Below are 288,358 nucleotides of genomic sequence, written 5' to 3'. Positions count from 1 at the left end.
CCTCCCAGGGGCTGCAGCATGTATTATGCCACCCCTGAGAGACCATTCAAAATGACACCACAGGTCTGCTACAGCAGCCTGTGTAAGGTGGTGCGTGCACCCCTTACTTAGATATAGGTTCACTATATCTATCCTATATTTATTTAAGAATTTATATAGCGCACATCTACCCGGAGGCGTCAAGGTGCTTGAAAAATCAACACACGGTGAACATTGACTGTCACATTCCTAGACCTTTCGCGGGGTTACAGAGTAAAGAGCCTTGTCTTTAGACCTTTCCTGAAGAATTGCAGATCAGAGGCATTTCTCAAATCAAATGGTAGCTTATTCCACCATCTTGTAGTAATGCTAAAGAAGCTTTTTCCACCCCATCTCTGAAAACGGAACGTTGGCTCGGCAATTAACTTCAGTGAGGTCAGCCGAAGTGTTCGTAAGGGGATGTGCCATTTAAAGCGCTTCCTCAGGTAGCTAGGACCTGAGTTTTGTAATGCCTTAAAGGCAATGCACAAGGCCTTAAACATTATGCGCTTTTCCCTAGGTAGCCAGTGTAGAGTGCTAAGGGCATGTTTTGCTGATGTATGTTTGGCTAATTTGAATAGCATTCTTGCGGCGGAGTTCTGGAGTACCTGCAGCTTAGCTAGAACCGATTTGTTTACTCCTACCAGAAGCCCATTGCAATAATCGAGATTTGATAACACTAAAGTTGACACCACAGTTTTCTGTAGGTTTGTTGGAATGAAGGGGAGCCCATTCCTTAGTATTTTCAAGGTGAAATAGATAGATGAAGTAAGCATTTTTATGTGCAGGGAGAAGGAGATGGTGGGGTCCATAACTCCAAGATTTTTAGCTTTGGTTGCTGGGGCGGAGACAGCTCCCAATTCTGATGGCCACCAATCTGCGGACCAGAATGTTGTGTTGTTTCCAAAAAGTAAAACCTCTGTTTTATTTGAATTTAACTTAAGGCAGTTTTTGGCCGTCCATTCACTGACACTTCTCATGCAATCCTTGAATTTTAGTGCAGTGTCCTGCTTTTTGCTTGAGATTGATATAATAATGTGTGAGTCATCTGCATATGAAACCAATTCAAAACCATGATTTTTGATCATACGAGCCAGGGGAGCAACATAAATGTTGAAAAGGGTGGGGCTCAAGGATGAGCCCTGGGGCACCCCACATGGGAGTCTAAAGCATTTTGATTTAAAACCTCCTATTTCAGCAAATTGTTCTCTGCCATGCAGGAATGACTTAAGGAGTGCGAGGGTCGAGCCACCAACTCCTGCCTCACAAAGTCGACCAATTAAAATGCCGTGGTCTAGCATGTCAAAGTCAGCTGACAGACCTAGCAGTATCAAAGCTGCCGATCCTCCTTTGTCAACTGCCATTCTGATTTCCTCGGTGGTGGTAAGCAAGGCAAGTTCAGTACTATGTTGTCGTCTAAAACCATACTGAGTAGGATCTAGGACTTGATTATTCTCAGTAAAGACACCTAGTTCCTGATTCATATGTTTTTCCAGGATCTTAGCTGGTAGGGGTAGGCAGGAGATGGGACGGTAGTTTCCTACATCAGTTTTGTCTAGATTGGACATTTTTTAATAAAGCTAGAATGGATGTCTTTTCCCATAGCAAGGGAAAAGTTGCAGTTTCAATCGCAGGAATTTAGGACCTCCGTGAGATGGCAGGCGAGTGTCTCCACTAACATATGGCTTATTTTTGGAGGACAAGGGTCCAGTGGGGATCCTGACCTAGTTGCTACCAGAATCTTGGCGGTTAGTTAATGAGACATTAATGTAAAGTTTAAAACACCAGATGGAATGCGATTGCGGGCCTAGGTGGACATGACGGAACATGACTTTTCCGTCACAGTTCGTGGGGCCTGAGCAGTTACTGAGTGGGTCATGAATGTATTATAAATAGCAGAGACTTTATCACAAAAGTATGAGGCCAAATTGTCATAGAACGCTTGATCTGCTGTGGTTTGACTGGTCTCCTGTAAATGGCTAAGTTTCAAAACTGTAACAAACAGCTCCTTAGAATTGTTCTGTGCCCCTTCTATTTTTTCTGAGTAATATCTGATTTTAGTGTTTTTAATCAATTCTTTATATTGTGCTAGTCTTGACTTGTATTTTTCTTTTTCCTTAAGATCATAACGTTTGCGCCAGCATCTTTCTTGGCTGCGACAAAGTCTCCTTAATGATCTTAGTTCTTCGAAAAACCACGGTTCTGTGGGTGCAGTCCTGCTAGCTTTACCAGTTCTCTGTGGGATAGTTATATTAGCTGCTGTTGAAATCCAGTTATGATATTGTAAAGATGCCGTTTCTGAATCTGTAGAAAGACATGGTTTGCTTTGGTTTAGTTGATCAGTGAAGGCATTTTTATCGAACCGCTTCCAAGAATAGCTTTTTACGCTGCTTGCTTGCCCATGTTTAGAGCATGTTACAGGCGGTATATCGAGGGTTAGCATAACTGCCGAATCGTCTGACCACGGCAGTTGCAGGTTGCTTTTGAATTGAAGCAGAGGACAATCGGAAAAAACAGCGTCCAGGAGATGGCCAGCGGTATGAGTGTGTCCTATTACCATCTGTTCTAGACCAGCGCCTGTCACTAGGTCCATTAAGGCCTGTGAGTCTTTGTCAGACATCATGTCTAAATGAAAATCTAAATCGCCTAAAATGGTGAAGTTTTGAGAGTTTACTTTATATTCCAAGAGATCGCCCATGGTTTGCAGAAAATGATTTCTGGGCCCCGGCGGCCTGTAAACTAGTAGCCCATTGAACGAGAGGACATGACTGGCTGCTATCTTAAAAGAGAGCACCTCTACATGTGAATCTGTGGGAATCATTTTAAAAGATGCTTTTAAATAATCCTTATAAATTATCGCCAGCCCCCCTCCCTTTCTGCCAACACGGTCTTTTCTAGCTATTGCAAATCTAGGTGGGATTGCTATCGCCAGGTCTGGGCCTGAGGAATCATCCGCCCAGGTTTCTGTGACAAAATAGGGTCTAGGTCATTGAAATTAACAAAAAGGCCAAATTCGTGATTGTGTTTAATCAGTGACAGTGCATTTAACAATGCACATAGTAGTCCTTGAGATGTTTTTTTTGTCTTATGGTTATTGAGATCCCTCCTTGTTCCCACCTGAGGGCCGTTCTGACTATCCATAGCAGCCTCGTCAGAGAGACACTTGACTTTTATATCAGTTAGTTTCAATTTACAATTCGGACAAGTCAGATCCCCGGTGCCCTGGAAGCCTCCCAGCCACGGTCCTGAACATTTCTGACTCCGGTGAAGTGCATCAAGGAGCTCACCTCTGGTATAGGAGCACGATATTGCCATTCCTGACGCAAAACCGGCAGCACGGCTGGCGCTGAGCGCTTCCCGGGCGCAGATGTGCTTACCGTAGGTGCGCCCTCGGCGCACCAGCGGCGCGCCCGCTGCACATCTGCATCCGGGGAGTTTAAGTACTCCTCCCAATGATGTGGTTGCAATGACTAGAGCGCTGACCGCTTCAAAATGGTGGCCAAGTACGCTCTGCTCCGCAAGTGAGTGTAGTGGCCAACTCTCTCCACTCAATCGGCACTGGTGCGAGCCGTGGTGGACCGGAGAGCGGTACTAGTTAATCACAATAAAAATATCTAAAATAAGGCAGTCACAGTATTCCCTGACTGTTTTAAAAGGCGCCGCACAACTAGACCCATAAAATCACCATACATTTCATTCTGTGCAAAAGAGCAGGGCAAAATATCGTGTTTTAGTGCAATAAGAAAATGACAGTTTTTGTTAGCAAGAGTGCAGTCTTCTGCTGCGCGTACGCGTCCGGGGAGTTTAAGTACTCCTCCCCGTGATGTGGTTGCAATGACTAGAGTGCTGACCACTTCAAAATGGCGGCCGAGCACGCTCTGCTCCACAAGTGAGAGTAGTGGCCAACTCTCTCCACTCAATCGGCACTGGTGCGAGCCGTGGTGGTGGACCGGAGAGCGGCACTAGCTAATCACATTAAAAATATCTAAAATAAGGCAGTCACAGTATTTCCTGACTATTTTAAAAAGCGCCGCGCAACTAGACCCATAAAATCACCATACATTTCATTCTGTGCAAAAAAGCAGTGCAAAATATCGCGTTTTAGTGCAATAAGAAAATGACAGTTTTTGTTAGCAAGAGTGCAGTCTTCTGCACATATAAACCTATCAGTCACCCCATGGCAGGCCTTATCAATCCTGAAGGCAGGGTGCTGGGTTTTATGTGAGAGGGTGCACCTGCATGAGCAGAGCCCCTCTGCAGCCTTTGGAACCTATTTTCCGGGGTTGTTTGTGATGCAGCCAACGATATATACTTAAGTGCATTATAACCTTGCGGTAAATGCTAACTTTAAAACGGCTGCATGGAAACATGTCGTGTTTGGTGTCAAACACCTTGGAATCATACCTCCCCGCCAGTAACTGGCGGGGGAGGTATGATTCCACCATCCCAGAGGGGGAAATGTGACATACCGGGCTACCCGGTACCATCTTTCTCGACCCTGGCATCACAAAATGGATGCTGCCAGCTACTGACACGAGTCTGCCCTCCTGATGCTGAGCCAAGCTCGAGCAGGGGAAGGCTTGACAATAGGTTTCCTGTCACAGGGAGGTTGGACCACCTCCCAGACAGGATTTAGTGTATTGGGGCTGGGTGGGTGCACTCTGATAGTGCTTTGATGTCTGCACTGGGGGTACATTTGGTGTCCCTGTGCATAGGCCAGCTCAAACCGGTTGCAGGAACCATTTGCTCCTGCTCTGGCGTGAAACTGGACAGAGGACATGGGTGTAGCCACCCCTCTGTCCTGACCCTCCCATAGGTGGGGCCCCAGAGTTTTTCCCACCCCTTCCTTGGGTATAAAGTAGGAACCCCTGACTACAGGACTTTAGATTTTACCTGGACTAAACTCTGCTACAGAAATCAAGTACTTCGACGATCTGCATGACTCTGGATGACTGAAGAATCTCTCTTGGAGTAAAGGAGTTACTCCCCTGCAAGGCAGGCACCTAAAACGCATATGACCTGTTTGCATCTCCTGAGCTCCTGTTGATTCCGAAGATTTCTGCAACACAGGAGGTGGGTTCCCAAAGGCTTTGAGGTTGATCTGTACTCTCAGCAATTCTGAGGCCCGTATCCATTGTGGGCACCGTGCAACCTGAACCCCTGTGCACCGTGTACATTTGCAGCAGCATATGCTTTTTGGCAACCCCTGAGGCTGTGCTTTGGGCTACTTGTAGTCCTGACCCCGAGCAGTATTTCCACTGAAGATTTCTGGCCTACACTCCATGAGTGTTCCGTGGGCTGGTACTTTGTGATTCAGCTCGAGGTCCCTTCGCGATCCATGGTCCATCGAACTGTGCGTCCTTGTGAAGGTAAATTTGACTTTCCGTGGGCTTTCCCGGTGATGTGCACTGACTCACCATAGCTTGGAGAATACCCAGGACCTTGCTAGTCCTCACCGAAGCATCTTTCCTTTGCTCGTGTGGGTTGCAGTTGCCAAGGCTTGTTGGTGTTCAATCCGGACACTGACCCTCCAGCACTCGACATCCTTCGTGGGACAGCTCACCTCCAGACTTTGGTTATCATCAACATCTCCTGGTCCCCGTGGCAGCAGAGTCAAGCTTCACCTCTTCTCACCTGAATCACCCGACATCGGTGGGCATTCGTCTATCGTGCCCCAGGTCACTGTGAAGTGACCCAGACTCTGTTCCCTCTGCTTTCAGGTTCTTCTCAGCTCTGATCCAGGCTTGTATCACACCAGACACTTTCCATCTTCCCGGCAGCAGAACTTCTTTGCATCACGCCATTGAAATCAACAAGCGTTTCCAACACCACTTGACCCCTATGCACCCGGCTCCTCTGGGATAGGTAACACAGGTGCCTCGGTACTCTCAAGGGCGCTGGCCTTAGAACCTTCTATGTTCCAAAGGGTTTGCTTGAAGTCCTCTCCGAAGTGTCCTTAATCTTTAAATTTACAACTGTGACTTTCCCATAGAGTTGTATGGAGCTCGTGCCTGTGTTCACACACTGCACCCGCCCTCCGTGGGTCCCCTGTGTCACTACCTTGGGGTCCCAGCAATTCTAAGTGCTTTAGGCACTGTGTCTAGGCAAGTCAGGGTTGTTATACCACTTTCTTAGTATATGGTTTGATTTCCCCCTGGAGCCCACTGTGTATTGTGCTATTTACTGTTGTTCTAGTGATTTAATATTGTGTGCTTTGTTCTCTAATCTCATAAAGAGGTTAGTAGAGAGTGTTTAGTAATAAAAACATATATGTTATATATTCCTTGTGTGGTTCTCCTTTTATTTGCTCATTTAGGAGGTTATATACTGGTAAAACAAGGTGCTTTACATTCCTTCGAGACTTAGCCTGAAGGCTGCTCTCCATAGCTACCACTAGGATAGCTTTCAATAAAGGTTGTCTTTAACCTAATCATCAATAAGGGTCATTTGGACTGGTGCAAGGTGCCCACTGTAACTAGTGGACAGCATATACCAGGCCAACTTCTCACACTTACCTTCACCCTTGGATGCTTTTTGCCCGCTCTTAACTGATGCCACATCTGCTGTTGGGGCTCAGGTGAATGAACTCCAAGTCCCAGACAGCTCAGCCCCAAGGAGGAGGGGCCGGTGCACTGCCGCATTCCTGCTATTGCTCCTATTTCCACTATTCTGCTGCACCATAATGCACTAAGAGTCATCCCGCTGCACTAAGGGTGGGCCCGTCTGCACCGGAACATGACTGGATCAGGCCCCATCCTCTTTCAGTTGGTGCATTTCAGCAGCCCATCGGGGAGTCTTGTGTAATGGGCAAATGGAAAGCTGTTGCACTGCTGGAACCTTACTCTTAGAATGAGGGCCCACCAGTAAATCTGCCCCAGGTAAGTCCTCTATTCTCTCATAATTTTCTTCGGCGGTGGGGGCACTCACTGAGGAAATTGTTACTGTGGAAAAGAAATTAGCCATGCAGGCCAATGTTATCCCCTGATCTCTTCTTGGTCCTCAACCTCCCCATCGGATTATGCTGCCCCAGCTGCGGCTGTGGATATCCAGGAGAAGGGTTTGGTTCTCGTTCCTCCCTCAGGTGTTGGAAGCACTACTCAGACCCAGGTACTTGTGCACCAGTCCCCTCTAATATATCGGCTAGTCAGGAACAGCTTCCCCTGGAACCAGCACCTTTAGCTTCTAAAAGGAGGAAAGGGTGGGTCCAAGACTGAAACATTCTAAACCCCCCTTCTCGCAGTATTCAGCGCATATGTACATGGATCATGAGGGTAATCATAGCAGGCAGGTTCAGCTACAGGTGCTTCTGGATAATTTGTATTTGAAAATTGAGACTCTAGTTAAAAGCCTTCTTGTACCTATTGTAACTTGTCTAGGAAAGAACGAGAAAATAGCCTCTGAAAACACCAAGTCCGTTCCGCAACATTCCTCCCAGCAAGTGCTAGACAATGGGAGGCCCCTCTTCGAACTAGGTGGGAAGTAGCATGAGGTGGACCCTATCCCTTCACGATAACCCTGTGGAGGCTGATACTTTACCCATAGCATCTGGCATCCTTGGCTCACATGTTTCCGTACCTAGTTCTGTGGTGTGTGGTGAAATTTCCTCAAAGGACAGACCAGTTATAGCACATTTTCTCAGCCATCTGTGCTAGGGCTTTCAGGAAAGACCGCGATCCCCGCGGATAAAGCTACCCCGAATTCCTCCAATCCCGAGATAATCATTCATCTCCCACCTGAATCCACTCCTTATGTGGGGGTGTTAGGTAACATGCCCTCTCCAGAGAATAACTGTATGGAGAATTATTCTCAACTTAAAAACAAAGTCACACATTGGATGACTTATTCCTCCTTGGCATAATATGTTGGTGACTGGATTAACATGGTGAGACGATTTAACTGGATTGGCAGCATCAGAAAAACGTTTGCAGGCGATTGCGTTATCATCAATTTTAATTGCCCGCAGGCTGCTGGGCATGTTCTTGCATGTATTAGACCGAACATCTCCTCTTCCATTGTAGCACTCCCTCTGGGGTTCTTTTATAAGCAGGATATGAGGGATCATGAATGAAGGCAGCCCACTTGCAGCATCCATAAAAGGGCGCAGGTGGCCTGGATCCCTTTACTAGGCCTGGGCAAAAATTTCGTTCCGTTCGCGGAAATTGCGATAATTTGACATTTTTGCGTTCCGCGGAGAGCGCGAAAATGTCAAAAATTCCGGTTTCCGCAGCTTGGCGATAATTTGTTTCTTGCTCGCGCTGTAAAATGATACATTCTTGCGCGCGCGCGATCGCCTTACCTGAATCCCTGCGTTCGCCGACAAGTTTTCTTGATCCGGTCGCGTTCTCCATGAGATGTTGTATTGTTTTTAGCCATTTGCGCTGTCTCGCGACAGTTCGCGCCCGCAGTGACGTCATGCGTCGCGCGATCACGTCTTTCTTCTCGCGATCATGCACCGCGAGAACAACTCAAAACAAGATGGCCGCGCCCGCAAGCAACCACATGGGTAAGTTGGCGACCCGCAACCATGCAGAAAATCTCGCGAACATGCCGGAAAAAAACTTCCGCATCTTCGCGATATTTCTGCTTGTTTGCGATAATTTTAAACATTCTCGCGATAATTTGCGAAGGTTAATTCCGCAAATTCCGCCCACCCCTACCCTTTACTTGGAACACTGCGAACACATTTGTCCCACTTAGCTCACTGGATTCTTGCAACTGAATTAGCCAGACTGATCCCCCATGTTGTCTGAGATGAGACCCTTGTGATCCTGTCTCCACTGACCTTGCCATTTCAGCTGCCAACCCCTTGACCAGCTGGAACATTGCAGGCCTAGCAGCCAAGACTGATGAGCCTTCTTGGCTCAGTCATGTGAAGAATTTTAGTTTGATCTGCTTGCAGAAGACATGGGTCTAGCCCCCGTGGCTGCGACCAGACATCCCCGCAGGATACAATGCACTTTGTTATGTTCTGTAGATATTTTAACGCACCTAGGAAGGCCTACATTGTTCATCTTTTAAAAGCTCGTCATTTTATGCCAGCGAGGCCCGCCTTGATGTTTTTATAATTGCTTTCTGTTGATTCAATCTTTTAAGTAGCTAGTTTTTTAAAGAATGCATTGCGAATCAGGAATTCCATGGGAGATTTAAGCCATTGCTGTAATTTAGGTAGGCACAGAGCGGTTAGCCTGTAGACAGATTGCTTTATACTGTTTAAGTATCAACTGTGTGTACTTATATATAATGTACTGCTTTTTATTGCAATGCTTTTATGGTTTTTCATGTAAAAGCGAATAAAGCTTTGGAATCTGATTACAGGGTTTCTTGTTTCACTTTATGCATTTCAGTCAGTAGACGGATATCTCTTCCTCTCACAACTGACATCAAAGGCAAACTGCTCTATGTTGAATTCTTGATGCATGCGCTTAGGGCATGGGGGAAGGCAGAAGTCACATGAAAGCTTAGTTCGTTGCAGGGTGGAGGGTCCAAGAAGATATCGAGCTGAGCCTCTTGCTCAAGCCTGGCTTGATCAAGGGCAGACTGGGGAGCCAAAAGCAGCCCTCGGAAAAATGCTAAAACCAGCCCATCTCCCTTTGTCTTCTTGCGCACTTTCTCTCTTGCCATCCAGCCATTATCTCTCTCTCCTTCTCGCCTCTATCCTACTCTGATCATTTTCTCTCTATCCTTCCACTTCCCTCCCTCGCTTTCTCTCTCTCCTAAAGGCTTCTTGTACCTGCTGCAATTCACCTCATGGAGCTGAGAAGCTAGAGCATTCCTGGGATTTCAAGACTGGCCTTCAAGGCCTCCTGCCCACCTCTGGAAAGCCCAGTGGAATGAAAGGCCTGCCCACCCACGGCTGAGCTTTCAGTGGTTCGCCCACCTCTAACAGCAACTTTGCAAAAATGGCTATGACGTGAAACGAAGGGGATCTGTTGATAAGCATTTCATGGTGATTAAGACATACAGGTTCGTGCACATCAAGTTTAGCTAAGCTATTCACCCAAGTAAATGTGTACATTGCCTCACCTCTTTGTCCTCGTTCCCCTTTCTTCTCTCTGTTCTCCACCTTTGGAACGCTTGTAACTAGCCAGCCATCCTCCACTCTCACTCAAAGGGCACAATCGTGAATAGTGCACGTTTCACAGTTAAAATTGTACACCAGTAAAGTTGTGATAACACCGGTTTCACAAATTTGAAGGTGCAAATCTTGCACCCATTTACGTTAGAATGGTGAATAACAGCACATTTGCAAGTTTTCTGTCAGGATTTTCTGACCACAAATAGCAGGTTCAAACCAATTTTATGCCCATATCACATTCCCGTTGTTGATATCTAAATATAATTCTAAAACTGAATAGCTGAATGCTATGTATGTAATGAGCACATTCAGGGCCAGACTGGGAACCAAAACCGGCCCTGGCAAAGTGCTCTGCCGGCCCCCCAGGTCTTGGGGGAGCCGCCGAGCTCTTTACCAGAGCCTGGTTTTCGGCCGATTTTGTTACAGGGCCGATTTTGCAGCTATGCTGCAAAAACGTCCCTGTAACAAAAACGGCCCCCAGGGACTCCAAACCGGCCCCCACCCATGCGGCGCACCGGGGGATTTCCCGGTGCCGCTATGGCCAGTCCGGCCCTGAGCACATTCCACCTGGCCACGTGCAAGTGTTGTTTAGAAGTGGCATCGTTATAGTAGAGTGCACCAGGCTAAATAAGCTATATTTCTGCTTCTACAGCTCTAGCCTCATCGTTACTTCACGCATTTTGGGTGCAAATAGGGATTTGAACCAAATCGAGATTTGGAGGTTCATCGTAATTGCCACCAAAGTTCAATCCAACACTTCCTAAATAGTCCTCTACCCACCACTTAGCAGCACCACAGCTTCTGACACCTTTTTCTTTTCTCTGCTGTTCATTTCAATTAGTTTACTTGTTTTCTTCTAGACAACCATGTCCGTACAGTTTATTCATCTTCAGTATAAATCACAAAGTTAATGTTTAAAGTGATTAAAATACACAATCATGTGCAACGAGAATAGATCACATCTGTGAGAACTATTGACTTTGCCAATGCCTTTTCCAATGCTGTTCAGCATTGGCAAAAAAACTCAACCCCAAAAAAAGTTCGATGGTGTAACTGCACTGCCGGTCATGCCATCGTGTCACAACTCATACGCGTGCCAGACGAATGATGCAGGTGCTATATGCATTGTTTTTTTTTATTTGATATGATAATGTACAGCACTTGGATCGATAAAAATATAAAAATGAAGAATTATTTACTGTGAAAGCGCAAAAAAACCCACGAATCGCAGGTATGTGGGGGTGGGCAACTGCGGAGTGCGTGAGGGAGAAGAGGAAAGGTAGAACGTGAAGGAGAGAGCAACATTGGGCAGGGGAGAATCACACAATGGAGGGAGGAACATGAAGTCCTAGGAAGCAAGGAGAGAAGCGCACGAGAGAGCAAAAGCCAGCAGCACATGTGGGCAAAAGCAGCATGGAGCAAGGGGGTGAGTGAGTGGAGTATTAAACGAAAGAGAGCAAGAAGCACACATGTAAAACAGCAACACAGAGCACCGGGAGGGTGAGTGTTTAGGTGGAGCAAACACGTGAGAGAGCTGGAAAAGATGTGCACTCTCACAGAGTGCTTAAAGTAAAGCTCCCTTAGAGTGAGCAGTGGAAGGATACACATCAGCAATCTGAGGGATAGTGAAAGGGCGATGTTCCAGGAGAAGGACAAACCCAAGATAGACAAAATGGGGCAATGTAAGCTATTGAATAAGAAACAAGCAAATGAGAGCAACAATAAAGCAAACCAGTAGGAAGCAATGAGCAGGTTGTAGGCCCTTGTAAGTTCTTATTAATCCGACAAGAGGTCTTTTGCAACCAGACAGCTTGCACTACTTTGTAGACACGAGCTAATGAGTAGCAAAAATATTCAACTTGAAATGAAAGTCCTTACTCCATAATCAAACAGATCTTCTTGATTCTGGAATACCCTGCTACTGCCTTAAATATCTACTATCCATTCATTTATATTATTATGTGAAGGATACAAAGTACAGTACACCTCCATAGAAAATGTTGCACCGAAAAATGGACTGTAGTTTGGTTTTTATTCTTAGGGCCTCTACCAAACATGGGCCTACTAGGACAGACATCAATTCTTTTCAAACCACTAACTGGAAGAGAAAATTGTCCCTACAGTGACTAAATTCCCTATTCAATAAGACCTGATTAATGTGTTCGGATCTGAGTTTAGCATACATTTTACAGAATAAAAGAAAAACAATAGCATTTCCAATGAGGCCTTGTTGCAGAGGCAGAACCCATCTTCGAAATTGTAAAACTTTAGGGTAAGCTTAGATCACGTGTCTCCACCCCTTTCTGTAACGAGAGCTACTTATTTTCAATGAAAATCAGAACGAGATACTAATATTTTTAGTGCGGAAATAGTGACTATGACAGAAAAGGCTACATTAGTGGACACTCCTTGCAAGATTACCCACAGCATCACTTAAGCACATCAGACAGTTGCCATCAGTAATGTGAACAAGGCTTTATCCATTTGGACAGCCTCTACATGGGTAATACATGATTCGAATAGCCACAATGTCCTGGCACCAAGGTTTTAATATTAGTAATAAGTCTCCCTAATACCTCATGATTTATCACTCAAATATCATCTTATTAAATATATTTGAGAAATCCAACCTTTTTTCTCTAAATATCAGTTTTAAGTCATGAAAATACACACAATTTCATCCTGAATACATATTTTTAAATTATGAGATACATATATTAATTTAGGTAATTTAAGTAGAGAGATACTTATAAGTAGCAGGAGAGCAACTAGTAGCTCAAAAGCTGCTCACTGGAGATGCCTGATCTTCACAAATCAGCCTACAGCGTTTGTTAAGGGGATACACAGTCAATAGGGGTAAATACAGTTAAATCAAAAGTGATGTACTTAGGCCCAAAAACATACAGAGCAACTATGATAAATTTGGATCAGGGCAAGTGGAAAAGGTGAAAATGTATACCTAATTAGGGGGGTGATTAGGATGGTGAAGGACGCCACCGCCGGCCCAGCGGCGGCGGTCCTCCCGCCATCACTAAGCCCATTACCCACCGCCCAATCAGGATGGCGGTGGGTACCGCGGCGGACGCAAAGTCCGTCCACTGCTTCACTGCCAAAGGCAATCGTATCGATTGCCTGGTGGACGGTGCAGGGCTCCTAAAATGGTGGCTGTGCCTAGCAGGCACCGTCCACCAAATTAGGATGGGATTAGAAAAAAGCCTGGGGGGGATTGGGTTTGGGGGCCCGTTACGGTCCCCCTTGTTTGGGGGGATGTTTCTGCACTGGGGGAGTACCCCTGCACTGCATGGCAGGCACCGCGTGGTGCCTGCCATGCAGTGCATGCCATTTTGGCATTGCGAACGGTGCTGCATCCAGCAACACCATCCGCAATGTTGAGGGCCCGAGATGCACCCACCTGTATGGCAGGTGCATCCTAATGTGTGTGGTGGGACCATCGCACGTCTGGCGGGTGGTCCCAGCACCGCAATGATGGCGGACAGACTGATGTCCGCCCGCCATCGTTTTTTTAAATTTTTTTTTTATTTTTTTTTTATTGAAACTGAAAGGTGTCAAACAACATTTAAGTACAATACAGAAAAAAATATAAAGTTACAAAAACCGCCCGCCATCGTAATGAGCCCTGAAGTTCGGTGATCAAACACACCCTTTCTCTGGTTGCGCATGTGGGAAAATTAAATCTAAGATCTCCCATTTGCATGGAGCAACGTTCACATTTGGTTAGGATTTGGCAGTCTATACATTTAATCTGTGTCTAGGGTTTAAATTTCAACAATCTATCCACTTTATACTAAGGCTACAGATTAGAGAGTTATAATAATATTTAGAGTTTACAAAATATAGAGAACATATACCTAGACCACTTCTTTGAATGCCCTAATGTTTTTGAGTACAATCTTTACTCCATGAACTGAACATCTACTTGTTGGAAGATAATATACAATTCACATTGCTGTTGCTGTGACAGTCAATATGGGCCAGGCTTCTCCAGCAAGTAGCTCGAGTAGCTCTCCAACTAACTAAAAGTAGCTTTCCTGGGCGCAGTTAAGTCTACTAGATTAGAAGTTTTTGCTTGGTTGAATTAATATATGTATGTGAACAATTAAACACATGTATTTGAGACACAAATGTATGTAATTTAAGATCTCAATGTTTGGAGAAAAATGGTTGAAGTTTGTAAAAACTTGAGAACTGATAATTGAGTGATCAGGCATGGGGCAAAATGGAGACAAGTTAATGTTATCATTACCTTGGCTCCAGGGCCATTGCAGTTATAGCTGTTATATATTACCACAGAGAGGCATTCCACATAGACAAATCATTTTTACATTACTGCTGGCAACCATGCCTGATGAACCAATTTGATCACTAACTGTAATTCAGCATATTTTGGCTGATAGTGTAATCTTGTCTGTAACAGTCACTGATACAATACAATAGTAGCTTGTGATGATTTTTACTGAAACTACGCGGCCCTTATTATCAAAAAGGTTGGAGGCCACTGGTGGAGATGTACATCCTTGGCAGAAAACAAAACAGCAAGAGTTCTTCCGTCCACTCTTGGACAATCAACAGTTAGACTTTGAAGTTTGTTCGACAGACAGTTCTTGTATAACTTGAAGATAAATACTCTTTACATCCTCGTCTCACTCTTTTAAAATTGGCAAAGCATTGAGCTACTTGGCCCCTTAGACCACACTTCACTCTCTTTTATGTGTTTTCACAAAATCTTTCTATAAGCACTAGAAGTTGGCTCTCAGATGGTCAAATGGACATGCTACTTTATTTGCTTTTTGTTTCAGAATGGTCTTTAGGCCTTCATAACTTGGAAAAAATGCCATAGTTCTTTTTACCACTGTTGTTATTCACATCTTCTATTTTGTTTTATCCATTGTCATATAGGTTAGAAAAATGTGAACCTTAAGTATATATGTTGATATACGATCTACTTTTCGGCGGGGAATTTAACGAGGACTGAGCAACTAACGTCCAGAATTAAGGCATATTTTGGATTCTAGCTGCTTTTTCACGATTTGCCACATAAGTTTTACCTGGTCTCTCTTTTTTAACCTTGATTTGGTGCTTGTAATCAGTTTTTTTTATTTCAAGCAACACAAGATTTATAGCAGGTGTTTATGGTGTCCTTCAGATCATACTTGGTTTTCTAACAAGGTTCATCAATATATGGAGTTCCACACACCACTCTTTACCCCATGGCTACTTCAAGAGTATTTGAGACCACCTTTGCAACTGCTTCGAATACCAAGATGATAACCATGTTCTCCTTCACATCTTTTAGATTTTTCTCAGAGTCTGATGGTGCTGTCCTAACAATACACTGAAATTATTTCTTCAGGTCTAAATTGTATCATTTCAGATATCAACCCCTACCACACGATGGGTTCGCTGATAGAAGAAAGATGACACAAATATCGATGTTAAAAATATCGATTAAAAAATATATACTACAAAAACTATCGACTCCCATACCTAAACAGGTAAGTACAAAAATATTGACTCAAAAATATCGAAGTAAAAAATATAGATGTAAACAATATCGATGTAAATATATATAGACAATTAAATAATATATAGTAAATATATTACAAATTAAATAAAATAAATAATAAATACATTTTCAAAAAATAAATATTTTAAACTAGAGCATTTTTACAAACAAAAACATTATTTATTACATAAATGTATTATTTTTATTTCCCACCCTAGAACACCATACAAATAACAAAGCATTTCTAAATTTTCTAATAAAATATAATTCCATAATTAACATAGTTATCGATTAAAAAATATTAGTAATAAAATAAATAATATAAATTAATTAACTATCCACACTTTACCCTATAATCCACACAACACACACCTAAATTAAACTGTAAAATAATACTTACACATTTAAAACTTATTTTAAAATTAAAAACTATTAGTTTTAAAAAACTAATTATGAAGTAAATACAATGTGTTTAATACCCACCCTTTACCATTTTACAAATAAAAACAAAACAATAAACAATTACCCTAGATAAATATTAAATAATTAACATTAATTAACAATTATATATTAATTAATTAAACAGCAATTACTTGCCACCCTTTACCCCTATAAACCCCAAAACACACACCTAAAGTTAAATACAGAATTACCATAATTGATTATCAATTAAAAATTAATATTAATAAATAACCAACTATTAATTTATCAATAAATAAATACTTCCCACCCTTTAAACATATAAACACAAAAATGCACATCTAAAATTAATTACACAATTAACATAATTAATTACCATAATTCATTAATTAATATTAATTAACAACCAATTATGAATTAATTACTATTAAATTAATTTACACATTTAGCACTATAAACGTCAATCAAATAAATATTACTAAATAAAAAAGATCATGAAATTAATATAACTAAATTACTTCCCAGCCTATTCCCCTATAACTCACAACCCACTACGTAACTAAAAAACACATAAAAAAAAAAAAAAAATTAAGAACTACTAAAAACTTGAACACATATATTAAAAAAAATAAACATTTCTTATACAAAAAAATAATTATTTTAATATAATTAAATGACTTCCCACCCTATTCCCCCATAAACCCACAACCCGCTACGGAACTAAAAAACACCAAATTCAAATAAAAAAATAATAATAGCCTACTAAAACTTAAAACATATATTAAAAAATATAGACAATTCTTATACAAAAAAATACATCACATAAATTTAAAATATAGACTAAAATACATAACATTAATTAAAATAACGATATTTTAACAACTATGTTTTTGAAAATGATATTTAACACTTCGATATTTTTAAACTTTGATATTACTTACCTTAAGTCGATAATCTTGACCACGATATTCTTGCTGTTGATATTTTTCAATCAGAATATTTCAGACTCAATATTTGTGCAACTCGATAATTAAAACTCGATATTCTGTCTGCGCACCCACCCAATGTACCTCAGCCACCGTACATTGCAAGTCACTGCAATAATAACATAGCTTCAACTGCATCTATTTGTCCTGAGAGCTTAGGTGGTCAGTAGGATGGCGGGCAGACTTGAGTCTGCCTGCCATCCTAGCGGCAACGGGACCGTCCTCCTGTAAGGGGCGGTCCCGCATTCCAAATCAGGATGTGACCGCCCCCGTGGCAGCCGCATACAGAGTTTTAACATTGCGGACGGTGCTGCTGGCTGCAGCACCTCCGTGGTGTTGAAAAACGCATGGTTTGCATTTCCATGCACAACGTGGCAGGCACCACTCGGTGCCTGCCACCTTGTGCATGGAAAAGTAGGGCGGTACCATGGGTACCACCAGTGCAGCGAGACCCCCCCAACAAGGAGGTCCCGCAATGGCCCCCAAACCCAATCCCCGCCAGACTTTCAAGGCGCCTGGCCACACACATCCTAATATGGCGGACGGTGCCTGCTAGGCACCTCCATCATATTAGTGGCCCTGCTCCGCCCACCAGGCGATCGGCACGATTGCCACCAGTGGAAAAGCGGCAGACGGACTTTGCATCCGCCACGATACCCACCGCCATCCAAATATGGTGCTGGGTAAATCCCAATGTGATGGCGGAACGATCGCCATCGCCGGGGCGGCGGTGGCGATCGTTCCGCCATCGTAATGAGCCCCTAAGTTTTTCTGACTGGGAGTGTAAAGATTTTCCACAGTGTATTGCCTAAGGGTGGGGGGAAGCTCTAAGAGGCTCATTACAATGGCGGAACGATCGCCACCGCCAAGCCAGCGGTGGCGATGGTTCTGCCATCACATTGGGATTTACCCACCGCCATATTAGGATGTCGGTGGGTATCGCGGCAGATGCAAAGTCCATCCGCTGCTTTTCCGCCGGTGGCAATTGCCTAGCAGGCACTGACTGCCATATTAGGATGTGTGTGGCCAGGCGCCTTTCAATGGCAGCGATGCCGCCATGGAAAGGCTAGCAGGGATTGGGTTTGGGGGCACGCTGTGGGCCCCCACTTGTTGGGGGGGTGTTGCTGCACTGGGGGGTACCCATGCTACTCCCCTACATTTCCATGCACAATGTGGCAGACACCAAGTGGTGCCTGCCACATTGTGCTTGGAAATGCAAAATATGCGTTTTTCAACACCTCGGCGGTGCTGCAGCCAGCAGCATTGTCCGCATTGTTAAAACGCTGGATGCGGCTGCCACGGTGGCAGTCGCATCTTGATTTGGAGTGCGGGACCACCACCTTACAGAGGGGCGGTCCCGTTACCGCTAGGATGGCGGGTGGACTCAAGTCCACCCGCCATCCTAATGACCCCCTAAATACCTACACAAATACATCTAATGATAAAAAAAATGTTTGTGAACTAAACTCTATTCAACAGAATCTTCCTCACCTGGCTTCTACTGGGTGAAGACCGTCCATACATCATACAGCTGGTGAGTAAAAACATAAACCCTAAAATAAATGTCACAAAAGCCAACATTTCTGTACCCCTAGCAATCAACAGGGCAGTTGTTCAGTGACAGGGGCCGTAACCTTAGGAACAAAAGCGAGCCGCCCTAAATAAATCTGCCCCACCTTTTGATAAATTACTGTGCAAGTGATGACAGCACTAACTGCATTTCTTGAGTAACCAGAATGTGCTATTGACTGGTGATTTTGCTGATTCTAGAGTAAATATCACTTACAACAATCCCTTTAGTCCTATGTGTTAACCAATTGAGTGTGAGCCTTCTACAATAAAGAAGTCTATTTAATTATGACACAACAATATAAAACGAGTCTATGTACTGGAACCCACTCTGCAACAGACAATTATGACCCAAGACCACTGAGGGACTCCTGGAATTCCATACAATGTGATGTGTAATAGGGCTTAGTCTAATAACTGATGCTGCTTGACATTGCTACATGCCTGAGTGCAGAAGGGCATAGTGAAGTACACACTATATATCTAAAGAGTGAATGCTCCTGGAACAGATTGAATTGTTTTTATGGCCATTTTAATTTTGGTCTGTGATTCACAGGAGCCATAGCAGAGCAGAAGGTAATAAATACAGAAAATGAAGATTAATGACACAACTGTGGGGGTGAGCCAAAACATGCCAAAGGAGCCAAACACAGTGACAGGAAGAAAGAGAATTGATACACGTAACAGGCGAATTAAGTGAATGAGTGTGGAAAGAAAGAAAGAAAAAAGAGAAAGAAAGAAAGAAAGAAAGAAAGAAAGAAAGAAAGAAAGAAAGAAAGAAAGAAAGAAAGAAAGAAAACAGAATAAATTCGTAACCAAAGGTAAATGAAACTAAGTAAAGACAATGAAAAGGGATACAGAGGATGAGTGAATGAAGAAAACAGGAAAAGGAGGAAAGAAGGAAGACAAGAATGAGAGAAAAAAGCATAGAAAGAAAGGTGGCAATAAGAAAGGAACAATAATATAAAAGAAAGGGAAAGTGAGAAAGATAAACAGAAAACAGGAAAACAGAATGTGGAGTATTTGTTTCTGGCTACTTTTTTCCGAGTTCATACATCTTGCTAATTCGCAAGGCAATTATTGAGTAACTGTAATACTGTAACATGAACACTGACTTTATTCACAAATAAGCATCAGGCTGTTGATGTACATGCAAATTTATACATGTGCTGAAATATATCTGTTAGACCTGGCATCTTTTGGCGTGGTTACCCCTGACCTTTTGCCTCTACCTCCTGTATTTTTGATGCTATGCTGGATGTCGTTTTTACTGGTATAGATGCTTTGGGCACTTTGCCACTGCTAATCAGTGTCAAAGTGCAAGTGTCCCCTAGGGAAATTGTGATGTAATTGGCTATACATGTTTGGCATATTTGTTCTACCTGCAAGGCCCTAGTAAATTGCACTGAGAGTGCCAGGGCTGGTAGTACAAATGCTACTAGTGGGCTGCAGCACCGATTGTGCCACCCACAGGAGTAGCGCTAAAATGATGTCTTAGGCCTGCTTGCAGTGCCTATGTGCAGTCCAGGACTGCCATGTCGACCTGGCCAGTGCAACCACTGACCAGGCCTTATCCTTCCCTTTCTGTACATGTAAGGCATCCCTATGGTGGCAACAGGTACCCCCCTGGGCTGGGTGCAGTGTATCTGAAAGGTAGGGCATGTACTGAGGTGTGTAACATGCCCTGGTAGTGAATTACAGCCATTGTCGTGTTTCACTGCTGAGAGGCTATCTTGCCCATAGGACCGAATGGGGGAGGCTGTTTACATGCCTATCTTCTCCTAAAGGCAAGATAGAAAATCCAAGTTTGGTATCTTTGTGTTCAGAATTTAATTATACCTCTTTTTAGAAAGATGGTTTTTAAATTCACTGTGTGAGAATAGCACTTTTTAGAAAGTAGCTATTCTCCTGTTTAACCTTCCTGTGTGCCTGTGTGCAGATTGGCTGACTGGTGTCATGTGATGGGCTAGGTGGCTCCAGGAGTCTGGATGAGTCAGCAGCAGGGTGAATAGGGAGATCTGCTCTAGATGGGTGGGAGGAGTAGCCCCTGGGTTTTGAATAGGGCTGCCTCTGCCAGCACAATGCCGGCTCCACCCCCTGCTGGCCAGGCTGAGGACTCTGCCTCTGCCAGCACAAAGAAGGCTCCACCTCCTGCTGGGCGTCCAACGACCCTGCCCCTCACTCTGAAAGGAACCAGGTGCTCCAGGGCAGAGCACGCCCAGGAACCGGTTTGAGCAGGGGAATCGACCCGCTGAAGCAAAGAGAGACAAAGACTTGGAGGGGTATAAGAAGAGGACCCCAGACACCTAAACTTTAGATCACTGTGGAACTAAGAAGGAACCTCTGCCAACGAGAAAGCTGGAAGGAACTGAAGAGGAGAAGACTGCCTGCTTGCTGTTTTGCTTTGCTGCCAAGGAGAGGGGAAGGACTCTGCTGTGTCCCCTTCTTTAAATTCTGATCTCCAAGGGCCTGAGGAGAGCTGGCTCCCTGATAAGAAGTCCCAGGAACAAATGGACTTCACCACCAGCTCCCCTGGAACTCTGCTGAGGGAGTTCTGACCTGCCTTGGAGTGCTTGCCTAGTCTTGGGGCCTCAGGAGGTCGTTTTGCTGTGTTTGGGAGCTGGAAAGCAGAAAGCGTGAACAAGAGTAACTGGTACCCATCGCATCATCCGTTTGAGGGTCGCATCATCCGGTTGCGAGTCGCAAGATCGAGAGTGCGAGAAGAATTTCATTGCGGTGTCATCGCAGCACCCGGAGTCCCCGCATCGCCGAGTGCGTCAAGCATCGTCCCGATGCGTGAAGATTTCTGACACTGCGAAGGTCGTCGCAGAACCAGTTTGCGGGCCGCACCACTGCCGGTGCGTGAAACTATCCAGTCGCTGCGTGCGTCGACGCAGAGTCCCGTCCCGTGGCGCATCGAGGGTTGCGGCGCCAGAAGTCACCGCTGCGCCGCGCATCGCGCCACATCGAAGAGCGTCGCACCGTACCTGTGCGTGAAGCTTCCCCCTAAGAAACCTACGCAACGAAACCTAAAGTCATCACATCCTCCCCTACAGATCGGAGCCGGCGCATCCACCTCTGCTGCGTGAAGCAGGGCTGCTGCAAAGCCTCCCCAAGGTCTCAGGAGTATCGCATCGCCTTTGCCATCTTCATTGTTATAGCTTTTGGGAACCTTAGCGCAACTACAGGTACTGTTGGGCACAAGAGTGTCGCATTTTGTGCATTGAGAGTCGCATTGTGCAGGACACTGATTTTTACATCCTGGAGTACTTTCTACAAACTCTTGAACTATCTTTAAAGTAACCTTTTTAATTGTATGTTGGTTTTTCTGTAGTATTTGGTCTAGTGAAGTTTTTAGAAAATATATCTTATTTTTCTAAAACTGGTGTAGAGTAAATCTGTGGTGTTTTCACTGTGTTACTTTGATTGTTGGTACAAATACTTTACACATTGCCTTTGATAGCCTAGACTACTCAGGCCAAGCTACCTAGAGGGTGAGCAGGGGTTATCTTAACAGTGTATCCCCCTTTCCCTGACTAGAAGCAAGGGTCCCTACTTGGACAGTGGTACATACCCTGCCAACTAGAGACCCCCAGATCTAACAGTATCCCTGCAAATATATATATTTAATTTATAAGCATTCTACACAAGAGTCAAAGTAGGGATTTTTCTGACACGTGACATAAAAATGGAGAATTACTATTGATAAATGGGATTGACAGGAGTGCAGATCAAAAAAGAAACAAGAACACACACACACATACCTATGTCACTTCTACTTAAATCACAGGCTTCAGAAAGTGACTCCTATCCAGCCCTGAAGCAGGTAACGCACCAGAAAGAAATCATCACACCGTGAAACAGAAAATGATTTACAATACACACCCATAGCTAAAAGGCTTTTGCTTCCAGACTCCATGTGTGCATGCATGTGTATATATTAATTACAGAATGGCGGCAGCCACTTTGCAGAGATAGGAATTCCTGTTTTCACAACATTAGGAGGGCAACCTAGTTTCCTTGTTCACATTGAACTTTCTAATTCGAATTGCATGTATCTGTAATCACTCTTGTTTTCAATTACTTTCCATATTTCGATTTTCAATTAATTTCCAGACGTTGGTGTCTTTTTCCATAAAGCTCTTTTTATTAAGTATCCAAGTCAATGCACTAAAAACAGACCCAGCCAACATGTTTCATCCCTTACAGGGACTTCAACGGGGCCTAAACATTTTTATTTTTACTTTTCTAAAACATGTACTCAATACTTTTCACTTATTAAAATCAACAACTCCAGTTCTTATTTTTACATTAACTTTTTCGATTTTTTTGTGTGTAATTTTTAATCTAACATGAACCACTTCCATTTCAAGGACTGTATCGATCAAAATTTCTGTACCAACCTCTGTCAGGTATACAGACGAATACATACGCACCATCCCCAAAAATTTTATTAATTCGTGTACTCCTTAAACTGAAAGATACCAACTTTTTAAAGAGTGGTTGCAGTTACCAAGTGCGTACCTCTGAACTAACACCTCTAGAACTTCTCAAATGCGCATACAAGAAGATCACTACTTTGTTTACTATTTAATTGATCCTGTTTCTCAAAAGTCATCTTTTCCATTCATTCCCCGTTTAAATGTCTGGGCTCCTATTGTCAAGAAAGTTGTTTCATGTATCAACATGCCTAAAGCCTTTCCATCTCTTCCTCTTGTTTGTCAAATTGTGTTTCTCCTTGTTTCTTTCTAACTTCCTTGACTCTGTGTTAGTGAGCCATCTACTGATTAACTTCCAACTCGTGATATCAGGAGGTACCAGAAACTCCCGATCTGCCAAAGACCTATTGCTGCACCCAGCCCACTTCTGGAAGAAAAAACCTACAATCGGGCCTTCTCTGGGGCCGCTCCAAGAATCTGGAACTCCCTCCCACCCGCCATCAGAAGACTTCCGTCTTTGGCACACTTTAAAAAGGAGACCAAAACCTTCTTAATGGGCAAATACCTCATCTAATGATTACATCTCAATCACCGTAGCGACATGTTTCCACCCTCCACCTTGACATCATCCACAGCTCTACGGAGGATACCTATTATTGCACTCCTGGGCCTCGCACCCAAGAGTTGAGACTGCGGGCCTTCTTTTATAAGTGTCTACTTATTTTTTACTTTGTATCCCTCTTGTAGCCGGGACCTTAGACTGCGTGCTTTTTCTTGTATAATGTATCCCCCATCTTACCCAACTCTTCCCTCCCTTCCTAACGCTTTGTATACCACCCTTAAACCTGTAAAGCGCTGTGATACCCTCACGGGTCTTGTTCGCGCTCTATAAAACATTAAAATAAGTAAATAAATAATAAACCTGTACAACAGAGTAAATCTATATTCTGGGCACAACTAAAATTCCTCTTCTCTCATATCCTGAATCATTTCTCCAACATATCATTAAATTATACCAGCATAATCATATAGAGTCCATTCAGACTCCAAATTCCTCCTTCTGATCTTTGTCCCTCTCCATGTGGTTCTCTCACATATCTCCCAAGGTCTCTTACCTTTCGAGCAGCTTTTCGGCATGTGTGTCCTAGTCCTAACTGATCGATTTGTCTTAGTTGCACCCATCCCGCCTCTTAAAGATCCCTCGAATTTCACTAACCGTTTCAGCTGTGCCCTGTCAGAGTCTCGACTGCTAATCCATTATTATATGGCAGCCACCTTGAAAGTTATTGCTGCTGTATTCATCCTCCATAATCACTTTCAAGTATCCTGATGCTTCTCTCAATCTTTCCCTTCCTTTCATAAACTGAGTGTGAATCTCAAGCCTATACCAGGCATTTATATATTTGCTGTATTTTATAAATGCCAGAACCCACGCATCCGATACATATACATGGTCATCATCTTGTCATGGCTAATTCGATAAACTCAAGAGTGGCTGCCATCTTATAAAGGGTTTCTTGTTATTAACCTAAGACTACCCTGAGTTCCGACTGCCAATACATTATTCAATGACAGCCATCTTAAAAGTTCTTCCTAACATATTTCTCCTCCATAATCTCATTAACATATCTTGAAGCTCTACCCTACCGCTCCCTTCCTTTCATACAGTGAGCATTTACCTCAGTCTAATGATTTTATAATTGCTTGACCCCCGCTTATGATACATATATGTGGCCGCCATCTTAAAATGGCTGTCTCAATACACTCAAGAGTGACTGCCATCTTAAAACAGGTTTCTTGTTGTTATTATAAGAATATCCCCTGTCCTATTCATATGAGATGTACCTTGTCCTAAAGTCTGTTTCCCATTAGCATATTCTTTGTCCTATGTATCAAGCCCTGTCCCCATCTCATATATTTATGCTAGCACATAACGCACTGCATTATCTTCCCTATAAAGTTTCAAAACTCAACGTAAGTCATTTAGGACCATATGTATAAACGTATTTTCCTATAGACACAGAATGGGTAAAACCCTTTGATACACCTGGCCCTTAGCTCTTTACCCTCCCTTACTGTTAGTGTGCAGTGCTCTGTACATACAAACCGGTGTGCTGTACCATACCGTGCATTTTTGAAGGAAGTAATGAAGTTCCTGTTCACTATTCAGCCCCTTCTCTACAAACCTCAATCTAGCTATCCATTTGGCCTCTGTTCATCTTAATGACAGTTCCCCATCTCCTCCTCTCAGCCTCGGGCTCAGTCTTTGAATACCATGGAAGGTAAAACCTGTCACATTGGGGTGTTCATCTCCCATATGTTGCAAAATTGAGTTTTTGCTGTCCCCTTTCTTCACGGCTCTTTGAGGCTCTTGTATGCTTAATTTCAGCATCCTAATGGTGCTCTCAACATAGATTTTCTGACAGTTGCATACAATCACATAAATCATTCACATAGTACTTTCTTTATGAATTGTAACAGAAGTCCATCAATTTGCTTATACCCTTTTTACACATATTACAATCCATACATAAATAGTTCCCTTTCGGTTGGTCAGGTATCCAACTTCTACCTCTGTCCCTGAAGGATGGTGTGTAGCTGCATGTGACTGTATATGATGATGCTGGTATAATTTAGTGATGTGTTGGAGAAATGATTCAGGATATTAGAGAAGGGGAATTTTAGTTCTGCCTGGAATGTAGGTTTACTCTGTTATAGGTGTTGGAAGTTGATCAGGGGATAGCTTGCTGAGACTGCATCAAGCAGGTTAAAAAGAAACAAAGAGAAACATAATGTAATAAACAAGAGGAAATGATGGAAAGGCTCTAGGCATATGGACACATGAAACTGTTTTCTTGACAATAAGAGCCCAGACATTTAAATGGGGGATGAATGGAAAAGAAGAATTTTGAGAAGGAGGAAAAATCAAATTGTGAGTAAATAAGGGATCTTCTTGTATGCGCATTTGAGGAGTACTAGAGGTGTTAGTTTAGAATTACGCACGATCACTCTTTAAAAAGTTGGTATCTTTTAGTTTAAGGAAGAGACAGATGAATTTAGTTTTTGTGGATGGTGTATATGTCTTTGCCTGTATACCTGACATAGGTTGGTACAAACATTTTTATCGATACAGTCCTTGAAATGGAAGTGGCTTATGTTAGATTAAAAATTACCCTAAAAAAATTAAACAATCTAGAAAATTCAATGCAAAAATAAGAACCAGAGTTGTTGATTTTAATAAGTGAAAAGTATTGATGATTTTTTTGTATTTTTATTGTTTAGGCCCTGATTAAGTCCCTATCAGAGATGAAACAAGTTAGCTGGGTCTGTTTTAAGTGTAATACAATTGGATACTTAATAAAAAAACTTTATGGAAAAAGATACCAATGTCTGGAAATTAATTGGAAAACGAAATATGGAAAGTAATTAAAAACATGAGTGATTACAGATACATGAAATTTGAACTGGAAAGTTGAATGGGAACAAGAAAATTAGGTCGCCCTCCTAATATTGTGAAAACATTAATCAAGGATTGAGTTTTGTGGGAAGTCAGAACTCCAGGAGTGGGCATAAGAGAACTATATGATTGGGATTTCAACTGGTGCCATCCAGAAACACCACTGCTGGCTGTTTTTTGGAAATCAAGATAGGAATTCCTCTGATTTTTGCTTGCTAATAACTTTGCCCCCGCTTGATGAATCTCCGTGAAAATTTCCAGGCCTGTGACTTTTTACATTGTCGGGTGATGTAAAGTTGCATGGTGATTTGTTAAGGCAGTGCAAAGAAAAAAGGGGCGTTCAAAACAGGTTTTTCCACCAATGTATTTTTCATAGACTTCTGTGTTGCATGGTGCAATAAAATGGCTGCATGGATTAGTTTTTAAGTTATTAGCCACAAAACGTAGTGATATCTGATGCCGCAGTATACTGCAATAGTAGTGCAGTACCACTGTGGTACATTGTGACGGCAAAACACAATATGACTGTGTTAGACCTGCCAGCCCTTGGCTATCCCCTCCTCATTTTTTTCTTCTTTTCACCCTTTTGCCCTCTAATTTTTCTGTCCATTCGTTTTTTTTAGTGTTGACGTAGAGGCTCTGGGTGCCCCACTTTCACTAACTGAGGATGAGGCGCAAGGTGCTTCACTAAAATGGAGGGAGGGAGAGAGTTCCTTCACAAAATGGTGGACTAAACTGTCACCTCAGAACCTGGGCCATAGACTGTCATGAGGGGTTCCAGAACCTTCTGGACCACTCTGGCCAGTCAGGGCCCAGGTTATAAATAGAGGTGAGGTGCGTCAGCCATTTTAGAGGAAGAAGGTGTGCTGTGAGGTAGTCAGGAGTAAGGCACCTGAGTGGGGAGGTGGATGCGCTAGAGAGGGAAATTGACTGTTCTTAGGGTCTGCTTTTTCTTACCCCTCAACTGATACCACCCTTGACCTCTTGACCTGACCCTGCCCCCGGCCACTGACTCTGGGGTCACATTAACCCTATGCGCTCTTGTTCAGTCAGGACCCCTGAGGGAGACAGGGTAAAGAGCCACCATCCTGGGCCACACCCTCTACAGCCCTGTCATTGCCTGGAACGCTGGAGTAATCTAGGATTAATGACTGATCACAGCTCTTGACTGAACGGGAAGGTGATCTTCGCCATAGTCCCAGGAAATTGGCGGACCAATTCGATTGCCCTGAGTGCAGTGCACCCCCCTTAATTTTGGCCACCCCTGTACTGAGACCCCGTCAGGAATCACTCACCGCCGCAGCCCAGGGGTTAGAAGATCGTCCTACTGTCACCTGGGGGGGCCGTGAGGAAGACTATGGCCCCATAGTGCCCGGATACGATCGCGCGGCATAGCCAGGAGTGAGAGGAAGCCACCGCAGGGGAAGGGAAGCCTGCATCACCCAGATCACATGCAGGGGGCGGACTGTGGAGTGCCGCCCCCGCCGCGGCCCGACAGTGGGAGAAGGCCGCGCCCCTCAGTAGAAGGCTGCATCAGGCCTTGAAGCCACGATCCTCCGATCACATGCAGGGGGCGGACTGTGGAGCGCCGCCCCCGCCGATGCCGATTGTGTGAGGAGGCCGTGCCCCCGCAGGCCGCGCTGCTTCTGGCGGCTGCGGGCGCGCCTTCCGGCAGTCACTGGGAGTGTGAGCGCCTAGCCTTAGGGATCGTTGTGGGGCCCAGGAACGGCTCCACGTCAGCGTTGCCACCCCCCAGGACACCATCAGAGAGTGGAGCATGCCGATGAGTGGGGCTCTGAGGAGCGAGTCCTCAGCCCCCTGGTGAATCCCACAAGAGGTCCGTAATTAGGGAAACCCTTGGGGGAGGAGGGCGGAAGGCCGGAGTGGCCCTGGACTCGCCCCTCCCCCCAGGGAGATCCCTCCCGGGGCATGTTGAGCCCCCCACTGCCCCCAGCAAACAGAACTCGGCTCCTGATCACTCCAAGAATCTACTGAGGAAGACGTGGTACTTTAATAGTAAGCCGGGCATTTTGGGGGTATTCCGGAGTGTGATAAACGAGTGCCAGTTTGCATCCTGACAGACCCGATCTCCTGCTTCACAGGAAATCCATGATTTATACTGTAAAGACCCGCTATGTGTCGTGAGCGGATACAAGAGAATATTATGCATCAAAGTATTAGAGCATTGTGAGTGCCAAGTATAGCGCTTAAGGTAACAACCCGATTTCCAGCGCTTTGTGAGTTTCAAGTATAGCGCTTAATATAATGACCTAATTAGAAGCACATTGGGAACTCTCCATGCAGTGCAGTGCTTAATTTGTTGACCTGATTTCCAGTGCAATGTGAATGTTAGGTACAGCGCTTAAAGTAATCACCTGATTTCCAGTGCAATGTGAATGTTAGGTACAGCGCTTAAAGTAATCACCTGATTTCCAGTGCAATGTGAATGTTAGGTACAGCGCTTAAAGTAATCACCTGATTTCCAGTGCAATGTGAATGTTATGTGGAGCGCTTCGTTTGGTGACTTTGTTCAATGCGCTATTGAGTTTACTGCGCTGGATCGAATCACCAAGGGAAGTGCAGTGCACCCCCCTTAATTTTGGCCACCCCTGTACTGAGACCCCGTCAGGGATCACTCACCGCCGCAGCGCAGGGGTTAGAAGATCGTCCTACTGTCACCTGGGGGGGCCGTGAGGAAGACTATGGCCCCATAGTGCCCGGATACGATCGCGCGGCATAGCCAGGAGTGAGAGGAAGCCACCGCAGGGGAAGGGAAGCCTGCATCACCCAGATCACATGCAGGGGGCGGACTGTGGAGCGCCGCCCCCGCCGCGGCCCGACAGTGGGAGAAGGCCGCGCCCCTGAGTAGAAGGCTGCATCAGGCCTTGAAGCCACGATCCTCCGATCACATGCAGGGGGCGGACTGTGGAGCGCCGCCCCCGCCGATGCCGATTGTGTGAGGAGGCCGTGCCCCCGCAGGCCGCGCTGCTTCTGGCGGCTGCGGGCGCGCCTTCCGGCAGTCACTGGGAGTGTGAGCGCCTAGCCTTAGGGATCGTTGTGGGGCCCAGGAACAGCTCCACGTCAGCGTTGCCACCCCCCAGGACACCATCAGAGAGTGGAGCATGCCGATGAGTGGGGCTCTGAGGAGCGAGTCCTCAGCCCCCTGGAGAATCCCACAAGAGGTCCGTAATTAGGGAAACCCTTGGGGGAGGAGGGCGGAAGGCCGGAGTGGCCCTGGATTCGCCCCTCCCCCCAGGGAGATCCCTCCCGGGGCATGTTGAGCCCCCCACTGCCCCCAGCAAACAGAACTCGGCTCCTGATCACTCCAAGAATCTACTGAGGAAGACGTGGTACTTTAATAGTAAGCCGGGCATTTTGAGGGTATTCCGGAGTGTGATAAACGAGTGCCAGTTTGCATCCTGACAGACCCGATCTCCTGCTTCACAGGAAATCCATGATTTATACTGTAAAGACCCGCTATGTGTCGTGAGCGGATACAAGAGTATATTATGCATCAAAGTATTAGAGCATTGTGAGTGCCAAGTATAGCGCTTAAGGTAACAACCCGATTTCTAGCGCTTTGTGAGTTTCAAGTATAGCGCTTAATATAATGACCTAATTAGAAGCACATTGGGAACTCTCCATGCAGTGCAGTGCTTAATTTGTTGACCTGATTTCCAATGTAATGTGAATGTTAGGTACAGCGCTTAAAGTAATCACCTGATTTCCAGTGCAATGTGAATGTTAGGTACAGCGCTTAAAGTAATCACCTGATTTCCAGTGCAATGTGAATGTTAGGTACAGCGCTTAAAGTAATCACCTGATTTCCAGTGCAATGTGAATGTTATGTGGAGCGCTTCGTTTGGTGACTTTGTTCAACGCGCTATTGAGTTTACTGCGCTGGATCGAATCACCAAGGGGCGCGCTTAAGTTCTTGCCGGTCTGAAGTAGAAAAGTACTGCTAATTTGGACAAAATGATATGTTTTGAATCTGAAATGTATTGGATAAGAATTGATTAACTTCACCTGATAAGGAAAGATAAAACGTATCTACCTTTTCTAAGTATTTGGTGTAGCGTCATTTTTAGTGGTGGAGCGCTGGAGTGTGAAGTGAGTGTGATGCAAGCACGACATGTAACTCTGGAGTAAGCCTTTCTACCTGAGCCAAGCTACCCTAGGACTCTAGGTCCAACAGACTGTATAATGGAAGCTTTTCCAAAATGCAAAGACATGCATCTTGATTACATTTCAGTTTGACTCTGTTGTGTGTTTGAATGTAAAATGTCAATGATTACTTATGATGCACATCATAGTAATAAAGTAGCCACTACAGGAAACTGTGTAGTGGTAAGCAAATTTAGTTTCATACATTTCCAGCTTCCAAAAGAAAATTATGATGTACCACATTTTAACAGTAGTATCTAGGAAGTACTGCAATACTTGAAAAATAGAAAAAATAGGAGTAATACAATTAATCAGTTACACATAATATAGGATGGCTCTTAAAAGAGCTTTTGGTTGTTTTCCAGTGTTAAACTTAAATATGGTGGATGTCATCACTTAGGGTGGAAGGACAATAAGGTTTCCATTGGCTATCAAATGAACCCCATTGTAGTATCCTGGTTTGGTATGTGTAGTATCCTAGTCTGGTATGGTTAAGATGTGCCAATGGAATGCTCACAATGTGATGCTGCATGGAATGTTGGGAGTGGGAATGGACAGTTGGAGATGGGCTGAGCACCTGGAAGGTTGCTCCTGGTGGGGCTACATTGGGGTTATTCACCTGTTTAATACTGGATTACTTCATCTGAACTACATCTTGTATCCAACCTCAATAAATCTACATGAAACCACCTCTTGGATCCTGACTTCATTATCACAATTTTATTGGCGACGAATTGAAACTAAGAACCTGCTACCTCTGAAGACATTAAGAGTACCTACTCTGAAGATAAAGCAACTCCTCTGTCTACAGCTGCACCTACTTATCTACTGGCAACACGTCAGCCCCACCAGTGACCACTACAACGGTCACCCTCAACTCTTCATTGCCAGTTCCAGTCTCGACTTCAGCTCAAGTCTGATTTGTGCAGTCCATGCCTGACACTCAACAACGCTTGTGTCACGTGCTGTGCTCTCAAGAGAGAGTAAGCCTATGCTGTGCTCTCAAGTGAGGGTAAGCCTGACTTTCTTCAACGTTTTGTTTGATGCTGGTGTTTTCAAGTGACCACAAAAAGAATGATTGAAACAAGAAGACCGGAAAGCACGAGAAAATAGAGGAAGAATATACTGAAAGAAGATGAGCGAGAATAATACAACACAATGTATTATTTTTGATGAAAAATGCCCCACACGCTATGCTTCAAATACCATGAATGTCTCACCCATCTCTGCCCCAACAGACACCCGTCTTGTAACCTGACTCCATTCTTCCTTCCACAGCCACAAATGAGTTGAAAAAGACGGTGTAGTTTTGTCTGGGCAGCGTTATTGTAGAACAGATCAGATAAGACAAAGTTGATAAGCATAACTCAAACTCGTACACTCAGCGCAGCGACATCAAAGCATGTTGATCAAGTGGCAGAAAAATATTCTTTCAGTATATTCTTCCTCTATTTTCTCGTGCTTTCCGGTCTTCTTGTTTCAGTGTCTAGCTTCTGTTCTTTTTCTCTCTTATCATTCTAGATTTTGGCGTTCTTTTTTGTTTTTGTTGGAACAAAGGAGGATATGTAGTATCCTGGTTGTGTATGTGTAGTATCCTAGTCTGGTATGGTTAAGATGTGCCAATGGAATGCTCACAGTGTGATGCTGCATGGAATGTTGGGAGTGGGAATGGACAGTTGGAGATGGGCTGAGCACCTGGAAGGTTGCTCCTGGTGGGGCTACATTGGGGTTATTCACCTGTTTAATACTGGATTACTTCATCTGAACTACATCTTGTATCCAACCTCAATAAATCTACATGAAACCACCTCTTGGATCCTGACTTAATTACTACACCCATCTAGACGATACACTGCTGAGTTGTAATATTTGATTTTCAAATGGAAGACATTCTATGATCTATATGGAATGCTGATACTGTCTTGTTAATATGTCTTCAGGTTTTTTCAAGCTTTCCTGCATTTACAGTAGAACACTTTCAATTTTGTCACTGTCAAATATTGAAGAACACAACCTGAAATAAACATAAAGTTCGGGGTTCAAGCAGTCTCCTTTACTATTCTTAATTTTATTATGGCCCGATACAAGGTGAAGATACCCCCATGAGGGAATTGTTTGTTGTTGCACTGGAGGTGAGGGGCTCATAATATGGTGAGGAGAGTTTAATTTTATACAGGACCTCAAATGGGATTCCTAAAATAGAACAAACACACAGTTGGAGCCCAAACCTGCCCATGTTCTTGATTCGATGAAATTTAACTTGAGTCTGGTGGATCCGTGGCGCTCGGACCATCCTGATCAGGTCAATTTATATGTTTTTCTAGTTATTATAATAAAGTCTCACAACTAGTCTATTTAGTAGTTGGTGTCACAATAGAAGTGGAAGAATCGAATACCCAGAGGCCACAATGGCAATTTGATAGAACACGTTAGGTAGATGTCACACGTAATTGTGTTCGAGTTTTTTTAAAAATAAGTCAAGGTTCTGCCTCACCCTTTGTGACATGGGAATCTTTCAAAGCTGCATCTAAAAGTCAGGTGATTGCATACAAGTCAGCTCAGAGTGGAGCACAGAAAGCTCAATTTAATAAATTGCAAAGTAGTCTCAATAAGGCGCAGGATGTACTAGCCAGGGGGAGGGTAGATGCGAGAGCAAAGGGAAAAGAAAGATTCAATCAGGCTAAGCAAAAGCTGAAGGATTTTTTGGTTCTTGAGGGAATTAATAATGCAAGAACTTTACAGCAGAAAGAATATGAAGAGAGTCAGCTGGTGGGCAGGCTGTTGGTTTTGTCAGCATGCCTTGAGCAAGATGTGTTGCCTATTGGGGAAATGAAAGATCCAAACTCAAATGTGGGTCAGAAGGATGATCATAAAATTGTGCAGATTGTTTTGCAGTATTAGGAAAATATCTACGGGAAACTGAATACAGTTGCTAGATCTAGTCTTGAGGAATTTTATGGGCAGATCCGGCTCCCATGTTAGACTGTGATGCAGGTAGAGACATTGCAGGAGGCTATCTTGCTCAGGGAGGCTGCTCCAGCACTGCAAAAGATTCCAAATTCTAAGGCGACTGTCACAGATGGAATCCCAGCGGAGGTTTACAAAATATTCCAGAAGGAATTATTACCGCATCTGGTGCAATTATTTAATGAAATAGGAGGTGGGTTGGACATTTCTTCTACTTTTAAAGAATCAGTAGTGGTAAGGTTTCTAAAAAAAAAAGATACAAATCCCACAAGCACAAATTCCTATTGCCCAGTAAGCCTTCTCAATTGGAATCTATGTGACCAATAAATATAGTGACCTGTTTAAGTTGAACTGTGATAAGATGCTGAAGAAGGTGAAAGGCTTTTTGAATAGATGGTCGTTGCTGCCTCTTACATTAATCGGGAGAGTGTAATTAATACAAATTTCTATTTTGCCTTTGTTTTTGTTTCTATTGGCTAACCTTCCTAACTAAGGTTAATAAGGTATTTGTTAAACAGATGGACTCACTCATAATAAAATTTGTATGGAAGGGAAAGAATTCAAGAGTGAGTTGCTCAATCCTTCAACTTGGCAAGGAACAAGGTGGCCTTGCTATTCCTGATTTTCTTGTGTATTGCCAGGCTACATAGCTGGATACTGTGGTTAGAATGGGCACAGCTGAGGGAGGGTTCGACATCTTTTTTATTGAGAGGATGGTGCAGGAGAGTGGAGGCAACCTTCCAGTTTTCTTAAAGATGGCACGATTGCCGAAAAGAACTAGATATAAGGTGCTAGGCAAAATGCATTGAATAGTGAAAGGTTTTTAAAGCTAGACAAGTCCTGTTGTGTCATTGTATGTTAAGACTGCAGGAATGTCAGGGGTTAGGACTGGTTTTATCAAAAAAGATATGTAGAATATGTCATTCTCTAGGGTATTGGATGTTGGGTGATTTTTATTTAGGGACCCGGATCGCAAACTGGGAAGAAATACAGCCACGGGTGGGTATGGATCACAAGAAGCTGTGCCATAGCTTTGTTCAGATTAAAGGTTTTATGAGTAGCTTCTTGCAAGAAATGAGCCACTCCACAGATGCTTTTATAAAATTATGGTATAAATCTCAACTGATGGGGATAGGGAATTGGTATTGGTACCTTCAGAAAAACACAAATTCTTCGCTGATTGAATATCATCTGAGAAAGATAAAACAGGAGACAGGATGCCAGCTGTGAGCTGTAGAAAGGAAACCTATCTTGATGCTAGGTTATAAGTCCCTTAGAGAAGCTAACATTTAAAGATTGAGCTTTTTATCATGGTGGGCATCATACTATACTCAGTGGGTAATCCATAAAATGTATCCATCCATCCCTAAAATATGTTTTAGATGTGCCCAAGAGGGAAAAGGGGAAAGGCTAGCATATCTTATTCATGTGTACCTATCTGTCACAATTGTGGGAGGCGATCTTGACAACAAATAGAAATAAAGATAACAAATCGCACTCAGAAGTAAAGCTACATTTAATTGGTCTATAACTCTCTGTGGGCTAACAAACAAACCCTAACACTACCTAAGAAAAGCTACAACCATTGCAACTCTGACGACTGTTGGAAAGCATTAGAGCTCTATTTCTTATTCAAAGAGATGGAACATAAATTGAACATTAGACCTCCTTATCTACATATTTCAACAACATAGAACAGGTATATTTTTTTAAGTACTACTGTTACAAAAACAAATCACCGGTAAAACAAATGATAAATGCTTCCACATGTATTTGGGCCATCAATACTGAAAATATTCCTTTTTTATGTCTTTTATACAATAGATTTACTGGCGTTTAACCCAATGCCTATGAAACAACACCTGCTGAAGCAAAAACATACATTTTACAGGAGAGACATAAGCGAAAAACAAAAGGAAGAGGTAGGAGGAGAACGTGTACAGAAAAACTAAACAAATTCTAGTAGTATAAAAAATGTTACCACTGTTTATAACCAGCCTAAGATTAATAGCAGAATGGTTACTAGAAAGCTTTTGCCAAACACAGCAAAAGTAACAGTCAGTCAATCCACTAACAAAAATGCTGCCGCTTGTAAATAATGTACACTTTGACAATATTAGACTAAGCATTCTAAAATCATATTCTCATAAATCTGCTCCAAACACTTCCTTTCATAAGGAAAAATTTAATAAACTTGCACAGAAACAATATGCTCAACATATTGTTGAAAAAACATTTCATATGATAAGAAAACTATTTATTTTAATCATGAATCACATCAAAACCCCTTACCGGCTAATTTCTACTGATAATATACTTACACTATGCAGGTACTGAACCATACATTCATGCTGAGAATTACCACCAACACAATAACTGTGTGCTTTCAGTTGTTAACCACATCGATGCGAGTGACGGAGCGGTTCCGTCATGCGCGTCGGTTGCGCTGTGCGCATGACGGAACCGCTCCGTCACGGCCCCGCCCGCGCACAGAACCTTCAGCACGGTGTGGTAATCCGCGCCGCGCTGAAGGGGTTAAGAGGTATTACATGGAAGTATAGTAGGGAAAGAAAAAACATTGCGAAACAAAGCACTACCAGGCATATGCATCAAGCCAAATTGTGCTCGCAAATTTAGCGAATCGCAAAATAAGCATGGTAGAGCCCGCAAATTAGGTACTTCCAATGCATGAACCCAAATTCGCGAAAAACCATGATATTCGCAAAAATAGGAAATTAGGAAATTGCTAAATTTGAGTTTACCAATTTAGGTGCCGATTCCGATCCGTTAAAAAAATTTACCGTCCGACTCGTATTCGTATATTTTTACGTACGAATCGTACAAGTACCGTACAAACTGCGAAGTACGATTCGTACGTGAAAAATACATGCAAATTGCGTCGGTAAAATGGTCCGAGGGGGAGCCGTAAAATTTTACGTCCGAATAGCGTCGGGAAAAGTGTCCGATAGGGAGCCGGACATTTTTACGTGCAAATCGTAAAACAGAAGTCCGAGCGCGCAAGTACGATCCGTACCGCCCGTCTGAATACACAACCGCATGTAAAAGGCCCCGTACGGAGCGAACGCTGTAGCCTACATGTACACGGGTAAACTTGTTCCCGAATACGAGTCGTACAGCCCCCCTCACCCCGCACATGTCAGCACCATACCCCCGTATGTCAGCACCGTACCCCCTCCGCACCGTACCCCAACACCGTAGCCCAGCCCGTACCTGTACGCGCCGCACCCCAACACCGTAGTACAGCCCCGCACCTGTATGCGCCGCACCCCAACACCGTAGCACAGCCCGCACCTGTACGCGCTACACCCCAATACCGTAGCACAGCCTGTACCTGTATGCGCCGCACCCCAACACCGTAGCACAGCCCCGCACCTGTACGCGCTGCACCCCAACACCGTAGCACAGCCCCGCACCTATACGCACCGTACACCAACACCGTAGCACAGCCTGCACCTGTATGCACCGCATCCCAACACCGTAGCACAGCCCGCACTTGTACGTGCCGCACCCCAACACCGTAGCACAGCCCGCAGCTGTACGTGCCGCACCCCAACACCGTAGCACAGCCCCGCACCTGTACGCACTGTACCCCAACACCGTAGCACAGCCCGCACCTGTATGCGCCGCACCCCAACACCATAGCACAGCCCGCACCTGTACGCGCCGCACCACAACACCGTAGCACAGCTCGCACCTGTAAGCGCCGCACCCCAACACCGTAGCACAGCCCCGCACCTGTACGCACCGTACCCCAACACCGTAGCACAGCCCGCACCTGTATACGCCGCACCCCAACACCGTACCCCAGCACCCTCACCCAGCATCGCGTATATACGGACCGTACCTACGCGAAAAAGACTCGTACAGAACCAGGACACAGTAAAACAGCACAAGGAGGGTCAATTCGACTCACACAACACCACAAAACACGTCAGCATGACAAAATACATCTCTATGACTGACCTGCCACATCCAAACTGCCAAACAGAGGACCAAATCACAACCACCTCTTATAACACACCCACCACAAATTCAAACACAGCCCCACCCAAACATTGGACCAATAAAAAGGGCCCACACACACAACCCATGAGCCATTGCAACAGACCCACTGCTCACAGACACCACAGACAAACAACTGCACCTTACTCGCACCTTACTCACACCTAAACTACACCTTCAGTTACACACCTTCACACAAACTCCTTCACAAACACCCCCTCTTCACCTTCACACACACACCCTCACATTCACACCCACACACCCACAACCATCCACACCCACACCATGCCCACTGACAAGAATCCAAAGTTCACTACGGTGGAGCTGGAGCTCCTTGTCAACGAAGTCATCAGAGTCGAGCCACAGCTGTTTGGAACATTGGTCAGACAGACCAGCATAGCCCAAAAAACCAGCCGGTGGCAGAGGATCGTCGATAAGGTGAAAGCTGTTGCGCCCATTCGAAGGACCAGGCATGAATGCCAAGCCAGGTGGTACGATCTGCGCAGGGCAGTCAAGAGGAAGATGAATGAGGAATACGCCCAGAGTAACACCACTGGAGGCGGGCTGCCCCGCAGACCCATACATTACCATCCCTGGGAGGAGAAGGTGATGGCCACGCTTCCGCCGGTGGGAGTACACGGAGTCGAAGGAGTCGCAGAGCCTGGTGAGTACACAAACAACTCACGTAACATGGGGGAAATGGCATCCACACCCCAACTACAACAAATGCACGCACCTACCCCCAAGCCCTCACCGCACACAACCACACCCTAAAAACCACGCTCATGCCACTAACGTCTCCATGCCCCATTCACAAATAAAGGCCATGCCATGTCCCAGGCCACACCAACCACAAACCCAAGACTGGATGTCCGGGATTCTGGGAGGGTGGGGCTCACACAACACATTGTGCAACTCAGAACCAGACACCAATGCCCACAGCTCATATGGCCTAGTTACATACCCATGCACCATGCCCAATGCACAGGGACTGGCAAAGTAATGACAAGGTAGCTGACACCTGGCCCTGCTGTAGGCAGCACAAGGCACAAGGCACAAGGCCCTCCTGTGACCACTGTACACTCAAACAACAACTCCACTAGCTCACATACCCAGCACAGGAACTCACACACACTTTCATGCCAGCATGCACCATGAGGGGACAGACACATCACCTGAGAGACCTAATGACAAATCACACTACACACAACAGCAGGCCTGGTCACACACACCCCCTCACACAAGCACACACCCCCGGGGCAGGCAACGGATTTACCCACTCTCACAAATGACATGTGACACAACAAGACCAATCCATAGCCAAATAAGCATCCCAGCAAAAAAACTACTGGCAAACACTCAGGAGCACATACCAATCTGTCCCCCGCAACATACCCATCCCCAAGTGGACATTGAGAGGAATGCCAGGCACATCCAACCACCTGGAGGAACTGTGACTACTTGAATATGTATGAAACATGGATGTGGCATGAAACAGCATTAACATTGTCTCTCTCTCACACACAGAGCAACGTCATCGACCTCCCCCCAACTATGGGGGGGAACAATCACAGTCCCAGGCTCAGCGTGAAGATGACCCCACCGGCAGCGATGACTCTCACCACTCCGTGGATGACCCCGACCAACCTGGCCCCTCTGGTGCCCAAGCCCCTGCAGCACCTGCGTCAGGTACATCTGTGCCAACCACCACCCCCATTCCTGCCACATCCCAGGAGACACCCAGGAGCCCTGCTCGCACCGAACACAGCCAGTCTGACCAGGAGGGACAAGGTTCTCCGGGCACCCAGGAGGAGGCAGACGACCACGCTAATGCCATCCCTCAGGGGTCCTGTAGACCCGATGTGCCCACAACGGCAGGCCCGGCTCGTGTGGGCAGGGGTGGTGGGAGTGGAGGCAGGCGGAGGCGAGAACCTGACCAGCCAGCTGAGGGAACCGGTATAGCACACATGCACCACATCCTGGATACATACCGGCGTGACACCAGGGGCATCAGCCAGGTAGTGGCGACCCTCAACGAGATTAAGAACCTGCAGGCCGAGCAACATGCCAGTCAACAACAACACCAAGGATGGATGGAGGCAAGACTGGCTGTGCAAACGGACATGAGCCGTTCACTCCGTCGGATTGCCGACAACATGGGCAACCCTCCCTGTGACACCAGGCGAAGACCAGCACCAGCCACAGGGAGGGAGGAGGAGGATTCCTCCAATGGAGCATCACAGACATCATCAAGGCCTGCATCTGAGGGTCCCCGGAGGAAGGTGGGTCGTCCACGGAAAAGACCGTGAGAGTCAGCGGACCATCCACATCTCCCAGGTCACCTGGCCTGGCACCTGGCCCTCTGGCGCAACAGCACCACCTCACCCAATGACATTCTCTGCCACATGGACTTGCTGGTCACAGTCTGACCAATAATGACCAACACTGTGGTCTGGACTCTGATGACTCCAACTGACAAGGATGCCATCTCCCCCTGTGAACTTTGGATTCTATGCACCCAGTAGAGCACCTTACTTCATCCACCAAAAGACTTACCCCACCAAAAATAAATACTTAAGTTTGTCATGAGATGTTGCTGTCATTTGGCATTATTCACCAACATATGTGTGTGTGTAAATGTCAAACTATGCCTGAGTGTTGAACTAACTCCACACATCCATACCCTGGGAACGGAGTCTGGTACAGGACACACATGGGTCACAATGTATCATTCAATGCAGACATGGAGCACAATACTCACCTGTGATGGCCTCAAGCTGCTGAGGGGGTGCTAGGGAAACTGTGAGGACACACCTATTTGGAAGAGTAACATTAAGGCGTAGAGGTCATGCCTCATTTGGAGGTTCCCGGGGAGGGAGTCCCAGGTATGTGTTCCCAGGTGGGAGAACTATGTCCTGCATGCAGGAGTACGGTGGATCAGCAGAATGGTGGCCAGGTCAAGGTTGGATGCACGGAGATGGCACTACGGGGTCTCGGATGACAGTGGTACAAGGTTGGTTTTGGGTCAGGGTTGTGGCCTGCCTCCTGAGTGTGGGTGAGGAGTCTGAAGGTCATCCTGCAGCACACAGTGATCCATTGCAGCTATCTCTGCTGGACAGTGATGTGGCTGGGGTGCGGGATGTTGACGCTGATGTGTGCAGATGCAGCCTGGATGTGGACAAGTGTCCCTGGATTTTGGATGTGGCTGCTCCGTAGAGGGCAGGGCAGTATTTGACACGGATGTTGTCGTGGATCTGGGGGATGGTCCATCTTACCTTGGAGTGGATCTATCTGGGGATCATGTGCATAATGCTGAGGGTGTTGCACTGTGTGGTACAGATGCTGGTGATTACCATGGCAAATTAGAGCAAGCAATCCATGATGCACAACATCTTGTGTGTGTGGACACTGGGTGCCTGTGCAGGGCCTCTGTGGGTGGCCAGCTGTTGAGCCAGCTGTAAGGGGACAATCCTCAGATGTTGACCTCGGTCCTGTACAAGTCCAGCCTCAGGTGGCTGCTGTTCTGCCATTCATCTATGGATCCCATGCAATCTTGAATATTGGAACTGGAAATGTCTGCGTCCTTGGTGAGGGTGAGGAGCGCCTGGCTGTCAATGGCATACTAGTTGATGATGAGGGCGAGTGCGCATGTGATGGTGGATAGGGGGGTCCTGGACACATTGTAGATTGACACACTGAAAGATGATACCTGTGCCCTGTGCCTCACGACGAAAGCATACTACATGCGGAAGCCTTGAGTCCCACTCCCATGGACTTGCAGGGGTACAGATCCGGTGGGGAGTAGGAGGGACATGACCTGGTGGTTGTGACAGGTCCTGGAAGGCGTGGCAGCGCTGTGTAGGCAGTCGGAGTTGCACACTCATCATGCAAAGGTGTTGTGTGTGTGCTCAGTGTTAGGGTCTGCCGTCAGGATCATGCTCAATCTCATGTAAATGCTGAGTTATAATTGTATCTCTTTATATTTTTATTGTTTCTGCCTTTTGTTGCTTTTATTTCTATTTATTTGACTCATTGGTATGCCTCTGCATTTGTAAATTGCCAAAATGACATTGTTTCTATTCCGTTTTGTAATAATACACGTGGTGCTGCACATGCTGTTGCCAAATGACATTGTTTCTGTTCCGTTTTGTAATTATGCACGTGTTGCTGCACATAACTGAACTGTAAAACATCACGTTACCCTTATGGCAGTTGACACGGGGCTTAGGATAAACATATGCATCTGCTCAATTGTAATTACACGTGAAACCCTTGGTGCATGCTCCGGTAACCTCACGGCATGTGTACGCTGTGTGCCAGGAACCCCACCCAGTCTAGAAACTATTTAAACCCACTGCAAGCGTGAAACGCTGCTTGCGCTCGTCCTATGCTACCCGCTTACCTGAAGTCTGAAGTCATCTCGTCTTCCTCTGGAGCTCCCGTGCATGGATCGCCTTCATTCAGCTTCTTCCTGCTTCCGGATCCAGGAGTCAAGTTCCAGGCCTCACCCGCTTGTCTTCCCCCTCGGCAGCAAACAGGAAACCCAGCATACAGCAACCTAGCTTCGGTTCTTAAAGGAGCCACGACCTGGAAAAGAAGAATAAAGACAGTGAGTTAGTGTTTTGCGCAAATACACGAAGACAAACCAAGTAAGTTCTCATTATTTCTTTATACCAACGTGGAGAGAAAGAACAATACTTATCTTTGCAAACTCCTTCCTCAGCCAGGCAAGAACTTCTTTTAAAAAACCTGAAAGAGGACATAAAAGGACTGTAAGGAAACAGAAAAAACAAAGACAATTTGTGTATACAGTTTTCCTCATCTTGGTAATCAGAGTTTTGGAATACATATATATATCTATATATCTTCAGAGTTGTTAGAGTTAGGGTTAAGTGTGTCTGCATATGTTACAGAGAACAGTGTTATTCAACACATAGAAAAGTCTGCATATTTACCAGGTGACGTTCTGGCAGATGTAAGACCAGAATTAAGTGGTAAACGAATGTTATCATAGGTGATTAGTAGTTGCAAACTAAGTACTTTATTTTAAACTCCAAACACTTATGAATGTTTATTTTGTATCTTGCTGTCCAGAGAAAAGAGACCACCTGAGGCGACTGAACCCTCACAGCGCAGTAGAAGAGTGGCGTGTTTCTCTCTCTCTCTATTTATTATTTTGTCCACTTCCCCCTTCCCTTAAGCGTTTGCATTCAGTAAGCCGCAATTTGTAGTTGGTTTGCTGGAGGTAAGCTCTTGGGGGCAGCCGAGAAAAATCTTCACGTCTCTCAAAGTGACACCCCGGACTTCAGGTGAGTGAAGGTTTGACAGAAGCGCAAGCCTTTACTAAACCTAAGGGGTCTTGAGAGACATGGATTTGGAAGACGAAGGAATCGATAGTCGCGCAATGGCTCAGGCCTTGGATGAAGATGTAGAAAGGGGTCACACGATCACTGATATGATGCAGAAGATGCAATTAGAAATTAATAAGTTAAAGCAGGAAAATGTGGTGTTGCGACAAGAAGTAGTTCGTTATAAGCCTAGAGAGTCCTTATGGGATGTACCCTTTGCACCTTCTGTACCAAGATCTTTTGAGTCAGATAAAAAGACTAAATCTTTTAGGGGCGGTTTGGATTCAGACTCTAATGCACCTCCAGTACAAGTTACGGTGTCAGTTCCTAATGTAGTTCCACTATCTGCTCCAGAGAGTTTCTTTGGAGATAGTAAGAAGTTTAACGTATTTATCAGTCAATGCCAGTTACATTTTATTTGCAAACCGCAGTTATTTCCCAATGATGCAACCAAGGGGGCTTTTGTACTTTCTTATTTAGGAGGTACAGCGGCCATTTGGTCTATACCCTATATCAACAGGAATGACCCAACTCTGCATAACTGGCCTCAGTTTAAAGATACTATGACCAAATTGTTTGCACGACATACATACATTCAGGCCAGTGATAACGAACTTTTAAATTTGAAACAAGGTAAATCAGATTTGTTAACCTATGTCACAGCTTTTAATAGATTGTTAACTGAGACTCAGTGGCCAGAAGAAAAGCGCACCTCATTATTTTATAGGGGTTTGCGTGACGATTAAAGGACGCCTTGGCGCACATTGTAGATCTCCCAGATGATTACTCCGAGTTTGTGGATCTAGTGGTAAAATTAGATCATCGTTTGGGGGAACGAAAGGGTGATAAATCACGTTATGAGCCACGGTTTACAGTGTTTAAACAGGACAAGAAAGAATCTGACTCAAAGTCAACAGAGGTTGAACCTATGCAAATAGGAACAATAAAAGGACCTTTGACTATAGAGGAAAAGGATAGAAGACGGAAATTGAATTTGTGTTTATATTGCGCCCGGTCTGGGCATTTTGCAAAAGAATGTCCAAATAAACCTAAGGGTCCTAAAAAGGTGAATGCCCTCACACAGTGTACTTCAGAACAGGAAAACTAGGCAGCTCGTCAAGGAGGGAGGTCACTTGCTCGAGTAGGAATTCTTTACAGATCTCCAAAATAACTAATATGGTGCCAAAAATACCACAACATTTTGTCATTCAAGTAGTGTTAATAATTAGCACTCATATGCGTCATTCAATTCCAGTTTTGTTGGATTGTGGGGCAACTGGTAATTTCATAGATATTAAGTTGGCTCAAGATTTACAAATACCCACGGAGTGGAAAACTCATCCAGAATCAGTGTGTGCAGTGGATGGTTCTGCACTCTCCTCAGGTATGATAACTAGAAAGACGAGTCCTCTTGTTATGGTTTGTCAAAATGGCCATACGGAAAAAATATCTTTTGATTTATTTGACACACCTACTTTTGGTCTTATTTTAGGGGTACCATGGTTATCTTTACATAACCCTAAAATAAATTGGTCTTCTAGAACAGTGACTTTAGATTCCTCTCGCTGTAGGGAATTATGTTATCAGGAAGCATCAAATGACTTTATGACTATGTTACATTGTGCAAATACAGTAACTTCTATTCCTAACATTCCATCTGAATATCAGGTTTTTAAGGATGTTTTTGATCCTGTAAAAGCCGCCTTTTTACCGCCACATCGGTCATATGACTGTCGCATAGATCTAATACCTGGAGCACCTCTGCCCAGTAGTAGAGTATATGCCCTCACTGAGGAAGAAACCAAATATTTGAGAACATATTTGGATGAGCTTTTAACGTCAGGATTCATTAGACATTCAACATCACCTGTATCTTCGCCATTATTTTTCATCCCAAAACCTGATGGTAGTCTTCGCGCTTGCATAGATTATCGCGGATTAAACAAAGCAACCATAAAAAATAAGTATCCATTGCCTCTAATCCCTGTCTTGTTAGATCAGCTGCGTCATTCAACCATCTATACGAAGTTAGATTTAAGAGGGGCTTATCATCTTGTTAGAGTGAAAGAAAATGACGAATGGAAAACAGCTTTTAAAACTAAATTTGGTCTGTTCGAATACACTGTGATGCCATTTGGCTTGTGTAATGTGCCTGCAGCATTTCAGTATTTTATAAATGAAGTGTTGCATGAGTTTCTTGATGTGTGTGTGATTGTATATATTGATGATATTTTGATTTATTCAAAAGATAAAGAACAACATATCCACCATGTCAGAGCAGTTTTAAACAAACTATTGGAGAATCATTTGTTCGCAAAATTGGAAAAATGCATTTTCAATGTTGATACAGTTGACTTTCTTGGATATTGCTTGTCACCTGCAGGTATAATGATGGATCCAAAAAAGGTGAGCGCTATTCGAGAATGGCCTGAACCCACGACTCTTAAAGAAGTGCAGAAAGTATTGGGATTTGCTCATTTTTATAGGCGCTTTATTCCTCAGTTTGCTGAAACAGTTGTGCCTCTCACCAAGCTTTTGCATAAGGGTCAGGTATTTTCTTGGTCTAGCCAAGCAGCTCAAGCATTTGAATCCCTTAAACAAAAATTTACCACTGCTCCTCTGTTAAAGCATCCAGATCCAGATTTTCCATTTTTTGTTGAGGCGGATGCCTCACAGGTGGCGGTCGGAGGAGTTCTTTCTCAAAGAGATGCTCAAGATGGGCAGTTGCATCCTGTAGCTTTTTATTCTAAAAAATTACTTCCTGCTGAGCAGAATTACACTGTAGCTGAAAGGGAGCTTTTGGCTATAAAGCTGGCATTCACAGAATGGAGACATCATTTGATGGGGACAAGATTCCCAGTCACTATTTTTAGTGATCACAAAAATTTACAGTTTTTTGGTTGAGTAAAAGCATTAACACCACGACAAATGCGATGGTTGAACTTTTTTAGTGCTTTTGATTTTGTAATCACTTACAGACCAGGTACTCAACAAGTACAATCAGATGTCTTATCACGATATGGGTATACACAGGATTCGAAAAAAGATTTGACAGGACCTCCTATTATCCCTCCACAAAAGATAGTAGCGCCATTGGTTCAACAAGAGTTTTTGACAAAGTTACGAGCTGAACATTTACAAATAGATGCACAAAGATGGTTGAAAGATCCTCACCATTCGATACAGGATGGTTTGCTCTACCATAAAACTATGTTGTTGGTGCCTACTAAAGAATTACAAGATGTGGTAGTGGCGTGGCATCATGATTCTTCACTGGCTGGTCACCCAGGATATCAAAAGACGCTAGATAATTGTAGGAAACATTTCTGGTGGTCTTCCATGATTTCAGATGTTAAGGAGTATGTAAGTGCTTGTGCTATCTGTGCTAGGAATAAATCTTTGCATAAAGCTCCTATGGGTTTATTACAACCCTTATCTACTCCACCCTATCCTTGGCACACAATCAGTTTGGATTTTATAACCAGTTTACCTAAAACTAATGGTTATACAACTATTCTAGTAGTCGTGGATTATTTATCAAAAATGGCACATTTTTTACCATTGAAAAAACTTCTAACTGCAGTAGAGTTAACAGACATATTTCTTAAAGAAATAGTAAAATTACATGGCTTGCCCACGAAGATTATTTCGGACAGAGGGGGTCAGTTTACTTCCAAATTTTGGACACATGTGTGTAAAGCTTTAAAAACGGAAATTGCTCTTTCCACTGCCTTCCACCCAGAAACAGATGGCCAAACTGAAAGGGTGAATCAGACGTTGTTGCAAACGATAAGATGTTTAATGGCAGATTTTACGTCAGAATGGGATAAAGCTTTACCTGTCGCTGAATTCATTTACAACAATAATGTACATTCAGCAACACAATGTACCCCATTTTATTTTTTAAATGGTTACCATCCAAGGATTCTTCCAATAACTATGAGTCCTTCTTCTCCCCCAGGAGTTACAGAAAGACTTACCTCTCTGTTAAATATTCAAGAAAAAGCAACAAAACATTTAAATAAATACAAGAGGGTAATGAAGCAACAAGCAGATAAACATAGGAGTGACATTCAGGAATATCAAATAGGTCAGAAAGTATGGCTTTCAACCAGAAATTTAAAACTATTGGGTGTTAGAAAACTACTACCTAAGTACATAGGGCCATTTCCCATAATCAAGTTACCGACCCCTGTGACTGTGCAACTAGACTTACCTCCAGAATATGCAATCCATGCTACCTTTCATGTCTCCTTGTTTAAACCATACAATCCAAACACTAGATTGGAACCCCCACCCCCACCACTTCCTATTGATGGACATTTGGAGTATGAAGCCCAAAAGATACTGGATGTTAAACGCATACAAGGAAAATTGTACTATTTAATTGCCTGGAAAGGTTATGATGCTTCTGAGAACTCTTGGGAGCCGGCATCCTTTGTTCATGCTCCTAGGTTGTTACGACAATTTCATTTAAGATTCCCACATAAACCACGTCCGGTGGGGAGGCCTTTGAGGGGAGCGACTGTTAGGGTCTGCCGTCAGGATCATGCTCAATCTCATGTAAATGCTGAGTTATAATTGTATCTCTTTATATTTTTATTGTTTCTGCCTTTTGTTGCTTTTATTTCTATTTATTTGACTCATTGGTATGCCTCTGCATTTGTAAATTGCCAAAATGACATTGTTTCTATTCCGTTTTGTAATAATACACGTGGTGCTGCACATGCTGTTGCCAGATGACATTGTTTCTGTTCCGTTTTGTAATTATGCACGTATTGCTGCACATAACTGAACTGTAGTTAAACGTCACGTTACCCTTATGGCAGTTGACACGGGGCTTAGGATAAACATGTGCATCTGCTCAATTGTAATTGCACGTGAAACCCTTGGTGCATGCTCTGGTAACCTCACGGCACGTGTACGCTGTGTGCCAGGAACCCCACCCAGTCTAGAAACTATTTAAACCCACTGCAAGCGTGAAACGCTGCTTGCGCTCGTCCTATGCTACCCGCTTACCTGAAGTCTGAAGTCATCTCGTCTTCCTCTGGAGCTCCCGTGCATGGATCGCCTTCATTCAGCTTCTTCCTGCTTCCGGATCCAGGAGTCAAGTTCCGGTCCTCACCCGCTTGTCTTCCCCCTCGGCAGCAAACAGGAAACCCAGCATACAGCAACCTAGCTTCGGTTCTTAAAGGAGCCACGACCTGGAAAAGAAGAATAAAGACAGTGAGTTAGTGTTTTGCGCAAATACACGAAGACAAACCAAGTAAGTTCTCATTATTTCTTTATACCAACGTGGAGAGAAAGAACAATACTTATCTTTGCAAACTCCTTCCTCAGCCAGGCAAGAACTTCTTTTAAAAAACCTGAAAGAGGACATAAAAGGACTTTAAGGAAACAGAAAAAACAAAGACAATTTGTGTATTTAGTTTTCCTCATCTTGGTAATCAGAGTTTTGGAATACATATATATATCTATATATCTTCAGAGTTGTTAGAGTTAGGGTTAAGTGTGTCTGCTTATGTTACAGAGAACAGTGTTATTCAACACATAGAAAAGTCTGCATATTTACCAGGTGACGTTCTGGCAGATGGAAGACCAGAATTAAGAGGTAAACGAATGTTATCATAGGTGATTAGTAGTTGCAAACTAAGTACTTTATTTTAAACTCCAAACACTTATGAATGTTTATTTTGTATCTTGCTGTCCAGAGAAAAGAGACCACCTGAGGCGACTGAACCCTCACAGCGCAGTAGAAGAGTGGCGTGTTTCTCTCTCTCTCTATTTATTATTTTGTCCACTTCCCCCTTCCCTTAAGCGTTTGCATTCAGTAAGCCTGATTTGTAGTTGGTTTGCTGGAGGTAAGCTCTTGGGGGCAGCCGAGAAAAATCTTCACGTCTCTCAAGGTGACACCCCGGACTTCAGGTGAGTGAAGGTTTGACACTCAGTGCATGCCTGAGAGCAGGTGGGAGATGTGTGGATGGACCTTGCTTGGAGGGTGGCTGCAGCATCACACTGTAGTGTGATGTGGGTCATGCAAGGACATGATGGTCGTGCAATGTGCACGTTGCATGTGCAGACGGTCCAGCCTTTGGTACCGAGTGGCCGCAAATGTGGCGCAGACAAGCTGAAGACAGACAAATTAATGTGTTGAGGGAGGAAGGGAGGAGCACCTTTGATGTGTGTGTGTTGCCAAATCTGGAAACTACGTGTGCCCTTGCTGCAGTGGCTGCAACAGCAGGCGTCATGTCCTGGGAATTATGTCACAATATCCACACAAAGACTAGGATGTCAGAAAAGACTACTGCAACAGGTGTATGTCAAGGAAGGAGTAACCGGTCTGCAATGGCACACCCAGAGACAAAGGATGCACAATCACCAAAGATGACTGACACTGGATCATGAAACTGAAGGCCGAGCTGCGCACAGGAAACACACCCCAGAAGGTGTTGAGGGCCCGTGGGGGGGACTAACATGCCAAAACACATACACAGCCATGGACATCATGCACAATAGAGAATCAAATACATGAAGAACAGCATGCAGGTTGCTAATCTACACATAGACTCATATGCACAATCCTTGACAACCATGCCAGAGATGGCGCATGCACAGTGGCAAGAGACCTGCAAAGACAGAGATGAGGCACCTTGGAGGCTGAGGAACACCTTTATTACTCAGGCTCACACCAATGCAAACGCATCAACATTAACAGATGCACAGGTCTATTGGATTAACATGTGGGACCTACACCGGACACCCCCTTTGCACCACAGATGCTGAAAATCCATTGTACTGGCACACAAGTGAAGGGGTTGAGCCAAACAGCCCCTGCTGCACACGGAGAGGCTGCAATTCCCCATTGAGCATCATATGGGGATGTCCCGCAATATGTCCACCCGTAGCCTCCCGTATGTTTCAGAGGGAAGTTGTACACACATTGATGCCTTCATCACAAACCACAATCCCATAACAGATAACTGTCACGAAGTGTGACTATCAATTCATGTGAGTCATGCCACATGTCATGTGCCCCATGGTGAGTCGACATGTATGCATAGTAACATAACCTGCACAGGAGCAGTGCCCACACATTACAAACAACTACCACACTCAAAAAGCCTTGCTGCAATCCTTACCCAAAGGAGAATTTTCACCATGTCCGTGCATGTAACGCTGATTCAGCACACGTTGCATTACTCATGAGGAATAGCAGGAGCACAACGATGCCACGAGCAGACAGCATGCGCAAATACCTGGGGATGAGAGACACACAAGAAGTCAGGAAAAACATAGTCATCCGCATGCATGGTCATGTACTCTACATGAATAAGGTTGACACCATGCCAGTTGTCAATTGAGTGTGTCAGCTAAAATGTGTGGAATGACATCAGCACTCGAGTGACACATCAGCACACACCTCAAAGTCACTTAGCATACAGTCAGCTGGACACACACATTGCAACACATGCCACACAAGGCTCAAAGCGTGCACACTCAGACCCAGGGACTCACCATTATGAGAAGAAGTTGCGTATGAGCTGACTCCGGATGTCCTCCTCCTCCTCCTCCTCCTCCTCCTCCTCCTCCTCCTCACTTGCCTCGTGACCAAGGCCTTCATCCTCCACGGGTGGATGTTCCTGCTCATCGGGATCCAGGATGAGTGGCACAGCTTTCTCCACTGCCATGTTGTGCAGCATGCAGCACACGAGGAAGATTTTGCAGACCTTCACCGGTGCATATGGGAGGGACCCGCCGGTCTTGTGGAGGCACCGGAATCGGCTCTTCAGGAGGCCAAACGCCCTCTCAATCACTCGCCTGGTCTGCCCATGGGCGTTGTTGAAACGGTGATCTGCAGCTGTTCTCGGGTTGCAGAGAGGCGTCACCAGCCATGGCATGTTGGGATAGCCAGAGTCCCCTACATGGAAACATCATGTAAAGAAGTGGATCAGGAGATGCCGTCACATACTAAGATAACGCTGAATACTGGACAAACAGAGTCTACTCACCAACAATACATGCTCGTTCGTTGTGCAGCTGCAGCATCATTTATGGCACCCTGCTACGCCTCATGATGTAGGCATCGTGTGCTGACCCCGGAAAACGTGTACAGACATGGGAAATCACCATGTTAGCAAGACACACCACAAGGGCATTAATGGAGTGGTAATGTTTACGGTTATGGAAGGCTACCTCCTGTGCCTGTGGTGGTACCATCAATGGACCCAATTACATGGGGCATCCCTCCCAGGGCATAGAACTCGCCCTTGATACCTGTCAACTGCTCATGAGTTGGAAAATGGATGAATTCATCCAGGTGCTCCAACATGGTTTCCAAAACATCATGCAGGACACGGCTGAACATGGTCTGAGACATGCCACCCACATCAGCAATGTTCAATTGAAACGTACCAGTGGCAAAGAAATGTAGGGCTGCCATCACCTTCATCTTGGGGGTCAGCGCAGTTGGATAACTGTGTCGCGGTTGGAGGTGTGGTGCCAGCCTGTTTGTCAGGTCCACAATTAACCGTTGGGGGAATCGGTAGCGGCGTATGCAGTCACGTTCCCTCATGGCAGCCAAGTCTGGCATTGGTCGGGGGAGAGGCGGTGCCCTGCAGAAAATAGGAAGGAATAACGAAGATTGAGTACATTACTACACCAATGTCAATGAACTGAGCACATGTTCAACAGCTAATACACATATGCCGCATACAGAGTCTGGTCTGTGAAATACATCCTGCACACGTATGCCAGCCAGGTGCTACTCCTACCAAGAGCCAGCTACAAACATGGATTGTCAAGGTCTACATGACATGCCATGAAAGTAGCTGTGGGCCAGTGTGAGTGAAAAGCCAGATACATTACAGGAGTGACATACATCCACATATGTGCATTTGAAGGATGTCATCTCATAGAGACAGCTGCCGGCAAGCTAGACGCACAGGTCACATGTCATGGAAAAAGGACAGACCACACACCTTGCCATGAAGGGGTACATGTCAAATATGATCACACAGACATTGAGACTACGCAGATATGTCCTAAGCACGCAAGTCCCTGTTAGATACATACAGACACACGTCACATGTTATTCCACATGTGTCCTGGTGTGCGAAATAGTGTGACATGGGCATCTACACACAGACACATGTTGGATGCAGCTACAGCAGATGCCGTTGACGGAACACCAACAGCAAGATCATGGGAACACATGACACACACATGACATAGTCACATCGTGGCACGCTGGTAGTGAGATGTCAGGTGTCATCATCCGCGTACCTGGCATCAGGGGACATTTGTGGGTGTTGGGGACTGTGCCATCCAAGTGATGCAGTGCTTGACAAGTTTGAAATACATGCACACATGTAAAAGGTGTGAAGGGGAAGTGCGCCACATGGTGCCCCATCACACATGACATGTGTACACAGGTCATCACGCAACTATTGGGTTAAAACATGAGGAGACATGTGTCAGCTCACTGCCTGACACACCTAGGCCCTACACATGATGCACTGCACTGACAATGACTTGATGTCCACCCTTGTGCGAGTCATACACCTCCATTCCTTTCCTGTGCGCCTCCTATCACCAGTGTAAGCTGTGAAACGCACCATACACACGCTCTGAGGGCGTGTGTACGGTCGTATCACAATATGGGGTTTGGGTAGGAGTACGTGTGTGTGCAAGGACCGTACACACGTACGTGTACACACTGGTCCTATCCCCATGGTAGTGTTGGCGTAGGCGTACGCCATAGAGATACGGGCTGTACATATGCAGGTACGAGCCCTATCTCTATGGCGTACGCCTACGGCAACACTACCGAAGTGATACGGGCCCTACACACGTGGGTACGGACCGTATCACTGGAGTAGTGGTGCCCTAGGGGTACGTGTGGAACGCACCGTACCTGTGTGTGGATAGTGAAATTACATAGGGGACACATGAGGGACAAGTATAAGGGCCTAAATGCATGCTGGTTGTCATGGAGACCGAGTTTCCAGTTCAAAATTTTGCATCAGGTGGCCAGCAAAAGTCGGTTGGAGACAATATACTATGTTGCAAAGTGGTTGTTGACTTGACATCATGCTTAAATTTTGAACCATGCAAAGGCCCTCACTGGGGTAGGTTTAAAGGGATTGGAGGAAACGTAGGATGCAAATGAGATTGACCACTCACTCTGTACTCCTGTAAATGAAACAGCCCAGCAAGGGAGATATAAGGCAGCCAGGACCCATGAGAGAGCACTTGCCTGCACAACCTTTCATTCCACACCACTGCTGCTGCTCGTGATTCCTCTGGCACCATGTCCAGGTCTGTGGAGAGGGCCCAGCCATTCACCCAAGAGGAGAATGAGGCGTTGCTGGACGTCATCCTCCCACAGTACCCCTGCCTATATGGGAGACCAGGGAAGCAGGTGAGTGCTGACTCCACTAGCTGTGACTGTGCCCCTTTTTTGTGTCTGTCACTTCTGGCATTGTGTCCAGGTGTGACAGACATGCAATGTTGTTCATGGTGGGTCCCAGGGGGGGGAATGCCTTATGTCTCCCATGCAGAGCCTGATGTGGTTCATATCTGCACTCCTCACTTGCATTGTGCTTACTGTGACAATCACTGCATGGTGCATGCCACATTCAGCCTGGCTAATCCCCTTGGGAATGTTGTTTCCATAGTCCTGATGTGATTCTGTGGTCCCCACAGTGTGACAGGTGACTGTACCCACAGATGTGTGTGAGTTGAGTGTACCTGTGGTGATAGTGTCCAAATGATGAGTACGGCCCCTGGACATTGGTGTGTGTGTAAGTCCCCTTTCATGTGGGTGAGTGTCTATGTGGAGTGTTGCACCCCAGCTGCAGGGAGGATGCATGTGCCCTACCCATCTGATGTGAGCAGGGAGCCGTGCTGTGTGTCTGACGTGCTGAGCTAGGCCCACACCTGTGACTCCCCCCAGTCAAGTGGCACATGTGCAGAGTGATGTTTGTACCCGCAGTTGCCAATGGCAGGTGATTGTCCTGTGCCTGTGTGTGCCTGTGTACTCCGCTGAGGTTGCGTCAGTGGCCTGGGGCATGTGACTGCTTTGAGGTGCTGTCCATTATCCTGGTGTTGCTTGTGATGCACAGTGTGAGCCATGATCATTGATTCTGTCACACCCCTCATGCCACCTGTGTACTTTAAATGCCACGTAGTGCATTTGGCCTTCCCCAGAGGATAATGTCCCTATGACAAAGGTGCAATGAGTTTGCTGCATACTATGCCCTGTTCAAACAAGCCCAATTGTTCTAATGTGTGTCTCTGTGACATGGAGCAGGTGTATTGATGTTGTCTCACTTTGTCATCCTCACAGGTAGCCACCTACGCCAAGGGGGAGATTTGGAAGCGGGCCGTCAGGGCCGTGAGGTCGGTGGAGGGTCGCAGTCGGCGCCTGGCCCAGGTCAGGAAACGCTGGCAGGATATCCGGTGCTGGACCAGGAGGATCGCCCGGGTCCTGCTGGGGGACTCACCAGAGGACAAGAACCACGGGCGCCGGCGCCTGACCCACCAAATGAAGCGTGTCCTGGCGGTGGTCTTCCCTGACATGGATAGGCGGCTACAGGAGAAGCAGCAGCAGGAAGGGGGTAGGTACATGTGCGTTTGTTGTGTGTCACCAGCTTTTGGAAGTGCTCAGTCGCCTGGATACACTGCCAGGGTTTATATGTGCAGTGCATATCCTGTTCCCCAAAGTCAACCGGTCCTGTTCTTCCTCCCTTCCCCTCCTTGACATGTGTTCCCTGGTCTGTGTGTAGTCACTCTTGCACAAGGTAATCTTGGCTGGCAGTTAATCCAAGTGCCCAATGCTTGCAGCATCATGTGTGGGGGTGGTCTGTGACATGTGTTGGGACCTTGCCTGTGCCCTGTCCAGTTCAGTCATTTGGGGGTCCATGATTGTTGGCACTGATGCAGAGTCTCAACATAGGAGTGTGAGACTTAAAATGAACTGCCTTGCAGCATGCATGACCGATGTTGTGGCCTCAGACAAGATGTGCATGAGGGGGAGATATGCATAGTGCGGGGACGGTTGCTCCTGTTGCTGTCAGATCTATCCAGGACCATGGAGCAGTGTGGCCCCTACAGTCCCCTGAGACACCTTTTCCTAGGAATCATGTGTGTCATCCAACACTGTGGACATTCTCTGTGTCTTCAGCATAGGTTGGCCTCTGTGGCATTGTACCCTGGCCTCATTTGTATTTACGTAAAGTGTGCTACATGTGTACACTGTACAGGGTGACCCAATGTGGCTTGTGCATCCTCACACTGGCCAGTGCCTGTGTGTCTGTGTACAACTATCTGATGATGGTTGTTTGTCAATAATATGTGTGGTCAGCCCCACGAGGGGTAGTTAGAGTGCAATTAGGCTTTAATGGAGCCCATTAATGTGATCCCTGATTAAGAGGTGTAAGTCCTTCCTCTGTCTCAATCACATTGTCTCAGGTAGGGGGGGGTTTGTGCGGGCAAAGCCTACATGTCCAAAGCATATGTCTCCTTGCCAGGTCTGGCCTGTGTGTGATGATAGTCGGAACAGACACTCAACCAGTCATGTTGTGCAGGGTTTAATGTTTGTGCTTTGCAGCATGTGTCAAATGTTAAAAGACATGGTTAGTGCACATCCATTTTTGGCAACGGTGTGTGGTCCAGATGCTGTGCTCGACTGTCCCCAGACACTAGCTTCTCTGTATAATTCGATATCAAGTTCTTTGCTGTTGTGTCATGCTCTCCATTGTTTCAAAGTGGCATGGTGGTTCAACCAACTGTGTAGTGCATGGCCTACATATGTGCGTAGTATTGTAGATGTTACTCATGATGATTTTCATGCTATGCACTGTGACCTATGTATTTTGGACTCATGTGTCTGATTATTTCCTGTCTCTTCACCTTGCCCACAGCATCGTCGGGGACACTGAGGGAGACACCGGCACGGATGTGGAGGAGGGATCCAGCACCAGTGCCACCAGTGCTGGGGAGTCTGGCGCAGCAAGTGGCACGGAGGGCGAGAGGAGTCAGGCGGAGGACCTGTCCAGTCCCAACACCGACTATGACGCTGACGGGTCTGAGGCTGAGCTCCCAGAGGGGGCGGAGGCTGCTCCCACAGCTGAAAGCAGCAGTACATCTCTCGCCGCCCCCTCCATTCCCATCACCGCCCTCCCACTTGCTCGGGTCCCTTCTGTTCATGCTAGGCGACCACATGTCTCCTTCGTGCCAGGCACCGCACCCCCTGCCCCTGTCTCCCCTGCTGCCGTCAATGCCGAGTCTGTGGACATCCTGCGGCAGTTGCAGGTTGGTCAGACATCGCTGCTTAATGTCCTCCATGGCCACACCAGACTGCTGACACAGATGGTGTCGTACATGGAGGGCATGTCATCAGCGATGTCTGACCAACGGATGTTGCTGAGGTCCATGGACTCGTCACTGACGGCAGCAGTGGGTCTCCTGCAGCGCTCAGTCCCCTGCCCCATCCACACTTCCCACTCCCATGCCTGTCCCAAGCACACCCAGACATCCCCATGCACGCACCCCACCAGACACAGGCAGCACACCAACAGGGAAGGCCAAGCGCACTCCTCCAGTCACGCACACACAGGGGGAAGTAGGCACACCCACTGGGTCGGGCGCAAACGGCAGCCACGCAGCCACAGTGGGAGTCCGCAGTCCTCACGACCCACTTCCTCCAAAACCACTCCCCTTAGCTCCCCTGCCCAACAGTCGGACAAAGAGTCCTTCATGTCTAGTCTGTCCCCCAGCCCCAGTGTGACACCACCCCGCAAGCGGTCGAGGAAGTCCCCAGGCAGGGGAGTTGAGTCCCCCCCTGTCCACACCCTCCCCCACTAGCGCTGAAACCCATCCCTCCAACCCCCCCTCCTTGGGGCCTGTGGTTCCTTCGGGTGCAGGGGAGACGCTGGCAGACCTTGCAACCATGTGCAGCGCCATCCTAACCACCACCTTTGGCGCTGCCCCACCCCCTGTGGTGGAGTCGTCCGTCCCTGCACCCACAACACCTTACCTTGCCCCTCCTGTCCCTGCGGTGCCTGGTCCTTCCCCCCCACATGATTCCCCCCCGTGGATGGAAAGGAACTGTGAACTGTGCAGGCAAGTTAGGGGAGACGCGTCCCAATGTGTCCTCCCCCCCGGAATTCGCATATGGACTGGCCTATGGGCCTTGTATGTAGTGTACGTTTCAAATCCAATTTTTTTTTTATACTGAATAAAGCATTTTGTTTTTGATTTGCACACGAATGCTTTTCTGGTATTGCTGTTGGTGCTGCTGCTCCCTGAGTTGGGGTGGTGATAATGTGTTAGGTGTCTGGGAAATGTTGTAGTGTGCTGCTCATGGGGAGGACCCTGGTATCTGCGTGCCATCACAAGGCCTCTGCAAATAATCTTTGGTCATGTAAGCTCTTACTGTATGGTGACATTGTTCCAAGGAGTGTTCCTTCCTCTGTGGCACCTGACTTCTTCCCTGCAGGGTGTTTCCCAATTGTTGTGCTGACCTGTGTCTGCAGTTCCTTGCTGTGTGAAGGATCCCTTCAACTTTGCCCATGCCTGCTCAGCAATGTCTCCACCTGCATCGTCTGTGCCATCCTTGGTAGTCACTGTACTTGTGTATGGAGTATGTTGCCATGGCTTAATGTGGACATGGTCCCTTTTCCGCACTATGCATGTGTGTACTCCCAGCCTAGCACACATGTATTACTTGTTCTGCAGGGTATTTGGGCACCTGACTGACAATTGTGTGCATTGTATCTGTGTGTACTCCACCCTTTTCCTTCCATGGGAGGCAACAACTTGTTGGCTGCCCCAGCACCTGTACATTCCTATCAGTCCTGGAATGTGGGTGACAGTGTGTGTTCCCTTAGGCTCTCTTAGTTTAGTGGGGTTTCACATGAGGATACAGTCTTGTTGCATGATCTCAGTGTGTGTATTGTGCTGCCACCGCCAGGGGTGGGTATGCATGTGTAATTTGTCATCAGACCCACATGTGGTGTGTCATGCAGTGGGGGAACGACATCCATCCTCATGGGAGTGGGACACTGCTGTCAGTGATGTGTTGTCATGGCACTATCAACATAGTCGCACATTGTGGATGCCTTCATGCATCCATGGAGTTTTGCTAATGGGAGGATGATGTACACACCCCATGTCTCTGTCCACTGCTGGGAGGCCTCTGCACCCACCCCTCATTTGTTTGGGCACTGCTGGGAGTGATAGGCACCCACACCTCATATGTCTGGGCACTGCTGGGAGTGATAGGCACCCACACCTCATATGTCTTGGCACTGCTGGGGGTCCTCTGCACCCACCCCTCATTTGTCTGGGCACTGCTGGGAGTGATAGGCACCCACCCCTCATATGTCTGGGCACTGCTGGGGGTCCTCTGCACCCACCCCTCATATGTCTGGGCACTGCTGGAAGTGATGGGCACACACCCCTCATATGTCTGGGCACTGCTGGGAGTGATAGGCACACACCCCTCATATGTCTGGACACTGCTGGGGGTCCTCTGCACCCACCCCTCATATGTCTGGGCACTGCTAGGAGTGATAGGCACCCACCCCTCATATGTCTGGGCACTGCTGGGAGTGTTAGGCACCCACCCCTCATATGTCTGGTCACTGCTGGGAGTGATAGGCACCCACCCCTCATATTTCTGGGCACTGCTGGGGGTCCTCTGCACCCACCCCTCATATGTCTGGGCACTGCTGGGAGTGATAGGCACATACCCCTCATATGTCTGGGCACTGCTGGGGGTCCTCTGCACCCACCCCTCATATGTCTGGGCACTGCTGGGAGTGATAAGCACCCACCCCTCATATGTCTGGGCACTGCTGGGGGTCCTCTGCACCCACCCCTCATATGTCTGGGCACTGCTGGGAGTGATGTGCACACACCCCTCATATGTCTGGGCACTGCTGGGAGTGATAGGCACACATCCCTCATATGTCTGGACACTGCTGGGGGTCCTCTGCACCCACCCCTCATATGTCCAGGCACTGCTGGGAGTGATAGGCACCCACCCCTCATATGTCTGGGCACTGCTGGGGGTGTTAGGCACCCACCCCTCATATGTCTGGGCACTGCTGGGAGTGATATGCACCCACCCCTCATATGTCTGGGCACTGCTGGGGGTCCTCTGCACCCACCCCTCATATGTCTGGGCACTGCTGGGAGTGATAGGCACCCACCCCTCATATGTCTGGGCACTGCTGGGAGTGATGGTGTTGGAACCGGCCTCGTGGCATGGTCCTTACCCCCGTGGATTGTGCCCGTTCCCCGCCCCAGCCTTCACAGGCCACCCTTCTGAACTGCACCGAGGCCCTTCCTCCTGAGCGGCACGAGGTCGCATACCCCTCGTGGCTCCGCCATCTTGTTGGCACCCATGTGACTGTGCACCAGCCAGCGCGACCCCACTCAACCCGGCCTCGACCCCAGCGAAGCCCCGACATCGAGGCACCACGAACTGGCCAGGGGGTGCCGCAGGAACCATTCATCGCCCCCGGCGGAGGACAGTATCGATGGGACCCCCAACTGTCCTCCCCTCTCGAGGTGTGATCGCCCTGCAACTCCCTTGGGCCTGGCGCCTCTCCTGCTGGGCGTCTGGCCACCTCCACCCGGCCTCTCCGCCCCCACCGGGCGCCTGGGTCCGGACATCAAAGAGCTCCAGACCTATATCTGGGGCGACCCCGCCACAGATCGGCAGTTGTATCCCGGAGTCGAGAGCCCTGCTGATTGAATCGCGGCTGACCCTACGGAGAAGAACTCTTGTCGGAACCATCACGAGCCCTGCTGACTGCATCGCGGCTCCTTCTTGTGAACACTTTGAAGCCACCTGGAACATCGGAGCCCTGCTGACGCTGTCGCGGCCCAACCTCGCTGAAACCTCCCTCGGAGCCCTGCTGACGACGTCGCGGCTCGAGCTGAGCAGAAACCATCTTGAGAGCCCTGCTGATTGGATCGCGGCTCTCCACGAACTGTCCGCCAGAGCCCTGCTGACGCCGTCGCGGCTCGACCCCTCCGAGATCCGGAGGTCCTCCAGCTTGAGAATAAGAACTGGGCCCCAGGTACCCTCGTACCGCACTCCATAGGGGACTGTCCCGCTACCCCTACCCTTCCAAAGAGACACTGAGACTTTTGGTGGATCCCTCGATCCCTTCGTGTAAATGTTGACCTCGTAACCTTTTTATTGCTGATAAAGAATTGCTTGTCTTGAGACAACCTCCTTGAGTCCTGTGTGGTGGTGTTACTGTGCTAGTACGTGATAGGAGAAGGATCTCTCAGGAGACTTCTCGGCAGCGCTCGGCTACTTCATACAGTGTGAGGGCCCCCCTTGGTGGTCTCGCCGACTCCTCGGGGTCCGCCTTCCAACATTTTGTGGCCAGCGACGGGATCCGAGCCGAACGCAGTATGTACCAGCCAGTACCCACTAGCTACCCATCCAAACGTACAGTAATCATGAGCAGCCAGGAAAACAACGCGACAATGGAGTTCCAGCCCGAACGGCTGGAAGAATATACGCACAAAGAGTTAAAACAGTTCTGCAAAGACAAAGGCATTGCAACCACCGGCCTAAGTACCAAAGAGGACATGCAGAAAGCTCTGAGGACATGGCTGGAGGCCGGGGCAGGCCCCTCCCAGGAAGAAGGTCCCTTACCCCTGACTGAGACCTCATCAACCGCACGGACTCCGGCAACCGGAGGAAGAAAGAGCCTAGAAACCGGCCTCTCCGAAGAAGAAATACGAGAGCGGGAGAAGGTCCGGAACCACGAGCTAGAGCTCGCACGACTGCGGCTGGACGGCGAACTCCAGCTGGCGGAAAAGAAACTGGCCCTAGAACAGCTACGGCTTCAAGAGGAGATAGAGGAGAAGAGGCGACACCGGGAGTTGGAGGAAAAGAAACTGACCCTTGAGCACGAGCGCAGTCTCAAGGAGCTCCAAATCAAGGCCAAGAACGGAGGGACCAACGCTCCCAGTACTAGAGACACTCTACCGCCTGCCGAGACCAAGGTACATATCCCGAAAGAGGTCGTCAAGGAGTACTACAAGAATGACGACATCCAACAATGGTTCAAGGCCTACGAGGTGGCCATGACCTCTCATCGGGTGCCCCGAAAAGACTGGGGCGCGGGCCTGTGGGGGCGGTTCCTGAGTGAGGGTCGAGACACACTGCTCCAGCCACCGGAGGAGGTGATGACCTCCTACGATCACATGAAGGAGGCTCTGCTCACCCGCTACGGGCTAACCGCAGAAATGTACCGCCTGCGGTTCAGAGACTGCAAGAAAATCCCGGGCACCACCTGGGTGGAATATGTGGACTTTTTCAGTCGGGCCCTAGAAGGGTGGATCAGAGGTAGCAAAGTAACCACATACGGGCAGCTGGTCGACCTCATCGTGTGGGAACATCTCTCCAACAATTGCTTCGTGGAACTGAGGCAGCACCTCCTCGACAGCAAAATGACCGACCCGCGAAAACTCGCCGTCGAGGCCGATCGATGGGTCAACTCCCGGGTCCCCCGGAACTCAATAGGGGAGTACCAGAGGAACCCCACCGGACCCCCCCGCCAACGCGGTGGAGGGGGAGGGCCAAACAGGAACCGAGACCCTCCCGCCGGGGCCCCCAGGAGTCCCCCTCGAGGGCCACAGCAGCAACAACTCTCCCCAAGCCTAGCCCGAAGGGGGGCGCCCCCGGTCAGATCCGGACCACGGCCACCAGTAACGTGCTACGGCTGCCAACAAACCGGACACTATGCCAGCGATCCGGTCTGCCCCCTGAACTGAAGAAACGGGGCCGGCGGGCCCCCGCCCCGACAGCTGGCGGCTGCCGCCCTGGGAGAAGGAGAAGAGGAAGAGGAGACCCTCGACCGAGGGACCACTGAATGGGAGCCGGCAGCCATGTCCCTGGTCTGCCTGGGTAGCCGAGAAATGGTACCCTGCACCCCCATCCCAAGCAACACCCAGAAGTACCGGCAGCAGGTCACGGTCAATGGACAACGGGCCGAAGCCCTTCGTGACACCGGTGCCAGTGTCACCGCTGTCCGCTGCCACCTGGTGACCCCCGAACAGATCCTACCGAATGTGCTGTGTCCCGTCCGGACGGCCGACAACAGCGAAAGCCTGTGCCAGATGGCCCTGGTCCCCTTCGAGTGGGGAGGGGTGACGGGCCTGCTGAAGGTGACGGTACGCGACGACGCCCCCGTCGACTGCCTCCTGGGGAACGACTTGGAGAGTTCCCCCTGGGCTCAAGTAGAACGACGAGAGTACCTCCGAATGCTGGGACTATCTGACTGGGCCTGTGCCATCACCCGGTCCATGACCGCCCGGGCCCCCCTCTCATCCTCGGCCTCCGGGGCCGCCCAGCCCAAGGGGCTCGCACCACCTCCCGCCAGCAGCGAGGGGGAGGCGGACACCGACCCTGGACCTAGTGAATCCTCCCCCGAAGAGATGGCTTCCCCGTGCGCCCTACCAGAGCTGACACAATGGCGACACGAAGGGGGCCCCACCTGGGAGCAATTCCAACAAGAGCAGCAGTCCTGCCCCACTCTCGAAGGGGTCCGCCAACAAGCGTCCGCCCAAACCAACGGGGACCAGACCGGCACCCACTGGGTCTACTGGGCCGAGGGCCTGCTATACAGTGAGCAGAAAGTGGCAGAACTCGGGGCCAGCCGAGTGTTGGTGGTCCCCCTCCGCTTCCGGGAGTTCCTGCTCAACCTGGCACATGATGTGCCCCTCGCCGGACACTTGGGGCAAGACAAAACGTACAGCCGTTTGGTGACCCACTTCTACTGGCCTCGGATGCGGAGGGACGTGGACAACCACTGCCGGTCCTGCCAGACCTGCCAAGCCAGCGGGAAGACGGGGGTCGGGTCAAGGCCCCCCTCCAACCCTTTCCAGCCGTCAGCACCCCGTTCGAACGGGTCGGGATCGATATCGTGGGGCCCCTGGACCACCAGACCGCCCTGGGCCACCGCTTCATCCTGGTCCTCGTGGACCACGCCACCAGGTACCCGGAGGCGGTCCCGCTAAGAACTGTCACGGCCCCCGTGGTAGGCCGGGCCCTAATGGGGATCTTCTCCCGAGTGGGATTTCCCCGCGAAGTGGTGAGCGACAGAGGCACGAACTTTATTTCCAGATACATGCGGTCCCTGTGGCAGCAGTGCGGGGTCACATACAAGTTCACGACCCCCTATCACCCTCAGGGGAACGGACTGGTTGAGCGGTTCAACAGAACATTAAAGGGAATGATCCAGGGCCTAGAAGAGCCCCTCAGGCGGAGATGGGATGTCCTGCTGCCGTGCCTCCTGTTTGCCTATCGGGAGGTCCCGCAGAAGTCCCTGGGGTTCAGCCCGTTTGAACTATTGTACGGACACCCGGTCCGCGGACCGCTCAGCCTGGTCAAAGAGAGCTGGGAGACGAAGCCCCAAGGCACCCCTCCTGACGTCTACCGATACCTCCTGACCCTCCGAAACCAGACCCGCAAGTTCCGAGCCCTGGCCGAAGCCAACCTCGAGGCCAGCCAGGAGGACATGAAGCGGTGGTACGATCGGAACTCCTCTACCATAGAATTCGAGCCAGGTCAGAAGGTATGGGTCATGGCCCCGGTTGAACCCGGCGCCCTCCAGGACAAGTGGACCGGGCCCTTCAAGGTAGTGGAGAAGAAAAGTCCCGTCACCTACCTGGTCGACCTGGAGTCCCCCCGGAACCCCCTCCGGGTCCTACATGCTAACAGGCTAAAATCCCACTTTGCCCGGACCGAACTGAGCCTGCTACTGGCAACCGACGAGGGGGGCGAGGACGACTCCGAGCCCCTGCCCGACCTCTTGCAGTCCAACGTCCATGATGGAACCATCGAGGGTGTCCAACTCGCCTCTTCCCTGACTCCGGAACAGCGCAACGACTGCCAGCAACTGCTGCAGGACTACGCAGCCCTCTTCTCCCTCATTCCGGGGGTGACCCACTGGTGCGTCCACGACGTCGACACCGGGGAGAGCCCCCCCCGTGCGACACAGAGCCTACCGGGTACCCGACCGAGTGCGGGCATGCATCCAGACCGAAGTAACGAAGATGCTGGCCCTGGGGGTCATCGAACCCTCCGACAGCCCGTGGGCCAGTCCTGTCGTCCTGGTGCCAAAGGCCGCAGCTCCCGGCCACCCCCCGGAGTTGCGATTCTGCGTGGACTACCGGGCCCTGAATGCAGTGACCAAGACGGACGCCCACCCTATACCCAGGGCCGACGAACTCATTGACCGCTTAGGGGCCGCTCGCTACTTGAGCACGCTGGACCTCACCGCCGGGTACTGGCAGATCCAGCTCACCCCCGGCGCTCAAGAAAGATCCGCCTTTTCGACCCCGGATGGGCATTACCACTTTCGGGTGATGCCCTTCGGAATGAAGAACGCCCCGGCCACTTTTCAAAGACTGGTGAACAAGGTTTTGGCCGGGCTTGAGGCCTTCAGCGTGGCCTACCTAGATGACATTGCCGTGTACAGCAACCACTGGGCAGAGCACCTCCTTCACATTAAAGCCGTCCTGGCCGCCCTCCAGCGGGCCGGGCTCACAATCAAGGCCAGCAAATGCCAGATCGGCCACGGATCCGTGACCTATCTGGGCCATCAAGTGGGGAGCGGGCAGGTGGCCCCTCTCCAACTGAAAATAGATGCCATCCAGGCCTGGGAACCCCCCACTACCCAGACCGCTGTCCGGGCCTTCCTGGGTCTCACCGGATACTACCGGCGGTTTATCCGGGACTATGGGAGCATTGTTGGCCCCCTCACAGAGCTAACGTCCAAAAAGCAGCCCAAGAAGGTGCACTGGACACCCCTCTGCCAAGCAGCCTTCGACACCCTAAAGACCGCAATGTGTACTGCCCCGGTGCTACAGGCCCCTGACTACAATAAGGAGTTCGTGGTGCAGACGGACGCCTCCGAGTATGGGATCGGGGCTGTCCTGTCCCAGGCCGATGAAAAGGGGCTCGACCGACCAGTGGCCTTCATCAGCCGACGGCTACTGCCCCGGGAGCAACGATGGAGCACCATCGAGCACGAGGCCTTCGCTGTGGTGTGGGCCCTTAAGAAACTCCGGCCCTACCTCTTCGGTACCCACTTCCGGGTCCAGACCGACCACCGGCCCCTGCGGTGGTTAATGCAAATGCGGGGCGAGAACCCCAAGCTGCTGCGGTGGTCCATCTCGCTACAAGGGATGGACTTTGACGTTGAACACCGGCCCGGCAATGACCACGCCAACGCCGACGGCCTGTCCCGCTTCTTCCGCCTTGACGAGGAGAATCCCCAAGGAGATGGGTGACTCTCCATGCCTTCGGCTTGGGGGGACGCCTGTTGGACCCAGCCTCGTGGCATGGTCCTTACCCCCGTGGATTGTGCCCGTTCCCCGCCCCGGCCTTCACGGGCCACCCTTCTGAACTGCACCGAGGCCCTTCCTCCTGAGCGGCACGAGGTCGCATACCCCTCGTGGCTCCGCCATCTTGTTGGCACCCACGTGACTCTGTGCACCAGCCAGCGCGACCCCGCTCAACCCGGCCTCGACCCCAGCGAAGCCCCAACATCGAGACACCACGAACTGGCCAGGGGGTGCCGCAGGAACCATTCATCGCCCCCGGCGGAGGACAGTATCGATGGGACCCCCAACTGTCCTCCCCTCTCGAGGTGTGATCGCCCTGCAACTCCCTTGGGCCTGGCGCCTCTCCTGCTGGGCGTCTGGCCACCTCCACCCGGCCTCTCCGCCCCCACCGGGCACCTGGGTCCGGACATCAAAGAGCTCCAGACCTATATCTGGGGCGACCCCGCCACAGATCGGCAGTTGTATCCCGGAGTCGAGAGCCCTGCTGATTGAATCGCGGCTGACCCTACGGAGAAGAACTCTTGTCGGAACCATCACGAGCCCTGCTGACTGCGTCGCGGCTCCTTCTTGTGAACACTTTGAAGCCACCTGGAACATCGGAGCCCTGCTGACGCTGTCGCGGCCCAACCTCGCTGAAACCTCCCTCGGAGCCCTGCTGACGACGTCGCGGCTCGAGCTGAGCAGAAACCATCTTGAGAGCCCTGCTGATTGGATTGCGGCTCTCCACGAACTGTCCGCCAGAGCCCTGCTGACGCCGTCGCGGCTCGACCCCTCCGAGATCCGGAGGTCCTCCAGCTTGAGAATAAGAACTGGGCCCCAGGTACCCTCGTACCGCACTCCTGCCGAGGACTGTCCCGCTACCCCTACCCTTCCAAAGAGACACTGAGACTTTTGGTGGATCCCTCGATCCCTTCGTGTAAATATTGACCTCGTAACCTTTTTATTGCTGATAAAGAATTGCTTGTCTTGAGACAACCTCCTTGAGTCCTGTGTGGTGATGTTACTGTGCTAGTACGTGATAGGAGAAGGATCTCTCAGGAGACTTCTCGGCAGCGCTCGGCTACTTCATACAGTGTGAGGGCCCCCTTGGTGGTCTCGCCGACTCCTCGGGGTCCGCCTTCCAACAGATGGGCACACACCCCTATGTCTCTGTCCACTGATGTGGATCATAGCACGACACCCACCCACCCGCCCACACGCTCTGAAGCCCTGGGTACGGGCCGTACCACCATTGTTGGGGTGCCGTAGGGGTACGGCCCGTACCCAGGCATGAAGAGCGTGGGTACGGGTCGCACCACGCGTACCCCTATGTCACCCCAACAATGGTGGTACGGCCCGTACCCAGGGCTTCAGGCCTGAAGAGCGTGGGTACGGATTGCACCACACGTACCCCTACGTCACCCCAACAATGGTGGTACAGCCCGTACCCAGGCCTGAAGAGCGTGGGTACGGGTCGCACCACGCGTACCCCTACGTCACACCAACAATGGTGGTACGGCCCGTACCCAGGCCTGAAGAGCGTGGGTACGGGCCATACCACCATTGTTGGGGTGACGTAGGGGTACGCGTGGTACAGCCCGTACCCACGCTCTTCAGGCCTGGGTACGGGCCGTACCACCATTGTTGGGGTGACGTGGGGGTACGCGTGGTGCGACCCGTACCCACTCTCTTCAGGCCTGGGTATGGTCCGTACCACCATTGTTGGGGTGACGTAGGGGTAGGCGTGGTGCGACCTGTACCCACGCTCTTCAGGCCTGGGTACGGGCCGTACCACCATTGTTGGGGTGCTGTAGGGGTACGGCCCGTACCCAGGCCTGAAGAGCGTGGGTACAGGTCGCACCACGCGTACCCCTACGTCACACCAACAATGGTGGTACGGCCCGTACCCACGCCTGAAGAGCGTGGGTACGGGCTGTACCACCATTGTTGGGGTGACATAGGGGTAGGTGTGGTATGACCCGTACCCACGCTCTTAAGGCGTGGGTACGGTGCATGCCACAATTGTTGTGGTGACGGGACGCGTCCACATCCACTTCCGTTGTGGCGGGACGCAGGCCTTGGTGGACACGCCCCCCCCCGAGTGACCAGTCCCTGGAGGCACGGTATGCACAGGGCATGTGTACATTTTGCCTTGGGTGGGGGTTATGTGTCCTGCCCCTGCCCCCCACCTTTGCCCCTGGGTGTTGTTCTGACCTACTGCGGCATCTGCGTCGGTTCCTGTGCTCCAGGTCGTAGGCTATGAGGGCCGGGATGACACGTAGGATGGGGTCCATGGCTGTCCGTCGCGTACAGGTGCTCCTTCCTCGTGTCGTCCTCAATTTCCCGGCAGTTTTTGGCTCCCGTAAAAAATGCTACGTGCGGAGTGACGTAGGCACTAATCGTACTTGCTGGTTCGTATAACGCTGCCTGACTCCGTCCGGACGTCACGTACGTGGTGTCCCGGATCGGAATTGTGGGTATATTTTAGCCGGTCGGTGTTTTGTACGAATCGTATGGAAATGGTATTTCTGTACGAATCGTACTTGCGGGTTTGTAAGGTGGTTTTCCCGGGTACGAGTCGGACGGAGAAAACGCTCTGTACGAAGGTTCGTACCCGGGTTTTACAGGATTGGAATCGGCACCTTAGTGATTCCTTATGTGCGAACTTCAAAATTGCGAATTCCGATTAGCGAATCGCAATTAAAGATTCGCAAACACATGCATGAAAAATTGCAAATAGCGATTTTGTACAAAATCGCTATTTTGCAAGTGCAATTTAAAGAAGATTACAGGCAGATGGTAACCATGACTAAAAAAGCCCAACAGGTGCTAATCCTTAGAAAACTATTTAAACTGACCCAGGAGGCCTCAGAATTTTTCACAATGGCAGCGCTCTACGTGATGGCGAGGAGGATGAGGCTCCATGCAGCAGCTCAGTGAAGAAGGAGAAGACGGGAGTGCATTTTCAGAGTGCGCATCACATTGTTGGGACAAACAAAGGATGAAATATACGAAAAGAACAGGCTGAATGATGCCATGATCCTTATCCTAATGCAGCTACAGACTCGTAGGACTAATGCCATCCCCACTCATGTGCAGGTCCTATGTTGCCTGCACCTAATTGCGCCAGGCAGTTTCCAGGCGGTAGTAGCTGTAGCTGGAGGGGTGTCACAAAGCTCCCTTTCACATTTCTTTAAATCTTTCCTGAACACAATGATGACAAGGATCCACAACCACATTACCTTCCCCACAACCCCACAGGAATTGAATAAGACCAAACTGGACTTCTACCAGGTAGCCCGGTTTCCACAAGTAATAGGTCGCCTAGATTGTACGCATGTTGCCATATGTTCACCAGTAGTGAATGAATACATTTTAGGAACCATAAATCCTGTCATTCACTCAATATACAAGTAGTCTGCAATGTTAACTATATCATAACAGACATTGTGGCTCAATACCCTGGAAGCACACATGACTCCTATATATTTCGACACAGTGGCATACACACCCGTCTGCTCAGGGGTGATTTTGGCAAAGGACATCTGCTTGGTAAACATATGTAATTATTCCTCTCACACAATGGCCAAATGGCAATGCATAATTGTCACTAACCCTTTGCTCACTACCATGTAGGTGACTGCATACGCTGTGTGAAACTTCATATTGACACCATACCTCAACCCAGCCACCCCAAATGAGCAGAGGTGTAATGCAGCGTACATCGCCACACAAAATGTCATCGAGCACACCTTTGGGCTGATGAAAAGTCGCTTTTGCTGCCTCCACAAGACTGGCGGAGTGTTGCAGTACCGGCCCGAGACCTGCTGTAGAATTGTGGCCACATGTGCCATGTTGCACAATATTGCTACCAGGAGAGGCATACCCATTGAACTGACCAACAGTGAGCCTGAGGAGGACATCCAGCAAGGGCCATAACTATGACCAGCACATGGGGCAAGCTCAGCAGATGGGCGAAGGAGACGTGCATAAATTACACAACATTATTTCTGAGGTGAGTAATGATGAGACACGACACAGCATGTTTGAACTGGATTGCATTTACTTGCATTAAACCATTTTGTTGTGTTTAAGCACACATAGCAGGTGCAAATTATCACAGTGATTGCACGCACAAATAAAAATAAAAATCCTCATTTTCGGACTTTGATCACAGTCACTAGTATGGTATTGTCAATGGTTACTTCACCATGGTTGAGTTGGTCTGCCAAAGTCAGTCTTTCTCTTCCTACCATGCACTACCAAGCGCCTTTCCCTGGCATCATCTTCATCCCTCATGGAGGCTTCAGAAGGTGTTGTGCTCCGAGTGGTGCGCCTCCTGCATGTGGTGACTGGCACTGACAGGCTACTGAGGCTGGATGCCTCCTCACTCCCCTCTCCCCGTCACATTGCTGCCCCCAGCAGTAGCAGCCTAGATTTGTTCAACGGCATTAGTTACCTGGACCAGTGCCCTGGCCACATCCCTACAACCTTCATTGACCTCATGTGTTATGCCAGCAGGCGCTGCACGCTCAGCATCTGGCTCTCCAGCTCAACCCAGACATTTGGACTTTGGTCCTCCTGCGATGTGATGCGTACCCTTGACCTGCATCTCTGACTTTGGATTGTGTTGCGCCGGACTTGTGACTGGGGTGTCGATGTGGGGGTACCTCGAGGCTGGCTAGTCTGTGGAGCTGGTTCACGCTCCTCCTCAAGTTCCATGTGCTGCAGTGGTGGAACTGGGGCCCTGCGTATGGTGGGGGCAAGGGCAGTGCTTTGTGGGGCCACATGTGTTTCCACATCTGCCTCATCAGAGTCTCCTGTTTGTCTCTGTATTCACTGTCCTCAGACTCTCCTTCTGCTGCATCTGTGATGTTAAACAGTGCAATGTTAAGTTGTTGTAAGGGTAATGTCGTGTCACATTCAGCATACTTTGGGTCTCATTAAATTACTATCTGTCACACAGTGTTCCGTGTTTTACTTTCTTACTGTGTGTTTACCTACCAACTTGCCTAACCTGCCTGTTACTCCCATAATGCATTTGGGTGTTGCAGGAAAATGTGGACTGGAGTTAGTATCTGTACACTGGAGCTGAACTGAGGTGTTGTTCACATTTTGGTATGTATCTTGAATTGGACATTTGCATGCATCTTACCTTGTGAAGTACTGGCCGCTCCGGATGTAGCCAACTGGGTCACTCCCACCACAGCTTCAGGCTGGAGTGTGCACTCAACTAGGTCCTCCAGGGATATATTTCCTGGCAGGGTTGCTGGCCCTCCTCCAGTCTTCTTAGCCTCCTTCAGCCTGTCCACAATCCTCTCCTTGGCACGGCTGGGCAGGTCGCACCATCTTTTTTTCAGGTTGTCTATTGTGCAGTGGGTGACCTCCACTGCATTCACTTTATTCTGGATCCTGAGCCAGATTTCCCTCTTCTCTGCATCCGGTACCTTGAGAGACAGTTTCCCCAAGAGCTTATCGTGGCTCCCCACAACCTCCTGTATGAGGTTTTCAATTTATTTCTCACTGAATTTCAGTTTGCGTTTTCTGGTGGATGCACTCGCCCCTGGTGCTGATGATTCCATTATTTGGCACTGGACAGGTCTGCACCCCCAGAAGTTGTTTGTCCTGCTCTGCTCCTGCACTCAGCCTCCTCCTCTCACTCTCTCTGTACACTGAATGAAGCATGGGCTGGATGACTTCCTGGTTGTGATGTCATCTACATGCATCAAAAGCGACGCCCTAGTTGCGATTTTGCTATTAGCAATTTCGCAAATTGCGAAATAGCTATTAGCGTGCTCGCAAATAGGTGTTTCTGTATTTGCGCATTGCTATGGTATAATCGCTATTTGCGATTGCGATTTTTTGTGATGCGCTAACAAGTTGCAAAAATGGTCATGCATTGAAGATAGCGACTTCTTAATAGCGATTCTTTATTATTCGCTATTACGGATTCGCTATTTCGGAGTTTGATGCATGTGCCCCTACATCTCCTTACAATATACAGGAGGAAAAGCGATTTACAGGAGGAAAAAAGCCAAAATCCCATATACAAATGCAATTGCACTTCCATTTGCAATATTCAAGATGCATCAATTCAGATCCTAAGGACATTTCGGATGACATTTAGAAATTCATCAATACTTCAAAAAATGTTACTTCTTCAAACCCTAAACAACTGCCCATTTTGGAGTGTGACTAAACTACATGAACATTCTTTTTAGATTGCCTTCCAAATCACATGTGTGATAGTACATTCCAGCACATTAGAAGATTTTTGACACATCATTTAACTATAAGAAAACCTGTGTGTCCACAAGCACTTTGTGAAAACACCACCATTGCAATTAGAACAACTCAGGTCTTCTCTACTTCACTCTACACCTGTATAGATCAACATGATTGCAGACTACATACAATGTAAATTATTATTATTATTATTATTATGAACCTTGCACTCTACAAGTTTCATAATAATAATAATAATAATAAACACTTTTCCCCACTCACTAGGAGCAATAACTGTCCAGAGGTTGTCTTCACTAAGAATGAAGCAAAAAATCCATCAATGAACTTCAGTGATTAAGGAATAGATAGTCTGAGATTTCAGGAAAACAAATTCCAAGTTAAATTTGCATTTGTTGACAAAGAACACATTATTAAAAGTAAGTTAAAATGATTGATCGGCTTGACAAAACTTAAAATGAAGAAAGGTTTGCATGGAGAAATTTGACTGTGCTTCTAATTGCAGAAGAAAGATATGATATCTGCAAATATAAAGTAATCTGCAATAAATACCTTGGGAAACTAGATCATAACTTTCTGCCTTCACGTGGGATTCATAACAACTTGGAAATTACTCCAAAACCATTACAACTACTCCGACCCAATGTATATGAAAGCATTTTAATTCAAACAGCTCATCTTTTTCAAAGTATTTTTAAAATGCAACCTAAATCAAGAAACCACATGAATTAGTATGTGCCCTGAAAGGAAAAGTTGTTTTCCTTCCTTTAGATTTCAACAAAAACATAATCACTCTTGGGTTTTAACGCAAAATAGAGGAACATTTAGTGGTTTATATGAATGGAGTACCTACAAATAGAAAAAAGTTTGGCTAGAATTAATAAGCTTTGACAAAGTTCAAAAAAGCTATGCATTACCTTAAAGAACAACGGATACTATACAGATTTGAACATTGATAACTTTATCTTATCTTCTAACTTATCATTTGGAAACCAAAATCAGAATGGACAATTTGAGTATATTAATTTGAAACAAGCTGAACAAATATATGGACTTTACAGTATATACCCACTAAACTTTAAATACATAATGGGTGATGCTTTAGAACTGTATCAGCTGAGGGGAGCCAGAGGAGAACCAATTAGTGTTTGAGAAAAAACTCTGACAGCAAGATGTTATCCACATTTCCACTGGGAAAGATGGATGATTTCATGATCGGCCAGTACAAATTTCTGCATTGGAGTACCAAGCAACAAGATTATATTGAAAGGATCCACTCTTTCGTCAAGACGTTCCTTACATTTTCACACTATTTTATGAAAGTGAACTTTTAGTCACTTCTTATGCTGTTGCACATGTGATGTAAACTGAAACTGTCTTTACTAATATAACAGCATGCAATTTTGTTCAAGAGGTACACAACATAGTTGAGAATCTAGAAAATAACTTGATCAACATTATGGCATGTAAGCGAGAGACTAATGAATATTGGTTTTTAAGACAAGGAGAATTAAAAATTATACTCAGAAATTAAGGACCAACTACTTGGTTTATTACTTTAAGCTGTGATGAGTACCAATGGGACAGCTTATATCAGTTTCTACTTGAATATAATGTACAAATTACAGACATTAACTACAAAACACTAGCAGGATTTTGTTCCTTGGATCCTGCTAATGTTTGCACAGACTTCAATCACAAACTTCAAATTATACTTCAGTACAGTAGGTAATTGATTACTTCTGGGGAAAAGAGTATCAAGCAAGAGGTGCATCATATATTCACAGGCGTTTGTGGGTTAAAAATGTACCTACGTTTGGATGCTACACTGATGAATCTGTTCTACATTTCATTGAGCATTATGTCACTTGCGACATTACAAATAAAGAGCAAAACAAGAAACTATTTGACCAAGTTTTACTCTTCTAATCATATCAGTGTGGTAAATACTGCTCAGTCATTATGCCAAATGTCGCTTTGGATTTCAATGACCTATTTTGCAGAAAGGAAGAGTGAACAATTTCATGTAATCTGCAAGACATGCAGTTACTGTCAAAGCACAAAAAATACTTACAATTTAAGAAGACTGCATGCATCACAGTGGATCAACTGCTACAACCTTTTAATTCTATGTATGAGGGATGCTAATATAAATGTACAATTTGTTGCAGGTAACTAAACAGCGGTTGAATGTTATGTTACTTTCCATATTACACAGGCTGATAAACTGACATGAAGGGAGCATGGGAAGAAATATCTGCTGAGCAATCTTTAAGTAAACGTTTATACTGATTTAGCCTCCATGATATCACACAGGGAGGTCAGTAGCTATGAAGCTTGTGACCGATTGTGATTGTGATCTTCAAGCTTATGCGGTAAATCCCTGGCAATTATGTGGCTTATTTTATGATTATAGAAAGAACAACAGGAGCGTAACCCGTAAACCTCGTTGAGATAGGGTAATAATGTAAGAAACAACAACTCTCAACTGGTATCATTCGACCAAGACAAATAATTTGCATGTAAAAAACATTACAGTGCTGTTATTACTGCTTCATTTTTTGGATCATTTAAATTTATATATGTGTTTATGTAAGTAATTTTTCTAATTCAATACAGTATGTTTTTTCTCAAATTACTCTTTTCTTGAGTCTTCCTTATCTCCTTTGTAATGTTTTTTACATGCAAATTATTGGTCTTATTTTATGATTATCATCATCATCACGCCAAAAAGTTCTCAAAAGCTATCCTGAAATTGAATACCTTGCACATTTTGAATTGAATGACAAAGACATTTTGAAAACCAACATGTTGGACACATATTACCCAAACAGAATTCCTTTATTAGAAAACCTACTGCTCTATGAAGTTGCTCATTTCTACTCATATCAAAATAATGTAGCAGAAGATATCAACACTTGAAAATTTCGAGTTCAAGGGATCAATGGATGTTTAATACTTCATTCTAATTCTACTCATAATAATCATCAGAAACTGAGCTGTGACAAAGGAGAAAAAAAATAATTCTACTATTTAGCACTTCTACCTCTATTGAAACCATTGCAGAAAGATGAATAGATGATAGGACCCTTTGAATTCTATGAATATGCTTTTCATGTATATAAAAATTACATTTTAGTTCCTCAATTAAGCACATGTTGAGAATTTCTGTAACAAAAAATGAAGAAATACAATGCAATGCTGCAACAAGTAATAATACTTCCATATCCCGGATTGCTGGCCCGCTCGGAAAAGCATTGATTGATAATGAAGCTATGGTTTCAATGGAAGAGGTTGAAGATGTAATGGACAAAGTAACAAATTAAGTTGAGAATTTGAATACTTAGGGCATCATTACAATGTTGGTTGGAGTTGCCTCCGAACTATATCGTCGCAGTCTCGGGACCGACCATCCTCTGGTCGGCAGTCCTGCCACAGCAATTACGATGGTTTCAAGCTCTCAGTTCTCTATGGGAGCTTGTGCTGCAGTCGGAAACCGAATGCAGCACAAGCTCCCAAAGAGAAATGGGAGTTGCTGTTAATCCCTGACCGCGTGGCAGGCACCGCACGGTGCATGGATTAACAGGAGGGCACTGCAGGTGCCCCCCCAACTGGAGACCGTAGTGGCATAGGGGTCCAGATATGGGTCCAAAAAGTTACTTTCCCACAGGCTTTTCATGTCAGAAATCTCGACATGAAAAGCCTGTTGGAAATCAACATCATAATCCTGACAATGGAAACGTCATCCTCAAGGGATTACATTACGATTACGACCCGTCAGTAGCCAGACGGAATGACCAGCCAGTTTACACTTCGACCCCTTCATTGTAATAAGGCTGTAGGACTGTAAACCCTAGATGGCGATCGGAAATCCTTCGACCTGCGGTCAGAGGCTTTCCGATCAACATCATAATAGGACTCTAAGTAAATTCCACAAAACAACAAATACAAAAAGATATAAAGCAGTCTGTAGATCATGGACTTCAACATGAAAATAGATTATGTGAATGTTGTAGTTTTAAACCTACATTAAAATATGTCAGCAGCCAAGCTGGAACAAGGAAAAACTTTCTTATTAAAGCAATTTAAATTAAGTTACATTTGTAGATTTAAGAACTACTGCAAATAGCTTATGAAGTCCTCTTTGGAGAGAAGCATGTCGTTCTTTTGGAGACTTATTACAACTTACACCTGAAAAAGTGTACCAATTTTCCCAAAACGTTCACAGGATCAAACTTGGAACTCTTTACAAAGCATAGGCAATATGAATATTTGGTTGAATTTTATATATAGAGAACTCACACAGAATATGAGGCAAGCTACTGAAGAATAAAATGCCAAGATATTGCAAGACATTTGCTTAGTCATTCTCACAATAAAAGCAAAGATTATACTAAAAGTATATTGTTTCCTAATCTTCATTCACCTGCTTAAGTAATGTCTTTTCATCTTTCACAATCACAACACGTACTTTGTTTAATACAAGCTTTACAAGAATATGCTGAAATAAATAATGCAATGCTAGATCTGAAAAAATATGAAATTGAACATCTCTCTTGCATCTGAAAAAGATGTGACATGATTCAGAGGACAATGTAAACAATATTAAATTACAAGCCGCTTACACGATTCTCAATAGATTCATAATGAAATGAAAGACCAGCATTTGTAAAGCACAGAGCTACCTCCGGAGAGGTGTCCCAGCGCTGGGGGCCATTGGGAAGATTAAGCGAGCTATTGCCCAGAGTCACAAGGTGCTGGGCTAAACTGCCGCTGGTGCGGGGGCTTGAACCATGAGCCCCCATGTTCCGGAGTCAGCCGTCCTGGCCGCTGCACCACACCTCTTCCATAACAGTCCAAGATAATTAGGATATGGAGGTATTTTCCTGTTAAGTTGATAATAGAGTGCATAGTGTACAGTCACGCCTAAGTTCTTTGAGTACAGGTGGACCCCAGACAGGGGTAGTTACTAGAAAGCTTCCTGGACGGTCTGTTCTTAAACCAACACCCCAGTTTCCCCCGATATCCTGCTGTGTCCATTGAGTATATTCTTGCTATTATGGCTATTTTCAGTTGCAGACAGAAATCTTACCAGATGGCAATTTAACTGTACGTCCTCGCCAGCAAAGCACCCCAATACTGCCTGCCTGCAGGTTTGAATTTCTTTGTGATTGAAGAGAGGCCATAACAGTGCTCTGCATTCACTCATAAGTTCTTTTCACATAAATTGCAAATGGAGTATATCTTCTCTTCCTTCTCAAAAAAGGCAGCAACATCTTCCTGAAGAGCGTTTCCAAGGAGGAAGGTGGAACAAGGGGGGGAGGAGGCGATACCTTAGAAACTTCTCCTTTTTGGTTTTAGTAAACCCCATGCCTAGGTAATGCTTTGGTGCCGCCTTGGTGTAGCTGTGTAGAGTAAACCATCCATGCTCCCTACCAGATTGTACTGCTTTGTCCTCTACCAAGAAAACTCATTTGACAATTTTGTTGACTAGATGTCCAAAGCTGTCATGTGACCCTGAGGTCTAATTGTTAATTGAATCTTGTGGATAGGTCCGTGCTGCACTCTTTTCCTTAGGTGACAGTTCGGCCCATAAGTGAGCTTTTAGGGTCCCTGGCTCTGTTGCTTGGAACCACAGAACATCAGTATGTACGGCTTAGGTGACCCTACCACCTCAGTGTCCATGAGACCATGTGCAACTTGCCAAAGTGCCTCACTTACCCTCCTAACCTTACCAGAGAAACAAGTGAATTGGCACCCCCAGAACACCACACTGTCGACCCACTCAGGGATCGTGGTAACAGGACACACCCTTTCACTCTCGTACTTGTTCACAATGAGATAACCAGAAGACACAAAAGAAATTTAGAATATTTCTTAAAACTATTGTGCTCTGAATGCAGTATATGTGTCACAATTAGAAAACAAATGCATCATAAAAAAGCAGTTAGCATGGTTATTAATCCCTATATCATGAAAAGCACTGTCATTTTAAAGACAAGAGTAACCTACCCCTCCTCCCTTGCTACTAAAGCTAAATGATTATATGAAAGATCATTAGGATTATCGGCAGACCCCGTATCTTAGCATACACAGATGGATGCTCTACATCTCACCAGACACAGTGCTCTTGTCTCAGAACTCTCATTCCATGTATCTGTTTGTGGCTCATGTACTCATCTATATGATAGGACATGTGTGTGCATAAACAACAGCTGCATTTTTGTGTTATCTCTAGGTGCTCATGGCTGACCAGAAAGGAAAACAAGGGACATTCTTGTTTGACCTTCTTGGTGCTGGTCAGATTAAATTCCAGGAAAAGAACAGAATACGAAAACATATGCAGGTTCTGTGTGGAAGTACAATGTGGCACAAAGGTAAGTGTGTTTATATAGTAACGTGTACAAAGGAAAATGAAGCCTACAATCTATACATTTAGACTAACATAGGGAGAACTACAATGGTCCATGGAAGAAACACATGACACCCTCCCCTTGGTCAGGATAATAGTACTAGAAAGAGAAGAAGTATTACTAGTGTAATCTAGTGTAATCAATAGGTGAACTCACTCAAAGCATTTGTTCTAAAAATATAAATTAATAAAAACAAAAGAAGCAAATGGCAATTTAGAAAAAATTGTCAAATCGAGGTGCTTCAGGCGAAACCCTAATGTTCCAAGCCATTTCATAGGCCAAAGAATCCATCAAGGAATCCAACTCCGCACATAATGATTGCTCAAAAACTCACGAGCTCCAAAGAACAAACATGCTCTCAGATCTCAGACAATGCAGAGATATTTACCGGGAAACCTACATCCATGTTAATAGAGCCTGTTTCTTCTGTTACATGTGCCGATGAACAGATCTCCTCATATGTTAAAGGCTCAAACCTCACATTGTGCAGAAGTTGCAAGCCCAAGGGACCGTTCTGAAAATGAGTCGCTAAGGAACTCATTAGCAGTCCAAAGTCCAAGGTGGCTGGTGGCTGTGAAGCCAGGCATATGCTCAGTGCCCATTCGAAGGAACACCAGATGCAGTGAAATACGGCTTGCACGCAGGTAAACCAGGCTGGAATGTCAAAGACCAATTAAGATCCAGTTCCTTTAATAGAGGCATTCCAGAAATATGATTAATTCGCTCATGATAGTGCTTGAGCAATGAGTAATCAATAAGAACTAGCTTACAAATTAAAGTAGTATGTGTGTTTTCTCAAGTAGAGGGAACGTCTGTTTCTTATGAAAGCCCTCACCCACCAACCTAGTTGGTGGCATGAAAGCCCTCACCCACCAACCTAGTAGGTGGCATGCTTCATCATCGGGCCCCACCCGGTGGCACTGAGTGTGCCCCGGGTGTGCTATGACGCCTGTTTACAGCGGAGCGGGTATTGATAAGTGAGTGTGCAGTGGTGGTGTGTGCGTGTAGGTTAAACAACTGTCCTTGGGTCCCACTACCCAGAGGGGTTATGTAATTGATGGGCCCTTGGCAGTATCAAAAACAAAGCGGTGGATGTATGTGAAGAGTACTATGGTCTCCCTCATCCACTATGATCAACATGTTTCACCCAGGCCGCATATTGATCTGGCTTTCTTCAGGACCTTAAATGTGAAAAAAGTGAAGAGTGATTAAAACGAGGTCAATAGTGTTTTTGTGACCAGGTATGTGCCGCACTCTCTAAGGTGCGCTATGGGTCAGAGGAAGTTTTCCTCGGCTGGTTAATACCTGTAAAGGAAAGAAAAACATAAAAATAATACAGACAAACACACAAATAAAGAGTTAGCTTTCATTAAATGCATATGGAAAATTTGTGGTTTTTGTACCGCGGTGATCGTGCTGTAACTGGGTAATTGTGGCGGTGACATACAGTTTGTGACGGTACTATAGTGTACAATTCAATATTTGCCAGTATAATGCGCTATTGTGTCAGCACGCTCAATAGCAGAAAACTAGCATGCGTAATGTGATGAAAAGTGGCTAATTAGCCGGGTAAAAGTCTCACTCTGCTGATGTCAGAGCTAAACCTCATGAGTTTCCAGCAACTGGGTCCAGCTTGTAGTCACACTCTGGTTCGTGAGAAAGAGACACCATACTAAGGTGTTTGCCCCGCTGTCTAGAGGCTTTGGATCCCTTTAAAAACCGCGCTTACTTCGTCAAAGCTCGCGACCTGCATTGAGACCTACTCGACTGGCGTGGAAACTCCGTTGATATTGGCGTCCATTCGGAACGTGTTTAAATACCAAGTGTGCAACACAGGGGGATGTACTCTCTTCGATTACGCGAGTAGCATCTGCTGGGGAGGAAACTAAAGACAGACAATGCTATGTGTGTAGCGTCTGTAGGGAAATGGAAACTATAAACAGACTTTGCTATGTGTGTGGTGGTTTGGCGTGTCCTATATTAGAAGACACGTACATATGATTTTGGACCCGAGAGCGGTTTATTATAATTAAAAATTGAAAATCTGTGAGCCATTTCTCTTAGGAGATGGACATAAAATCAGAAAAATTGTGATGAAGACCACAGACTAATTATATGTTGGGATTGAAACAGAGAAAGCAGAAGAATCATTGTGACTATGCCTATAATTGTTAAGAGGCACTCGTAATTTCGGAAAGTGCTGAAATCGGTCTGGTTAAGTAAGTACTTGGATTTGCTCGCAAGTTTTAAGTGCATTAGAAGTCGTATAAGGGAACAAGGTTGCAAAGGTTGGTCGCACACTGCTCGTCACACCAGCAAGTTGCCCCAAAGGACTGTGGTAGATGTAGTGGCGACGGCGGGTACGCCTATGCCACGATGTATAAAGAACAGTATGTGTTGCGTTAGCCATCCCTGGACACGTGTTTCGAGGTAGTTGCCTCTCGTCAGCAGGGAGCAGGTCAGTGTAAAGGGGTGCCGCGTGGACTGCCAAAATGTAATTAAAACAGGTCAAGTACCTCTCATGGCGCGCAGGTGCAGATCCAAGGCTCGTCAGCCCGTTGGCTCAAGGGAGCCGTAATAAATTATGCAAAGGTTGGTCGCACACTGCTCGTCACACCAGCAAGTTGCCCCAAAGGACTGTGGTAGATGTAGTGGCGACAGCGGGTACGCCTATGCCACGATGTATAAAGAACAGTATGTGTTGCGTTAGCCATCCCTGGACACGTGTTTCGAGGTAGTTGCCTCTCGTCAGCAGGGAGCAGGTCAGTGTAAAGGGGTGCCGCGTGGACTGCCAAAATGTAATTAAAACAGGTCAAGTACCTCTCATGGCGCGCAGGTGCAGATCCAAGGCTCGTCAGCCCGTTGGCTCAAGGGAGCCGTAATAAATTATGCAAAGGTTGGTCGCACACTGCTCGTCACACCAGCAAGTTGCCCCAAAGGACTGTGGTAGATGTAGTGGCGACGGCGGGTACGCCTATGCCACGATGTATAAAGAACAGTATGTGTTGCGTTAGCCATCCCTGGACACGTGTTTCGAGGTAGTTGCCTCTCGTCAGCAGGGAGCAGGTCAGTGTAAAGGGGTGCCGCGTGGACTGCCAAAATGTAATTAAAACAGGTCAAGTACCTCTCATGGCGCGCAGGTGCAGATCCAAGGCTCGTCAGCCCGTTGGCTCAAGGGAGCCGTAATAAATTATGCAAAGGTTGGTCGCACACTGCTCGTCACACCAGCAAGTTGCCCCAAAGGACTGTGGTAGATGTAGTGGCGACGGCGGGTACGCCTATGCCACGATGTATAAAGAACAGTATGTGTTGCGTTAGCCATCCCTGGACACGTGTTTCGAGGTAGTTGCCTCTTGTCAGCAGGGAGCAGGTCAGTGTAAAGGGGTGCCGCGTGGACTGCCAAAATGTAATTAAAACAGGTCAAGTACCTCTCATGGCGCGCAGGTGCAGATCCAAGGCTCGTCAGCCCGTTGGCTCAAGGGAGCCGTAATAAATTATGCAAAGGTTGGTCGCACACTGCTCGTCAAGGGAACAAGGTTGGTAGTTGCCAAAGACTTAACCCCATTCGTTTGTTCATGACTCAGGGGCAAGGGCCAAGGGTTTAGATATTTAGGCTGTGCCAGGGGATATTATCGTTTAGCCCATATTGGTGGGTTGAAAGGCAAAATATCCAACGCTGTTCTCTGGTTAATAGGAATTTGTCGTTGTTGTTATTGCTGCACTCAATGTGTTCGATCACTGTCCATGTCAGGTCATTGGGTGTGTGTCCGTTCTGTAAGTATTGATCTGTCAGTTTGCTAATATTCTTTTTGCACTGAATGGTGCTGCGGTGTTCCACGGTTCTGGTCCTTACTTTGCATGTCGTCATCCCTATGTTTGGGAGTTTGCAGGGGTATTCAATGAGGTAGATCACACTGGCAGAGTTACAGTTAGAATGTTTTAGTTGACGCCATATCTTGCCCGGTTCTAGGTCTAGGGTTTTGGTGGGTCGTGTTAAGTGGCACACACTGCCATCACCACACGGGTAATGTCCGACCACATTAGGTAGGCCCCAGGCATTAGTGATTGTATTAGTGGTGATACTCTTGGGCGTCTTGGGTCGAGTTGACACCAGTCGATTTTTAAAAAAGCTGCTGGCCTTTTTGTACGCAAACATGGGTTGACTCATATGTCTTACACGAGACACAAGACTGTTCAATAAATCCTTTTATTGAAACGCCCGTCTATTCTTTCTGTGTAACTCTGAAGAAACAAAGCATGCACGATTAGCTGAGTGAAACTGTTATCTGTAGTTTCCACGATTCGGAGAGTGTTCCGATTATAACGGGAAACAAAGTTTTCATGTTTTTGCGATTGCCAGAAACTACCCCCTTCTTGTTTACAAGGAGTTTCTAGTGGCCTCTGAGTTAGCTGGCACAAAGTAATTAAATTTAATATACTCGATTGGGGCATACTGATCTCAGTCCTATGCCAAATCTATAGGGTATATTATTCCAATGCGCAGAGCCTATTAGGAAAATAGGAACTACACTACAGTATTCTCAGCAAAATGAGTGGGTAGTGAGAGCTACTGGTGCTGTCTGGCTCCTCTAAAATGTCAATTAGTTCTTTGTAAGAAAATGAGCAGTGCCAAACCACAGACTGAGATGAACTAAAACACATAAATTAGGATGACACAGAATAAAGTAGGTGATGGAGTCAATTTGGACACCTTTAAACATCAGGATATGAAGATGATTCATAAATTAGGAGGAAGACATAGGAAGCATCTGTAGGCAAGCTGCATCTGAGTTCATATTTTGCTGCTGAGAAAAATATTAAGTGATTTCTTATAACAGTGTTTATGGATACAATGGGTGCCCCACTCCCCTAATAAGTTTTTAACTCTTGAGAAGGAGGGTATTGTATTTAAGGGATTGATTCCTGTACATCATGGAGGACATACTCTCCAAGCAATGTACCCAAGACGTGTCTTTGCACTTCCTCTAAAAAGGTACAGGTGTTTTGGAGGTCGATTCTTCTTCAGTTGGAACTTCCAGATGATTCAGTTTCAGAAGTAGTAGGAGATGAACACAATGAGTAATAGAGGTTTGTGGTGTTTTTGATAAGTGTTCATATCTTTGTCGAATGTGTGGACTTTACCATGTTAGTAGTGTAGTTGGTCTTGTCGTAATTTACATACTTTTTCAATTTATTATGTACTGTTGGTAGTCCTGATTAATTTTTTTATGTCACCCTCAGTTTATTTCTTCAGTTTGTTTGGTCAGGTCATCGACTCCCTAATTGTATTTTCCATATAGCCATAGCCATTATTTTTTTTTATTTTTTTTATTAGCATTTTAAATGTGTACAAATCAAATACAACCATAACATTTTGGTCACAGTACAACAGCATCCGTCATCCATTCTTATTGTGCCATTCCTAGTCAAAGGCCCTCCATGCCCTCCGCACATCAATGCATGTAGGATAAGCAGTTAGTTCACTTGATGCAGCTGCAAGTATTGGGCTAGGTATGTCCAATAGTCTCTTGGTTTCGACCTGGTAGGAAGTTCTTCTTCATATGTCCTTAGTGTATCCTTACAATATGTTAAGTCAGCGATCCAGTCTTTAGGTTTCGGGATCTTCCTGCCATTCTAGCAGAGCGATACCCTCCGTTTGGCCATGAGCAACGAAATCACACAGAATTTGCGCTTTTGGGCCTTCACCCCAGGCAGTAGACCCAGCAAACAGGTGTTAACGTTACAACCCACCTCACTGCCCACCATAGCCCCCATCATCTGCGTCACTTGTGTCCAGTATTCCATAACCGCCCCACAAGACCATGCTAGATGGACAAAGTCCGCCCCTTCTTCATTGCAGTGGCTACACCTAGAATCCGATCGCAACCCATATCTGTGCAGCCTAGCAGGTGTGTAATATGTCTGGTGTAGGTACTTGAAATGGAGAATGCGTAGATCGCCGTTAGGTGTTAACACGCCTGTCAATGTACAAGCTATAGCCCATTCTTCCTCAGTTAATGGAACATCTAAGCAGCTATTCCATTTCTCCATAGCTTTATGTGTGTTTGCCGCTATGTCGCTTTGCAGTTTAGTATAAAGCATGGATACCAAGTTTTTGGCCGTGGGCGTGGTTATTAGCTACTGCAGAGCTGTCAATACCGGTGGCTCCGCCGGATACGTTGGATACAGTTTTTTCATGGCCTTTTGTATCCTGTGATAGTTAAATTGGAACAATACTGTCTTATTACTGATGAATGTCAGATTTTCAAGCGTTTTGAAAGTCCCATCCTCATAAAGGTCCCCCATCGTGTCGATACCGACCTGGCGCAACAATCTCACCCCCACCTCCTCCCGGGTGACCGAAATCTCCGGATGCCATTGGAGCCGAAGCGCCGGGGCGTATAGTGGTAATTTGTTAGCTTTTCTGCCCATGATATGCCAAGCTTTGTTCGTGGCATCTATCGTGTTAATGTCATTCTTGTGTAATGGAGGCCTACGATGGGTTATAACAGCTTCTAGTGGGATCGGCAGAGCGTCCCCTTCCTCAATTGCAGTATGGGTGAGGAATGGGATTTTGTGATACCAAAAATGCGCATATTGCGCTTGCGTGCAAAGGTAATAGAGCCAAAAATCGGGAACTCCGAATCCTCCCTGGCAGTAGGGTAGTGTAAGTGTCTGCAACTCAACCCTGGCCGTTTTTCCCGCCCATATTAGCTGGAGAACCATCGAGGTAATACGCCAAAAAACCTCTGCTGGAGGTTGGATGGGTATGTTATTGAAAAGGTATAATAGTTTAGGTAACACTACCATTTTTACAATGGCAATGCGGTCTGCCAGAGACAGTGGCAGTTGAATCCATCTCCGCACTTTCCCTTCCAAGGCATCAATTGCCCTCCCATAGTTAGTCCTAATCACGATTTCAGGGCCGCGGTGATACCACACACCCAAATATTTTACCGGGTCAGTCTTCCACTCCAGAGGGTAGTCCATGGGGTGAGGTTGCATGCCATCTGTCAAGGGAATAATCAGGGACTTGGCCCAGTTTATATCTATACCTGAGTGTTGCGCGAATTTAATATATTCCCTCAGTAACGGGTTCAGATTGTCCCCTGGGTCCCTCACATATAACAGCATATCGTCGGCATACAATGAGATGTGCAACGGCCGTTGTGGAAATTGCAGAGCCGAGTAGTGATGCCCCTGCCGAATCTTGCATGCTAGTGGCTCTAGCGCTAGCGCAAACAAGAGCGGGGACAGAGGGCACCCCTGTCTAGTCCCCCTACGTATATCAATGGGCTCTGAAATATATTTATTCACCCGGACTCGTGCCATTGGTGCGTCATATAAGAGTTCTATCCATTGGAGAAACATGGGTGGAAAGCCCATCCTCCGCAGCACTGTATTTAGATATGGCCACTCCAGCGAGTCAAAGGCCTTGGCCGCGTCCAGAAAGACCGCCGCAGCCTTGGTCGTGGGTGTCAGATAGTGCGATAATGCGAACAGGGTCCGTGTATTGTGCGCAGTGGAGCGCGAGGGAATGAACCCGGATTGATCAGGTAAGATCAGCTTAGACATTAAAGGGTTCAGTCGGGCAGCAAGCAGTTTGGCCAGGATCTTGTTGTCCACATTTATAAGTGACAAGGGTCTGTACAAATCACAGAGCTCCGGATCTTTTTGTGGTTTGAGCAGTGCCAGTAGTAGTGCTTCCTCGGCTGTTCGTGGGCATTACCATACATCTCCACCAGACGAGGCGCTAGCTGATCCACAAAGGCCTTGTAAAATTCGCATGTGAACCCATCTGGGCCCGGGGCTTTACCATTTGGCAATGATCTAATCACCTCCGTGACCTCTTCCACCGTGATAGGCAGAGACATATATTCCCGGTGCGTGTCCGACAGCCACGCTATCGCCACATCATCTAGATACTCCATTATTTTGGCAGAGGTTGCCGTGGGTCTGGAGGCATAAACCGCCCCATATGTAGTCACAAACTCGTTTAAAATTTCCTGCGCGCCATATTTCTGCTCCCCCTGCTTATTGCGAACCATTTGAATGTTCTGTGGTGCGCGACCTTCACATATTTTAGATGCCAAGTATCTGCCCGATCTACCACCCTCCCCATAGGCCCTCGCTATCTGTCTCTTCGCTGTATATTTAATTTCATCTTACGCATAGCTTTGGTACTCGGATAGTATAGTTCTAATATCACCTAAGATTTTAGTATCTTGTGTTCTCTCATACTCCCTCTCCAAAATTCGCAACTTGTCTTCCCTCACCTTGAGCTGTTGCCGTATGTCTTTTAGAATACCAGCATTCGTGCTAATACAGGCGCCGCAAATCGTTGCTTTAAAAGCCTCCCAGAGCACGCCGGGATCCTTCATAGAAGGCGCATTGTGATCGAAATATTCCTGTATTGCCTGCCCAATAGTTTCTACATATATGGGATCTAGTAGCGCTTTTGCGTTAAATCTCCAACTGAAGGGTGGTGGTGCATAGTTCGGGAGTTCCAGGGAGAGGAGCACTGGGTTGTGATCAGACAGCGTTCTGGGCAAATGTCTAACCTCCCGTGTCCATAACGCAATATCCCCAGTCACTAACCAGTAATCAATGCGGGACCAACTACCGTAAGCCGCCGAGGTATGCGTGGCCTCTCTCCCCTCTGGATTCCTACTTCTCCAAATATCAGTAAGCCCCCTGTCTACCATTATGTCCTTTAAGATATGCAGTGCGCGTCTGTGAGGCTCCACCGTCAGCCCAGATCTGTCTGCGCCATCACACAATGTGATATTAAAGTCTCCCTCCAGATCAGGTGTGTGGCTTGCAGATCCCTCAGTTTACCCCACAATGAATGATAGAACTGCGGGTCATCCACATTTGGCCCGTATACGTTCACAACAGCCAATCTCTGCCCCCGTAAGAGACCTGAAATAATGACAAATCGCCCCAAGTCGTCTGCCACAATATTTTCTATCGCATACTGTAGTCCCCTTTTAACCAGTATCAACACCCCTCTTGCATAGGATGAGTACGAAGAGTGATGCACCGACTCGGCCCATTTTCACCCTATACTGGACTGGTGGGTCGGTGCACAGTGCGTCTCCTGTATGAGTGCAATGTCGATATGCAGTCTATCTAAGTATGCCAGTGTCTCCCTGATTTTCTTGGGGTTACTAAGCCCCCGCACATTCCACGTTAGCAATTTAAGGCACCCAGCCCCTACTTGTGCATCAGTCATTTTCCAGCAGTGATGTTATAGCAACACCTATAGCGCCCCAATTAATATCTAGGCATAAAGTGACCTCATTTTTCCCCAACAGAAGTACGTGGATTTCAGCTATGCATCTCATGCACTGCGACCTGCAAGACAACTTCCCAACTCCTTCCCTCCTCCCCCCACCCACTTCAGCACCCCAATCATGCCAAAGACATACCCCACAGAAGAAAACTAACATAAAGTAACTGAGTTCGGGGATCACCCGCTTCGGGGGACCGCCCAGAGCACACATCTCCATCCAACTGAATGGATGTGGAAGGGGATACAATATGGTTTAGAGCCCAAGAATCACCACAGCTGCACAGGTGTCACATCATCTTATCGCAGAGCCTGCAGTGACCATACTGCCGATCTGTGCTGGGCGACCCGCAGTACTGCACTTCTGCCTTCAGGTGGACCGCAGCCCAGCCCCTTAACAACAATCACACAGCCAGACCAGTAATGTCACATGTACCAGAGGACCAGTGCTAGGGAGCGGAGCCGACCCCCAACAGCCCCATCCGGTTCTCCATTTCTCAGTCCCTCAGGCTCCGTATGACCATAAAAGAGGGCAACAGTGTTTGCCAACAGTTCGGCCCCAGGTTATTAATTCATTATCCCCTTATCAATCCTCAACAAACAACGACCTCAGTCCCATCTGGGCTAGAACGCACTTTGAGTTACCATAGTTCAGCAGAGCGTGTGCGAGGGCAATATAGTTCGTAGCACTCGTACTTACAGTCTCCAGCGGACTAGAAAAGCCCCACAGTCAGCGCAGGGCCTCGATGCTCTCTCTCTAGGGTTTTGGACCCGTCCCATTAGCTTCACTTCAGCAGGTGCAGTCGCCCCTCCAGCCTCACCCGCCTTGTGCTGCCGCCTCCAGAATACTCCTCTGCATCTGCTTGCTAGTCTGCGTCTGCATTCTGGTCGTTTCTCTGCCATTCTTTGCGTTTGGCACCAATTTTTTTGACGAGATCCTGTGCCGCCTTAGGCGTGTGACATAACGTTGCTCGGCCCTCATGCGTCACTCGAAGCCTGGCTGGGTATAGCATGGCATAGTCAATTCCAAGGTCGTGCAGCTTTTTTTTAACTGGATTGAATTCCTTCCGCGCTAGCTGGACAGCGACTGTGAAGTCCGGATAGAATTCCAGTGATTTGCCCTGGTGTGTGATCTGCTTCTTTTCGCGCACCAGCCGTAAGATGACATCGCGGTCTCTATAGTTGAGGACACTGGCAATTATAGGCCGCGGGGGCACCCCAGGCTTCGGCCTTGGGGCCAGCGACCGGTGCGCTCTCTCGATCAGGAACATCGGGGAGAGGTGCTCCGTGCCAAGAACATTACGAATCAGCTCCTCCACATACGTTTCCATCCGACCAACATTGGTGGACTCCAGTATCCCCGTGATTCTTACGTTATTGCACCGCGATCGCGCCTCTAAATCCTCCGCCTTGTTTTTTAGCACATCCAGCATTTGCTCTACTGCCGCACACTTTTGGGCCACGGCCTGCGAGACATCCTCCACCGCTCCAATGCGAGTTTCCGTCTCTACCAGCCTCTCCCCGTGCCCATCCAGCTTGGCCGCCATGTTGTCGACTCGTAACGTGGTGGTATCCAGTTTACCATGGATATCCTGTAGGCTCTGCTTTATGGCCTTCAGCACTCCCGCCATACCTGTGGGCACCATCTCTCCAGCGTCCAGGGCAGTGTCCGACAGCGTTGCAGCACCCTTCGTTTGGCGTTTAGATTCAAAGGCGAGTTTGGATTGGGTTTTATCTGGTTTCCCCATGCCGCGTTTCTCCACCTTCAGACACCGGGAGAACCAATTTGCAACTCTCCCAGGCGGGGGTGGCGCAGTCTTGCACCCGCAGATGTAGTGGGCCCCAGCCAAGCAGCACACAGGTCTCCAATGTCCGCACAGCACCTCGGATGTCTGCGCCCGCAGCACCGCACCTCACGGAGCCCACGCGCTCTCGGCCTACCACAGCCACGTGAGCTTCGACGGCATCGAGCCCACGTAGCACTCCCCCAGCCTTACCAGTGATCACGGGGGTCAAATCTCAAGTGTGCCGTGCAATGCACAAGGTCCAGCAGTCCAGGCCATCGCCAGCCACCACGCGCGTCTCGGGGGGGGGCAGGGAACAGCCAGCCCGGTGCATTCATGAACAGCCATCGGTGGATGCGCCGCAGGCCAGCTCGTCACCCTCCATCTCCTCCCGTGCAGCAGCGGCAGTCAGGGCCCGTGATCCCGGGACCTCTCTCACGGCAGCCCCGTCTCCCAGCAGTCGCGCTATTCCGCCTTCAGTCCCCCGGCATCTCGTCAGGCAGCTAGGGTCTCTGGGGCAGTCGAGGTCAGAACGCCCATATGAACAGCACTCACCCTCGTCTCGTGCAGGCAGGCAGCGTTTGGCAGTCTCGCAGGCTGTGTCGGCGTCACTGCTGGGCGATACCGCCGCCCGCACTGTGGGACACTCACTCGGAGCGAGTGTCTGGGCCGGCCGCAGCCGCCATCTCGCGCGCTCCACGCTCCGGGTCGTACATCGTCACAAAACCCTCAGAACGCTAGCGCAATCTCAGCGCACAGGAGCAGCGGTCAGCCCACAAGCCCCAGCTCGCAGGAGCGGCCTGCAGCAATGACTCTATCGGCTCCCCGCCTCAGCAACCTTCGGTCGGTCTGGGCGGCGCCATCTTGCTGTCCGTTGGTCACGCCCGCGGCGAGGCGTTCAACACCGCAATTCCGGGTCTAGAGTGCCGTTTGGATGTTCTCCTCACCAGCCATGTGTGGAAGCTAGTGTCCGGTCACCCAGGCATCAGTTTTGCGCGGTGGTGCAGCTCAGGTCATACCCGTTTGTGCCGTTTTTCGTCCCCGTCCGGCGGAGCTGTCTCAAAGGCAGCCATTCCGCTGTGCGCCCTCTAGCGCCCCTGCCATAGCCATTAGTTGTTCAATATTTTTTGGGGATGCAGTGCATAAGGACCTTCCATCTCTTGTTTTTGTTGAAGTGAGTAGTCTCTAGTAGAGGAGGGATTAAGATGCTCGGTCCTCTATGCTTTTTTTTTTATTGAGCAAAAACAGTAGATTAATTCATTACATCATCAACAATAAAAATCGAATATTAATACTATTTTGATAGTACAGAAATAGGCTTCACAATAAAATTATAAAAAATTCAATAGACATCAGGGATCAGTTATAACAAAAATAGAGCTATCTCTGGTCTTCCTTAAAAAGAAGAATAAAGTTCAATGTGGCTACAGTACATTTAGATGGTGTTTTAAAACATTACAGATAGCAGCTATAATTGACACTTAAATCATTCTCGAGTTGTTCCATATATCTCCAAACCCTTGCACATCTTTTTAAGTGTGCCTACCCTTTTAGCATAGGCCTCTTCAAATTTCCTTGTTAAAATCATTTTCCTATGCCATTTTAAATAAGTGAAAACTCGTCTAGTCCTCCAATTCTACAGAATCAAGGATCGTGCCACTAAAGAGGTAATTGAAATAAAAGCTTCCCTGCCTTTTCAATTAGGAAAAATTTGTCGCTATTGTGACAGGCCAAAAAGCGCAACTTCAGGCTCTGGGCCGACTTGGCTCTGTAAACCTTTAATAAGAGTTCCAAATATTTTTGCCCAGAATTGCGTCAGTAAAGGACAGGTAATGAAAGTATGGAGCCAATCTCCTCCACCTAATTGCTGGCATCAAACACATCTATCTTCCAATTCCGGGTAGATCCTATGGAGAGTTTTAGGAGTGTAGTATGCCATCCATCATGTCAAAAAATTAGCCACCCTTAAGGCTTTAGTGCCAAGTTGTGAGATCGTCTGCCACTTGACCTCCGAATCAGAGCATTGCGTTGTCGCTGTAATTTTGACCAAAAAAATCCCAATTGTAGTACTGGATATTTTACTCTGTGTCCCTTTTTATTCCAAACTGTCAAAAGAGTGCATCACGCTCTTTAAAATAGGCCATATTGACTTTTATCAGGACATTCATAAATAAAAAAGTTAATAAAGGCAAAATTGACATTTATTAAGGGCGGCCCGACCTATTAGAGTAAGAGGTAGAAGGGACCATCTATCCAGTAAATCTCTACTTTTTATTAACATTACTTCATAGTTCAATTTGTAGAGTTCAGTGTAGGAATTAGTTACATAAACACCTAGATATTGAATCGGATTACAGGAAGCTGCAAGATTGTGAAAACTACCGGAAAGAGTATTGCCCAATGTGTTAAACATCAGTATTTCTGTCTTATTATGGTTAATTTTATTGCCTCCAATAAATTGAAACTGCTCAAACTCAGCCAATAATATTCTTATCTTTTGTTCTTCCGGCCTGAGATACAAAATTATATCGTCTGCAAACAATTTGAGTTTGGGCATGTCTTCTATTGGTGCTTCAATTTCCCAAATTGCTCATGTCCTAACTGCCAATGGTTTGCTTAAAAAAGTACAATGTGCAGGCGATAGCGGACAACCCTGAAGAGTTCCCCAATTTATAACTACAGTTGCAGCTATATTGGAGTTCAAAAAAATCTGTGCACGTGTGCCCTGATATGTATCATGTGGCATATTGATGATTAAGCTAGGAAATCCCACTCTCCTAAGAGCAAAAAAGAGGGTATCCCAATTGGCAAGGTCAAATGCTTTTTCAGCATCTACCATCATAATAAGTGCGGATATCTGATTGGTGTTTAAAAAATCAATTGAATGTATTTAAAAAGTTGCATAGGAACACACTAGCCTTCCCAGCATGAAGCTTGTCTGATCTTTATAAATAAACTTCTGAGCGACAGGCATAATTCGGTTAGCCCAGACTTTCATTATGATTTTATAATCAGAATTTAATAGACTGATAGATGTATAGGATTTAACGTCACGGGGATCCTTCCCCTTTTTGCCAAAGCTAACAATAATTGATTACTTAAATGTTGGGGGGAGATATTTATCTCTTCAAGAGCAAATATTTCCCTTAGCTCTACTTTAGGGATAGACAGCTGCAAATCCACTGCTGTTCACTCGATCGATGACCTTGCCCTCAACTAAGCTGCGGTGTCAAGCTCAAGTTGAAGTTCAGAGATATGAGCCCTCCGCACTTTAGATTGAGCGGCCATGAAGGCATTCATCTGCCTATGGATAGATGCCTTAAAGGCGCGCCAAACAAAAGAAAGTGTTGCGGTGCTCTTATTAATCTGAAAAAACTCCTTGATCCTTGATCCATGTTTTAATGTTTATCAGTCATGCATGATTGGAGAGGAAGAGACAATCCATCTGCTACCAGGATCTTTCCCATTGCCTTGCGTCTAATTCCATCTTGACGCTAATGGCTGAATGGTCAGAAAAAGAGTTGGCCATATTTGAGAATAAGGACTTCTAAGGGAATGAGAAATAAGGAAATTAATCTATACGCTAGGCAGAATGAAATTGTCAAGAATAATAAGTAAATTGTGACAGTTCCGAATGGGCTCAGTCGATAATCTTGAATCATAACATCTAATACAATTTTAGTAATTGGCTTCAGCAGTTTTTTTGTATCCCTAGCTAAATCTTGAATAAAATTAATATCCCCCCTACTATTATTGGACCTGCAGCTCCTCCAATCAAATCGTTGATTTTAATAATAGGTTTTGGATCGTCTGATATCAGGGCATAGTAATTCATGAGTTTACATTTATGGCCACTTGCTGTTGCTGTGATCCAAATCCACCTTCCATGGGGGTCCCTCTGGATCTGTAGAATTTCGCAATCTAATCCTCGTCCAAAATAAATTGCAACACCCCTCATGGCCAAACCTGCTGAATCAAAATATGCTTTTGTGTAGTATTTAGGAATAAACAACTTCGGGTAGTTCGACTTTAAATGCATTTCTGAAGAAACAGAATTTTGGGTGAAAAGGCAGGAAGCCATTTAAGGAAGGCCCCATGTTTCTTTTATTGAATAGCACATTGACATTGACCGAAATATTTTGTGCTTCAACCCCCATTTCCAAACGACCTTCTCATACGCAGAATCCTAATAAACAAAAACTTTAACAACATTAGCTTGCTATCTAAGATTCTGCTCTCTTCTAATACCAGTGCTTCCCACCCCAGGTACCCTCCCTCCACATGCCTCCCCACCCCTGAAAGAAGGGGAATAGCCAACAATACCCGTCCTAGTAGAGCGCCAGAATTAATACCCCAGCTGGGCGCCATGTTAGAGCACCTTGAGTAAACAACCCACCCCCACCTCCCATCATTAATCATAATAATACATCTCTTCCTAGTTTTTTTTCTTCTTCTCCTTTTTCTCTTTCCTCACCTTTTCCTTTTCCTTCGCCTTCAGCCTTTTCTCTAAGCTTTCTGAGAAGAAATCGATTGCAGCATTTCTTGTGCTTCTTCTAAGTTTGTAAGCATGTGAAATTTGCCTTTTACTAAGACCCAGAGTTTGCACTGTTGCGCTATTGCTGCTTGCACACCCTGAGCCTTAAATAAGTAAAGGAGCTTCACAAACTCGATTCGACGATGACCTGCTGCTGCGGACATATTGGAGAAGATTCAACAGAAGGGTACCTTGTTAGTGGAGAATTGTTTTCTTTGTGTAACTCTAGAAAGTATCTGTTCTTTAAAACAGTAATCTGCAAAGTTGACCAGGATTGTCCTTGGCAAATTTGAGTTTGGAATGGATGAAACGGTACTCTTTGAGTTATCATAATTGTCAAATCTCCAGAAATTTCATGTACCACATTTTTCTTGATGAATATCTCAACCCATTGAACGGCTTGTCCCCCTTCACAACCTCCAGTCACACCTTCCAGCCGTATGTTAGAGCATCGCGAATTGTTTTCCAGTTCATTGATCTTATTTTTCAGCAACAATGTATCTTTCCTGACTAGATCTGTTTTCTGCTGCAGTATAGTCATCCGGTCCTCTAGCTGTGATATCCTAGAATCAGCCTCCTGCATCCTAACCGGAAAGCTTGTAACTGCTTCCTCTATTTTTGTAAGGTGAAGCAGCAGGGATGGACTGTTAATTGCTTGTGATGCCTTTAGATCTCTTAATTCGTCCAATGTAAGGTTTAGCATGGTCTTTAGATCCCAGTGTACAGACTGCCCATCACCCGGCAACTGATTTGGGAGATGAATTTTAGTGTTTTACACCCTAGCGGCCTGTGATTGTTCTTGTGGGATCGCCATCCTCCTTGGACCTATTAAGGAAGACGAGGACAACAAGTTGGTGAGGATGTTCTGTTGAGAAGAGTCTGAGTGAGCACTAATTTCATCTAAGAAAGCAACATGAACTACGGCGGGAGTGGTTAACCTCGAAATTGAAGATTGATCACATTGCTCAATAATGGAGCTGTTGTCGCTTTGATTTTAGAAAAGAGTGGATATTCTTTCCGCTTCTCCTGAGTTAAGGCCATACAATTTTCACATCGGGGCTAAGAAGAAGAAAAAATATATTTTCCTTCTCCCTCCCTCGTGAGTGCTACATTTAATGCCATCTCTTCATCTTCCCTGGGCGTCCTACCAGGATTGGACAGATTGGATAGTTCATCTTGTGCAGGGCCCTGCGATATGTGCTGTGAGGCTGTCTAAGTTCCCGGCCAACAATTCCTGATCTGCCAGATCTTCCCCTGAGCTGAAGGGGCTAACTGCAACTGCTGAGCCATGATGTGATTTTTGACTACGCTCTGCTCTTGCAGCAGTCGATGCTATCTTCATTTGAGCGGTATGTGGTTTGAATTTGAGGACAGCTGCAGTATCCGAATTCATCAAAATGTTCGGAAACTTGAGATGTTTTGCCATCATAATAGATGGGAAAGTCCTTTTTAATCCTTAGGGCAGGCTGGAATGGATTTTAGAAGAAGAGGGATCAACAGAGCGACCCACTACCAGAGCTCACTTCTAGTTATAACACCCTTAGATGGCTACCCTTGGTGTGAAACCTAGTGGCCCTCAATACTGCCATGGAATCCTCAATGCCCCCCAAAAATGGAAAATAAAACACCATCAAGGTGCTTACCACTGTCCTTTGTAGTTGTGACACAGAATCAAGATGGGGACTGGTCGAACGACTTCCTCAATCCAGCTTTCCCACCACTTCAATCCTGCTGTCCTACCAAGGGAGGTATAGAAACGGTGTAGAAATGAAATGGAACCCAAGTAAAACTTAGTTTACCCTCTTTCTGCCTCTTAAAGTGCAATTAACAAAGCGAGACCAAGGCTCCCTCTGCCAAGAGACCTCCAAAGACAGTTAAAAAACCCGAAAAAAACAAGGATAAGGGAGCCAAAATCGCGTTTTCTCGTCATTTTCCATGCTTTGTGGCTCTCAAGGGCATATTCAGCGTCTCCAAAAGAATGTATGAGCTATTGCATTGGGTAAATCCAACCACGATCGGAGATCAGAGCCGCAGCAGAAGCGGCATGCTGGGCTTGCCCCTGCAGCTCCACTCTGCCTATTGCTTAAAGTTCAGCCCCCCCCGAAAGCCGGTTCCATCTTTGTGAAACTGTGGATTTGACATCTAAAACTGCACATTGAGATTCCAGCCATGAGAAAGCCAGAGGCGTGCATGCAACAAGGAATGAAACAAACGTTGGTTGTACAATTTTGCAACTAGACCTATATGAACATTTTAATGAAAATCGTACCACCGTGTGTATGTACCTTTGTGAAAACACGATTGAAGAAAAGTAAGAAAGAAGAAGAAACAAGCATTTGCGATGGAATCGCTCTCGCCTTTGGGACCTTATATGTATTTGGCTTTGCAGCACGTTAGTCTGGGTGCTGCATCATCTACTGTTCTTTAACATGGAGGGAAAGTAAGCACCAAACTGCGTGATACGCCAGGTATGGGAACACATGGAGAGAAATGTTGCCTTTCAGCGGGAAATGGTATAGTCCAAAGCTCAGTTTTTAATATAAAATCAGAGCCTTCAGTGGTCATATCACTGAAAATACAAGATTTGAAAAAAATATTAGTGTCTACGGGTTTTTTATGGAAGACAATTTCTATGGACTGGAATCTACAGAATGCTAAAGTGATTCTGGTATTTTACTGACCTCTGCTGCTCGTTTTAAATAGAGGCAGTTGCCAGAAAAAATTAAAAAAAGAAAGTGCCTCAGCAGAAAGCAATTCTGGTATTTTACTGACCTCTACTGGTCATTTTCTATCAAGACAGTTAAATAGAGGCAGTTGAACTGAAAAAAGTCCCTAAGCGGAAGCAGCCAAGTCCTAGGGCTGATCTCCAGAGCCCACAAAGCACATACACATATAAGTATATACAAGAGGTCTCAAATGCTCGACCTAAAAATGCCTTCCGTGTGGTTCAAGCCACTCAGTTAGGTGTAGGTGAGCCCATATATTCACCGCTCTGCTTCACTTGGTGATGGTTGCTCATTCCTTTGGCCCCTATTCATTAGTGAGTTTATTAGCTATATGTCTTTAAACGGATGGCAGATGTTGTATAAAGGTCTCACCATCATTGTATTTACCAGTTCACATGAGAAAATACTTCAGCAAAACACACCATCAAGATATTTCTTAAGAGAACTCTCAAACCACGCAGAAGTACAGCTCTTATTTCACCAGAGCTAGATTACGCTATATGCAAATACCTATGCTGATGTTTTTACACCAGCAGCAAAACCGACTCCAATGCAAATGTTGTATGCACACGACTATCTAAAAGCCTGCCCCCACTTAAAACAGTGGAACTGCATTCCTTCTATTTATTGATTCATGCAACACCCTTTCTATGTTTTGCAAAGTAGCAGAATCTGTCCTACACCAAGAACCCAGGGACCCTCTACGAACGCCCTGTTATTGTTTGCAGATGAGCTGAATAGGAAGAGTCACAGAATAATACTCTCCAATAATTCTATCTCGAGTTGAAATGTATGTGAATGTTTTACAATATGACAAGTAACTTTAATGAGTAATTGTCTTTTCCATTTCCAACTGACAGAAATGTGCATATTCCTTCGATTTGGCAGTCTTCTTTCTTCTAAAAAAAAAAAAAACAGCAACAAAAAAACGTTTTCCATGATGCAGTTGGTGCATCATCCTTTCCGCGTGGGGCAGGTTTAACGTTGGAGCGCTCCCTGGTTCACAGAGCCAAACAGTACGTATGTCTACGAGGATTCATCTCATCAGGTGAGGCACTGCGTGGTGGGTGTGTTTTGAAGTTACTACAGATGCCGGTATATTGTCAGCACACGTTCTTAAGAGCACACGTACTTGCGTCATCCTGCCTGTTGCCTTTGAAGTAACAACCTCTAAGTAGATACACTGGTAGCTCCATAGAATGAAGGACTGGGGTTGCTGGAGAGTGAGAAATGTCCATGGTTCAGGGCACGTGGCTCTAACAACATATGGGGAGTGCCAGAGTTGCATTGTTTTGCATATGTACTGGTCAAAGATTATTGGGAGGAAGGAATCCCTACAAACAATATCGATGGTCTTGCAAAGGAGTGGAAATATGGCTGCAAATTTTAATCGGTGGATTTGGAGAGAGTGACTTTCGGTGCAAGGTTTAAAAGAATACACTGTCAATTTTTACTTTGCTCCTTATTGGAAGCTGGACAAAACTAATTTCTTTGCAGCCGTATTCGTGTAGCATTGCTCATTTGACTATTCAAGCATGCTTCTGGGAGGGGACTTTAAAGTAAACACTGAGCGCCTCATTTACAAATATTTTGCTGTAGTGCAGAGCCGCAAGCTTTCCGGCCCCGCTGCACTATGGCAAAAGAATAGGGCATTAACGCGCTGTATCTATCAGATAGGTTTCATTCCTGTCCTCTTTCCCTGCACTGGCGCCCAGTTGGCCGCCATGTTCCAATGCAGGCACCCTTGCACCATGCTGCAAGAGTGTCTACGTTGTAGGGCTGATTGTTTTTGTGCAGGAAGGGATACCTTCCTGCACAAAAACTATCAATATAGGCAATTTCCTATTTCTATGTGTGCTGCTAAACACAGCACACATCGTAAGCAGAAAAAAGCATTGACAGCCAATAGGTCTCGCTTTTGGGATCTTATAAGTGTTTAGCCATGCAACAGTTGCATAACTAAATACTTATAAGGTCCCAAAAGCGAGACCTATTGGCTATGCCAATGCTTGTTTCTGTTTATTACTGCTCTGTAGTAATGGCGGCACCCGTGCTTTAGCTTAAACATCTTAAGCTAAAGTCGGGTGCCGAGATTACTTCAAAAGTAAAGAATTGTCTATTTCTTTACTTTTGAAGCAATCTCAGCACCCGACTTTAGCCTAAGATGTTTAAGCTAAAGCACGGGTGCCACCATTACTACATAGAAGTAATAAACAGAAAAAAAATAGAACTGGCTCACGGAGAACATCAAAGAGGCGAAAAGTGAAAGTGATCGCAATCAAGCGTGGCGCGCGCGCCCGCGCACATGCACTGTAGCTCTAGGCTGGCCATGGTAGCACTTATGAGCCCTCACAAAAAGTCTCGCCAGACCATCGCATGCGCTGGATCAGGCGAGACCTAAAAAGGAGGAGAAATCATGTTATTTCTTCTCATTGCACCTCTCCTACATCTCCCCTGGGGAGGCATAGGCTTCTGACACACTCCCAGGTTTACAACTTGTTGTAAATATGGCGATGTGTCAAATGTCATGGGTGTTACATGGGAACACTCACCGTAATGCCATGGCATGCCTCCCCATCGTAGTGTGAGGCAACAAAGCGACTTGTGCTGCATTGCCTCACTTCATATCTACAAGGCCATGAAAAGCCACACAGGATAGCTTTACAAGGCCTTGTAGATATCCCTAAACCCTGCGCACTACCGGAACATCACAAAAAGTGACGTTCTGGCTGCACGCAGGGCTTGTAAATGAGCCCCTGGGTCTTTAGAAACTACATATATTATGATAGGGATGTGTGCACCAACAATGAGAATCTTTGGTGATTGGTATTATCAGTGAGTTTGGGAAGTTAATGAGTTAAATAATATGCATACCGATATCCTAGCTCAAAACAGTTGACAATAACTGCAGACCTGCCAACTTTAAAAAATAATTTTACCATGTGCTGCCTGAAGAGGCAGGGTCTGGCGTGTAGCCCATCCCCTCCTGACCAAAGATGGAGGAGTTTGGTGCCAAGGAGAGGGGCCATCACTGCCCAAGCAGAACCTCCTATTCTCCCCCAAAATCAAATTAAAAACACTTCTGTTGCTTCTCTGACATTTTGGGGAGGTTACAAAAATCCTTAATGGACATCAGGTGAGCAGATCCTCCACAGAGTGAGCTGGAAAAAAAGTTACTTACTTTCCTTAATGCTCTTTCTGGGTGATACTACATCTTACCAAAGATTCCTTGCCTTTGAATAATCCCCATGTACAAACTGGATTTGGAATGGTAGTTCAGCAGTTCTCCCATGCACCTATAGGTTGCACTGTGCAGCTACACCTTTCTCTGTATAGTCCCACAAGTAACAAAATAGAGCCACATATAAAAGTGCCACCCCTGCATACTGATGTCAGTTTCTTATTTCGCTTTCAATGCCCTCAGATGTGGAACATGAACAGTTGTTGGCACCAGCATGCAGATCTCTAACCTGACCTGGCCACATTTTAGATGTTAAAAAGAGGCCACTTCCCAGAACAGGGAGGCTGGAGGGAAGTGAGGATTCTGTATAAGATAGAGTATGCACCAGAAAGCATGTCAGCAAATGTAAGAAACGTGTTCTTCTGCTAGATACTTCTAATTGCAAATACTTCACCTTAGAATAAATACCAAACCAGTACTTCCCGAAGGTGGAGGGTCTGTAGTTTTGACTCAAACCTTAAGGCCCTGAAGTATTTGGTGGTAAAAGTGTTCTTCTTGCTGGACCTGGCTGTCAAACCAGTAGTACTGTGCGAACATATGTACTGACACTCACATTGCAGCCTCACAGACGTCAAGTATTGGCAGTCACGAGCCAATACAGTGGTAGCTGCCTTGGCCATGGTGGAATGGGCTCCAAGACTTTCTGGAAGCCGCGTTTTAGTAATTGTGACGCAGATCTTAATGCAGAGGACTATCCACCTTGAGATAGTCCTCTTCTGCACAGCGTTCCCTTTGTTTGTTTTCAAAAACCCAACAGAAACTTTTAACTTGACTATTCTTGGTGCAATCAATATAAAAGCGCAAAGTTCTTTTGGAATCCAGCCAATGGAGCCTCTCTTCCCCTTTTGAGGTATGAGAGGAGCAAAAAACGATGATGGACTGCCCTTTGTGAAAGGGATATTATAAAGAAACAATGGTCCTAGACAAATTATTCAAGGAAGAGTTAGATAGAGATCTGCTTTTATGGCTAGATCCCAAAAATTGACTGTGGAATTGCTATAGTCTACAGAGAATTGTGCATCCTTGGAGCAGTTGTTCAACCAAGAGTGAAATTCCTTAAGTAGGTTTTCACTCCCTTGCTAGATAAGTAGTACGTCATCAATGTACCAACGCCAAAGCTCTATACACTGACTGGAGGGATTTTGTTTGCTCAGGAAGTAGTTGTGTTCATATACATCCATGAAGATAATTGCTAGGTTGGGCGCAAAGCTTGCTCCATAGCAACTCCCTTCGTTTGAATGTAGAAGTCACCCTGTAAGCTAAAAAAGTTTTTATTTTAGTCATGGCTACATCAAGAAGTTTGATAATAAATTCAGTTGGGACTTTGTTTGGCCCGGGACGTTTGTTCAGAACTTCTCTCATCACTCTCAATGCCTCACACTGGAGAATGTTCGTATAAAGGGATGTAATATCCATGGTGACCAGGAGGTTGCAATTAATATCAAATGGGCGATCGTCCACAAGATGAATTGTTTGCATAGTATCCCTTAGGTAAGTAACAGTATTCTCAGAGATAGGTTTGCGGAATACATCTATATACTTGCATAAAGGGTCTAAAATGGAGCCGCAACCTGAGATTATGGGTCTTCCCGGTGGATCATGCATTACAAATGTTCCCTAGAACATTCTACTACCTTCTTGACCCTCTAATGATTGTTCCTTTAAATGACTAAATAAATATATTGTAATAATACTTAGTGGTTTTTCTGCACATCTGTTTGTTCTAATTAATTATTTTCATGATTTATAGACGTTTGTGAGCTGATTAATGTAAACTCAAATAAATTGATAATTCTGGTAATCTAACTCTTCCTTGAATAATTAATCCAGGACCATTGTTTCTTTATAATACTCGATACCCAGGTCCAGGGACCATTTGGGAATACCCCATTGTTTATAATGGCTACTTTGTGAAAGGGAGTCATGACTTTAGGTAAGAATGCTGCCCCAGTCGTCAACACCAAAAGTGCCTGGAGTTGACTCACATGACAAGCATATAGATTTGCAATGTGAAAAACAGTCTTTTGAGTCAAGTGATACAGTGAGCAACTATGCATCAGCTCAAAAGTCATGCACATTGGAAACATCAACATTTACATTAAATCTTTAATAAACTGCATCACAACACATGATTTTTACAGAGATGGTATGTCTGGCAAAAGCAGAAAGGTGTAAATAACCTTTAATATTTTCCACTGGAAGGTCTTGCTGGGGTAATAACACTGCTTTGATTGTAACGGGGTCAGTCTTTTGAGCACCTCACCAGACTAATGTGTCACAGTGCACAGAATAAATGGTTTTCATTGGAGGGTACCTGGTGGCAAGGATGACATTCATCACCTCAGGTGGCAGGTCAAACACACTTTGTTGCCTCAGTTCAATTACCACTCATTTAGGTGTAGATTTTTTCAGATTTGGGCAGAGGACCCTGCTCAGTTGCAGAAACAGGAAGTTCTCTCGAATTGAAAGACTGATTAAATGACAGATGATCATGCCCAGGAGTTCCGATCCCATACTCTCCTTGCCCAATCAGAAGCTACTAGGAGGAGTTGGGCCTAGTTGCTCTTCAGCGTATTTAGAACCCAATACAGGAGTGGCAGGAGCAGAGTGGTGTATAGGAGTCTGTTGTTCCATTCCATCTGGAATTCATCTCATAACTAGTGATCTTGCGGAAACTCCAATGTGAAAAACATTTTACATTGTGCTTTCCCAATGGTGGTCAAAAGTTCTAGCCAAGGTTCTCCACATGTTGGAAGATGCTCTGCACCATCTCCAATTATAGAGGCCACTCATGATCTGCCAGGCGCCGTCTGCTCAACTCGTCTGCTCTGATATAGAAGGGCCCTACCAGGTGATTCACAACCAGGGAAATGTCCTAGCACCTCAAACTTACTCCAGATGTGCAGAGCCTCCTGGTGCAGGACCCACACCGATCTGCTTGTCCCAATACCACAAGGTGAATCTGTCTGTGAAAACCTGTACCAGCCCTCACTTGATGTACAACTGAAAGCCCTTCAGGACCAGATAAATGGTACACAGATCCAACATATTTATGTTGAGCTGGGCGTCTGTCGGAAACAAGTGTCCTGTAATCTTCAGTTTCCCCAGATGACCTCCCCAGCCCAGCAGTGTACTACCAGTCACCACAATTAGCTCTGGGTGCGGAATAAAAAGGGGCCTGCCTCTGAAAACTCTTGAAAAATCATATACATGAAGAGTCAACTAATTGAAACCTCAGTACATCTAGTTACAACAACGTCCCAAAATTCTCATAGTCACATGACAAAGTCTCCATGACTGATGTACTATGTAATATGGAACTACTATTTTATCACCTATATCTTCAAACCAATAGATTTTATACTAATTGTGTGGATGAATACACACTATCAATTTATCACATTAAAAGTGAGATCATCTTAGGAACACTCTTTTCAAAAGTGCACATTATTGACATATTCCACATCTTATTGATAAATTAAGGTATCATAAAAATACTATATCATTTTCATACACTGTGCAAACAGGCAAATAGTCAGCAGAAGATCAAGGATATAAAGTGCATAGTTGGTTGTGAACATAAGATTCGCCTAACACTCCTAGTTTTAACACTGTTGATATATTTGGCAATATGCTATGGAAATTGGGTCATATCCAAAAACATGGATCTCTCAGATGTTCAAAACTGCACTTAGGTAGCAGCAAATTAGTTTGATTTTAAGTGTCTAAATGCAACTATTAGCTGTGAATTTATTGAAGCATATACGTCTATTGGGACTAACCAGGCACATCAATGTCTCCTGTATTGCAATCAAGAATAAAAGATATTCCACAACTTATTAATGGAGTAAGGTATTAAAAAAACCACATGGTTCTTATAAATTGTGCAAACTGGCAAATAGTTAGCAGCAGATCAAGGAAATAAAGAGTGCGTGTGTGCTAAAAATTGGTTGTGAACATAAGATGTATGTAACTTCTCCTAATATTTATACTGCTTTTATATTAGAAAATGTGCTATGGAGATTCGATCATAACTAAAGACTACATAAAACTACTCAGATATGCAAAATTGCAATTGGTTAGCAGAAAAATAGTTCCAATTTAAGGTGTTTATGTACAACTATTAGCTTTAAATTTGTTGTGGCATATACGTCTTATCAGAACTATCCAAGCATATCAATGTTTCCAGTGTTGCAAGTGAAAGTAAGGGGTCCAGGGTCTCTGGTTTCTTTGGTTTTTTTATGAGTGAAACTTGAGCCTAACTATAACATTCCTGTAACCTTTGTTTTTTTTAGTGAATATATATATCTAGGTTACAGGGACGTTATAGTTAGGCTGACCTTTCACTCATACAAAAACAGAGAAATTCAACAGCTAACTATAACTCGTGCCCCCCCAAGGCACTGCTTATGACCTCACATATTACATCACTCATGACATGGTCAGTAACATCACTGATGACATCTCAAATGACATCCCTGATGACATCATCCACTGACTGAGCGTTTGAAAAAAAGTTTATGAGTGTTAAATATACATACCAAGGTGTATTGGTGAATCATTGGGTGTATACGTGCCTGATTGGATGATTCAGTGGGTTCGTTAGTAACTGTATAACTGAATATTTAAGTGGCTCAGTGAATGTGTGGGTGAGTGACTTGTTGTGTGAATGTCTGTATCTGTCTGTCAGTTGTTGTCTAAATGGTTGTATCACTGTGTGAGTGGGTATGTGAGTTTCTGTATTGGTGAGTGATTGGTTGTCCGAGTACATGTATAGGTGTCGCAATGTCTGTATGGATGGGTGACGGGGTGTGTAACTGCCTGTATGGATTAGTGCTTGGGAGAATCAGTAGCTCTATGGGTTAAAGAGTGTGTGTGCAAGGGGCTGTATGGGTGAGTGAGTGTGTGTATGGCTGTGTCAGTAGGTGAATGGATGTGGCAGTGGTATATGGATGTGTAACTTCATATGTGAAAGGCAGTATAGGTGAGTGTTGGAGTATATGAGTGACTGTATGTGTGACTGAGTGATTGCGAGAGTGGCCGTATGGGTGAGTGCATGCTCCTGTCAGTGACTGTATAGGTGAGTGAGTATGTGTTAGTATCTGTATGAATAAATGAGTGGGTGTGTGCATAACTATATAGGTGAGTAAATTGCTGTGTGATTGACTTTATGAGTGAGTTCGTAGGTGTGTGAGTAGCTCTATGAGTGACTGGCTATATGTGAGTGGCTGTATGGGTGTATGAGTGGACATATAAGTGGTTGTATTAGTGACTAAGTTGATATGGGTATCTGAGTGGATGTGTGTGTAGGCCTATGAATCAGTGAGTGGGTATGTAAGTACTGGTACAGGTGTGTCAATCGTTTTGAGAATGCTCGTGTAGAAGCTGGAGTATGGAGTTGTTATATGAAAGGGTATATTGGGGTATGAGTGGGTGCCACAGAGATTATGTGGATGATGTCATCAGTGAATTCACTGACCATGTCATGAGTTATGTAATATGTAACTTCATAAGCAGTGCATTGGAGGGGGGCAAGTTATAGTTAGCTCAGCTAACTATAACTGCTGAATTTATCTGGTTTTGTACGAGTGAAATGTCAGCCTAACTATAACGTCCCTGTAACCTTTGTTTTTTCAGTGAATTTCTAAGGATTTGTTTAGGTCTATTTCCTAACTATAACGTCCCTGTAACCTTTGGTTTTTATCAGTGAATTGCTAAGGTTTTTAAGTGCTAATTCTTAGCCACCAGGAGGGCTTCTTGGTGCCCAAGTTCCCTCTGGGGCCAAGGGAACTTCATTCCCCAACTAGTAGTGCACCAGGAGGCACGTTTGCAGAGTGGTGGAGAAAGGGGGCGTGTTTCTGACAACTTCTCAGCAATCCTGCTGTGTAGGACTTACTGGAGGTAACAGGAGGGGCAGTTGGTCCTCAAGGATGTCCTTGGGAGCCAACCACTCCTTCTATTACCTCGAGTACGTCCCATACAACAGGATAGCTAACATCTGATAGCAGGCCACACCCCCTTTCTCCACCATACTGCAAACGCACCTCCTGGTGCACTACTAGTGTGGTGATGAATGCCCCTTTGTTATTGAGGGTCCTTGGGGGCAAACTACCCCTCCTATTACCTCCAGTAAGTCCCATGCAGCAATATTGCTGAGTCCTGACCGCAGGCAATGCCCACTTTCTCCGCCACTCCTCAAACACGCCTCCTGGTACTCTACCAGTAGGAGGATTTAGTCCCCTTGGCTATTGAGTGTCATTGGAGCCAACTAGGCCTCCTGTTACCTTCAGCAAGTCCCACACAGTGGGTTTGCTGAGATGTTGTCGGTGGCCATTCCCCTTTCGCCTCCACTCCTCCTCATGGCACACTACTAGTTAGAGGATGAAGTCCTCTTGGCTGTTGACGGTCCTTTGGGAGCCAACTAGCCCTCCTGTTACGTCCAGTAAGGCCCACACAGCTGGATTGCTGAGAGGTGGTCAGAAGCCATGCGACTTCCTCCACCACTCTGCAAACGCACGTCCTGGTGCACTACTGCATGAGGGAAGAAGTCCCCTTTACTACTGATTGGCCCTCTGGAGGCAAGGGAACATTATCCCCCCAACAGTAGTGCCTGAGAGGTGCAATCGCAGAGTGGTGGAGGAAAAGTGTGTGCTCTCTGACCACCTCCCAGCATCTCAGCTGTGTAGGCTTTAGTGGCGGTAACAGGAGGTCATGTTGGTCACTAAGGGTCCTCAGCAGCCAAGGGGACTTCATCCCCCAACCAGGAGCGCACCAGGAGGAGTGTTTGCAGAGAAGTGGAGAATGGGGCTTTCTTTTCTTTTTGAGGAAGGGGTCTGCATGGCCCCCCTTCCTATGGTCATTTTCTGCCCCGTGAACCCCATCCCCCGGGGCCTGCCCTTTTTATATTTCATTAAAAAACGGGAGGGGGGCAGGCAGCCCCCCTCCCAGGCCGATTTTTGCCTCAGGGACCCCATCCCTACATATCTATATGGCACCGCTCGCCCACGTCGCACGTCAACTTAACCTCAACATCATCTCCTATGCCGACGACACCCAGCTGATCATATCCCTCACCGAAGCCCCCCACACCGCCAAAGCCAACCTCCACAGAGGAATGAAGGCCGTTGCCGACTGGATGAAGGACAGCAGACTGAAGCTGAATTCAGACAAGACGGAGGTCCTCATTCTCGGACCAACCCCTTCAGCCTGGGACGACTCTTCACTAGCAGACTCGACTACGGGAACGCTCTCTACTCAGGAACAACAACCAAGCTCCTGAGACGACTACAACAAATCCAGAACGCCTCAGCACGACTGATCCTCGACGTCCCCCGACGCAGCCACATCACACCCCACCTGAGAGGCCTGCACTGGCTCCCCGTCAACAAGAGGATCACCTTCAAACTCCTCATCCACGCACACAAAGCCCTACACAACACCGGACCTACATACCTCAACAACCGACTCAGCTTCCACACCCCCACCCGAAGCCTCCGCTCAGCCAACCTCGCCCTTGCCACAGTCCCTCGTATCCGGAAAACCACCGCCGGCAGCAGATCCTTCTCCTACCTCACCACCAAGACCTGGAACGCTCTCCCCACCAGACTACGACAGACTCAGGACCTGCTGGCCTTCAGGAGACTCCTCAAGACCTGGCTCTTCGATCAGTAGTGGCCACCCTCCACCCCCCAGCGCCTTGAGACCCTCACAGGTATGTAGCGCGCTTTACAAATGCATTGATTGATTGATTGATCCCCCTGGGCCAGGTCTTTATATATATAATTTCTTTTAAAGGAAAGAGGGATTCGATTCCCCGGGCCCGGCCTCCCTTCTAGATGTCCTGAAGGCACCTAGATCACCCACTTTCTAAACTAGGGACCACCGGGGAGCCTGAGGCCCCTGTGGTCCCTGCCAACTCCCCACCTCCTGCGGGAGCCGTCATTGCTTTGGTACAGAGGGAACTGCTAATATGCTGTTCCCTCTGTATCAAAGCAATTGTGCTCACTTTCATCAAGCAACAGCATTTTGTATGCTCTCGCTTGTTGAAAGCGAGCACAGTTTTCTATAGTTTGGTGGCAGTGGTTAAGCTGCTTCCAAACCATAGCAAACAGCAATGTCCCAGGGGTGGGCACCCCAGGACATTGCAGTAGCCATCCCTGGAGTGTGGCGGTGCCCAGGGCCATTTAGGGCTCCTGGAAGGGGGCCACACGGCCCCCTCCTTTGATAACATTTTCCCAGGGACGTGGTGGTCCAGGGGGTTGGGGGTCCGCAAAAGCCCAGCCCTACATAAATTTAATTAGCTGAGTCCCAAGATGGGTGGCAACACTTCCTGGTTGAAGTGTTGGAAGCCAATCAGAGCAGTGCATTTCTGTGCACGAGCTCTCTTTGTTTGCAAAGACTCCGTGGTTATAATTTTAAATTTAGATTTCTTGAAAACTACTGAACAGATTTACATCAAATATGCAAAAGGCACTTCCTAGAACCAACATCTACCTCCCTGCCAAATTTGGTATAAGTCCGCTCAGCGGTTCAGGCTTTAGCAGTGGCTTAAGTTTCCTACTGGAATTAACATTACAAACGCAACCTTATTTTGCGCCCCAAATTCTTGGTCCCCACTGCACCAATCTACCCCAAACTTTGCATAACAATAGTACCCATGTTACACTCTTTTTGGGAAAATTTCATTCAGATTGGTTAAACGACAACAAAGTTATAGCCAAGTAAATAATGCTTTTCCCATGGAAACAAGGTCCTAACTGTGTAACTACCTACTAGCAACTGCCAGTAGGTAATACATATATTTATATATATTGAGGTAATTAGTGAAAACAGCGACTCATTTCTTCCATTAGTAAATTCCCCATTCAAAGAGATCTATAGTTTAAATGTAACCGCCAACTCCATCCCTATTTTAACACACTTAGCTTGATAAGTTTACACATAGGGTTTTAATTAATTGGCAAAAGACACTTTTTGACACATTATTTGCACATAGGTGCACTTTATCATAAACAGGGAGGATTATTACATTTTATTATACTCTACAGAAAGTCTGCCAATACTGCAATAAGGTATTTGTACCTGGGTAGAATATAACAAATAGAATTTCCAACTTGTGAGTACTGATTAGCTTCTCCAAGTTGTACACAAAGGTTTCCAAATGTAATACCAGGCAAAACCCAATGAAAAATGGTATATGGTAATGTTGCCTTGATCTGTGGTTTTAATGGCAATCAAACAGATGTTTTTTAAGTGCGATTTAGGTATTGGTAACGTAACTTCACAAAAAACAATTCAGTACGCAAATGTCTGCTATTAATTATTTATTTATTTATTAATATTTATATATTTAACAAACAGTGTTATTTATGTATTTATTCAATTATAAATTTATGCACACGTCACTCGCAAGTGAAACTGTTACAATCTTGCACCTGCTCACAATGTATGCCATACAATTGGAAACCACTCGAGCGTTACCATTTCTATGTCTATGATTAACCCTGTTGTTATAATGGACTGGTCACTTTAAGTAAATCATGTGGCAAAAAGTTTGGAAAGAAATGGTATTTAAATAACTGGTCTAGCTAAATGTGCGTCATGTGATCAATCATGTCCCCTGTGAGGGACGAAACGCATCATGGCTACTGCGATCTGTGGGGAACAGTAATAAAATAGCAAAGGAACTAATTCCTGTGGTCCGAGATATATATATATATATATATATATTTATATATATTGATTCTCTGCTCTCCTTAACTCAAAATTTTTACAAAAACAGACGTGGACCACACAATATGTGCAATTGAAGTTTCTTCTTTATTTACCAGCCATTACGCGTTTCGGTCTGTCCATGCGTTGTAAAACATTTTGTGATAAAGACACGCATGGTATAGACGAATACATTGTAAAGACCATGTTGTGAAGACATGCATGTTAATGGCATGCGCGGTTCCATCAAACAACTGAGTGGACAATATATCAATGGTAAGCTGCAGTAGAAAATTGAATTCTTCACAGTCTGGTATTACCTAATCCATACTTTTTGACATTTTAAACCTATATGCAATTATTTATGATGAATTACACAATTTTTGCCCAAATCGCATGCTCAGTGACCTAAATTCACACTATACATCATTATTGCTACTAAAGGATTTATATAATTGTTAGGTTTGTTTACAACTTAGTCCAGCAAAAAAAATGTCATTATAAATATTCATTCTTTGGCCGCTTTACAGTGTTTGAGTGTTTTAAGCAATGTGTTTTTAAAACATAGCTATGAATTTTTAAATGTATTTTGTTACCCAGGAGTGGAGATTGTCTGCATCGGAGAGAATATAGGAACAAAAGTTAATCTTCCATCTGAAACATGCTGTGAATCTCAACCTCAAATAGAGTAAGAATTTAAAAGTAAACTAAAACTGTATCAGTAGGATGTGGATGTAGAATAAACATTTGGTTGGATGTCAAGCTTTTAAAGGTACTTTTATGTAAATATTTTAATTCTACAAAATTGTAATTTACACTGAATCATTTGAGCTGCATTACTGTTTTGACTGTTGGTTTTTCCAGAAGAAGCTGTGAAACAAATATTATTAATGGTAATATAAAGAAAATTTTGAAAGCTAATCTAAGAAAGTACAAAAATTAAAGAGACTTTTTATTGATTCATATTCTTACATTGGATGGTGGGCTTTGAGGTAACAGTGAGGGATTGACATGTGGTAATGAATTACTATTTTAAAGGTTCAACCAAAAAATGATCCTTTCTTCACTTCATGGCACAAATAGGGAACACTGCTGAATAATTGCAGGATCTTGCTATAAATTAATGCAAAGAGGTACAATGCCACTGCCACCAGTTTTTCTTTTCCCTGGCACATTCCTCAGGGATCAACACAATTCCTGTAACCCATCAACCTTAATGCATCTCACCCTCTCTCATTTGCTGCTGTGGTTTTCAATTTTTACACCAATGACACCCAACCTCTAATCTAACTAAAAGATACATTGTCAATTAATTCTTAAGTTCTGCAATGTATTCTTGATATCAGGGAATAGATGGGATCTCACCTGATTGAGCTTCATTCTGAAATTGCAAGAATTCTGATAGCTGTTGGCAGTGAGGATCTCAGGAAAACTTTCTTTTGGCCCTTTGAATTAGGCAGTGTTTAGTTCACCTCATGTGTTCAAAACCTTTCAGTCAAAAAGTCAGACAGACCTCCAAAGGTCTTGTGCAGGGATCAGCAATAGTCTATTACTGTACCTTGCAGATGATGAGTTTTTGAAGAATGGTTGGAGTCATTGGATCACACCTCACTCTACTGACATATGGTTTGTTTAGGTATGAATACAATTCTTCTACATGGCTGTAACTTAGTCAGTAAGATTTGGGGGCGAAGAATGGAGATTTCCCAACCATCTTTGCCATTGAAATGACAAAATGGATGAAAATAGTATTATATTATAAAGACTTCTCCGCACCACAGAAGAGCCTTCCATTCCTATGTTTATTCATGGCCTGTTTATTGTGAGAGGAAAGTCTGTGAAATGAGGCCTACTAATCCGAATGGAAACCCAACAAGAGACAGTGAAAGCTAGACAAGTGGCCCCTGAACCCCACTACACACAGCAGAATCCATTTTAGGGAGGGTGTCACTCCCCAAACACCCCTCCCTGAGCTATGAAGCTGCTCTTCTATATCATCTATACATTTGACAAAATGAGGCAGCTATGCTGATAACATCTATGCCTCGTTTCAGTTGAACCTTTCTTATTCTAAACCAACCCACATGTCTTATAAATATTGAAGTTTCTGTGTTATTTGGAAAGTTACTCCCAGAATAGAAAAGGCACAGGTAAAAAAGTGATGTTTCTTTAATTAATGTACCTAACCAGGTCTATTTGCCATTTACATAGCTGCTGTGTGTCTATTTGGTATATACCTGGCCACTAATTCTATATTATGTACCGGGCCACTTGCTAAATAGTAAAAAATCTGTGCTACCTATCTTTCAGTGGTTAAATATGAATTAATTAATTACTGGACTACACAGTAAGTAGTGCCTCTTCCAGTCTACTCAGCATTAATAACATTTGTTGATCTCCCCTGAGCAGAAGGACATTTTAGAAAAGTTTCCATCACCTTCTATATATCAGACTCAATCTGTTTTGTTAGCATTTTTTTAAATACAATTTCATTGATTTTCAATATTTGGTTGCATACGCATGTAAAGAAAGCATTGGCTGATAACATCTGTACTAAGCCTGGGCAAAGCACTACGCTACGCTCGCGTAGTTTGCGAAGTTTGCGCTACTTCGCACTACGCGAACTGCACGTAGCACAGTGCGAACACGCGTAGCGTAGTGTTGCGTAGTGCTGCGGTCATTTTTTGCTTGCTCGCGGTCCTCAACGTCAAGTTGGCGACCGCGAGCAAGCAAAATGACATCCCGGCGAGACTTTTTCCTTGTTCGCGATCAGCAACATCAAGTTGGCGATCGCGAGCATGGAAAATAAACCTCCCGGCGAGATTCCCAACGCGAGGAGGTCAGGTTTCTCATTGCGAGTGGTCGCGTATGCTTGCGACCGCTCGCGATGAGAAACTACCAGTTCGCGTTGAGAAAGCTGCCGCTCGAGTAAAAATCTACTCGAGCAGCAGAAAACTACAGCTCGCACTGAGAAAGATGCCATTTTCAATGATTGCACAGTGCCGGTTGCTTGTCCGCACTGTGCAATCATTGAAAACGACATCTGGCACAGTGCGAACAAGGTACTATGCAGTTCGCGAAGTGCTACGCGTAGCTCGCGTAGTGCGAACTGCACTTTGCGTAGCTTCGCAAAGTGCTACTTCGCGAACTACGCCCAGGGTTAATCTGTACCTCGTTTCAGTTGAACATCTCTTATTCTAAACCAACCCACCTATCTTCTAAATACTGAAGTTTCTCTGTTAGAATAGAAAAGGCACAGGTAAAATAGTTATGTCTCTTTAATGTCCTCACCCAGGTCTATTTTCTATTTACTTAGCTGCTGTGAGTCTATTTGGTATTTACCTGGCAGCTATTTCTATATTATATACCGGGCCACTTGCTAAATAGTAAAAAAATCTGTGCTACTTATCGGTCAGCGGTTAAATATCAATTCCTTAATTACTGGACTTCACAGTAAGTAGTGCCTCTTACAGTCTACTCAGCATTACTCAAATGTGTTGATCTTCCCCGAGCAGAATGACATTTTAGGAAAGTTTTCATCGCCTTCTATATATCAGACTCAATCTGTGTTGTCAGCATTTTTTTAAATAACATTTTATTGATTTCCAATATTTGTTTGCATACGCATGTAAAGAAAGCATTGGCTTATACAACTTCATTGCATCTGCACACTTCCAGGAGAGGATATTTCTTAATCGCATAGACACACTAAACACAGCTGGAGGATGTGATCTCTTGCTTACTGTAAATATGACAACACAACCTTGAACATAAACCAACTATTTAGTCCTTTTTGCATAATTTTCGCCATAGACCCCACATTTTTTTCAAGTTTTCTCAGGCATCCTCTTGCCTTATACACAACTTCAGTGGTCTCAATGCACCAGTCCATGTTCCTAGCCCATTGCGACAACATGAGTGTCTCTAGCTTCCCCAAAGATGAATCTCTTTTGGGCACTATCAGGGCAATATTGCAGAATTGTAGCTTCAACGTTGGCATGATTTGGTGTTCCCAGATCCCCAGCATACAACATCTTTATTCAGTTCCTATTCTTTGTCAAAAGCTCTTATAACCCTTTGTTTTATCCCCGACCAAAAGTGTGGCATTCCCATAATGTTTGTATCAGTGTGCCTATTTGTCAACTTCTTCTTATGCATTTTTCTTAGTCTAATTTACCCATTTAAAGAAGGGGTGTACCAGTGTAGTACCCTCAATCTTCAATTATATCAATTATATCAAGTGGAAACCCGACCTCATTGCAGCTTTCCCTGGATATCCACATGCTTCCCTTCCTCTTCAAGGATTCACGTCTTGCTCCCATTTAGTTTTAAGCTTATCAAGTGGTTTTGACTGTTAGCAATCAAACACCTATTGATTTGTAAAATTGCATGTCGGAGAAGAAGTGCGGCAAGCAGCCCATTATCCATTGGGTCTTTGTCTCCTATATCTTATAATCTCTCTGTGTATTTGGACAAAGCGTGTTGTACCTGTGTACCTGTGGTATTGGGAATCTGTGGGTTCATATTGTTTTCTCAGATCATCAAATGTCTTTATTTCTTGAGTTCCCCAAATTTCAATAAACTTGGATTTGCCCAGGAAGTCCTACTTGTGAATTCCCTCAAGTGTCATTATGTTTTCCAGAATCCCTGAGATCCATAGAAGTGTTTCCCAAGTGATTTTATCCTTCCACCCTATTTCTTGGTTCACCCTTTGACAGATTTTAATGACCACTACTGTAGCCTTTTACCAGATTTTAAGGACCATTGCAGACTGTGGATGGGCTATTCTTATACCCCACTGAGTATGTAGATCTCGCTGGTTGCCAGAAGAGATGGTGCTTGCTGCCCTGTGAATTCCCATTCATTTAACACCAGTAACTGTGTCCCCAGTAATAGTTCTGCAGGTCTGGCAGAACTAAGTGCCCATCTTAGGGGCCTCTCTTTAAAGCAGTGAGTGCTATCCCCGAGGGCCTTCTGTCCCATAGAATGGCCTTGTCACTGTGTTAACAGAATAAAAAAAGAGGTCTGTTACTGCATGTGTTCCAATGTGGTCATCTTATATAGTACTGCTTTTCCCAACACTGATGGTGGTAATTTTCTCCAGTGCTCCACATATGCCTTATATACTCTATGGACCCAACCTAAGTACTGGTGCAAAACTTCCCTCTGGACTCCCATGATAACAATCACCAAATATTTGAATCTTACCCATGTCCATTTCATTGTCTTCAGAGGTATTCCAGTAAGTAAGTGAATATGCTGTTGACTTACGCCAATTTATATTAATATATAATGTTGCCTAATGGCCAGAGTTGCCGACTTTGGAGCTAAGGACCTAGGTTTGAGTCTGGCATTAGTTCAACTTCCTGTGTTTCTGGGCAAATCACTTGTTCTCCATGTGCCTACCAAAAAATAATATGTCCTTGTGAAATGTAACCATTGCTCATGTAAAGTGATCCAATACCTTCGGGTCAAGTTTGCGCTATATAACACTGCAAAACTTTTTTAAAAAGCACACAAATTATTAGAATTTCTGAGGCTCTAGTTATGAAATTAAGGAGAGCTGCTAAATATAGGAGGACATCATCACCATAAAGGGAGATTACATCTTCCCACCTCTCCCAATTCAGGCTGCATTGTTAAACATAGATCACCTCCAATGATCAACAGTATGTCTGATGCCTTTCTGATCTATTTCCCCAACTTTTACAAGGCTTATATTTGGAGTCATGAAGGAACATACCCAGGCACTGACTTAACCTTGCACCCCTTTCACTCACTCATTATGGCCACACAAAAAGACGTTCCTAAAGGTCAGTCAAGGCCGCCTCATGGTCAACGGTAGTGATCTATAGGGTAGGATTCCCACTCCACTAGAATTCAATGCAAGTGAACTAGCACTCCATGTCTCCTTCATCCCAGGAAATTGCATTTGTTACCCACTAAGTGGGTTTCTTGTTGCAATATCAAATCAGAGTATTGTCTGTATAGGAATTTCTGAACTGCACCATGTCAACATTCCATGTCATGATATTCAGGCCAAGACTCCAAGATGTATTGCTCTGTATGATTTGGGTGTTGGGCTCCATTTCCCATTTTGAGAATCTCTGCCAGCCTCGGACTTCCCACACTTGTGTATGCTGATCATTGCCATTATATATTCGACCATCCTCCCAACTCCCTCCCTCACCACTACCTCAGGCTACGGGTTTGGAACTGCCTGACTCCCCACTGTCTGAGGAGTCTGTCGCCCCCCCCACAAAAACCATAAAACAAAATAAATCTTTACAGATATTAATACACAGCCCCACTTGTTGGGGTCTAATAGGTGAATCTGCAAGTTGAAGTTGTAATTTGAGGTACCTCGCCTCTGGTGGTTTGTATTAAGTCTGTGCAGTGTCCCGGGGATCTCATAGCAAGTTCTTCAAGATACTGTGTTTGGGGGAGTGGCTTCAATGAGAACCCATGTAGATGAGTCCCTGACCAATCAATGTCTAAGAGCCAAGGAGCTCTCTGCTGCTGATTCCCATGTCAGCCTTGATCCATGATCACCTGGAATTAGTTGCTGAGAAGGGGGGACATGCTACCATCTGGGGGTACCATTTGAGAAACTTCAGCTGCCCTCCAAAGCTATCAACAGACCCCGGAAACCGCTCCCGCTGGCCTGAATTGGCATGAATCAAGATGGGCGCCCCTTGTTTAAGAGATTTCTGCTGTCAGTGAGGAAGGCCTGAGTGCCCACCAGTGCTGGGAGTGATCCCAGAAGCCAAAAGTAACAGGCTTTTGTTGAGCGTTTGGACCAATGCTTGTGGCTAGGGCTATCGATGAACTTCCATGCTGTGCTAAGGGTTCTGCTCTGCACACTGAGAGCCCTTCAGGTGATGGGGCAGAATGGCTGAGAGGTGAGCTGCCTTGCAACTGTGTCCTGGCACCAGCACCTGGAGCTAGATACCCCATAGGTGGATTTTAGAGCAACACCTTGGTGGTCAACACAACTAAGAGAAACCTGGAAGCGACTTGCAGGCCACAATCCGACACTCAGTGGAGTACCCTCAGGGAAGAGACAAGCTTGGAACTGGGCCAGCACTTTAGGTTTTAGTCTGCAGTATACATGCAATACTGTAAACATCTGAGGCCCTTGGAACAGGGAGAGAGGAGGGAAGCGAACCAGAAATCAACCTTGGGGACCCCAGCAAATACCGAATACTACAGGAATACTCTTTGGCAAGGCCCTCTGGTCAGTGAGGAGACCGGAGAGTAAGACTTGTTGCTCAGGCTTTACCATAGCCTATGGGGATTGACCCTGCTAGTTACCTGTCCCCCTTTGGAACTGATGAACACTGGCTGCTGACTGCTCATCTCTGCCTGACAGTCCAATGGCAAAATCCAGGGCGGGGACGGGTAGGGGATCCACCGTTAAGGACCTTCTACAAACTCAAAAACCTCAGATGATTACTACCACTCCAGACACTGGTAGATAAGCTCTGCCCCAACATGTTCCCCCTCAGCTCAAAGGATTAGATCCAAATGCCCCCTCCATAAAGGGAGACACTCAGTAAATCATTTAAGGCAGGGATGGGCTTGCCTGAGCACAAGAAAGAGATGAACTGAAGGTACGCATGATTGTACTAAAAAACCTGCACCAATGGATCACTGATAAAGTGGAAGATGGAGAAAATCACTCCTGCTGAAACAATATATATTTATCAGGGGCATCACAGACATGGTATGTGACCATGATCTCCCACAGTTTTTCCCGAATCTCTTCAGGACCCTCTTGCAAGACCCCCGAATATCTCACAATTAAAGTTGACAGTACAGGGTTTTCACCTCCTACCAAATTAAGAACAACCTGACTCTGGATGTACTCTCCAGAGTCAAGGTCAAGTATTTCTTTATTCGATCAAAATTGATCATAAAAGCACATATGAAAACAGCAACACAAAACAAAAGACAGAGAACAAAATCCCTGGCATATATTCTGACATTTCATAATATAAAGGTAAGGTACATTATCAAAACACAAACACAACTCATGATATATTGACAATATATAGAGAACGATATTCCCTTGACTTGTACCGAGCAACGAAAACCACTAAAAGGGACAGTTATATTATCAGATAGGATCGGCGTCAACACAACACCAATGGACTAATTGTCGAAATAAGCTATAAAAATATCATAAGAAAAAAAAAAACTAGTATACATAAAAAAAGTACAGAGCAGCAACAATCAGCAGCATGATTGCGCAAGAGGTTTAAAAAATGCTAATAATTTTGGCTTTAAATGCTAAATTTATATACTTAATCCATATGGCGAAGTGTAAGAATTTATGAAATATTCAAATCAATTTAACAAAGTTGTAAAACCAAGGAGGAAAACTATATAACAAAAGAGCTTGGGCGTTTGAATCAATCCATGGCATACCTCATTCTAATCTTTAGTGCAAAGTGAAAGTAACTAATTACAGCAAAACATGTGACTCGCAGTGATGAGATTGGTGGTGCAAAATTGGACACAAAAAATGGGATCTCAGGGTACTTTACAATTTATAGTAAAGCATAAAATGACATTGTAATGAGGTTGATTCACATGAGCAGCAAGGCAGTGAGGAAGACCAAACACCCCTTATTGGGACGGCCTCTAGACTGTGCACTGTACCCAGTCTTAAAGGAGAAAGTAAAAATGTGTGTTCGGGATAAGATTGCTACAAAAAGTAGGGTTCCATTTCTTCCATGGTCGAAATCAGTGCACAGCGGTAGACGGTTTCCATATCTAGTGCCTTTGCTGTTCTGGCCTCATTTTAGGATGTATAAAATATGATCTTTACCTCTTTCTTTGAGTTTATACTAATGTTGTGTGGTAAGTAAAAAAAAAAAATGAGGATACCGAGATCTTTAAATGATTGTTTAACATATGCAGGCCAGGAAATTGCAGTCAGTATCTTGACTAAGACAATCCTCCAGAACCAGGCGGGAAAAGCACAACTCTGGAGAGCACCACATTTTTATCTACAAGAGTAAAGATGAAACTCTCACATGGCCCCGAAAAAGGGGGCACCTAGTTCTGCCTGAATAATGTAGCTTGCTTTGGTTTTAGGAAGCTCTAGCAGCCTACATAAACAGGGACTGCAGATTTCCCAAAAGAGCGCAACCCCAAAACCCTGACCTGTATGACCCAATTGAGAGACATTTGCTTTTATAGGGTATAAGCAACTCTTTGAGGGGCTTTTGACTTCGCTTTTTAGCAATGCTAAAAATGGCCTTGCTTGCTCCTGAAATCTTATCTGCCGCTGGGATGAGTAGCTTGTTCCATTTGAGTTTAACATCAAACAAAATGCCAAGATAATAAAGTTTTGACCCCTGGCTATTATAGTCCCTCCAACTAGGTATTTGCGTGTGCAGATATTTTTAGGGACCCAGCTCATAGTAAAAGACTTTTGGCAATTCACCTTTAAATTTAAGTTGCCCATAAAATCATTAAAGGAGTTGAGAAGTGTCTGAAGGCCATTTGTGGAATGTGCAATTAAGACTGCATCATCCGCATGGAGAAGAGAGAGGGACTGGGCGACTTCCAACCTTAGAAACATCCCTGCCTTTCTCTGACTCCAGAGCATTAATGCAAAACAGGAATAAGAAAGGTGCTGAAATGCATCTCTGCCTTATCCTGCGATTAGACTGGGTGCATTCAGTGCATTCCCCATTTTGGCCAAAGCGAACTTTAGCAGTTGTACTCCAATGCAAGTGCTTACGCAGCTCTATCAAGGACAATTGAACTCCTTTCATCTCCATCAAGCTCCAAAGCTTCCTCCTGTCTACCATCTCAAAGGAACAGGAGAGCTCTATGACAGTCATGTGTAGAGGACATTTCCTGGCTTTGACGTATTTCTCCATTATCTTAAATAAATTCAGGGATTGTTCAACTGTGCCCAGAGTAGAAGCATATTGCAAATCAGAAAAATAAACTGTTTGCTTCGGCCCATTCTTCCAGCTTTTCAAAGATTACTGTCGCTAATTTCTTTATGGATGAGTCTAATAAAGAAATGGGACAGTAGCAGATCAGGAGGTTTCTATCCCCTTTTTTAAAACAAGAGACTATAATTGAGTCCCTCCATGAATTAATTAGATCTCCCTTGATTTCAGCTAGGAATACCTTTGTCAGTAGGGAGCCCATAAAATGGGATTATGTCTGTATAAATCAATTGGAAGTCTGCCTGGACCACGCGCTTTCCCTGGTGGACATCTTAAAATAGCCTTTTCAACATCACAAACTTAAATGGAGTCACTTAGAAAAGTGGTGCCCATCAGATTAGAGATCTGAAAGGAATACAAAACCCAGGGGCATATTCTCAAGGATCTATTGCCGAGTTATCCGCACTTTATCTCAGTCAAAGCTGAGATACATTAATTGCCTCATTCACAAGCTGGTGCTAACAGTCGATACCACCAGTTTACCTGCGATAGCAGCCGCAAAAGACATCGCCATGGATGACCCCGGCAACTATCGCTAATGAGATGCAGAGTAGGCGTTCCCGAGGAAAAAGCCGCGACAACACCACTCCGCAACATTCTCAACGACCAGCCAGATCTGCGATAAGATCACAAAACAGGCGATAAGGTGCATTAGCAGCAGGAAACTAACACCTGCTCTGACCTGGTGCAAAGTTGGACTACATCCTGCACCAGAAAAGGGAGCTCAGCCCAGAGCCACACCTGAAGAACAACAGATGCCATGGAGCTACTCATCATGCAGCTCGGAGCCTCAAGAGGGCCACAACACCCACCGCCTCCCACCCCCTGAACACCCCCTATCCCCCCGTGGCCCTACCCCGGGCACCCCCCACCTCCCCCGGACCAAGAGATTGCACATCAACGTCACAAAATTATTAACAAAATCATTTGCCTGATGCCGCAGAATCACAACAACTAACAGCAATGTGAGTACAGAAAAAGCAGAATCAATCATTCACCATTGAAAGACCAAACAAAATATCACAATCAAATTTGTCTCCAAATAACTATTTGGAAGAGTCATGGCGGGTCATCCCAGGACACTCTGTAAGTGACAGCTTGTAAGACAATATCCAAGATAAGATGGTGTGTCAGGCACTCATCAAAGGACAGAGAGAAAGAGAGAGAGAGAGACCAAACAAGGAGCGCAAGGACAATCGGGTCCTTGGCTCATACATGCCAACTGTTGCTTGTGTTTCGCAATTGGTGCACCCTAAATCTAAGGTCTGGCATCAATTTCAGCACGAAGGCCACATCACATTCCAGAAATGCAAGCAGTAGTCAGACTAAAATAAGGCATGAAAGCTCCTTTGTCTCAATACACATGGGGAAATGACATTCGAACCTCCGAACTTGGCCTTCAATGCGCCAGGCACCCCCCTGAGTGAGATACCATACCAGACTCTGACGACTCCCACACCATGAACTGCGCTAATGAAAGACCAACGTGTCTACACCTGCATGGGATGCCCCTGACACATTGGTAAAAAACAACCCAAAAGTCCAAATGTTGAACACACATACGACTCATTACTCTGAGCTGTGGTACATCATCCACAGAACTGCAGCCGGTCTGAGGAGTGCCGGTGGTACAAGACCAACGAACGCAATGGCAGGCAATCCCACATGCACAACCCCTGTCACGTGGAACTGTACCATGCATGAATGCTCTGTTGGGAGCTCTGCCAATGGCAGTTTTGCGAATCAGTTACCGTATGAGTTTCTGGCTTTCGTACGTCACATACGTCCAGCCCTGGTTCCACTGTCGACCATGCACATTCGAGTGGCCCATGGAGGTCTACCTATCCAACAGAATGGTAGCTGAACTGGATTATGACTTGTGTGTGCACCCCCTATTGGCCCACGAACAGAAGTGCAACCGGGATACCCATGCATGGGATGCCCTGATCTGTGGCGTATGTGCTGGCAGCAGTGGATGGGAGATTGCACAAGTCATCGTGTGCAGTGACCACATCGACGCGCTCCCCTATTGGGCTGTGTTGCAGATTGGTGAAATGGCGTGGACAGAGCACATCTGTCCAGACCAGTTAATGGATTGGCTCTCCCTTGTGTTCCTTGAACTTGTGAATGACGTACTTCTGGAACTGATTGCCTAAATGCTGCGCTCGCATTCATGGATGAGTAACTACCTTCCTGCAGCCACAACTGATTGACACCCAGAGCACAGGTCCCAACACCGTGTTGCATCGTGGAGGAATGGTCACACATCCCAGGACAACAGTGGACATGTCTGCATTTGCCCGGACTCAGATGCATGTGTGTGCACCTACGCGTGTTGTCACACACCTGTGCAAGGTGATGCAGCCCCATTGGCAGAGCTGCACAGCGGCGTTTGGCAACGTTCCTAAATCTGACATACTGCTAGAGGGCGACTACACTCATGGCAATGTAGCACGACATGTGACCTTGTTGGTCCCTTTCACCTGCTCACTGTCAGCAGAGCACACAGGCAACTCAGTCCGGAGGTACATCTCCATGCAGATACCATGGGCTGTGAGTCCTGTCCCTTGACACAGGGCAATGAGCAGACACCAAACATCACATGACTCGCCCAGCAAGGCAAGGTGGGCTGAGACCATTGCCATCTGTAAGGATATGTGTTCATTTTTTCCACCCCATTTCTAGCACCTCGACACGTTCCCATTCTTCCAGTAAGTGTCTTAAGCATTTGTCTGCCTGCTGTGGCCCATTCCTTGCCCGTACTGACACGCACATGCTAATAAAGTCTACGCAACTTCACCAGTGCACAAATGTGATGAGTGTTGCTTAGTTTGACAAATCGTGTGCCTCTATGAGCAGTGGCCGTACAGAGGGAGGGACAGACTGCCGCATGTACATTGATGGTGAATCCCTATTGGCAGTTCCACCTCTGTGAGCCAGACATTGTGTTTGGGATAGTTGCTGGTAGACCTGTGCTCTTACGTGTCTTTAGCAATGTGAGTATGGTGTCCAACTTCTTGCCAAGTGGATCAATGTGTTCCATTCAAACATGCTGTGTCCACACTGATGTGTGTGAGTAGGTCATGCGAAGAGATGTCCTGTAGCCACATGCGATGGGGGACACTACTTCAGGCGTGCTACCGATTTTGACATTTCTACACACAGCCCTATATAATGCATGGACATGGGGCTACGTTGGGGGTTGCGAGATTGTTGTTCATGTGCAATTTTATTCACATTCTGGGGAGTGTCGGAGCTGGAGTGGTACATGACCAGTTCAAGCCCACATAACGTGGTTGCCCAGTGGTGGGCCAACCAGAGTCCTTGGGAAAATGCAGAGTTAATCTGAAGAGGAAGTGTTTAGTCCGCAGCCGGATTGCTGTGCCATTGGTACCAGAGCAGATATGGCAGGCCATGTCGGGGTCCAGGTAATTGTCGCAGAGTGTTTCAGGGGACAGTGGGAGGTGTTTTTCCAGGGCATGATGCATAGGGCTGAACCAGGCAGGGACAAGCCATGTGGCGGGTACGGATGCTACTACCGCCTTCCTCACACAGTCATTACCCTCCACATCTTATTCCTCTGAGACGTCTTCTGTGTCCGGTGTGTCAGGTGTGTGTGGTGGTGTAAAGGATGCATCACTGTGGGACACTGACACATCAGGGCGCAAGGGTGATAGGGCTGCATCACTGCACGCCAATGACACGTCAGGGGGCGGAGATGTGTGTGTCGAGGTTCCTGCAGCAGTTATCTGTGACAGGCTCAGTGTCAGCAATGGCAAGAAGAGGATCTGCAAGGCATGGAATATCCCAGCTACATCTCACTGGTGTTCAGCCGTGACAGCCCTACTTCCAGCCTGCATAGACTCCATGGTCTCCATTGTCCTCCGCATCTGTGCCAACTCTGTGCTGTCATCGCTGGAGCCTGTCTGACTAGACAGTTCATGTATCCGAGTAATGGCCCCAGTGATGTCAGCCAAGGATTGTTGGTGAGCATGGTGCGGACAGTGGGTGTCCGTTAGGGACTGTAAGTGGTCCCTGATGGGACTCAGACACCCATGTATGGCATCGAGTTTGGCTGCTAAGAGGTCGAACCCCACCTGCAGCTGATCAGCCATCTTCTCCTGGCACCCAAACACACAGCGTTGGAATTCCATATGTTGGTCATGGGAGCCCTGTGAGCCAGCCGTGGTGGTGTGTTTTTCCTGCTGTGTGCTCTGTGCAGGGTGGGGGGTCACCGTGATGCAGCTGGGCTGCCCTGCTCCTGGCAGTGGGGTGCGGAGGCTGCCCACGAGCCGTTGGAGGGTGTCTGGGCAAATGTGTAGGGTTGTGGGGTGAACCTTTTTGAGGCTCACCGGTGCAGGGGTTCGCCCTTCTTTGCACACTAGTCCTTTAGACTGACAAAATAGAGATTGGCACAGAAGCTGTAATATTAAAGAAAACAAATTTATTAACCTCTCATGAGGGAGACTACGTCAATACGGTACACTCAGGCCACTGTATGAGGTAGTCCAAGGAGTACAGAAACCATGGGCCTTTTATACTGTGATAGCTGCAGTGTAAGCAGGGAAGCTCAAAAAGAGGCAGTACAAGTGTACACACAAATAACCATTTACATAGAAGGGTGCATGAGAATTGCTTAGTCAACAGAGTGGGAGGGGTTACATAGTTGCTGACATCAGTTAAAACAGCCTGACAGCTCTATTCTAAAACAGGTGTATTCTAGCAGCTACAGGCCTTTCTGAGCATGTGCAGTGCTCTGGCTCAATGCTGAAGGAGTTAACTATAGATAATGACTCAGGCATAATAGAGAAGCAGGCAACAGTGAAGAGGGAGAAAGCACATGGCGAGCACATGGCTAACTAAAATGGCTTTACTCCAACTGACCATCCAGTGGTCGGTATCGGTGCACGTAGATGGAATGATGTGAAGGATCTGGTGAGGGGGAATTTTAACTTCACCAATAGGTGAGCAAGGAAGCACTTCCTTTTGGTTTAGGTACCCTCACACACCCTAGTGGTGTCATGCTTCATCATCGGGTCACCCCGACGCCTAAAAGTCGGGGTGGGCTCAACCACAATGTTGGGAGCTCTTTGAAGATATTATAGACCAGGGGGGCTGAAAGATAAAAAACCTCAGGCAGATCCCAAGTTTCCCTTTATCTTTGGGACTGTCTGGGTTAATAAAATTACTAAAAATGGGGTCTTCATAGGAGTATTATGGTCCTAGGACCCTAGTGCCATTTTAGTTAAAATTTCCCCTCACCAGATCCTTCACATCATTCCATCTACGTGCACCGATACCGACCACTGGATGGTCAGTTGGAGTAAAGTTATTTGTGTAATTGATTATATAGGGAGGTGTTACTCTGACCCAGAATCCTCTCCACCCTGTAGGCAATGAATTTTTTTTCAATAGCCTCTTGTATACATGTAACTAAAATGGCTGCCACAAACAAAATGGCTTCAGCTGATGCTAACAGCGATTTCAGCTAGTTTCCACAGGGTGTCCCCTTCATCATCACTGCAGAGATGTGTGGTCTGCTCTACAGGAGGTGTTGGTTGTCCCTCTGCAATGTAACGGGGAGATGCAGGTTAACAGTGTGTTCCATTTACTGCATGACAGTGTACATTTTGGCTGTTTTGGTGAAGCTGGCTATTTGATGGGAGACAGTGGACATTTCGACTACATGACGGATGTGAGGTTGTAGTTGTACATTATCATCTCACAGTGTCATGCAATGCCAGATGTGATTGGCCAGTCACTACGCACAAGCGGCACCAGTTGTGTCCTCTGTCCTGTGGTGTAAGGGTTGCACTTTGTACGACATTGTTGTCACTGTTGATGTACTGTGTTTGCTATGTGTGTGTGCTGTATTGTTGGCAAGTCTCCCCTGCAGCTCTGATTTGGCGGCCCCTTATCCTTTTGAGTCGGTGTGCCTTTGACTTGTGTGCTTTTCTGGTGCTGGGATGTTTGCGACTTGGGTCATTTGTGCTCTTAGACAGTTTTTGTACTCTTGTGCATTGTTTGTCTGCAAATGTGTTTTTGACGTCCTGGGTTGTAGGTGCACGTGGATGTGTCAGAGTGTGACCTGCTCCTTTACGGATATGGTCCACACTCATCCACCTCAAAGTCGTCTCGTGCACCATGTCATGTATTGTGACTGCAGTCATGCTATCTCTCATGCAGTGTCTCTTTCATTGCCCGTGTGGATCACAGAGCTGCTGCTTATCAGCAATCATCAAATGTGCATGGGTAGGTTGTGGCATTGGTGATATGGAGGGGGCCCATTTGTGCAGTTTGTGGACAGGGGCCTACTTGGTGTTTCTATGTGTGCTGCAGTGTGCCAAGGGTATCAGGGACATGCTCCACGCTCATTTTGGGTGTGCAGTGTGCTGCATATGATTGTGCATGTGTGCCATTGTGCCCATCTCCCTCCGTTCCCCCAGTCCCTAGTCATTACTCACCCTGTTGCTGTTGGGTCAGGTCATATCGAGCTGTGTCCAGACCCCCAACTCCTTGCACCGTCTCCATACTGATGAGTGTGGCCACGATTTCCTCCAGCTCATCCAGCTCTCCTATGGCGCAGGACTCCCACCTCCAGTCGCCTTTGCTGCCTTCCTGTTGGCAGCGAGTTTCTCCTTGGTTTGGTTGTGCACTTCATGCCAGCGCCTATTGACCTCCTCCATTGACCTCCTCGATACTCCGACTGCATTCAAGTTGGTGACGATGGACTGCCATTTTTCCGTTTGTGGTGCCAATGATGCTGTGGAGGTGATGAACAGTTGTTGTTAGTGTTCTATCACCTCCATGATGATGATCCGGTCTTCCTGCGGACTGAACCCGGTCTTCCTCTTCTTCTTCTCCTTGCCCTTCCCCGAACACGGGGTTCCTGGCTGGTCCTCCGTGGGGCTTGTGGGATTCGGGTTGTCCTCTGCACTCGGTCCGGGTGCATCCATGGTGCTACGCAGTTTGATTTGGTTTTGGTGTAGTTTTTTTTGCTTTTATAGTGCATTTTCCCGCATGACGCGTGGGAATTGCAGGCCTGTCGCTGGTTGTCGCAGATTTTTGTATCGCGATTTGGGGCATCGCAACTTTTTTCGTGTTGGTGTTTCACATTTTTGCGGAGTCGCGTTGATTTTAGCGTAGTCATTTGACGCGTTAATGTGGGACTATCGCATGGTGCCGCTGGCTTGGGAATACCATGTTAACACAGAGTTATTTTCCCGTGATAAACTGCGATATGAAGAGTTGCGTTAAGCTAATTTTGCGATGGTCATCACACGTTCTTGAGAATATCCCCCCACACTATTGTTTTGTGGTCACCTCCGAGTCCTCATAAGCATTTTCTCTAATTTCTTCCCACCTCATGTCTAAGGCTGGTTTCTATTCATGCCTAGCTGATCTAATCTCCTCTGTGCTTGGCGGTCATTCTTTAGTTTCTCGTTTTAGGTTTTTAAGGGCTGCTGTACAAGTATGGTTAAACGATTTTTGGGAGGGCAGATATTTTGCTAGTCTTTTTACGGTCAACATGCTGGCTACAAGGTCACATATCTCTGTGAAACTTTCCAGCATTTTGCATTTGGCAGACTCGGTGGAAAACAACACAATATTTCACAGCGCTTTCCTATTATAATGTCACTAAAGAACTGATTAGGATCTATGCTCTCCCATTTCATACAAACTCCCCGATTTCAAAGTAGAATGTAGGCATACATTCTGTCTTAGTTTTCACTTGGGTGGAGAGTTTGAGAGTTATTGTCAGGGGATTGTGATCGCTAAGTTTGGAAGAGCTGACGTCTGAAGTCCCAATCTTGTCTAAGAGCCCAGGGGATAGCATGATAAATAGCGCTACCTCTATCTCTCCCCACAAAGGACAGCTGATGAACAGATCCCTCTCCTTAAGCATCAATCGCAAAGAGTAAATTGTGCTTTATGATTATCCGGTTTAAGGCTTTCTCATAAGGTGTATGGCAGAAGTAGGTTAGGTGGTTTTCACTTCAGATTCTATTGTTTTCGGCAAAAAGACAAGTTATTGAAAATGGCCAGACAGTCAGACACTGTACTGCTCCATGGCTCATCTTTGGGGCTATACCAAGATAATTCTGCCACGATGATAGCTATGTGGAAATCTCTCAAGATCGCAAAAGACTATCTCAGGAATCACAAAATACCATATTGGTGGGGCTTTCTAACTAGTCTTCGATTTTGTTACAGGGAGAAGGCTGCCATTGTAACTATGCATGAAGAGGCACTTGCGCTAATACACCTGGAGGGTGACCAACACCCTACAAAGGAGTCACCAGGAGCGTCCATCCCCTACAGGAGATGGCTCACAACCCCAGAACATTTGACTTTTCATCTTATAGAATATGTCAACTACAGCCTGGAACTTTCTATAACCCTACAACAATTTGAACGGAATGCCCTGTTGCAGTCCTTTTTTGTAGGATAATGATGAATACCAGGACCACAACTGGCCTGCATAGGCCCACTGGACAAGGTACATAGGAACGATCTTCCCCTCTGACCCTCTGGGGCTCGACCCTTGGGTAAAGAACGGTGGGATGTCTGCGTCTTTCCAAATGTTTTCTGTCCCTCCCCTTCCCATTGTTAGCCCCTGAAAGCATGGATTGGGCCTCACAGTGGGTGGGGAACTCAATTGTCGAATGTTCTGTGATTTAGTTTTCTGTTTGAGGTTATGTTCTATTTTTCACCAGGCTTGAATGTTGACTCCATAGTTACACTTAACATGGTAGTAGGGTAGAACGCAACCTAGGTTATAGCTTCACGTCCATCTACTTGATGCAGTACACATCACAAATACTAAATATACTCACTCTAAATGTCCAGGGACTGAACTCCCCCATCAAGACAAAGTCCCTGTTTCATTGGCTCTCAAGAAGCCCAACATTGTACTCCTGCAGGAGACATACCTCTTGCTTGGTGACGCCAAACTTGTTCATCACTATACTTCCCACACTAATTTCATTCCACCCCAGTGACTGAAACAAAAGGGGTAACAATTTTGGTGGGAGCGACAGTCCTTTTTAGATTGGACTCTACAGCCAGGGACAAAGACATAGGTTGGTCATGGTAATCGGACCCATTGGGGGAGAAACACTGTTGATCAGTGTCGAACACTGCCTCAAGCTACAATGGAAACAAGAACAAAGTTTGATTTTTCACTTAGCTCTTCCCTTTCTGCACTCCAATCTAGTAATAAGCTAGTGATAGAAGGGGATTTTAATGGAGCACTGGAACCTAGTATGGATAGGTCCCATTCCACCTGGCAAACTTTGAGATTGCCACCTTCTCTGATGCAAGGCCTCAGCAATATGAAATTGATAGACATGTGGTGCATACACTTTGGAAGGGAAAGAGACTACACTTTTTATTCCAATGTGCATTGTTCAAATTCCAGGATCAATTATATTTTTGTCTCTCCCTCTTTTCACCCATGGGTTCGTTCTTCTGTCATTGATAACTGAGAACTTTCCAATCATGTGACATTAATGGCATGAATTCATATAGCCACCCTGGAAGACCTGTCTTTTAGAGCCTGAAAAATAAATGAGATAATGTTTAAGGATCTGGTAATTCGGGAAAATTTTAAAGGGCCAGCAAACAATTAATTTAAAGGACATGAACTGACGAGGTAAAGAGGGTAACAATGTGAGATGCCTCAAAAGTGGTATTCAGTGGCAAATTCATTAATTGTTTTTTTTAAACGACCTTTATTGCATTTTCCAAAAAGGTACATATTGCGTTCCACCAGTACATAGCTTGACTGCGTTACATATCGGAGTTCAGTGCAAGCAATAGTCCTTTCAGAGGAAAGACGTGTAGATACGTTTTACAATGCAATAATTATTTCAGTATTGACCATGTAAGTGATGTAACCAGGGGCAAGATGGCCGATGACTGACCTCTTTGAGAGCTGCTGTTTGTGCTCTCTCCCCTGTTCAGCCTGATGGATTGACTTAAGCCGGTAAACCCCGAGGGGATGCCGCCGAACACCTACCTGATAGAGCGGCTGCTCACCTGGCTGTTCAGACGAGGATCGAGTCGGGGGCTGAGGATACACTTGACGGATCTTGAAAGACAACGGGACTCAGGGTGCCCAATCTGCGGGGGTCTGATGGTGCCAAAAACAACCAGGTCCACAAAAGACGGTGGCGTGAAAGACCCGCCGAAGGAGATTAGCGTGGCGGCGAAGGGATCAGGACAAAATCACCGAGGAGCACCAGCAAAGAAAACAGGGACCGAGGAAACCACCGGAAAGACGGGAAAGCCTCGGGAGGGCGGAGCTGATGGTCGGACCGGGCGGCGTGCGCCGTGCGATGAGAATGGTATGCCCCAGCCTAGAGTTGCAAAGGCTTTTGCAGCTATGATGGCGGCGGCTGGAAATAACCACAAAACACGCTTGGAAGAGCTCAGCATGCGTGAGGCTGCCCCCCTGGCTCTGACTCATCTGAAGAGGCTGCTCACCGATCAGTACCAGTGCAGGAGATGCCGGAGAAGGAGGGTGAGCGGTCTGAGCCTGTCTTGGGACCGTGTGTGCAACCGGGACAAGTATTGCAGGTACAACCGATATCACAGATATCACAGTGCATTCCACAAGATAACCATAGTAACTTTGAGGGGGATGTGAGGGTATCTCCTAATGAGGAAGTCGAAGCAGCTGCACAGCCGATCGACAATGAGGGTGGTGACTCTGATGGGAGCGGGACTGGCTCAATGGTTCACGCTTTCGCAGAGAATATCTTGAAAATTGGCCTGTCGGAACTTGGTGAATTTGCTCTGAGTGGGGCTAGAGGGGAAAGGGGGGTGCAGGTTTAAATTCAATAGCCTTACGGTCTCCAGAGGGGGATACATTATTTTCTTTAAATGATGATACAGACATTTCATCCACAAGCGATGTGAATACATCTTTAGGGTCTGAATCTGATGATTCCTTTGGGGACTCCTCAACTACTCAAAATACCCAAATCTTGAGGACCCTATCCCAGAAACGGAGATCTAAGTCTAAGTCTGGCACCAGCCCCTCTAAGAATGATACTGCAAGGAAACTTAAATGGGATTACTCTGCAACAATTCAAACGTATATGGAGAAAGGGGAATTGTTCATACCGGAGAAGACTGGACATTCAGAGGCTCCTTCTGCCCTCTCTGCCTCACCATCATCATCATCAGGTGTATTCTACCCTAAAAGCAGATGCAGGGTGAGGCGAGATTAGAAAGTCAGAGGGAACACCAAGCAACCAAGAAACTGCAGGGATCACTTCGAAAAGTTAATAAACTGTGCCCCAATATGGCCGAAAGGGTCACACATGTTGAAGAAAGAACTGGCACTCTGGAAGAGGAAATGGTAAAACTACAGAGCTTTAAGGAAACACAAGAGAGACAGTTCGATGATGTGATGTGGAAACTCGAAGATTTTGAGAACCGCCAGCGCACTAATAATGTGAGGCTGCTGGGCATTGCGGAAAAAACAGAAGGCGAAAACATTATGTCCTTTGTAGTTAAACTTCTGAAGGGAGCATTTCCGGACCTGGCCCAGTGGAACTGGGATATCGAGATTCAGGGGGCGCATCGCTTTCCTTTTAACCAAAGGAAGAGTAATGATGGGAGACAGGGGGAGCACCCGAGAGCCATCCTTGTGTAAATCGGCAACTTTCTTCTTCGGCAGGCCATTCTGGATAGAGCACGACCGGAAGCAAAACGAACATACAAGGACCATATGTTTTTTGCTCGTCCAGACTTTTGCCATCCAACTGTTGAGAGGAGATGGGGATAGGGTGTGAAGCCTATCTGTTATTCCCTGCTTGGCTCAAGGTCATTGTAAAAGGGAGGGTGTGCATGTTCTTTTCTGAGATTAAGGCAAAGGAATACCTGTTCGAGCTGAAGGGGGCAGTGGGTGGGTGTAACTATTTCCTCTGCGGTAGGATTTAAACTGAGGTTACCTATAGGCATAGGCTTTTGTAAGCTGTATGGCTGATATTTCTATTTCTATGTCTAACACAGGGGACAATCAGCTAGCCTTCTTATCTGTTTAACTAAGCGATGAGCCCTCCTACCTCCTTAAATTGTATAGATATGTTCTTTTTTTTTACTTTTTGCTGCTTTTTCTTCCATTCTCTCACTTTTTTAGGAATACAAGACACAAGCGAGGCACAGGGGGTGTTTTTTCCGGAGTTTATTTGGAGTTGGGGTGATCAGGGGGGGGAGCCAAGAGTGGATCGAGATGGGAGTCACAGCGGTCACGCATAGGTCATGCCTGACCTATTTGCCTGTGTAGGGAATGGGGGGGTGGGGGTCCAAGCAGAGAAGTTTGGGAGGGAGGTCAAGGTACTGCACAACACGATACACTACTTGAGGATGAATGTAGGGGATACGAGGAATCAATACAGGGTGCATTTAAAAATGAAGGATCAAAGAGCTGAAATCAAAGGGCTAAAACAAGAAGCAAAAGACATGATAATGTAGGGATCGCGCAGGGCAAGATGACTAATATTAAGCAATGAGTCTCCGGATGTCATTTATTAATATATGCAGCCTTAATGATCTGAGTAAGCGACAAAGGGCGGCAGTGATCCTGAAAAATATGCGGGTAGACATATTATGCGTCTAAGAAACTCATATTGAGCATAGCAGGGCTAATCTTATGGAACAGCTGGGCTTTAAATTAATTATTAACACCAAACAGGGTACTAGGACAAGAGGGTTTGCCATCCTATCTCGCCGAAATGATGTTGTCTTTAAAAGGAAAATAGCTGATAAATGGGGCCGTTGGGTGCTGGCTGAATTTAAGTGGCAAGAGGAAACACTCACATTATGCTCTATCTATGGCTCTACTGGGGACGATCCGAAGTCCTAGAGTTCCTGGATGTTGAATTAGCAACTTGGGCCTCCCCAGTTGTCATCTGTGGGGATTTTAATATCGACAGCTTGGAGGGTCTTGTGGGGGGGAGTCGCTATTCAGGCAGAAAGAAAAGAGTTTATGGGGCACTTACCAATCTGGTTCAAAATAACACGCTTATAGACATCTGGGCTCAGCTAAATCCCACTGACCCTGGCTGCACATTCTTTTTTCTTTTCTGCACCACTACTTCTTCGTGTCTTATTCCTTAAAATCAAGATGTAGGATAGAAAAGCACCCTCCAGGTTATTTCAGATCAAAATCCCTTAGTTTTAACATTCACCTGGGGAGGGGCGGAAAGACAAGAGAAGGGCTGGACCTTTGAGTGAGGTCTCTTAAAAGATACAGAATACCTGACCCATATGAATGAATGGATCAAGGGGTTCTGGGAGATCAATAGAGGGAGTGATAGACCTGGGATTGTCTGGGATGCATTCAAAGCCGGGGTGAGGGGGGAGTCACTGAGTTTTAGCTTGGGTCGGCAGAAGAGGGAGGGTCAATGGATGAAAACATCATGCAAGGTACTGATGGATGTGGAGGAGGAGCTTGCTAGCTCGATACAAATGAGTAAATCATTCGATGATATAATACTGAGGTTGGCAATAGCAAAGGCAGAAATCTGGGATTTTGCCGCAAGTAAGGCTGCTGAAATATTTCTGGCAGGAAGGGAACAGTGCTATGAGTTTAGAGAAAGGGTGGGGAACACTCTGGCAGTATGACTCAGGCAAATAACTACGGCTGGGGAAATTAGGGATATTATGGACAGTGGCGGAAAGCTAATAGAGGGCTCAGGTATTGGGGAGGTTTTACGCTAATTTTATGAATATCTATATAGGGAAGAACAACGAGGGGAACAGAGATTAAACCAAGAATACTTACAGGGAATCTCGAAGCAAAGTATTGATTCCGAAGATAGAGAGGCACTTGATACAGCGCTGACTCAGGAGGAGATATATGGGGCATTAGGGAGCCTCCCAGCTGGGAGAGTTGCTGGACCAGATCTAATCCCCTTAGAGTTCTATGAAACATTTTGTGAGGTTACTGGACCGGACCTGGTGGCTATAATTGGTCTTTCCGGTTTTCAGGCTTGGCACGGTAGGTCTACTGGCGCACGTCCCGTGTGGACAGGACACCACGATATTGGTATCTGGAGCCAAACACCGAATGGAGTGAGTCTTTCCCTACAGTTAGATCATCACTAGGATTGACGGGACGTTATGCTCGCATCCATGAAGCTTGGTAGGTAGGAGTTCTTTCACCAACCACTACGTGTAGATAGTGCACACACTAGGTCCTGATGAAATGCCATGGATCAGTATTGACCACAGTGCATGAAACATGTCAAACAGACCATGAGAGTTGAGCCTACCTGCACTGGACCATAGCGTCAGAGAGCGGCCACTCTAATTGCTTTTAAGAAGGTGGATAACCAGCCTAATTAAAGTTTATTTGGATTATCCAACCTTTTTTAACCTCACTCACTTTCACCACATCTACACTACGTTTAGAGCCCTCACACCCACAGCACCATATGGCAAGGAACAAAAGATCTCCACCAAAGAGCCCCTTTAAGGGTGCCCGTAGGGTATTGCAATGCCGACCCGACGAGGAGCAAGTCCATATGATGAAGCATGACACCTAGCTTGCTGGGTTTGTGAGGACTCTAGTTCTGACTAGGAATATCCCCCTCCTCCTGCACACTTTGTCCACCCTGAGGAACTGCATACTCTTTGTGGAATGAATTATATAATTAGTCAAGCCCAGCATGGTGACTCTATCCCCAATTCATGAGCGGAGGCGGACATGATAGTTTTCTTAAAAAAGGGTAAACCACCAAGAGAACCGGGCTCATATAGGCCAATAACGCTGATGAACAGCGATTTAAAAATTTATTAAAAGACCTTGGCAACCCGCCAGAATCAAATAATAGGAAATATGGTCCATCCCTGCCAACATGGCTTTATTCCCGGAACGGGGACTACAGAACATACCCGAAGAGTTATAACTCTATTTGATGCAGTGGAGGGCTCAGGGGACCCTATGGCTTTAATACTCATGGATGCTGAAAAAGCGTTTGATATGGTCTCCTGGGACTACCTTTGGGATGTGATGAAATGGTTCAGGATTGGGAGCAATTACATTAAGGCCATACAGGCTCTATACAAAGCTCCAAAGGCTCGGATCAAAGTGAATGGGAGGTATACAGCACCAGTGATAATTAATCGTGGTACAAGGCAGGGCTGCCCCTGTTCGTCCCTGCTTTTCGCACTTTGCATCGATCCCCTGTTAAGTAAGCTGGAAGCCTCTATTAGTATTAGTCCAATGCGGTATCATGGGTGGGAGACTAAAATATTATATGAGCCCATGGGAAAACCAGGCAGGCTATAAGATATATGTCACTGCCTAGGGAGAGAGGAGGGTGGGCAGTCCCAGATTTCAAGATGTATTATTGGGCTTCGGTGTTTCAATATATGTTTGCTCTGGTCGGGAGGACTGCGGGTGACCCCAGGGATATCTTAGGCACTCCAGATGTATATGAATTGTTATTAGGTGAGGACGCTAATAATTGTTTTATGAAATTTACCGAACCTAGCTATTATAAAAAAACGAAATTTAAGACCCTGTTGGCTGCACATAAAATCTGGGCTGCATTTAAAAAGAAAATATGTCTTGTCAGGTTTAATTATTATACACAGCTTTATAGAAATCCAACGCTCCTGGATATTTTTTCTGATACAATTATGTTAGAGTGGGAGGGGAAGAGGCTGCGGGGGCTGGGGGATCTGATCGGCACTGATGGAATGCGGATGTTTAGCGATATCCAGCAGGAGCATGGGATTAACATAAGACTTTTTTTTAAATATTTGCAGCTACGGAGCTTTCTTAAAGGGAAAATGGGGGGGCTTGCAGCTTTCAGAGATCGGTAATTATAGATGTCATAAGAGCGGGAGAGAACTGCACAATTAGGAAAATCTATGCTGAACTGCAAATATTTAAACCGGATGACCTGGATAAAAACGAGAAAAAGTGGGCGGATAAACTGGGTATAGAACAGAATTGATTTTCTGAGTCATTAGTAATTGGTCAAAGTATCTTATGCTCAGCGGGACTGCAGGCTCAGCATTTCAAAACGATTTACTGGCTGTACCACACGCCGGCAAGGATTGCGCAATGGGGTGGACAGGAGTGAACTAGGTGCCCCCGGTGTGATAGCTCTGAAGCTGATTTAATTCATATGTTCGTGACCTGCTCCCTGCTGGTAAATCTAATAAAAGCAATAGGAAAATTTATGGACCAAACTCTGAATTTACAAGCAATTCTAGATCCACCTTTAATACTCCTGCGGATTCAATTGAGCGGAAGACAAAACTCACATGATTACTTCCTGTTTCTCGCTATGGCTGCACTACGTATTATTTTGCCTCTGCCTGGCTGGACCAATCAGCCCGATCCTTACAGAAATGGCTAGCTAAATTGTTAACTATATATAATATGGAGAAAGGGATCTATGAAAGAAAGGGCAAGAGAGGGGAAAAAACTTGGCAGGCGCATATGGGAACCTATTTATAGCTGGAAGGAAGCTGTGAATGATAGTTGAAGCTGACTTGAATTAATTTCGTAATGATATGTAAATATCAAATAGGCCCTTGTGATATTAATTATAAAGATGAATTAATGCTCTATTGGTTTTTAACATGCATTGGATAATATGAATTTGTACTGTATTTTGATAGAAAATGTGATCCTCAAGTATTAATTGTATGTTTTTTTTTTTGTACTGTACCTCGTGGGCAAAATAATAATAACATCTTTATAAAAAAAAAAAAGAAAAAAAAAAAAGAACATGTAACCCTGTATTCACCCACGTTAAACTAGACCCCACCACTTAGTTGAATTAACATGTTAAACATTCCAGTACTGCCAATTTTAAAGCCTGCTTTTCTGGTCAATGGAGTGCAAGCACTTAATGCTAGGTAAGCAAAATAATCAGTTTGAATGATGTTACTGGAACAACCAGGTGTCATGGAATATTTAGTCTTATCAACATCTTAGAAATACTAATCCTGTTACACCGTGAAACGTTAATCGCCATATAGTGGTGGAGGCAGCTCCTTGATCTTCTGTGTGTAGGGTTTTAAAAGATTCCAGCAAGGCAGACCATTCTAAGACAAATGCTTTTTCTCAAGCCTCGATATTATTCACCGAGTAGTTCACTACTTTCTGCCTTGGTCCATTTCTGTACCTCTTCATGCCAATGAGATATAACGGTAGCTGAGTGAACTTCCAGTACCTGTCCAGCAGTAGCACCAAGTCAGTGAAGCTTGAAGATTCCTTATTATTTTTGGGCCTCCGAAATATGCCTAGTATACAACATTCAAATGTGTGCCAGTGCGGATGGCCTGTGAGCTCTGACAGAATAGATGAGATTTGTGCCCAATAGTGAGTCAATATGGGGCATTCCCATAGCATGGGTACTAGATTGGCATCAGGTGCGCAACAGCATGGGCAGGCCGATGAGATCATTGGTAACATGGTATGCAGCTTGTGTTGGGTAAGATAAGCTCAGTGCAAAATAGTGAATTGGATACATTTAACTCAGGAGTTACAGGAAATCTTCTGGGGATATTCCAGCATAAAATCCCTTTCTTTGTCCCGAAGGGGAGGTGTGAGATCTGTTTCCAATTTGTTCTAGAGAGAGGTCAGTGGAAATCGTAGATGTGCACGGATGCCCCTAAAGAGCCATCAGACTAGATGTCGCCCATGTCCTATCATGTGTATGATTTGCAGCAGTTCATGAAAAGAGGGTTCAGTACCGTCCAGCGCCCAGTGCCGTCGTACATAGTGAATTATGCTAGTGTGTGTGAGAAATAGGGTATGTGGTAAATTATGAGCATGTATAAAGTCAGCATCACCGAGCAAGGTTCCTTCTACAAAAAGATCACCAACCACCTCTATCCCTCACTGTGTCCATGGTAGGACTTTTTGTTCTGTGAGCATCCCAGTTGCCTTTGGGAGCCCCATTAGAGGTATTTTCTGGGCATAGGGGATTTGTGGTGAGGAATAGCGCAGCACCATTCTCCAACAGGGGAGGGCTAAGCAGAGCAGCAGTGGTACATCCGTTGGGGTGGAGGCTACTGGGCATAACAATCTATGGCATGTGCCTCATCAAACATTATCCTCAGTGAACTCAGTTTCTGGTAGGTTACGGCGAACTAACCAGAAGGAAAGCCACTGAAGTTGCCCCACAATAATGTAAGATTTAAAGTTAGGAGCACCCATATGTCCTCGATATGGGGGGAGCTGGATTTTGCTGAGAGCAACCCTGCGCCGGCCATATTTCCAGATTAAATCAATTGATAAAGTGTTTAGGAGTTTAAAATATCGTGCCAGGATAGGCACCTTTAGGTAAAGAAAATAGTACAGTAATTGGGCCAACATTACCATTTTGACAAGGGCCAATCGCCCATCTATGGATAATGGCAGCGTAGTCCAAAAGCCCATCTGTGGTATAAGGGGCGTGATGGTTTTAAGCAAGTTACCTTACCGGACACCAAGCGTTTCCTGATATATCTGTACTCCCAAATATCGAAATGTTTGAGGGTCCACTTGTAGAATCATATCCACAAACTGCAGCATTGGGCCGTTGTAACTATTTTCAAAGGAGAACGCATAGGACTTATTTTCATTAATTTGCAATCCAGATAGGGAAGCATAGAGGTCAAAGTGGTCCGCCAGGCTGTGCATATTTAGGCAGAGGCCTCTGATATATAAAATTATATCATACGTGTATAGGGAGATGGTGTACATAGGGGGTCCTATAGGGATGCCCCAGGTGCCTGCTTCTTGGCGTACGTGCTGAGCCGAGGTTTCCAAAGGTAGTACAAACCATATCAGTGAAAAGGGGCAGCCTTGGTGTGTGCCCCGTTGCATCTGGCAGAGGGCTGACATGTATTGGCCAGTACGTGCTCGAGGGGCAGGGTTGAGTAGAGCAAATTTCCCCCGCAGATTTATCCGGGAGGTATGCCGTAGTAGTGTGTAAGGGTTGCGAACATATATTCCCAGCTAAGTGTGTCGAGCGATTGTCTGAGGCCTAGTGATATGGACTCCACCCAGTCAAAGCACCCATGAGCTGCATCATCACGTAGTGCAACCGACGACTATTAAGAGAAGTGTTACTGTTGAGGAAAAAGCTGCATTGATCACAATGAAGTAGTTTAGGGAGTAGGGGAAGCAATCTAGAAGCTAATACTTTACTGAGAATTTTGTTTTTGTTATTAAGGATGGAAAAAAGCCTGTATGAGGCCATATCAGGGGGGTGTTTGTTGGGTTTTAAAAGAAAGTGAAGTAACCAGTGCATGTGCAATGGTAAAACTTAGTGTGCTGGCATCAAGCGAAGCTCTATACACCATATGTGTAGAAAAAGTGGTGTAGAACTCTGTGGGGAGGCCATCGGAGGCTGGGGTTTTATTTTTGGATAGTTCCTTTATTGCTCCTCGAATTTAATTGGTTATGAGGGGGGCCCGAGTTCGCCCCTTTCTATTGCTGTTACTCCAGGAAGGCTTGGGAAAACGAGGAACGCTTGTATAGGGCCCGATCCTGCTGGCAGGGGCTGGGCAGTATATAGGTTAGAATAATATTTGAGAAAGGCTCTGTTTATAGCTAGCTGGGTGCCAGCTTGTGTGTTGCTGGGTGTGCTAATTCAGGGTTTCTCAACAAGAGAGACTTAGCTATCCCGGTTGGCCATGACTCCATATGAAGCCCTACATCTTCCAAGTTAGAGTTTTAAGGACGTCTGTGTGGATGCGCACCTGGAGAGACCGGAAGACATTTAGCAATCTAGGCAAGAAGTTAATCTTCACACAACTTATCTGTCTTTTCCAGGAGATCTCCAGCCCAACCCATCTATGGAGATCCTTAAAAAGGATGTCCAAAAGTGGGCTACATTGCTCTGTAATACGGCGGACATGGGTGGGCGGGACGACCACCTCCAGATAGTTGAACTAATTCAAAACTAGATGCAGTACATGTCTCGCTGCTTCAGCCTCGCTCCTTGTTCGATCTTTCCCCACCCCAATTGTCATGGATTTTTGATAATGAACCTTAAAGGCTACTACTAAGCGGAAGTAGTCCGGTTTTGTCAGGAGAGTGGGGGGAAAATCTGGAAGAGCTAGTCAAAAAGCAGAGGGCAATCATCGGCAAACAAGGCCATTTTGATCTGTCTGTTCTTAAGGTCCCTGCCTGTAAGTAAAAGGTTGGGCATTACCTGTTGAAACATGGGTTTCAGCTTAAGAGAAAAAAATCAAAGGTGAGAGGGGGCATCCTCGTGGTGTGCCCTGGGTCAATTGTATAGATTCTGAGAGGTGAGAATGGATCTGTAGTTTTGCAGAGGGATTAACATAGTTTGCTAAAATAAATGATTTTAGTTGGGGTCCCCAGGAGGTCCTATGTTTTAGTCATGAATGCCCAATCCACATGTTCAATAGCCTTCTCCGTATCCAGCAAGAGAAGGAGAACCTGTGTGACGGTAGCAATGGACTTATCAATCACATTAGGGGCTAGTCAAATGTTGTAGCCTGAATGCCTGTTCTTAATGAAGTCTGATTGGTAGGATGATATCAGCCTCGGCCAAACCAGCCATAGCTGGTTTGGCCTTTTTTGGAAAAAATCTTCACATCTCTTTTGAGGAGCGTGATCGGGTGATATGACCCACAATGCTGAGGGTCTTTAGCTGGTTTGGGTATCAATGTGAGAAGTGATTCCTTCATTGCTAGAGTTGCCTCCTGAGTATCTAAGAATGATTTATATGTGTTTATCAGATAAGGGGCCAGTACATCCGGAAAGACCTTATAAAAGGAGTTAGGCAACCTATTAGGGCTTGGGGCTTTGTTGGTTGAAAGCGTTTTAATGTCCAGTAGTGTTTCTTCCAAAGTTAAAAGGTGTTGTAATTTATCTTGGGTCTCTAGGTCAAGTTATGGAAAGGAAATTCCTGCCAAATATTCATCTTGTAGATCAGAGGGGCAAAGTTCTCATCCATAAAGGACATAATAATAATGCGTTAAAGTCTTCAGGTTCTCACGATCCAACTTTTGTAGTTCATCCCCGAGATCAACAACTGTGCGTATGACCCAGCCGCATGGTGACCTGGCATTGGAACTTAGGACCTGCCAGATACAGAGGGGTGCTGAGGGAGGTGAGGTCTCTGGCTGCAGCGGTGCCATAATCACTGCCCCCACCCCTGCACCGGCCCACCGGCTGGGGGGGGGAGTCTGGCAGTGGGGGCTCGGCCACGGGGACTGTGGCTGTGAACTGCAGACGCCACCATGAAATGAGGAGAAGAGTAGAAGTCCCTCATTAGTGCTGAATAATAATGTGAGCAATGACCCCATGCAAAAACTGCTACATGGGCCGAGCCCCCAGGTGGCATGGGCTTGGCCCATACTGGAGAGCCCTACTACATTCCTGCGGGGGCAGCCCATGACTGTGTCGGAAGTCCCTGCCCCTGCTGTGCAACTGTGAGGAGGGTGTATGATAACTGTAACCCCAGGCGCTCTGGAACCAGAGTAAGGGAGACACCTGAATGGGACTGGGCCTTGTAGCGCAGCGATCCAGGCTAATTAAATTATGGCGCCGGGGCAGGCCTGATCCTTGGAGGGCCTCTGCTGCACCAAGAGGCTTGACTGATGCCACATGGGTGCTGCTGGGTGGAAGGACTGTGGCCCTGACAACCGATCTGCAGAGCAAGGTTGATCAAGCCGCAGAGGGGCTGGGGGCCAATACTGTATGGGCCCTGCCCATGCCCTCTTGTGACTGGCTCTTCTCTCCATCCTGTCCAGGGCTGATTAAATAACACTGGAGCAGGCCTGCAGTGTCGTGAATGGTGGATGAAGAACTGCCCCGACAGTGCAAAGCCCTCTTGTCTTGCTGCAGGGGCCCTCTACAATCTCTCGCCCTACTAATCACGATGAGCCTGAAGGCGATCAACTGCTCGCAAAATCATGGTCACATACAACCCTATTTGACTGCTGAACTTGATCAAAGTTTGGGCCCACTAAGTGAAGCTTCCTGCCTTAGGCTTTGCTGACTAACCCAGGAGTGAACCACCAGTGGAGACACTCTATAGGTGAGGAGCTGCGTATTATCTCTAACCCCTAATCTCTTTCCTGAGAAAACAGACCAAGACCCTCTCTGCTGCAGCCTCATTAACACTCACCACTAGCGAAGTACATAAGGGGACCTTCTGGCCTTGATGGTTACATAAGCTATTTCATTGTACTATATCTCTCCACAAACTAACCGCCTGACCTGCATATACAATGGGTAACACCCAAACCAAACCTGCAGAGCCAGTACTGCACCTTCTCCATTGCCTGCAGAGTCCACCCAGATGACTATAGAAGTATGTTTCCCACCGACTTCATTGATCCAACCAGTAGAAAGAACACACTTGTACCTTCAAAAAGTTCGTGCCCTGGAGCCCCGCCACAACCCTTCGTGGACCGCATATTGAACCATAGGGATTGTGATACGATCCTCTCAAAGGCATGATAATGCACCCCTATTCTGATGGACAATGTATGTATCTCAATATTCCCTGATTATACACAAAAAGTGCAATGAAAGAGGGCCTCTTGTCAAGCCATCAAAATCAAGCACCGATTAGCGGGGCTTAACTATGCCTTTTTATTCCCAGCAAGGCTTAGTTTGCTATATGAATATAAGTCACACTTCTTTGCCCTCCCGGAAGAAGCTTGGGACCAGTTTGCAAAATACTTTCCAGATGTCCACAAATCCCAAGATCCATGAAAATTGACACAAAATACTAGACGCCCACCGCGGACTCAGAGAAGGAATCCAACTCAAACCACAAGGGGCAGAGTAGCCCCCTTCTCCTCAGCAGGCCTTGGAGAGTCAAAGAGATACAATCTTTTCAGCCACTTCATTGCAGGCTCCCCAGCCAGTCCTCACCTCCCGCTCCTACCAGGACAGTGCCTTTGACTCTGAGTCAGGGGACATGACAGCACTATTGCCTACTCTCCTTACCATTCCCTTTTTGCCTTTCCAAGCTGATTGGCCAAGATCCCCAAAAGCAACTGCATACACTCCCCTGAAGTTGTATGGTATTTACTTACTAGTTTTGGTCAAACTTAGTTCCAGCACTGGACCTAGCATTTACAACATTTTTGTTGAGGCGTTTGTCAACAGGGATTGTGCATCGTCACTACAAACCTGTCTGCTAACGGCAGCCATAGCCCGATCTCTAGCACACAAAATGCACAGACCACTACCCATATGCAATGGCAGTACCGGGTACACCTGGAACATCAGAGGCATGGGATCCATACATAAACTTTACAGGATACTCGATCAATTACACGGTTGCCAAGCACATGTGGTCTGCCTACAGGTAATCCATCTCATAGCTAGGGAAGTCCGCAAACTCCAAAAGAAATAGCGGGGCCAGCTCTTCCACACTTCGTACTCCACCTTTTTTAGGGGGGGCGGCAGTCTGGATTAAAGCAGGGGTCCCATTTACTGCTGCAGAAAACAAAATAGGAGTGCAGGGAAGATATGTTCCTATACAATGCACACTGGATAACATACCTTTTGAAATAGGCAGTATCTACACCTCAAATATAGAGCATTTTTGGACCGTTAATCCACAGCATTGGAAAATAGGGCACATTATCCATGGCTTTTAGGAGGGGATTACAATACTGTCTTAGACATTTCGCTAGTAGGTCACGTCCCGCCACTCCCCAATGCAGCTTCGGTCTGAAAGGTTACAACCCTATGCCGGTGGGTTGAGGGATGGTCCCTTGTTGATACCTGGCACTCCCAAAATCTTGCCATGTGCGAATACTCATATTACTCTGCCAAACACCTGCTCCGACCTCTACTTGACAGGTTCCTATGTGCTGACTCCCTCCTAGTGTCAATCATGCGCTTGCTGTACTTAGGAAAACCCTCCCAGATCATAATTCCCTTGAAATCTCTCATTTAGATGGGGTTGGGGCCAGGTGTCCATGCCCTGTGTGCAGCTCAGTCTACTGCATTAGACATTTATTTATTTATTTATTTGGGAACATATGACACAGAATAGACAACATTGTCATATCTGATATTACAAAGCAGCAAGGGTAAGGTCGGCCAGGGGAGCAGGCCCAACATGATTATGATCATAGCAAGGCAGTAAAGTAGTCTGTGACCTCCCTTCCAGTCTGGAGCCTGGTAAGCAGTGGAGGCCCAAGAAGTGGTACATACATTATATTTTGGATATATCATCCCCCAAGCTTATGTCATAGTATTCCATCAATGAGGCTCATATCTCACGTAACTTTCTCGAGCCCCTTCACAGCCTGTATGTAACTTTTTTTGCTGCCATATTGAGATCCATTGCCTTTATCCATTCCTAGCCACGTCCCTCTTAGCTACTGTCAATCCTAGGTTGGCAAAGAGGAGTTTGGTCTTTTAGTATTTTACAGAGCTCTCCTAGTATGTCCCTCCAGTTTTTCTGTATCCTTGAACACTCCCACAATGTGTGAATGAATGATCTTCTTTCTGTTTTACAGCAGAGACACTGTGGGTCCTCTGCCCCATCCATTCTATGGAGACAGGCCCTGTCGTAGCATACCCGATGAAGGATCCTTCATCGGGTATACTACGCCTGAGTGTCACACAGAATTGAAGCATATATTGTATATTTAGTGTCCACAGTTTCAACTTGAAGGTGCGTCATCGTTTCTGCCCCTCCCAGGGGTAGTCAGGAAATATCATGATTTTGGAGTTCTCAAAATGGATTTTTCCCAGTCTTCGTGCCTTGCGGCGTATCAGGTCTTGATCATGATGGTTTAGGAAGCGGGCTCTCACTGGCCTTGGCAAAGCGCCCGCAGGAGGCCTCATCGATGAGCTCGTTCTATCACAAAGCAGGCAGAGAAGTGCACTTCTGGCAGGGAGATCTTCAGCCACTGTCCCGGGAAATAGCACATGGCCGCACCTTCCGCACTGTCTGAGAAACCAACAAAGCAAAGCTTGTTCTGTCTTGTGTGGTTTTCTGTATCATCTACCCTCATGGCCACCTCCTTCATTGTTCCCTGTAAGTCTGTGACCTCTTTACACACGGTCTGTGATGTGTCTTCCAGGTCTGAGATTCTGTTTTCGGTGTTTGTAACTCGTTCTGCAACGTTATGCAGACCCTGGCGGGGCAGTGTGACCTCGGAGTGTACTTGCCCAATGCGTCCCTCGAGAGCCTCAAGCGAGGCACAAATAGCCTGCAAGAGTTCGGCATTATTGGGCATGGCTGGTGCTCCTTCTTTGGGCTCCACAAGGGGAGTTATGACCTTTGCAAATTTATCGGGCTTCCACTGTTTGGGGGGTTGAGGGTCTTTGTCTTTGGCCATGTCCTTCCTCTCTACCCATTTAGGCTGTGTCAAGGTGTGAGAATGTGGCCTCCCATGTGAAGTCCTACAACAGCAGTAGTGGCTGTTGAGTCCCCAACGCTCCCCTGTAACTCCACAGGGTGTTTTCCCCGCAAGCTTGCTGGTGCCTAGGGGGTGTCCTGTAGCCGTGTAAGGTCATTTTCTTGACTCAATCTTCTGCTAGCCCTTTCAGGCCTCACTTGTCATCACCAGCTTCACACAGGTGTTAGGATGAAGCCACTGGTCCCTTAAGGACCATCCCACGTGGGTCTCCCTTCTTCCCTTTGTGACTCATGCCGGGTTGGCCTATAGCTGTCTCCCAATATCAACTGCCTATGAGGAAGAACTCACTCAGTACATACTCAGGGTCTAATTCTAGATGTCTACTGTGCCAGGCACTGGAGGGGAGCCACCCACAACAGTCCACAATAAATGCTGAACCGCATCCTTTCAGTAGTACGTCCAACTGGACCCAAGCACCCTGCACGTCCACCTGCGGTCTCCTCTGTTAAGCGCTAGAGGCAGAAGTTGGAGGGTATTTAGTGGAAGCCACAAGGAGAGTCAGCCTCAGAAGACCCCGCTCTGGTCCAGGCCAGACTGTCTTCCACTCTGCCACACATAAGTCTGGCTTCAGCCCCCTCAGCAGCTCTCATGGGCTGGCGGCAGTGCACCTGCTCATCTGTCTTCTGGCGCCATCAACCCTCTATCTCTCACCTCTGACAATACGGTCTGCCGCACAGCCTGTCTGCTGTAGGCCTGCCTCGGTCTAGCCTCAGCAGTGGGATCGGCATGGCCGCCACTCCTCTGCCTTTCTGACACGGGCCTCTGACTTTCTCCCCTCTGGTCAGTGCTGCGTTGTATCTCACCCTCAGTTGATGCCTTGGTTCGTGCAAGTAGGTCCAGTTTCTGGGGATATTCCGAGAGTAGGAAGAGGCAGCCACCAGCTGCACCACTCCCGATTTTTACCCATGTGGATGCCACAGCTCACGGACCCTCGTCCTCCTCTGGCAGCAGCGCAGTCTTTGGTCTTTGCCACAGTTCCACCACAAAACACCTCGCAGGAGGCACCATCCTCCGATCTGCAAAGGCGCAGGTCGAGGTAGGAGGGAGGAGCTCTGGTCACAGCAGTCAGCTGGGGCTCCTGCTCTTTTCACGTTTCTGCTGTAGCATTCCCTCCATCGCCAGAAGGATTAAAGGCAGTACCCTTTTATTAGTAATCAGTGGATCCGTAAGCTCGCTTAATGCAGGATTAGAGTCGTATTGTGGGTCAGGTCTTCAGAGCAGACACGTCTAGTCAGCCGTCTTGCTGACCACGCCCCCCCCCCATCAGACATTTTTGCTTGGTTGAACTAATATATGTATATTAAAAATTAAAAGCATATATTTGAGACGAAAATCCATGTATTGTCAAAAATTCAGAGGCTCATTGTGGTGTTTCTATAGTGTTACCAGTGGAGGGAATTGTGATGTCAGTCTTGGAATGAGATGATTTTTAATCTTAAACTGAGAATTTCAAGGGAGACTGTTGGAAAAGAGATTTGTTTGTGGATTAGGGTCAATAAAGGATACTCACCTCCTATGTCGTACCTGTATTATCTTGACTTACTACGTTCATCACTCCACTTCTCTCAGAGGCGATGAGTTTGATGGGATCCTACTGGGCTGAACCTCAACACAACTTATGGATTGATTCATCATTTTCGCTCACTGTTTCCTGTCATCATCGAAGGTAGAAGACAGATCTCTTCCTTGTGCAAGAAATAGAAGGGAAAGGAAGTTTAAAGGTGGATTCTGTGCTTTTGATGAGGTCCTTGTCATATGAGAAGGTTTTATTTCAAAAATTGCTCTCTTTGCAGAATTTCTGCGTGCGTATTTGGAACTCAGTCACAGACCCCACTGTTACTTGATGTACGTAAATAGAATGTACACTTATGTTTTACCTGCACTGCAGCCATTTTTGAGGCGTGATGATGCGCAAATAGATGGCCACGCTGACTTCTCACCATCATTTTGTCTTGTTTGTTTAGAATGCACACAAGCATTTCACTGATGAGATGAGCACAGTTGAGGCGTGAACTGAGGGTTTTATTCCTGTGCAGTTGGGATATTACAATTTGGCAACAGAGGCAGATTTACTTTTTTAGCAAGACTCATTCTTTATTCATACCTAGATGATGGGAAACTTTGCAGGGCAGACACATGTGCATTAAGGTACAATCTTCTGACTTGAGATGAGCTGGTGTCATCTTTCTATGGATGTGCACTGTTTGAATTATTGTATTGTATTATGAATTATGGGGGTTTATCCCTGCTGGTGTGTTCCTTTCATGGACACACATCGTTTATTTAGAAGTGTTCATATTCAAGACTATTGGTGCATCTACTCAGTTGTTTTGTGTGAGTTAAATAAGTTTGAGTGCTCTCATTCTTTGGTTCATTTAGGTTCTTAGGGCCAGATGTACGACCATTTCATTTTGCGACTCTCAATTTGTGACAAATTGCGAGTCAAAATTTGCGAGTCGCAAAATCCAATGTACAACAGTGCCTCAGACAGTGTTTGCGATTCCCAATAGGGTTGCAAATTCAATGCCTCATGAATACTAATGAGGTGGGCGCAATTCGCGACTCAATTGGGAATGGCTGGCACTCCCAGGGATGGCGGCCGGCTGGGACTGCTTTGTCACTAAAGAAGTTTTGTTTTTAAAATGCAGGCCATTTTCCTTAAAGGAAAACGGGATGCATTTAAAAAATAAAAATTAAACATTTCAGTTTCATTTTTTAAGGGTAGGCAGTGGTCCCTGGGACCACTGCCTGCTCTTAAAAAATATTTGCGCATCCATATACCGCCTTCCTACAGTGCCTTGAGACCCTCACGCGGAGTATCGCACATTAAAAGCCCCTGATTGATTGATTGATTGATTGAATCTTCAAGTCAAAGCAAGTTGAAGCTGATGGTTTGAATGAATTTGAGATTTCTTTAAGGAAACCTGACTCAAACTATCTACCTAGATTGAGCACCATCTTGGAGAGATATTATCTTGGGAGAAGTGTGCAAAAGGTAGATTAATTTGCAGAGGAATATGTAATTGCTTTTAGGAAATTAGCTGTCACTTGTAAATTTTGAACTGCCCTAGAATAAAGGGTAAGGGATCAGTTTGTATTGCATTGCAAATCAGATAAAAGGAGAGAGGAGCTTTAGCTTAAGGATGAGTGCCCCTCTTATCTGATGTGGTAGCTGTTATGTCGTTCCTGTGACGTAACAGGCACAGGCACAGGCACGCCACGTTGGGTCAGTCGGGCGTACGACGGCAACCGCCAATGTAGTAGAATCCTGTCTCCTGCGCTTATTTTATAATTAGGCCTCCCCACGCATGAGCCCCCTAACTCCAAGAGGTTGTATGGTCTTGCGACCTGAAGACATAACAACTGGCGGACGAGGGTGGGCGTGTCCCGCTTTTGCACCATGTGGCTGCTGCAAAGGTGTCTTCACTAACCTTGCGGTGCTCGTGCCATGGTGCGCACACGCCTGGAGGAGTTGCCCGGACATCACCGCTGCAGTGGATCGCCGCAGCAGGGTGTCTGCATACGGACATCGCATCTGGAGGGTGAGCGGCCGCTGCGCTGTTACCCCCTGCCGAAGTGAAGCCCGAGGTCGGGTGGCCACATCAGCAAGCGGGCACGCACTCACTGGGACTAGGGGTGCCTGTTCTGGGCTCGCACATGCTCTGCAAGCTGACGGCTGCAATCTGCAGTCGGCCCCACATCTCTCCTCTTTGCCGCTGGGTGCCCCTGTGCACTCAACACCTTGGGGTACAGAAAGGGAAGGAATAGTCACTGTGGGCAGCCGAGGGCTGGAACACCAATTCAGGAGTCTAATTAAACAACAAAAGACATACAGGGATCTACAAGAGAGATATCAGTGGGAGGACTCGTGCACAGATCTGGGACACAGTGCCTGAGACCAGCAGCAGTGGCGGATGTCCATAAGGGGGACACTACCGTCATCAGGGGAAGGCACACAGCGTGCCAGCATCAGAAGTGAGGTGTATAACCGCAAGGCAGTGACAAAGACCAGGCAACACCGGTTAGCAGGGTGACATCATGTCTACCATTCCCCCTATAGAATCATTCATAGTGGAGGGATCCCCATCTGCTCTTGCGCCAAATTGGAAAGACTGGGTTGAGCGCTTGCTCATCTTCTTCGAGACCACGAAGGTCCACAAGGACCAGAAAAGAGCCATGCTACTACACTTAGGGGGCAAGGACATTCACAATATCACCAAGACGCTTGCAGAGGCCACCCCTAAGACTCACCACAAACTGATAAACGCTCTCAACTGACATTTTGAACCAATGGCGAACCAAGATTACGTAGGGTTCATATTCCGACAAGCGCGCCAACTCCTGGAAGAATCGCTAGACACCTTCCACGCCCAGCTCAAGAACCTAGTGGCTATGTGTGGTTTCAGAGATTAAACGAAAGAGATTAGTGGACAGATAATTCAAGGCTGTGCGTTGGCCAAGCTCCGCGAAAGGATTCTAGAGGAGTCAGGGAAGCCACTAACGGACATACTGACACTTGGTTCACCAAAGAATTGTCTAAGGCCCGTGCGGCCCACATGGAGGCTGCCCTTCAGTCTCCAGGGAAGGTGGAACCGGTGAATGCAGTGACGACCAAATCAGCACCTCGGTGGAACAAGAGAGACACCGGGACTGCGTCCCCAGGGCAGGCAAAAACCTGTGGGAATTGCGGGGGACCACCTCACAAAGCAGTGGACTGTCCAGCTAAGGGCAAGAGATGCTCGGGATGTGGGCGATTCAATCATTCGAGAAAGTCTGCCAGTCAAAGAGGTATCGGAAGCCCCGGCAATTGGTAAACATGGTGCTGGAAGGAGAGAGAGAGCCCAGTGATATGGATGACGATGACGAAGAGGAGCGGGTGGTGCACAAGGTGCACATGATCGGAACGACCACCCGGAAGGCATGACGACGGCCTCAGTGCAACATCCAAGTGGGCCCCCAAGACGTCATGGCAGTGGTGGACACGGGTGCCACAATCAACCTCATGGCTGCTGCCTTGTATGAGACCATGGATCCTGCTCCAATGCTGTACCCCACGGCGATCACAGTGTTCACCTACGGCCAAGACACACCACTGAGGATAAGAGGAAAATTCAAGACACTGATCTCACATGGTACGCATTCCATCAACACCAACATATATGTGACGGAAGATGGACAGGGCATGCTATTAGGCTGCCCGGCTGCAGAAGACTTGGGGATAGTAACATTCGCATTCGGAGTCCACCAGGAGTCCGTTCAACACATCCTGGCGGAACTTGCAGATGTATTTGAAGGGATTGGAAGATTCAAAGGCAAGGAAGTGCATCTACACATCGATCCTACCGTGCAACCGGTAGCCCTGCGCCACCGGAGAGTGGCCTTCCACCTGCGTCCTTTAGTGGAAGATGAACTAAGTTAGAAGCAGCAGGCATCATCGAGAAGGTGACGGGGCCCACACCATGTGTGTCCCCGATTGTCGTCACACGGAAGCCCAAACAACCAGGGGCTGTCGGAATTTGCATGGACATGAGGCTGCCGAATGCGGCCATTAAAAAGGAACGTCACATTATGCCAATCATAGATGACCTGATAGGGGAAATGGCAGGAGCATGTTGGTTTTCCAAGTTAGACTTAAGGTCTGGGTATCATCAGCTGGTATTGGATGAAGCTTCCCGCAATAGTACCACCTTCTCAACTCATGTTGGGCTGCGGAGATATACCCGCCTGAGCTTCGGGATTTCCAGTGCGGCTGAAGTGTTTCAAAACTTAATACATGAGCTGATCATGGACATTTCCGGAGTCATCAATGTCAGCCATGACATCATGGTGCATGCCAAGACAATCCCAGAACACGATTCACGTTTAACTCAGGTGCTCCGCCGAATACAGGATGCCGGACTCACTCTCCACAGGGAGAAATGTGAATTCCTACAGGAGAAGCTGCAGTTTTTTGGCTACACTTTTTCCGCCGAGCGAGTCAATCCCAATCCCGATCCCGAGAAGGTCCGTGATACTAAGGATGTCACTGCCCCCACCAATGTCACTGAGGTCCGCAGCTGCCTTGGAATGGTGAACTATTGTGGGTGCTTCATTAGAGACATCACGACGCTTACCCAACCACTGAGGGAACTCACAAAGGACTCCATACCCTGGAAATGGGACAAGGAACAATCGAAAGCCTTTAAGGACTTCAAGGACGCTCTCTCGGAGGCGACTATGCTAGCCTTCTTCGACCCCAGGAAAATTACGCTGATTGCGGTGGATGCGGGTGCAACATGCCTGGGAGCCGTATTGCTACAACGGCGGCACCCCGAGGAAGATTGGGCTCCCGTAGCGTTTGCCAGCTGGTCTCTTACGGAGCAGAGGTATTCCCAGAATGAGAAAGAGGCCATTGTGATACATTGGGGATGCCGTCACTTTCATCTCTATGTCTATGGCAAGCCGTTTGTCGTAGCCACAGACCACAAACCCCTGGTGGCCCTGTTTTCGGGAACTTCCACCAAGCTGCCACCCAGGATTGAGAAATGGATGTTACAGTTGTAAAACTATAACTGAGTGGAGTACCAGCCGGGATCGAGGAAACCGGCCGACTACCTGTCACGTCATCCTAGAGAGGCGACTGAACAGGAAAAGGAAGATGCCTCTGACACAGAGGAGTATGTCAGGTGTGTCACAGCTCGGTCATGCCCTCTTCCCCTGTCTATGGAGGACTTACGGGAAGAACAAATAATGACAACTGCCTACAATGAGCGAAGCTGGCCCTACGACATGGTAACTGGCACAGAGCGAAGGAAGAGTGGAAGATTCTGACCGTAGAGGCAAGGCGCATTATGGACAGCTTGTACGACATCAGGGAAGAGCTCACTGAGGACACCACTGGGTGTCTACTGAGGGGACATCGACTGGTAATCCCGACAGCCCTAACAGCCCAGGTCGTGCAACTGGCCTATATTGGACATCAGGGGATGTTCAAGACAAAGTCAAGGCTCCGGACCAAAGTATGGTTCCCCCTCATGGACAAATTAGTGGAAGCTACTGTCCGCGCTAGGCAGTCATGCCAGGTAACGGGAGAAGCTCCTCACCCTGCTCCTATAATTGCCAAACCACGGCCCCACGCACCATGGTCATGTGTCAGTTTGGACTTTGGCATCCTTTCTGATGGCCGACACATGTTTGTCGCCATTGACGATCATTCTAAGTGTCCCGAAGTTGAGATCATAGCATTAGCTAGTGCCGCTGAAGTGATCCTAAAGTTGGAGAACATCATGGCGACTCACGGCCTTATCCAGGAGCTGCAAATGGATAATGGACCCCCCTTCCAAGGGCAAGAACTGGCAGCATACCTCGCCGCGCTGGGTGTTCGGCACCGGAGGATCACACCAAGGTGGCCCCAGGCCAATGGGGAGGTAGAGAGGTTTATGCGAACTCTAAAGAAAGTAATACGCATTGGACATGACAAGGGCCAGTCAGTAGAACTTGCCATTTTCACATTTCTACAGAGTTACCGCCAGACACCCCACACCACTACGGGAGTGGCCCGGCTCATTTGCTTATGGGGAGAGTAGTCACTGAGTCGATTCCACATCACCCCCAGTGGCGTCCCGAAGGGCTTGATGATGTTCAGATGGACGCTCAATGGCAGAGGGCCTACATTTGAGTGAGTCAACGACAGTGTGCGCAACACATGAGACTTGCAAAAGGGGACCTGGTGCTACTCAAGAACAGGATAACCAGTGGCAAATTTCGATTGCCCTATGAAAGAAATCCATGGACTGTTGTGGATGTAAAGGGTACCCGAATTATCGCGACCCGAGGAAGAGAGACAGTAACCAGAAATACATCGTAAGAGATTTCAGCCAGCTTTTTCCTCCCCTGAACATTCCCTGACGGACTGTTCCCGAGGGGCCTTGTCCTCGACGGAGGTGCATGTGGACCCGGGACCAGATACCTCCCGGCCTGCTGCTGCTTAATCAGGAGATAGGCCTGGTGGTCTCAGGGATGATCACCATGAGGTGCAGTCTGGTGGTGAGGTGAGCAGGACCCCGAAGCGCAGCTGTTCCCGGTACCGCCTTCGAGAGAATCCCGAGCCGACTCGCAGGTTGCGAGATTATTTCACATAAGACTGTTTCTATTTGTATTGTTGAATGCTGCAGAGAGTGCATCCGTAGACGCTGTGGACTGCCAAAACCGTTGGACGTGATAGTTGTGAATTTGATTATGGTTTTGATGTTTGTTGGGGAGGAATGTTATGTCGCGCCTGTGACATAACAGGCACGCCACGTTGGGTTATGTGACCCGAGTTAAAATAAACTGCGACGCATGTACGTATAGCCAGTCGGGCGTACGACAGCGACCGCCAATGTAGTAGAATCCTGTCTCCTGTCCTTATTTTATAATTAGGCCTCCCCACGCATAAGCCCCCTAACTGCAAGAGGTCGTATGGTCTTGCGACCTGAAGACAAAACAGAAGCCACAGCGATGAGGGTAGAATGCATATTGAGTTGTGTGAAGGAGTTAGGCACTGAATGAAAAAATAGGCTGGGGTACAAGAGTGCACAGAGGAGGTTCAGGTGGTCGAGTCTATACAGAAGATAACAAGGAAGTTCATTTTCAAAGGAAGGTGTTCTTTTATGGTTTCATGGGCCATGTGGCTAATTCTAAAACTTGCCCTGCAGTAAAGGTGGTAGGTAAAGAAATGTGGAAGAAAAGGTAAATTTATAACGTGTTTTAGGATGGATGGAAAGAAGTAAAGAATGAGTTAAAGAAATATATGAAGATATTGTTTTACAAGTGGGAAGTATGAATAAAGGTAATCATTTTAATGTCACTGGATATGAGGCTGTGGATGAGCTAGGGAAAGTACTGGCTAACTTTGTAAAGGGGGTGGACCCCGAATAAACATCTATCAGGGCTGGGGATTTTAACACTAGTAAGTGCAGCTACCCAGGAATGAGTGTTTGTGAATTCACTGACCATTCTGAGTCCAACCAACATAATTTCCCAAACGATAGCTATGGGGAAAAGCATAATGAGCTTTTGTGTAAATGTAATTTTTAAGTTTTAGTATCTGGCGGGGAAGAGGGCGAATCACCAAAACCAACCTTTCTAGAGGCAACCCAACATGTATTGACCACATTGTAGTGTCCACCACTGGACTGAAACATTGTGGCCCACTCCATACTGAATTTACTAGAAACAGTGATCATGCTTCCCTGATCCTGCCCATGAGTGTTAAAACTAACTGGCATGAGGATAAATTACTGTTACCAAATATAGCGGTAGCTGGGAAAAACGGTATCAGCATAAAATGGAGAGGGATAAATTAAGATATTATGATGCAAAAGGTTGTCAAAGACAACAGAGAAAGTCTCTCCATCTGTACTGACATTAACTCCTCTCCTGACATGGTTATGGCCGTATTTGATAAAATTACTACAGCAAAAAGTTGGTTAATCATGACTGCACCTGGGCCAAACAAGAATTAAATAATGCCTGCATATAACAACTAGATGGGATAGAAATCAAGCGATACAGATTATTATATAAACAGGCCTTAAAACTAAGGAAGAAAGAGGTACAAGAGGAGGCATGGTTGAAATTGAATCAGGCCGCGGACACAAGGGATTCCACCCTATTTGGAAGGTGGTAAAATTGCTGATGTGGAAAGATGAACAAGATCCTATATTTGAATCAGTTATTGCCCCAAATGATTGGCTTACACATTTTTGTGGAATTTTTAACATATCTGCTAACAATATAGGAGAGTCATCCCCATAGCTCTCATACCCTTACAACAGATCGGGCTAGAGGAGGTAATCTTGGCAATTAATAAAATGAAACAGGGTAAGGCCGGGATCCATGGGATTCCGGCCGATGCATACAAAAAATATACCCAGCTATGGGCTCCCATTGTAACTCAGGTCTGCAACGCAGCCACTAAAGGCTGCGCCCCCCCATCCAAGGACCGATAATATAATTGTCCCCATTTTTAAAAAAGGTAACAGGGGAGATGCGGGATGCTACCGTCCCATATCCCTTCTAAATTAATCAGTAAAGATCATGGGGTGAATAGTCCTTGGAAGATTGGAGACTTGGGCCAATGATAGTAACATCTTGACAGAATCCCAATATGGCTTTAGGGGGGAGATGGGGACTGTAGAGCAGTGCATAAATGTGAATTTATTTATTGGCAAATACACGCTGGCCAAGGAAGAACGCATCCATTTATGCTTCGCAAACCTAAGCTCAGCCTTTGACTGTGTAAACCATGCCAAACTGTGGGAAGCAATGATCGATATGGGCGCCCCAGATGATATTGTTTCATTTTTAGCACAGCTTTATGCAAGACTGACATCAAGAGTGAGGTATAGGGGGGAAGGAGAGTGCAATCCAAGTTTTAAAGTGTCCACGGTAATAAGACAGGGTTGTGTCATCGCACCCCTCTTGTTCTCATTATACATTAATGGGATTGACAAAATCAGTAGCAATAAATGGTTCTGTAGTATGGGGTAACGCCAGTGTAAATACGTTACAATCCTGTGAAAACTCTATTTACCGCAGTATGCTGGTTGTACCAAGGTCTACATCCATATAGCTCCTACACAAAGAATTGGATGCACCATATGTTGCCGATCTAATACAAATAAGAGTTTTATGCTCTTGGCATATCTGCTGCAAGCAGGGACCTAATTTCACCAGGGACATAATGAGGGATTGCCTAGCACTAAAACATTTTATTAAAAGTCCATGGCTAGCATATGTGGATAAGGTGCTGAAGGAAATCGATAAAGACCTATCAGTGATAAATCCTGTAGGTATTTTACAATGCGGCAAAAAATAACCAAAAAGATTTACATGGAGAAACAAAGCCAAGAAAGAGCTAGTAGAGATGGGAAAAAACTAAGCGTATAAAAATATATGGCTAGTCCAAAGCTGTCTGATCTACCTGACTATCTAGTCAAAGTTACAAATACCCAGGACAGATTTTACCTGACAAGAAAATGCTTGGGCTCTCTCTATGATCTGGTGGCTTTTCCAAAGCATGAAAGATGGCAGAAAATAGTTTTGAGATGCCAATGTGATGGGAAAGCCGTCCAGCACACTATGCACTTTATGCTGTTCTGCAAGTTTTATCGAGACATAAGGAGAATATTTTTACGGCCAATCTTTACGGCCAAGAAACTTTTCTTTATAAGGATGCCATGAAATATGTTTGTACCCTCGACAATGAATTAGCTTGCTGAGCTGTTGCTGGATATATAAGCCAGGCTATACAAAGAAGAAAATCGCTTGCATCTTTAGACAACCTAGTCTATGAAGCTGATTGAAAGATGATTTTAGGTTGATAATCATTTTTAAAATCTAGGGAAACAAGATGATTTTTACAAATGAAGTTTTAACTGTCAATTGAAAGAGTCTTAATATTATGTAAGATGTGTTTTCTATTTTATGTACTTTTTGGATCCTTTGATAGAAGTTTTTTAATCTTATGTATGATGTTTTTTATCTGATGCACTTTTATGGATCAATAAAAAGATTCTGAATAAAGTTATTATGATGATAACTCATTACCCAAATGGCAATATTAGGCTATGTATTGACCTAGGGAACTTGAATATAGAAGAAATAGAAGATACGTTTACCTTATCTAATATTATAGTAGTTGGGGAGTTACAAGAAGCTCACGAGCCACTCATTAGAGAAACCTGCCCTAAACTAACCCCCAAACTCCCTCTATTGGCCCTCATGGGAGTCAAATGGATCTTGAGCCTCTGAATCAAATTCCAGACAAATTCCAATACAGAGAGCCTCTGAAAGAAAACCTCAGATTGCAGTGATATCTCTCCAATGGCTCTCAGAGACCAATTTAATCAATCTTCAATCAGCGCTCTACTGACCCTAGGAGACTCTCTGAGTGCTGTTCCTCAAAGACCCTCAACCAGACCGTTGAGATTCTCAGACCACCTCCTTTGTCTGTAAGTATCCCTATGTGGAAGCCTCTCAGCTAGCCCACAGAAGCATTTGAACAGCCCTCTGAAAACCACATACAACCCAAGAAGCCCCTCAGCCAGCTTTTAGTGACACTCATATACACCTTAAAAACCATTAACTAGTTGTCAGCAACCTCCCAAATTTACACCATTGTCTTGCAGAATCCCACTGCTAAAACTCTGAGGTCCTCAGTGCCCTCATTCACCTCTCAGCCAACTCTTACCGTCCCTGCTGAAAATCAGAACATCTCAGTTAATGATAAGCCTTCTTCAAAAGTCCAAAACTGCATCTGTCATGCTCTCAGAAACCAGGAATCTAGCCTCAGAGATTTTCGATGGCTCTCAAGAAACTCAGGGAGAACTCAGCACTCATCATTTAGCTTGTAGGGCCTCATTACGATACTGGTCAGACCGACTTCCGTGGTCATTTCAGAGGCCATCGGACTGCCGCAGAAGCATCAAAAGCTGTGCTCTGATCACCAGATTACAATGCTTACGTATGCACAGAAATCCAACCGTCATGGTCCTGACTCCGACAGGAAATTTTTACCATGTTGGTGTCTGGAGAGCTGACCGCCTTACGAACCGCCCGCCTCATTATGATGCACATTTCTGATGAGCCAACCGTGGCGGTCCAACCACCTCATCAGAGCTGGTGGAAACGGAGGGATATAAGGCCAACACTCACCTCTACACAGCTTCCTATGTCCTGTGCTGACAGAGCCCATCCTTTACATCCTGCCGCTGCTGTACCTGCTGAAGGTCGCTGAAAATCATTACCATTATGGATGCAACTGCCAGTGAGTCTCAATCGATGCACCTCCATGGAAAAGCATGGCATAGTTTGCTCAGTATGATTGAGGGGGTGTGAGCCACATTTTTCCTAGTCATCATGCTGGGACATCTTGCTAATACCTATATCATGAGAAGCAGGACATGAGAGTTGTGTAGCAGACCCTGAAGTGGACCGTTGTCTGCCGGGGGTTAGCACCGGCAGGTTGAAAAAGCAGTTGCAGAGACAGGTTCCATCAGACTCTCCATATTTTCACTGACCCTCAGTGTGTGAATACAATTCAACTCTGCAGCTGTGCCACCTACCACTGCCGCAGATGTAACTGCAAAGAGACCCGTAAGACCCCATTCCCAGTGTTGTCAGGTCAGGACTGAAGCAATATCATAACATGATGCAATGAAGTCACAGTTGTTGCCCTAATAACTAATGTAACTAACAACCATTGACAGATCCTTTAGTTCAGGCTTCATGTAGGTGCAATGTAACTCGGATAGGATAATATGCCAATCACAGATGTACTGCTTACATGCTTGTAAGCCACTCCCTCATGTACATCATGTGCATCAGACACTCCCATGTGAGAGACCCACCCAGTGCAGTCATCCCACTTAAACTCTGCATATGGAGAAGATAAAAAAAAACAATGAAACACAAAATTCATAACACTGTACAAGTAGAACACAACATAGAAGACAGAGCGTGTATGTATGTGTCAGTGTGGGCAGGTCAAATATCACTGGTGAAAATTCTACAGACACTGCCCATCACCTGACTGAAAGCACTCCTAGCCAACTTGTCCCACATGATACATCAATCATGGGGCTATGACACTCCCTACACCCACCCTGGAGCCACAACACCATGGATAAGGCTAGGGGCATTGTATCCCTACTCCAAAATTGTTTTGTGGGTCCCTGTGCGCAACATCACAGAATGTATGTATCATCACACCTGAATGATGCCCTCAATGCCCAGGTCAGGGACAATGTACAGGCAATGTACAGGCACCCTCTCACAAACTCTACATGTGTGCACATTTTAGAAGCTGGTGTAATGATGTGTGCAATTAACCAGTGTCACTAAACAGTAGCTCCTCGTGAATAACAGAGCAAGCATCTCCATGGACACCCTCACATTGCTCATAAGCTATGTCATGTTGTGACATCGGACATATACCAGTGTAGATGTCTCAGGAACATGAAACATACCTCTACTGCTAAAGCACTGTATTGGTCCTTCACACATCACTCATATAAAATAGGAAAGTCTGGAAACTGGGTTCCTACAAACTACATTCACATATATTTAAAGGCCAAAATGGAATGAATCCCTGTAGATTTGAGTCACCCAAACCAGGTGGACTCCTGGAAGACAATAGGCTAAGGCCACCCTTCATATGACCCCTTCTTCAATGTTTCCATGTGCACTGGACCTGTGGCATGACACATATCAGAGATAATCAATATTGTCACAAAGTGGCATGCACATGTGGCTAATGTGTAAGTGCAAGTCCTGAAAAAAAACACTGCAGCAACAGTAGTTGTCACACATCTATTAAAAGTATGTGTAAAGAACACATATGAAAAAGGGTACATGTGCATCCTAAGTACCAAATAGTTATGGCATTACAACACCCACATGTGTAGAGAAACACAACCTATTTTGCACACTTTAAATACATATCCATCCTACATCTCAGGTAGTACAGCAAGCCAAAAGATGTGGACATTGGCCATGTTAAGCTGCAATACTTACCAATGCAAATGCCACCCAATGCAATGTCAGCCCCAATCTCAAATATACATCCATTGAACATTTCCCTTCATCCTCTGTAACACCATTACTTGCCCAAGGTCTGACCATACTTACCTCTGCTAATGAGACAGTTACAGGAGCGGCCTGTGCAGGTAAGAACGGTGGGGGATTTCGACAGACGACGATCAGGAAAATTTATTATTTATTTAATTTTCACTCGTGGTTGTCTTTCGAATCCCCTCAAACCCGTCCCCCGCCCTTACCTGCACGGGCCGCTCCTGAACAGTTATCTTGGTCAAACAAACACACTATTCTCAGATGTGCCCGCTTTGAGCGCAGAAATGGTGGTCTGACTTTGGTGGCCCAGGACTCTTTTTAGTTTCACCCTCACCATGGTGGACAGGGATCCTGGCTCGCTTTTGGAAGCAGCCACTTTTAGGATTAAGCGGTCCAATAGCTACAATTTCTCTGGCCTGCTGGTGTATCGCCCGCCAGGTCCCAGAACCAGGTTTACTGAATCATGGTGCAAAACACTGGAAACATTCGTCACCACTATTCACCTCACCATTCTAGGAGATTTTTACTACCATCTTGAAAACGAACAGGACATTGACACTTCCTAGAACTCATGTCATTCTTGGGATTTGAGCAGCTTGTTCAATCCCTCACCCACACCGCCGGCCATACCTCAAACATCAATTTTCACCAATCATAATCATGTAGTGATAGAGAATGTTCAGCCCCTTAGTTGGGTGGACCATTGGTTGATTGAGTTCGAAGTCTGTCCTACACTTCCCATCACTACGAAGGAAAACACCATCCCCAGGTACATTCACTGTAGAGGACTGTGCAAGCTCTCAGCCCCCAAATGGGAGGCTGCCTTGGCCTCAGTCGGTGCCGGGAGGCATAGCCCATTCCCCCTCATGGTGGAGGGCTTCTGCAACTGGATTACTGAGGCCCTCGACACTGCTGCCCATTTTAAAGACTGCATTTTTAGAAGAGCCAAACCAGCCGCGCCATGGTTCTCAGAAGAACTTAGATCCCTCAGAAAGGAGTGTCGTAGACAAGAACGTAGATGGTATATGAACCCTTGTGCTAGGGAAAAAGCCAAGCAGAAATCTCTGCTACAGAAGTATAAACTCGCCATCTTCCAAGCCAAATCCCACTTCCTCACCAAAAAGATCCTTGCAGCAGACAATTCTTCTAGCATGCTATTCAAGGTCATTAAGGAGATCTCTGAGCCTCCAGGGACACAGTTGTTGTCCCCCTCTCAAGGACTCTGTGACAGAATAGCTACCTATTTCCATGACAAGGTCCTTAAAATCTTTCAGGAGCTTGGTCATATGGAAAATGAAGAACCTGATGTTGAGGAGGTCACTCAGAATCATGGAAAGTACTGTCCTCTCGCTCTTAAAGCCTTCCCACAGATCACTGTTCAACAAACCAAGCACCTCCTTATAGGCCTTAAGTCCAGCTCACCCTCACACCCCTGTATGCCCCTCACATTCAAGTTGGTCCCTAATAGGGTTGCAGACTTCCTATGTAGGGTGTTCACCAACATTCTCCTATCCGGCAGCTACCAGGACGCCTGGAAGGAGGCTATTGTTACACTACTCCTCAAAAAAACCAACGCTGATCCCTACGAAGTGAAGAACTTTCGCCCAATCTTACTTCTCCTGGCCCCGGCAAAAATCTTAGATAAATTCATCAAAACACTGAGTTGATGAGTTACATTGATTGCCGTGAGATCTTGGACTAGTCTCAAAATGGTTTCCGGGCCAAACACAGCACCGAGTCTGCCCTCATTGCTGCCACTGATCACATTTGCACGCAGGTAGATCAGGGTGGGTTGGCGGTGCTGATTATGCTTGATCTGTTGGCTGCTTTTGATACTGTTTCTCCTATAGAGATGGTTCAACGATTGCGGGAGGTGGGAGTTTCGGGAAAGGCCTTGCAGCTTCTCCACTCCTTTTGACAGGGAGAACGAACATCGTCAGCTGCAGAGGTTTCAGAGCTAAGGCTTTCAGCCTACCCTGTGGGGTTTCCCAGGCATCATCACTGAGCCCCACCCTCTTTAATGTGTATGTGACACATCTGGATGAGTTGGTGAGATCTTTTGGGTTCCAGATGACTTCCAATGTGGACGACACGCTTATCATTGTTTCCATCATAATGATTTACAACTGGTCACAGTAAAATGTAACCACTGCACGACTAGCACTCTCATCTGGATGAAGAACAATTCCCTCAAGATCAATGCAGAGAAAACTGAGTTTTTAGTTTTTGGTCTGCAGAACACAATCTGCTCAAATGCCTGGTTGCCGGCAGACTGTGGTCCTCTACCCGTCCCGGCTGGGACAGTTAAAAATCTGGGGGTCACTTTTGATAAGGGTCTGACCTTTGATTCTCAGGTTAGCTTCGCGGTTAGCACCTGCTTCTATATCTTGAAACCCTCAGAAAAGTGCTTCCGTACATTCCATCTGAACTGCACCGGCCCACCTTCATCGCACTAGTCACTTCCTGGCTTGGCTATTGCAATGCCTTGTAACTCAACATCAGTATGGTGTCCCTGAACAGGCTTCAGGTCGTCCCGAACGCGGCAGCCAGACTGATCCTTAATATTCCTAAGCATCAATCAATGAGGGAGGGGATCCGCACTCTGCATTAGCTCCAAATTTGGAAGCGCATCTCCTTCAAAGTCCTTAGTAAGGTCTATAAGGCCTTGCACAGCAAAGGCTCCCCGCAGCTGAAAACTGCGAGAGTCCACAGCGTCAAGGGAGCCACACACAGCGGAGATGTGGGAATGGCACCCCTTGCAAAAGCACTCCCTCTCCCCTTGTTGAGGAGGGATCCAGTATTTATGCCCTGGAGTCTCAGAGATCCCTCTGGGAGAGTCCACAGTGTAAAGGGAACCACACACAGTGGAGGTGTGGGAATGACACCATTCCCACTGGGATCACTGCATACCGGACGTTTGGACACAGTTTTTCCTCGTCTCCCTTTTATGTTTTCCTTCTCCCTCCCCCACCTCTTTCCCTCTTTCATTCTTTGTCTACCTCCACTGCTCCTATCCTCTCTCCCCTGAATCTCTCCCCTTGCGTTCTTTTTCCCTTACGTATATGTTTGTAACGCATGTAACTACGCTCCAGCAACTTGTAACTATGCTTTTAAAGTGTGTAACCTGTAACTATGTTAACTGGTAACTATGCTCTGAAACAATGCTCGGCCTCATGAAAAGTGCTCTGATGCCTCCGGGTCTAGCCAGCGCTATATAAAACTTTTAAAATACATAAATAAATAAAATGGTACACTCCTGGGAGGACCCTGAGATCCTCCTCCCAGACCAGAGAAAACAGATCTCTCTGAAATTCCGCAGGGTCAGATGGGGTGGGCACTCCTGCTCTGTGGTGGCCTCAAAACTCTGGAATACCCTGTCCCCTCTATCTTTCATGAGGAATCTTTCACAGTGTTTACAAAGCTGCTGAAAAAGTTGCTTTTTTCAGCATAGTTGGCAGTTCTATGCCTCTCTTTTTCTCCCCGACCGCCCAGCACCTTGAAACCTGTGGGTATTAGTGCGCTTCATAAATTCTTATACTATCCTATCTTAACTGAAGTCCACATCGCAAATTAGTCCAAAGCAAGTTGTTTATTATGGAGTCCAATTTGTGATCCAAAACAAAGGCTAGTGACCAGTCCATAATCCTGGATGTGGTCCAGCATAGAGCTGTGCCAACTAACGTGCCAACCGGAACAACTGCCAGGGAAACCCCCCCTGAATAAGCATCTAGTGGGCAGTCCAGGCACCTCAATTATGTCATTTGGGTTGGCTGGGGTTGGAATTGGGAGGGCTGGGTTGATCCTTGGAAGGGTTGAGCTAGAGAGGGTTAGGTTGGTCTGTGGGAGGGATGGGCTCGGGTTTGGGAAGACTGGGTTTGACCTTACAGGATATACGGTAAGCTTGAAGGGTAGATTTTTTTGTGGCCTTGGAAGATATGTGAGGTAGGGGAAGAGGTCCTTTGGTTTTGGGAGGGGATGGGTGGCTTTCTGGACCGGTGGTATTCCTTTTTTTACAGCCATGTGTGGTAGGGATTGATTCAGTGAGGAGGCAGGTGCTTTTGGGGTGGACTTGGAAGTGGAAGGGTAGGGCAGGGGTGGGAAAGAGGACCTTATAGGTTTGGGAGGGGGCAGCAGTGGCAAGGAAGAGGTCAAGGGCAAACATGGTCAGTACTTTGGCAGACTAGAGAGGAGGTCATGTAACAGATTGGGTGTTGGAGGTAAAAGGATGTAAAATTGGTAGTTTGATTGTGGTGCCTGGGTGTGTGCTGTCTGTAGTGGCTGTGTCTGGTGGTGTGGGTGTGGGCCATTAGGGAGGTCAGAGTCGGGCACATGCCCCTTCTACCTTGGGAGGGCAGCCCCAGCTGTGCCTCCACAATCTTACCGGTCCAGCATCTCAGGTCCTCCCACCTTTTCCTGCAGTGAACACTGCTCCAATGAGATACCCCTAGAGTCTGCACCTTCCGGGCGATGGCTTTCCCTAAGTACACCTTCTGATGTGCATTGACCTGTATAGATGCAATAGATGGAGAGACTGGGTGGACATGCAAGATATAGGTTATCTGCTAGGGTGGCACAGAGGTAATACACAGGTAGCATAAAATTCTAACAAAATGGCACACATTGCATGTTTGAAGTGCACATGCTGAGCACTAAAAAAACATAACTGTACACTGTTAAAGTCATCTGAGATCTACCCTCCATCCTGATCATGCCTATACTGACTACGCCAGACCACTGACATCATGTTGCCCGGGCCCACACCACAAGTGCTCTGAAAGGTGTCACCATGTAACACAGCACAGCATTGTTTCCTCTTGTGTAGGAAGTGACCCGATCAGGGTCACCAGGGTCACTCTCAACCTCCTCTAGCCTTCCAAGAATGAAGAGTCGATGACGCAGTAGAGAATACAAACAAGCTAGTTTATTAGCAAAATACACTGCAGCGGAGTCCAATCTGACCAGCTGCCTATGATGGCTGACGAGGGACTGACTTTTAAAAGCATAAAGTTACATTATGTATGTTGGGGAGTCCATAAAGACCCGTCTACCATGGAAAAACACTGGTGGGTGTCGTAATACAATGGGGGTACAGAACATAAGTCTCGATTCCGCAGCCTGGTACAAGCTATCTACATTTCAAGGTCGTCTGGCCTATCATCCCCTCTAGACAGGTGGGAGAAAGCCTTGATTTCAGAGAAAAGGCATGCCCTAACGAGGTAACATGAAACATTGAAGAAACAAAACTTGCCAGAGACTATTTCTCGTAAATGAACAAAATACAGTTTTGAGTATGCGAATAACAGTTTTGATTGTACCAGAACATGGCGTCTTCTCTAACTGAAATGGTGGCACAGATGTCAACCTAACTGATGTTACATCTGTATCAACTGATTACATCTTACACACAATACGTAAATATAATGTAGTAGCCAAATAAATGCTAACATAACATAGGGTAAAACACGAGTAAAAAGTAAAACTATGTTTCAATTCTATCACCTGAAGGCTACGGTTGTAGTGCAACACTGGACAGCACCTGAGCAGTCTGAACAAATGACAATTCCAATTGTCCAAGACATCACTGCTACCATTGCATTGACTACATTCAAAGTTTGGTGTCACATGCATAGATATGTAAATACAACAGGTGTAGGGTTTAGGACTGTATACACATCACCATGATGATGTAATTGCAGAGTACAGTGGCACATGAACCATGATATGTTTGTCCTATGTTGGCCCCACACAATCTGACTCACACAACTCTGCTAACAGTCTGGGACTCTGAGCCACATTGTGGCTCATGGGATTGGATAGGATAAAGGTTTCAGAGTACATTCTGTATTAGCAGTACTCATCTGCTCCTCTGGTGAGCCATACAGCTAACGATACAGGGGAAGGCCCTCGTTCACCAGGGTCTCCAGCTCCCTTGGAGTGAAGGCAGGGGCCTTGCTCCCTGTACAGTGTGACATGACAGCTCCCAGAGGTGGTAAACAGCTGACGATGAGGAGGTGTTGTAAACAGCAGTGTCTGGAGACAAATGATTTTATTTCCAAACTGCAACATATAAGTACACCACATAGGCGAGCTTCTATGTAGACGGCCACAGCTATTGGACCATGACGGTCGTATTTTCCAACTTAGCCTATGGCTGTGACCGCTGTGGCTGAATCTGCCTATCATCCTGTTCAAATCATCCGGCGGTGGGCAAATGAGCATGTCAGATAAGCAAGGTCAGGCATCCACATAGGTGTTCTTCTGCATAGGCGGCCACATCCCTTGAATCGCGAAGGTCGCATTTTCCAAGTTTAGCCTATGGCTGTGACTTCCATGGATGAAGCCGTCTAGCGTGCGATATGAATCCGATGGCGGTTGGCGATCCTGCATGTCCCTTTTGTGTGGCCAGGCATCCAACCTGTCAGTGTTGAAAACCCCATTGTAAAACAATCTTCTAAGCACATTTCAGCCACTACATATATGTTGGAACTTGTCACTTGATGTATGACAACACTCCTCTGCCTACACCGTTACTAACACATCAGTGTTGTGCAATACTATGCATGAACACATGATTTCCGCGTGGCAGTGTACACCGGCGGTCACGGTAGTAATGTGTGCAATGTAGACTCCACATGACGATGCCCACCATTCAAATGAAGTTTGTATGATGTGCACAGTGCTGTTACAAACACATGTACAGTTCAGTTTGGGGGTGTTAGGTGGAACTTGTACTGATAAAAATGGATCAGATTCATCCGGGTGACTGTTGTTTATATCAGGTAAGTCAATGTCATTCTCTTGGCTGTTTTTCACCAGGAATGGGCTCTCCCACAACGGCAGTCTATGAGGATATGCATCATCCAGATAATTTTCAGGCATCTCTTCCACTATCCGCATACAAGAAGTTTCTAAGTATGCTTTTATACAACTATGATGTGTAATGCTGTGTTCTGCTCACATATGAAGTACTGTTTGTTCATATGACTTTGGCTGTGTCTTGGTATATGTTGGTGTGGACACTGTGACCCATATCCATATGTGTCTACACTGCACACATAGTTACCCTGGCAAAGGGAGGAGACAGCAGCCTCCAGTATTCTGACTATTTTCAGACCAACAAACTATAGAAGAAAGAGACATCATCAGGACATTTTGTCTCAAAAGACAAGCAATACACGATCTATGTGACCAGTTTGCACCTCATTTACGTCCTCGAAGGACCTATCCCACATCTCTGACACCAATGATGAAACTCACGGCAGCACTACATTTCCTGACCACAGGTTTCTTTCAGTACACTGTGGCTATATCTGGTGGAAGGTCACAACCTATATATAGTGTGATGCTACATGATGTGCTTTCAGCACTGATGAGACACACAGACAGCTACATTCATTTCCCCAGATGTGAAGATTTGGCCAATGTGAAGACTTCTATGGATTTGTTAAATCCCACATGTTGTTGGAGCTAATGATGGCACACATATTGCCTTAATACCATTGCAAATCAGACGAAAGGTCTATGGAAGCAGGAAGCACTTCCATTCTAGCAACATGGAAGTTGTATGTTTGGTGGATTTATACATCTCACATGCTTTGCCAGATTCCCAGGATCTGCCCATGACTCCTTTATAATGCAGAACAGCACCATACCCCAGTTGATGTCACAACTACTACCGGAAAGGGCCTGGCTTGTTGGTGAATATGATGTGTCCAACCTTTGTATGTGTGATGTCTGGTTGCATCTTATGCAAATGTGTGACTCATTATTGCACATATGTATGCCTTCCATCTAGGAAACCCAGCATATCCCAACCGTTCATGGCTGTTGACACCTCTGAGTAATTTGAAAATGTCAGGGGGGAGTCCACTTCAATGAGGCCCAAGGCGGCCAGTGGATTGGTCATTTGGACTCCTGAATGCTAGGTTCAGATGTCTGTACAAGACTGGGGAGCCCTCCTCTACTCACCAGGGAAGGTGTGTCAGATCACCGTAGCCTGCTGCATGCTCCATAACCTCGCACTGTGATAGAACATCCCTCTCATCGCAGAGGATGGAGACCAGCCGGAGCCCCCGGGCGGGGATCCTAAAATGCCAAATGATGATGATAGCGGCAAACGGGAAAGAGTTAACATGTGTCAAGCGCTCATCAGCAACTTCTTCCCTTAAACGCAAGAATGCCGTGAGATTTCATGACTTTGACTATTACATTGACTATTACAGTAACTGTTTTTGCTAAGGTGACCTTTACCCATGTAGTGTGTACTCCAGAAGTGGACTGTGATTGTTGTCATGTGTATGGTTTCCTTGCTAACCTATTTGTAGTGATCTGTTGCAGGTACCTTCACCATGTCATCTTCATTTGGACATTTCAGAGTTGTGACATCAGAACGTATAGGATGCTGTTTCAAAGTATGAACTGGAAATGGAATGTTCCTGGGAATGACTGGCACAGACTTCGGGTGCACTAGTCCGGTACCAAGCCAGCTTGCACAGCGATAGGATGGAAGTTGCTGATACTCCAATGGACTTGTTCCCTGTCATGTTGTGCTACTTTAGCTATATGTGTGCCATCCTTCAACACAATATTGTAGTTGGGCCAAATCATGCTAGTCTCTCTTCACATTGGCTAAGTCCTGAATGAGTATGAACTGAATGTAGCTGTTGATGTATGTCATTATTGTATGCCACAGTACTTGTGAGACACTACTGACAAATGTTTGTGACATTCCACCAGATGCTGCATCACTGAATTAGAATAAACCTGTGGCCAGATGTGTTTGTACTGCCATGTTTCTGGTTCTTGAAATGAAGTAGGATTCCTTTTTTAAGGTTTTCAATATGGTTCCAGCTGATTCCACGAACCAATTGTCATTCGCCTGCTCTATTTGGCATTGTCAAATGTATACCCTTCGACCACGTTGTTGAGGTCTGCACATCACATTTGTGGTCACTGACACAGATAATTTCAGTAATGTTTTATTTAACAGGTTTTTTTTGCCAGCTTCAGTTTGGAACTATGGAATAAAGATGTCATGAGACTGTACACTTGTATGTCTGTGTTGGAGTGACATGGTTGTGATACTCAGTGGCACATTGTTGACATTCCACATGTTCATACTTACACAGGTAGCTTCTACTTACATTTGGTAATACACAAGGGGTTAACTTCATCATTTCCTAGGTGTGAATTATACTACAGGAGCTAATGATTTTGTGGGAAGTGAATTTATTGCAGTGCACAACATGAATACACACAGCTAAAAATACAGTGAAAAAAGTGACAACACAGGAGTGTAGTTGTCAGTGTTGCTGAATTAAACCATTGTAGTATGAACCACATTGTATAAAGTCCAACGTCCAACAAACTCCTCCCATCAGAAGTGGAAATGTGTACAGGAAGAGTCAACAAAGTGAAGGAGGACATCATTTGGGGTGTCTCTTCCTGGTGATGGTGGGTGCCTTGCCATCCAAACCTCCTAGATTTTTTCGTGGACATCCCGGTCCACTGGGGGAGGTGGGGAGGGTTATCCGCTGCTGTATGCTCAGGAGTATCTGAGGAGTCATCCTCTGACAGGGCCTGCCGCAGATGTCAAAGTGCCTGATGTAGATGGACCACAGGAAGGGGTGGCGGAAAGCTCTGCAGAGTGTGGTATTAATGTCCCTTAGCACCCCTATGAGCTGGTCCATGTTGTTATTGTGAGTGTCCAGTCTCTGGTCAATGGATCTCTGCAGCTGCTTCATCTGTCGGAGTTCCTTAAGCACCTGGCCCATCACTCCTTGGAAGAACTCATCAGCCCCCATGAGTTGGAAGAAGTTTGCCTGGGCATCAGTGGCACCAGTGGCCTCACTTAGCGGGTCCACAGTTACCCTCCCAACACCCCTGCACCCAAGGGCCTATGACCTTGGTCCAGCCTACACCTTCCCACTGGCTCCTCCATTCTCAGTGGGTGTGATGACAAACCTCACCTCTGAAAGTGGAACTGAGGTGCAGGTGATTTTGCTGGCGGGACCAGATCCACCGGTTGTTGGGGCAGAGGTCAGCTGAGAAGTTGAAGCTGGGGTGGGAGGTGTGGCTTTGGGCACAGTAATACTTACTGTTTCCCTCTGCACAGGTGGGCCAGGTAGGTCCTTCACGTCCAAAGATCTAGGAGATTCTGCATCACTGGAGGGTTCATCCGGGGGGATGGAGTCTGGTCGGTGTCCTGAGTGTGGCCAGATGTACTGCCTGAGTGACCTTTTCAGACATAGAGTAGAATGTCATTGTTGTAAATCTGGTATGTACATCCACATCATTTGGTATACAGTGATTTCAGGCCAGGAAAGGTTCAAAAGTGTTGGATACTGACAAAGTGAACTATCCCCATTGTGCTTGACTCGTTTGCAAGACTTTGGGAAACATCCATTACATGAAGTGTTATTGGCCTGATCATTTGCTGTACTGATGTGCTTCATGCTGATTGCTGACATAAGGGATGGACATAGCACCTCCCAATGACTTGAATCCTACACATTGTCACCAAAGTTACATGTGTATTAGTAAATTCCAAGTCCTAGGTGTGTACAATACAGGCATAGACACTACCTGATAGCTGATTTAGCACTGGTAATCATGTGTGCTGTTCAGGGTCAATAGGTCCACATCCATTTCATTTCAGCTGGGTTACCTTTACGGATTACAAATATTTCAGTTACACACTTGAAATGGTATCACTCATTTTCTCTTTCTTTTCTTCACAGAGGCCAGGGTAAGTTCAGGCTGAGTAGGCAGGCATGTGCCTGAGGAGAGCATTGTGTGTAAGATATTCGGTCCTTTTCACCTAGGGATCAGTGGTGACATGGTTAACCAGTGAGTTAGGAGAAACAACATTGGGGCCTCCTGTTCGGAGGTAGAGGGCCTGATGGTAGTTGTAGTCATTTAAATTTCGACTTCCCAACACTAGCAAAACAGGTTTGTGCTACATAGCTGTGTGCAAAATGCCATTGTAGGGGCCCATATCATTAGACATTTGCACTTATAATGGGTCCTGGAATGATGATTTGATGGTAATGTACTTACAGACAGCTTTCCCAAATGTGGGATGTAATGGAAGTTGATATATGTGATCTTATGTGCAGGGCTACTGATTGTAACTGCCAATCACACATCTCTGATACTTTGGTTACTGCATATAGGAAAAGTAGATGAGAAACACGATAGCAAGAGGTAAGATGTGAGATGTGTGAAAACAGAACACTGACATGTAGCGACAGTTGGTGTGGTGTTACTTAGCAGTCTCCACTCCCCCAGATATTCCTGTGAAGCCCTCAGAACTCAAGATGGGGCACACCTTCTCCTCCCAGGATGTGAGTTGTAATGGTGGGCTGGGAGGTTCCTGGAGGCCAGTTTATTCACACTCGTACTCAGGTCATGCCACCTCTTACTTTTGTCCTCCTTTGTGTGCAGATTGGTACATACACACATTCACCTTGTTGACTATCATGCCCCACATTTTGTTCTTCCTATCGAGGGAAATTTGTTGGACTTGGGCTCCAAAAATGTGTGGCTCTACTCCAATGATTTAATCCACCATTACTGACAACTCAGTGATGGTGGATTTTTGGCCGGTGACATAAAAATTAAATTAAAGGAGTGAGAAAGACAACAAAAGAAAAATGCCTTTCAACCAAGGAAATATGTAGTAAAAAGTGAAAGAAAACCTGTGGAGTGTGTTGTTATGGCAGCTTGTGAAAAGGGCTAAATTCTGTGACTGCTAATGCTGTGCTGCTGAATAGAGGCCAAGGATCATGGTCTGGGGAGTGTTTTATGGTGTAATTTGTAGTTGTGTCCACTTTGGCAATGGCCATCAGCTGTGTTGTTTTTTTTTTCCACCATACAATGTGCATTGTTGTGGTGCTTCGTGGTAGCAGTAGCTCGGCGGTCTAGTGCCGTCAGTACAGTGCTTCCATTGTAATGTGCTCGGTAGCACAGCCCTGACAGCTTCGGAGTCCCTATCAGCAACATTACAGACAACCTTGGCCCATGTGAATGCTACTCCGACCACCGCTGCCTATACGGAGAACACTCCGACTGCTGCTGTCAAAGGTTTAGCTTGCATACATCGTAATACGGCGGGGTAGATTTGCGGCCTCAGCAGTTGGAATTGGACCGCACCATTCCTACTGTCTGACCTGCATCATAAACAGCCCCTTAGTGTCATATGGTTACATTTAGGCCTAGGTATGAACACAACCATTTTACATGCTCACATTTTTAGGCTGCCTTCTTTGCTTAGACACACTAACATTTGACACACTTTTGCTGGCGTGCCTTGAAACGGCTTTCCTTACATTTCCACTTTGTAGGCATAATATCAAATACCTTGAACATTCTGTACAAGGGACAAGTTGACTGTGCAAAATCTTGCTGTTTGTTATTGTCCGCTCGGTGACTAGGCTATCATGAAAGAATCGACAATAGCAGCCTGACTTTGTCATGGCAATATGGATGATGCTTATTATGTAAACAACATCACTCCCTTGTTTAGACAGAGGTGCATTTTGCTGGCACTGTGAGGTCGCTCCATGCTGGAAATCCAGCCCAGCGGATTCCTGTTTACCTTCTGTGAGGGATGAAGCCCAGCTCTCCACCAAGGCAGGCTACCTGATGGCACTTATTCACAGGTAATGGGGGAATCAGATCACCCTACAGCGATTCTGACAGATTCACCCACCCTAGGTATGCTAGGTTAGGAAGTGCTAGGTAGGAGCACAAAACGTAACAGTATTGGTATGCAGCATATATACTCTGTCACAGCACAATGGTTGAACAATTTATCTTCTTCACTATTCTTGTAATGCTGATCATGTTATTCTGTTTTCTTCTATTGATTATTGGAGCACACATTTTACTCAAGAATGCCAATGTTTCAAAAAATATTGAAACACCATGCTGTGAATTTCTTGGGTATCTCTTTTGGTATGCATAAGTAACCAAGCAAAAAGGTTGTAGATCTGTTACCACTATTTCCTTGGGGAGTCAGAGTTGTCATGATCTGAGTTTGCATATTCTACCCGTCACCTTACCTAGTTAGGGGTCCAGACAGTGCACTGTGAGCTACCAGGACTAAGGCACATATTTTGATGGCGTGCTTAAAATCAGTCTCACACAGTTTTGATGTTTGTGTTGTCCAACATACACAGTTTTACTGAGAAAGTATTAGCCGTAATACAGTAGACCCACGCTGTTGACACACTGACATTTTATGGTAGCACTCAGATACCTGCTTGAGCCATGCAATGCACCCAGTCTTTTCCTATTCCTGCCATCAAGAGTGCCTTTCTGTTTGGCCTGAGATCCAACCCATGTGCTAGACCTGATGAACACCTTCCTGCTTCCAAGAACACTTCTACTATTCTCATTTCTTTTATAGTTACTCAAATAGATCCTAAGCTTCACTCCAAGAGCCTCAACCTGGGGTCTGACTTCCACTATTGGCAATAAAAGCTTGATGCTTGTCATTAGCCACCTCCATTTCCCCCATATGTTGACCTCAAATATCCCCAGATACTTCTCCAACTCATTTTGTTACAACTTATAGCCTCATAAGGACCTAGAAAACCCACAGACCTTTCTTGCAGGCTCTTAGTCCCTATCTGTGTGACCTTAAGAGCATCACTGATGTCCTACAGGGACCAAGAACACAGACCCACTAACTCATAGGAGCCTTAAATATCTCAGAGACTCTCAAACTCTCAGCTGAAACTCGGTGTCCCTTAGCTGACTATATTCATTGCCGTCTAAATTCTTTCTGCTACACTTAATGCCCACCACTTGAGCCTAAATGCCGCTCAGCTCCTGTTGCTCTTTTGTCACTCTTCAGACATCCTTCTTTATTTTTTGCACTAGGTTGAGGTAAAATTTTCTGGGCAAATTCACAAATTTCGTGCAAAGCATTTTTTTTCAAATTTATAAAAAATTTACATTATGACCTTTCATATGATTTTCATCCATTAGGGGACTGCTTTCGCAATGTCTGCATGTACGAGTCTCCTTCCTGTATCTTGCTTGATGTTTTTATCAGAAGTATGCCCTCAAGTGCAAATATCACACAATATACCAGCAATCAACATCCCACCTGGATACATAATATAATTATACAATTTTTCCTTACAAGCTCTTACCCCTACTTCCACTTGCTCTCAGGAACAGCTCTCATACATCATTATGCAGTGCTCTTAGACCCTTAAAATCCGTGTCAGCATCAGCAACATTGAGCCAGTTCTCAGACTCCCCAAAACAATTCCACCACCGCTCAGCCAATCATCAAAACTCTGATGATCTCTTAAAAATACTTAACAAACTTCAAGCCATGCTGTCCATCCGTATTCCTCACCAGACCCTTGGTTGATCCTTAGAGAGACCTCAGTACCACTTCAATTGGTCGTACGAGCCCTCAGGCACTCTCTGTATAGCCTCTAAGCCCCCCAGTCATATTTCTTTGTAAACAGATTTCCCACTCCGGATTATTTTCTTTTTCCTTTGTATTTTCGGACTTAGAGTCCTGCTTAGCCCTTTTAATTACAGGACTACAAATCATAGAGTACAAAGGAAAGCCTGAAATATATGAGCTACTTACAGAGGAATGTTGAGAGCTTTATGTTTACATATCGCTTAGGCCCTTATAGTCCTTTTCAGTCAACTCTTGGTTTGTCATTGCAGTCAGTCTCCAGGCACATGCACTGACTGATCAACCAGACCTTTTAGTGCTTTCTGGCTCCTTCCTGAGGTGCCTCTCCTTGTCATTCTCAGTAGAATCCACATCTCTCATACGAGGCTGCGACTCCTTTCGAGCTCGTAGACTGATCTCTGGGAAGGACAGTTGCAACGTTGACCTGCTTGTTTCATGATGTTGGCACATTTCCTAATGGTTTTCTTTCTAATGTTTTCCGGGTAAATATGAAAAGTGGTCTTAGTTTAACAATGGCTATCTTAACAAACAATTCCTTTCTGAAAACATAGTCTTCAAAATATAGTCAGCAGAAACTAAAAAAGATCTCACTTAAAAAATGTTGGCCTTGTTTTAATTCGTACATCCAGTCACACTCAAATCCAATATATTTTAGGACTGGGTTAATTTATTATTTTAACTTGAATGAATGAATTTATTTATTGTTTCAATTAATTGAAATTGTTACAAAAGACTGGGCGGGGTGTCTCCATCCGTGCACCTTCTTTGATCGTGAATAAAACTTAATTATATCATTTCATTTAGCAAGCCTAATAATCACAATGCACAACGTTAAGAGACAACTACAATTAAATGTATGTTCACTAATTTAAAGCTATGTTTGGCCTCAGTCCTTGGCTGAGTCTTTACTTATAAGTTCTTTCAGATGGTGTACACATTTTGCTAATCAGGCCGGTTCCATTGGAAACTCCAAATTGAAGAGAAGTTCCATTGCATCAGTTTAGGAACGAGTGCCGTATTTTAAAAACAGAGGTTTCAATAAAGTGCAACGTGCATGATTCAATCGATGGCAGATGCAAACCAGGTGAGCCATAGATTCCTCGTGTGGATGACACAGTCTGCAGGTGGTTACCACCTCTAATGTTTTCTAGTGAGTATTTATATCTTTTTTTGGCAGTACCATAAGCCTGACTGACAGTATTTACTTTAAAATTGTTTTATTCAAGGCTGAGTCAAGATATGACTGTCTCAGTTTATCCCGGAAGGAATTTGCTAAGAGCCCGATATTACTACTGGAGGACACTATTACCTTCATGTCGTCTTCCTTAGATAATAGTCTAACTTGTTATTTTAAAATAGATTTTAAAATTCCGGGCTGGTGGATAAAATCCTGCCAGTTGGACAGGTCAAGGTGCAGTTCAATGCAGGCAGTTAGAATGCCGTTGGCCAAGGAATTTTTACCTTTAGTGAAAATTTAATTTAGTATTGCTTTCATTGTATTTGATGGTGCTACAAAGGCCTCTCAATCGTACCAAACAATCGATACCCAATGTTTATAAAATTGTTTGTTTAGCCCAAATTCCAGCTGAACCAAGGCGTTCCAGGCATGGGCGTGTATCTGAAAGATCTGTTTGAATGCTCGGCAGTTGACAAGCTCCATGGTGCTAATTAGTACAGCAGGAAATACTAGTTGGCCGTATGTGATTGAAGGAAGTAACTTGGCTCTTATGACCTTTCGGATGGGCTCAGTTGTTGGGTGCACAGTTTGGAGTTCAGTTTACATAGGGCATACGTCACCGCCTTAGCTTTTGATTCTATGGATGCGGTATGTGCTGTGGGCTTGCCATTGCTCATGATCCAAACCCCCAGATAATTGTATTTAGTTGTTGTTGCTATTTTCAGATTGCCCATTCTCCAATGTTGTTACTACCTTCGTTTTGCCTGCGTTTGCTGTTAAGTAATTTTCATTGTTATAGATATTTAATGCATCCGGTGCCCTTTGCATGATCCATTAGCACCATGTTGTCTACATACTGCATTAGGAACAGTCTAGTCGACCCAATTTAAGGAGCGAACAAGTTAGCTTTTGATATTGTTTTGCCAAGGTCTGCAGTGGATAAATTAAAAAGCAGGGGCGGCAATACACAGCCTTCTTTCAGCCCTCGATCAGTGTAGATTTTTTGTTGTTGCTGTGTTCATTGATAATTTCATCCATACTCAGGTTCTGGTGTAGAGGGCAATGATGGTTTTCAACAGCATGGTTGGATCCCCCAATTTTGTGGTTTCTGCCAAAGCAGATTCCTGTTAACACTTGTCGAATGCCGCAGAATAATCTACAAAGCTTATGAAAAGCGGGTGCCGTTTTTTCTGGGTAGACTGTTCCACCAGATATGCGAGGGCTAGGATGTCATCCAGTGTTGACGTGCCTGCCCTGAAGCCAGATGGATAGACTGGTAGGATTTCATAGTGGTTGGCCCAGTTTTGCAGATCTTGCAGGAGGATGCTAGCGTATCCCTTTGCCTCGATATCCAGAAGGGCTATCAGCCTATAGTTGGTTGGTTCTCTGGTGTCACCTTTTTTGTGAATTGGTTTTAGCAGGGAACCTTTCCAGGCTTCGGGGATCGTTGAGTTAGCCATGCAAAACTGCTATAACAGAGTGAATATAGTTCCCCAAAATTCACAGTCTTCGTTGAAAAGGTGTCCAGGTAGGCCATTGGGTCCCGGATCCTCATCCCTTCTGATCTTCTTTAGTATTAATGTCACGCAAATGCCCCTGTCAAAAGTTTCAGTTGTTTCTTTAGTGATTGTGTGATTGGCGTTAAACGTGCTATTACTTGTAAATGGTCGTTGGTGGTGTGGCAGGATATCATCAGAAGATCTGCAGTACAATGAGCTCACATGGTTAAACCATGTGTGACTGGTGACCCCATTGCGCCGGTCGTGAACATGCCTGGACAGCCTGTTGATATATAGCCGAAATTCAGCCTGTCTGCTTTGAGTTAACAGACTGAAAATGTGCAACCATTGGGAGTCTTCCTATTGCCTTTTTATTTTTATAAATTAAATATATCTTTTAGGTGGGTGATTCCTACCATTTTTCTTAACACATTCACATTTACAAATAGGAACACTACACTACACAAATCCTCAAACAATATACACTACACTACTCAAACACCTCTACACTACCCTAAACCCTAAATCACTACTCCTAAACGTCCTTCCCCCTTCCCCAGTCCTGTCCCTACACTCTTACGCTACACTGCATGACCCCCAACACTAGCCTAAACCCTAAAACTCTACCTACACTACTCAAACACCTCTACACTACCCTAAACCCTAAATCACTACCCCCTAAATGTCCTTCCCCCTTCCCCCAGTCCTGTCCCTACACTATTTCACTACACTGATTGACCCCCCGACACTACCCTAAACCTAACACTCTACCCTACACTACTCAAACACCTCTACACTGCCTTAAACCCTAAATCACTACCCCTGCACATCCCTCTCCTGAACCCCTGTCCTGTCTACTCCCAAACACTACCCTTGACGACCCCCGACACTACTTTAAACCCAAAAACAAAAATAAACACTACACAAACAAAACACTACAACCTAAAAGACTACCTCCTGCACAACCCTAAAAAAATACACAACCCACTTACCTCTCTCTCCTCGTGGTCCCTCTCTTCCCCTTCATCCATGGTTCCTCTCTTCTCCTGCTTAATGCGTTGTCATAATTGCACGTTGTTGTTTGGAAACGGAAGCACCTCCTTTTCCAAACAACGATGTAGATAGTCTGCAAAGTAAAGTACTTTACAAAGTAACGATAAATGCTAAGTAAAGGCATGCTAAATAAAAGCATGCATACAAAAAGATCCTGCGAAGTTATAAATGCGTACTAATGGTAATGCGTACTAGTACCCGCTAAGTAAAGGTAGATTATCATAAAAATATGATCAATCGCAGATTAATTTTTTCCCTGTGAGTCTTTCGTCACATCAAGGTTGGGGCATTGTGTCTCTTGCATTGACCTTAATCTGTAGGTGCTTAAAAATGTATTCAGTAAAATTCCAGCTTGATCCCTGGGAGGTGGAGCATCTGTTACTGTCCCCAGGTTATGAGTGTTGAAGTCCCCGGCCATTATAATCCTGCAATTTGGGTGATTGCTGAACAGCTCTTCGAGTGTTTTCACCAGAACCCTAATCTTGCTATGTCTCTGTGTATCTTTGCAGTTAAAATAGACGTGCAGGAGTAAAATCGTTATTGGACAGCCGTTCAGTTCCAATCCTTGCAGGCAGATAGCTTGGACCATATCCGTGCTTATTGAAGATTTTGCTGATATTATATTTCTGCCTATCGTTACATATATCCAACAAAAAGCCCCCGAGCTTTAAAGATGCATTCCATGAGAATTGAATCAACAGAAGCTTTATTCCACAAGAAGCGGCGTTTACAAGTCCAATTAATCAAAGTCCCTTACGCGTTTCGGTGCTGCCAGCACCTTCATCATAGGGCGGGCACGATGAAAACCATAGAGATGGACTGCCACATATATTACCCATGGGGCATGTGCTCACCAGTGAACTGCATGCCGGGAGTCGTAGTCCCAATTAATCCTCTTAAGTGAGGTCCGTTTTTCAACGTTTAGTAAAACTGCAGAATTCATGTTTCCAACATGTTTCACAGCCCTCCAGTGGGCCTCAGACCTGAAATGCCGCTTTCAAATTAGTGATTTCTCGTGCTGGAACAGGCTGCACAAGATTTGCAGCCACAACAGACCTGCATCCATTGTTCGAGGCGGTGCTATCTTCCACGGCCGGAGCCGCCGTGCGTCAACATTCAACAAAAAGCCCCCGAGCTTTAAAGATGCACTCCACGAGAATTTAATCAACAGAAGCTTTATTGCACAAGAAGCGGCGTTTACAAGTCCAATTAATCAATGTCCCTTACGCGTTTCGGTGCTGCCAGCACCTTCATCATAGGGCGGGCACGATGAAAACCATAGAGATGGACTGCCACATATATTACCCATGAGGCATGTGCTCACCAGTGAACAGCATGCCGGGAGTCGTAGTCCCAATTAATCCTCTTAAGAGAGGTCCGTTTTTCAACGTTTAGTAAAACTGCCCAATTCATGTTTCCAACATGTTTCACAGCCCTCCAGTTTGCCTCAGACCTGAAATGCCGCTTCCAAATGAGTGATTTCTCGTGCCGGAACAGGCTGCACAAGATTTGCAGCCACAACAGATCTGCATCCATTGTTCGAGGCGGTGCTATCTTCCGCGGCCGGAGCCGCCGTGCGTCAACACTGATTGCAGTCTGCTGTGGTCAGGCACAGCTGTAGTTCCTTTACCAGGTGCCTATGTTTGATGTTTTTTGTTTGCTTCTTCAAGCACTTTTTTGCTCTCCTCAATTTGCAGAGTTTCGCGGCCTCTTCAAGATTATCTGCCAGGTCAGTGTTCCAAAGCGGAATTCTGCCTGTTGCTATTTCATCATGTTTGGTTATGTTTTGGCACATCGCTGATGCTAGCTGCGAGGATGTTGGAGGAGTATCTAGCCCTGAAGTATGTTTGCTAGCTTGAATCTTGATATACATAGGGGACTTGGCTTCTGAACATGGATTCGGTAATGTGTGGATAGAGCTCCTCATTGCTGTTCCCTGTGACAAAGTGGGGGTGATTTCTGCTCCACCTGTGGCATTACTTACATTATTACTTGAATAAGTTAGAGCTCTTTCTGCTATACATTGGATTAGATCATCTGTGGTCATTAGTTGTCTTTGCTTTAGTTCTATGACTATTAATATTAGAACTTCTGGGAGAGGGCTGAGCTTCTCAACAAATGGGAGACAAGAAAATCCAAATTGTTGGCTGCAACTTCTGCAACTCCAGGTTTCCCACTAGGTTGTCAATTTTTGCTTCTATGTTGGTCATAGCTATTGAAATTGCCTGCATGGTATCCATTTGAATTTCAAGTTTTTATATTTGCCAAGTAAGGGCATTTATTGTGGTTGTTAATGTAGAGTTTATTGAGGATAGCAAGGAGTTTTGGTTGCAGCACCCACTTTGAGCTGTGCGCTTTGTCTCGGCGGTTAAATGGTAAGTGTTCTGATCCCCCAGGGGGCTGTTATCTCCCAGTCCCAGTCCCAACAAAGGTGAGCTTTGATTAAAAGTGAAGAGCTCAAATGCTGAAAGGCTTCGTGACAGGGACAATTCTTGTTGAGAACCTCTGCCTCCTGCCTGCGGGGTCGCTGTGCTTTTCCCTTGCATGTTTTGTGTGTCCTCTTTTGAGGAGCCCTGTGCTGATGATATTTCCAGGACTTCCGGATTTCCTTGCCCTATCACGTCTTGCCACGTTTCCTGGGACGGACAGTGATCTGCTCCGTTGTTCGGGGGGGGGGGGGTTAAATTCCCATTGACCGGTTTCTCGTGGTGACATCAATTTAGATTTAGTTCCTGGGTCGCGCCATCATTTGCTTGTTGCTTCGCCTGCTTTGATACATTTCCCACAAGACTCCCCTTTCCCCAGTGTTCTGAGTCTGGGTGGCATTGGCGTGAAGTATTTGCAAATTGACAAAGCATTTGAATTTGAGTGTGTGATGGGGGTGTAATCTCGCTGGCCCTGGATATCCGCGGACGGCGTTATCATAGTACCAGAGTTGCTTATTTTACTCATTTTAATGCCTGGCCTCATCTTTCACATGTTCCTCCCCTGTAACGCACAGGACTTTTTATGATTTCTTATTGTAATCCTATCCCCCAGCTTATAAGGTAGTTTATAGACCACTGTATGGCAGAAGTTTGCATTCTTTGTCTGTGGTTGCTTCTCTCCTATTTACTCTATTTGCTCTGTTTTCTGTACTTTCCTGGATGTTATTTGATGTTATTTGGGACACTAGGGCTGGGCGTCTTTGTTTATTTTGTTTGCTATTCTAATCCCACAGATCAGGTTGGTTTGGTTGCTCTTGCTGTCCCGCTGGGTGACTTAAACCGTGATATTTTGGGGAGTTAGTTGCTCACCCCGGGGCAGGGTATTAGCCCCTTTGTTGCTGGTGGAGGGTGCCCCCTTTGTGACAGAGGGGGGCCAAGGTACCACAATAGCCAACTGAGGGAATGTACGTGATGTGCGCTGGGGGGAGCCCCCCCTGAGGTAAACCCCCCTGTAATTACCTTGGAGCCTTGAAGATTGCCGGTTGCGTTTGGCAGGGCAGGGGCAATTGAATGGTGGCAGAACGATAAAGGCAGAAAAGACGATGTCAGCAAGTGGAGGCAGGATCTTAAGGACCAATGCGAGTGGGGTCTGCAGAGCCGGGGCACGCTGCACCCAGATCTAACCGGGCCGCCTCCGTGTCCATCTGTGGTGCACTCTCAGCAGCTGCCATCTAATGGCAGTGGCACTCGCTGGTCTTACTGTGCCCCCTGCGCCCTCCGCAGTTATGACAGTGGCAATATCCACCGCCGCTGCCACTTGCCACCTGCCTGCCGTTCAGCCGTTCGCCTGTGTTTTGTCATTGGCAATCGTTGCAACTGGCATCGGGCAATGTTGGAGTAAATGCCTAATCTGTAGTACTGAAAAAAGTAGGAGGCTGGGAAGCCGAGCGGGTCCCACAGGATCGCTCTCGTGCTCTTGCCTGGCTCCTCTTCCGCCTGTGTGCCTTCCTATGTCCTGCATCTATGGAGATCAAATCCGTTATTCCGTGGGGCGAGTGGGGCCTCGAGGCAGATGCAGGCCGCACCCAGACCTAACTGGGCCACCTTCGCGTCGGCCTAGGGCTTGCTCTCAGCAGCCGCCGTCTGACGGGAGACGCACACGCGAGAGAAGCCGGTTGATACCGTTGGTCCCTTTGGGCCGACGGTTGGAGCCCCTCCCGAAGCTCGCCGCTGTCGGGCAATGCTGAATTCCGGGCTGAATGGGCAACGGCCTGCGGCGCGGAGACACGGAGCCCGCTGATACCTGCTGCTCCTGTGGCCTCAGCTTCCAATTGTGACCCGCTTCCTGTGTATAAGTGTGCGTATCTTACACTGTGTGTATATTTTAACTCCATTGCTAGCATATTTTGAGAGATGCGCAAGATAGTAAGGTTGGGTGCTTGTTAAAATATTTATAAACTACTATCCTGTTGTTTGGCTTAAATAGGAGTGTGGCAGTGTTTGATAATCACAGTACTATAACAAGCATTTGCAAAGTTTATATTCTTATTCTTGACAAGTGAGACATTTTTTTAATTTGTTTATAAATTTGCATGGATATGCAATCTAAAGTAAATGATTAAAAGCAAAGTGTGTCAACTAGAAGTGGCAGGCATATTCTTCCAAAGAAATAAGGAACTATCACAATCCCAGACCTGTTCATGTGAACACGTGCTCAGGAAAATGTTGTCACTCCTAGAGCACTACAGCCAAGGACTGATTTATGCTTTTGTAGGTGGAAGATATATGTACATATACATATATATATATATTCACTGAAAAAACCAAAGTTTTCAGGGGCGTTATAGTTAGTAATTGGCATTTAAAAAACCATAGAAATTCACTGAAAAACCATAGGTTTCAGGGGCGTTATGGTTAGCTGGACATTTCCCTCGTACAAAACCCTAGAAATTCCCCTGTTATAGTTAGTTCAGCTAACTATAACTCGCGCCCCCGCAATGCACTGCTGATGACGTCACATATTACATCACTCATGACATGGTGGTGACATCACTCATGACATCACTGATGACATCTGAAATGACATCACTGATGACATCACTGATGACGTCATCCAGTGAGTGTGTGTTTCTGTAAATTTTAAATATGTTTAACATATATATATATATATAGGGAAAAACCTATGGAAGAATGAGTGGGTGTATAAGTGTGTGAATGGATGATTTAGTAGGTGCGTGACTGACTCTATAAGTGAGTCATTAAACGTGTCTTACTGCAGACTAGTGACTAAATTGTGTGAATGTCTGTATCTGTCTGTCTGTGGGTGTATAAGCGACTGCATGGTTTTGTGAATAGCTATATGAGTGTCTCTATGGGTTATTGATTGGTTGTCTAAGTATCTGTATGGGTGCCTGAGTGTTTGTGACTCTGTGCATACATGTGTGGGTGGGTGATTCTATGGGTGCTTGGTTTTAAGAGTGCATCTGTGATGGACTGTATGGTTGGGTGAGTGTATGTATGGGTGTGTTAGGGATTGAATGTAGATCTCAGTGGTACATGTGTGACTAACTACATATGTGAAAGGCAGTATATATGTGTGTAAGAGTATATAAGTGGGTATATGTGAGAGTGTGTGATTGTGAGAGTGGTTGTATGGATGAGTGTGTGCTCGTATCAATGATTGTATAAGAGCGTAAGAATGTGGTACTATTTTTATGAGTAAGTGAACTTGTGTGTGTATAACTGCATAGGTGAGTAAATGGGATTGTGATTAATTATTTGCATGAGTGACTAGGTGTGAGAGTACCTCTATGGATGATTGGTGGTGTGTGAGTGTCTATGTAGGTGTATAAATTCATATGATAGTCCTGTACTGAGTGACTGTAAGTATGAGTGACTGTACAGGTGAGTGAGTGGATGTGTGTGTAGATCTAAGAGTCAATGAGTGGGTATGTAGTTATTGGGATTGGAGTATCTATGGTTTTGAGAATGGACGTCTGAAATTTTGATTGAGTATATCAAAGGGTGTGAGAAGATGCACTAATTTATCACATGGATGACGTCATCAGTGATGTCATGGTTTTTTCAGTGAATTTCAAAGGTTTTTTAAATGCCAATTCCTAACTATAACGTGCATGAAACCTATGGTTTTTTCAGTATTTTCAAAGGTTTTTTAAATGCTAATTTCTATCTATAACTTATCTCTAAAGATATCATGTTTAATGATTTTCATTGGATTTCTATATTTTTCAATTTCAGTGTGTCAATTTCATTAATTATGTTTTTTTTAAATTCTTTTTTAACACTATTTTTTTATCCTATTTTTTCATTTAAATCTTTTCAAAATTAAAAAATATTATTTGTTTTTATTGGGTTTTTCAAACATATTTTTTTATATTTGAAATTTTTTTTTTTTAACTATATGTTCAAAACTTTATTTTATATCTTTTTTTCCATGTTTTTTGGATCCGCGCACCCTATGCGCACCGTTTTCGATCCCTACGCGATAGCATCCGCGCATGGTATGCGTTGGGTACGTGTTTAGTGCGCGATCGCAATGCGACCGGTATGCGACTCCCAGCCTATACGTGACACGTTCGATGTACGTAACGCGACGTTTACGCGCTTCCGCGATGCATCATCTGCGTCTATGATGCGGTAGGTGTGCGGATCCCGCAAAATATTTAACATTTAAAAAATCATATATATGTATTTCTTGTGAATATTAATTGAAGACAAACTCTGAAGTAGTCTTAAAAGTAATATATTTTTACATCTAATCCTATATTTCTTTTTAATTCAATTTTGCGGATGCGCGCTGGGTGCGTGCTGCGTAAGCGCAGGGTGCGCGGATCCCATGTGACCTGCTAAAAAAGAGATTTGATTGGTTCATTACACTTCCTGTTCTAACTATTGAAAGACCCCACCCAATTCAATCATTCTTCTTTGACCTTCTTTGGAGGAGCATCTCTTTGCAGAGAAGAAGATTTTTTTAGACTAAGTTTACACTTAGCTCTAACTTTTTTCAACCAAAAATGGCTTCAGGGCAGCAGGCATCACCTGCATCTCCTCATATTTTTGGAGGAGACACCACGCACACCACGTTTTTCTTCAGTGGTGTGGAAATGTTTTACTTTTCCCGAGGGGCAAACGAAGACCAATGCCACTTTGGCCACGTGCAAGATTTGCAAAAGAGTGCTGTCTCGAGGGGATCCTAACATGAAATACTCTTGCGGGATGGCTAGTATGATGAAGCACCTGAGGACCCTTCATCCTAACAATCTTGCACGAGAAGAATGCCAACGGATGAGAGACACTCTTGCTCCTGTGCCTTCCACGTCATCGCAGCCGAGCACTTCAAGAGTGCATCCATCAGCCCAAAATTTGGACATCCGTCCTCAATTTCAATTTTTAAAAGTGCTCTGCACTAAGTGCAATGTGACTTTGTGCTACGATGAGCAGTCGATCGATCTGATCTGCCGCCGGCAAGAAAGTCACAATTGCTAGTTTTTGGTTTTTTTTGTTCCCTGAAGTTCATTGTTTGGTTCCTCCTGTTTTTTTTTGTTGTTTATTTTCCAGCAAAAAACCAAAAAAATCACAAAATTGTTGGAAAAACCACAAAAAAAATCTAAAAAAAGAAAGAAGAAAAAAAAAGTTCTTCTAAGAACTAACTTTCCTGGTTTAAAAAAAGAGCTACATTTATTTGTTAGTGTGTGAAAGTTTAGATGAATGTATGTGTAGTACATAATTGACTGAATGAATGCATTAGTAGCGTATGGTGAATGTATAAGTGCAGAACTATGAGGAAGTGCTGCAGCATCACACAGTAACCTCTTTAACTGCAGTGTGCTGTAGTACTTCCGAAGCACAGGGATGCAACATATGTACATAAATATGTTGCAAATCTATGCTTCTCTCTGCACGGCTGCTTAAACTGCAGCCATGTGGTGACACAGGCACCCTTGCACCATAGTGCAAGGATATCTGTGTAATGTGCTGTTTGTTTTTCTGCAGGAAGACACACCTTCCTGCACAAAAACAATGAGAAAATGCCTTTTTCTCCTTCAATGTATGCTGAACATTTTAGCATGCATTGAAGATGTAAAAATGTGGAGAAATGAAAATAATTCTCCTTGTTCTGCTTTCCTATACCAATTTTAGAATGGCGCAGCATTCACACACATATTGAGATTTATGATTTATGATAAATCTAGAGATGTGTCTTGTTCTATGAGTATTCAGTGCACTCATGCACAACAACACTTATAGAACACCCTTTCAACGCAAAGTGGTGTGTATGATGACGTTGTATTTACATGGAGTAGAAAAAGTGCACAGAGTGCCTTTTCCTCTCTTTGTAAATATGAAAGACTGTCTTGCGCAATAACTATGTTACAAAAAGTGACATATTTCTGTTTTTAAAATTGCTTGCGAATGATAGAAGGTAAGCACGGAGTTTTGTCTGCAAAGATGTTTAAAGAGAATGATTTAAATGATTGCGGTCCTTCAATAGGTACAATGGGAAATATTATGAACCCCTCAAATCTCTTTTTTACAGGTCACATGATATCTGATTATGGTCAGATTTCAAAAGTACATAGGTATAAACAGAGTGTTTTTAAAAACACGTTTCAACTTTGTAGCTTCTCGCAGACCTCCTCAGTCTGCATATTGAGACTTAGTTAAACTTACCTTCACAGTAATAGGAATAAAAAATGGTATACATTTTTTCCAGATTTTCATTGCAATCTAAATTGATATAAATTGCTTATTTTAAAATTTGGCTCTGTGAAAGAAAAAAAATATATATATAACATGTAATAATACATTTTTTACAACACAGCATAATTTCCACAAAGTAATTTGTTTGCCTTTTTTGCTGTTCTCAGAATATATTGAATTTCACTAGAAATAGTGATTTCAATCATACTCATCACTTAACAGCGGGCAAAAAAAAAACAATCAGAAAGATTGTTCAAAAAAAAAACAACATGCTATTCTCAGTAAAATACCAGAAAATACAAATCACACATATATGAAATGCTTACGGCTTACAAAATTTTATAACTTTAACTTATAAAAACTGTAAATATTGCCGCTTTAAAATATTCACCGAATCAATGACCACCAAAAAGTCCAAAAATCAAAAATATACCTTTCCTTGAGGCCAAATGGTATTTTTGCACTCCTTCTTTATGTAAATTGTACAATGGTAGTCCTATTAAATTATAATAATAAATTCCTCAGAGAACGAATTATCTTCCTAAAACTTTGACTTTAAAAATATTAGGTAGGAATTTTGTAATTCCCTAGGCAAACGTTGTTTAAAAACCAACTGGGAATCATTACAAAGTGTCCAGCCTTTGTCACATTTTAGATAGGCAGTGTAATGTCCAGATGTGGCGGAAGGACCATCATGGATAATTATAGCAATTGCTACAAAAGTCCTTCCTGATATTGATAGTTGTGCTGCTACAAATTGCTTTATTAAAGTATCCAATTTTCTTCCGTCAGCTGTACAACGTTGCATCATTAAAATTATGTATTTTCCATATTTTGTTAAGAATAATGTGGATAACATTTCTGATTTACATTGGCTACACTCCATGTTTTGATTTGCACCTTTAACTAATTTATTGAAAGACACTGATTTACAGTCTGGTAATGTTAAATAAAGAAATCTCTCAGTGTCTACGTTGGTGCTACATGTATACATGCAATTTTCACAATCATGTTCCCATTTGTAAAAAAGGCCAAAAATATTTTCTATTTCTACACCTTCATTTTCAAAAATGTTAAGCATATACATTAAAAATTCCTGAGCATCTTGTTGGATATTTTGTGAAAATTGTGCAGAACCAGAACACACATCCAAAACACTACGAACATCTGAAACAGATTGTATTTTACTTGTATCTGTTGTCAATTTTTCATAAACAGAATGCAACAGAGAATAAAATCTTTTTTGCCGATTCTGCATAATTTGTTCTCGCAAAGCTTCCAGATAAAAAACAACATTGACCACTACATTAGCATAGCAGTTGACACCTGAACTATTTTCAAACTGATAACCAACAATCTCTTCAACAGTGTCCAATTTCTTTTTACCTGCAATCACAACATTATCTTGTTCTTTTCCCTTCTTGACATCTTCAGTACAGATATTCTCAAACCTTCTTTTTCGTCCAACCACACACTTTTCAAATACAGGATATTGACCTAAATTGGGAGCATACACCCTTCTTAACCTATTATACTCTTTTACACAGTTTGCATCTGCGGTAACCTTCGTCTCATCAAAATCAATCAAAAACAAACCAGATAATGTTCTGACTCGTGACAAAGCAACATATGCAATACCCTCTTTAAATACAGTAGATCCAATGTTCACCAATGCACTGTCTACACTTAATTCTTGAGATTTATGAATAGTCACTGCGTATGCCAAAGAAAATGGAAATTGTTTCCTACGGACATATACATCTTTAACAAGCAAAAAACAAACTGAACAACAACCAATTTCTTTAACTTCATCGATCTGATCAAATTTAATTTTTAAAAATTCAATTCCTTCTTTTTTCTGATAATTCACAAAATCCACCACTTTACCCATTGCACCATTAACTAAACCTTTCTCTACATCCAAATTACGCCTTAAAATTACCCGACAGTTTACACACGCATATAGTGTATTTTCTAAACCAGCAGTTTTAGATATTTTTTTTTCTAAACAATCCAGTTTTGATCTCAAGTTTCCCGTCAAAATACTAGTGATTCCTTCATGCTGTATTTTATAAATGGCTTCCATTTTTACAATTTCCCATTTTCCAGTTTCAATAGATCTTCGTTGAATATGGAAGACTCGCGCAGTGTTGGCATTAAGCAAATCACTGAATTATTTTTAGCAATTTCCACGTACACTTTTGCAGGAACTGCATTTTCATTTGGAAAGACATTGCAAAGTAATCGACTCTCCAAAGCTTGTTTGCCTTGTTTTGAAAGAATTCCAATTCTTATATCTTGAAGAATACTTCCATATTCAGCATCATTTTGCTGTCGCATATTTGTTGTCAGTTCTTTGTATTCAAAATGAGTCCAAATGTTCACATTACCAACACTGCCAAGAGAATTTCTGGTATCTTCATGGGCTAGTGTTTTAAATACCGGTTGTCCTTTTACCAGAGTCAGTTGCAGTAGATCTCCAAAAACTATGACGTGTTTTACTCCAAATAACATGTCATACTCTGTTTTAAGAATTTGATGCATTCTTAAATGCACATAGGCAAGCATCAAGTTTGAAACCATGCTCACCTCATCAATAATGAGAAGTTTCATTTTCTTCAGGACTCTTGAAACTTCACAACAAGCTTTTCCAGGTAGCTTGTGGTATTCCAATTTGTTCTCATGCTCTACTGGCAGCATTAGTAAACCATGTAAAGTAATTCCTTTAATGTTATGTGCTGCCAACCCAGTTGGAGCAGTGACAACACAAGACAAATGCGACTCAGTTGTTTTCTGCAGATAACTTGTAATTACTTTAATTAAGAAACTTTTTCCTGTTCCAGCTTGACCACTCACATACATTCGGTTAGGTTGAAATGATGTACATGAGCACCCTCTCTTTTCATGAAGTAATCCATGGTCAATCTGCTCTTTCACTTGCTGATATATTCGTTTCTGTTCAAGATTTAGTTCTTCTTCCAAGTTTCCTAACTGTATTGCATCTTCTTGAGCTTGATACATTGCTGTTTCCACCTCATTCATTGCAATTGCTGCTTCATTTTCAACAATTGGTTGTCCTAGTGGATCTTGACTCAGTGCAGCAGAACTTTGACTGTCTTGAGAACTGTCTCTAGCAATCTCAGCTGCAATTGTAGCTTCTTGATCAATTTCATCATTCAACATTTTGACATAATTTGCGAAAGCACTGCATTGTATGCTATCTTTAGAAGCATTATATGAATCTTCATAGCTGGGAAAATCTCCAAGTAATTCCAGTTCTGAACGCCATGGTTTGAACATTTGCAAAAGGGCTAAATAGTAAAATTCCGTTATGTCAGCAGTGTCGCAAATCAATTTCCTGTGATTAATTAAATTTCCTTTCCTTTATTTCACCAGACATCCTTCAGAACCAAACACTGCATATTTTCCATCGTTGATGTTCTCTGTAGTATTCCGTTTAAAAGTGTAGTTTTGCAGCACTTCATAGAGACACATGTTCTCAAGATGATGACTTCTATTTGGGTAGTATGTGTCCAACATATTCGTTTTCAAAATATCTGTACTCTGTGGTTCATTTTCTGCTAAATATTCAATTTCTTGAACAGATTTCAGTACCCGATTTCGCATTCCTGTGTTTCACCACACTGGGTGGACTCTCTCTCCAAATTTTTTGAAGAAAACTTTTTAACCATCCATCATTCTTTTACGTCCAATATTAACTGTTTGGACTTAGTTAATGATTACCCTGCTTCTATGATTCCTTCCCATTGTTTTGAGGAATTCATTGCGGTAGATCCAGGAACAGTCCTCAAGACTCTACAGAGGGAAAAATCTGGTTCTCCTACTGATCTGATTTCCTCTAAATTACTTGTAATGGTCGCTCCTGCATTGGTTGGCAACATTACTGACTTATGTAACAAATCATTATCAGAAGCTGTCTTCCCATCTAACTGGAAAACTGCCTGCGTAAAGCCTATTCTGAAAAAACCCACGGCCGATCCCAGCCTCCTCTCTAACTACCGTCCGATCTCTCTACTCCCTTATCTAGGGAAAGTATTAGAATCCCTTGCTAATCAGCAACGTGTCGGTTATTTAGAGAGTCATGAGTTATTAGACCCTTCACAATCAGGGTTTAGAGTGGCTCATAGCACGGCATTGGTCGAGGTCACCGATAACATCAGGCGGGCCCTGGATAGACAACAACCAGTAATCCTCGTACTCCTTGACCTGTCAGCCGCATTTGACACCATCTCCCATAGCATTTTAATTCATCGGCTTGGGGAGATTGATGTCAGCGGCTCGGCTCTGAACTGGTTCAGAAGCTACCTCTCGGACCATAGCACTACCGTTCAGTTGGGACTTAGTACTTCCTCCACTAGACCTGTTACTATGGGTGTTCCGCAGGGTTCCATTTTGAGCCCCACTCTTTTTAATCTTTATGTGGCTCCTTTGGCTCCAGTGATTAGAGCATACAGATTTGAGGTCATATGGTATGCCGATGACACTCTGATCATAGTCACGCTGGGCCCGGATCCAAAGGAAACCATGACGCGTTTCCAAAACTGCATGTCCCATGTTAACAGGTGGATGAAGGATAACCATCTGCAACTGAACGGTGCAAAATCCGAGATTATGCTTTTTGGGAAAGCGTTAGAATACTGGTCTTCAGAATGGTGGCCCTATGACCTTGGTGTCTGTCTTGTTCCTAAGGAGGTAGTTCGCAACCTGGGTTTTTACATGGACAATCAATTGTCCATGAGGGCCCAGGTTAATCATGTGGTCAGTTCCTGTTTCGGAATTATGCGTACACTGCGGAGAGTTTTTAAGTGGATCCCCCTGGAAGCAAGAAAACCGTTGCTTCAGGGTTTGATTACCAACCGAATGGATTATGGAAATGCACTTCTGCTATCCATAAATGAATCCTTTTTAAACAAGCTCCAAGTGTTACAAAATATTGCAGCCAAGATGATTTTGAATCTCCCTCAACAAACCTCCTCTGCTCCATGTCTCAGAGCTCTGCACTGGCTTCCAGTGAAAAAGCGCATTCTCTTCAAGGTTTTATGCCTTACCCATAAATACCTTTATGGAAATAAACCGCAGTACAGGTCCAGAAAACTCTGCTGGTACAAGCCCCAGAGAGTATTGGGGTCAAGTGCTAAGTCCTTGCTCACTCCTTTTAGAATTTATACCACCAGGCAGGTTGGTAGATCCTTTTCATACTTAGCCCCGTTTTCCTGGAACAAGTTGCCGGTCGACTTGCGGTCATCCCCGTTCTAGGGTGTTTTTGAAACAAACTCAAAACCTGGCTGTTTGATCAGTAATCTCGCTCTGCCTGTGTCTCTCTGCTTCCAGCCGCTGCAAGCGCCATGAGACTCTTTGGAGTGATATGTTTGCGCTATAGAAGTGTTGATGACTTGACTTGACTTGACTTGACCTAGACTCACCCAAATGATTCTTCTACTTTTGGAATATAGACTTGCAGATGATAACCGATCTGAACATTCATATGCTCCAATTTCACGATGCGATAACATCTTCAAACTGAAACTGTATACTTTCCTTCTTAGAGTCTTCTCGTGAGAAATCTCTTCCCACATTTCTTTCAATTCAGTCTTTTCTGATTTAGTAATGTAAGACGTTACATATCGAGCAACAGCAATGGAATTGTCCGCAACATACTGAATATCCATGTTAGCGTTCCACATGGATAAAATAACTGGATTGTAGTCATTTATGTATTTCGATTCTTTACTTCTTCTTAAGTTGTAGGTGTTTTTCGGAGACTTTCTTGTGATGGTATGTTGCATAGCTGACATAAAACTGTTCACTCTTCCTTTGGATAATACAGGACGTGGAAATCCAAAATGACATTTGGTATAGAACTTATCCTTTGACTTGTACTTTCGTCTACAGTATTTTCCACACCTGTGGCTTTGAAATCGTAAGACTTGTTGTTTTAAGTTTTTATCTTCTCTGCTATTGGAAGGAGCGCATGTAGCATAATCTTCAATGAAAGACAAAACAGTTTCATCTGAATCTGTTCCAAATTTGGGGGCGTCCTTGATCCATAACAACATATGTATGTGAGGAGCGCCTCTTGCTTGATACTCCTTTCTCCAAAAGAAATCCACAACTTCTCCAAGAGGAGGATTCTTTTTATTGCAGATGAAAGACATCGTGGCTTCAAATCTATGATTGAAATATCTGCATACATTGACAGGATCCAAAGAGCACAATTCTCCAGGTGTCTTGTATTCAATATTTTTTATATTGGAATTTACCATATGAAGAAATTCAAGTAAATCATCCCAAGCATACTCAGCACAGCTTAGTGTAACAAACCATGTAGGAGTTCCCAAGTTCCGTAGCATACATTTCAGTTCTCCATGTCGACGGTACCAATATTCATTAGTCCCACACTGACATGCCATCAGATTAATCAACTGAGATTCTAAATGATCATCTCTCTGATGCACTTTATCCATAAAATCCTTTGTAGTTACATTTTGAAGATGCATTCCAGTTTTTAAAATGTGATTTACTGCATATGAAAGTCCAGACAAGTCACTTTCAAACAGAAGATGAAACATATAAGGGATCCATTGTCGAAATCTTGGATCTTCTGCATATAATCTTGTTGTCCGATATTCAGATGCAGGAATATGCACAGGACGTTCATCATATCGTCCACCTTTTCCTGTTGGAAACAACTGCGGGAAAAAACGAGCTTCCAAGCACTCTTCCCATACTTGGGACTTCCTGTTGCTTTTTTCATTTGAAACAACTCAATTGTATTCCCCATCATCTCTTTGGAATGAAGTGGATGTACACTGTAATGTTCATAGATTTCTTCACATCTGGACATGTCCACTTTTTCTATTTGTGCACCTAATGTTTCAGTATCTTCTGCTAAATCTATTTCTTCTTCTCCTACAAACACATTTCTATAGTACTCATTATTTTTTAACAGATACAATGATGCCTTTTGCACTTTTCTAATATCCACTAACTCTTGCCAAATTTTCTTATTCTTAGCAGGAACACCATTAATTAGAATGACTAGTGGCTCATTTTCTGCATGGTCTACACCAATAGTTTCAATATTTTTCCTTAAATCTAACGGTAAATACACAACTCTTCCTTTCAATCCTCTTTGCAACTCTGATGGAGGTAATTTACCTGTTTTGGGCTCCATACGAACAATAACCTGAAACGGGTGAACACATTGTATGAGAATAGACTCATACGTATTTAAATCTATCAGCTCTGGAGGAATAGCAACCAACTCTAGATTATTATGAACAGCTCTAGCAGGCATTTTATTCTCATCTAATTTGTTATAACAATATTTGCAAATACGCTGCTCAGATCCCAAATCTAAACAATCCTCTACCAACAAATAAGTTGCAAATTCCATCCACTTATCATTATCTTCTATTTCACTTTTCAAAACAGATTGACACCCCTAGTCTGATTTTTATAGTGACTTCACCGACAATAAATACAAGAAACATTTGGTCTTTCACCTGAAATTACCTTAAACTTTTTGATTTCATCCTCAAAGTTTTCTGTAATTACGGGTTGTACATTGTCTTCAACATTTTATTCTACTAATGTGCCAGTTTCTTCACTCTCTTGCTGAGGACCAAAGTAACAAAACTCAATATCATCACAGACCTGCTTCACATCTGATACTGACCCTCGCAAAAGAGCACTGTTCAACTCACTTAACTTTAGTGCTGGACTTTTTGCATAATACAACCTTCTCACTAACTTCCGCGTTTGAGTATGATGTACTGCCAGCACTCTGAAATGGTGAAAAACACTTTGACAAACTTTCCTAGAAAGACAAGCCAGAGAATGACCTTGCAAACCAGTATGTTTTCTCACTCTGCAAGGGTCTAGTCCTTGCAACAGCTTAATCTTTTGTTTTACACTTTTTTTAGTATAGGCTTGTAAAAAACGACATAATTTTTCAATAGATTCCTGTCATACACTGCAAATACTACTGCAATCCCAAGTGTACACAGGGTTTTAAGCACATCTTCCTAAAACTTCATCAGCTATCACTTCTTCTGCATTTCTTTCAACCATTTTCTCTTTCTCAATTGGACAACCGTCGCTAACCTCATAATCTCTACCACTGGTGTCAACTGCATACAATAATTTTTCGCTAACTTTCTTCGTTAAAAAAAGGTTCTGAACTGGAACTGTGTTTCCATTCTCCCAAAAAAAATCAATTTTTTTTTTTTTATTAATAACTCTTTTCCTCCTACTTTTGGCCTTCATTACATGGATTGGTTTATCTAGTGATCGAATTCTGTTTAATACTAAAATAAACAGTTCCTTCTTACTTCAAAAGCCTTTTCCACAATGTTTTCAATATGCTTCTTCTTTTTATGAAATAAAGCTCTCTTTTTATATTTCTTCACATCTTTCAGCAAATTATGCACTACTCTGTTGTAAAATATTTTTTTGCGTAATTCCTTATACTGATTTTGCCTTCTTTTACCATACTTTATCTTTGACTGACCATTTGCTTTTTTACTTTTCCTCTTATTTTGAATTTTTTTCTTACTTGAGGAATTCTCATGAGTTCAAGCATTATGTACATTCTGTTTGCTCCTATAAACATTTTTAATAAATTGCTTTGTGATCTTACCAGAAGATGTTTTCCTTTTAGCCACATTATCTTGTACATTCAATACTTGTGGTTGATTTTCCTTCAAATAATCCTCCTGTCTCTGTTCTTTTCTTTTTCTTTCTGGCACGATTTCTGTATTTTAACGTTGAAAAACAGTATCTGTAAAAAAGAATCACAAATAAATGTATATTAATAACTTTCAAATGTATACTATTCCATTACTGTCCAAACACATTTTATATAAAAACTGACTAAGAAACTATAGCCCTGAAACACAAGTGTGACGATGGTTAAAACACTACATGCATAGTGCATGCTACTTTGAAGCAGTTCATGCCCTAAAGCCTACCTCACTAAAAGACTACATGCTAACTGACTGAATGATTACAGTACTATGAGGAGATACACTGGGTGAGTAACAGGGTGTTTGCTAGAAGTGTATGAATACTGACTGGGAAATTGAAGGTGTGAAAGACAACTGTGTATGTGGTTAGAGGACTGCATGCATACTGGATAGGCATTTTAAGCAGTTCATGTGCTAAGGCCTGGCTCACTGCATGAGTACTTGGGTACTGACTGAATGATTAGAGTACAGCAAGGAAAGTGCCTGGGTGAATTTATAAGTGGTTGGCTTTTGGCACAGTGAATGGATTAGTACTTGGTACTGAATGGGTCACAAGAGGAGTGCAAAGGGAGTGACAGGATGTTTGCTAGACTGTATGGATACTCACTATGGAATTGAAGTTGTGAAAGACAAGTGTGTAGGTGGTTAGAAGACTGCATGCATAGTGGATAGGGGTTTGACGCAGTCCATGTGCTAAAGCCTGGCTCAGTGCATGAATACGTAGGTAGGCACTAACTGAATGATTAGAGTACTACAAGGAGAGTGCCTTGCTGAATTTATAAGTGTTTGGGTTTTGGCACAGTGAATGGATTAGTACATGGTGCTGAATGGGTCACTGGAGGAGTACAAAATGAGTGACAGGGTGTTTGCTGGAAGTGAATGAATACTGACTGGGGAATTGAAGGTGTGAAAAACAACTGTGTAGGTGGTTAGAGGACAGCATGCAGAGGGAATAGGCGTTTGAAGCAGTCTATGTGCTAAGGCCTGTGTTGCTGCATGAGTACTTGGATACTGACTGAATGATTAGAGTACATCAAGGAGAGTGTCTGGGTGAATTTATAAGTGGTTGGCTTTTGGCGCAGTGAATGGATTAGTACTTGGTACTGAATGGGTCACAAGAGGAGTGCAAAGGGAGTGACAGGATGTTTGCTAGACTGTATGGATACTCACTACGGAATTGAAGGTGTGAAAGACAAGTGTGTAGGTGGTTAGAAGACTGCATGCATAGTGGATAGGGGTTTGAAGCAGTCCATGTGCTAAGGCCTGGGTCGCTGAATGAGTACTTGGGTACTGACTGAATGATTACAGTACTGCAAGGAGAGTGCATGGGTGAATTTATAAGTGTTTGGGTTTTGGCGCAGTGAATGGATTAGTACATGGTACTGAATGGGTCACTAGAGAAGTGCAAGGGGAGTGACAGGGTGTTTGCTGGAGTGTATATATTCTGACTGGGAAATTGAAGGTATGAAAAACAAGTATGTAGGTGGTTAGAGGACTGCATGCATAGTGGATAGGCGTTTGACGCAGTCCATGTGCTAAAGCCTGGCTCAGTGCATGAATACTTAGGCACTAACTGAATGATTAGAGTACTACAAGGAGAGTGCCTTGCTGAATTTATAAGTGTTTGGGTTTTGGCACAGTGAATGGATTAGTATATGGTGCTGAATGGGTCACTGGAGGAGTACAAAATGAGTGACAGGGTGTTTGCTGGAAGTGAATGAATACTGACTGGGGAATTGAAGGTGTGAAAAACAACTGTGTAAGTGGTTAGAGGACTGCATGCATAGTGGATAGGGGTTTGAAGCAGTCCATGTGCCAAGACCTGGGTCGCTGAATGAGTACTTGGGTACTGACTGAATGATTACAGTACTGCAAGGAGAGTGCATGGGTGAATTTATAAGTGTTTGCGCAGTGAATGCATTAGTACATGGTGCTGAATGGGTCACTAGAGGAGTACATGGGGAGTGACAGGGTGTTTACTTGAATTGTATGGATACTGACTGTGGAATTAAAGGTATGAAAGAGAACTATGTAGATGGTTAGAGAACTGCATGCACAGTAGATACGCATTTGCATCAATGCATGTGCAAAGGCCTACCTCACTCCATTACTACTTGAATATTAACTGAATGTTTACAATATTGCAAGGACAGTTCCTCGGTGAATACATAAGGAATGACTACCTTTTCATTCTAACTAAACTTGACAACAGAATTTTTTTTAAACAGTTATGCATATTCAAAACATGAACTACTCAAATGCTTCTTTCACAGTGGTTACACAAATGCACACAGACTCACAGTGTGATTCTAGATAACAACCACTATCCCTAGGAGTTTACCAAAGCTCATTCACGAATGTGCAAGGGGTAAGAGGACTACACACAATCTACATATTAAAGTACAGCACATTAGTGTCAAAACATGACTCATTTTATCAATGCATAAGCAAAGACTGGTTTCTAATGCTACTAAAACTTGACAACATGACAGGTTTTAAAAGAGTTATCTGTCAGAAAATACATGATGTTACCAAATGCTTCTCTCACAGCGGTTCCCAAAAGCACACACACACAGTGTAATTCTAGACAAGCACCACTATCCCTAGGAGTTTACCAAAAATCATTCACTACAGTGGAAGAGGCAAGGGGACTGCACACAAACTACATATTTCAGAACTGCACTTTAGAGTCAAAGCCTGACTCATTTAATCAAAGCATAAGCAAAAACTGCCTTCTAATGCTACTGAAACTTGACAACAAGACAGGTTTTAAAACAGTTATCTGTCAGCAAATACACGGTGTTACCAAATGCTTCTCTCACAGTGGTTCCCAAATGCACACAGGCTCACAGTGTGATTCTAGACAACAACCACTATCCCTAGGAGTTTACCAAAACTCATTCACTACTGTGGAAGTGGTAAGGGAACTGCACACAATCTACATATTTCAGGACTGCACTTTTGTGTCAAAGCCTAACTCATTTAATCAACACATAAGCAAAGACTGGCTTCTAATGCTACTAAAACTTGACAACATGACAGGTTTCAAAAGAGTTATCTGTCAGAAAATACATGATGTTACCAAATGCTTCTCTCACAGTGGTTCCCAAAAGCACACACACTCACAGGGTGATTCTAGACAAGCACCACTATCCCAAGGAGTTTACCAAAACCCATTCACTACTGTGCAAGGGGTAAGAGGACTACAAACAATCTACATATTAAAGTACAGCACATTAGTGTCAAAACATGACTCATTTTATCAATGCATAAGCAAGACTGGTTTCTAATGCTACTAAAACTTGACAACATGACAGGTTTTTAAAGAGTTGTCTGTCAGAAAATACATGATGTTACCAAATGCTTCTCTCACAGTGGTTCCCAAAAGCACACACACTCACAGTGTAATTCTAGACAAGCACCACTATCCCTAGGAGTTTACCAAAACTCATTCACTACAGTGGAAGAGGTAAGGGGACTGCACACAAACTACATATTTCAGAACTGCACTTTAGAGTCAAAGCCTGACTCATTTAATCAAAGCATAAGCAAAAACTGCCTTCTAATGCTACTGAAACTTGACAACAAGACAGGTTTTAAAACAGTTATCTGTCAGCAAATACACAATGTTACCAAATGCTTCTCTCACAGTGGTTCCCAAATGCACACAGACTCACTGTGTGATTCTAGACAAACAACACTATCCCTTGCACTATACCAAAACACATTTCTTCATCTAGAAGGAGTACTACATTTTAGTGTAGAAACATAACTCATTTCACAAATTCATAAACAATGACTGGTTTCTAATTCTACCAAAATATAAAAACAGCACAGTTATCTGTCTGCAAACACATGAAAAACACAAATGCTTATCACAGAATTGTTTCTACATGCACACACACTGTCAATAAGATTGTAGAGAAAAAAAGTACTCCCTACACTTTAGCAGGAGAAATACATTAGTCTGATTAAAATCAAAATAGTCTACATACATCCCCTCACAATTAAATAACTCACCTTTCAAGTTGTTTTGTAGATTAAGAAGTATATCAGTCACACACCAAATATCAGTCACACACCAGATTTTCTTATACAGAATCACTGCACTGTGCACCTCTCAGCAAAACCAAAGAATGGCAAAGTTTCCCTCTCATTTTCCACACATATACATGTAAACATCAAATCACATTCCTTCCCACATAAATTCAAAAGCAAACACACATTTCTATTGGTTAAACATTTCAACCCTTTCCAAATGACATAAATTTCAACCCTTCCCCCAATCTGCCTTCTGCTCGTTACCATAGAAACAGGTCATGGAACACTGTACTGAGCACACAGGTCACAAGTTCAGCACACAATGTTGCTAATCAAGACAGCAAGTGTGCTTGACTTTTCAACATATCAGCTTATCATATATAATGTTCCTTACAATCAGTTTTTGTTAACCAATAAGAATCATGTGTTTAAAAAACAGAAATATACACCCTACCTTTCAGTGTAGAAGGTTGTGAAACAACCAATGATTTCTTGTCTTTTTTCAAAACTACATCTTAGCCACCATTTTAGAAACATCTTACTTTCCAAACTACCATTTCATTTACAGAGACCATCTGAATGCATCCAGACCTCCTTTCAAGATGCTTAGAGTGTGGATTGTGGGACACAGCTATATTTTCTGGAGCCAAAGGTATGCAGAAAACAAAGGCATTCACAAAGACCTCGGTTTGCCAAATGTAGACATTAAATGGATTGGACAGAGAGGGTTAAAGTGGCACCAATTGATGCCACTGGTGAAATCCTTCATGCATATCCAACACCCTGACCTCATAATAGTGCACTGTGGTGGCAATGACCTAGGCACTTTGACTGGGGTAGGTCTGGAAATGCTTATGAAGGACACCTTTGCAGAACTGATTTCACTTTTCCCCAAAACTGCCTTTGTGTATTCTAACATATGCCAAAGGCAGAAATGGAACTGGTCCGATCATTTTTGTCCACAAATTGAGAAAGCTAGGAAACATGTGAATAAATCTGTTTCTGCTTTTCTACGAGACTATAGAATGGGGTCCATTTACAATAACAATCTGCGCTTTCATATGCAAGAGATGTATAGGAGAGATGGAGTACACTTTACTGATGAAGGAAACAGAGTCTTCCTCAACAACTTTAGACTCTGTATAGGTACTTACTTATAAGTACCAAAAACTCTCAATGAACACAACGGCTCTTTTTAGAGCCACTCAAGAACACAACACTTAAGCTTGATATTTATCTCCCAAAAATTTCAAATTTTTTTTCCTTGGATCCGCGCACCCAATGCGAGAGAATCCGTGCACCCAACGCGATAGGATGCGCGCACCCTGCGCGCATTTCGCTGTTTAAAAAAAATAAAAAATGGGGTCCCCAGGGGGTCCTTCTGGGACCCCCTAAGCACCTCTAGAGGGTCAGAGTATTTCCATTCTGCCCCCTTTATAAGTTTTACACACTTATTCCCCTTGCTTCTTTAGCCTCGCTTCTACCGAGGCAGAAAATGGCCACCAACAGTTCCTAGTTTCGAATGTAGACAGGCACTCAATAGCCAATTAGCATTCAGTGCGTGATCGGGAGGGTGCGCGCTCGGTTCGGGGAGGGTGCACTTACGGTGCGGGTTAGGGTGCGCGGATCCTCCCCGGCCATAGATATCACTAACTTTTTTACCCTAATTTTCTCAGGAACTACTGAACAGATTCACACCATTTATGCAAACGGCACGAGTCTGAACTGAGGACTACCTCTTTGCCAAATTTGGTGTAATTCCGTTCAGCAGTTCGGGCTGTAGCTGCGACAACAGATCCTATGGGAAATTGCATGGGGAAAACGCGTTTTGGGACCCCCCTTTTTTCTCGGCCCCCGCTTGACGAATCACCACGAAACTTTCAGGGTAGGAGCGGAGCAGAACTGGCCAAAAGTTTGGAAAATTTCGCGAGGATTCATCAACCGGCGCCAGACTTATTGGGAATAGAATGTTGCGGATTTCCTATGGAAAATAGATCCGAACTATAACTATCTACTGGCGACCGCCAGTATATAATATATAACAAGGAGCAGGAGCTCCGAAACACGTTGGGCTGGTTTTATTGAACTGTGACAAATAATCCCTGTTTCCTACAATAAAGAGCGCTGCAAAAAACTGCAGGACTCGGCTGTTTCCTGAGTGCACCCTCACAGGGGTACCCCTTTTTGTTGTGATATATATATATATATATATATATATACATACATACATTTTAACCATCAAAAAAAGTCCACATCGTGAAGAGCGCACTTTACAGCTTGTGCTTGCGGCAAGGTTAGACCATTCCTTGAGATATGTTTGCCACCAAATTTGAAAATATTACGCAGCACTCTACTTGGGGTTTATAATTTTCTTTATTCTTCAAGCCATCTACTCCAACACCTACTCGTTTCAACCACACAGGTCTGGGTCACGGTGCACATGCAAAACGTGTAGGTGTTGGAGTAGGTGGTTTGAAGAATAAAGAAAATTATAAACCCCAAGGAGAGAAGGAGAGTGCTGCGTTAAATGTTTAATTTTGGTAGTGTGTATATATATGTGTATATATATATATATATATATCAAAGCCAAAGGGGTGCCCCTGTGAGGAGGTCTCTCCGGAAGGGGTTACAGCACACCACTGCCGGCAGTAGCGCTGGCAGTATACCATCATGTCTCAATAAGCCAAACGCGTTTCGAGCAGTCTCTCAGCTCTTCGTCAGTGGCAACAGCAAAAATTACAAATGCAGCCATTTTCAAATCCAAGTTATTTATTTAAAAAGTCCCGCTCCAATGGGCGTAAGGCATGCTGGTTATAGTAGTCCATGAAATGAATGCCCAGGACTCTGGATTCCTTATGTAAACCCCAGTGGGTGCCACATGTTGCAGGTTAAACCAAATGGTGAATAAAATAATGTAATGTCCCATGTGGGTAGAGGTCCATGAAAAATAAACTGCCATGCTCCCAATAGTATCCGGACAGCGAGGCCCCCATCCCTCCAAACGGTGCCGCGATTGCAAGCACCCAGGATCCGCTCGAGAAGCAGCGGGACCTCCTCGCGGCCGGACCAGCCGCATTACATCAAAGCCAAAGGGGTGCCCCTGTGAGGAGGTCTCTCCGGAAGGGGTTACAGCACACCACTGCCGGCAGTAGCGCTGACAGTATACCATCATGTCTCAATAAGCCAAACGCGTTTCGAGCAGTCTCTCAGCTCTTCGTCAGTGGCAACAGCAAAAATTACAAATGCAGCCATTTTCAAATCCAAGTTATTTATTTAAAAAGTCCCGCCCCAATGGGCGTAAGGCATGCTGGTTATAGTAGTCCATGAAATGAATGCCCAGGACTCTGGATTCCTTATGTAAACCCCAGTGGGTGCCACATGTTGCAGGTTAAACCACATGGTGAATAAAATAATGTAATGTCCCATGTGGGTAGAGGTCCATGAAAAATACGTCAGCGCTACTGCCGGCAGTGGTGTGCTGTAACCCCTTCCGGAGAGACCTCCTCACAGGGGCACCCCTTTGGCTTTGATGTAATGCGGCTGGTCCGGCCGCGAGGAGGTCCCGCTGCTTCTCGAGCGGATCCTGGGTGCTTGCAATCGCGGCACCGTTTGGAGGGATGGGGGCCTCGCTGTCCGGATACTATTGGGAGCATGGCAGTTTATTTTTCATGGACCTCTACCCACATGGGACATTACATTATTTTATTCACCATTTGGTTTAACCTGCAACATGTGGCACCCACTGGGGTTTACATAAGGAATCCAGAGTCCTGGGCATTCATTTCATGGACTACTATAACCAGCATGCCTTACGCCCATTGGGGCGGGACTTTTTAAATAAATAACTTGGATTTGAAAATGGCTGCATTTGTAATTTTTGCTGTTGCCACTGACGAAGAGCTGAGAGACTGCTCGAAACGCGTTTGGCTTATTGAGACATGATGGTATACTGTCAGCGCTACTGCCGGCAGTGGTGTGCTGTAACCCCTTCCGGAGAGACCTCCTCACAGGGGCACCCCTTTGGCTTTGATGTAATGCGGCTGGTCCGGCCGCGAGGAGGTCCCGCTGCTTCTCGAGCGGATCCTGGGTGCTTGCAATCGCGGCACCGTTTGGAGGGATGGGGGCCTCGCTGTCCGGATACTATTGGGAGCATGGCAGTTTATTTTTCATGGACCCCTACCCACATGGGACATTACATTATTTTATTCACCATTTGGTTTAACCTGCAACATGTGGCACCCACTGGGGTTTACATAAGGAATCCAGAGTCCTGGGCATTCATTTCATGGACTACTATAACCAGCATGCCTTACGCCCATTGGGGCGGGACTTTTTAAATAAATAACTTGGATTTGAAAATGGCTGCATTTGTAATTTTTGCTGTTGCCACTGACGAAGAGCTGAGAGACTGCTCGAAACGCGTTTGGCTTATTGAGACATGATGGTATACTGTCAGCGCTACTGCCGGCAGTGGTGTGCTGTAACCCCTTCCGGAGAGACCTCCGCACAGGGGCACCCCTTTGGCTTTGATGTAATGCGGCTGGTCCGGCCGCGAGGAGGTCCCGCTGCTTCTCGAGCGGATCCTGGGTGCTTGCAATCGCGGCACCGTTTGGAGGGATGGGGGCCTCGCTGTCCGGATACTATTGGGAGCATGGCAGTTTATTTTTCATGGACCCCTACCCACATGGGACATTACATTATTTTATTCACCATTTGGTTTAACCTGCAACATGTGGCACCCACTGGGGTTTACATAAGGAATCCAGAGTCCTGGGCATTCATTTCATGGACTACTATAACCAGCATGCCTTACGCCCATTGGGGCGGGACTTTTTAAATAAATAACTTGGATTTGAAAATGGCTGCATTTGTAATTTTTGCTGTTGCCACTGACGAAGAGCTGAGAGACTGCTCGAAACGCGTTTGGCTTATTGAGACATGATGGTATACTGTCAGCGCTACTGCCGGCAGTGGTGTGCTGTAACCCCTTCCGGAGAGACCTCCTCACAGGGGCACCCCTTTGGCTTTGATGTAATGCGGCTGGTCCGGCCGCGAGGAGGTCCCGCTGCTTCTCGAGCGGATCCTGGGTGCTTGCAATCGCGGCACCGTTTGGAGGGATGGGGGCCTCGCTGTCCGGATACTATTGGGAGCATGGCAGTTTATTTTTCATGGACCTCTACCCACATGGGACATTACATTATTTTATTCACCATTTGGTTTAACCTGCAACATGTGGCACCCACTGGGGTTTACATAAGGAATCCAGAGTCATGGGCATTCATTTCATGGACTACTATAACCAGCATGCCTTACGCCCATTGGGGCGGGACTTTTTAAATAAATAACTTGGATTTGAAAATGGCTGCATTTGTAATTTTTGCTGTTGCCACTGACGAAGAGCTGAGAGACTGCTCGAAACGCGTTTGGCTTATTGAGACATGATGGTATACTGTCAGCGCTACTGCCGGCAGTGGTGTGCTGTAACCCCTTCCGGAGAGACCTCCTCACAGGGGCACCCCTTTGGCTTTGATGTAATGCGGCTGGTCCGGCCGCGAGGAGGTCCCGCTGCTTCTCGAGCGGATCCTGGGTGCTTGCAATCGCGGCACCGTTTGGAGGGATGGGGGCCTCGCTGTCCGGATACTATTGGGAGCATGGCAGTTTATTTTTCATGGACCTCTACCCACATGGGACATTACATTATTTTATTCACCATTTGGTTTAACCTGCAACATGTGGCACCCACTGGGGTTTACATAAGGAATCCAGAGTCCTGGGCATTCATTTCATGGACTACTATAACCAGCATGCCTTACGCCCATTGGGGCGGGACTTTTTAAATAAATAACTTGGATTTGAAAATGGCTGCATTTGTAATTTTTGCTGTTGCCACTGACGAAGAGCTGAGAGACTGCTCGAAACGCGTTTGGCTTATTGAGACATGATGGTATACTGTCAGCGCTACTGCCGGCAGTGGTGTGCTGTAACCCCTTCCGGAGAGACCTCCTCACAGGGGCACCCCTTTGGCTTTGATATATATATATATATATATATATATATATATATATATATATATATATATATATATATATATTCACTGAAAAAACCATAGGTTTTAGGGGCGTTATAGTTAGCTGGACTTTTCACTCGTACAAAACCATTGAAATTCCCCTGTTATAGTTAGTTCAGCTAACTATAACTCGCGCGCCCGCAATGCACTGCTGATGACGTCACATATTACATCACTCATGACATGGTCAGTGACATCACTGATGACATCACTGATGACATCTCAAATGACATCACTGATGACATCATCCTTGTGATAGAGTGGCAGCCCTCCTCTCCCCCTAATATAACCTTTGATACACACATTCAAAAATAGAAACTAAAATTTTCAAAACAATGGACATACCAATATCAGTTACAACAACCTATTCAGTAATTCTAAGATCCACATACACATCCACTCATTCACCAACAGTCCTATACAGTCACTCATACATGTACTCACTCATCATATGTACTCACACACCTATACATCCTGTTACCCAACACCACTCATCCATAGAGTTACTCACACACATGGTCACTCATGCTAATAAAGGATCAAACATCCATTTACTTGCATATACAGTTATACACACACCACCACACTTACTTCTACAGAAACTTACACATACTTAGTCTTTTAAACAATCACTTATAGAAACACATACTTATTCATACAGGAACTCTTTCAATCTCTCACTCTCACATATACTCACGTATATACACCAATAGTCACATATACTAGTTTAAAACATATGTAGTTACTCATAAAGACACTATTGAGACAGTCATTCACTCACTAACACACCCATGCGCACACTTATCCACCCATACAGTCCTGCACACATGCGGTTTTCAACACATACAAACAGTGAGTCACTCATTCATGCACCTATGCACTACGTAATACCCCCCACCGAACCATACAGACACTCAGACACTCATACTAATACTCAAAAAACCAACTAATAACCTATATAGACACTCATGTAGCTACTCACCAACCCATGCAGCCACTTATACACAAAGTGAGAGACTGATACAGATATTTACATATTTAAACATTACTCACTAAGCCATCTCTTCACTAAGATACACTTAATCAGTCAGTTATACAATCAATTTTTCAAAAACAAATCATCCATTTAGACACTTATATACCCATTTATTCTTCCATCGACCTTGAGATATACATATATAAAACATATGTAATTTTCAGAAAAACACACATTCACTGGATGATGTCATCAGTGATGTCATTTGAGATGTCATCAGTGATGTCACTGACCATGTCATGAGTGATGTAATATGTGACGTCATTAGCAGTGCATTGCGGGCGTGCGAGTTATAGTTAGCTGAACTAACTATAACGGGGGAATTTCAATGGTTTTGTACGAGTGAAAAGTCCAGCTAACTATAACGCCCCAGAAACCAATGGTTTTTTCAGTGAATTTCTAAGGTTTTTTAAATGCTAATTCCTAACTATAACGTGCCTGAAACCTATGGTTTTTTCAGTGAATTTCAAAGGTTTTTTAAATGCTAATTTCTAACTATGCCTACAGAGATAGGACATGTGAAGAAAGAAGAAAAAACGCACAGAAAAAAAAAAGAAATGCAGAAAGAAGCAACAGAAGTCCTCAAAGACGAAGAAAAGTGCAGGAAGAAGGATAATGTGCAGAAAGAACAAACAGAGGAGCAGAAAGAAGCCTTGTTGCAAAATCATCCTGTACCCTCAACTTTTTCAGACGGATACTGGTGTTAACTGAGTCTGACTAACCAGTCCTAGAGCCAGTGCTATGTTAAAAGACACTCAGAATACAGTGAAAACACCTACATACACTAGGGAACACTATGCGTTGGGGTCCCCCTGTGATCAGCATGACCTCCCCTGTAAGCCCCTGGTATATAATAGGGCAGGGGATTAAAACTACCTCTTAAAACGTGTCACAGGGCGTGTTTGCACACGTCACCTCAGGCCCCGTCCCCTCCCTTCCCCACTATGTAAACACGCCTTGTGGCCGTTTTTAGTTGGGAGATTAAGTTTATTTGAATCCTGAGGGTCCCTAGGGTCCAACTAGCCCACTAGATACCTCCAGTAAGCGCCACAGAGCTGCAGTGCAGAGAGGTGTAAAAAGTGGCACGGCCTGGACCACCTCTCTGCAACGCAGCTCAATGGCACTTACTGGAAGCACCTGGTGGGCTAGTTAGCCCCCAGGGGCCCTCAGGATTGAAGGGGAATTATTCCCCAACTTAAACGCGCCATAGGGCTTGTATGCACACGTCACCTCAGGCCCCGTCCCCTCCCTTCCCAACTGTGTAAACACGCCCTGTGGCCATTTTTTAAGTTGGGAGATTAAGTCCCCTTGAATCCTGAGGATCCCTAGGGGCAAAATAGCCCACTAGGTACGTCCAGTAAAAGCCATTGCAGAGAGGTGTAAAAAGGGGCACGGCCTGCACCACCTCTCTGCAACGCAGAGCAGTGGCGCTTACTGGAAGCACCTGGTGGGCTAGTTGGCCCCCAGGGTCCCTCAGGATTGAAAGGAAATTATTTCCCCAACTTAAAAGGCGCCACAGGGCGAGTTTGCACACGTCACCTCAGGCCCCGTCCCCTCCCTTCACCACTGTGTAAACGCACCCTGTGGCCATTCTAAGTTTTGAGATTAAGTCCCCTTGAATCCTAAGGCTCCCTAGGGTCAAACTAGCCCACTAGGGGCCTCATTTATGAAAAGTGACGCATCACTGCGTGAAAACAGTGATGCGCCACTTTTCACTGCGCCCTCCCTGCGACTCCAGTGATGCGTCATATTTACAGTATGACGCATCATGTCGCAAGGAGTCACAGATACGTCAGTATTTCTGACGTATCTGTAGGCGCAAAAGTGACGCATCGCTGGAGTGTGTCACAAAAGTGACGCAACTCCAGCAATGTGTCCTTTCACATGGGGCAAGCCCCATGTGAAAGGGCCTGCGTCAGTCTTACGCCTGCTGTGAGGCAGGCGCAAGAAATTGACGCATTTGCACACTAGAAGTGGCGCAGTGAAATCTCGTAGATTTCGCTGCGTCACTTCTACGACCCTTTGTTGCGTCAAAACGCCCCCCTTGCATACATTATACCTGGCGCAGGTATAATGTGGCGCAGGGGTTTACAAAGTGACGCATCTACCTAGATGCGTCACTTTGTAAATATGGCACAACATGGCGCATGTTTTATGCCACTGGTGCGTCACAAAAAGTGACGCACCGGCGGCGCAAAAGTGACGCAGGGGCTCATAAATGAGCCCCTAGGTACCTCCAGTAAGCGCCACAGAGCTGCGTTGCATAGAGGTGTAAAAAGGGGCATGGCCTCAGAACACCTGTCTGCAATGCAGCTCCCTGGCGCATACTGGAGATACCTGTTGGGCTAGTTGTTCCTCAGGGACCCTCAGTATTGAAGGGGAATTAATTCCCCAACTTACAACTGGCTAGGGGGCGCGTTTGCAGAGTGCTGCAAGGAGGGGGCGTGGCCTCCGGCGCGATGCCGGTCTTTTATTTATTTTATTTTTTTAAGAAGGAGGGCTGTGTGGCTCCCCTTCTTTTTCTAATTTACTGGCCCTGGGGACCACATCCCCAGGGCCTGCACCCAAATTTGTTTTGTTGAAAAAAACTTAATTTGGCCCTCCCACGGCCTTAATCGGCCCCGGGGACCCCAACCCCTGGATCATGGCCTTTTTTTTTTTATTCTTTAGGAGGGGGCTGCATTGCCCCCCTCCTCAGACCACTTATGGCCCCGGGGACCCCATCCCCCGGGGCCGGCCTTTGTTTTTTATTATTTTAAAAAAATATATATTTATAGAAACACCTAGGACATGCTGGACAAACCGTATGTATCTATCACCATGACGATTTGCGTGATATTCATTAAAAGGCAACTATGCATATAATGAATCCACATGGAATGTATTTACACCGCTAGTGAAGCTCTGACGTGTCTGACGCCCTGCCGTGCCTAATCCCGGCGCCCCCGCCGGTGGGTACTCTCCAAGTAGACACCCTTGTTGTTTATTTATACAAACATGGGTAGCTATTGACGGGCACATTTAATATACACGCACACCAAGCCATTCAAAGGGGATTCGACAAAAATTCGACCAAACTATGCAAGAAACCCCCCTCACGGTTAATAAAACACACATCCACCGCTAGATGTGTAATACGTTTTATTTTACACTCTGGAAAGGAGACAAACCTCACTTGAGAGCCACAGCGTGCTCCTGGCTGAGCCCAATGCTGTGTTACACCCATCAGTGCCCGTCGAGTGCCTCACACCTCTGTGTTGTTTTCCAACAGCTAGTGCGTATGCTATGACACTCTCTAGCCCATGTGCACTGTAACACCACCCCGTGAATATGTCATGCCACACTTGCCTTCGCACAGGTTATATTGCCCCATCTAACGTGCCTTCCTCGATGCCTATGTTATAACGCACAGCGCTATGCCATACATATTAAAATCTGGGATCCATATCTTTGTCACAGTGCATATGCAACGTTACACTCCCCAGCACATATTTTATATTACAACTTTAGAGACTAGTTAGGTTACACAACACTGCCCTGTGCATATTACACTCCAACACGCATATCGCATAGCACGCGCTAGTGCCTGTGCTATCTCGCGCTCTCCAATGAATCTGTCATTGCGCACAATGTATTGCATATTATATTTCATGCCCCGGTTCATCTTATATCACACTTTTTGATGCATAGTTTATACCATATACTATATCTAGTTTTCATTTTCAATCGTGCTCTCAGGACTATGTTCTATATAACACTGCGTCCACCTACCCTTTTCACGGCATTACATTTTACGATGGGGGGTGGAGGGTGAGGGGGTGTTTCTGCCAAGTGAGCCCGGAGTCACAGTCACAAACGTCCTCATCTTCCTGAATAAAAGTGAGATTATGCGGCATACTTGTTCATATTTTAAGTAGTTCGCACAGACACACATTTTAAAAACAATAAAGTTCCTAATACCCACCTTCTCTGAACAGTTAGCTTGCTGCCCCATCCACCTCCTCCCTATCCTCTGTTGTCTGAATCCATGGACTAGCCTCCTCCCTCCTGCCATGCATGGTCTGATGTGCTGCCACTGCCCTCCATTTAGCATGATGTACCAGTCCACTCCTCCTGCCCTCCAATGCCCAATTCTATGGCCCATCATTGACCTCCTGCTTAGCCTCTGTACTTAGCTTGCTGCCCCTATTCTCCTTCCCCCTGCCCTCCAATGTCTTTGTGCATGCCCCTGCTCCATCCTTTTTGCCCACCATGTTCCATGGACCTGCCACTCCTATCTACTCTGAGTGTTCTGTTGAACTGCAACTCCCCTCCTACCTGCCTAGCATTGTCAGATGACTGTAATCTGTCCCTGCCACCTCCACCCTGCCTGTCCACATGCCATGCCCCTATCCTCTTCCTCCTGTCCTCCATGGTCCATTTTACTGCCACACCCTTCTGCCCTCCCTGGTCTGTTGTGCTGCAACTGCTCCTCCTGCCTGCCCCGCGCGGTCTGTTGTGAGGCCCCTTCCCCTGAACTCTCTTGTCTGTGCCCAGGTCCTGACCCTCCCTTCTATCCTCCATGGTCCTTTGTGCATGCCCCTGCACCCTCCTTCTTGCCCATCATAGCCATTGTGCTGCCACTAACCCTCCTGCTTGCCATGCATGGTCTTCTGTGCTGCCATGGCCCCTCCCACCTTCCCTGTGTGGTCAGCTAGCTGCCCCTGACCCCCTCCTACCTTCCCTCCATGGTCTGTGCGTATGCCATCATAGTCTCACTGTTGCTCTCCATGGTGTGTCTTGTTTCTAGTGCCCATCCTACCTGACCTCCATGGTCATCTTGCTGCTCCTGCCCTGCCCCCTTGCCCCAGCCCTCTGTTTCCAAGTGCAGACCCCTATTCCCTCCCTCATGGCTTTTCTGTTGCATTGTAATGCCCCTGATCCATCCCTCCTGCCCTTTATGGTCTGTTATGCTGCAGCTTTCTCTCCTGTCTGTCCATTATGGTCAGCTAGCCACCATTGCCTCTTTCCCCTCTGTTCTCTGTTGTCCATGTGCATGGTCCTGTCCCCTCCCTATTGCTTTCTATGGATTGTTGTGCTGCACTCCCGTCCCGCATGCGCTGTGTGGTGTATTGTGCTGCTGCAAACCCTGATGCCTGCCCTGTAGGGTCAGTTTGGTGCACCTTTCCATGTCCCTCCTGTCCTCTGTTATCCGAGTCAATGTCCCTACCCCAATTCCTCCTGCCTACCATGATCAAATGTACCATACTTGCAAATATTTTGAACTTGGTAAGAGGAAGATTTTGAAAATAAACTGGGGTATTGATTTTCCCCTTTGAGTTACATTGAAAAAGAGGAGATTGTAGACAGGAGACAGATCAAATAAAGCCCATTTGAGCTTAAAAACATTGGACGTTTCCTGGCTGAAACGGGTCTGTTGGCATGTATGGTTGTACTATCACTGCCTCTTCCTTCTGCCCACAATGGTCTATTATATTGCCACAGCCTCTCTTGCCAGTCCTGTATTGTTGGTTTGTTGCCCCTGCCCCCCTTTCCACTGCCCTCCATAGTCTGTTGTGCTGCCACTGCCCTTCCTGCCTGCCCAGTGTGGTCAAATTGTTGCCTCTGCACACTCCTACCTGCCTTCAATTTTCAGAGTCCGTGCCCCTGGCCTCTGCCTCTCAACAGTATCCCAATGAACAACTAGATTGCTAACATTCTATATTTATTACAAAAGTGTGGAACGCCTGACGTCATCTTGATGTATTCAAAACTGTAATACCTAGAGTATTTCCTTTAGAAATCACATATATGAGAGGGTCTTATTTGCATCAAAATTATGGTTAGTGCTCTAAAAAACTAAAATGAGAACATATTTTCTGAGTTTTCAAATAGCGACAAAGAACCAGTTGACCACTTGATTAAATGTTGCACCTAGGGGAGAGGATGTGGTGTTACTTCCAGAGCTCCAGACTTTGTAACTGGGGAACCAGGTTGGAGTTTCTGCTTCAGCTTAACATTCTGTGATTCTGGTCAAATCACTTAATCTCCCCATGTCTACAACCAAAATGAATTTGATCTTGTGTGATGTAACCAATGCTCATGTAAAGCACTCCAAAATAAGTGTTTTGCACACTTCTGTCATTGGGCTACATGTGGGCTACATCTGGGTGATATTTATGCTGCATTTGGGCTCTTTTCTCTGGTGGCCATCTTGGGAGATTTATTTGTTATGAATTTTCCTAATTTCCTCATTTACTGCAGTCTCCTCAGTAGGAAATATTTTCAGTTTTTTACTTTGATTCCATCAAGAAGGTATTGAGATATGTCACACAGTTGCCATAAATTGTGAATGTTAGCACTCTAGTTGCTCATTAGATCACTGTAGAAAGCTACTGCTCACCACGGAAGTCTGCTGCTGGCATTAAAAGTGTATGTTTCAGTCTGCATGTCAGAATATTTTTATGAAATAGAAGAGGATTTGAGAAGTCAAAATGTGCCCTAATTTTTCTTTCTGCAGAACTATTCATAATTTCTATGGTAAAATGAACCCCCTCATTTTGTTCCTTTGTAAATTAAATGTTTTAAGTGTTACCACTTTATTCCGATCAAGATGGCTTCAGGTGTGCCATACTTTTGTCATAAGTAAGACTGTTAGCGCTCTAGTTGTTCGTTAGAACACTCTGGGACATTCTGTCATTGGGCTATACTTGGGCTACATCTGGGTGATATTTGGGCTACATTTGGCCTCTTTTGTCTCTGGTGGCCATCTTGGGAGATTTATTTGTTATGAAGTTTCTGTCAAGAATTCCTGTCATACAAGGAAAACACGCCCTTATGTAAACAGGAGAGCTGTTACATAACTCAAGGGAAACACGCCCTTATGTAAACAGGAGAGCTGTTACATAACTCAAGGGAAACACGCCCTTATGTAAACAGGAGAGCTGTTACATAACTCAAGGGAAACACGCCCTTATGTAAACAGGAGAGCTGTTACATAACTCAAGGAAAACACGCCCTATAAAGGGAGGAACCGGGAGGTACAAGGCTGTCGGATATTGTGTTTACACCGACGTACCTGCTTCGTGAAGAGCAGTGTTCCGGAGTGGTGCTCCAGTAAGGCAAGAACGGAGGTAGGTCGAGTCGTTACTCCCTGGGCCGTGTCTTGCCCCATCGTCACCTGTGAAGGACCCGGAAGCTCTACCGGTCAACCATTGAGCTTCGCTTTTTGACTCGGCTGAGTCCAAGCGCAGTGGCGCTTTTGCTGGTTGGAGTCGTAACTCCCAGCCCGACCAGAGACACAGGGACTGCCAGCTGTAACGCACACCAGGAGGTGTTTGCCGCGTTACAGACTCGGAAGTCCACAGGATCGATCGAGCGGCTGCTCTCGGTTCAGTCTTCTTGCTTGTGATTGGGGTATTGGTGACGCATCACCAGGAGGTGACTCTGCGTCCCGGTGCAGTCTGAGGAAGAGGTTGAGCGGCTGCTCCCTTCAGGTAGAGACCCCGGCTGGGTGTTTCCCTGACTCCTCGATTCTCCCCAACACTCTTCGTGCCCCTCACAGCCTACCGATTGGCATTGTCGGCCATTTCATTTCTGCCCTCTGTTGGCATACGCCGGGATCGGCGTATATGCAGAGGACGGTTAGGACCATCCGTGCTGTGGGCTGGTAACGTACTTAGCCTGGAGGATTCCAGTGACTATAACTTTTGTTTGTTCTTTGTATGTTATTTGCCTTCATTAAAAGAACTAACCCTTCACAAGTGGTTGCGTCCTCATTGTCGTGTCTGTTAAACGATCCTGAGACGTTCAGGGCGTTACAGTTTCCTAATTTCCTCATTTACTGCAGTCTCCTCAGTAGGAAATATTTTCAGTTTTTTACTTTGGTTCCATCAAGAAGGCATTCAGATGTGTCACACATTTGCCATAAATTCTGAATGTTAGCACTCTAGTTGCTCATTAGATCACTGTAGTAAAGCTACTGCTCACCAGGGAAGTCTGCTGCTGGTATTCAAAGTGCATGTTTCAGTCTGCATGTCAGAATTTTTTTATGAAATAGATGAGGATTTGAGAAGTCAAAAAGTGCCCTAATTTTTCTTTCTGCAGCACTAATCATAATTTCTATGGCAAAATGAACCCCCTAATTTTGTTCCTTTTTAAATTAAATGTTTTAAGAGTTACCACTTTATTCCAACCAAGATGGCTTCAGGTGTGTCATGCGTTTGTCATAAGTAGCACTGTTAGCGCTCTAGTTGTTCTTTAGAACACTCTGGGAAGCTGCAGTAGAACACAAAGGATTCAAATGACAGTCTCTGCCCTTGTTGGATGTACATGTTTTACTGAGAATGTCAGACTTCGTTCTCACATGATTGAAAAAGATAATGTGAATTTACAGAAAATATGCTCTCAGTTTAGCTTATAGATCACCTTCCAAACCTCTGTGGGAAAAGCATGAGAAAATAGTTTTCTCTCAAACATGATTCATGATATCACATCAGAAGGCTTTTTCACATGGTAAAATCACCTTGGAACACACCACAATTCCTAAAATGAGTATGGTACCATCAACAAATGATTTATAATGTAACTAAAGTCTTAAAACCTTCGATTAACTGCAAGGCTTTTTAATGAGGTGCTATCATGTATATTGGTCCCAAGATGGCTGCCAACACTTCTTGGATGAAGTGCTGACAGCCAATCAGATCTCACGATGAGATGTGTGGTTAGGCTCCGCCCAGATATATATGTGATTTTACTTTTGATTTTCACAGGAACTACTGAACGGATTTACACCATTTAAGCAAAAGGCACGAGTCTGAACTGAGGACTACCTCTTTGCCAAATTTGGTGTAATTCCGTTCAGCACTTCGGGGTGTAGCTGCGTCAACAGGTCCTATGGGAAAATGCATGGGGAAAACATGTTTTGGGACCCCCCTTTTTTCTCAGACCCTGCTTGACAAATCACCTTGAAATTTTCAGGATAGGAGCGGACCGGAGCTGGCCAAAAGTTTGGAAAATTTCGCGAAGATTCATCAATCGACGCCAACGTTATTCCAAATAGAATGTTGCGGATTTTCTATGGAAAATAGGTCCTAACTATAACTACCTACTGACGACTGCCAGTAGGTAATATATATATTTCTTTTTCTCCAAAATGCCCAAAAGCTTTCGAAGGTGCACTCAACGGCAGTTGTATACCTTCCGGTTTCATTTCCACGAGGAACCAGCATCTGCATACCAGGTCAGGATTCTTGCCGATGCGTTTCGAGGCGAAAGCCTCTTCTTCATGGGCAGTTTGTATAACACACACAGATGCCTCCAATTATTCTCTTTTATTTGCATGCTCAAACCCCCAGTGGGTTGCACTCAGTGCGTATTTGATGCATGATGTGACATGTAGTCCCCAATTGGAGAATATTGTTCACTTTAGTAGGTCCTGTGTGGAATTCAAGTCAAAAATCATTTTTCAACCTCCAGTGGGCCCTCCCATGCCATGCCAGTTACAATTCCTCACAACTGCTGTGCCGATACCTAATACCGGTGCTACCTTCCACAGCAGGAAAGCCGTGTGGCAAATTTTTTTCTCCAAAATGCCTGAAAGAGATATATATATATATATATATATGCATGGGAGGAGCATAAAGATTTGGTTGAGGAAATACAAAAAATACTTGATGAACGGGCAAAAGAGACTGATCAAAATGAAGTGAAGAAAATCCTTACAATAATTAATGACCGGATTAAAATATTTGAAAAAGACATTATTGAAAGAAAACAGAGGAAGTTCGAGAGGGACGAAAGAGATTATAGGTCCGGAAGAATATTGACATTTGCCAGGAAACCTATGGTTTTTTTCAGTGAATATATATATATATATATATATATATATATATATATATATATATATCCGTAATAAGGGACATTTTCACATAATCTCACCCGCTGTATTGTTGCCGTCCTTGGAGGATTTTGAGTGGGAAAAGAGAGACATATATACCTAGTTTCCATAGGAAGCATGTTTTTGTTTTGCCAATAACTTTGGGCCCGCTTAATGAATTTTTACGAAATTTTCAAACCTTATACTTTTGCTGTTTCACCTGCTGTGTTGAAAGTTTTGGGGTGATGTGTGAAGCCGTGGCCTAGAAAAAGGGGGGGTCCCAAAACTGTTTTTCCCCATGTTAATTCTCATAGGACCTTTGAACAAGCCTACCTCCCGAACTGCTGGACAGAATTACACAAACTTTGGCAGAAATGTAGATTTAGTTACATAGATCATGCTTTTTGGGATTTGGTGTAAATCTGTTCAGTAGTTTTAAAGACATTAAAGGTAAAATAATAGATATATGGGACGCGGATCTATGGATTCTTTCAAGATTTTTTTAAAAACATTCCCCCACACTTCTTATTTATTTTGCCACAAGGTGGGGCAGGTCCCATGGGCATTGAAGGCTGAAAAAGCAGGGGAGCCATTGGGACCCCCCTCCTAGGGCTTATGGTAGCACAGGGGAATTTCCATGGGGCAAAGTTGTTAAATTAATGCAGCGGGCCTGCATGGTCCCCCCGCAGCTACAGGGACTGCCACCTCCCAAGGCAAATAGTATTATAATATTAATGCTGGAGACCCGCATGGCCTGTCCACGCCCTGGGGACCACCACCTCCCCTGGACAAATTATGTTTTAACTAATTTGGGGGGCTTGTGCAGCCCACTGCAGCCCCAGGGACCACCATCCCCCTGGGGAAATGTATTCAAAAGAAGGGGGCACATCCCCCCCAGCAGCACTGGAAACCGCCACCTCCCTGGGGCAAAATAAATTATTGGAGGTGGTCCGCCACCTACCCAAGCCCCAGGGACCATCACCTCCCTAGGGATACATTTTATGATGAAGGAGGCTGCACAGCCCCCCTCGTGGAATAATTGATAGCCCTGGTGACCTCCACACCCCAGGGCCAGCTTCTGCTACCTTACGAGCGGCCCAACCTCAGGAGGTAACTGTTTGCTTATGCTTGGTGGGAGCTGACAAGCACACATAAATTTGATTTCTGCAAACCGGAGCTGTTAAAGAGATCCGGCTTGCAGAACATCTGTTTCCCTGCATGCAAATATGCGTGCAGTGAAACAGATCAAAACATTTTCTCTGAAAGACAGGGAGCTGCCTTACAGCAGTCTCCTGTCTGTTAGAGCAATTCTGTCCAGTAAGTTCCATGCAGTGGGATTGCTGAGAAGTCATTTGAAAATACAACAATTGATGGACAGAATGCAGAACAATGTCATACATTTACCCCAGTACAGAGATCTGGGCCTAAATCCATCGTTTTGTTGCTCACCATGCCATTCCACTTTGAACCCAGCCATATGCAAAATACCCTGTGCCCAATGGGAACAGTCCAGCACGAATTACCAGGACAGGTCCTCCGTTGACTAGAAACAAGCATCCTAGGACTGGTGTCGGGGTTTCACCCCTCATGAGCCAAGATAGCTGGCAGGGTATGCCCAGACGTGGGTCCCTTGCTCATGTTGCCACTGGAGTCAAGCTAGCCTGGCTGAAGAGGGCTGTTAGCCCGAACTCGTTTCTAGGATGCTTGTTTCCGGTCCAGGGAAGACATGGCTTGGCAGTTCGGGCTGGACTGTTCCCATGAGGCACAAGGTCAAAACTGATTTGCATATAGCTGTGTCTGAATTGGGGTGGCAAAGTGAACTAAAGAATGATGATGGATTCAACCCAGATCTGTGACTGGGGGTGAGTGTTTGAAAAGTTTCAGCACTCCGTCCATCATCTCCTTGTGTTTAAGAAGTCATTTGAGGCCCTCCCCCTTTTTCCACCACTCGGAAAAGTGCCTCCTGTAGCACTACTGGTAGGTAACCCTGGGCGTAGTTCCCGAAGTAGCACTACGCGTAGCTACGCAAAGTGCACTTCACACTATGCGAGCTACACGTAGCACTTCGTGAACTGTGTAGTACCCTGTTCGCACTGTCCAAGATGCCGTTTTCAATGATTGCACAGTGCGGACAAGCATCCGGCACTGTGCAATCATTGAAAATGGCATCTTGCACAGTGCGAGCTGTAGTTTTCTGCCGCTTGAGTAGATTTTTACTCGAGCGGCAGCTTTCTCAACGCGGACTGGTAGTTTCTCATCGCGAACAGTCGCGAGCATACGCGACCACTCGCAATGAGAAACCTGACCTCCCCGCATTTAGAATCTCTCCGGGAGGTTTATTTTCCACGCTCGCGATCGGCAACTTGATGTTGCTGATCGCGAAAGAGGAAAAAGTCTGGCCGGGATGTTATTTTGCTTGCTTGTGGTCACCAACTTGACGTTGAGGACCGCGAGCAAGCATAAAATAACCGCTGCACTACGCTACGCGTGTTTGCACCGTGCTACGTGCAATTTGCGTAGTGTGAATTAGCGCAAACTTCGCAATCTACGGGAGCGTAACGTAGTGCTTTGCCCAGGGTTACTGGTAGGGGGATGAAGTCCCCTTTAAAGCTCAGGGTCGTTAGAGGCCTAGAACCCCTCCTGTTACTTCCAGTAAGTCCCACACAACGAGATTGCTGAGAGCTGATCCGAGGCCCACTCCCTTTTTCCAACAATCTGCAAATGTGCCTCCTTGCATGCTACTGATTGGGGGATGAAGTCCGTTTGGATGCTGAGGGTCCTTGGGGGCCAAGAACCACTCCTATTACCTGTAGTAGGTCCCACACAGCGGGATTGCTGAGAGTTCATCGGAGGCCCCCACCCCTTTCTCCACCACTCTGCAAACTTCAAAATTCACTTTAAAGGCCAAAGTTTACAGGTACTTTATAGTTAGGAAACAGAATTTGAAACATCTTTAGAAATTCTCTGATAAAAACAAAGGTTAAATGGACATTATAGCTCAGATTACAGTTGTACAAACCCGTAGAAATTCAGGAGTTATAGTTACCTGAGCTAACTATAACTAACGCTCCTGCAATGCACTGCTTATGACCTCAAATATTACATCACTCATGACATGGTCAGTGACATCATTGATGACATCACTGATGAGATCTCAAATGACATCACTGATGACATTATCCATAAAACTACTCACACACCCACTCACATCCCCATAGAACCTCTTATTCATTTACTCTCATTCCCACACAATCCCTCACATACCCATTTACAGATCCATACCAGCACTCACACAAGTCACTCATCCATAGAGCCACTCACACATGTACTCACTCACTCATACAGCCCCTCACACAACCACTCACTCATACAGCTACTCATAAAGCCAGTCACTTACCCATACAGTCACCCAGACAGCCACACACTCACCCATACTGCTACTCACACACCACTCATTCATCTACACAGCCACTCACACAGCCACTCACTCACCCATATAGCCTCTTACCACAGCCACTCCCCCATACAAGCACCCACACAACCACTTACCTACCCATTCACACATCCATACAAACACTGACACATCTGCTCAATCACCCATAGATCTACAGTGGCACTTACTCTACAATACAGCCACTCACACACCAATTCACTTAACCAAAAAGCAACTCACTCACCTCTACAGCCACTTACACAGTCAGTCACTCACTTACACAGCCATTCTGACATCCACTCACTCACCCATAAAGTGTCTTATGCACCCACTCACCCACCCACACAGCCACTCACACAGACCCTCAGCATCCAAGGGGTCTTCATCTCCCCAACCAGAAGAGTGCTAGGAGGTGCATTTGCTGAGTGGTGGAGAAAGGGGATGGGCTTCCCACAACCTCTCAACAATCCCGCTGTGTGGGACTTAATGGAGGTAACAGGAGAGGTTGTTGGCCCCAAGGACCTTCAGCAGCCAAGGGGATTTCATCCCCCAACAAGTTGTGCGCCAGGAGTCTCCAGCAGATTCCCCATGGCCAGCATTTTTTAAATCTTTTTTTTTATTATGGGAGGGGAGCTGCGTAGTTCCTCTTCTTGGGCCTGTTTTGGCATCAGGGACCCAGATCCCAGCAATTACCAAATTTGGATGGGGGCCAGGCAGCTCCCCTAAGCCTATTTTGGCCCCGGGTACCCCAATACCTGCAGGGCCCAGCCATTACCAAATAGGGAGGGGGCTGCGTGGCCTCCCTCCCAAGGCTGTTTTCGGCCCGGGGACTCTGGGGGCCAGCTTCATCTATGGGTGCCCTGGTCCCATCCAGTGCAACAACCGCGGGGTGGGGAGCCTGAATGCCCCTGCGGTGCCTGCAATCTCCCCACCTCCTGTGGGAGCCAGCATTGATTTCAGACATAGGGAGCTGCTAAGCATGCAGCTCTCTGTGCCTGAAAGCAATACTGCTCCACTTCCAGCAAGCAAGAGAATTTTGTGAGCTCTCGCATACTGGAAGTGGAGCATTTGCTGTGTACCACTCCTGCCAAGCCACAGCAAACAGCTATGACCTGGGGGTGGGCCCCCCGGGCATAGCAGGGCCGGCCCATGGGCTGGTGGTCCCCTGGGCCATCTATGGCTCCAGGAGGGAAGCCATGCTCCTTTGTTGTTTTAAGGCCTGCCTTGGGGATGTGGCTGTCCATGGGATGGAGAACTGCTCAGGAGGGAGGCCACATGGCACCCTCCCATTTTAAAATGTGAATTTGGTCCCAGGGAGGTGGTTGTCAGTGAGGCCCCCCATTACAAAATTAAATAGTAACGGTGAGGTGGTGGTCCCAGGGGTATAGAGGGGCTTGTGAGGCCCCCAGTTTATTTAGTATTAGCCCCAGGGAGGTGGTGGCCCACAGGGCTGCAAGGGAGGACATACACCCCCCACATTAATTTGTTCAATAGCCCCGAGGAGGTGGCAGTCCCCAGGGGATGGTGGGTTCACAAGACCCCCCCCATTAGTATCAATAGACACAGAGGAGGTGGCTGTCCTCAGGACACGGTGGTCTGCAAGACCTTTTTAAATATTATGGCCACATGACCCGGGATGTGGCCCACCCGGGGCTTAATAATAGAGAAGTGCGGGAGGCTGCGCTTCTTTTTTTGGTGTGAGCCGCGGCTCCAGTATGGCTCCCGCCGAATAGTTATTTTTCAAAAAAAAGATTTTTGCCCTGAAGGTCCCGCTGGCACCTCCTTAAGAGGCCTAGGGGTAGGGTACTCCTAACCTGCCCCCTTCTCTTTTTCTAAACATTTTTGGTGGCACTCAGCTCAACCTGAGTCTCAATATGGTTGCCAGCACTTCCTGCTTAGTAGTGTTGGCAGCCAATCAGATCTCAGCACAAGATCGGGAGCGGTCACGGATCATTCACATCCCTATATGTACAAATTTTGATTTTGATTATTATCTTTAAAATTACTGAACCGACTTACACCGAATCACAAAAAGGCACTTCCCTGGACCAATATCTACCTTTCTGCCAAATTTAATGTAATTCCTTTCAGCAGTTTGGGCTGTAGCAATGTCTAAAGTTCCTATCGGAATTAACATGAGGAAAATGTGTTTTGGCACCCCCCTTTCCTCCGCCCCCACTTGACTGATCACCACAAAACATTCAAGACAGCAGCTGGGATGAGAGTCATACTAGTTTTGAGAATTTCACAAGGATTCATCAAACCAAGCCAAAGTTATTGCCAAATGAATAAACGCTCTTCTTATGGATACAACATGCTAACTATAACTAACTACTGGTGACTGCCAGGAGTGAGAGAGAGAGAGAGAGAGAGAGAGTGTGTGTACGTGTGTGTGTGTGCACGTGCGCGTGCGTGTATATATATATATATATATATATATATATCAAACAAACCTCTCTGCCTGAGAAAGGAACGAGCCGCACTCCATCCGGTAATGAAGGATTTTATTTCATTTCAAGGGTGGCATTACCTGATGCATTTCGGTCACATCTTGACCTTCGTCAGAGGGGAGCCAGCAACTTGAGGTCAAAACAGTACACCAACACGAAGCTTGCCTTTTAAACGGACATTGTCTTTCCCCAGGTGGGCGCCTCGTTGAGCTGATTTTAGGCATGCTGGGTCATGTAGTGCGCTGTAGACCACATAATTTTAACCCTCCAGTGGGCGCTGCTATCTGCTCCTTTTACCACAACCGGAGTCCCCAAACAAAATAATTTTGATATTGCTGGGGCACCAGATGTGGCCCACCCGGGGCTTAATAATAGAGAAGTGCGGGAGGCTGCGCTTCTTTTTTTGGTGTGAGCCGCGGCTCCAGTATGGCTCCCGCCGAATAGTTATTTTTCAAAAAAAAGATTTTTGCCCTGGAGGTCCCGCTGGCACCTCCTTAAGAGGCCTAGGGGTAGGGTACTCCTAACCTGCCCCCTTCTCTTTTTCTAAACATTTTTGGTGGCACTCAGCTCAACCTGAGTCTCAATATGGTTGCCAGCACTTCCTGCTTAGTAGTGTTGGCAGCCAATCAGATCTCAGCACAAGATCGGGAGCGGTCACGGATCATTCACATCCCTATATGTACAAATTTTGATTTTGATTATTATCTCTAAAATTACTGAACCGACTTACACCTAATCACAAAAAGGCACTTCCCTGGACCAATATCTACCTTTCTGCCAAATTTAATGTAATTCCTTTCAGCAGTTCGGGCTGTAGCAATGTCTAAAGTTCCTATGGGAATTAACATGAGGAAAATGTGTTTTGGCACCCCCCTTTCCTCCGCCCCCACTTGACTGATCAACACAAAATATTCAAGACAGCAGCTGGAATGAGAGTCATACTAGTTTTGAGAATTTCACAAGGATTCATCAAACCAAGCCAAAGTTATTGCCAAATGAATAAACGCTCTTCTTATGGATACAACATGCTAACTATAACTAACTACTGGTGACTGCCAGGAGTGAGAGAGAGAGAGAGAGAGAGAGAGAGAGAGAGAGAGAGAGAGTGTACGTGTGTGTGTGTGCACGTGCGCGTGCGTGTATATATATATATATATATTCACTGAAAAAACCATAGGTTTCACACATGTTATAGTTAGCGGAAATTTTACTGATAAAAAACCAATGAAATTCCCCCGTTATAGTTAGTGCAGGCAACTATAACTCACGCGACCGCAATCCTCTGCTGATGCTAATACTGTATTTAGACACTTATTTGCCCATGTCTTCTTCCATACATTTTTAGCTATACATATATTACAAATATTTTTTTTTCATAAAGACACATATGTCATCAGCAGAAGATTGCGGTCGCGTGAGTTATAGTTGCCTGCACTAACTATAACGGGGGAATTTCATTGGTTTTTTATCAGTAAAATTTCCGCTAACTATAACATGTGTGAAACCTATGGTTTTTTCAGTGAATTTGCAAGGTTTTTTAAATGCTAATTCCTAACTATAACGTGTGTGAAACCTATGGTTTTTTCAGTGAATTTGTACGGTTTTTTAAATGCTAAGTTACTTTACGCCATTCGTGGCGTGCGCGCCCACTTAACGCAGTTCGTTCCGTGCGCGCACGGTGCGCTTCGCGCACCGTGCGCGCACAGTGAGCACGCGGTGCGCTTCGCGCACCGCGCGCCCACTTTACGCAGTTAGTGCCGTGCACGCACGGTGGGCACGCGGTGCGATGACAAAGCAAGAAAGCACGTCAACAAATCTGTTTCTGCTTTCCTCCGTGACTATGGTATGGGTGCCATTTACCACAACAACTTGCGTTATGACATGCAAGACATTTATAGAGGAGATGGTGTGCACTTCAATGATGAAGGCTCTTTTTAGAGCCCCCTAATATCTAAACACTTAAATCTGATTTTCATTTTTTTTTTTTTTTTTTTCTACCGTACGCTTACCGTAAGCTTACCGTACGCGTACCCCGTGATTTTTTTTAAAATCAATAAATGTTTTTTTTGTACTTTTCTGTCCTTCTTTGACCCCCTTACAAATGTTAGGGGGTCTGTAACTCTCCTCATTGCCCCCTTTCCTTGTTTTCACTCTTTTTTTTCAGAGTGAAATACACAAAATGGCGGCCGCCGCTTCCTGGTTTCGGCCGATTCGAATGTTTACTAAGATCTAAGAGCCAATCAGAATCGCGCTCGCGCACGCCACCGTACGCTTACCGTAAGCGTACGGTAAGCGTACCGTAAGCGGGCTCAGATATATATATTGATTTAAAGGCTATTTTCTCAGAATCTACTGAACAGATTTACACCAAACCTACAAAAGGCACTTCCTTGACCTAGGGACTACCTCTCTGCCAAATTTTGAGTAATTCTTTTCAGCCGTTCGGGCTGTAGCTCGTTCTAAAGGTCCTATGGAAAAATGCATGGGAAAAACGCGTTTTGGGACCCCCCTTTTATCTCAGCCCCCGCTTGACGGATCCCCCCGAGACTTTCAGGGTAGGAGCGGAGCGTAGCGCCCCACCTATTTTGAGAAATTCGCGAGGATTCGTCAACCGGCGCCAAAGTTATTCAAAATAGAATGTTGAGGTTTTCCTATGGAAACGTGGTCCTAACTATAACTACCTACTGGCGACCGCCAGTAGGTAATATATATATATATATATATAGATAGATAGATATATATAGATATATATAAAATACATCATTGTCAATAGTCTGGTCCCTATGGATTTACTTTTTGGGTTTGTGTGTGTGTTTTTTGTGTTACGTGGGGATGACGATAAAGCTAAAACTGTCTTCAGGCCAGCCATAAAAAGTAAAAAAAATGACGGTCTTAGTATTGACACAAATGTATAAATTAGAATATGGAATTAAAGTCATCTAGTTATCCCGAATTTAAAACAAAATTGTTATAGAATATATGAAACTCACAGCCCACTGATATCTCTTCATATAATATCACTAAAAAGTGCATTTCTATGCAATATCTCCAATTAGTTCATAGGCTCACAACCTTGGAATAAGTCATTTCTCATTACCGGAACAGTAATGAAAGATTATCCAAATAAAAGGTATCCTTTTACACCTCACTGTTTCTTCTGTGATATTCCTTGCTGCTTTCGCAACGCTGTCTGAAAATAATGAGCTAAAATCTAAATGCTCTTTCGTAGCATCTTATTTTCATCTGTTATTTCATTAAACAAGAAATTGTTCCCCTGGCTCGCCCTCTCCCCCCTCCAACTTTCTCTCTGCCCTCTGGGTGTGCTGTGATACCAGAAGCCCTCCGCAGATGTGTAAAGAGGGGTTAATTCGCAGCTCACACACGCAAATGCTTTTCACCTACAGCAAATATTGATCCACTCTAAGTCCGTTTGTGTGTATCTGTTTAGTCGGGAAAGGCATGATACCCATCAGCGAGAATAACCAAGCCGCGTGCCGCCATGAAATCTCAGATCCCACTAAGAAATGCTCACCACGTTCCGGGAATCAAAGGTGCAAGGTGGTGGGAGGGGTGAGCGAACCTTCTCTTCTAAGAGACGGCAATTTCATTCCACCGTGAATAAGGAATTTTCTTCTATTACTAACTGCTAATCTTTCTTACTCCAATTCTTCTTATCTGATCTCAGTCATTGATGTGTTATAGAATGCATGTAGCGCTTGATGCCCCTGAAAAGTATCTGTTGCGTTTTAGCAAATGGGTCGCTTGCTAAGGGGTGGGCAGGGCAGGGCTGGAAGCGTGTTGGACTGCACCTTATCCTATGTGGGTAGAGATGGTGGAGCGTGTTACCATTTATTTGAGATAAATTCACTTCAGTTTGTCAGACTTTCTATTGCATTTATTTATTTTTGAAAAAATGATGTCTCTATTCTTTTCAGACCCTTTTCTGTAAAGTAATAACCCAGCCGCTCCTCGAACCTCACTGGGTTTATTTCCCAAAACACCATGGGGATAGGGGCAAAGCATCCTAGGCAAGCAGGACGTATCATAAAAAATAGGGTGTGGAAAGGAAATCGAAGTTATTAGATTATACAAATAAGATTCATTTATCAGAGCTACTGCTTCGCCTCTTTCTCTTTTGAGTCCTCATTTATTTGCGAGTATACTCAGAGGGCACGATTGACCAAACAGATAACATTCCACAACTATTAGATGCCTGAGGGAAGATGTAAGCATCTTACACAGTGAATAAGACTCAGGTTAGTTCATAGTTGGAAGACGCCTTAATAGTATTTTCATAGTTTTCCCTATTATCCTAGGAATGACATAACGAATCTTATGAAGAGACCAGTGTCCTTCTAGTGCTCCTGAGTCATAGTAGGCTGTTTTGAAAAGGGTGTCCAAGGCAGGCAACATATCAAGCAAGATTGATTAGCATAATTAGGTTGTTTTTATTTGTTCGAAAGAGATCGGCATATGCTCTTACCGCCACCGGAGCGTTACTTTTTTTGATGCTCTAGTGGCGGTATGTTCTGCACCATGTTTACAAAGTGTTGTTAAGCCACATTATGTGGCTTAATGCCACTTTGCAAATATGCTACCTTTCATGCAGGTATCTGCGTGAAAGGGGCATGCAATGGTTGTTGCTATGGGCGTTCCACTGCCAAACCCATTGCTTTTTGAGGCTGTCCCAGATTTACAAGGAGGTGTAAATCTGAGGCAGCGCCAAAAACTAACACCATACAACAGCAGGCGTTAGATTAGCGTTACGAGGGAAAATACTTTTATTACTCCTCGTTTTTGAATTTTCTCTGTGGGTTGCAATCTTGCAGCACACATAGAAAGAGCAAAATGCTATTAATGATTGTTTATGTGCAGGAATGTGCCCCATTCTGCACATAAACAACAGTGGCGGCACCTAGAGGGAGAGCTGCGGAGCAGTGGAGTGGGGGGTAGTAAATTCTGGCATACGGCCAAACGAAGCTAAGTAAATAAATAAATAAAACAATTTACATTGCGTGCGCTGCATCACCGAGTTGGTGTTGCAGCTTGTGCAATGTAAATTGTTTTATTTGTTTATTTATTTACTTAACTCCGTTGAGCTGTATGATGGCGTTTACTACTCCCTACCATGCCCCTCCCCCGCCCCGCCCACCACCCCGCAGCACTCGCTCGAGGAGCCGCCACTGATAAACAATAATTAAATAATGACAATTTGCTACTTCTGTGTGTGCTGATGCAGCACACATTGAATTGACAAATCACCATTATGGATGGTTTATGTGCAGGAAGGGACACATTCCTACACATAAACAATAATTATCTGCAATGCAGGCACCCTTGCACTATGGTGCACAATGGTGCACGGGAGCTTGCGTTGGCACTAGGCAGCTAATTTTAGCACCAGCGTTAGGGAAAACACAGGGGTGACATGTAGTGTTATAAATACGACATATCTCTGCGTTTTGAAAATGTTGGAGCTCAGCTCTGCCAAATATGGTGCAGCTCGGCGCTCTGGCATTTCTTTGTGAATATCCCCCAGAGAGTTTCCAGGAGCCAGACAATTTCAGTCTTATGTGTGAGCCAGGCTTAGGACTGAACTGGACAGAGGATGTTGGTGGGACTCTGTTTCCAGTGCCTTGGCTATCCCACAAACGTCTGCCCTAAAATAAACATCTGAAAAAATGTGTAGACATGCATCACATAAAAACTTAAAGTTTATGCATCACTGCTTTATCTATAACTTAGCCTGTCAACTAGAACCATCAGAAATATTGTAAAACAAGCAATGGCAAAGATAATAGATCTGGCTTGCATTTTCAGATATCAGACGGATGTATTAGCTTTTCCCTGTGCTTGTTTAATTAACGATTGCACACCTGCAATGGTGGCAGTGGTGATAATGAGAATGATGAAGGAGGAAATGCTAGTGGTGGTGTTGGTATTGGCAGTGGTAGAAGTATTGGCAATGCTTGTGATGACAATGCCACTCATTGTAATGATAGTTTTGATAATGGATGTAATGAAAGAGATTTTGCTAATGGTGATCTTGGCATAGGTGGTGTTGGCAATGGTGGTGGTTATAACGGTAGTTAGGGTAATGCTGGTGGACATGGCAATGGTGGTGGTGGCAATGGTAATGGTGGTGGTAGTAATGTTGGTGGCAATGCTGATGGTGGTAGTAATGGTGATGTTAATTGTGGTGATAGTAATTGGGGTGGCAATGGTGGCAGCATAGAATCTACGTTTAAATGTAAAACCGTCCTTCATGCATTGCAATGCAAGCACTTCATACAAGGTGAAATGATGCACCAAAGTGCAAAAGCATTCCATTCACTGAGACAGTAATACCTCTCAGGGGTGCAGCCAAAAAAGGCACAATGTAGGTCCTCATTATGATTGTCTGCAAATTATTTTTCATAGTATTCATATTTATATTATTCATATTCATATTATTGTCCGCTCCCTCTCCGATCACGGTTGGAGTCCCCCAAGGATCAACCCTGTCCCCTACCCTCTTCAACCTTTACCTCGAACCGCTAGCCAAAGTACTACGCACCGCAAATATCTCCTATCACATGTATGCCGATGACACCCAGATCTACATCAAAATCTCTTCTCCTGGGGAGATTCTTTCCCTGAATGAGGCCTTGAAATTGACTGTCCAATGGCTCACCTCTAACCAGCTCAAACTCAACGCAAAAAACCCAGAATTTCTCCCAATCTTCCCACCCAAAACCAACCCTGACATTCAGGAGTGGATTGAGGCGATCACAACTTTGAACAGCCCACCAACCATAGTGGACTCCGCCAAATCCCTTGGAACAACCTAGACTGCAGCTTGAACATGCATGGTCACATCAACTCAATGGCCAAATCAGCAAGATTTCACCTGAGCTACCTAAGAAAACTGAAACCTTTCCTTGACACTCCCGACCTAAAAATGGCAGTCCAGGCACTAGTCATCTCTAGACTAGAATATGGATGCTCTACCCTCTTGAGTCTACCCAAGATCTCCCTGCCTCCATTAAAAGCCTGCCTCAACGCGGACGCCACACTACTAACAGGTTCAAGGAAATTTGACCACATCTCGCCACACCTGAAAGCTCTGAACTGGCTTCCTCTTGAGGCCAGAATCCAACTTAAACTGGCATGTATCACTCACAAGGCTCGATACTCCCCTGCATTTCTCACCGAGAAACTCGTGGTATCCGGAGGACCAGAAACTCGCTGTCCGCCAGAGACCTCTAGCTCCAACCAGCACGCTTGAGAGAGAAAAAAACTTACAAACGGGCCTTCTCTGGGGTTGTACCAAGAATAAGGAACTCACTTCCGCCTGCCATTAGAAGAATTTCATCTCTGGCACGCTTTAAAAAAGAGGCCAAAACCTTCCTAATGGGCAAATTCCTCTCCTAAATCTTGCTTTGCAATCACCTTAGCGACTTTGTTCTACTTCCGATGACTGCCACACCTTCGATTATCCAGATGCCATCCACCCAGCACCTGCAGGCATCCCACCCTGGGATCTGGAACCTCTTGTTCTCGTAAAATGTATTTACATGCATGGTTTTATCCCAAATGTCCCCCCCCCCTTCTAAGTCTCTTGTATACAACTTGTTAATCCTGTAAAGCGCTCTGATACCCTAACGGGTCAAGTTTGCGCTCTATAAAACACAAATAAATAAATAAAAATTTGCAAACTCCTCTTTGTACCTGAATTAGAATTTTGAGTTTTATGTTAAATGTCACTTTTCCCCATGGAATTGCCACCAGATACAATCTGGGAGAACTGTTTAAGGGAAAAACACACTTCCTGAGCTGTGCACCTTGGAATGAGGAGAGTGGAGAAAACAAACAGCATTACCTCTTCCTCTTCCATTCCCAAAGTGTTGAAATCAGAACACCATACTAATACTGAACTCAGTAACTGCAGCACGCTGGTATTTACTGGGTGCTGTATTACAACATGGTTCATTTTATGTCCACTCTCCTTCCGCTCATCTTTTGATGCTTAATAACTTAGGCAAACAAATAATCATGGATGGGTTGATTAAATTAATCTCAGAAGCTGGTAATTATCTGTGCCGCATTCCAGTCCATTGTTCTTTTGTCCATCATGCCATGTCCAACAGGAACCAACCAGAGATAAATTATTATTAGTCTTGCTCCAAGATGAACCATCCAGCCTGAAATGCCAGGTAATTTCCCCTCTAAACTGGAACAAAAGTAATCACAAACAGACAAATTCATAATTCATGGCTCTTCATTTTCACTTGCGTCATTGTTTTGGTCAGCAAGGTCCTCAAAGCTGATGCTCACTCAAACTAAGAGTTGTGTCTCTGTCTTGTTGCCGCCACCGCCACCGGAGTCAATTGCGGGCATTTCCTGGTCTCGTGGGGGAGGCCACTGGAGGACCACAAGCCCCAGCAGCCCCAGCGGCGCGCACACCGCTAACGCTGCAAGGAAGTGCCAGGAGGTGCTTAAAAGGACCACAGGGCTCCCGCAGAGCGGGAGTTCCTGTTATCTGAATTTGTGTCTCTGTCTTGTTGCTGCCGCTGCCGCCGCCGCCGCCGCTACCGGAGTCAATTGTGGGCATTTCCTGATCTCGTGGGGGAGGCCACTGGAGGATCACAACCCACAGCAGCCCCAGCGGCGCGCACGCCACCAAGCCACAAGGAAGCGCCAGGAGGCGCTTAAAAGGACCACAGAGCTCCCGCAGAGCGGGAATTCCTGTTACCTGAATTTGTGTCTTTGTCTTGTTGCCGCCACCGGGGTCAATTGGGGGCATTTCCTGGTCACGTGGGGGAGGCCACTGGAGGACCACAAGCCCCAGCAGCCCCAGCGGCGCGCACACCACCAACAATGCAAGGAAGTGCCAGGAGGCGCTTAAAAGGACCACAGGCCTCCTGCAGGGCGGGAGTTCCTGTTACCTGAATTTGTGTCTCTGTCTTGTTGCCGCCACTGCCGCCACCGCCACCGCCACCAGAGTCAATTGTGGGCATTTTCTGGTCTCGTGGGGGAGGCCACTGGAGGACCACAAGCCCCAACGCTGCAAGGAAGTGCCAGGAGGCGCTTAAAAGGACCACAGGGCTCCAGCAGCGCGGAATGCATGCAGGCATGCCCAGGCCAAGGGCAGGCCATCTGCGCCCGTCCGAGGCCGGCCGAAGCTGGGCTGGACCATCCCGCTTGGTTCTACACCCGGGATCCCTGTGCAAAACACTCCACAACAATCACCCCACTCAAAAGCCTGCCCTCCTTGGAGACATTCGTAGCAACATAAGAGGTAGGGTTGACTTTTAATGTTAACCAGCATTGGCTTATGGCTAAAATTGTCATCTTTAACCCTCTGTTAATATTGAATGCGGTCGCGTCCGTGATTGCAGAGTTTGCAGTGTCTGTTTGTCTGTTGACCCCAGGGCTGTACTTTTGACAATCTATCTCTGGGACTACAGTCTCCTGAATTTGCCTGTGGGTGGTCGTGTCATGGTCAGGCGCAAGGCAGCATTGGCTTCGGCAAGGGCAAAGACTGGTCCTATTGCTCCAGTATCTACCATGGAATCTTTTCTGCAGCGGGCAGTAGCAGTGATAGACAAGGAAATCGAGCTGGTTAACAGGCATCTCTCTAGGTCACCAGCCAGTTTCTCTCATCCACCACTTGTTGATACTCACATGTCCCGGATAGGAGGTGACGATGATCTCTTGAGCCTATCCAGTAGTTCGGAGATTCTAGATGGCTCACAAGCTGGTGTTGGTGCAACTAGCATGGTAATAGCCCCTTCTAAGCACACACCAAGGGCTCTCTCATCTGTTATCACAATAAGCAATAAGGGTGGCATGGATCAAAATCACTCACAAGGGAATGCTGTTATGACAACCAGTAAGCCAATGGAATCATCTTTAGCCACTAGAAGCGAAGACGTTCACTTGGCCGCTAAGATGAATGTGCAGAAAGGTGTGGGCACTAAAAGGAAATCTCAATCTATTGAGGGTAAAGCGGAGAAATCGAAACCCACCTTAGCTCCTAAACCTCCGGGACCTACTTTAGCATCGCCCACTTCGGATTCTCGGGTGGTTTTGGAAGCTTTCCAGACAGTGATGTCTAGTCTGCTGTATCTAAAACTGGGCCCGATCCTTGAGAGGCTGTCTCTGATTGAGAAAAACTTAACATCCCAGAACAATATTGATCCACCTCCCTCAATAGGAGGGCAGAGGGCTAGTTTGGGCCAGAGTACTACTAGGGACTCTACTTTGCTGGCAAATTTGCCGAACATTAACATTGACCAGCCACAAGGGCAATTACAGATGCCGCCTCGAACAGGGGTGGGGCTTGTATCAACAAGTAATGGGCCAAGCAAGAGTAGTGATACGCCTGTACAGGCGCGGGTTACGGATTTGAGTCATGCTGTAGGGAACCGGACGATGGGGAGCAGATAGGTTCAGCCACAGAGTTTACCAGTTAATGATTTACCGCCTGAATCTACCCCTTATGTAGTGGTTTTGGGGAATGTTTCACCTTTCCCTCGGAGAACTAAAGAGGACTTTGGCCAGTTAAAGAATAACGTACTTCACTGGCTATCAGCTAACACCACATTGGGTTCACGGGTGGCCAAAAATATCATCATGGTGCGTAGGGTTAGGTGGATAGGTAGCTCTCGTAAAATTGGCACGGATGATTGTGTTATTATTAATTTTGATTGTCCACATCTTGCTGGTAGGATCTTGTTTAGGGACACATACCAGGCTCCTCCCAGTTCAGGATCATATGTTAGGGCCTTGCTATTGGGCTTTTTCTATAAACCTGACACACCTGGGTATTCCCACAGGAATATTATCATGGAAGCCCCCCTATATGGGTGGTTACAAAGATGTCTACCTGAATACGCACAATTACCTATTCTCTCAGTTCACGCTACACAGATGCCAGGTAACCAGTATATCGCCCCTCCTCCCACGGAGGTAAATAATAGATTTTCTCCATTAGTAGGGTTGGAGGAGTGTGATTGACTCAGGATCCCCACATTGCCTGTAACTGAGTCTGAACCTAAAAAAACGACTTTCTTCAGTGCAAGTCAAGGGGGTGACCCATTAACAACATCTTATCGTGGAGCATTGCAGGCCTGGCTAATAAGTTCCATGATCCAATCTGGTTGTAATTTGTGAATCAATTTAGTGTGATCTGTTTACAAAAAACATGGTTGTTGGATTGCGACTTATTTTTGGAGGGTTATAAGGCTATTTTTGTGCCAGCCTCTCCGTCAGTGGGTGGTAAGTCCAAGGGTGGTCTTGTTACTTATGTATCTCTGGCGGTTGATTGCCAGATTCAGGTGTTGTCGTCAACAAGCCCAGGTATACAGGCTCTGGTACTAAAAAGGGGGTCTAACAGAATAGGCCTTGTTCCTTATTGCTGTTTGTTTGTGCTGACCCTGCATTTCAGAAGACATTTGCCGGTTTTCCATTCCACGCCTCGCGGTACCCGCTGCGCGGGTCCCGCTTCGCTGCGAGGCACTTTCCAACACCTGGGAGCAGCTGACTGGGGCGTACCTGGGGCTGAGGGCTGCGAGCACAAGGGATAGGACTCCATCTCCCAGGAGTCTCTGGTCATCCCCCGCCCGCTCCACCTGGGCCGCTCTCCCTCATCGCCCCGCCCCCAACAGATCTGAGCACGGATTTAAGCGAGGAGTGCTTATTGCTACGTGGGACCTTATTGCTGTTTGTTTGTGCTGACCCTGCATTTCAGAAGACATTTGCCGGTTTTCCATTCCACGCCTCGCGGTACCCGCTGCGCGGGTCCCGCTTCGCTGCGAGGCACTTTCCAACACCTGGGAGCAGCTGACTGGGGCGTACCTGGGGCTGAGGGCTGCGAGCACAAGGGATAGGACTCCATCTCCCAGGAGTCTCTGGTCATCCCCCGCCCGCTCCACCTGGGCCGCTCTCCCTCATCGCCCCGCCCCCAACAATCCTCCCACCTCTGCAACATCCACAAAGGAGTCTGCATCTGCCGCTGCGCGGGAGCGCGCGGGAGCACGCCGGGAGAAGCCCGGGACAAGGGCGGGACCGTCTGTGGCCGTCCGGGGCCGGAGGAGGCCGGGCTGGGCCCTATTATTAACATTTTCTTCCTAATTACGTATTATTGAACCTTATTAACTGGTATAATTATTATTGTTACTGTTTGTGTCTAAAGTGACGTTAAAGTCCCCATATTTGGAAGGATAAATACTGTGGCCTGAGTGGCATCGCTGATTGAGTATTGAGGTTGGTTATATCCCCGCCCGCTGTATCTTAATAAGAATAACAAAAATGCCCTTAAGGTCTGGTAAGGAGAGGCAAGTTCAGGTCTCAACCTCTAATGGTACTTTCACTGGTACAATTGATCAGTTTTTTAAACGTTCTACTGCTATATTAGAGAAGGAGATCGCCCTGGTTGAAAAACGCCTTTCGCTTGATATTATTACTGGCAAGCGGTCTTCACTAGGTAAAATCAATGAGGCTGTCTCCCCTGTCCCACTTTCCACGTTGAACTCGGACAGTAATGTAGAAGTAATGTTGGTAACTGCTCCTGAGATTCATACTGTGGAGATAGTGGATTCTAACCAGGAAAATGCTTTTAATACTGCGTACGTTAACTTACCAAATAGCGGGACCACTTGCCTAGATCAGTCCAGGGATAATTCTGGTCTTTCAGACTCACCAAATCTCAATATTAGTACTGAACTAATGGATTCCCTTTCCCATCCACAACAAACACCCACTCATAACCCTGGGAAACGCAAGAGGGTAGACTCACCGGACATGGAGGAACAAGCTGAGGGGTTGGGAAATGCCTCACCATCCCCCCCACAGCTACCCAATACTAACGCTACTGCCCAGCAAGGGGGAGGTGAGACTATGATTAGCATTACAGAAGAGATATTTTTGGCTAAAATTGAGCTGCTATTCAAATCTCTACTTTTACCTCTTTTTGAAAGGACTAGGTTACTAAATACAAAAATGGATTCCTTAGATCTGCTAGTGAAGGATAATATAGCGACCTCTGACAGAATCCTCGCCAGCTTAGCAATTGCTGGTCTGACTCCTCCTGTCCCGACCATTCCGAAGCCCACCATTATGATGAACAATAAAGCGGGGGGTAATAGTTCACAAGTGGGACCCTCTATACCCAAGGCCCCGCAAAAAACTGTACCCGCTCCTAAGAAAGCAGTTTTTACAGAGAACCCTGCAAGGCCAAAGCCTGTAAAAAACCAGCAGGTTCAGAAAAACTCAACTTCCGTTAGGGGCAAAAATATTAGTCATCAGCCCATCGCCAAACCCATCCCAAAGAAACAGTGTGTGAACCTCCCACCGGAGTCAGTGCCTTATACAATTGTTTTAACTGGCGTGGCTCCGCTTGTAGATGGCAAGAGGGAAACACACAAGGATCTTTACAATAAGGTTACATTCTGGCTTAATAAAAACCGGCCACTCCCTCCTAACCTAAATCCTGAAATACTTAATGTAAGGAGGGTGGATTGGATAGGTTTTGGTAAGAAAGATCTTGAGGGGGATTGTGTGGTGGTTAGCTTTAGAGAGCCTTGGGTTGCCGAATACATTTGCAGGGAACCAAGATTCGGTAGAGTTGGGGATGTACAAACTTTACTATTGCATTATTTTTATCCAGCTTTATATGCAAATAGATCCCACACCCCGTTTCATCACTCAAGAAGGGACAGGTCTAGAGGGAGATTCCATTTTGACACTCCGCTCTATCCAATGTTCTATCCCCACCTTGCGAACCGGTTTGCTCCCCTTTCCGGCCTGGAAGGTGTGGATTGACATGATGTAGAACAATCGATTACTGGGCGTTCTAGTGCTGTAGTAACTTGCTCTTTAAATAATGTGAGTGTCCCTGGGGTAGAGACTGTCCCTGTGTCTAGCGCAAATTCACAGAGGGTAGAAATAAGGGAAACATTCTTGTCAGGTACCCCTAGACAGACGATCACTAAGGCTGTCGCCAACCCAACCGCCAAGATGGCAGAGAAAACAACTTACACCCTCGCAGTCTTGTCTTGGAATATAGCGGGCTTAAGGGGGAAAGCGTCAGAGGCTGATTGGGGCTCCTTTGTGGATTTACATGATGTTATTATCCTGCAGGAAAGTTGGTCAACCGACGCTATTTATCGGGTTGGCTACCTTAATTACTACAAACCAGCTAGTAAAGGACCGAAGGGTCGCCCTTCAGGAGGTCTAGTTATTTGGATTAGACAATCCTTAGCCATTACTATCACGGAACTCCCTACTCTGAGTAATGACATCCTAGCGTTGAAATTAACCGGTAAAAATAACCAGGACCTTTGTTTGTTCAACATATATGCTAGAGGGTTACCAGGTGGGAAGCCTGCGGGAGTGGTAGTTGAACTTGACTCCCTACTGAATAACATTAGTAGTGACAAATGTGTCATGGTGGCAGGTGATTTCAACTGTTGTTTCGAACCGTTTCCTAATCTTGATAGCGGGGGATATGGGGAAATTGATCAGATTTGGAATATTCCCCCTTTGTCTATTCCTCCAATTAAAAAAGTCACGGAGGCAGTTATGCAGTGGTTGGGTCTTTGCCTTGAATGGGATTTGCGTGCAGCGAATGGAAGGACCAAATCAGACCAGATGGGAAAAGTTACATTTGATAATTCCCTAAACTCGAGCCGCATTGATTATTTTTTGTTAAAGATAGAGTTTTGGGAAATATTGGTGGACATGGAAATAGTCACTAGATCCGAGAGTGATCATAACCCCCTGGTAATAAAATTATCAGTGGATGAGGGTCTCCGCATGAACCCTGCAACAAATATTGATACAGCAGACGCTGGTCTCACAAATGATTGCAGAAGGGTAAGATGGGCTGGGCTCCAAGACAATACTGCTACTATTAGCAGGATTGCCATGGAGGTCCTAGCGGCTACAAAACAGATGGTACCCATACTTGAGGCTGGAACCCCACTTGACCAAATCGGGACAATTCATGAGTCTCTTTTTAGTAAAATTAAGTCTTTTTTTATCAAACCCGTAAAAGGAGGAATTAATGTCCCAGCACAATCTAGGTTGAAATGGTATGATAAGACCTGTAGTATTGCCCACAGCTCTCTGTTAAGGGCTATTAAATCCAAATCATGTCCGGATATAAGGATAGCCAGGGTGAATTATAAGAAAGCATTAAAAGAGGCAAAAATCAAATGGGATGATCAGCGTTGGTTAGATTTATACCAGGCAAGTACCTCATCTAACCAACAAAAATTTTGGGAGGTTGTGAAATGGGGAGGGGCGGGGGAATTACATACTCCAGTAAACCACGTCCCTGCAGAGCAATGGGTCAAGCATTACGAGGCACAGTTCAGCCACACGGAACGGATCTCCCTTACTACTATTAGGGAAGATGCCAGTGTGCAGTCTGAGGTGTCCTCACTTGATCACATTGTTTTCACTGAAACTGAAGCTATTTCTGCTCTTAAACAAGTGCAGAATGGCAAAGCCCCCGGCATGGACTGCATCCCTGCGGACCTCTTCAAATACGATCAAACACACTGGGTCCCGTACATATTAATCTTAGCAAATGCTATAGCTAGAGGGACTAGGATCCCAAACTCCTGGAAAGGGGCTGAGATTTTGCCAGTGCACAAAAAAGGGGATAGATCTGATGCGGGAAATTATCGCCCCATCAGCCTCATCGATGCCCTACAAAAAGTAATAGCCAGAATGCTGTTAGGGAAAATCCATTCGTGGATGTCAGAAGTAGATATTCTGTCTCCAATGCAGGCGGGTTTTAGAGCACACATTAGCACAGTTGATCAGATATTAAGATTTGTCATGATCTATTGGAAAACTGTGTTATTGAGAGACGGGAAGATCTTCGCTGCATTTGTGGACCTCAAATCAGCGTTTGATCTGGTCCCCAGAGGGAAGATGTGGGCAGCATTGAGAAGGATGGGGGTCCCTAGTGCACTATTAGAACTTACCATCAGGATGCATGAGGGTAACTTTGCAAGAGTCAGATGGGGTCGCCAGGGCCAGGTTACCGATTCCTTCCCCGTAACTCGCGGTGTGAGGCAGGGTTGTGTCCTGGCCCCCACCCTATTTGTACTCTTCATTAATCAGGTGGTTAAGTTCCTCTCAGATACCCCCACTGATGCTCCTTCACTGGGTGGGACCAAATTCCCTCTTTTAATTTTTGCAGACGATACTCTCATATTGGCCAAAACACAGAAGGGTTTACAGGCAGCAATAAATAAATTCATGGACTTTTGCAATATGAATGATCTTGAGATCAATATTAATAAAACCAAGTTCATGGTCCTGACTAAGAAAAAGCCATTGAGGGGCCATGTTTTAATGAATGGGTCTAGACTGGAGCAGGTTGATGTAATGACTTATCTTGGTGTTACCTTGGATTATAGGCTACAATGGAAAGATCAAGTAGCGGCACTCTGTTTGAAATTTGCCCGCCTGACTGGTTGTCTAGTAAAAGTACAGCGGTGTTCCCTGACTAAAAGAGTACTGCCCGCACTTAAAATTTATAGTGCTAAAATCAGCTCAGCCATATTATATGAGGCCGATATTTGGGGATGTGTGGACCTGGCTGTCCTGGATAGGATACAGAATAAATTCCTTCGAAACTTAGTTAGTCTCCCCCCCTCAACACCAGTCCTTCCACTTTTGATGGACATGGGCATGCATACCATTAAACACCAGGCCCTCTATAGGATGGTGGCGTTATGGAGACGCATATGGTCCACCCCGGAGCTGGCCATGTTTGCCCGTGAATTACAGGATGTGAGAATGCAACAAGGGGCAGGTGACAAACCGTGGCTAAAGCTAATTAAGAACACTCTTACCGAAATGCGTCTTCCCTTGCTTTGGTCGGAGCCGGGTTCTCAAACCTTCCCTACCAAGAATGAATTTAAACTTCTCTTTTGGTCTATGGTAAAAACGGAACATGTGGCACTTTCTGAGAAAATGAATTTGACAGGCCAGTTTTTGCTCCACAAAACAGTACCTAACAAAGAAGTATACTGGGATGTTATCCTTAAAACATTAGATAGGAAACTATACCATCAGTTCCGTGTAGGTACACTGCCTCTGAGGGCTTTTACTAGTGGCTGGCAGAGGTTGGAGTCAAGTTTCTGTCCCTGTTGTACCGTTTGCAAAGAAACACTAGGTCATTTTTTATTTGTCTGTACTGCTTATTGTGAACCACGTAATAAGTGGCTGAAACCTATATGTACTAGACTAAACATCCGAGTGAGTAGTGAAGCATTGTACATCTTGAGAACCAACACTTCTGAATGGCTAACCATAGGATTGGCCAAATTCCTTGGGTGGGCTTGGCTGATAAGGATTAAGTCAGTCAGCTCATAGTATCATGACCCAAATAATTTGTATACTGTGTTATCCCACTGATTTTTTGGCCTATGATTTTATTAGTATTGACGATCTGCTATTTTTTATATATGCTCAAATGTTTTTACAATTCCCCTTGACGTCTTTACAAGCATGTTTAATTGAGATTTTTAACTAGATTTGCCTTGCCTTAACTTTTCTTGTCTTGTTTCTTTTTGATTTGTTTAGTATGTGTATTTAAATATTTATGATTTTATGACTTCGGCGCACTAATTGTATTTAATGTAATTTTGTGTATATGTGTGTCTTTTATGATGAAAAATCGAAATAAAGACGTTAAAACTGAACTGAATAGGCCTTGTAAACTTTTATAATTCCATGGCATGCCCCCCAGGTACTTGCAATATTACAATAGTGGCTTAATTTTGAAGCCAGTCCTGTAGTACTAACCTACAAAATCTCATGGTCTTGGGCGACTTTAATATCCACCCATGTGGAGACCCAAGGCCAACATGTATTGCTGATTTAGGCTGCCCACGGATTAGGAGGATCCATTTTGAACACCTTACTCAGGGGGAAATTTTGAATAATCTATTAAATGAGTTTGATTATCTGACCCGCATAGTATAGCTCCTGTTCCCTCTTTTAAAGGGAGAGGCAGTGGTTCTTTTATCCATTATATTTTAATTTCATCATCCTTACAAGTTTTATTTTGTGGTTTCACTATCCTGCAGAGTGTCTATAGTGACCATAACCCGCTCGGTGTCCAACTGTGTAGTCCTCTTTTATTGTGAAATAGAAGTGAGGTAAATAAGCATACGCTAAGACCAACAGATGGTAAAAGACGGCTTAAATGGCCCCAGATCTCTCCAGATGATTTTTATTGTGTAGTAAGAGAATCCTGTGCTACCGAATTAACGTTGTGTACCTCTCCAGGTATTTCCCCGGGTGAGGTTATAAGTGCTTATAATATAATAATCTCTACTAAAGTTGGCAAACTTTTAAGAGCGCCGGCTAGCAGAGTAATCTTTTCTTCCCCCAGATAGTTTGATTCTTAATGCTCCCAGGCGGTGAGAAAGCTCAAGGAAGCCTTGAAAGTTAATTCAAGATATCAACTTTTGGTTAGAGCTTGTTGCAATGAGTACAAAACAACATTGGCCAAACGGAAGGGTGTTCTGAAGGAGGAGGCCTGGAGGGAGCTGATTGAGTTGAGTACCCTGAGGAATAGCTCCAGGTTTTGGAGCATCCTCAATAGACCACTCTTCGAGCAAGAAGTAGGGGGTGAACTAGGTTTGCACATTACTGAGGAGGAATGGGTGCTCCATTTTAAATCTACATTTGAAAGTCCAATGGAGCAAACCTGGCAGACAGGTCGTGATATGGATGCCCCCGCAGTGATTTTTGAACAGGGTGAGGTTGAGGTTGGCATTGCCGGGCTAACCTGCAACAAAGCTCCAGGACCAGACGGCATACCTCCCGATCTTTTAAAGTCTGATCCATCTTTCTTCGCGCCGGTCCATGTGGCTGTTTTTAACGCAGCAGCCTTGAATGGTTGCCCTGAGCCCTGGGCCACCTCAACTATAGTTCCCATCTTCAAGAAGGGTGTTCCTGAGACCACTTATTGCTATAGACCGATCTCACTTCTCGATTCAGTGGTCAAGATCGTGGGCCGCATACATTTAGAGAGACTTTTCACTTGAGCGGAGGAGCATAGGATAATTTCTGATGTCCAGTTTGGATTTCGCCCTGGTCGGTCGACCGTGGCCCAATGCCTTAACTTAACTATGTTATTAGGCAAATATATGGTTGCGCGTCCTGATACTGTCTACCTAGCCTTCATGGACTTGTCTTCAGCATTTAATTGCGTCAATAGGGTCAAACTGTGGCAGTCCATGAGGGGTATGGGGGTAGAGAGTAATCTTGTCAATTTCCTCGAGGACCTTCATAGGGCAACAAAGGCCAACGTCAGATTTTCCCAGGACCTCTGTGTTTCACTGGATTTTGATATAAAGTGGGGTGTACGGCAAGGCTGCATTTTGGGCCCATTTTTTTTAAACTTTATATCAACGACCTTGATAGAGCTTTAAGAGCTATGGGGGTAGACTATCTGTATGTGGGGCGACGTGGTCTCCCCGTCCTACTATATGCGGACGACGCAGTTCTTGTATCCAGGACTGCTAGAGGTATGCAATCTTTGTTAGACACCTTTTCAAACTTTATTTCGGAATGCGACTTATCAATTAATAACTCAAAATCATACATAATGCAGGTGGGGACTCGCCCTAAAAGAAGTTTTCAATTCCAAGTTTGCCCCGCCAAAGTAACCCGCACTGACTTTTTTTTCGTACCTTGGGGTCCCATTGAACAATCAAATAAAATGGGGGCCACTAATCCACAGGGAAAAGGGGGATCTGGCACCGGTGAATGCAGCTATTTTCAACTTTGCCTCTAAACTAGGCAACAGACCAGTCGCAGCTATACTGAAAGTTTACCAAGCAAAAAGTGTGGCTATAGCCAGTTACGGAAGTGAAATTTGGGGGCATACGGCCGACCTGGCGGAACTAGTTGACCTGGCGGGATGCGAAGCGGGTGTTTTCACCATAGCAATTGATGGGAGCATGACTATAAAGGGCCTGATAATTTATCGCCCACCGGGACCTATGGCCAGTTTTAAAAGAAACCTCCTAGAGTGGGTCACAGAAACAGCGATCAGGAGGGACAAGTTTTTGCTGTTGGGAGATTTAAATATACACCTGCAAGACGCACTAGACAAAGGAGCAGTGGAGTTCCGGGAAGAACTTCACACCCTACAGCTAGAGCTAAAAGGTCAGCTGCCAACACACAACCGTGGGCACCTGCTCGACCCAATATTCGCCAATTGGGAGGGTGTTTTAGCCGCTCCCCCAGTGCCCTTGCCCTGGACAGATCATTTTCTCGTTCCGTTTACTATTTACTTGTCTAAGCATATAGCTAGCGCTCCCACCCCTCTTAACTACCCTCGACGTAGGTGGGCAAGATTCTCCCTGCGAGAGTTTAATAAGGCTCTTACTGTGGAAGGGCCCCCAGGAGGAAATGACGTGACAGCGGCAAATAAATTGCTGAATGACCGTATCACGGCTGCTCTGGACCACACAGCCCCATTGGGTTGGTCTAATAAAGCTGTCCACAGACAAAGAACTGCTCCCTGGTTCAGCGAGGCGCTGCGCTGTGTCAAAAGGGACTGCAAACGAGCAGAAAGACAATGGAGAATGGCTTATGATGATCGGATGAAAGAGGCTTACCTCACAAAACGACGATCCTATCATAATAAAATCCGTAGAGAAAAAGCCACCTACTATGCAGATAAAATTCACGTGGCGGAAAACTCGGCTAGGGAATTGTTTAGCATATATAAATCCCTTTCCACCCCAATAACCGTTACTCGAGATGAAGATCACTCAGTAACAGCATGCAATCGCATTGCTAACTACTTCGGAGACAAAGTGCGCAAGATTTACTCTGCTTTTCCCGACACGCCACCCTTAGCGGAAGAACCTGCAGATTTAGCAGGAGCTGAAGCTGACTCAGATCTGCTACTTCATTTCACCACTCCTCTATCGGAGGATCTCGTTAAAATCTGCAGATCCGTCAGATCTGGCTCCCCACGCGATCCTGCTTCCCCAAAAAGGCTGAGTGACAGCATAGAGACACTGGAACCTTACATCAGGCATTTGCTAGATGTCTCCTTTCGATCCAGTTCTCTACCTGTGGACTGGAAACAGGCTGTGGTGCTTCCCCTCCGCAAAAAGCCTAACATTGGCCTCGATAAGCTGGATAACTTACGCCCCATCTCTCTCCTGCCATATTTTTCGAAGGTAGCAGAGAAGGTGGTAAATAAGCAGCTAATGAAATATGTGGAGGACAGTAACCTTCTTCATCCGACTCAATTCGGGTTCCGGCCACGCCACTCCACCGAGTCTGCCCTTCTTAGGGCCTCTGAAACTCTCAGGCAGGGTGCTGACGAGGGTCAAACCATGGCTCTCATCCTTTTAGACCTTAGCGCGGCGTTCGACACTGTGGCACATTCCATCTTGCTACAGTGTCTGAGCAAAGGTGGGGTGAGAGGGGCAGCGTTGAAATGGATTTATTCATTTCTCGCAGGCCGAGGCTTCCAAGTGAGGCAGGGTGACTATTACTCTGAGCGAATTGCTCTGGACCAGGGGGTGCCGCAGGGCTCGTCCCTGAGCCCAACACTTTTTAATCTCTACGTAGCCCCGATTGCCTCCTTGGTAGAGAGCTACGGCCTCCGAATGGTTTCCTATGCCGACGACACGCAGTTGGTGATCTCCCTGTCGCGCGCACCCGATCTTTCGGCGGACATCTTCAGAGCCTGTATGCAAGACCTAGCTGCCTGGATGTCCGCAAACTGCCTTAAGCTTAACGGAAATAAGACCGAGGTGCTTGTCGTAGGGGGAGACCGATCGGCGTGGACGTCGGCATGGTGGCCTCCATGCCTTGGCTCAACACCTATCCCATGCCTGAAAGCAAAGAACTTGGGCATTTGGTTCGACTCCGACCTGACCTTCGGCCCTCAGATCAACCGGGTGGTCGGATCATGCTTTGGGACCCTCAAAAGTCTCAGGAAGGCATTGAAGTTTTTACCTGTAAAGGCCCGTCAAACCCTTGTGCATGCACTAGTCACCTCAAAGATGGACTATGGCAACCTCCTCTATCTAGGGACTCCGAAGAAGAATCTGAGCCGTTTACAGGTCTTACAGAATGCCGCTGCTAGGCTAGTACTTAGACTACCCAGAAGAGCCGCATCCTCGGTGGCCCTTCGGTCCTTGCACTGGCTCCCGATCAGAAGTAGGGTTGATTTCAAAGCACTCTGCATGTGCCATCGGATCATCAACGGGAGGTCTCCTCTCCCTTTGAAAGGACTGCTGACACCTTATGAACCGTCCCGCTCCCTCAGATCTTCTGGCTCGGGACGCCTTGTTGTCCCCAAGGTGTCCAGAGCACGGATGGGCGGAAGATCCTTTAGGTACCTTGCAGCCGTCAGATGGAACACATTACCCTTAATATTGCGTCTCGAACCATCTGAACTAATCTTTAGAGCCAAGCTCAAAACTACACTATTCGAACAGTAAAGTATTCCACTTCTGTAGTTTCCAGTTAGCAGCCGCTCCTTAGCGCGGGGACACGCCGCTGTGCGTCACCAAGCGCTTTACAAAACTCCCTAAATAGAAAATAGAAAAAGCTTCTGAGTATACAAAGAGTTCTCCAGACATGCACAGGTTCTTTAAGTTATTGATCTTAGATGTACTGGATGCAGAGTCTCCTTCCATCACCCCTTGAGGGCAGGGGGTCTGGACAAGTACAGAGCTCTGTTTCAAAATATGGCCAGCCAGCACCACAGGAAAAAAGCATTTTCATAACCTTTTTAACCCAGCAAGTTGAACAAACCTGCTTGAAAATGTAAATGTCACACCCAAACACTAAAGCGAATTTCCTCATTTCAAAAATAAAAACACATTTCCCTGAAAGATGTAAAAGTTAATGCAAAGCAATGCACACATAATAAATGCACATTTGTAATGGGTAGTCATAGTCGTAAACACATAAGTAAAATAATACAATGCTTTGATTTACGTTAGCTTGACTATTGCTGTCATAAAATCAATTTATACATTAACTTTGAAATGACTGTTTTTTATGTTGAACTGTAGTTTTGCACAAGATGTTTTTCCAGAAGCCGTCTGTTAGTTAGTGAATAGGTGTGTGTTCTGTATTAGACTACTGATAGAGTGGTTTTCACCGGATGGAGAAGAGATGACAAGAAGCATGACTCATCGGAAGAACTGTCTGAACTGCAAGATGTGGACAAAATATTTTTTCAAGGAATTATTTTTGTGGCCTATTGTGCAAACATGAGAAACTATGGAGTTTACCTGCTACCAGGGTTTGCTGAACTCCTATCGGACATCGAGATTGGGGAATGTAACAGATGTTTCATTGTGTGTTTTTGTAAATTTGTATTAGTATGTGTTTCTAGAGAAGGTTGTCGCATTTCTGAAGCTCCTTCCCTGGGTGTCTTGAAACCATATCTCTCTTCATTGCAGACTTTCCATTATGCTTTATTCCTTTGAAAAAGAACTTCGCAGATATATAGCTGAGAATACTTACCAGCTTACTAATTTCTTTATCGTTTGAAGTGCTCTGGCTTTAGTCATAAGCATTCTTTCTCTCATCAGAACTCTTTATTGGGTTTCTGAACTCACACCTTACTTTATTTTTATTTTATTTAGTGAAATTCCTTTACGGAACCCGCTTGTTCCATTGTTTCTATTTTGTCTCTAATTTTTACTAATGTTGCGTTTTAACTTGTTTTGAAATATATACAAATGGATTATTTGAATTTGTAATAACAATGACTGAAGACTATTACCTTTGGAATAAAATAATTTCAGTTTATTAGAATTATTAATTTAAACCTTTAACTCACACAAATTTCCTTTATTGACTTTTCAAATGTCAAAAGAATTGTTGATACTGAAGGATTTATGTAAATGATAGCGCCTTTTAAAACTCTCTTCGTCAACGAACAAAGGTCCATGCAACCAATAGCAGGGGTTATGTAAAGATTACACCTGAAGATTGAGTTATAAAAATCCCCACGCCATCACCATTAATCTCAAAAGAGCTCCAAGATTTTCAAACAGGTTATCACCAGTGCCCCCAAATGGAATAGAGTTTTACACAGGTGCCCTTTAAAAATGAGTAACAAGTACACATATTTTTTCCACTGGAGGGATCTCACACATTTTTTACTACTTTCATAGCATATATGCTGAAAAAAGGGGAAAGATGTTATGGCAGAGTACATGAATTTTGCACAGAGGTATGTTATATACATCACCCAAGGGGTAAAATTAAAATGTTGAAACTCTAAATCTGATATCTTACCACCAACTGTACATGCCCTCTGTTTCAAAATTGCTCAGGTATGAGGCTTAGATTTGGGAATCATCTTCACCAGCTGCATTAGAGGGTAAGGGTGGTATATATATTGAGCTAGACCGTGAATGGTCTCTGGGGTCAGAAACTGAACAGAACAGTTTTGATTCAAACATTTTGCTTTTTGTAAATAAGTTGCTGCAAGATGTCACAGAGAGATTTTTGTGAGACTCCTGTGAAACATTTTAAAGATTGTTTTGTTTAGGATTAATGTTTTAGGTCCATGACTTCCACTAATTGTATTGACAGTGAGTGACAGATCCAGTGCTCAAGTACAGAAGTTTTAGTTAGCTGCAGTGAAACATTGCACTCTCAACTAATGGCAAGAACAATATAGCTTATGGCTTATTCGGAATTTAGGTTGTGGTACATCACAGCACTGATTTCCTTATGTTATTTCCCTATTAAATCCAAATTCGAGATGATACCATAAATTCCAATTTGTGATATGACATCAATTTCTCTGACATTCTCACAACGTAAGCCAAGGAGTTTATTAGGAATTCCAACATGTATTCCCATCACAATTAATGCCTTTCAAGATGCCCTAAGTTTAAGAAGGTAGATGAAAACATATGGAGTATCAAATCTTTTGACCTAATTATTGTAAACATAACTCATCAACTGTATTTTAGATTTGTTGCTTTCAATTTCATGTTGTTTTATCTAAATATATTTCACTGAAATTGCATTTCATTAAATGTATTTTTGTTAAAAACCATAACAATGAAAGATTTTAATACATCGTGTACAAAATGGCCATTTCATAAAAAAAAGTATTTATTAAATTTTTTTTATTTTTAATGAAACTAAATGCCTACTTCTTAGTAAAGTGGGAACTGATGTACTAAACATTTTAGCATTTACAAACCTTCTAATTTGTAAAATCAGAAAGTTTGTGACCACTAAAAACTTCATTTCAATGCACTGTATCCATTTTTGGACCAGGTAAAGTTTTAATAACTTCTAATAAGAGTTTAGAAATGGTTAGCAAGCCACGATTTGTAAGAGGCATATTTTGAGTGTCCCTTCCAAATTGTGCTTCACTTCTAAAAGTATCAATGGTTTGCAACCCTAATTCCAGTCACAATCCATTGATAAATTACAGACTCCCCAGTTGGGAACTTAACCTAACCCTATTTTTTGACCTTTTCCTAAACCCTTACATTTAGACTAGCATTCACCCTCATGCTGGTCTAACTTTAACTATAACAAAATCGCTGACCCAAATTTTATCTCTAACTTACACAGACCCTCACACTTGCTCTGATCATAAACTAACTATAACATGACATTATGGCAATTTGCCCTCTACTCTTATCTCATTTCAAAGCCTGGCCTATTCCTCCACCTTACCCTTGGTGACAGAAAGTTGTCATCATTTATTTCCCATAATGATATATTGACTTGCAAAATGCTGAGCCATTACTTATACGTGTGCACACATTATATTACATTTAGATTTAGTGATTTATATGTTTTCGATATTGCTATAGTTGGCATGTGTATCTTAACATTGACATGATTGGGCCCAGGTGCTCAACTCCATTTTGAAGTCAACGTTGGGTTTTTGCTTGGTGTACATAACTTTCTTCTATTTCAGGTAGCAGAGTCACTTTGTTCTAATTATAAATTATTTAATTTTAGCTTGTTGTGTGAAGGGTTAGTTTCTTGACATTTCTTTGGTTTGACAATGATTCTCATGATCTGCACGGGATGGGAGTCAGAGATGGAGGATACTCCTTTGCGATATGTGGTGAAGGCTGCGATGAAGGAAGAATCTGGCTTTGTACTATTCATGAGAAGGAAGCTGACACCAATTGCATCAGGAAAGTTAATTTATTTGGTTCTTTGTTACTCAGTGAGAATCTGCCGAAGGTACCTCTGTGACAAAATGTAATCTTTTAGCTATGTGAAATGATTTTAATTGGCTAGACTTGCCCCGTCCACTTTTATAGGAGGACATCTTCTTTCTCTTCCTCTTGAGACACAATGATCCTAATATTCCTTGTCATGGACTTACTTTATAGAGCAAGTGCATTTCTCCTTTTCTTGATTGGAACCTTGAATTGGTTCTACTTTTGATGCTATATTTGCTGACACCAGCTATTTCAAAGAATATCTGAACTAACCATAGCTTAGCATAAAGGAATTTCATCTCACTTTGCATATGTTGTGTTTTATAACATGTACTTGCATTCACCAAATTAAACTGTGTGAATTATATTCACACATTCTGTATTCAGGTGACTTCTGTTTTCTGCTTAACTGATTTGATTTGAAATTGTAACTTTGATAATTTGTTAAGACTCTACATGGTTTGCAAAATTACTCTTCTCTGTCTTTCTTCTGGGGCAAATTTTGCTTCACTGTCATTGATATTATGGGATCATGATTTAGACTCAATTCGAGATAAAGGTCCATCCCAGTGGACATAGCAAGTTTTGAGTTTGCGCCAAATTTGGGCAGTGCAAACATCATCCTTATCTCTCACACTATCACCCTTACCATATTATTTCAATTGTGATCAATTGTATTTTTTTTATTTGGTTCTTGATTAAATGGTTTTGCAACTATATTTTCTTCCGGTCTTAAATTTGGTGACAGTATACCCTTTATTCACATTTGTATATCTTGTTTGCATACATGTTTTCCCCAAAATAGTGTAAAGTCAACTCCAATTTAAATTTACTGCAAATAAATAAATACGTTTGGCAACCAGAAACATATGACTGCCTTAATATAGTGTTTAACCTCAATCTCTCTTTAAATGTTTATCTCATGATAAAAATAAACCATAATGGGCTCTCAAAGAAAAGAATGTTCACATTTTAAAAATATATATCTAATTTCACTTATTTTCCATAGGTGATTTTTCAGTGTGAAGCAGTTTTTTCACATTGAAAGTGACCCTCCTGCTTGTTGGTAAAATGTGTTACCTGGGAGTAGAAATTATGGAATTAATTGTAGCTTATTATTTATTGCTTTCCTCGCCATTAAGATTTCAATGTGAATTGAGTGACTGGTTTTTACATTAAGAAGAAACAGCTAATCTACACAGACATTAACTTGACTTTGGAAAATAGTGATGACCTGTTTTGTAGCTTAAAAATTGCAACGAACTGTCCAAGGTTTTAGCAGCTCAAAGCATATAGTAATATGACAGAAAGCTTTATTTTTTAGCTTAAACACTTTTTTATGTCTCATTGTTCTTTTTAGCTCTTATTAGGATCTTTTAATGTATCTACTATCTATATTTTTTGGAATATAAGACCATCTTTTCTTTGCCTGCCTATAGGTGAAGGCTCCACGTGAAAGCAGATCAGGCATGGCCTTATATTTCTATTTTTAGCTATATCAAAATTTTGTGCACAGCTTTCCTTAAGGAAAGAAGGTTTCCCATGGTTGTTTATATAATTTGGTTCAGTTGGACTGATAATATAGAGATATTGTGGAGCAGTGTGTGAAAAATTCAGCATTATCTCTTTAGAAATATTAAAATATCTACTAGTGATGAAGGTAACTGAAGTAATTTAATATGCACAAACAATCCACCATTCCTTCAACGCTTGAATCAGAGAAAATAAATCCTAGTGCTCTATCGAGTTCATGAAAGCTGCTTTGTTAAAGTACCAGCTAACACCACCAAATTTTGAGCGTGATGGCTGCATGCACTCATTTGGTTTTCGAAGGTGTAAATATCCATGAGTTCTTGCATTCAGAAACAGGTATCTGGTACTGAGGGCCCCCAAAAGCCTTAAGATGATACTGATCTGGGTAGGTGGTGCCCCACCAATGCTGGGTATTTAGTATTGCCATAAAGACTAAGAGCCTTATCACGAGTCTCATGGACTGCTATATCGGCAGTAGCGGTCCTAGCACAGTGAGCTCGGTGGTCCGACCGCTGTATTACAAATTGGGTGGATGGGCATTGCGAAGAACACTGCTGGACTGCCGAGACCGCCAGCAGACCATCGGGTTCGTGGTCGGGGAAAGGCAGCCACCAGATGGCGGTACAGTGGAGCTGCACTGCCCTCCATATTACGAGCTGCCTGTTCCACGAGTGGACCACGGCTGTCCGACCGCCTGCCTCAAGGTGTTTGCGATGAAGGATTTAGGGTGAATACTCACGCCTTTTTTCTTCTTTCAGGCGGATTATGAAGTGGATTCCTTTCTGCAGGTCCCCCTTCACAGCACGATCTTCATGCTGAGGATTACAACCCTGTTTGCCACGATCAACAGGTGAGTCCTTTTCAAACCATGTAGCCATTGCCGGGGCTGCCTACATATGGGCGTAACCATGGTAATGGGTATATGGTATTTTTCCACATATATCATGCATATGTGTACATCCGACACATCTGCAGTCAAAGTGCAAACACAGGCATCAATATATTTGTGAAAAGTTCTCACCACAGCTGCAGGATCCCCGCCTCCACACCACCACCTCTGGTAAACTTGCAATACGGCGGTCTTCGGACTGCCAGCGCTCTGGACTGCTGGTGGGGGAGGATGCGGCCCTATTACGGTCAGACCACCAATCTCGTTATTAGGCCCTAAATTAATATAGAACGTAGTTGTGATCCCCAACATGATATGAGACTCTTCTGACAAATTTGTGTATCGAGGGAAAAATGATAGGACGAAACAAGAATCTGTGGAGGAAGAGTGGGATCGGGGGTATTGACCAGATCTGCCCACTTCTGGTTCCCATCTAAGGATTATATAGAGTAATATAGAAACCGAATATAGGACCAGAGTGATAAAGATTTCCAGATTAAATTCAATATTGAGCCATACGAACCATTTCTGGGCCCTTTCTAAAAAGAATATCCCTTGTTGTACTAATACGGAGCTAATAGAAAAATAAGTTTTAATATATGGTCACAAACATCAGAAGGTTATGTAAAGGAACAAAGAGCCTGATTACAACTTTGGCGGTGCTGCGCCGGCTCTGCACTGACACAGCACAGCCAAAGTTGCACAAAGACCACCTGCTTGATTACGAGTTGAACTCGTGCAGGCGGACACTCCTTTTGCCTTTCCCACGGCGGTGCGCTGAAAAGGACACTGCAATGGGAACGGCAAACATGTTCCAGCACAACATGGACTATGAAGTCCATGCCATGTTGGAACAGGAGGTGCAAGCAGACAAGGGTGCAAATGCTGTGCTCCCTAAATGCATCCCCATGGCTGGGGGGCATGGGGGCACTGTAGGGCCCCCATGCCCCCCAGCCTGTCTGGGAAGGGGCTGTCTGTGGAAGAAAGGCTGTCTGTGGAAGAACTTGAAATATGCTCAGCGGGACTGCACAGTCCCACTTAGCATATTGCATTGCCCTTCTGCCCCGTCACCACCAGGGAACTGTGGTTCCCTGGTGCAGTTGGAGTTCGACTGCTTAACTACTAAGAGAGTTGTAATTCGGCGGTCGGACCACCATACACCTCCAGTCTGCTCCTAATCAGGGCCAAAGTCTGCGTCAATGTGTAAGAAATACTCTTAAATTAGCAAATATTTGGAAAACTGACAACGCAGAATATTAAATTCATCTTCAATCTTGTGAAAAGATGTTAAGGAAGCTAACCTGAAATAGCTGATAAATTGTAGGTTAGAGTTAAAACAGAGAGATATTTGGAGAGCTCAAAAAATTTCGGAAAATGTCAGATTATTCCCAATAGAGGAAAATCTATGTGGCACAAGTTTTTTTATAATGTTTCAAAATGACAAACCAATCGAGACAGAGTTCTATTTGAGCCTTAAAACTAACATGTTGGCGATGTTGCATGAAGTTTGCAAATCGAAACAAATACAGATGCGATGAAGTCTGCGAGTGTAAAAGTCTAATTTGAAGGACAAGTATAAAATAATAGAATCAGTCTTTTAGCTAATGTGGCACGATAATAAAACTAAAGATTAGGCAGGGCCCAGCCTCCACTAAGCAGAGGGAACTGAAGGAAAGAGATAGAATGATGAGCTTTTTAATGGCCTTCGAAAAAGGAAACTAGTGCTTCGTTTGTCGCTTAAAAAAGAACTTAAGTAAGTGTACCAGCAGGGCTCTAAATAGACACAGAATCTTTGGCAAAAGTGCAATTTTTATCAGATTGATCTCACTGACTAAATAGAGAGGCAGGTGCTCACATTTCTATCGGAACAGCATCCAGGAAAGCTGGTTCGTAGTGGTGTGGTCAAAGCTAATCATGTAACCTTATTAGCCAGATCCCAAGGTACTTTAAATTACCAGAAGATGGTTTGGAATACAAACATTTAAATCAGAAGAGCCTGCCAAAAGGATTTTTTTTATCTTTGTTTAGGTTGTACCTGGATATAAAATCACATTCCTGTGCTACTGCAAACATATACAATGGTATATTTAATTGGAAAATAATATTTGCAAATATTTATAGCCGCTTAGGCTTTTTACTAGACTCACTTATTCATGTTTCAATAATACAAATCTGAGCTCTCCTGTTCTGTTTGTAAAAACTTGCAAAAAGCAACATGTACGTGTTTTTTTTTGTTTTTTTAACAAATCATGATGCCTACAAGGCATGAGATTAGCTCTTTAAGTATGTTCTAGTATATCACGTTTTGGAAATATGGGACCCAATGTGTGAAGTGATTTGTGGCTGCAACACCACACTTTGCAAAGTCACGGGCTTTGCAAAATCAATGGTCACAATGTACAAAAGCCATTTTGGAAAACGTCTTTCCAACTTGCAATATGGGTTTTATGACTTATTCTGACTCCTCCATATGCAAGGTGTGAAAGGGCTGTTTTCCTCCTATTTGTGAGTTGCAAAGCAATTTATCAATGGTGTGCAACCTTAAATGAGGTTGCAAACCATTTGCAGCTGTTCCTGTTCCCATAGAGATGTGTTTAGAATATGGTCACATACAATAAATATGACCCAGAAGTGGTTTTCTGCTGTCCCTTGCTGGATTCCATCAATTTGTTTGCAGGCAGTGCCAGGGGTCTCAAAATGCCTCCTGACTCGCAAACATTAATGAGACAGCAATATTGCTGATCTCCTGCAAATGTACATTTTTACAATTTGACTGATTAGGTTATCAGTTACATAGAAAAATTAAGCTCGGTTTGGGAGTGGCTTGAGGCCAATGGAGAGCTGGGCTCTCTCTGGTGATCTCCGCCGGCCTCCTGATGCAGCATTTATCCTTTGGTGTATATGGTCAGTCAGGAGATTGATTGCCCCCTACAACCTGGGGACACTAAAGTGGCAGAGAGTGACCATCTGGACTGGGTGTTGATCTGCAAAATGGGCGGGAATAAGTATTAGCTTTATCCGCTGCCCTCCAACATGGTGACAAGAGGCGGTGTTGAGTGGATTTGGAAAGCTAGAGAACCTGTTGATGGTCCTGCACCACTCCCCCCTGCAGCTAGACCAGTGATTTGTGAACAGTAGTATTAGCTCTGAAAGGACTCTAAATACGTTCACAGCCAGGTGAATCATTGTAAGGCCAGGACCAATTAAAAGGATCCACTTTTGAGATACACCAGCAGGCAAGGTGTACCCCATCTCTCTCTTTCCATCCCAACCCTTATTTATCTGACTGGCTAAATTAAAGTCCAAGTTAACATACTAGATTTGAACTTTTTCCCAGCCGAATGCCCCTGGCAAGAAAGGCCAGATAGGGACTTTTAGAGAGGGCAGAAACATATTGATGAAACAGACTGGCGATCTGCTTTGCATAGTCTTTCTAGCAAAATTGTTTTTAACAATAAGTTAGGGAGGGAGTTATTAAAATGTGTTTAGGTACTTGCCATTGACCTACTTATTTTTAACTTGTCCTTTTCTTTGACTATAGACTCATTATTTTCTCTTGCTGAAAAAGAGCTCCAGGGTTGGGGGGCACTGTGTGAAACTGGTAGTTATTATGAGGGCCCGACGATGAAGCATGTCACTTTGGTGTGAGAGAGCCCTTGTACTTTTTAGGACTAGGCCAAAAGGGCTGGAAGTGGAAGACCATGTTGACGACAGTTATTGGGAAGGAAACTGAAGCTCAAGTAGTGGTGTCACAAAGATTCCTGGCATGTGTGACCGACCAGCGGCGTACCTGGGGAAGCACAAACCTAACTGCACATGGAGGCCTGGTGGTGAGGTGCTCCACTTGTGGAGGTGTTTGCAAGCACCAAGTCACCAAGGTGATGAAGATTTTTCCTTACTGGCCACCAGAGGGTGTGGTGGATGAAAGTCTCTCCCACAGCAAAGCAAGCTGCCTTTTCTGTTAGGAGTCTTGGGCGAGAACAAGTCTGTCAGGTCTGCATGAGTGCAGTTACAAGGAGACTGCGTGCCCATGTTGCTCTTACTGGGCTTGGACTGACCCCGCAAACAGAATTGGCCATGGTGGAGCTACCGATCTAGATGTGCTCCTCATTTGGCTATGAAATATGAACTAAACGTGTCATACCCCATTTCGTGCAGAAAGGACACACGGTAACTCCCCGCGTGTTGCTTTAGATGAGGTGATTATGGTCTCCTACCTTTTACAGTGGAGAAGTGTGACTCAATGATTAGAGCAGCAGACCCTGATGCAGAGGTCTAGCCTGGGACCAGGGTTCAATTCCCCGCCTCGGCGGGTCTTGGGCTCAAAAATTCCACGGACCTGATAATTCTCGCCTCGGTGCCTATTCCAATCATAGAGTCCCACTCTGCAACTCTGGGCAATAGCTTGCTTAATCTCCACAACGGCCCCCACAACGCTAAGGATGCCTGGCCTCCACCTTGGGGGTGCCCAGGAGTGGACGCCTCACAGCGAAAGCCAGGATGGGTTCCACAGCGGTATTCGTACAAGCGCCTTGAGACCCTTGCGGGTGAGTAGTGCGCTATACAAGTATCACATTTACATTTATCAAATTTTACAGGGATGCAGAAGGACAGCCCTCCTAAATCAGTTGTTGGAAGTCAGGGTACAAATTTCCAGTTGTTGCATACTCTGAGCAAGATATACAAATACAACAGGACTAAAGAACCACTGTGACTCAGATGGTCAATCTTATTAGCTGGAACATTGCAGTACTGACGGACTCCTGGAGGAAATGCCACCTGACTGAAGGGTCTATTCCTTTTATTCCAATACGCATGACCTGTCAGGCATTTCAATAGGGATTCACGCTGGAGTCCCATTTCAAAGCACTAATTCTATAGAAGACACAGAGGGGTAAACTTTTGTACTCAGTGCTAGGTTTAATGACAGTGATTACCCTTTAGTAAACGTATATTTCCCTAATGTGGATCTCACAGGCAGCTCATTGACAATATATTGGCATGACTGACAGACCTTAAGCACTATTTTTGATCATGGAGGGCAAATTTAACTATGCTGCAGATGTAAACTTGGACAGGTCCCACCATCAATCACCTTCAGCTACAATGTCAAAGACCGCCTGGTCATTGAAGTGTTGGTAGGCCCGCTAAGTACTGACGGACTCCTGGAGGAAATGCCACCTGACTGAAGGGTCTATTCCTCTTATTCCAATACGCATGACCTGTATGTCAGGCTTGATACACTGCTCTGCATTGCTTCGTTATATACCACTGTGACTCAGATGGTCAATCTTATTAGCTGGAACATTGCAGGAATACATTCCAAGCTAAAACAGCTAGAGTAGAAGTTGCTGATTAATAATATTGATGTAGTTACTCATGTAATTAGTGATGGCTTCCTATGTTATTCTACCCTGGCTATTCCACCAAGTTCTGGTCAAGGGAAAAGTCACATTACAACTTAGTTTGAAATTTCTATGAAGGTAAAGATCCCTCTCATCAAGAGAAATTCTAAAGGGTTTCCGGCTTTTCTTCTGGGTGGCTTGAACAAATTTAATTTTTATTCAATTCATTTTTACAATAATGATTTTGCCACTTCGAATAACCCTAATTTTCAAACACGTTTTTGTTGATGAATTGTTTTCTAGTAAGAACATTTCTAATTTGATAATTTGTACTTTGTGGTGATGTACCAAAGGACATGCTGACACATTTGATATGAGTATGCTTGCCACTTTCATGTTTATTGCAGCTTCCTGGGTCCGTGCATAACCAAGGGTTGAAGATATAGGTAATTCTGTATTAGTCCCATATTTAAATAATGCTCCCGAAAAATCTTTAGCTTAATTACGACTTTGCTGACATATTTTGTTTGAGGCTGCACCTCTACTCTTGATTATATTATATGTCTAAAGGCCTTTGGAAATATTTTGTATGCAGTGATATTCTGACGCTAATTTTGGGGACCACAATCTGCCCATTGTGGCATTTTTGTCCCCACAATCTCTTGTCAGTAAACCTGCAGAATATATTCATTGTCCAGGTCCTCAACACACCAGTCTGAAATTAGCACGGCACCTTTCTCATCCTTCGGTGCGTTAATAATCATTGATATTTATTTGACATTTTAGTAATTTTATTATTTGCCTGCCACTGTCAGCCCTGTTCAATTCACAGAGCCCTTCCCTCATTCCTGTCATTGCGTTAATACTGCCATTTTAAACACACAAGCCAATTTTTTGTTAACTTATAACATAACATAACATGTGTATTTGTAAAGCGCACGTTCACCACTACGGGTATCTTGGCGTTGAATAACAGATGTTTGTTGTTACCCAACTCAATTGTACTCATTTTATCGACCTCAGATGGATGAAAGGATGAGTGGACCCGCCGGGATTTGAAACGTATGCATGCTGGATTAATGCATCTTGTTATTCTGCTGACAGGTGCCTGCATGAGGCCCAGGGCCGGACTGGCCGTAGTGGGCATCGGGCAATCCCCCGCTGCGCCGCTCGGGTGGGGGCCGGTTTTGGGCCCCTGGGGGCCGATTTTGTTACAGGTCCGTTTTTGCAGCATAGCTGCAAAATCGTCCCTGTAACAAAATCGTCCGAAAACCGGCCCTGGCAAAGAGCTCGGTGGCACCCCCAACATCCGGGGGGACGGGGGCCTAGAAAAACCTTTATTCTAGATGCGTTTTGTTTGTAGCATGCAGTCAGTACTATAAACTGAATCTAAAAGGAGAAACGGGATCTTCAAATTCTGCAGATGGAGCGACGTCTTGAGGCTTCAAGAAAACGTAACCCAAATTGTTAAATAGTTTTTTATCCGTAGTAAGTACTCACATCACAGAAACTCAATGGGAAACACATTTCCAGTTGATATACAGATTTAATCTGGTTTGTACTTGTGTTCCTTATGTCTTGCATAGGTTTGAAGCTGTTTCCAAAGTTTTTTTTAAAGTTGCTGAAATGTTATTAGCTGTTTGTCGGAGGTCAGCTGGCAATGCGCCTGGGCCAGACGGAATTCACATGGATCTTTGTACATGCTATTTGGATCCATGGGCACCTCTTTGTACTTATATATTTAACAACTGCATTATTAATCTACCTTTTGTCTTGGTCATCCTCTATTAAAGTTCCCATTTTTAAAAAAGGAAATAGATTGGAACCGTGCAGTTACATGCCAATCTCGCTTATTGACTTTTCAGTGAAGATATTAGGTTGAGTGGTTTTAAGTAGAATTTAGGAATCAGTCAGTTCTGATAAAATTTTTAGTACCTGCCAATATAGTTTTAGAGATCATTTTAGGAATTGTGGAGCAATGCCTACATCTACATTTATTATTTGGTTCGTATACTTTTTTTGCCATACTTTGCTTGTTGCATTTAGCATTTATGGATTTAACTTCTTTGATAGGGTAAATAGTTGAAAGCTGTGGCTTCTCTATTAGAATTGGGCCTAGATATCCACTAGTACATTTCCTAGATGATTTGCACAATAACCTTACAGCTAAGGTGAGGCAGGGACCAAATGGGAAGCTATCTGAAGTAATTAGCCTAAAAAAAGCAGTTCAGCAAGGGTGGAAATTGGCCCACTTTTACTTATTTTACATTTGAAAAACACCAGTTCTTATCTGATGAATGGCTGTGGTGATGTTCCCGTGGTCAAAGGACCCCTTGTCCTTGTGTTGTTTCACACAGATGATGCAGTCATATTGGCTCACACTCCAAGGGCATTGAGGAAATTGGTTCTATATTTTACTGATTTAATTAGCAGTTAAAATCTATGTCTGAACGTTTCCAAATCCCAGATCCTGTGAATCTAGCAGTTTTATCATATGTGCTTCTACTATGGATAATAACCGACTAGCAGAAGTCCCTGTTTTTTCATACTTATGGGTAGTTTTTGGTACTGCCTCTACTTGGAGACCAATATTTCTGTACAATGTCAGAAATGCAATCAATCAATTGGAGCCCTACTTGCTCTTAAGGTTAGGTGAGTAACCTATTGTCCCCTTACTTTAAAACTCCAGCGCATACCTATTCCAAACTATGGGGAAGGGTTTAGAGGTATTTCAATACCTCGGGGCAGATTTACGAGCCCCGTGCGCCACATTAGCGCTGCCGTTGTGTTACTTCTGTGACGCAGCGGCGACGTAAACCATGCGCCACGTTGTGCCCTATTTACAACATGACGCATCTAGGGAGATGCATCACGTTGTAAAGCCCTGCGCCACATGAAACCTGTGTCAGGTTTCATTTGGGCATTCGGCGCAGGGGGGTGCGTTCTGGCACAGTAAAGCTTCGGGAAAGTGCCAGAGTGAAATCTACAAGATCCCACTCAGTCACTTTTCCGATACCGCTGTGTCAAAATCTTGCGCCTGCTTGAAGCAGGCGTAAGGCATGACGCACCACGTTATGTATGGGCAGGCCACAAGCATTGCTGGAGTTGCGTCGCGCTTGCGACACGACTCCAGCAATGCGCGACCCTTCTGACGGGAGATGTGTCATGCATCTGTTTATCCTTGCGCCACGATGCGCCGCATAGTAAATGCGGCGCATCTGTGGTGGCGCAAGGGTAAACTTGTGTGACGCATCTTACCTGGCGCATCCCTGCTGATTTACCGGGATGTGCCAGTCATCATAAATCTGCCCCCTCATTCTTACAAGCTGAAGAGAATTGCTTTTGCAGGCGTCGTCTATCCTTGCCATCTCGCACTGCACATTACCTCTGTCATAAATAACTGTAGGTGATATTTTATTTTACGTTCTTGTAGAGAGATTGTGCCTTACCTGATACTGGTACCGGGAAATTGGGAGCGAGCTTCACTGTTTAGATATAGAGCTGGCATTATTCTGAACTTACTGTGTTGTCCTTTACAACAATATCTTAGGCATTCGAAAATGTTTTCTTGATTGGTTGACTCAAATGGAATTTTTTGTGAAGGACGCTGTCTGATCCCAACCCCCTTCTGGTGTCCACATCCCAGAATAGGCAGAGAATGGTTTTCCACACTTGGAGACTGCACAAGGCTGCAGTAGAAGACCCAGCATTTCGAGAAGCAATTTAGGACGAGATACAGAACTACTTTCAGGACAATAGATCCTCCCTATTGATAGATGGGAGACCTTCAAGACATTATACTTGTGTACTATATTACAACAGTGGCTTGGGTAGGGCCTACCTTGGCAGGCAAGATCTATGGACAGAAAGGAATGGTCAGAGACTTGGAGAAGAGAGGGGCTGGTACTCTTACAAAGCTAGGCAGTGGTAGGTAAAGAAGGAGAGACTGAGATGCTTTAACTTTAGGGAATACCTGATAAAGGCTCACAATGAATATGACAAAAAAAGGCACATGCAGGTCTGGCAGCCAAACTCAAATGTAACGGTAACATCTCCATACTGCATGCCAAGAGAGAAAGATGGGAAGTTAGTATACTCGCAAGTGGATATTAAAAAAATATTTGTGCACTATTATTCTGGGCTATGTGGCTTGGGGGGGCAGAAGCAGATAGGGAGACGAGTGCTCAAGTTGAGGTTGCAGATCTGACATCTTTGACCTCAGAATTAGTTGATGATCTTGGAGCAGATATAGCTGGAGTGGAAGTTAATACTGCAATCAAATAGGTTGCTAAAAAGAAAATACCCAGCTTGAAGGATTTCCATTTAACCTTTATGCTATGTACATAGACCTCTTGGTTCCACGAGTGGCTGACTACAACACAGCGCTGTGGAAGAGATCACTACCCCCTACGGTGAGCGAGGCTGTTGTGTCTTGCTACTCAAATGTGGCCAAACCCAGCAGATGTAGTGTCATACTGATCCGTGTTGTTTCACAACAGCGATTATACAATTCTGAGTAAAATGTGATATGCTCATGGGATGATCAAACTAACTCTGGACAATAATGTTTTTTCCATAATGATGATTGGTACCGACAATGTCAGGAGGTGGCTATGGGTTCAAAAATGTAATTATCATTGCAAACCTTTACATGGGCTATTTCGAACAATTACACATCTGGACTCATGGACTTAACAGGACATATATTATATTGGGCTAGGTACATAGACAACATCATCCTTATATGGACAAGAAATCAATTGTCTTTAAAATACTTTTTCACGTGTTTAAATAATAATGACTACAACACTCAATTCACTACCAACTACAGCAAGACAACTATAGAATCTTTAGATATGTCACTGTATAGCCAGATGACCGTCCACATTCTAAACTTTACCGCAAACCAACCGCATGTAATTCAGTACTTCATGCAGACACTGGACATCCAAAATCACAAGTTCTTGTTATCCCACTGGGTGAGATTGCAAGACTCAGAAAAAACTGTATTCAGGATGACGTCCTCTTAAAAGAATTGCAAAATATGGAGAAGAGATTGTAGTCAAAAGTCTACTCCCTGGAACTCCTGGGAATTGCCAGACGTAAGATCATGCAAAAAGGACAATTGATGGATGAAATGCTGAACAATGTCAAACACTCACCCCTAGTCAAGTCAGACATTTGGGCCTAAATCCATTGTTTTTTCACTTACTGCCCCATTCTAGTTTGGGCCCAGCCATATGCAAATCAGTCTTGACCCAGCTCCCCATGGGAACAGTTTAGCCCAAACTGCCAGGCAAGGTCCTCCCTGGACCGGAAACAAACATCCTATGGCTAGTTTCGGGGAATCATCCCTCATCAGTCAGGATGGCTTGAATCCAGTAGCATTGCGACCACAGGACCACGTCTGGGCCTAGCTCTCCCATTTGGGGTGACAAATGCTATTAGCCATATAGCTTACATCATATAAGGTTACAGTCTTCGTGACAGATACAAGAGAAAAACTTAGTGTACCATTCATGCCTGTCGACCACTCCAGTAGAGGTCTCACCATAGAGGTTTAGAGCAGTTAACACGGATTTTATGATGGTCATTAAGTACATATCCCAAATATAGGTATATAACATACAAAGTGATTGCATTTAAGGAAGTTTACGTAGTAGAGTGAAAGAAATCTCCACATAAATATATGATATGATATAAATATGATAAGGTGTTGTATAAAGACATTTCCTAAGACAACATTAAAGGAATACATGAAGGTACCTGTCTTGGTTCAGACTGTGGTCCACTGCCCTTAGATTGAAAATTCAGATTTCTTCCAAACTTTTGAAAGCCAGTTCTGTGTTCCCACCCCATGGGTGTGGTTTCACATATGCTATTGCATGGAATAGAATTTCTTTAAGGTTGTGTGCAGTCATATAGTGTTTCACAATGGGATAAGTCGTATCCCCATTTCTGACCACAAGTATATGTTCTTGTATGCGTTCTTTAAGAGTTCTAATGTATTAAGTTACATTGACATATAATACAATACACCACATATTTGATGTTACAATTGATACATTCCATAATGCTGTGTTCCACATAGGTGTTGTAAAGGAAAATTTTCATTTTGTCAACTGCATATCTGCACATACTACAATTGCCACACTTGTAAAAACCATGAAACTGATGTGCCAACCATTTTGTGCTCAATTGTGTGTTGGAAGACTGCATAAAGCTTTGGCAGACCTTGTCTCTGATGGTTTGTGCCCTACTATGTACTACATGGGGATCCTTATTAAGGATTTTCATGAGTGTAGCATCTGAAGTTAAGCCATGTTAGAATTATGATAGGCATTTTTTTCTTCGTATATTTTTTTACAAATGTTTTGAATTCATTTTTAACAAGTTAGTCACATGGTGAGTCCTTTAGTGAGGAATACCAACTAATGATCCTATCATTCATTTTCCTTTTTAGTGTCAGCAAAAAAGTCTGCTAAATTCTTTTGGTCAAAACCATGTTCTAATATTTAGTAAACTGCTTGCCATTTAGAACCATAATAATCTTTGGTCAAAACTAACTTTTTTCCTACTGATTTCTTTAGTGTGCGTTAGAGGATATTTTATTCTGTTTTGGTCTCACTTCCTTTTCTCTCTGGTACATGTTTTACCCCAGAACACGGATACTGTCACACAAATACAGCCTACACACACAGCATGGTATGTTTTTTTTTCCTTTTTCATTTTACATTTTGGCTGTCCTGTCAGGTGTTGTTCTAGTAGTGCTGTAGTACTTGGCATGTGTAAGGAGCATTAAATGTCTCCTATGGCAGTCTCTCCGATTCACTTTTAAGTTCTGCTTGTACCATCAACGGCATGCAATGCATGTAACTCATGTGAAATGGACATATTTAATTTGTCAGCTTCAATCAATCAATCAATCAGGGATTTATAAGTGCACTACTCACCTGTTAGGGTCTCAAGGTGCTGAGGAGGGGGTACGCGGCTCCGTTCAACCAAAGAGCCAGGCCTTGAGAGTCTTCCTGAAGGTGTTAGGTAGGGGGTGCGCCTGATGTCTGCTGGTAACTCGTTCCAGGTCTTGGCTGCGATGTGAGCGAACGATCTTCTGCCTGCTCTGGCTTTGTGGATGCGTGGGATTTCAGCCAGTGCGAGGTTGGAGGAGCGCAGGTTTCATTTGGGTACGTGGAAGTTTATTCTGTCGTTGAGGTACTTGGGTCCGTTGTTGTGTCAGTATTTGTAGGCGTGCGTGAGTATTTTGTAGGTGATTCTCTTCTCTACGGGGAGCCAGTGGAGTCTCCGGAGGTGTTGGCTGATGTGTTCGTGCCGGGGGATGCCAAGGACGAGTCTGGCAGCGGTGTTCTGTATTGTTTGGAGCTTGCGGAGTAGGGATTTGTTGATGCCGGCGTAGAGTGTGTTGCCATAGTCCAGTCTGCTGGTGATGAGTGCATGGGCGACTGTCTTCCTTGACTCAGGGGGATCCATTTGAAGGTCTTGTGGAGGATGCGGAGGGTGTTGAAGCAGCTGGAGGTGAGGGCGTTGATCTGGCGGTTCATGGCGAGCGATGAGTCAAGTATGATGCTAAGGTTTTGGCATGGTCTGAGGGTGTAGGGGGGCTTCCGAAGGCTGTGGGCCACCAGGTGTTGTCCCATGCTGAAGGGGTTGTTCCTAGGATGAGGACTTCTGTCTTCTCAGCGTTGAGTTTAAGGCAGCTCTTGGTCATCAAGACTGCCGCTTCTTGCATTCCTCTCTGGAAGTTGCGTTTTGAGGTGGCGGGGTGTTTGGTGAGGGTGAGGATGAGCTGGGTGTCGTCAGCGTAGGACAGGATGTTAAGGCCGTGTTGTCGGATGATGGCTAAGAGGGGGGCCATGTAGATGTTGAAGAGGGTTGGGCTCAGAGATGACCCCTGTGGGACTCCTCAGGTGATTTCCTTGGGGGCGGAGAGGAAGGGCGGTAGTCTGATCATTTGGCTTCTTCCGGTGAGGAACAAGCGGATCTAGTGTTGGGCAGATCCTTGTATGCCGGCGTTGTGTAGTCTGGTGACTAGTGTCTGGAGAGAGATGGTGTCGAAGGCCGCAGACAGGTCGAGGAGGATGAGGGCTGCAGAGTGGCCTTGGTCCTGGAGGGTGCGGATGTCATTCGTGGCAGCGAGTAGGGCAGTCTCGGTGCTGTGGTTGCTTCGGAATCCGGATTGGGATGGGTCGAGAAAGGCGTACTCTCTGATGAATCAGCTTGGTCTCACTTATGTTGTTTTCATATTTGTTTACTACACACAGCCTTGAAAAACACCAATAAAGGACAAGACGCATGTAGGCTGATGATCATGTACTTGGTTTAAAGCGAGTAAACGCAATAAAGATGACACAAATATATCACATGATGGTAGACTTATGGACTGACTTTTCTTGTTATTTTTCCTCAAACACTTTTATTTAAACAAATTGTTGGAGTTCTCCAGCACGTAGTTTAACAACCCCAGTCAATTTCATCTTATCTGACATTATTAGTGACCACACTTTGCTAGAACCCTGGAGACTGACACACCTGAGGTATAGAGACTATACCTTCTCATTCTGCTCTCATGACACCCACTCATGTATAGATTTTTTCTGATGGCGGCAACACTTGTCCTTGACCTCGTGGAGGCTTTTATCTTTCCAAACAGCACCTCTTATCATGATCTAATCACTGTAGACTTGGACCTTAACCTCTTGCAACCTCCTCTAGTCCAATGACACATGAACATGACCCATTACAAGGTCTCTGTTGAGTAATGCCGGTTATATCAGTATTTTCACCAGTATTTGGAGGACCTCACTGACACAGTTTCCTGCAAATACCATGGATATCAGGGAAGGCCTACCTCAGTGGATACCTGATGATAGAAGCAGCAGATTTTAAAAAGCGTTATGAAGGTAATTGATGCAGGTTGACTGCCCTTACACAGCAGCTGATTATGCATATTATTTAGTGCTGAATTTGGCTCTCATTAAAGATATATTAATGTCAAAATATGACCTGAATTCTCATTACATGGCAAAAGTAGAATAGGCACTCTTTAGACTGAAACATAGGCTCTATGAGAGGGGTGACAAGGTGGGACAGATGCTGGTTGCATAATTGATGCAGATACATGCATGCTGCACCATTTCAGCTATCAGGACTGCTCATAACGAACTACTGACTGATCCACCTGACACCCTCCCGAAAATCACTACTTTCTGTCAACTTGTATGTTCCTCAAAAACAAGGGACACAATGCTAGGGGAACTATAATTCCTTGGCAGACTCACTTTACTGATGCTTAAACAAGGACAAGCCACTATACTTGGGGGCTTTATAAGTGGCAGAAATATAGCACAGGCAATAGGAATTTGGCAACAGTGAAGGCATTGGGAGATGATGGTTTCATGATAAAACTTTACAAAACAACAAAACCTTTAAAATGACCATTACTGGACAACAGTTCAGGGTAAACTCCGACAACAAGGCGCCCCTACCACAATTTAATAGGTCACTGATTATTCTGTTACCCAAACTGGGCAGAGACCCCGTCACCTGTGCCAACTATCATCTGATATCCCTTATAAATGCAGACGTGAAGATCCTAGCAACTTACATTTCCCTTTCATTCCACCCTTCACAGGTGGGGATCGTACTGAGTCGCTTTTCAGCAAACCACTTGAAAACGCATTCCCACCTCCACCGGCAGATACAGCAGGACAAGGATGAAAAGATTCTTATTTCACTCAGTGCTAAGAAGGTAAGTGACCATGTGGAGTGGATGTATCTGTTTAATCTGATGTAGGCAATGGATCTAGGGAATGTATTCATAGACAAAGTTCGCTGACTTTACAACTCCCCCTTGCCTTAGGTGAATTTCAAGGGTATTTCCTCACACTTCTTCGCTTTCATACGCAGAGCAACACAGGGTTGCCCGCTATCCCTTCTATTATTTTTTATGGCAATTTAACTGCTGGCAGCCACTATCTGCAGTGTATTGAATATTTGTGGGATATACATAGTAGAGGGCGAGCAGATGATATATTGGTGGTCCTCTCTAACCAATCACAGTCCGTACTGGCCTTAATAAATGCGATTGAGACATTCTCTGGCTTTTAGGGGTACAGAATACTGGTCAAAGTGTGAGGCTATGCCAATGACACCAACTACCACAAAAGCACAATTAGGGGCTGCATCGTTCAGTTTGGCAGTCCACCCATCTAAAATACCTCGGTGTGTACCTGAATAGTGACCTAACCAATGTATTGCATTTTAACAGTATTCATATCACTGACAAAGTCAAAACAGAGTTTGCAAACTGGTCTGAACTCCCAATGACTCTCTGGGGTAAAGTACAGATTATTAAAATGAATGTGATGTTTAAATATATTCTTTTTCTTGATATATTTTTCTTGTGTCTAACAGCAAAATCAATAATACATCTCCACTATCTCTGCACCCCCCTGCCCTCTCTACCTAAGAAGGAGCGAGCTACAATATCAATCTATAAATGTCCAACAAATTCCAGCAGTAATACAGTAATAACAAATACCAGAGATCATGAAACATATAGGCAACATTGCAGACAAATTAACAATAGTACCATCTTAGGGTTCAACCTCCATATTATTTGGTTCCGTTGTCGAATCATTTATGATTTGTTGAAATTGTAACTCTGACAATTCCCATCCAAGCCTACCATCTTTACCCTGCCAAGTACAAACCAATTTACTTCTCACCCCACATTTAGCACACATCACTCGTACATACTCCCGCAACCAGTGCTTACTAGTGGGTAGTCAAGTGAGTAATTCAACATCTCGCTATACTTCTCTATGCAACCACCTGTCCCGATTCAGTGACTTTTTCTGCATGTTTGGTAAATTTAGTGTGAGGTACCAGCCCATTAAACATATCTGAATGTAGCGATGCAGAGGTAAGGCAGTCAAATCGTTCAGTGTCTTTACAACTCCCTCCCAGCAGAGTCGTACCCCTGGGCATTCCCGCCTCATAAGCAGTCGCGGCTGGCACAGGTAATAGTGGTGAGGTGGGTGGGTGGGGGTCAGGGAAGTTGACATATGACGGGAAAAGTTAACTTAAAAATACAATAAAACCACCTAACATGCGGCCGCCACATCGCCGACTCGGCGATGCAGCAGGCACGAATTAAGTGGGTTTTGTTTTTCAATTTTTTTTAATTCAACCTATAACTTGTAAATCGACTTCCCAGGCCCCCAACTCGTCCCGCCCCTGCCGCGCCCCACTGTCCCACCCATCTTACCTGTGCCAGCCAACACTGTGTGTGTGTGTGTATGTATATATATATATATATATATATATATATATATTATCTACTGGCGGTCGCCGGTAGATAGTTATAGTTAGGACCGAGTTCCCATAGGAAATCTGAAAATTCTATTTTTAATAACTTTGCTACCGGTTGACGAATCCTGGCGACATTTTCAAAACTAATGGGGCGCTCCGCTCAGCTCCTACCCTGAAAGTCTCGGGGTGATTCGTCAAGCGGGGGCTGAGAAAAAAGGGGGGTCCCAAAACGCATTTTCCCCATGCATTTTCCCATAGGACCTTTAGTCGAAGGTACAGCCCGAACGGCTGAACAGAATTACTTGAAATTTGGCAAAGAGGTAGTCCTCAGGTCAGGCATGTGCCTTTTGCATATATGGTGTCAATCTGTTCAGTAGTTCCTGAGAAAATTGCAGTTAAAAGTACATAAATATCTATATGCGCGCACGGTGCTCGCACGGTGCGTGCACCAAATGTGCGCGAGCGTAATTCTGATTGGTGGTTAGATGTCAGTCAACATTTGAATCGGTCGAAATCAGGAAGTGTCGGACGCCATTTTGTGTGTCGCAGTGAAAAAGAATGGTGGAGAACGTGAAAAGGGGGCAGGGTAGAGAGTTCCTGACCCCCTAGCCTTTGTCAACTGTTTATAAGTTTATAGAAGATATTAACTATGCTGTTCAACATTATCCAAATTCAAAAAAAAAGAGCTGAGCCATTCCATATTACAGGATACAGTCAATCTATAACTATATGCATAGGTAGTTTATTGTAAAATAAATATATAAAAAATATAATAGTACATACATAAATTAGCATTTAAAAAACCTTACAAATTCACTAAAAAAAACATAGGTTTCACACACGTTATAGTTAGAAATTAGCATTTAAAAAACCTTGCAAATTCACTTAAAAAACCATAGGTTTCATACATGTTATAGTTAGGAATTAGCATTTAAAAAACCTTCCAAATTCACTGAAAAAACCATAGATGTTATAGATAGCTGGACATTTCACTCGTAAAAAACCATTGAAATTCCCCCGTTATAGTTAGTTCAGCTAACTATAACTCGCGTGACCGCAATCCACTGCTGATGATGTCACATATTACATCACTCATGACATGGTCAGTGACATCACTCATGACATCCCTGATGACACCTCAAATGACATCATTGATTACATCATCCAGTGAATATGTGTCTTTCTGAAAAATAAATATTTTTTATATATGTATATCTAAAGGTTAATGGAAGAATAAATGGGTAAATAAGTGTCTAAATGGATTTTTTTTGTAAAATTAATTGTATAACTGACTTATTAACAGCATCTTAGTGAATACAGTGATGTAATATGTGACGTCATCAGCAGTGGATTGCGGTCGCGCGAGTTATAGTTAGCTGAACTAACTATAACGGGGGAATTTCAATGTTTTTTTTACGAGTGAAATGTCCAGCTAACTATAACGTGTGAAACCTATGGTTTTTTCAGTGAATTTGCAAGGTTTTTTAAATGCTAATTCCTAACTATAACGTGTGTGAAACCTATGGTTTTTTAAGTGAATATATATATATATATACAAAAAGTAACAGCACTCACGGGAGCTCTTTAAACCCAATTTTTATTGGGAAACACATAAAAACAAGCCTTCTTCAATATATATATATATTTTATATCCAAGCTCCAAAGTGCATGCACGCTGGCAGGATTGCACTCGAGCAGCAGTATCCAACATTAAACTGGTAAAGGACATCTGTGTATGCCGATACTTGCAGCTTCCCTGTCGTGGATGAAAGGCAGATGCATTTCTGAGCCGTTTTGCTTGTCTTCAGAGGCTCGACCCGGGAAAAGCATTTTGGACACTCCCACTCATTTGCAATTGATTGTTGACAGTCCTCAGATGGGTAACTCAAATGAGTGTAATGCAATGGATTTTGGGTGTAGTAGTTCGTGTCAATTTACCCATTGGGTGCAATTCCATTTCAAAGCCCTCGGATGGGCCTCGGCAGGCATAAAGTCCATTTGAGATGTCATCAGTGATGTCACTGACCATGTCATGAATAATGTAATATGTGACAAGTAAAATGTCCAACTAACTATAACATCCCAGAAACCTGTGGTTTTTACGGTGAATTTCTAAGAATTTGTAAATGCTAATTTCTAACTATAACGTCTCTGAAACCTATGTTTTTTTAGTGAATTTCAAAGGTTTTTTAAATGCTAATTTCTAACTATAACGCCCCTGTAACCTGTGGTTTTTTCAGTGAATATATATATATGTGTGTACATTAGAAGTGGATAAACAAGACACGTCAATCCTAATGACAGCCATGCTGTTCTTCCTCTGATGGTAACAGTTTCTATTAATGTACGTGTGCTGCTAGAGCACACCCCACTCCAGCCTTTACTAGTGGGGGGGTTACAGTTCTCCAGTGGAGAGGGACACAGGAGGGTATCAGTTGCTGCTATCTTTGTTAATAATAATAATACTAATAAATGTTGCTGTTAATGTTATTGTAATTGCTATTAATATTCTTCTGAAAATGTATTATTAATGGTGTTTGCATGGTTTTGTCATTCCTATTTTTATACATGTCATCGTTGCTCAGACTTTTCCATCTGTATAAAGAGAGGGTTGAGGGGCTGGTGGCTGTGGGAGAAAGAAGGGACCACTGTTGAGAGCTGGGCAGGTACTGGGGGAGACACGAGCAGTGGAGGAGAAGGAAGACTGCTGAAGATTTGGGAGCACCGGGCGGGTGATGGGAGCAGACTCCTGCAGTCCAGCACCCAGGTGGGGTGTGGGGAAGAGGATGGGTGGAGCGAAGATCTAGAGGAGGAAGGGCCACTGTGGAAGTCAAGGGACACTGGTGCTAGAGGAGGGGTAGACAAGTTTGAAAACAAGGAGGAAGAGTGAAAAAGAGGAAGAGGGAGAAGAAGAGGAAAGGAAGACAGGTGAAGAAGCGAGGGAGGAGTGGAGACGAGAGTCACTTATGAAAGAGAGATGGGGCAGAAAGCTGAACAAAACAAAGAGAGATTGAGCGAGGTATGTGGGTGACCTGAAAGGGGTGACGGTGGACAGCCCAGAAAAGAGAGTGCGCCCAGCAATAGGAGAGCTAGGCGAGAGTGTGAGATGTTGTGAAGAGTGGCATGGAGGAGGCAGGGAGGGAGGGATGGAGGGAACCACTGAGGATATGCAGAGAGAAGGCAGGCTGCAGATGGTTTGTGTTGCACCGGCCCCTCGTATTCTTCCAGCCGCGGGGTAAGGGCAGGAGGGGGTGTAGTATGGAAAAAACTGAGAACTGGGTAGACGGTAGGCTGTAGGGAGGAGAGTGAGAGTGGAATAGAAGGTGGAGAAGGAGGGCGGGGGGAGGAGTGAAGGTATGGGAAGGGTGAGGCTGCGCAAGAAGGTGAGGAGAGATCGAGTGGTGATGATATGAGAGAGAGCGAGAGAGAGAGGAGTGAGAAGAGAGATACAGATAGAAAGAGCGAAAGATAGATGGTGAGAGACAGATAGAGAGAGAGAGAGGGAAATACTGAGAGGGAGGACGAGTGACAAAGAGAGAGAGGGAAACAAAGAGAAAGAGAGTGAGAGAAGGAGAGAGAGTGCGAAACACAGAGAGAGGGGAGAGAAAGAGAGAGGAAAACAAAGAGAACGATACTGAGAGAGAAAGAGAGTGAGAGGAACAATGAGAAAGAGGGGGAGAAAGAGCGACAGAGAGAGAGAGGAAAACAAAGAGAAATACTAGGAGAGAGAGAAAGAGAGAGGGGGCGAAACACCGACATGGAGAAAGAAAGAGTGCAAGGGAAACAAAGAGAAAGAGAGAATGTGAAAGAGAAAAAGAAAGAGAAGGGGCTGTGATGTATGCACCCCCGCACCCCAACAAGCACTGCTTCCGCTGGGGGTGGGGTAGGGGAGAGGGCCCTCATTCTAGCTTAAGAGCCCCCGATTGCGAGTATTCCGTTCACCCTGACACAAAGGTGCCGATTCGGATCCTGGAGAAACGGGGTACGAACCGTCGGACGGAGGGTTTTCTCCGTCCGACTCGTACCCGGTTGTAAAACTTTACAAACATGCAAGTACGATTCGCACGGAAACACTATTTCCGTACGATTCGTACAAAACACCAACCGAGGAAAATAAACATACAAATGACATCCGGAAAAGCGCCGACGTGACGTCGGTACGCATGCAGCCTGCGTTCCACGAACCAGGAAGTACGATTCGCACCGACGTCATCCTGCACCGAGAATATTTTCCGGCAGCCAAAAACTGCCGGGAAATCAGGACGACGCGCACAAGGAGCACCTGTACGCGACGGACAGACATGGACCCGAACCTACGTGTCATCCCGGCCCTCATAGCAGTCGACCTCCTCTACAGGTACCAACACAGACACCACAGAAGGTCAGAACAACACCCAGGGGCAAAGGGGGGGGGGCAGGGGCAGGACATAAAACCCCCACCCAAGTCACACAGCACACATGCCCTGGACATACCTGACCTCCAGGCCCTGGTCACTTCGAGGGGGTGGGGGCATGTCCAGCAACACCAGCGTCCGCCACAACGGAAGTGGGCGACGACGCGAACCGGCAACACAACAATACAGGTACGTACCGTACCCACGCCTTAAGAGCGTGGGTACGAGTCGTACCATGCCCACACCCACATACCCCAACAATGGCGGTACGGCCCGTACCCATGTGCCAAAGGCCTGGGTACGGGCCGCACAAGCATTCCACAGCGTGGGCACGGGTATGTACGGACCGTACCCTCACCTGCTTATGTATGGAGCATACCCCCACCCCAACAGTGTATGTACGGACCGTACCCCCACCCGTGTATGTATGGAACGTACCCCCACCCCAACAGTGTATGTACGGACCGTACCCACACCCGCGTATGTATGGAGCGTACCCCCACCCCAACAGTGTATGTACGGACCGTACCCCCACCCGCGTATGTATGGAGCGTACCCCCACCCCAACAGTGTATGTACGGACTGTACCCTCACCCGCATATGTATGGAGCGTACCCCCACCCCAACAGTGTATGTACGGACCGTACCCTCACCTGCGTATATATGGAGCGTACCCCCACCCCAACAGTGTATGTACGGACCGTACTCCCACCCGCGTATGTATGGAGTGTACCCCCACCCCAACAGTGTATGTACGGACCGTACCCCCACCCGCATATGTATGGAGTGTACCCCCACCCCAACAGTGTATGTACGGACCGTACCCTCACCCGCGTATGTATGGAACGTACCCCCACCCCAACAGTGTATGTACGGACCGTACCCTCACCCGCGTATGTATGGAGCGTACCCCCACCCCAACAGTGTATGTACGGACCGTACCCCCACCCGCGTATGTATGGAACGTACCCCCACCCCAACAGTGTATGTACGGACCATACCCTCACCCACGTATGTATGGAGCATACCCCCACCCCAACAGTGTATGTACGGACCATACCCCCACCCGTGTATGTATGGAGCGTACCCCCACCCCAACAGTGTATGTACGGACCGTACCCTCACCCGCGTATGTATGGAGCGTACCCCCACCCCAACAGTGTATGTACGGACCGTACCCCCACCCGCGTATGTATGGAGCGTACCCCCACCCCAACAGTGTATGTACGGACCGTACCCCCACCCGCGTATGTATGGAGCGTACATGGCCAGACGCAGGAGGGGTGGGTGCAGAGTCCTCCCAGCAGTGCCCAGACGCAGGAGGGGTGGGTGTAGTGTCCCCCCAGCAGTGCCCAGACACAGGAGGGGTGGGTGCAGAGTCCTCCCAGCAGTGCCCAGACGCAGGAGGGGTGGGTGTAGTGTCCCCCCAGCAGTGCCCAGACACAGGAGGGGTGGGTGCAGAGTCCTCCCAGCAGTGCCCAGACACAGGAGGGGTGTGTGCAGAGTCCTCTCAGCAGTGCCCAGACACAGGAGGGGTGTGTGCAGAGTCCTCCCAGCAGTGCCCAGACACAGGAGGGGTGGGTGCAGAGTCCTCTCAGCAGTGCCCAGACGCAGGAGGGGTGGGTGTAGTGTCCCCCCAGCAGTGCCCAGACACAGGCGGGGTGGGTGCAGAGTCCTCCCAGCAGTGCCCAGACACAGGAGGGGTGTGTGCAGAGTCCTCCCAGCAGTGCCCAGACACAGGAGGGGTGGGTGCAGAGTCCTCCCAGCAGTGCCCAGACGCAGGAGGGGTGGGTGTAGAGTCCTCCCAGCAGTGCCCAGACACAGGAGGGGTGTGTGCAGAGTCCTCCCAGCAGTGCCCAGACACAGGAGGGGTGGGTGTAGAGTCCTCCCAGCAGTGCCCAGACACAGGAGGGGTGGGTGTAGAGTCCTCCCAGCAGTGCCCAGACACAGGAGGGGTGGGTGCAGAGTCCTCCCAGCAGTGCCCAGATGCAGGAGGGGTGGGTGTAATGTCCTCCCAGCAGTGCCCAGGCACAGGAGGGGTGGGTGAAGAGTCCTCCCAGCAGTGCCCAGACACAGGAGGGGTGTGTGCAGAGTCCTCGCAGCAGTGCCCAGACGCAGGAGGGGTGGGTGTAGTGTCCTCCCAGCAGTGCCCAGACACAGGAGGGGTGGGTGCAGAGTCCTCCCAGCAGTGCCCATGGAACGCAAAGGGTGGAGTAGCCACAGATACAATGCCCACAAATGCCAGTCAGGTGCACAAAGACCCTGCAGTACATGTACCACATGTGTGCGAGGCTGGGAGTATACACATGCATAGCGCCTAAAAGAGAACATGTCCACATGAAGTCATGTCAACAGTCTACATACACAAGTACAGTGACCACCAAGGATGCCACGAATGATGCAGGTGGAGACATCGCTCAGCATGCATGTGCAAAGTTGAAGGAGTCCGTGACACACCCAGCTGATGTAGACACAGCTCTGCACCACATATTGGAAACACCCTGCAGGGAAGATGTCAGGTTACACAGAGGAAGGAACACACCTTGGGACGATGTCACCATGCAGTAACTGCTTACATGAACAAAGTAATTTAGCCAACAGCTTGTGATGGCACACAGATACCAGGGTCCACCCTATGACCAGCACAAGACTACATTTCCCACACACCCAATACATTATCACCACCCAAAATCATGGAGCAGGTCCACCAACAGCAATACCAGATAAACAGTAGTGTTCCATGGAAAAAACAAATAGCTTTATTCAGCAGGATGTAAGTAATAATCATCATAAATGTCAATATATACAAGGCCCATAGGGCAGTCCATGACTCAAATCCGGATGGGGGACACAGTGGTACGTGTGTCCCCTAGCTTGCCTGCACAGTCAGACTCCTTTGTCTTCCACAGGGGGGGGGCATCATGTTGGGGGGAACGACCAGGCACCGCAGGGACAGGAGGGGCAAGGGTAGGTGTTGTGGGTGCAGGGACGGACGACTCCAACACAGGGGGTGGGGCAGCACCAAAGGTGGATTGGAGCACGGCGCTGCACACTACTGCCAGGTCGCCCAGCGTCTCCCCTGCACCCGAAGGAACCACAAGCCCCAAGGAGGGGGGGTCACAGGGATGGGTCGCAGCGCTACCCGCGGAGGGTGTGGACAGGGGGGGGGACTTAACCACCCTGACCGGGGACTCCTTTGACCGCTTGCAGGGTGGTGTCACTGTGGGGCTCAGGGACAGAGCGGCCATGAAGGAGTCCTTGCTGGATTTGTGGCCAGGAGAGCTGAGGGGAGTGGATTTGGAGGGAGTGGATTTTGCAGAATGCGGACTCCCACTCTGGCTGCGTGTCTTACGTTTGCCCCCTGACCCAGTGGGTGTGCTTACTTCACCCTGTGTGTGCGTGCCAGGAGGTGTGCGCTTGTCCTTCCCTGCTGGTGTGGTGCCTGTGTCTGGTGGGGTGTGTGCATGCTGACGTCTGGGTGTACGTGGGACAGGCATGGGAGTGGGAAGTGTGGATGGGGCATGGGTAGGGGGTGGGACGAAGTGCTGCAGGAGACCCACTGCTGCAGTCAGTGTCGAGTCAATAGACCGCAGCAAGTTGCGTTGGTCAGCCTGCGATGCTGAAATGCCCTCCAAGTATGCCTCCATGTTGTTGAGCACTTGGCTGTGGCCATGGAGGACATTAAGCATCGCAGCCTGACCAACCTGCAACTGCCGCAGGATGTCCACAGACTCGGCATTGTCGGCAGCAGTGGAGACAGGGGCAGGGGGTGCGGTGCCTGGCAGGAAGGAGACACGTGGTGACCTAGCACGCCAGGAAGGGACACGAGCAAGTGGGAGGCCGGTGATGGCAATGGAGGGGGCGGGGAGAGATGTTGTGCTGCTGTCAGCTGTTGGAGCAGCCTCCGCCCCCTCGGAGAGCTCAGCCTCGGACCCGTCAGCTTCATATTCTGTGGTGGCAGTGGACAGGTCCTCCGGCTCTATCCCCTCGGCCACAGTTCCACTCGATGTGCCAGCTTAGATGTCACTGCTGGCACTGGTGGCCGGTCCCTCCGCACGGTCCGTGCCGGTGTCTCCATCCGTGTCCCCCGACGATGCTGTGGGCAAGGTGAATAAACAGGAATAAATCAGACACCTGTATACATATGTCACATGAGTCAAATCTACATAGGTTACAGTGCATAGCCTGAAAAGAAAGATGAGTAACATCTACAATACAAGGTACATATATAGGCCCTGCAACACACAGTTGGTTCACCCACCATGCCACTGAGAAACTATGGAGAGCATGACACATTTGCAAATGACATGATATGGATTTGTACAGAGGAGCCAGGCTCTGGGGACAATCCAGCACTGCATCTGCACCACACACCGTTGCCGTAACTAGGGATGAGCAGGGACCATCTCCATGAACTTGAGGCACATGCTGCAAAGGTAATACTTAAAGACATGCCCAACCTGAATGGGTCACTGCACCTTGAGTATATGTCCAGACAAACATCACACACTGGCCAGACCGAGCAATGAGATATCAGGTGTCGACATGTAGGCCTTGCCCGCACCAACCACCCCCTACATGAGACAATTTGATGAGACACAGGAAGCACTTGCATCTCTTAGTCTGGGAGAAATACACATGGGCTGCCAGAAACCCATATTGGACCCAAAATACCCCATGTGCGCCTGTACAACGATCTCATTTACAAATGGCCATCATCAGATAATTGTAACAAGACACACAGGCACTGGCCACCGTGAGTATGAACGAGGAAAATTAGGTCAGGCTGTACAGTGGACACTTGTAGAACACGTTACGTAAATATACATGGTGCCAGGGGACAATGGCAAACAGCACATCCTATGCTGTAGACACTGAGAGTGTCCACATATTGTGATGACAAACATGATACCTAGCAAAATATGCCCCAGGGGACAGTAGTGGCCACAATATTCCATGGTCCTGAATGGTAATGACTGCAACACAGGCCACCATCCCTGCACTCTGTGTATCGCACACTCATGCACATCATGTCACAGGCCACAACATAGGACATGCTTGCTGTAAGGCATTACACTTCAGAGACATACTCCTATGTCTGGACTCAGCATCAGTGCCAATTGACATGGAACTCACAAGTACTGAACTGGACAGGGCACAGGCAAGGTCCCAAAACCTGTTACACACCACCCCCACACATGACGCTGCAAGCATTGGTCACGTGGATAAACTGCCAGCCCAGATGACCTTGTGAAAGAGTGACTACACACAGACCAGGGAACACATGGCAAGGAGGGGAAGGGAGGAAGGACAGCACCATTATACTGTGGGTGACAGGACCTGCACCGCACATTTAAACACTGGCAGTGTATCCATGCAACTGCGCACTTACAAATGCTGGTGACACACAACAAACACACATGTACCTACCCCCTTCCTGCTGCTGCTTCTCCCGTAAGCGCCTGTCCATGTCAGGAAAGACCACCGCCAGCACACGCTTGTGGATGTGGGTCAGACGGCGACGCCCATGGTTCTTAGGGCCCACAGGTGAGTCCCCCAGCAGGACCCGTGCGATCCTCTGCGTCCAGCACCGGATATCCTGCCAGCGTTTTCTCACCTGGGCGAGGCCCCGCTTGCGACCCTCCGTCCTCGTCACGGCACTGACGGCGTCCCTCCAGATCTGCTCCTTGGCAGAGGCGCCTACCTGTGGTGTTGAAAAAGTGAGACTACATCAATACACCTGCCACATGTCACAGAGACACACATTAGAACAATTTTGCTGGTTTCAACAAGGCATAGTATGCAGCCAAAGCATTGCACCTTTGTCATAGGGACATTTTTCTCTGTGTAAGGGCAAATGCACCACGTGCCATTGAAAGTACACAGGTGGCATGAGGGGTACGTCACAATCAATGATCCAGACTCACACTGTGCATCAGAAGGTACACCAGGATTATGTGCAGCACCGCAAAGCAGTCACATGCCACAGGCCACTGACGCTACCTCAGCAGAGTACACAGACACACACAGGCACAGGACATTCACCTGCCATTGCCAAATGCAGCTACAAACCTCACTCTGCACATGTGCCACTAGACTGGGGGGGCTCACAGGTGTGGGGCTGGCTCTGCACGTCAGACAAACAGCACTGCTCCCTGCTCACATCAGATGGGCAGGGTATATCCATCCCTCATGCAGCTGGGGTGCTACACTCCACATATGCACCCACCCACATGACAGGGGACTTACACACACACCGATGTCCAGGGTACGAACACATCATGTGGACACTCTCAGCACAGGTACACTGAACAAACACACATCTGTGGGTACAGTCACCTGTCACATTGGGGTGACCACAGAATCACATGAGGACTGTAGAAGCAACATTCGCAGGAGGATTAGACAGGCAGAATGTGGCATGCACCATGCAGTGATTGTCACAGTAAACACAATGCAAGTGAGGACGGCAGACATGCACCACAGCATGCTCTGGCTGGGATACATCAGGCATTCCCCCCCCGGGACCCACTCTACAGTACAATGCATGTGTGTCACACCTGGACACAATGCCAGACGTCCCAGTCACAAAAAAGGTACACAGTCTGTGCTAGTGGACTCAGCACTCACCTGAAACCCTGGTCGGCCATACAGCATGGGGTACTGTGGGAGGATCACATCCAGCAATGCCAGATTCTCCTCCAGGGTGAAAGGCTGGGCCCTCTCCACAGACCTTGACATGGTGCCAGGGAATCACGAGCAGCAGCAGTGTTGTGGAATCAAAAGATGTGCAGGCAAGTGCTCTCTCATGGGACCTGGCTGCCTTATATCTGCCTTGCTGGCCTGTTTCATGCACAGGAGTACAGAGTGATTGGTCACTCACATTTGCATCCTATGTTTCCTCCAATCCATTTAAACCTACCCCTGTGAGGGGGTTAGATTTGTTTAGAATTCAGCATGATGTCATTTCAACAACAACTTTGCAACAAAGTAGATTATTTCAAACCGACTTTTGCAGGCCACCTCATTCAACAAATTCAAACTTTAAACTCGGTCTCCATGGCAACCAGCATGCATCTCTGGCTTCATACTTGTCCCTCATGTGTCCCCTATGTAATTTGGAGATTCACACACAGGTACGGTGCGTTCCGGGGCCCTAGGGCACCCCAAATGCATAGCATCGGGCCGTACAGGCGTGTGTACAGTCCGTATCACTATGGGTACGCATACGCGAGCAAACCCATAGTGATACGGCCCGTACACACGCGTGTACGCTCACTATCACTATGGGTGTGCTCGCGTATGCGTACCCATAGTGATACGGACCGTACACACGCCTGTACGCTCACTATCACTATGGGTTTGCTCGCGTATGCGTACCCATAGTGATACGGACCGTACACACGCGTGTACGCTCACTATCACTATGGGTTTGCTCGCGTATGCGTGCCCATAGTGATACGGACCGTACACACGCGTGTACGCTCACTATCACTATGGGTGTGCTCGCGTATGCGTACCCACAGTGATACGGACCATACACACGCCTGTACGCTCACTTTCACTATGGGTTTGCTCGCGTATGCGTACCCATAGTGATACGGACCGTACACACGCGTGTACGCTCACCATCACTAAGGGTGTGCTCGCGTATGCGTACCCATAGTGATACGGACCGTACACACGCATGTACGCTCACTATCACTATGGGTAGGCCTACGGCAGCACTCCCAAAGTGATAGGGAACGTACACACGCCCTCAGAGCGAATGTACGGTGCCTTTCACACATTACAGTGGGGACAGGCAGCACACAGAAAGGAATAGAGCTGACATACTTGTCCATGGATGGACATCAAGGCATTGTCTGTGCAGTACTACATGTGTGGGGCACAGGTGTGAAAGGCTGTGATGTGGCACATTACTCCTGAGTTGTGAAGGCAATAGATGTATGATGAGATGTGTACAGATGTTATGTGTGATGGTGCACTATGTGCCAGACATGCCCTTCACTCCTTTGGCATGTGTGCATGTCGTACAGAACACTTGAGATAAGCGTCACTGGCATGGCACAGTCAACAACACACGCAAGTGTCCCCTGATGCCCGCTACAGGGGTTACCACACCTGACATGTGACTATCCACGTTGCACGTTGTGACTATGCCATGTATGTGTGGTGTGTTCCCATTAGCTTGATGTTGGTGTTCCCTCAAAAGCATCTGCAGTTGCTGCAACCAACATGTGTCTGTGTGTAGATGGCCATGGCACACTGTTACGCACACCAGGACACATGTGGTATCGGATGTAAGGTGTGTATGTATGCATGGGACATGGAGTAGCATAACAAGGACCTGTCTGCATACTCTCAATGTATGTGTGATCTGTCATGACATGTACACCTTCATGGCAAGGTGTGTGGGCTGTCCTAGTGTTATGTCATGTGACCTGTGGCTCTAGTGTTCCGCTACCTGTCTCTGCAATCAACATCCTACATCTGCTGATATGTTGATGTATGTCACTCCTGTATTGCGTCTGGCTGTTCACTTACACTGGGACACAGCTAGTCCCATGCCATGGGATGTGGAGGTTCACAATCCCCGTGTGTAGCTGGGTCTTGGTAGGAGTGTCACCTGGCAGCCATACGTGTCCAGGGCATGTAGCACATACCTGACTCCGTATGTAGCATATGTGTATTGACAGATTAACATGTGCTCAGTACATATAAATTGTTGTTGTGGTGCACTCACTCTTCCTTGTCACTTCCAAATTACTGCAGAGCACCGCCTCTTCCTCGACCAATTCCGGACTTGGCTGACATGCGGGAGAATGACTGTATACGCTGCTACCGCTTCCCCCAACCGTTGATTGAGGAGTTGACGGCAAGGCTGGCACCACACCTGCAACCGCTGCACAGGTATCCTACGGCACTGACACCCAAGCTGAAGGTAATGGCAGCCCTACATTTTTTTGCCACGGGTACCTTTCAACATACCATAGCTCATGTTGGTGGCATGTCCCAGACCATGTTCAGCCGTGTGCTGCATGATTTTTTAGAGGCCATGTTGCTTCACCTGGATGAGTTTATCCATTTCCCAACTCCTGAACAGTTGACAGGTGTAAAGCGTGGATTCTATGCCCTGGGAGGGATGCCCCATGTCATTGGGTCCATAGATGGGACACATGTGGCTTTGGTACCACCACAGGCACAGGAGGTAACGTACAGGAATCGCAAGCACTACCACTCCATCAATGCCCTTGTGGTGTGTCTGTCCAACATGGTGATTTCACATGTCTGTGCTCGTTTTCCAGGATCAGCACACGATGCCTACATCATGAGGCGTAGCAGGGTGCCTGAAATGATGACGCAGCTGCGCAATGAACGAGCATGTGTTGTTGGTGGGTACACTCTGTCTGTCCTGTATTTTGCGTAGACTTCCTGCCCGACTGCTTCTCCTGTCCTACTTTTGTCCATGTGGTTTCCATGTAGGGGACGCTGGCTATACCAACATGCCATGGCTGATCACACCTCTCCGCAACCCCAGCACGCCGGCCCAGCTCCGCTACAACACCGCCCATGGCCGGACAAGGCGAGTGATAGAGAGGACATTTGGCCTCATGAAGAGCCGATTCAGGTGCCTACACAAGACCGGCGGCGCCCTCCCATATGCCCCGGTGAAGGTCTGCAAAATCTTCATGGTCTGCTGCATGCTGCACAACATGGCAGTTGAGAAAGCTGTGCCACTCATCCTGGATCAAGATCATCAGGACCATCCACCCGTGGAGGACGAAGGGCTTGGCAATGGGGCTAGTGATGTGGAGGATGTGGAGCCGCAAGAGGACATCCGGAGTCGGCTCATATGCGACTTCTTTGCTTAGTGGTGAGTACCAGTGTCTGAGTGTGCACGCATTGGTCCTTGTGTGGCATGTGTTGCAATGTGTGTGTCCATCTGCATGTATGCCACGTGAGTCAGAGGTGTGTGTGGATGTGTCACTCGAGTGATGGTGCCAGTGATGAGTGTATTTCCGCAGTCATAATTGTGACCTAGCATGTTGTCATCCTTATATGTGTCGAGTACATGCACATGGAAGTGGATGAGCTTTTTGTGGCTGACTTCTTGTGTGTCTCTCATCCCCAGGTACTTGCGCATGCCGTCTGCTGGTTGCATTGTTGTGGCACTGCTATTCCTCATGGACACGTCATCGTGTGCTGACTCAGCGTTACACGCACGGACAAGTTTGGAAGTCTCCTTAGGGTAAGGGATGCATCAGGGGTGTATTGGGTGTGGCAGTTGTTTACGATGTGTGCACACTGCCCCTGTCGATGTTTGGTTCCTCTGCAGACATGTCGCATCACCATGGGACACATGACATGTAGCTGGATTCACCTGAATAGATGGTCAGACTTGTTGACAGTCATCTGTAATGGGATAGTGGATTGTGATGAAGGCATCAATGTGTGTAACACTGCCCTTGGACACATACGGTTTGCATTGGCTTGACATGGTGTGGGACTTCCACATCAGAGGATCAATGGTGTATGGCAGCCTCTCCGTGAGCAGCAGGGGGTGTTTAGCTGTTACCCGACACTTGTGTGCCAGTTCCATGGATATCAAGCATTTGTGGTGCAGAAGGGGGGTGCCAGTGTTGGACCCACATGTTACTCCACATGACCTGTGTATGTGTACTCCGAGTTGCCTCTGCATTCCGGAATACATGACTAATAAAGGTGTCCCTATGCCTCCAAGGTGCCTCTTCTCAGTCAATGCTGGTGTGTTGCCACGGTGCATACGGCATGTCTGGCATGGTTCTCAGTGATAGTGGCTATGTGTCTATGTGTAGAGTAGCAAGATGCAAGCTGTTTGTCTGGGATTAGACTCTGTATTGTGCATGATGTCCATGACTGTGTGGGAATTGTGACATGTGCCATCCCTATGCATCCAACGTTGGCCAGGCCACCATTCTCTGCATCCACCTGACTCAAGCTTGCAGGACAAGGTTCTGCCACCTGTCTACACATACCTGGGTGCCCCCCAGGACACTCCACATGATCCCTGACCTCTGCGCATGACTGTTGCTGTACTCAATATGTCTGTCGGCACGGTTGTGCGGCCACCCCCTCAGCTGGTTGGGCCCATCACGGGTGTGTATGGTGCTCCATGTCTGTCTTGCCTAATACATTTGTGACCCATGTGTGTCCTGTGCCAGACTCAGGCCCCAGGGTATGGATGGTTGAAGTCATATGGGAACTCAGGCATGGTTACACTTTACAAGACACATGTAATGTAATAATGCAAAATGTAGGCATCATCTCTTGATCGTGTAAGTTTTTATTTGTGTTGGGGTACGTGTTGGGGGGGGGTATGACAAGAGGGGCTTTCCGGGTGTGTGGAATCCAAAGTTCACTGGGGGAGTTGTTATCCTTGCCATTGGAAATCATCAGAGTCCATGCCACAGTGTTCGTCAACATTGGTCAGACAGTGACCAGCAAGTCCATGTGGCAGAGAATGTCATTTGCTGATGTGCTGCTGTTGGGCCAGGTGCCAGGCCAGGTGTCCTGGGAGATGGTGCTGTTGCGCCGACCCTCACGGTCTTTTCCGTGGACGACCCGCCCTCCTGCGGGAACCCTCAGAAGCAGGCCGTGACGATGGTTGGGATGCTCCGTCGGATGTATCTTCCTCCTCCTGATCCCTACCTGTGGGTGGTGATGTTCTTCGCCCGGTGGCACAGGCAGGGTTGCCCATGTTGTCGGCTATCCGACGGAGTGAACGGTTAATTCCCGTGAGCACCGTCACGAGCTCAGCCTGTTTGTCCTCCATCCGTCCTTGGTGTCGCTGTTGACAGGCATGTTGCTCCGCATGTTGCTGGGCCTGCTGGGTCTTGATCTCCTCGAGGGTCCCCTTCATCTCGTTGAGGGTGGACACAACCTGGCTCATGCCCGTGGTGTCCTGCCGGTATGTGTCCAGGATGTTTCTTACATGGGAATATACCGGTTCCGCAGCCAACTGGTCAGGCTCGCGCCTCCGCCGTCCTCCACTCCCACCACCCCTGCCCACTTGCGCCTGGCCTGCCCTTGTGGGCACATCGGGTCTCCGGGACCCCTGAGGGGTGGCATTTGCGTTGTCGCCTGCCTCCTCCTGGGTGCCCGGTACACCACGTCCCTCCTGGTCAGCCTGGCTGCGTTGTGGTGGTGGGGCAGGGATCCTGGGTGTCTCCTGGGATGTGGCAGGAGTGGGGGTGGTGGTTGGCCCAGTTGTACCTGACGCAGGTGCTGCAGGTGGTTGGACACCAGAGGGGCCAGGTCGGTCGGGGTCGTCCACAGAGTGGTGAGAGTCGTCGCTGCCGGTGGGATCGTCATCCCGCAGAGACAGGTCCTGTGAGTCTTCCCCCCAGTGTTGGGGGGTGATTCACGACGTTGACCTGTGTGTGAGAGAGACAATGTTATTTTTGTTCAATGCAACATCCATGTTTCATTCGTTTCAAAGTTGGCACATTTCCTCTGGGTATTTGGATATGTCTTGCATTCCACTCACAGTGCACTTGTGCATGGGTATGTCCCTTGGCCACAGCTTTTGAGACTTTACCTATGTGTGACACAGTCTTACTTGCTGCGTCAATTGTGACTGCAGTCAGCAGTGGAGTGAGCAGGTGTGGCGAGCCATGCATTGGCGCCTTCCGTGTTGCACTCTACGTGGGCAAATGGAGTTGTTCCACACACTTATATAATGCAGGTAGCTGGCGTTGTGCTCGTGCACAGGTTGACACATGGCCCAGTGTTTTGCCATGGAGAAGAGAGGGGGATTCAGGCACTGTCCACCCTTGTCTACATGCACGCAGTCCACCTGCTGACGAGCAGACATTCCCACAGCACCCAAGGCTGAATTGGTCTCCCTGTGTCTCCCTTTCTCACTCCCTCTCTGTCCCCTCTCCCTCCCTCCCTCCCTGTGTCAGCCTCCTCCCTCTGTCCGTCTCCCTGTGTCTCCCTCCCTCTATCTCCCCCTCTCCCTCCCTCTGTGTGTCACCCTCTGTCACCTCAGCCCAGCTTCCTAGGCACACACTGTTTGCAGATCTTTGAATGGCCCTTGGCTTGTTCATGTGAGTTTGTTTCTGATCTCCAGGCACCCATTGGGTGTAGTGTCTGTGTCTGCGCTGCTGCTGTGGTGGTGTGTGCTGCCACTCTTTCACAGTGTTGGCTGTTCATTAGCTGCTGTCATGTGCAAAAAGTGCCTTCACCCCCATGTCTTCATGCAAGGCGTCCGCCATTTGCAGGCAAGTCTTTCCTGTGTGGGGACACACTGTTTGTCTGGCTGTGACCTAGGCCATATGGGCTGAGGGCATTGTTGTCTGCTTCTGAGTTGCACTATGTGATTTTTGAGGCCCACACTCCCGACCATCCGGGTTACCGTGTCTTGTTTTGGTGTTTTCTGTGGCCTGTGACTTGGCATTGTCTAGCTGGGTGCATGGGGCATGGTGGTGCTAGTGGCATGTGCGTGTTTATGGAGTGTGGTTGAGTCATGCGATAGCTTTGGGGTGGTTGCGTGTATGATTGTGAGTTTGGTTGTGGATGACGTTCCCCCCATGTGAGGTGAGTTGTTTGTGTACTCACCAGGCTCTCGGAGTCCTTCTACTCCCTCCACTGCCACCACCGGCAGCATGGCCATCACCTTCTCCTCCCAGGGATGGTATTGTGCGCGTCTGCGGGGCGGCCCTCCTCCAGTGGTGTTGGCCTGGTTGTGGTCGTCGGTCATTTTGCGGCAGACCGTCCTCCGCAGATTGTACCACCTGGCTTGGCATTCATGCCTGGTCCTTCTGGTGGACCCAACAGCATTCACAGCATCGACAATCGTCTGCCACATGGCTGATTTTTCGGAAATGCTGGTCTGTCTGACCAATGTTCCAAAGAGGTGTGGCTCGACAAGGACCTCCAACTCTCGGCTAGTGAACTTTGGATTCTTGTTAGTGGGCATGGTGAGGGTTGTGGGTGTGGATGGTTGTGGGGGGTGTGGGTGTGGATGGTTGTGGGTGTGTGGGTGTGGTTGTGTGGGTGTGGGTGTGAATGTGATGAGGGGGTGTTTGTGAAGGTGGTTGTGTGAAGGTGTGCAGGTGTAAGGTGTAGTGCAGGTTGTAGTATGGTGCAGTTGTTTCTCTGTGTGGTCTGGCAGCAGTGGGTCTGTTGCAAAGGGTCATGGTTTGTGTGTGTTGGGCCTTTTTATTGGTCCATTGGTGGGTGTGGCTGTGTTTGAACTTTGGGTGGGTGTGTTATAAGGAGTGGTTGTGTTTTGGGCCTCTGTTTGGGAGTTTGGCAGTTGCAGGTCAGTGAATAGGTTGTATTAGTGCTTGTTGGACATGTTTTGTGGCTTTGTGCGATTCAAATGGAGTCTTTTTGTGTTGTTTTGCTTTGTCCTGGTTGTGTACGTGTGTTTTTAGCGTCTGTACGGTGCGTACATCGGCCATTTTGTTGTACAGTGCTGTCCTTGTCTCTGGCTTGGTATGACTCGTACATGCACGATGTTGGGTGAGGGTGCTGGTGTTGGGGCCTGGGGTGTGCTCCGTACTTAGACTGGTGGGGTGTGTGTTCACTCCGTACATACACGGGTGGGGGTACGGTCCGTACATACACTGTTGGCTGGGGGTACGCTCCATACATACGCGGGTGGGGGTATGGTCTGTACATACACTGTTGGGGTGGGGGTACGCTCCATACATACGCGGGTGTGGGTACGGTCCGTACATACACTGTTGGGGTGGGGGTATGCTCCATACATACGCGGGTAGGGGTACGGTCCGTACATACACTGTTGAGGTGGGGGTACGCTCCATACATACGCAGGTGGGGGTACGGTCCGAACATACACTGTTGGGGTGGGGGTATGCTCCATACATACGCGGGTGTGGGTACGGTCCGTACATACACTGTTGGGGTGGGAGTACGCTCCATACATACGCAGGTGAGGGTACAGTCTGTACATACACTGTTGGGGTGGGGGTACGATCCATACATACGCGGGTGTGGGTACGGTCCGTACATACACTGTTGGGGTGGGGGTATGCTCCATACATACGCGGGTGTGGGTACGGTCGCTACATCCACTGTTGGGGTGGGGGTACGCTCCATACATACACAGGTGGGGGTACGGGCCGTACGTACACGGGTGTATATACACGGGTGGGTGTACGGTCCGTACGTACGGGGGTGTACATGCACGGGTGGGGGTTCGGCGCGTACATACGAGGGCTGGGGGGGTGGTTCGGCGCATACATACGGGGGCTGGGGGGGGTGTTCGGTGCGTATGTGGGCACATGTCTCCATGGTTGCTATGGGAGTTCGGTGCGGACGGTGTTTTTTCCATACGGTTGTAACGTCGGACGCACGGGATGGATCGTACTTGCGCGGTCGGACTTCACTTTTCACATTTGTACGGTAAATCGTCCGGGGATGTGTCGGACACATTTTCCGACCCGAGGACGTGTGGGGAATTATTCCCAATGTGATTCGTATGGACTTTTTCCTATGCGAATCGTACTTGGCAGTTTGTACGGCACTTGTACGATTCATACGGTAAAAAGACCGGATATGAGTCGTACGGGGACATTTTTTCCAGGATCTGAATCGGCACCAAAATGTTATGTTACCCGTCCTCCCTAGAATGTACATGCACTGTGCAGCGTGTGGTTGCACCAGTGCGATCCGGCCCCTCCGCCTCTCATGCACACAAGACCCATAGAGTGGCCCCAAACACAAGCACATAGCAAGAGATTCACTTCCACAGTCTACACAGACATAATTGCCTGTGCAAAGTACCACACAGATACACACGTTGTCTCCAGGCACCTCCCCGGACCCCTAAATGCAGCCATCTGCAGACACCCTCACGCCATGTACAACCTAAAAATTCCCACCCTGTGTATGCACACACTGGACATGCAAACACAGGCCATTTCCTACCTCGTGTAGGCACAGACGCCACGTGCACATACAGATCACTGCACGTAAACACACAGATATTTCCCAGCCCCATGTAGGCATACATGCACGCACGCACAGGTAATTTCCAACCTCACATAGGCTCTGACTGCACGAGCACACACACAAACCATTCCCAGCCCCATAGGTGCTAACCTGGCGCACACACACAGACCATTCTCTGCAAAGCCACGAACTGCACACAGACCATTCCCAACACCATAGAGGCACACACTGCACGAGCACACTGACAGACCATTCCCAACCCCATAAAGGCACTCACTGCACACACACACAGACCATTCCCAACCCCATAGAGGCACACACTGCATGAGCACACTCACAGACCATTCCCAACCCCATAAAGGCACACACTGCAAGCACACACACACAGATCATTCCCAACCTTATATAGCCACACGCTGCACAAGCACACACACAGACCATTCCCAACCCCATAGAGGCACACACAACCATTCCCAGCCCCATATAGGCACACATTGCACGCGCACACAGACACATAAACGTAATATATATTCCAAACTCATATAAACACACGCCACTCGCTCACATGCACTCGGTTCATTCCTAACTGCAAAGACACATATTGAGACATTATAGACACTGATCATTATGAGGCCATCGATAGCTGCTGATCTATGAATAATTTCTGTTAGGGTGTCATTGATAGTCGTAAGATAGAAGTATCACGGCTATGATGCCACTGTTGACTATTGCAATATAATAACGCACTATTGTGATATAACAGATACCATTGCGTTCGATAGAAGCCTCCGCTCCATGGGGAAAGCCCACCAGAATATTAGTGGGCACATCAGGGTGCGTGGGTGGCTCGGAGGCGGTCCGCTCAGGTTTCCTTTCACATGGCCCTGCCACTCTCACACAGTCTAAGAGCCCAAGGTCTGCGCTCGTCAGTCCAAGCCTTTTCC

The sequence above is a fragment of the Triturus cristatus genome, chromosome 1_2 (assembly GCF_964204655.1).
Source record: "Triturus cristatus chromosome 1_2, aTriCri1.1, whole genome shotgun sequence".
Classification (NCBI taxonomy): domain Eukaryota; kingdom Metazoa; phylum Chordata; class Amphibia; order Caudata; family Salamandridae; genus Triturus; species Triturus cristatus.
Note: the sequence above shows the minus strand (reverse complement) of the source record.